Genomic DNA, 263,953 nt, shown 5'->3' with positions numbered 1-263,953 from the left:
ATCTGGAAGTGTTTGAGCTTACCCTCCGCTATGTTCTGCTGGAGTGTGAGGCAGGTGGTCCCACCTGCTCCAGGCCAAGAGTGCACTCACCTCTTTCATTCATTCTTTCCCTCTTTCAGGGAGGGCAAGAATTACAGAGGTGGCCTTTCCTATTTCCTCCTTCCTCCCAATTCGAGCCGCACCAATCGGGCCTGCTGAGACCTCAGTCTGCAACTCCCTGTCGAGAACATTGCTAGCCTAATGCTCTGAGGAAGGCAGGGTTAATGAGTGTTTGAGGTGTGTCTAAGATCCAATCAGTCCATGGTTCCGGAGCAAATGAGCAAGGGTAGAAGCCCCAGTCAGGATGAAATGTGCATCTGCCATGGGGATTCCCCGAGTCCCAGTGGAAGCTTGGCCACAGGCAGCTGGGCAGGCAAAACCAAGTGGGGAAGTGAGGGCTCAGGTGGAAGGGAGATCAGGACCAGGGAGGGCAAGGGGTTAAGGCTGCAGAGAAGAAAGGCTGGAACTTGACCCTAGAAGTGTAGGGTGTTGAAAAATAAGAAAGAAGAAAAAGAGACAGCTATCGAGACCCTCCCTGCCAGGTGTTCCCCTTCACTCACTTCCACGGTCCTGGAAGTGAGGTGGTAGTTTTCCCGTTTCACGGGTGAGGATGCTTCAGCTAAGGCTGAAAGGAATTAAGGAGAAGCTCTCTGAGGCCCGGTGGCTCTCAGTTCTTCCCTCCAAAGCCTGTGCCCTGGTCTTAGACATAGTTCAGCCTTGCCCCAGAACAGTGAGGCCTTAGAGTTACAGTGACTCACCCAAGATCACTCAGCTGATGATAAAATAAGAACCAGCATTCAGGTGCAACTCTCCCTGGTTCAGATGGCTGTACCGCCCAAGGCCTCACTGGTGTGACCGGCACTATGTTGGGAGAAACGGGGACAGCAGGGAGGGCAACTGTCAGGCATGGCTGGGATATGGTATACCATCAATGTAAAATGGGATTAGGTAGTGGATAGTCTTGACAACAAAGTTGAAAAGTACGGAATTTGACCGCAGGGTGATGGGGAGCTGCTGAGCAGTAGACATGGTCAAAGGCATTCAGATGACGGGTCTATCAACAGCTCTTGAGAGTTCCTCCAGTTCCAGCCCAGCCTGCTCATGGAAAACTAGGCCTGGCAGCTCAGGTGTAGACAGGGGAAGGTTGCTCCAACAAAGCAATGGGGTCAAGGTCCAAAACCCAGACATGCGGGCCAGATGAGGTGACCTCCTGAGTAGCAGCATCATTTATGTGAGATTAAGTCTTTCCTAGGCGCTGATGTGACTGAGGGCATACGCATACGAGGCAGGGAGCCCACAGTCCTGCTCTTCTCCCACCTGGCTCCACTCCACCCAGGCCGCCAAGACCACAGAACTTACCAGTGTCTATGAGCCCCAAGAGAGGCAGTAGGGAGCCATAAGCACTTACCTGTACCCATATTTGGATCATCTTTGCTCAGTTATTGGCTCCAAGAGTAAATCAAAGGGAAAACAAATGGAGTCCAAGGCATCTTCTTGTCCAAACAGAGCTGGCTCCAGGGGCAGGCCTAGCACACCTACCTGGAGGGTGATGGTGAGCTTTGAATGAAACTGTGTGAGAGCCTCCTGGCAAGGAGTTGGTACTCACCGTGTTGCCCTTTATCAGGATTTTTTCTCCCACCCACTTTCAAACCAATTCTTGTCCCTGGCAACATCCCTTGCAATATCTTGCAAGGAGTCAAGGACCTCGTCCAGGAACAAATTCTCACTCCTTCCGTACCGCTGGGGAGGGTGTGGATGTGAGAAGTGCCTGCCAGCTGTTCTGCCCTATTTCTAGCTTGTGAAAGGCACCAGGGCCTGGCATACGTGTGCTGAGGCTCAGTGTCACTGCCTCATGCTGCCGGAATCAGAGAAGAATGGGCCTCAGCCTAAGGAAGTCCGGACAAAGGTAGTGCAGTCTGGCCATCTGCAGTTGGCCAGTGCTAAGATTGTATTATGACTACTCAATATTTCTTCTCCTTTGGATGGGAGAGAACCACTGTCTGGGAGTGAGGAGACTTGGATCCGAGGCCCACCCGCCCCACCACTGGTTCAGCCTCCAATTATTGGCCCTCATTTGCTGAGCACCTGCAGGGCCAGTCTCCCACTCAGGTTCTTTGCTTCGGTTCTCCAGTTTAATCCCACAGTCCTTTGAGGTGGAGACTATATCTCATTGCTGTGTAATGGGGATTACCATGCCCGTTATTCAAATAAGGAAATTAAGGCTCAGGTGATGTCAGGGGATCCAAACCCAGGGATCTCTGACCAGGAATGCCCAACTCATCCCCTTCCATCTCATGACCACTAGCTGCCACTCATCTCTGCATCTCCACTGTTTGTGAGATGATGAGACTGAGCCCCATCTTGCTGGGCTAGTGTAAGATGCCATGGAATCCCCCACATGCTGCGCAACTCCTTCTGAGGAGTGGCTTAGGAAAGCGGGTCAAATCTCCACGGCTGGAGTGGGGCCCAGACAAGCTGTACTTTTATAAGCACCTCAGGTGATTCTGAGGCTCTGCCAGCTTTGGGAGGGGCTCTCCCCACTCACTGTAAAGAAGTGGTACTGGCTTCTCAGAAAGTAATGTTGGTGTGGTGTTCTGAGGACACATCCCCACAGCCTTGGGAGCTGTGCCTGCTTCTATGGCTTCTGCAGAAGTCCATGGACAGCCCAGGGATGGTTCACCTGGTGTCATTTGGGAACAAATGAGATAGGCAGTGGAGAGAAGGGCCGGACACCAGTCTTCACCTTCTCCTCAGTGAGGCACCCACAGCACCCCTGTGGTACTTCTTATCACCAATCTGGCTTTGGTGACAGACTCACCTGTGAATCCCACCTCAGTCTCTCAGGTGCTGGATCACATATCTTCCTGGGGCCACACTTCCTTCATCTGAAAAATGAGCTGATAAAATGGGTCAAATGCTTCGCACAATGCCGAGGAACAAAAACTTGCCAGCAGCCTGGAGGTCTTTCCAAATGTGTATCCTCGCCCTCGATACTGCCCTCCCCACCATCTGGACGAGTCCCGGCTCCACAAAGTGCTGCTCCCCACCTTGGCAGTGCTCTGATAATTTGGGAGTCAACCACACAAGTAAATGTGGGTTGTCCTAGGATGTTCTCCCCACACCAAAGTAGTTCCGAGATCCAAATCTTGGAAACCAGTGCTATAGATCAGGGACAAGACATCTTGGGGGATGTGGGAAGGCCACTGGATTGCAAGTCGGGGACCTTGGCTCAGCCACTGCCCAAGTTACATAGACATGGGGCAGGTTATGTCACCTCTGTAAGCCTCAGTTTATTTCTCAATAAAGTGGGGCTGAGCAGAAGGCCATGTGTCCAGTGTAGATAGGAAGAAAAGCCAGAGGAGGAGAAAGGAAACGCCCCGGGGTGGCTGGCTTGACGGGAGTCCGGCTGGGAAGTTGTGAGGGGGTGGTTTAAGCAGCCAGATGATTAAAGGTGTTTGAAATTAAATTACAGGTTTTTGGAGTTGAAGATGAGCCAAGAGAAATAACGAGCGGAGGTAGGGTTTAGCAGAGCTGTGCCTTTGGGACCTGGGTCTGGGCCAGACAACACCCCCACTCTTGGCAGCTCCTAGGGAAGAGAAGACCAGAATGTTTCTTCCCTTATTTATGTATTTGTGTGATTGCACAACACCTCTCTTTCGGAAGGACGTGGGGTAGCTCAGACCAAAAAATAAGCAAAGCCACCTCGGGACCCTAGGGTTTACAGGTAACTCAGGTGCCATCTTGCCCTGAAAGGGCTGTAAGTCACAGACTGCAGGGCAACAGCAGCGCCCCGGGATGACCTCTCTGCTCTCCTCCAAGCAGAGAATCTCCCTGCTTGTCAACATCCCTCTGCCTTGGATACAACTCACCCCTTGGAAGACCAGGAATTGGTCAACTTCCAGCTTTTTCTTATGTTTTATGATTTTGGATAGGTATCCTTGCTAATTAATGAAGAGCATAAGTCTAGGCTGGAAATGTTTTCTTTTTCATCTAGCTGTAAAGATAGACCCACCAAGCCTCTCCAGGGAAAGTGGTGAGATATCAAAGACAGCACAGGACTCTGCACTTAGGGAAGGTGATCTCAAGTAGCCTAAGGGTGTGACTTGTGGGGCCCCAAAATACCCCTCCGTAGTGGGCTCAATTGTGTCCCCCAGAAAGATATATCCAAATCCTAACTCCCCACACACACCACACCTGTGGATACGAACTTATGTGGAGATAGGATCTTTGCAGATGTAATTAAGATGAGGATCTCGAAATAAAATCATCCTGGATGATTTTTAGGGTGGGCCCTAGTCCAATGACTGGTGTCCGTGTAAGAGAGAGCGGAGGGAAGTTTGAGACACAGGGACACACAGAGAAAAAGGCCATCCGAAGATAGAGGCAGAGATTGGAGCGATGCAGCTACAAGCCGAGGAACACCCAGGGGTTGCCAGCAACACTGGAAGCTAAGAGAAAGGCATGGAATGATTCTCCCTCCGAGTTCCCAGAAGGAACCAACCCTGCCGGCCGATACCCTGAATCTGGACTTCTGGCATCCAGAATTGTGGGAGAATAAGTTTCTGTGGTTTTAAGTTACCCAGTGTATGAGATTTGTGGCCGCAGCCCTGGGAGACTAATATGTCGACCCCTGTCTGGCTGCCCGTGGGCTGCTCCCTGCCACCATAGTCCTTCTTTAGAAGTAAGATCCTGGAGGTCTTTGTCAACTATAAATGTGACACCATTACCTGGAGGGCTCTCTTGTGAATACTTGATTGGGCTCATCTCGGTTAGAGATCAGAGGCCTTCAAAGTATGGGAGTGAGCACAGTTGATGGAAATCGTGAACTAGCTAGAGCTTGGCTTGCTGCCAAGGTGACCACACGAAGAAATCACCCACCAGCACCAGGGCATCAGGATCCGATGGGAGATGTGCTGAAAGAAAAGGGGGACTGCAAAGTGGCGGGGTGGAGGATGACCTCAGCCCTCAACACCGTGTTGCCTAAGTGTGGCCCTGAGGGCCGCTGCCCAGTTCATCAGGTGGTATGTTGGGGTGGCAAGGGCATGGGCTTTGCAAATAGATTTGAATTTGAATCACAGCACAGCCACATTTGTTCTTTGTGACCTTGAGCAAGTTTCTTATTTTCTCTGAGCCCCAGATTTTTTGTCTATAAAATAGGGATCATCTCTACGGTGCGGAATTGAGGGAGGATAGAATAAACGCCTAATACACAAAAGAAAAATGAACACATGATAGCTATTATTAATCAACAGCAGTTTTGAATGAATAAAGAATGAATTAATCTTTTTAGGGCTTTAAGATTTGAGAGGTTCCAGTTGAGGTAGCCCAGACATCTCCCCAATCTTAAATTGTACATCCTTTTTTGCTCATTGTGCTTGGACCCGCAGCCCTTCTTTTGAGGAGTTATTCCCCATCCTCTATTCCTGAGGAATTAGCCCTTCATAACCCTAGACTATAAGAGAGATCATTTTTCCTGAGGGCCCCAGCATGAAAATCCGAGGGTTGCCATTTCTGAACGGCCGTTTCAGACCGTTTCTGAACCATTCCCATGGCCAGGGGTATGGAGCATCTTGACTGGCCTGGCCTCAGGGGAAAGTCCACCCATCCTCTGGAGTCTCTAGTTGTAGGGACATCATAAGCTGGAGCTGCTTGCTGCCATCTTTCCCAGCAACATGGAAGAAGCTGTTAAGAATGATGTCAATATTCAGAGAGAAGCAGGGGCAAGGGATAGAAAGAAAGAAACTCAAGCTATGAATATTATCTGGGTTCTGGACTGAGCTGCACAAGATGCCAGATCCACTCCTGGGCTTCTCATAAATAAGCCAATATGTTCCTTTTTCGTACTGATATGAGTTGGCTTCTTGTCATCTTCAACAGAAAGAGTATAAAACAATATCCTTAACTCTTTCTTCTAAGTTGACCAGCCTTGTGAGTGTATTAGTCAGCTTTTTGCTGTTTTAATGCTCTATATCAAATTATCTCCAAAACTCTGCCTTATAAAAATAAGCACGTATTTCTCACTCTTGGATCTGAGTTCAGCTGTGACCCTGATAGACTTCGCTGAGATCTGCTGAGCCTGCCTCCAGGTTGGAGTTTGGGTTCAGGTCTGTTTCACATATCTCCTCATTCTTGAACTAGCAGCTATCTGAGGCATGTTCTTTTCCTAGAAGATTGCAGAAAGTTCAAGAGGCCAAACCAAGATATGCAAGCACATTCAAAGACTCTGCTTGAGTTGTTTTTGCTCATATTTCATTAATCAAAAGAAATCTCGTGGCCAAGCCCAAAGTCCACGGGGCAGGGATGTTCACTCAGCTTATGGCAGTGGGAGGCACTACAGAATTTCCTGGCAAAGGACATGGATATACAGTTCTGTTATAGGGAGGAAGAGAAAAATTGAGAACCGTTAACATAGAAAAAGAATAGTCTTGGGAGCTGGGAAGTCCTAAGTCACAAACGAAGCTCCGCCACTAATGCCCTTGACCAAAGGACATTCTCCTTGGTCCACAAAGGTCATCCTCTCCAACCAACTTCCTAATTTCTGAAGAACACACAAGGAGTGATAAGGGAGAAAAAGAACACATAAGCAGACATGACAGAGGGAGCTCCAGCAGCCGTATTGAACCATGAAGAGAACTTGAGGGTGGAAAGAGAAAGATAGAAAGATCCCGATGCCTGATGACTATGAAAAAGTACTGAATTATCCCTGGGCTGCTTACTTGAAGACTTCTTTCTGTGAGAGAACAGTCCCTTGTGTGTTTAAACCACCTTTTTTCAGGGCACTGTTACTCGCAGCCAAATGTATTTCCTAAGTGATTAGTCAGGACTGTGCCCATATGATGTAAGTATAGTAAAATCTTAGTATATGAGACCCAGGATTCTGGAAGAGAAACTACTGCATTTATACATATATACACAATCTGAGGGCCTCAAAAATTTGATGTTCCAGGATAGGATATTAATCTGGGGGATTCTTTTGAGTAAGAGAAATTTCTTAAATTTGAATTGTCAGTACGTATTTCAGTATATGTTATATTAGTCTCTGCACTTTTCTATATGTTTTAAATATTTTTTTAAGTAATGGGAGGAAAAGAAGATCACTTTAGTATTTCTCCAGGTCAAATGGGCTTGAAGAAGAATCCCTACAAAACTCCCCTACTGCTGAGGGAAGTGGTTTGATTTACTCCACTGTGGTAAATTCCCAACCCTTTACATCCTCCTTGTAATGGAGTTATATATCCGTGCCCTCTGCTGTGTCTCTTTGAAGACCCTCCCATTAGAATGGGCAGAGTGCTCATCTCCATCCCACTGATGCTGGGCTTGGTCATATGACTTGCTTTGGCCAATGAAATGTGATCAGGCATGATACAAACAAGAGCTCTAAATGTGCTTACTTGGTTTGGCTTGCCCTCTTGTACCTCTGCCATCTGCCACGAGAAGAGTATTCCCGAGGAGCAGCTGTCCCAGGTGCATGAGAGACCAGTAGAGCATACCTGAACCTAATCCACAGCATAAAGTCAAGCCCAGTTGGTCCCAAACAAGCATGGCAGCAGAAGTACCATAAATGAAGACCTATGAGCTAGACAAAAATGAATAAATGTTGTTAGCTCCAGAGTCTTGGTGGTGTTGGTCATGCAGCATTATTGTAACAGACGTTTGTTAATGGACATCTGAAGTTTTGTCTGTCCAGCATCCCTTTTCCCATTCTACTGATAACAATTCTTCTTTCATTTGAGCAACTGCCAAAAGGTGGTTCTAGTAGGCCACCAACCACAGTACCTGATCCCAGAAGCAGACATATCATGAGTCCATTCGAGGAAGGAGGAAGAAAGGACAAAAGGGCATCCCCTCCCTCCTAAGGATCTGTGGTAGGGAGAATAATGGCATCCCAAAGATATCCATGTCCTGATCTCCAGACCCTGTGAATATGTTAGATTAGATGGCAGAGGGGAATTAAGGTTGCAGATGGAAGTAAGGTTGTTAATCAGCTGACCTTAAAATAGGGAGGATAATAGGATTATCCAGGTGAGCCTAATGTAATCACTAGGATCCTTAAATATGGAAAAAGCAAAGAGAACAGTAAATGTCAGAGTGATGCAATGTAAGGAAGACTCAACTGGCCATTGATGGCTTTGAAGATAGAAGGGGCCACGAGCTAAAGCATGTGGCAGCCTCTAGAAACTGGAAAAGGCAAGGAAAGAGATTCTCCCCTAGAGCCTCCAGAAGGAATACAGCTCTCCTGACATTTTGACTTGAACCTAGTGAGATCCTCAGACTTCTGACCTCCAGAACTGTAAGACCATAAATTTGTGTGGGTTTTGTGTGTGTGTGTGGTGTCATTTTAAGCTACTAAATTTGTGATAATTTGTTACAGCAGCAGGAGACCATGTAGGATCACGGGAAACTAATACAGGATCCATCCCTAAAGAGCCACATACATCTCTGCTTACGTTTCATTGCCCAGAATTTAACCACATAGCCATACCTAGCTATAAGAGAGACTGGGCACATTGTCAACACAAATAAGATTGGGATGTCATTAACAGGAGAAGGGGAGAGCATATATTGGAGAGGGCAGATGGCAACCTAGGCCACAGAACTCCATTCCTTGGGTCACAGTGATTTTCCAGGGGTGGGCATGTGACTCAACAGACTAACTCTTACCTGAGATTTTATTTGGACCCTGAAAGAAAAAAGTTATCTGTTGCTGTGTAACAAGACACCCCAAAAATTTGTGGCACTAATTTAAAATAGCAGCACTAATTTCATTATTCTCATGGTTCTGGGCTTGCCTGGGCTCAGCTGGGTGGCTCTTGTTCAGGATGGCTCATGTGGCTCCAGCTAGATGATGGCGGGGATGGAGTCATCTCAGAGCTTCCTCACTCACGTGTCTAGTGGTTGATGTTGGCTGTCGGCCAGAACATCCATACATGGCTCTCCATGTAGCTTTGGCTTCCTCACAGCATGGAGGCTGAGTTCTCAGAGTGAGCGTCCCAAGAGACCCAGGCAGAATCTGTATCGCCTTTTATAACCTAGTCTCGCAAGTCGCACAGCCTCACTTCTTCCATAGTCATAAGCCGACCCAAATTCAAGGAGAGAGAACACAGACCCCATCTCTTGATGGGAGGAATATCAAAGTCACATTGTAGGAAAGGCCAGTGGGACGAGAGACACTGTTATAGTCATTTTGGAGAAATACAACCTGCCAGAGATTCATGACCTTATCACATGAGGCCTCCATCAAGCTGTCCTTTCTGGATAACTGAACTGTTACATCCTCTTTCTGCTTAAGCTAGTTTGACATGAGCCAGCCTTGGTGGTCTAGTGGTTAAGATTTGGTGCTTTTTTCTCCACAGCCTGGGTTTGTTTCCCTGTCAGGGAAACACACCACCCGCTCGTTGGTTGTCATACTGTGGCGGCTGCGTGTTGCTGCGATGCTGAAAACTATGCCACCAGTATTTCAAATACCAGGAGGGTCACCCATGGTGAACAGGTTTTAGTGGAGCTTCCAGACTAAGACAGACTAGGAAGAAGAACTTGGCCATCCACTTCTGAAAAAATTGGCCATGAAAACCCTATGATTAGCAGCGGAGCATTGTCTGATAGAGTGCTGGAAGGTGAAAGGATGGAGCAAAAAGACAGGCACGGTTCTGCTCTGCTGTACTCCGGGTCGTGAGGAGTCAGAATTGACTCAATGGCACTAACAACAACAAAAAGTTTGACTTGAGTTTCTGTCGCTTCTTGGCTACAACAACATTATAATGCACATCTCACAGGACTGCTCCAAGGATTAGATGACTGACAGTGCTTGCAAAATTCACATCACAATGCAAACTGTGGAAGTTCCCTTCCCTTCCAGCGACACTTCACTTCCCCTGTGGATGGGGGGAGTTTGTAACTAATGCCATCTATATTGCAAGGTAGCAGTAGCAGCAACCTTTACCACTATGGACAGTTCATACCCCTTGCTTGCAACTACACGCTCAGGAATTTTGTAATACATTTGCTCCAGCCCAATGCAGACTTCAGCAGTAGTCTTTGTTCCTTCTACCCACTGACAACATTTCCATCAGTATGATACTAAACTGGGCTCTGCACTGTACGTTATAAGCAAAAGATTTTGTAAATTGACTTTTAAGAGTTTTTAAACAAACCTTTTAAGATACAGTTTCTTTGGATACATCATATCCCAAATCATGGACATCTCCATATCCCAGTTCCAGACTGCTGAATGTAAAACAAGTTTTCTAATATGAAAAACAATGTGAATGCATTGAGAAAACTTAGAAAACAGCAGAAACTATGAAAAAGAGAGCAAATAATCTCTCAATCTTTTCACATATAATGGGATTCACATTGTGTATAAAGTTCTATAACCTGATTTTTCTCCCCTAAAAGTATATCATGAAAAATGTCTGCATAATATTTGTATCACATTGTTGAACTATAATTTAATTAGTACCCTGATAGGCAATACCCAATTTTTGCTATTATTATAACTTGTTAAACACCTTTATATGTAGATCTTTGAAAATATTTTGATTTTTTGCCCTTAGAATAGCCCTTATATCCTTGGATATAACTTATTGATGCAAAATGTATGATCTTTTATACATATTGTTAAATTATTTCCATAAAAAGCTCTTACTGGCAATGTATAAAAGTGTCCTTTCATCATCACCTCCTTGCCAGCACTGAGTATTATCATTTAAAACATTGTTCTGTTTTTATAATTTGGCAGGTAAAAAATAGCGTCTTGCCAGTCTTCACGGAAATAGAAAAAAAAATACTAAAATTTATATGGGGTAACAAAAGACCCCGAATAGCTAAAGCAATCCTAAGAAAAAAGAACAAAGCAGGAGGCATCACAATCCCTGACTTCAAAACATACTACAAAGCAATAGTAATCAAAACAGCATGGTACTGGTACAAAAACAGACACATAGATCAATGGAACAGAATTGAAAGCCCAGAAATAAAACCACACATATACGGACAGCTAATTCTCGACAAAGGAGCTAAGAACATACAATGGAGAAAGGAAAGTCTCTTCAATAAATGGTGTTGGGAAAACTGGACAGCCACATGCAAAAGAAAGAAAGTGGACCATCTGCTATCGCCATTCACAAAAATTAACTCAAAATGGATCAAAGACCTGAAGGTGAGACCTGAAACTATAAAACTCATAGAAGAAAATATAGGCAACACACTATTTGACATTGGTCATAAAGGAATCTTTTCTGATGACATGCCTACCCAGACTAGGAAAACTAAAGAAAAAATAAACAAGTGGGACTTTATCAGATTAAAGAGCTTCTACAAGACAAATGAAACCAGAATCAAGATGAACAGACAACTCACCCGCTGGGAGAGAATATTTGCAAAACATACATCTGACAAGGGGTTGATCTCCATAATATATAAAGAACTCACACAACTGAACAACAAAAAAACAAACAACTCCATCAAAAAATGGGCAGAGGAAATGAACAGACACTTCTCCAAAGAAGATATACAGATGGCCAATAGGCACATGAAAAGATGTTCAACATCATTAATCATCAGGGAAATGCAAATCAAAACAACACTAAGATATCACCTCACTCTCGTTAGAATGGCTATAATCACCAAGACAAAAAACAACAAATGTTGGAGAGGATGTGGAGAAATAGGAATCCTCATACACAGCTGGTGGGAATGCAAACTGGTGCAGCCTCTATGGAAAATGGTATAGAGATTCCTCAAAGACTTAAAAATAGAGATGCCCTATGATCCAGCCATCCCACTACTGGGAATCTATCCAACGCACCTGAAATCAACAATCCAAAGAGGCTTATGCACCCCTATGTTCATTGCAGCATTATTCACTATAGCCAAGAAGTGGAAGCAACCTAAGCATCCCTTGACTGACGATTGGATCAAGAAAATGTGGTATATAGATACAACGGAATACTACTCAGCCATAAAAAAAGACAAAATCGTCCCATTTGCAACAACATGGATGGGCCTGGAGCGTATTATGTTAAGTGAAGTAAGCCAGAAGGAGAAAGACAAACACAGTATGATCTCACTCATATGTGGAATATAAACCAACACATGGACAGAGAAAACTGTATTGTGGTTACCAGGGGTAATGGGGGTGGGGGGTGGGCACAAGGGGTGAAGGGAGTCATATATATGGTGATGGACAAACAAAAATGTACAACCCAAAATTTCACAATGTTAAAAACTATTAAAACATTGGGGCCGGCCCGGTGATGCAAGCAGTTAAGTGCGCGCGCTCCGCTGCGGCGGCCCGGGGTTCGCTGGTTCGGATCCCGGGCGCGCACCGACGCACTGCTTGGCAGGCCATGCTGTGGCGGCGTCCCATATAAAGTGGAGGAAGATGGGCACAGATGTTAGCCCAGGGCCGTCTTCCTCAGCAAAAAAAGAGGAGGATTGGCGGATGTTAGCACAGGGCTGATCTCCTCACAAAAAAAAAAAAAAAAAAACTATTAAAACATCAATTAAAAAAAAAGAAAAAGAAATAAATAAATAGCGTCTTGCAGTTTGAGGCTCCCTTGAAAGTGAAGGTTTGAAAATTGCCGTCTCCAAGAGCTTCTTTGGTGGCCTCTGCTCCTTCAGAGGCAGCGGGTGGCTCTCTCCCTCTCTCTCTGTCTCCCTCTCTCTTTCTGTGTCTCTGCTGTCTCTGTGTGTGTCTCTCTCTCGGCCATGTTGCACAATCTTGCATAAAGTCTGATCATCTGTTTTTCTTCCTGTTAGACTTTGGAGCTCCTCTCTTTTTTCTTTCTCTGTTCCAGCTCTGCTCTCCAAAGTCTAATTCTGCCAGGAAGCAGAAGGCCAGATGTTTTCCATTAACCAAGGTCCTGCGTGTTAAATGGTTAACCAGGAAGCCCCTGAGGGCAGCAGAGGTGCTGAGTGGACCTGCGATCTGGGGGGCCACCAAATGCCAAGACTTTTCTGGCCTCACTGCAGGCAGTATGTGTGGAAGCCACCTTCCTGAACCACATACACACACACGCACACGCACACGCCTGCGCCCCGCGATCAAGACTCAAATGCCTACAAAGGAACCTAAGCTCCTGCGTGGGCAGAGGGAATGGTGTTAGGGCCCTGAGGGAGGAAGCTGCTCTCCATCACAGACAGCCGCAGGGCAGAGCAGCGGGACGCACAGAGTGGGAGCGAGGATCTGCAGAAGCAGGACACCGCGGAGCAAGAAGTGCCGGCCTGGATCAGAACAGACTATTCTTTTAGCCACACTGAACTTTAAAGGACTTCAGTCTTTCAACTTATTTCTTTATTTCTGTCCCTTTTGTTATGAAACTTTTTAAACATACAGAAAAGTGGAAAGACTTCTACAGTGAACACCCATGAATCCACTGCATAGATTCCACCACAGCATTTCCGTCTACTCGCTTTACCACAGGGCAATCCGTTGTCGACCAGTTATGAGGCAGGCTCTGATAGACTTAAGCAAAAAGATGTGTCCTCGGGGTTTGTTAGGACTGCAGCCCAGGAAAAACACAAGTTCAAGTAGCCACTGAATGGTACTCTCCGGCGCCGAAAGGGAGAAGGAAGGGTTTATAGTCGAGGCTAACAAGGGGGAAGGAAAAAAAAGGGAAAGGAATGTCTCAACAAATTCCAGGCACAAAGTAGTCATGAGGCGAGAGTCTGTTGAAACAAGCCACTACAATTTAGGAACGTAGAAGATGACCTTGACAGGAATGAGGTCTCTGTCCCAATAATCTAACCACCTTTGGAAATGAAGTCTCCATCTCGGTAATCTTATCATCCATGAGAAGATCTGCACATGCATTTCAGGATCTAGTGAGATCAAGAGTTCAAATCCTGAAGAAGGAATTTGTTCCTCTCCTCTTCATGTCTGCCCGGCTCCATTTTAGTGCCCGAATGTGAGAGACTCCATCTTTTTTCAATTCCACACCATCTATCCATCCCTCTATCTATCCAGCAACGTGAATTATTTTTTGATGCATTTCAAAGTAAGTTGCAGACATCGATATGCTTCCTCCTAAATACTTAAGTGTGTATACTATTAAATAGAGTTCAACATTTGTTTACAGTTAGTTTTATTATTTCTTTAGGATAAAGATTATATACGATAAAACACAAAAATCTTAAATATACCATTTGATAAGTTTTAACAAATGCGTATACTTGTACAACCCAGGTCGCTATCAAAGTATGGAACATGATCACCAGTCCAGAAAGTTCCTTCATGCTCCTCCCAGTCAACATCTGTCATCACACTCCCAGACGCAACACTGCTCCCATTTTTTCTAGATCAGTTTTGCCTGTTCTACAACTTCATATAGATGAGTCATACATTTGTACTCTCTGTGTGGGCTTCATTCACTCCATTTAAGGACACTTTATTATGTAGGTGGAAATTGGCAAACGATAGGGCCTACAGAAACCTAGTTTTCATTCAGGGACAAGGGAAAAACTTCTTCCATTCAACAGAATTTAAAACGACAGTGGGAAACACCATTAAGAGAGGGCAAAGGCAAGCCACAGAGTGGAAAAAATATGCTTGCAAGACATCTAGCCTACAAAATTCTAATATCCAGGATATATAAAGCACTTCTACAAATCAATAATAAAAAGACAGCTAACCCAAGGAAAAAATGAGCAAAAGACTTGAACCTCTAACCAGAGACTATCTGAATGGCCAATAAATTCATGAAAAGGTGCTCAACCTCATTAGCCATCAGGGAAATTTAAAATCACTATACAATACAAGTAAACAGCCACCAGAATGGCAAAAATGAGAAAGAAAAAAATGTTGAGCCTTGGCAAGGATATAGAGCAACCAGAACTCTCATACACTGCTGATGTTCATCAGCACAAATATTTCAGCTCAAGTATTTTATACAACTATTTGGCAGTGTCTATTAAAGCTAAACATATGTATACCCTATAGCCCAGCAATTCAGTTCCTCGGTATACACCCAACTGAAATGTATACACATGTTCACGAAAAGACTTGTACAAAAATGTTCATAATAGCCAAAAGCTGGAAACAACCCAAATGTCCATCAACAGGAGAATAGATAAATAATATGGAATATTCACATTATGGAATAATATACAGTAATGAACGGTCAAAATAAAACCTCATGCAACAATATGGATGAATCTCACAAATATTATAGTGAGTGGGAAAAAAAGACACAAAAGATAACAGATGCAAAAATCCTTAACAAAATAATAGTAAATCAAATCCAGCAATATATAAAAAGGATAAAGTGAGATTTATTTCAGGAATACAAGGTTGGCCTAAATTCAGAAACTAATTGCTGTAATTCACCACATTGAAAAACTAAAAAAACAAAATGTGATCATCTCACAGAAGCAGAAAAAGCATTTGTCAAATGTCAACCCCCGTTCGTGATAAAAACTCTCCACAAACTAAGACTATAAGGAAGTTTCTTCAACTCGATGAAGGGCACAAACAATAAAACTACAGCTAACATCATACTTAATGGTGAGAGACTGAGTGCTTTCCCTCTAAGATTAGGAACCAGGTACAGATGTCCACTCTCACCACTTCTATTTAACAGTGTACTGGAGGTAAGGCAAAGCAAGGAGGTAAGAAAAAGAAATAAAGTGCATCTAGATAGGAAAGTAAGAAGTAAACTGTATTTATTCACAGATGATATGATTATCTCCAAAGAAAAACCTAAGGAATCTACAAAAACACTACAAGAACTAATCATTGAGTTTAGCAATATCACAGGATACAAGGCCAATATAAAAAATCAATTACATTTCTATATATTAGCCTTGAACAACTGAAAATTAAAAAAAATTTTACAATAGCATCCAAAAACATAAAATAGTTAGGGATGAATTTATCAAAATATTTGCAAGACTTGTACAATGAAAACATCAAAACATTGCTGAACGAAATTAAAGAAAACCTAAATGAAGAGATATGCGATGCTAATGGATCAGAAAACTCAATATTGTTAAGATGTCAGTTCTCCCCAAATTAATCTATAGAATCAACACAATCTCAATCAAAATCCCATCAAGCTGTGATGGCTGATTCTACAATTTATGTGGAAATTCAAATCTTGGGGGAAAAAAAAGTTCGAAGACTTGCAGTACCTTGCAGTACTTGAAGTAGACTTGCAGTCTACCTCAAGACTTATTATAAAGCTACAGTAATGAAGGTGGCGTGCGTGGTATTAGCATCAGGATAGACATATAGACCAATGGAAGGGAATAAAGAGTCCAGGAATTGACCCACACTTATATGATCAATTGATTTTTTATCCATTTTTAATTGATATATAATTGACATATAACATCATATTAATTTCAATCGTACAACATTGTGATTCAATATTTGTATATATTGAAAAATTACCACCACAATAAGTCTAGTTAATATCCATCACCTCTCATACTTACAAAATTTTTTTCTTGTGAAGTTATTTCACTTAGCGTAATGCCATCCACGTTGTTGCAAATGGCAAGATTTCCTTCCCTTTTACGGCGGAATACTATTCCATTGTGTGTATATATATATATCACGTTTTCTTTATCCATTCATCCTTTGATGGAAACTTAGGTTGCTTCCATGTCTTGGCTATTATAAATAATGCTGCAATAAACATGGGGGTGTATATATCTTTTCCAGTTAGTGTTTTCATTTCCTTCAGATAAATATCCACAAGTGGAATTGCTGGATCATATGATAGTTTTATTTTTAATTTTTTGAGGAACCTCCAAACTGCTTTCCATAGTGACAGCACCAATTTACATTCCCACCAACAGTGTACAAGGGTTCCCTTTTATCCACATCCTCACCAACACTTATTTCTTGTCTTTTTGATGATAGGCATGCTAACAGGTATGAGGTGATATCTCATTGTGGTTTTGATTTGCATTTCCCTGATGATTAGTAATGTTGAGCACCTTTTCATGTACCTGTTAGCCATCTGTATTTCTTCTTAGGAAAAATGTCTTGTCAGATCCTCTACCCGTTTTTAATCAGATTGTTTGGTATTTTTGCTATTGAGTTGTATGAGTTCTTTATATATTTTGGATATTAACTCCTTATCAGATATACAATTTGCAAGTATTTTCTCCCATTCAGTAGGTTGCCTTTTCATCTTGTTGATGATTTCCTTTGCTGTGCAGAAGCTTTTTAGTTTGATATAATCCCACTTGTTTATTTTTGCTTTTGTTGCCTTTGCTTTTGGTGTCAAATCCAAAAACTCATCACCAAGACCAATGTCAAGGAGCTTACCACCTATGTTTTCTTCTAGAAGTTTTATGGTTTCAGGGCTTACATTCAAGTCTTTAATCCATTTTGAGTTAATTTTTGTGTATGGTGTAAGATAGTGGTCCAGTTTCATTCTTTTGCATGTGGCTGTCCAGTTTTCCCAATGTCATTTATTGAAGAGACTGTCCTTTCCCCATTGTATGTTCTTGGCTCTTTTGTTGTAAACTAATTGACCATATATGCGTGGGTTTATTTTTGGGGTGTCTATTCTGTTCCATTAATCTACGTCTGTTTTTATGCCAACATCATACTGTTTTGAGTACTATAGCTTTGTAATATAGTTTGAAATCAGGAAGCATGATACCTCCAGCTTTGTTTTTTTTTTTTTCACAAGATTGCTTTGGCTATTCAGGGTCTTTTATGGTTCCATACAAATTTTAAAATTGTTCTGTTAAAAATGCCACTGGAATTTTGATAGAGATTTCATCGAATCTGTAGATTGCTTTGAGAAGTATAAGCATTTTAACCATATTAATTCTTCTGATTCATGATAACAGAGTATCTTTCCATTTATTTGAGTCTTCTTCAATTTCTTTCATCATTGTCTTACAGTTTTTAGTATACAAGTCTTTAACCTGCTTGGTTAAATTTATTCATAGGTATTTTATTCTTTTTTGATGCAATTGTAAATGGGATTGTTTTCTTAATTTCTCTTTCTACTAGTTCATTATTAGTGTATAGAAACACAACTGATATTTGTATATTGATTTTGTATCCTGCAACTTGACTGAATTTGTTCATTAGTTCTAACAGTTTTTTGGTGGAGTTGTTAGGATTTTCTATATATAATATCATATCATCTGCATATAGCGACAGTTTTACTTCTTCCTTTCCAATTTAGATGCCTTTTATTTCTTTTTCTTGCCTAAATGCTCCTGCTAGGACTTCCAATACTATGTTGAATAAAAGTGGTGACAGTGGGCATCCTTGTTTTTTTCCTGATCTTAGAGGAAAAGCTTTCAGCTTTTTATCATTGAGTATGATGTTAGCTGTGGGCTTGTCATATATGGCCTTTATTATGTTGAGGTACATTCCCTCTATACCCACTTTGTTGAGAGTTTTTATCATAATGGATGTTAAATTTTGTCAAATGCTGTTTCTGCATCTATTGAGATGATTATATTATTTTCATCCTTCATTTTGTTAATGTGGTTTATCACATTGATTGATTTGTGTATGTTGAACCATCCTTGCATCCCTGGAATAAATCCCACTGGATCATGGTGTATGATCCTTTTAGTACATTGTTTAATTTTTTTAATAGACTTTATTTTTCTAGCATTTTTAGGTTTATTGAAAAATTACACAGAAAGTACAGAGAGCTCCCATATATCCCCTTCCCTCCACACACCCAGCCCCATTTTCCCCTATTATTGACACCTTGCATTAGTGTGGTACACTTGTTACAACTGATGAACCAATGTTGATACATTATTATTAACTAAAGTCTGTAGTTTTCATTAGAGTTCATGCTTGGTGTTGTATAGTTCTGTGGGTTTTGCCAAATACATAATGTTATGTGGTCACCATTACAGTATCATACAATTGGGTTTTACAGCCCTAAAAATGCCCTCTGACCCAATTATTCATGCCTCCCCTAGCCCCAGTCCCCTGTCAACCACTGATCTCTTTACTCTATCAACTGTTTTATCCCTTTCAGAATGTCATATAGTTGGACTCATTTAGTATGTAGCCTTTTCACACTGGCTTCTTTCACTTAGCAATATGCATTTAAGGTTCCTCCATGTTTTCCTGGCTTGATAACTCATTTCTTTTTATCACTGAATAATATTCCATTATATAACTGTACCAAAGTTTATTTATCCATTCACCTACCAGAAGACATCTTTGTTCCTTCCACATTTTGGCAATGATGAATAAAGCTGCTATAAACATCCATATGCAGGTTCTCATGTAGACTTTAGTTTTCACCTCATTTGGGTAAATGCTCAGGAGAGCAACTGCTGAATTGTATGATAAGAGTATCTTTAGTTTTGTAAGAAATTGCCAAACTGTATTCTAAAGTGGCTGTACCATTTTGCACTCCCACTGGCAATGAATGAGAGTTCCAGTTGCTCCACATCCTCGCCAGCATTTGCCGTTGTTCGTGTTTTGGGTTTTTGCCATTCTAATAGGTGTGTAGTGGTATCTCATTGTTTTAATCTACAATTCCCTAATGACATATGATGTTAAGCATCTTTTCATATATTTATTTGTCATCTGCTTACCTTCTTTGGTGAGGTGTCTGTTCAGATTTTTTCCCACTTTTTAATCGGGCAGAATAGTGTGTGTAGTTGGCATCAATATGTTTGCTTTCTTATTGCTGAGTTATAAGAGTTCTTTGTATAGTTTAGATACAAGTCCTTTATCAGATATGTATTTTGCAAATACTTCCTGCCAGTTTGTGGCTTGTCTTATCATTCTTTTTACAGTGTCTTTTACAAAGCAGGAGTTTCAAATTTTCTTTCCTGGACTGTGCTTTTGATTTTGTATCTAAAAAGTCATCACAAAATCCAAGATTTCCTAGGTTTTGGTTTTGTCCTATGCTATCTTCTAGGAATTTCATAGCTTTGCATTTTACATATAAGTCTATGATCCATTTTGAGTTAACTTTTGTGAAAGCTGTAAGGTTAGTGTCTAGAATAACCTTTTTTTTGGCATGTGGATGTCCAGCAGCATTTCTTGAAAAGACTGACCTTTCTCCACTGAATTGTCTTTGCTCCTTTGTCAAAGATCAATTGACTATTTGCGTGGCTCTGTTTCTGGGCTCTACTGTGTTCTGTTGTTCTACTTGCCTATTCCTTTCCCTAATACCACACTCTCTTGATTACTGTAGCTTTATTAGTCAATTGATTTTTGACAATGCTTCAAAAGGACAGACTTTTTAACAAATGGAGCTGAAACAACTGTATACCTATATGGAAAAAGATCAAATCCATCCCTTATTTCATACCATATACAAAAATTAACTCAAAATGGATCATATACCCAAATATAAAAGCTAAAACTATAAAATTACTAGAGGAAAACATAGCCGAAAATATCTGAAGCCTTAGGATAAGCAAAGATTTCTTAGAAAGCACAGAAAAAGCACACACCACACAAGAAAAAAAATTGATAAATAGCACTTCATCAGAATTTAAAACTTTACTCTTTCAAATAAGCAATTAAGAAAATGAAAGGGCAAGCCTAGACTGGGAAAAAGATATTGCTGATATATTTATCTGCCAAAGAACTTATATCTAGAATATATAAAGAGTTCTTACAAGTCAATAAGAAGAATGTAAACAATCCAGCTTCTAAAAATGGGCAACAGGTTTAAACAGTCACGTCACAAAAGAAGATATACCAAAAGGCCAAAAAGTGCAAGAAAAGATGCTTAACATCATTAGCCATCAGGGAGACGCAAGTTAAAATCACAATGAAATACCATTACATAGCCACTAAAATTGCTCAGATTAAAAAGTCTGACACTACTCAGTATTAGAGAAAATGTGGAGCAACTAGAACTCTCATACGTTACTGATGGGAATGAAAAATGGTGCAATCACTTAATAATTTGGTAGTTTCTTATAAAGTTGAACAAACCTTCACCATATGACCTAGCAATTCTTCTCTTTGGGTATTGACTAAAGACAAATGAAAATAGATGCCCACACAAAATCTAGTACACAAAAGTTATAGCAACTTTATTCTCAATAGCCAAGAAACAGCTCCAATGTCCATAACAGGAGAATGGAAAAGCAAATTGTGGTGTATTAACACAATGAAACTACTACTCGGCAATAAGACGGAACCAAAACATTATGCTGAATGAAAGAAGACACAAGAGTACATACTTTACGTTTCACTTATATGAAACTCTAGGAAAAACAAACTGAATCTGCAGTGTCAGAAACCACATCAGTGATTGCCTGGGGCCAGGATGGAGGTGGCGAATTGATTGAGAAGGGACCCAGGGAATTCTTTAGGGTGATAGAAACGTCCTCTATCTTGATTGTGGTGATCTAACAAGGTTATATAAATTTGTCAAAACTCATCAAAATGTACATTTAAAATGGGGGCATTTTATTGTATTAAATTATACCTCAATAAAGTTAATATTTTTTAAAGTAACAAAAACAAAAATGCATTATTAGAAACAAAAATAAACGTGTACTTTAGTTACATCCTATATTTTAAGGCTATTAAAATTTGGATATACTTCCAGTCTTGCTAAAGTAAGAAAGGCTGACACATATGTGATAACTGTGCTAGAATAAAGTGTTATAGCAGAGAGATGGAGGTAAGAGGTAATTCAAAGGCAGAGGTCCTTGCGGGCCAGGAAGCTGTCACTGTGGAGAAGGCAGAATTCGAGGCAGACATTGCACTGAGTAGAAATTTGTGTGAGAGGCAGAAGGAGGCACTGGAGGTGGGAGAAACCCCAGCCTAAAGCTTTGCAGGTGACAGTGGCCATGAAATATCTGCAGTAGGAGAGGTCTGGGCTGGCACAGTGAGACCTGACTGCCAGCGCCCCAGGAGGAGGAAGGGCAGATCTACCCACTATGGCGTAGGAAAGCAGAGTAGGGCTGGAGACAGTGCAGAGAGAGCCAGCTACGGTTCTCAGAGGGACATGCAGAGAGATGGCGTCATTGTCCCTGGGGTGGAGCCGGCCCAGCTCTGGAGGAAGGAAGGCCTGGGGCCTGATGAACAAAGGGTGCAGGCCCCAGGGAGGGAGTCCTAGGCAGAGTGCTTAAAGCATGGGACAGACGTCAGTGTCAGCAGGCCTGGATTCAAATCCTGGCCTACCTTACTACTTAACCTCGCTGAGACTCCATTTATTCAACTGGAAAGCAAGTTGTTACAAGGACTGACTGAAATTGCATGCGTTCAGATGTATGAAGTGCCTGGCACCCAGCATCTGCTCGATAAATTGGGCAATTTTTATTGTGTGGAGGGAACAAGGACTTGGTGTACAAACTCTAGAAGGTGAGGACAAGAAGTCCCTTCCTATGATGGACACATAACTGACCCCTCCTCTGAGTTCCTAGGATATCCTTCACGTGTATCTCTCCATGAACTAAACACAGGCATGGAATTGAAGCGATCTGTGTATGTGTCTGTCGCCCCCATTGCCCACTGGACAGGGGATTGCAGCTGTACCCAGCACGCAGTGAGGTGTTCAGAGTAGTAAAAGAATGAGCCTTTATAGGAAGCTTGGGGCTCCCTCCGAAGGCTGGGGGAAGACCTATGACATGCCAACCATCATTATAGGGGTCCCCACAAGATAATGCAGGTCCCGTTGCCCAGCTCACTGGGCAGCCTCTTCTTGTGGTGGCTGGAAAGGGCGCTGTGAGAGTAGATTGCTGAATCCTGAACTTTTTATGCAGAGCTCAATCCTGCCTGCCTCTCGCCGCCTGCCTGGTGGGACCTGAGGGGTGTCTGCTTCTCCGGCCCACCTCCTGGTACTTCTTCCCACACCAACCTCCCCCTGCCCAACTACAGATCAAGCAGGACCCAGGCTGTGGCAACCTTGTATGCTCTCGAAAAAGCTATCCCTTCCTGTCCTCCAGCTGCTAACTCCCTCGTCTATCCCCTCACCCACATGGACACATTTCATAGAACTCTAAATGCTGTACGTAGTACAATTATTTGTTAGCACAACTGCCTGCTTCCTCCTGACTGAAGTCCTTAAAGACAGGACCTGTGTCTTCTCTATCTCTGTATCCTCAGAGCTTAGCCACAGAAGTCCTCAATAAATATTCGTTAAATGGATAGACAGATGGATGTCAAAATTCCATCTTCTTCTTGCCTTGCTCCACGCTACCCTCTTCAAAGATATTCCAAAACAAAATATATTAATAAATCTCCATTGTTTTCAACCATTACCGTAATTAACGTAATGTTATTTGCTGTAACAGCCAAGCCAAAAATTTCAGTGGTTCATTACAATACAGTAGTGACCCCTTATCCATGGGGGATATGTTCCAAGACCCCCAGTGGATGCCTGCAACCACGGATAGTACTGCATCCTGTCTATACTGTTTTTTCCTATACATATATACCCATGATGAAGTTTAATTTATAAATTAGGCACAGTAAGAGATTAACAACAATAACTAATAATAAAATAGGACAATTATAACAATATACCATAATAAAGTTATGTCAATGTGGTCTCTCTCTCTCTCAAAATATCTTACTGTACTGCACTCACCCTCCTTGTGATGACGTGAGATGAGACAACACCTATGTGATGAGATGAAGAGGGGTGAATGACGTAGGCACGTGACACAGTGATAGGCTACCCCTGACCTTCTGATGATATAAGATATTTATGAGCTAGGTCTAGAACTGACATGCATCACTTGTGCTGATACTCTATTGGCTAGAATCTAGTCCTAGGGCACCCTAATTGTAAGGGAGGCTGGGAAATGTAGGCTGGAGGTGTGTGCCCAGAAAAAAGAGGAAATGGATTTGCTTCGTAGCCAGCCAGTCTCTGCCACAGCACCTTGATGGGACTTCTTTTACCAGTTGAAAGACGTGGGAATTTAGAATCAGCTCTGCCATTTACATTTCAATATCAGAAGGGCTTTTGTGAGCAGAGAGGAGCACTTCCCACCAGCTGTGTGGGAATTAACGCTGCCTTTATTAAACACAAGACAATTGTAACGAACCACGTTTAGGGAAGAATTTTTCATAAACATTTGAACACTGATTACAGATTTAATTCAATAAATTTCCTAAACAATTTAAGCTAAAATTATAGTCTTATGATGACTGATTATTTGAAACTTCAGATACTCCAGGAGCCAGCAAACTGTGGCTCACTGGCTGCTTTCACAAATAAAGTTTTATTAGCACACAGTACAGACAGAGCCAATCACTCCTTCATTTAGAGGTTGTCTGTGGCTGCTTTTGCTCTACAATAGCAGAACTGAGTAGTGGCAACAGAGACCACATGGCCTGCAAAGACTGAAATATTTGCTCTCTGGTCCTTTAAGAAAAACATCTAGGGCTGGCCGGGTGGTGTAGTGGTTAAGTCCGAGTGCTCTGCTTTGGCGGCCCGGGCTTCCCAGGTTCGGATCCCAGGCGTGGACCTAAGCCATGCTGTGGAGGCTATGGAGGCATCCCACACACAAAATAGAGGAAGCAGGGTACAGATGTTAGCTCAGGGCCACTCTTCCTCACCAACAAATAAATAAATAAAAATAAAAGGAGTTTCTAACTCTAAAGAAAAAAATCTAGACTGAAATAAAGTATCCACAAATACGACTGCAAAACTAACTACCATATTTACTTTGAAACTTGTTGTAAAATATCGACACCATGGGATTCATTTTATTTTATTTTTTTTATTTATTTTTGTGTGTGTGTGTGAGGAAGATCAGCCCCGAGCTAACATCCATGCTAATTCTCCTCTTTTTGCTGAGGAAGACCGGCCCTGAGCTAACATCTATTGCCAATCCTCCTCCTTTTTTTTCCCTTTTTCTCCCCAAAGCCTCAGTAGATAGTTGTATGTCATAGCTGCACATCCTTCTAGTTGCTGTATGTGGGATGCGGCCTCAGCATGGCGGGACAAGCGGTGCGTCAGTGCGCACCCGGGATCCGAACCCGGGCCGCCAGTAGCAGAGAGCACGCACTTAACCACTAAGCCACGAGGCCGGCCCCACGGGATTCATTTTATAACCATCACCCTTACACTTATTCTTTTACCTTTGTAGGATTATGGTCGGTCTTATTTTGATCCCTTCTAGGAATACAGTAAAAAGACTCTGAAAAGGAGGAAGAGGAGAGGGAAAGGAGAAGAAGGAAGGGGAGGGAGGGGGAGGGGGAAACAAATGCTTGCTTTATGTGGACAGGGGACTGGCAGAGGAGGGAGACAAGGGCAGGAGGGAGGCCGGGATGGTCTTCTCTTCCTCCCTCCCTCCTCTGGCTGAATATGGAAGAGGGAGACCAAATCCCATAACAGCAAAATACTCTGGTGCTTTGCGGGGTGGGAAGGTCAAACAGGTAGCTCCCCCTGCTTCCAGGCACTCAGGTAGATCTTGTGAATCTAGATAAAAGGCTTGAAAACCCCTGCCAAGGAGATCAGAGTGCCAGGGTTGAGGGCCAGGACGGCGTGGCTCCAGGACCCAGAGGTGCCCACTCAGAAGATAACCCAGGTGCTGACTCCCTCGCCAAGCTGCAAGGGGCTCTGAGGAAGAGGGACGCGGGCAGGACTTTTAAGCCAGGGCTTGAGAGTGAGCTTCAACCAGGCCTCAAGGATGGCAGTGCCAGCAAGCACGAGGTGAAGGCAAGCGAGCATAGGGGCACGGGACCCCTGGGCTCTGGGCAGAAGGCATAAGCAGGTCCTGAGTTCCTGAAGTCACCCACATATGAGTAAGGAATCCAGGGGGGAGCCAGAGTCAGCTCCAGGCCAGAGGCCACCCCCCTGCCTCTGACCTCTTGGGAAGGAGGGGTGGGAGGGAAGACCCCTTGGAGAGGAGGAGTCCTCATGGTAAGTCTTAACCTTGAAGTTACTAAGTATTTGCAAAACTCTCTTCTATACCAGAAGAGACCAAGTGATGGAAAACAAAGAAAAGTGCACATTTGGCTGGACCACTCCCTCGTCACCCTCAACGCCTTTTCTTGTGTGTAAGTCTTGCCTCCCTACTGGACTAGCCCTTTGTGAGGTTGCTCCCTCCTCCAGGGACTCGGGCAGAGGGGAAGGGAGGAAGCGCTTTGACAGGGGCTCTCGCTGTACTTTGGGCTTCTGGCCTCTAGAGGGCGCGCCGACGCCTCGACTCGCTGGGCCAGCCTCGCATTTTCCTAGCCCGGTTGAAACCGGTGAGCCGCGTTGCCGCCCAGGAAGCGTCTTCCCCATCCTTGAAAGCTTATCACAGCTTCACCAAGTTACTTTGTATATCAAGCGTTACTTTTGTAGGCTGCGTTGCAGTGCGGTGTGTTTTTTTCCTCTTCCAAACATAAGTCATTATAATTTTAATGAGGTTGTTAAATACTCATGCCCCATCCCACCCTGGAGATTTTCATGTCCCACCACACACATACACACACACACACACACCCCTTTGAGAACGATTCTAGAAGGCCTGTCCCCCACGTGGCCATTCTCCGGGACATCCTGGGACAGCCCCCATTCAGTTCAGGAGTTAATCTGCTCAGGGCCTCTCATCTGTCAGCCTGCCCCAAGGATGGGAGCAGAGCTGGCCTTGACAGAAAACGCCCTCCCAAGTCTCCATTTTCTGCATTTTTCCCTTCCTTTCAGCCCATCTCCAGAATTGCTTAGGATTTAATGCTATCTAGGAATATTTGCTTTTCAAAAAGAGAAATGGGGGACAAAGCAATGCCTATCCCCAAGAGATTCATTCCTGGTGCATCGGCAGGCATCAGAGCCAGGAAAGCTGTGTCTGGGCGATGCCACCTTCCCCAGGCCTCATGTTTCCCCACCCAGGCCACTGCCTTCCCCACCTGCACTGCCCGAGGGGCCTCAGCACTCACCTGGGTGTTCAGGCAGGTGGAATAGCTGATCATGAGGAGGACTAACCTCGGGGAGCATTTAGGAGCTGTGTACCAGGAAGGCTATTCTAAGCCCTTACATGGAGTAGGTACTATTGTCTGCACTTGATAGAGTAAGAAGCTGAGACACAGAAAGGTTAAGTTGCACAGGATGCACAGTATGGGGCAGAGCTGGCTGTGACCCAGGCGTCCGGCCCCAGAGCTCTCACCCAAACTGTCCACATTGCCTTTTTACCAAGAGAAAGAAATGGTGGCTCTATACTGCCTCCTGTTCCCACCCCTGCCGATCCTGGGGGCAAGGAGAGTCTGGGAAAGAGCCGCCCTGGAGCTGACTGAACTGCCTTGCCCCAGGGGGAGGTGGGTCCAGGGTTGGGGAGAGACACTGCACACAGAGGGAGCCCCACATCGACTGGGGGAAGGGATTCGAGTAGGCCTCACGCGGGAACAGGTACAGGGGCCTAAAACAAAGGGAGGTCAGGTTCTTACCTTTGAGGGGCAGCTCTGAGACTCCTCGTCTTTGGGCACAGAAGTTTATAGAGGCTTGGCCCCACTTAGATAAATCAGACTTGCTCCTGCTCTCAAGAGTTCTCAGTCCCCTGAGAACAACGCAAATGGAACCACCTCTGGGTCTTCTCGCAAATAATCTCACCTGGTCCAGATCTATCAGCTCACAGCAAACACTGGAGCTGGAGGAAGACCGTGTTGAAGTACTCCACAGGGATGCAACCGGTAAAATCCAGATGGGACAGATGCTAGAGGGCCGAAATCCAGTTTTGTCCAAAAAAATGCATGGTGTGGGGAAATAGAGAGGGAGGGAGAACCCCTGAGAGACAGATCCACCAAGTGCAATTCAGGGACTGAGTTTGGTGCCTGAGCGGAACAAAATAACTCTTAAAAAGAAAGTAATGAGGGGCCAGCCTGGTGGCGGGCGTAGCGGTTAAACACGTGTGCACTCTGCTGCAGCGGCCCAGGGTTTGGATCCCGGGATCGGATCCCGGGATCGCACCAATGCACCGCTTGTCAAGCCATGCTGTGGTGGCCTCCCATATAAAGTGGAGGAAGATGGGCACAGATCTTAGCCCAGGGCCAGTCTTCCTCAGCAAAAAGAGGAGGAGTGGCGACAGATGTTAGCTCAGGGCTAATCCTCCTCACAAAAAAAAAAGAAAGAAAGAAAAAGAAAGAAAGTGACAAGGTAATTAGAAAATCTGAATACTGATGGGACATTTGATGATATTAAGGAATTCTTATTTTGGGGGGAGTGTGATTGTTACCGCCCAACGTGGGGCCTTCTGCTCACTGCAAGACATGCCCATAGTCAAGAGGCAAGGTGGTAGGAGATAAAGGACTTTTTCATTACAGCTTGCTAGCAAGAGGGAAGATGGCCAACTCATGTCCAAAGGAACCATCATAAGGGGGCACGAAATCTTACAGCAGTTATATAGGCCATTGGCTTATCGGGGAGGGGGTTAGGAATGTTGACCTTCTGGTGTTACAGACTAGGAGTCGCCACACCCGATCTTTCAGTTTTCACTGATGATGGCTATCAGCACAGATTCTCTGTTCGGGGGTCATCACATTCCTAAGGAACTCAAAAAAACAAAGTTATCATCTTATCGCAGCTGGGAGGTACATGCACAAGCAGGGGTTGTAAAATCTACAGAGCAGTTAGATCTCCTGGAGGGTGCATAGCCAGTGGGGTTGGTTTGGCAGAGGTCATTCAAAGTTACAATAGAGTTTTTCTTTTCTACAATATGGCTTCCCTTATGTCAACCTCGTCTTGAGCTGTTATCATAATGATATTGGGTTATGTTTTTTTAAAAAGAATTCTTATATTTACACATTTTAGAGATACATATAGAAGTGTTTATGGATGAAATATGATGCATTTGCTTAAAAATCATCCAAGAGGGTGAGGAAGGGGGGGATAGAGAGTAGCATATAGGGAAAACAAGATTGACTAGAGTTAATAATCCTTGAAGGTAGATGATGGCTACATGAAGGTTTATCTCTGCTTTTGTATGTAAATTTTAATAATTAACATGTAAAATCGAATTTAAGGGCATAGGTGTGTAAATAATCAATGGGCCTATTTGCAGCCCAGTCCTCAGGCTTGAATCTCTATACCGGATCCCAGTCTCTCCCACCAGCAGGAGTTGAGCTTTCCCTAAATTTCCTGTAGCTTCCAAGAAGCCAGGGAGCTTCTGCATCTCCTGACAACCTGGGCTGGCGCCCGGCTCCCTGAGGAGCTGGAATCCTATTAGTAACCCAGGCGTCCCTTAACTACACCCCACAGTGATGAGGCCTGAGTGTTGTGGAGGCCAAACCCACACACTGTCCCGCAGTTACCAACAGTGAGCACCTGCTGAGCATCTCGGATCTGCCTGGCTCTGTATTCATTTAATGCTCACAGTGACTCAGCAGAGCAGCGCATCAAGCCTGGACGAAGGAAGCAGCCTGCGTAGGGCAACGCATTCGTCCAGTTTGCTCAGGACTCTCCTGGTGTTAGCACTGAAATTCCCACGTCCAGAAAAACCCCTCAGCCCAGGAAACCTGGACGGTTGGTCACCTTGAGCCTACACGTGAGGGGCCCATGTTCTTTCCACCATGAAACATGACTTTTCCAAATTGATGAGTAGAATGTTCTCAATTTTAAGTGCTCTTCCCATAAATTTTCCTTAGTAGCAACAGATTAAAAAAAAAATAAACGGGGGCCAGCAGGGTGATGTAGTGGTTAAGTCCGTGCACTCTGCTTCGGCAGCCAGGGGTTTACTGGTTCGCATCTCGGGTGCAGACCTACACATCACTCGTCAAGTCATGCTGTTGAGGCATCCCCATATACAAAATAGATTAAGACTGGCATAGTTGTTAGCTCAGGGACAATCTTCCTCAAGCAAAAAGAGGAAGATTGGCAACAGATATTAGCACAGGGCCAATCTTCCTCACCAAAAAATAAATAAATAAATAATAAAAATAAAAATAAATGAAAAATTAATATTAATGGAAAACTGAGACAATAATGATGATTATTAGTTTGATAGCCTATTGTTCTGTGTGATTCATAAGCTTGTGGATCCCCCATATATCCATCTACATATTTATCTCATAGAGCCAGATTTTCTACTAGTTGTGCCTTCCTATTTCACATAAGGCAATTCAGTGCATGAGTGTTTCATGATGCTTGGCAAAGAACATCATGGTTCTGGAGGGCTTCCTTCCTGGACCAGTTTTTCAATCCCTGGGGTCAACCAGGCACTCCTCCCTCCTTTCTGCCCACCTGCTACGTGTCATGGTAACAGGTGTCCCCTTAGATAGGGAAGAGACTGTGTGGCTCAGCTTATACCTGATTGTTAGCACTAGAAGGGCCTGTGGTCCCCACATCCAAGGAGAGCAAATAGATTTCAACTTCAGTGCTGAGTCCAGTTGATCGATTGGTCGTGGCTGCCTGGAGAACTGTGTTGAGAAGGATTCTGATGCGGTATCCAGGATTTGGCAAGAAAGCACCGATTAATTAGTGATGCCTGCCCTGGGAGAGGTTGCAGAGGTTTGCACATATGATGTGTACCTACTATGCCACGCTTACTCTCCCAGCCTTGTTTTATATGTAATAACTGCTAATATTTATTGAGCACTTACTGTGTGCCAGCCACTGTAACAAATGTTTTACACATATTACCACACTTAATTCTCACAATGACTCTGAGTTAGGGATTGTTATTATCATCATGTCACAGATGAGAAAACCAAGGCAGAAAGAGGAGGAGGGGTTACACGGGTCACCCAGGGACTTTATGGCAGAGCACCAGTCTCCTTGTTGTTGTTCCAACATTCTACACCAGTGGTTCTCAAAGTGTGGCGCCTGGACCAGCAGCCTCAGCGTCACCGGGGAACTTAATAGAAGGCAAATTCTCAGGCCCCACCTTGGATCTAATGAATCTGAGACTCTGGGGGTGGGGCTGGCAATGGGGTTTTAGCAGCGCTCCTGGTGATTCTGACACACACTGCGGTTTGAGAACTTCTGCCCTACACTCCTCGGCCTCTTTCTGGACCGTCCTGCGGCAACCACCCAGTAGGAAGCAACCTTGCAAGTGTGGAGTTGGAACTCCTGGTTGCAAGGGGCGAAGAGGGCAGGACTGATAAGGTAGTGCTTTCCTCAGCACTCAGGGCTGCGGACAGGCCTGGAGTACAGAGAACACCCACAGAGCAGGGCCAAGGTCCCTGGTTTCTGGCCCCTCCGCTCCACTCCACGCTACACAAGGGCCTCCAGGGATTTCTGCTCAGCATTTGAAACACAGACCCAAACAGAGGCACAGCCTGAAGGCATTTGGGGCAAGTGTTTTTCCCTCCCTCCAGGCATCGTTCAGTTTTCCACTCATTGCTTCACTGGTCAAGCATTTGCTGACTGCCGCTGTGTGCCGCCCACCGAGCCCAGACGGTTCAGCTGCTTTTAGTGCATGTTGGTAAATGGAAGGTTCCATCCTCCCGCAGTGGTCCCCTAGCCCCTGCCCTCCGCAGCCTCTTCCTGAGGGGACCCCAACATCCAGCCACAGAGGGTTAAGTCCAGCCTGGTAAGGAGCCCATGGGGCCCTGCTCCAGGATGCTGGCTCAGTGCGCTCGTCCCTGGTGACGGACGCGAGGTGCCAACGGGAAGGATGGACAAGCAGCTAGACTGTACAGTGCAGGGACAGGCTGGCTCACGGCCGAGGCCACCCAGCCCAGACCCTGAGAGTCCGAGGGCCCCTCTGACTGCTCTGGGTCCAGCAGCCACCCAGGTGCTAGATGCTGCGGCTTATCCCCAGGAGGAGGAACAAGCAAGGTGAACTAACACTGATAAAATGGCTTAAAGGGTGTGACCAGTTCCTTCCGTGCCCCATGGTGTCCTCACACCAGCCGTGAGAATTACTCCCATTTTTCCCATGAGGACGCAGGCGGGCTGCAAGTCTTGTCCAAGATCCTACAGCTAGGAATCGGATTCCAGTCCATCTGATGCCACCACCGGGCTGCCCCATCCGTCGCTCTGGGCTTTTGCCTCCGAGATCTTCCAAGAAGCTGCCTCAGCGCGAGGCATTTGCTGTGGAAATGGAGAGCCTTGCTTTGGCGCCTAACCAGACTCCCTCAGGCCTCTTCTCCCGGGGCCTCCATTTCCAATGAGGGGTAGGAAAGACCCAGTCTCCGTCCTCCCCAGCTCCCCACTCCCGGCTCCGGCCCTGCTCTGCCCTTGTGTCTGGACCTCCTACACAAGCAGGGCTGGCTGCGTAAGCCATAGGGCCCAGAGCAAAATGAAAATGCAGGGCCCCTGGTTCAAAATCTATTGAGACTTTCAAGATGGTGACAGCAGACCATTGAAGCAAGCACGGGCCCTTCCGGGCAGGGGGCCTTTTATGACTACGTGAGTCGCGTGTCCATGAAGCTGGCCCTGGTCCGATGGAATCCGACAGAATTTGGCCGCCCTGGTGAAGAGCCAGGTGGCACCCACTGAGTGTCCTCAGTGTGGCGGCTCCTGGGCCTCCTGCTCTAAGGGGTGCCTGGAAGACAGGAAGCTCTGCCCGTAGGGGCCTGTGGCTGACACGGAGAGCAGTCAAATGAAGAACCATTCCTCGCTCCATGCTTGCCAGCGGTGCCCAGGCCCAGACAAAGAATCACAATTGGCCTCAGCCAATCATGGGACTCCCATCCCAGCCTCCCTTGAGCTAGAAGAGGCCCCGTGTTCTGCTGGGGTTTTCGGGAGAGATTTCACCTTCTCTGATCCTTATAACCCCTCTTGATGCTGCTCCGAGTTTCTCTGGTGCCTTCTGCTCTGCCTCACATGTGGACTCAGGGTGGCTCCTCCCTTCTCCAAACTGACACTGGGCCTGAGTGCACAACAAACGTGATGCTCTGAAGGCTTTTATAACGTAGGCAAGGGCAAGCTTAACACAGGTTAGAGAAAACGCCATGCACGTCTGCATCACTGGCTGCAATACTCGCTCTTGACCCTTCAGCGGCCTCACAAGCAGTCTGACCTTGCAGAGGCTGCCATGCTGCGAGGAAGCCCAGCTCACCCACATGGCCAGACCCCACAAGAGGCCCTGAGAGAACATGAAGCAAGTGCCTGGCCTCTCTCCGCTGTGTCCATTCCCTCTCCATCCAACCATCTGACTGCAACCACACGAGCGTCCCTCAGCCAGAAACACCCACATTCCTGACCAAACGACAAAATAAAGTGAGTGTTACACTCGCAGCTCCTTGTGTTGGGCTAGGCGCTCCCTGGGGCTCCCCTGCTAGCCAGACGGATGCAGGTTTTGTGGACTTAATTTTGGGGAGCCTCTTTAAAGCAAAAGATGTAAAATTATTCATCCAATATTATGTTTGAAAGTTATTATCTGTCTAGAAGAGAGCCATGCAAGAAAGAGGCCTTGAAGCACAAGCTTCACAGGCTTCCTTGTAAATACATCTCTGTTACCAAGCATGCTCCATCTGGGCTTCAAGCCGGTCATATATATATATATATATATATTTTTGTTTTGTTTTGTTTTGTTTTGTTTTGTTTTGTTTTGTTTGTTTTTGTTTTTTGTTTTTTGTTTTTTTTTTTTTTTTTTGGTGAGGAAGATTAGCCCTGAGCTAACATCCATGCCAATCCTCCTCTTTTTGCTGAGGAAGGTTGGCCCTGGGCTAACATCCATGCCCATCTTCCTCTACTTTTTTTATATGTGGGTCACCTGCCACAGCATGGCTTCATAAGCCACGCGTGGGTCCGTGGCCAGAATCCGAACCTGCGAACTCCAGGCCGTTGAAGCAGAGCACACGAATTTGACCACTATGCCACCAGGGCATCCCCTCCAAGCTGGTCATCTTTTGATGCAGCATTCCAGTCCCTCAGAGGCCGAATATGAGCAGGAGGGAGAGGACTCAAGGAGTGACCCTTGACTAAGAGAGCTAGGTCACCACCACACAAGCAGCAGTGGGGATGGAGGGTCAGACCTTGGCCTGGATGGGGACGCAAGGCCACAGGAATGTGGCAGACTCTAGCTCCCGTGCCTCAAGGGCAGAGCAGGACCAGAAGCCAGGCTGACTTTGATGGACGGGAGTTCCTTCTATCCCCTTGATGAGAAATGGGCATGACCCAGTTCTGAGATTGGGCTGGTCCTGTGTGGGCCTGGCTTTGAAGATGAGAGGTCTTTGAGGGCCAGCTGGCCATTGCAGGTCCCCTTCCCCACTTCCCTAATCTTTTGCCCTTGATGTTTCTTTGATTCTTTTCCTTAATTGCCCCCCTCATATTAGGAAAGAAATGGACACACTTTCTCTCTGTGCAACAATTGTTTAGAGTTTGGAGCACAAGCCCGTAACCTGCACTTAAATAGATCTAGACTCATCTGGAAGAATACACTAAAATAGGGACCAGCACACTTGTGTCTCAATCTGAATAGAAAGTACTCAGGTATTTTGGGTTCTGCACCCAATTCCGGGTGTGGAAGGGGATTTTTCACACATCCAAAGTAATTCTCCAACACCAGCTTGGGTGTCCTACGAGTCAACTCAATTCTGACACTGTCTACTGTTAGAGAGGAAACCACAAGCCCAAAATGATGTCACTTAGGCTAAAGCGCATGTACCAAACCTAGATTTAATACTTAACCTAGTTGCACTTTGGAACTTCTCCAGAAATGTCATGTTAATCAACCAGCCCAGAGTTTTCTGGTCAGCATCAGTGAGGTAATCTGTCACCTGGCCGTCTCCATCCCCCTGAGGAAGAAGAGGCCATCTGAACGATAAAACCCTTGCTGGCTCCTTTCCCCCAAAAACGTGTCTTGGCTTAAAATGATCCTTTCTTTTCTCTTCTTTTGCTAATAACTTCCTTGCCCCACTCTTCTTCCTATTAAAAACCTTCCATTTTGTGCAATTCCTCAGAGTATCTCTCTGCTTACTAGATGAAATGCTGCCCAATTGGTGAATCCCTTAATAAAGCCAATTAGGTCTTCAAAGTTATTCGATTTAATTTTGTTTTCTAACATTACCCAGAGATAGATAATTTGCTTTTAAGGATTATCAAAAAAAAAAAATGAAAAGAAAAAAGTAATCTTCTCCCCAAAGGGAATTTTGTCACCATCCCTAGAATGCAGAAATGGCACAGGCCTTAAAGTTTGCACTCGTATTTGGTCTTGCTGATTTGGGACGCCCAGCTCTAGGGGAAAACACAGCCAAACCACACTGCCCTTTGTTCCTCCACCAAGGGACGCGAGAGACATCCTGCCTCTGTAGGTTCCAGTGTCACCAGTCGCTGCAGCCGGCAGCCGTGAGGAGGTGGGGAGGGGAGAGGTGTGCTCCTGCCATAGGGCCCCCAGCCACATCACTGCGTAAACCGAGATCCTTCCAATTTAAAAACACAGGACCAGAACCACTGGGGACAATGAAAGCATCTGTCCCAGCTCAGGACAGAGTGCGGACGCTTAGCATTGGGGGTGGGGGTGGACAAAAGGACATACATAAGAAATGGCTGAAAAACACAAACTCCGTGGTTGCTAATGAATACCGTGCCAAGAGCCTGAGGGTATTGCCAGTTACCCGTGGGCAGTTGGTACACCCACTGTCACAGGGAAGTTTGAAGTGGTAAACCATCTAGGGAGCCCCCAGCTTCCTCTTTTGGGGCCTTTCCTCCACTTAAGTTTCAACTCCCACGTCAAACCCTGCGCTCAGGAAAGGAATTGGTCAGCCCGCTCTGGCTGGATCTAGGAACTCATGCGAAGCTCCTACTGTCTCTCGCCTGCAGGTTTCTCCATACACTCGCCTCGTTCCTTCCAGCTGTGGCCCGGCTTCCTTGGGCGGGGAGGGCCGAGACCACAGAAGGCCCAGGCTGACGGCCCCACCCAGGGAGACCCCAGAGGAGGAGGGACTTCCACAGTGTACATATATAATGCCCCAGGACTGTCCTGTTTGGGTTATGTGGCCACCCCTCAGGCCCATCACTCTTACTGCCCTGGGCCATGTGCCCACCGCCATGGCCAGGGAGCATGGGACTCTGGGATTGCGGTTCCATTGGGATGGAGTGACATGGGCAGTGGGAGAGAGCCAATCTCCCCCCAGAGAACTGGGCAGTGTTACCAGAAGGCGTGTGTTCACGGGAGGCCGTGGGTGCCAGGCTTTGGTGGGGGCATAGAGCGTTGATTCTTTGACTGCAATCTCAGGCAGAGGCCAGCAGAGGGAGGTGGTGTGATATGCTGGGGTTCGTGGGGTCCTCCACTCATAGACAAAACTTGGAAAGCCAACTTTACTCCCAGCTGGGACAGTTCTGTTGGTGGTGACCTGGGGTGAGTGGCAAGGGAGGGAAGAGGCACAGAACGCTTCCTCCCTTGCCTCCAGCACCACCCAGCCCAGCCAGCCTGCCCGGTGAGGGAGCAGGCAGGGTGAGAGCCACAGACACGCAATTGTCCTGCCCCTTCCAGCCTCACTTACATCGTCCCCAGAGAGGGGCACTTCCTGGTTCTCTGCTCACCGTCTTAGCAGCCAGGCATTCTGGAAAGTCTCTAGAAAATATCTGCGGTAGATTTGTGAGACTCTTTAGATGAACACAAGCCTTTTCAGAGCAGCCAAGATATGAATGGTGAGTCCAGAGTGTGGGTGTCCTGCACAAGTTCAGAGTGCTAACCCTGCAGAAAGGCAGGGATTTAAACCCCAGGACTACCATTACTAACTGTGTGTGCCTGGGTTGGTTGCTTAACCTCTCTGTACTTCTCTTTCCTCCCTCTAAAATGGAGATAATAGTGGTACCTGCCTAAAAAGGTTGATATGAGGAATAAATGAAATAATACATTCTAGCATGCTTGGCATGGATCTAGTACATAATAAGCACTTGACAAATATTATTATATTATTATGCCCCATAACACAAATGAATGCCCACACATGAATACCCTATTTATCTGTCTGCACATAAATCAGTCCTCCAGGGCCGGCCCCGTGGCTTAGCGGTTAAGTGCGCGCGCTCTGCTTCTGGCAGCCCGGGTTCGGATCCCGGGCACGCACCGACGCACCGCTTCTCCGGCCATGCTGAGGCCACGTCCCACATACAGCAACTAGAAGGATGTGCAACTATGACATACAACTATCTACTGGGGCTTTGGGGAAAAAAAAAAGGAGGAGGATTGGCAATAGATGTTAACTCAGAGCCGGTCTTCCTCAGCAAAAAGAAGAGGATTAGCATGGATGTTAGCTCAGGGCTGATCTTCCTCACAAAAAAAAAAAAAAAAATCAGTCCTCCAAATACTGGCGGCTGGCCGCCTCAGGCACCGACGCTCCATCAGTAATGGCTAGGGACCTGTCTGGCGGGCTCCCTCCCTTCTTAGGCAAGTCTGAGCTAACTCTTCCTATTGAGCTGAGGTCAAGGGAACATCGATCAGAGTAATAAGTTAATTCAATATGACTTGAGGGACTCTGTTTGACTGTGAGGAACTTTTGGAGGGCTTATTTCTTGGTTCTCACCTGTGTTTGAGATGGGCGAAGTTGCCAAGTAAACGACATGTGGATGAGCAAGGATCACCCTGCCTCTGGTGATGTACGTGTGAACAGAGGCAGCCGTACAGGTCCACACTGTACACACACGGGCGTCTCGGACTTACATCACCACCTCTCTGCAGAGCCAACCCCACCCTCCACTTCTGAAGCCACATTGCTCTATGAGCAGTAAACAAACAAAAAAACAAAACTCCAAGGTCAAAACATCTTCTGTGAACAGAGGAGAGAAGAGCGTAGGCCAGAAAACTAAGGACAGCAGACAGCCCCTAGGACAGAGGTTTTCCACCTCAAGTGCACAGTAAAACCACCTGGGGAGCTTTAAAAACAATTGCCCACGCCTTGCCCCACAGAGACATTGACTGATTGGTCTGGGGTGGGGGGCTCACCTTGGGTGTTTTTTTAAAATCTCCCCAGGTGATTCTAGTGTGCAGTTAGGGTTGGCAATCCTGGGTTAGGAGCTAGCCTCAGCCTAAAACCCTCTATAGTTTCACTTTACTTTTCTACACTGCCAGATAGTCTATAAATTAGAGATCTGTCTCTGTAAACCAGGATCTTCATGCTAAAAGTTTGCTTCCTTGAGGGAAGTAAATCAGTCATCTACAACTTAACGTTAATTAGTCTCTCACACCCTGCTGAGTTCCAGGTCAATTAATAAAAGGACGTTAGAGAATGTTGGGGAGGGTACCCGGGTTGGGTGTGCCCCAGCCACAACTCAAGTCTAAGACAGTGTTGTCAACTGGCCCGCTCTGACCATTAAGTCCAAACCTCCATCCCCTGAGCAGCCAAGGTTGAGGACCACTGGTCTAGGAGGAGAAAGTCAACAGAAAGCAGACTGGTCAAGAAAGGAGATGGGAAGATATTATTGGGAAGGAAAAACTTTTCCTCTACCCTCTTGGGTTAAGTATTTGGGGGCCTGCAAATTAAACTGACAAAAGACTGATTAGCAAGAGAAAAGACAGATTTTAATCATGTACTTACAGGAATTCACAAAAAAATGTGACTCAAGAAAGTGGTTGGAATTTGGGGCTTTTATACCATCTTAATAGAGGAAGGGGAGGGGGAGAAGGGCACTTGTGGAAAAATAAATGACTTTTTGCAAAGATAAATGGGAGAGATGATAGTGTCTAGTCTCTGGCTTCTAGACTTCTAGTGTCTGGTAATAAGTTCCCTGGTTGCTCCTGGGGAGGAGATTTATGACAACTGAGTTTGAAGGGTAGTAGAATACGCTGCCCCAAAATATGCCACTTTGGCATAAGGACTATTTTGAGCTGAAGGCAATTAAGAAGAAGCAGATACAAGAAAAGGTCTCTGCCCTCCCTCTATTTGCCTAAAAGTAGGATATACATTTGTAAAGGTGTCCCCCCTCCCCTCTCTACCAGGAAGGACAAAAGTTAATCACAGGAGACAACTCTAGACCCTTATCAGCCCAGAAATGGCCCCAGAGGAATCTACATTACAAACCTTACTCAGTAGCACTTACCTTCCAATGGTTTCCCTATATACTTATCTTCCCACAATTGGCCGCCCTAGAAAGTCAGTCTTGTTACTTTGTCTTCTCACTTTTATAAAAATATATTTTTCTTTCATTAAGACGCTATATTAGCAACATCTTCTCAAACACCACGTCTGACCGGGCAAGAGAAACAATAGAAAAAATAAACAAATAGGACTACATCAAACTAAAAAGCTTCTGCACAGCAAAGGAAACCATCAACAAAACGAAAAGACAACCTAACAATTGGGAGAAGATATTTGCAAACCATACATCTGTAAGGGCTTAATCTCCAAAATATATAAAGAACTCATGCATCTTACCAACAAAAAAAACTACCAACCCAATTAAAAAATGGGCAAAAGACCTGAACAGACATTTCTCCAAAGAAGATATACAGATGGCCAACAGACACATGAAAAGATGTTCAAAATCACTAACTATCAGGGAAATGCAAATCAAAACTACAATGAGATATCACCTGACGCCCGTCAGAATGGCTATAATTAATAAGACAGGAAACAACATGTGTTGGAGAGGATGTGGAGAGAAGGGAACTCTCATACACTGCTGGTGGGAGTGCAAACTGGTGCAGCCACTATGGAAAACAGTATGGAGAGTCCTCAAAAAATCAAGGATAGAACTACCATATGATCCAGCTATCCCACTGCTGGGTATTTATCCAAAGAACTTGAAAACACCAATTTGTAAAGGTACATGCACCCATGTGTTCATTGCAGCGTTATTCACAATAGCCAAGACTTGGAAGCAACCTAAGTGCCCATCAAGGGACGAATGGATAAAGAAGATGTGGTATATATACACAATGGAATACTACTCAGCGATAAGAAACGATGAAATCCAGCCATTTGTGACATCATGGATGGACATTGAGGGTATAATGCAAAGTGAAATAAGTCAGAGGGAGAAGGTCAAATACCGTATGATTTCCTTCATTAAGTAGTAGATAATAACAACAATAAACAAACACATAGGGACAGAGATTGGATTGTTGGTTACCAGAGGGGAAGGGGGGAGGGAGGAGGGTGAAAGGGATAATTCGGTACATGTGTGTGGTGATGGGTTGTAATTAGTATTTTGGTGGTGAACATGATGTAATCTATGCAGAAATAGAAGTACAATGATGTACACCTGAAATTTTTACAATGTTATAAACCAATGTTACTGCAGTAAACAAAAAATTAAAAAAAAAAAAAAAAAGACGCTATATAAAGCCAAGTCCAAACTTCCCCTTGGAGTTCCTCATCACTGAGTGCTCCCATGCGTGTGTGCGATGCACACGCTAATAAACTTCTGTTTGTTTTCCTCTTGTTAATCTTTTGTCAGTCTTATTTACAGGGCCGTAGCCAATGAACCAAAGATGGATAGAGGAAAAACAGGTTCCTCCCCTACAGGTTCTTTGGGAGGCTCTGCTTTTAAGCAGATAAGAGTTCGATAGAAAAAAAAAAAAATCTATTCACAAATGCCTTCAGCTCAAAATAATTTTTATGTCCCAATGGCATATTTTGGATCCCTTTAATATGAAACCCTTCACCTGATTGAGACCAGAGCCCATGCTCAGGGAAAATGATGGAAGCTTTCTTCTTCCCCTCACATACCAGACTCCTCCAGGTTGGCAGCCCTGGGGCCATAACACAGCTGTAGAGGGCCAAGCCTGTTTACCTTGCCACCATGTATAACCGACTTCTAGGAGAGGCGCACCCAAGTCAAAGCAAGAAACTTCCAAAAGAAAGTTTGGAACATACTACATCTATGATTAGAAAAGATTTCTTTATACCTACAAATAAATATGTATATATGTAATATACACCTATATCATACTTTTTACTCAGAGTTTGGAAGTTGGAGTTGCGGGGCCCTCTCAGCCCCTACCAAGGACTTGTCACCCGACCACCCTCGCGGAGCACACCAGCAGGTCTTCAGACTGATAAAGATCCAGAACAATAGCTTCTGTGATAATCAGAGTCAACAGTTTAGACCAGTAGTTCCCAGTTTATGGGAGGCAGATCTGGAGGACCATTTTGCAAGGAGTCTAGGAATCCACAAGCAAATGTGTATTTTTCTCATTCTAGAAACTATCACGTGGGAGTCTGAAAAATTTTTGTGTGTGTGTGTGAGGAAGATCAGCCCTGAGCTAACATTCATGCCAATCCTCCTCTTTTTGCTGAGGAAGACTGGCCCTGGGCTAACATCCGTGCCCATCTTCCTCCACTTTATATGGGACGCCACCACAGCATGGCCTGACAAGCGGTGCGTAGGTGCGCGCCGGGGATCTGAACCCGGGCCGCCAGCCCCGGAGCGCGTGCTCTTAACCACTACTCACGGGGCCGGCCCTGAAAATTTTTTGAAGTTATAAAAACGTCCTGTTTTATATCCACCAAGACAGCAACTGTTAGCAAGGAGGATAAAATGAAATGTTGGCAAGGATGTGGGGAGACGGAAACTCGGCTGCAGCTGCTGGTGCCATTCTGAGGAGCAACAGGCACCTTTAACAAATTTAAGTGAATATATACGCCCCATGACCCAGCGTCTTGGGAACAGGTAATGTGCGTTTGCTAGGTTGTTTGAGAACATTCAATTCTGTCAGACAAAAGGAAAGGATGAAACTCAGAAGGTATGTTAAGTACAGATAGATAAGACATATCAGACAGATCAAGAGAACATAATATACAGAAAGGGATAGAAGGACCAGAAGATGCTAACTACTCCCATCCCTTAAATTTTCATGAGGCACAAACTATGCAACACTAGGTATACACAAGGCATGCAAGATACCTAACATTCACGATCTTAATGTGGCTATCCACTGGTGACACCCATTCTGTCCCAGAGGTCCTCTGCCAGATCAAGCCCAGGGCTGTTCCTCAGACTAACTGGTGAGTTACAGCTGTGGCCACACCTACACGTCCTTAGATTCTCTAACAGAGCAGGTGTGTGTGTTTGCCCCAGGGCACCTTCTGTCTGCTGGGCCCCTTGCTCCAACCTCAACTGTAGCCCTTACAACTCACCTTCAATAGAAAAGGCTAATGTCAGAGAGAGAGAGAGGCAAGACAGGGGAGCATCACACCCAGGATTCAGTGGTACATACCTCCCAGCCCTCTTGTACCCTAACCTAGGTGTGAACCACTTCATCTCTCCCAGTCTTCCCACTGTGTGCTTTAAATTGATTTAATAATCCATGCATTTCAGGCAATTTTATTTGGTCTTTGAGCCTTTCTGTTTTGTGACCTCTGGATCAATCTGCTTGGTGGTGTACTTGGAGGCTCCCAGAGCATACAGGTAATTCCCCGCATGACAGAACATGGATCAAAATATTCATCAGTGTGGTTGGTAGCGGGGGACTCTGAAGTGACCTATTGTTCATCACTAAGATAATAAAATGCAGAGAATGAACAGTAGAGCAATCTGCAGTAAGAAGCACTGAATTAGACCTTTCAAACTTTCCTTACTGGGACCCACAGTAAGAAATACTTTTCACATTGTAACCTGTGTCTGTCTGTCTGTCTGCCTGCCTGTCTATGTATTTTTGAAAAAAGTTCATGAAACGATATTTACCCTAATTATGTTTGAGACTCTCTAGTATTTTCTACTATATTCTATTTATTTCTTATAAGTGCTGCTTATGCCCCTACCCAACTGGTTTCCCTAGCCACTATTGGGATCTAACCTATCATTTGTAAAACACTGAACTAGATCTAGATGCACATCAACAGGGATGGTCTGAAATCATGCTGTTGGCTGAGAAAAGTAGGAAACAGAACAAGGTTTACAGCACAATGCCTCTTAGGAGAGCAAAAACCACACACACACATACACACACGGATACACATAGTTAAGGACATATATCAAGTATGCTAGAGGGGGTGCCATTGAGGGAATGAAAAAAGGAAAATAAACCCCAGCAGGATCTTGAACTCAAGGATCATGCCTATGTGCCACGATCTGAGCAGAATGCTTAACTGGGCTCTGAACCAGAGTCCGACAGAACAAAAAGATGGGGTGGGGTGGGTCTCTTGCTGGAAAAGTTTGAGAATCATGTAAATATCCAGGAAATACGCAGGAGCTGGAGAATGCCGCATTTATAATTCTTGAAATGTATTAATAAAATCAGTTCATAAAAGTCCGAGACAAAATATCATCCAGGGCAAAGTCGGAAGAGGGGAGGAAGGGTCCCTTCCCCATCGATGAGGCGATGCCCACTGATAGGAGGAGGGAGCTCGCAAAGAGGAGAGTCAGGGAGGCAGGGCTGATCAGTACATCCCGGCACGTGTCAGGGGAGGAGGCTCTGGACTGGGCCACCACGGCCCCAGGGAGGGGCTCTCTGTTGGGTGTACTGTCCCTGCCTCACTGCTAGCCCTGTCTTGCCCACAGTCTCTGCTGCCCAGGAGGCCTGTTTTATACCATGTGACCCGGCCTCCAGCCCTTGGTCACAGCTTTTCGGGACTGGGTTGGACCCCCGGCCCCACAGTAACCAGCACTCAAGCTGTCTGCTTCCCATTAAACTGAGCAGCCTGGCTCTCCTGGACCAAGGAGATTCTGTCTCAGGAACCTGAACCAGAAGTGAGAGATCATTGCCACAGGGGTGAGGGCTGCAGCAGAAAGGTCACGAGTCTGGCCAGGAGACACGAGGGTGGGTCTCAGGCAGACCAGAGTCATGGGGAACAAAGACCTGGGCCGGCCAGGGGAAGAAGTGGTGGTAGTGTGAAAACCTGCGGACACTGAACGTCTGGCTGGTTCCTTGACCAGCACACGCAGGGCTGGAGCCCTGGCCTCCGGGGCCAGGCCGGCAGCACAGAGGAGGGCGTAGAGCCAGGGATGAGAGTGGTGGGCCCGCAGAGCACAGTCCGTCTAAAGTGGCCATCCTTCCCTTGTGGAAAAAGGACCCTCAGGCTTCCAAACGGTCTCATTTTCAAGAAAAGCCAGAAATCCAGAATTTAGTGTAAAATTTCCCAATTTTTGAATTGACAACATTTTTTCTTTTAATTAAAAACACTTTGTGGACAAAACAAAATGTGTCTACAGACTGAAGATGGTAAGCAGCCAGCACGCAGAGGCCACCACCCCAGTCCTGGGGAGACCATCCTCCTGCAGTGAATTCCCTAGAGGTCCCTGGCTCCCTTATCACTCCTGAATCCTCTGACCCAGCCTGCTTTCCTGTAAACATCAAATCCAATGAACTGGTGGTGCGGTATTTCCTGGGCTTCCCTCAGCTTAGGCAAAGCCCTGTCTAAATCATTTAATTTCCCTTGTCATCCTTCTGTGCTCACCAACCAATTCCTGGGGCCTAATTCTGCTTCCTGGGCCCTTTGATCCCCGCAGGGCGCCCTGAGTAGGAAAGAACACAACCTATTTCTGGGAGGGATACATTGGCAGTCTGCTCTATACAATCGCCCTGGATGTTCGGTTAACCAGGGACTCTCCCCAAGAGACTGGGCGTCTCACAGTGTGCTGACAAGTCCAGTGTTCAGCCTGCAAAGAAGACGCAAGAAATCTTGTAGGTACAAGGTCCACCTGGAAATCTTCAGGTCCTGGTGCCCTGGAGAGCTCCCATCTCAAGGAAGAACTTGGCTTTAGAAAGTGGAGACCCTACAGAAAGGCCACCCTCAGAAGTCCCATCTGCACCACTCCTCATCACCTTCAAAAGACACGAGGGGTGGGCAGTTTTGACATAGAGAGCCACTCAGGAAAGATACCTAGTTTCTGTTTCATTCATTCATCGCTTCAGTTCTCCTCCACCTCCCCCATGAGAAGCCGTCGCTGTGGGGCTGCTGCAGCTGACGCAGCCCTTTCTTCAGAGCCAGGGTAAACATCACGCCTGAGGCCCTCCCAGAGGGAAGGCGTGAAGGAGGCAAGCCACAGGGCAGGGCGGGGAGCCCCTGGGCCCGCAGCCACTCTAGAACACAGTAAACAAGGTCTGTGTTGCAATCCAGTGCCTGCGAGGAGGTCGGAATGCAGTGCTGGAGCTCGAGGCAGAGGAGGCAGAGGGCAGGAGGAGGCCTGGCGGGGAGAGGAACGGAGCTGGCCTGGAACCAGGACGCCGTGGGGAGAGGGCTGGGAGAAGAGAGGACAGGTGGGTGAAGGCAGGGCACAGGGAAGGGAGAGGCAGCGGGGCTGGTGCTGCTCTCTCCAGGGCCACAGGGCAGGCAGCGCGAGTTGGCAGGTCAGAAGTACAGGCACGGGGCAGGCAGGGTTAGTCATCGGCTTTGAAACTGCCCAGTGAACCTCGAGTGGCGGCTCCTGGCGGACTCCCTGTTCTTACCTCTGGGTCTCCTTGCCCCTTAGACCAGCAGCCCTGCCCCCCAACCCCAACGCCTCAGAGGAGAAAACTCCAGTGCAGGGCTCTCCCTCTTCAGACCGAAGCTCCCTAATGGCAGAGACGGGGCCGGCACCTCACACACAAGGCCTCGTGTGACCCTCAGACACCAAGAGGGACATGTTTCCCCATTTGACAGAAAACTGAGGCTCATAGAGGGGAATTGGTCCAGAATGCATCTGAAGCCTGGTCCCTCAGTTGGCAAACTTTATTGACCAGTTCCTACTCTTGGGACCGGGCATGAGCAGTGAAGGAGGGACAGTCCCAGCTCTCAGGGAGCGCACAGTATTTTAGAGTGGGAAACAGAAAACCCAGGAGACAGACAGACAGGGAAGTTCAGCTCATGATCAAGAAAATACAAAGGTAATAGGGGCAGGTATGTTGGAGGGCTACTCTGGCTGGGGAAATCAAGGCAGGCCCCTGCAGAGGTGACAGCCTGCCCAGCAGACACCCAGGGGAAGGCCTGCCACACAGAGAGAACAGGGAGTGAAGAAGCCCTGAGACCGGACGGAGCTTCCTGCCCAGGCCCCAGCGCGCAAGTGTAGCGGGAGCTGAGGGCAGAGGGATGGGCAGGGGCCAGATAACTGCAGCCTCATGAGCCCTGGGAAAGGGGATGGGAAGCTGCAGGAAGGGACAGAGAAGATGCGAGTGGACGCAGGGAGGCCAGGCAGGAGGATATTACACAGGCATCCACTTTAGAGATGTTGGGGCCTAGAGTGGAGGAGAAGAGAGGATGGAGTGGATCGGGGGTGTGAGGGAATAGAGAGACGGAGGACGTAGGCCCGAACTGGGGAGGCCAGCGAGGGAGCAGAAATGAAGGGGAGGCAGATTTTGACCCTAAAACCCAAGCCCTTTACCACTGACAGAGACTTTGTCTTTTTCTTCTTCGTCCTCATTGGCCAGGGCAGAGGTGAGTAACAGGAGAGTCAATCAACTCCTTCATGTTGTCAGCGACTATTGACTGAGCACCCACCGTGTGCCTGGCTCTGTCCTAGGCCCCAGGGATACACCAGCGAACACAGCAAAGTCCTTGGCCTCTTGGAGCTTACACTATAGAGGGACAAGGGACAAGTGTGTGTGGTAACAAGGGGGAAGGGAAAAAAGAATGGGGGGGTTGTTTTAGATGTGGTGGCATCTCTGATAAGGTGACATCTGAGCCCAGACCTCAAAGGAGTGAGGTGGTGAGTCTTAGATGTTACTCTCTTGAGAAGTACATTTCAGACAGGAAGCAGCGAGTACAAAGGCCCAGAGGCAAGAGAGCGCTTGTTGACTGACCAGTAGATCTAGTACTTATTGATTCATTGATCAGTACGTGTGTCCCTGCCCTGGAACTCTAAGAACAATGCCTAGGTCTTTTTCATCAGATAACAGTGGTCTGAGGGGTGGAGTAGGGGCCACTTCCTCCCTTTCTTTATGCCATTTCTCTTTCCCAACACTGGCCAGGCCTAGAAGTAGGGATGGGGGAGGGACAGGTGTTGAATCTGTCACACTGTCTGGAGAAAAGGCAGAGAAAGTCCAGAAATAGGGTGGGTTTTGTGCTGTCACAGAGGTCACCACTCACCCCCATGCTGTTTCTGGTTTTAACTCCTGGAGGTCCTACCCACCCTGTCATCCCACCCCCACCTCTGCCCCACCATGGCCCCCACGGCACTGGGAACCCCTGCCCCTCCAGACAGTCATCTGGTGAGTTATCTGCCTCTCTCCCTATCTCACCAGGGGGTGGGGGTACCCTAAGGGGGTGCTGTGGATGCTGCCACACCCCACTCTGCCCCAAACCCTGGGTGCCGAGGAGGTACCTAGGACACCCCAGGATCGTAGAATGAAGAGGGAGAGCCAACCCAGGTGAGCAGCTCATAGACTCGATGCCTGGTCCTCAGCACGAACTCCACCCAGACTCCCGGCTATGTCCCGGGCCTTCTCATGACCATAAAATGATGGGAACCGGGAACCGGACAGTTACTTCCTCCTTATTATTCCTAAGTCATTTCTGCTTCTCCAGCTATCTTGCTGACAAGACTTGTTGCTCTAAATTCCACTGATTCAAGACTTTCTATTCTTACCAAGAAAGCATAACAGGCATCATCTGCCCAAATGTGCCTGACCACACTGAATCTCAGAAGGCATTAGGAGGCACACCGTGGGCATGGATTCCCAGCCTGACAGTTCCGATCTGAATTCCAGGCACTCCTCTCCTGCTTATGGAAATGCTGCAGGCCCCAGGAACCCAGAAGGTCCTGCAGAGCATTCTAGGGCTCTTTAAAGGGACCTCCAACAGACCCAGGCCCTCCCTTCCCGTCTGAGCCTCTGTGGAGGGAGGAGAACCTGGCTTCTGGGACCCTCAGTTGGGGAGAAGCCAGGTGGGGGCCATGGAAGGAAGGCCCCCCGCAGAGAGAGGCTGACCTGGCTGGGCCTGGCCAGCTGCCCTTTGCCTTCGCTCAGTGGTTCTCAAAGCATGGCCCCCAGAGCAGCAGCAGCAGCGTCTCCTGGTGGGAAATGCACATGGTGGGGCCTCGCCCTAGACCTACTGGGCCAGAAATTCTGAAGTGGGCCCAGTAGTCTGTGTTTTAACAAGCCCTCCCTGTGATTCTGATGCAGAATGGTGGCAAGAACTCAGACCCAGACTGGGACTGCCAGTGAATTCCAGTCCTGGCTCCCCATTGGACTTCAGATGTAGGGGGCTGTGGGCAAGGCCCTCCCATGCTGGCCGAGGACTGGGATAAAGGGTTTCACAAGGTCTCTCTGGCAGTGATGGACTCAAATGAACATCTAACTGAGATGCACATACAACTGTAACTTTCCCCTTTTCTCACATGGCTTTTGGGGGAAAGAGGTGAGTGCAGTTGTTTTGAATGTTCTTGGGTAAAGTCACAGGGGAGCCGCCTGCCTGCCTGAATGAGCCCATAATTTAATGACGTTAAGGAGAAACGTCTTGCTTTACCTCAAGCAGGAACTCCCTCTCCTTACCCAGCACATCTCCACAAGTAGGGAGAGACGGGGTGGGGGGGTGTCTTCGTTGGAATTTGCTGCCCTGGGACCCTCCCCCACTCCCACCCCTTTTTGTTGTGGGGACTCTATGCGCTGCCTCCTCGAGCACTCAGGCCTCACCAAAGTCAAGGAAGAACAACGACTTTTGTTTTGTCATATTTGTCTATTTGATGGTCCCTGAGGAGGCCAGGAGGGGAGCAGGTTTGCACATCCCCCTGTGGGGGAGAGAAAAGGGACGCAAGCAGGATTGCCCCAGAAAATTCCATTCCGTTCACATTTACCGAGGGCCTCGCAAGACCCTGACCTTTCACAAATATTACCTCATTTAGCAACCGTGGCTCAGAGACGTTAAACAAGCAGCCCAAGGTCACACAGCGGGTGGTGAAGGCAGCCGAGCCCAGGCGCGTGCCTCCTCCCTCTACCCTACCGCCTCCTCCAGACGCTCGACTCGGCAAGCTGGGGCTGGAACCTAATCCTCGGGCCCGTCGGCCAGTGCCGTCGCGGCCCTCGAGGAGTCTGCGCCCCGGCGAAGCCGTCCTCCGAGGTTCGGGAGCGAGGGGTGATTCCGGGCCCCGAAATCAGCCCGGCCAGCGCTCCCCCTCCCGCCAGATCCTCCTCTCTCGGACCCTGGGGGTAGCTCCCCCTTCCGGCCGGGTCCTCTCGCCCGGCCCCGCGAGCCGGACCCTCCTCTCCCCTGCCCAGGGGGTTCCTCCAGGCCGCCCCCATTGACTCAGCGTAAACCGAGCCGCAGAGGGCGGCGGGGGCAGACGGGCCCGGCCCGGGTTAATTGCTCCGCCGCCAACGTCCCCTCCCTCTGCGCCCGCCCTCCGCCGCCCCGCTCCGCCCCCGGGGAGAGGTCCGGGCCCGGGCGCGGGCGGCCGCAGCCGAGCGGCGGAGGCGGCGAGGCGGGAGCGCGCGGCGAGCCCCAGCGCAGCATGACTGCCATCGCCGTGCAGGTACCCGCGGGCCGGCGGCGCGCTGAGCCGCCCACCCCGAGCGGGCCGGGGTCTGCCCCCTCGTGGGGAAGGGGGGGGCTTCGCAACGAAAACGAATGCCAGCCGCGGGCCGGGGTGGAAGTGCCCGCACCCTGTGGCAAGCCTCGGGGTTCCGAGGAGGGTGGGCGTGAAGCGACCGGGGGCACCCGCCCCCAGTGCTGCTCCTGCGGCGCCGGCTCCTGTCGGCCTCTGCTCGCGGCCCTGCAAGCACCCGAGGCTCCTAAACTTCTTGGGGAAGATTTTTCTCCTTCTGTCTGGGGTCCCCAGTGTCTATCGGCTAGGCTCACCAGAGGGGTCCCTCCTTTTTAAAAACGAGGCGCGTCTGGCGTGGAGGATGGACAGAATCCACTTGCAAAGTGAGGCTTGCCTTATGTAACCTGAGGATGCATCTCTGGGCAAGCCAGAACTTTCTTGGCTGGGGGATAGAAAGACCACCTCCTCTCCCCAGAACTGTTTGGGGGGCTGGGGCGGGCGGACGCCTCAGAGAAGAGGCTCTCGTGAGAGAAGAGGACCGCATCCCCGAAGATTGGTTTTCTCAGAGTAGTGCAAGATGTTGATGTGGGCTGGGAACCTACGTATCCCTGCCCCCTCCGCGCGGGCGTGCTGCCCTCCGAAGGGAAGTCGGCGGTGGCGGGACCGCTACCCTGCCGGCGAGCTTCGTTTACGCGGAGGCATTGCACAGCTCGCTTCCTGCCGTCTCCGACTGCACTGGCCTGGCGATTAGAGAGGCTCGCTGACTTTGCGTGCAAGTGCTCAGATTCCCATTACACTGACTCCGGTCGATACTGCTCCGCCCATTTTATAGATGTGGTAACTGAGGCCTGGAGGTGAGGTCACCTGTCCTTGGTGGCCAGCTTAGCGACAGAATCGAGATTCAAAACCAGGACTTCATGGCTCCAAATCCCACTCGCCCTTTCTGCCTTTCTCTAGCAGGAGAAACCCAAACCCACAGGCCACCGCCAAACCCCTTCTAGCCAGGACGCAGCCTCTGGGGTGGGGAGGCGGGGAACGGGATGCAGCGAGTTCCTCCTCTTTGTTTTGTGGCATAATCTTGAGTCATGACCAGGCAGCCTCCTGGGACAGGCAGTGAGGAGCGTGGAACCGGGTGTGGTCTCTCCCCTCCAGGAGCTGACCGTCCCGTTGGGGAGAGAAACTTGTGAACAAGGATTTAGAAGAAGTATCAGAAGGGAGGGCTAAATTAACAGGTGCAAACACTCCGGGCAGGATTAACTGGCAGGGGTGGGGGTGGGGGGCTGTTGTGCTGTGCTCCTAGGGGCAGGGAGACTTGAGCAAGGTGAGGGGGCCGCGTCTAGCGGGAGAAGGATGAGGGGCTGCGGCGGTGGGAGGTGGGGTGGGGAGATGAGGGGAAGCCCTGTGAGCCTGGGCGCTGCGCCTGCTTGACAGTAGACGCTGCCGCTTAGGTGCACTTAGCTACGTGCGCCAGGGCTGCTTTAAGCACTTGGGCTGATAACTCATTTCAGCCCCACAGCAACCACAGGAGGTAGGTACTGTTCTGTTTGTAGTTGAGGAAGTGGAAAGAGAGGGAATGGATAAATAACTTGCCAGAGGTCACACAGCTGAAAAGCAGGCTGGCTGGCTCCTGTGCCGGCCTGACCAGTGCACTTGGGTCATGTGGGCAGGGGTGGGTGAGGCGTGGGCTCAAGGGAACAGTGGCAGGCCAACTCTTTAGGAAGCTGTTGGAGAAATTTCCAGCCAATGATGATGATAAGGGCCTGACCTGGGCCCAGGCAGAGTGGGCAGTGGGGTGGGGTGGGGTGCACAAATACTGGGGATGTGCTGGGGATGTGGAAAATGAGTAGTGAGCAGCCCAGAGTGTCTACTTGGAGGTGGACAGGAGCAGGGGGGGGTTCTGGGTTATACAGGAAAATAAGATCTTGGCACTGGACTCAGTGGCCCAGGAGTGTCAGGTGACATTGTTCTAGAGGTCGCTGGCTAGAAATCATTCAGGGTTACAGATGAAAAGAGGGGAAACACATTTTTTTAGCAAAGAAAGTCAAGGCCCTGAGACATTAAAGTGACTTGCCCAAGGTCACACAGCTGGGGGCTCGAAGGTCTGAGGCAGGACTAGATTCCTCTTGTCCATCGACCCTCCATTGACCACACTGCTGCCTGGCAGCCCTCCCGGAGAGGGTTTCAGGCCCTGGATCACTGAAAGCTAGCAGAGGTGCCAGCAGCTGGGGGTGTGGTGCAGGCTGGTTAGGAGGAAGACTCCAATATGGGTTATTATTACTAATATTATTAATAGCTCCCATGAATTGAGAGCTGCTCATGTGCCAAGGAGCTTTATATACAGATCTCTTTTAATCCTTGGGAGTTTTATAGGTGTCAGAGTTTAAATGAAGCCCTGATTTGGGGTGCGAGGGGGAGAAATGAACCCACATCAGCTGTCTTCTGTTTCTGCTTCCGGTGTGATGTCTGAGGGCCTGGAGATTAAAGTCCAGTCCAGTGCCGAGGACAGGTGGGGCGGAGGGAGGGACGGGAGGTGCCTGTGCTCCAGACAGCATGATGTCTATAGGGTCTAAAGGTTTCTGGGGCTGTGCTCTTTTGACTTGCTCTCTGCATCTGGGGCTGTCCTATCCTAGAACCTCATCAACCTCTAGGGGCATTGCAACCTCCCCAGGTGCCTCCGTGGCTACTGCTTTCCGGCAGGGGTCACCACCTCCATTTTGCAGATGAGAAAACACTGGCAAAGAGGTTCAGAAATCACGCAAAGACAGACACCTTGACTGATTTGTAGACACAGCTTTGAAAGTTCCCTTGGTTTGTTCTTAGCTGTAGAGCCTTTTTCCCTAATGCAGGCTCATGGATTCCCAATGTCTCAGCAGGGAACAGGGATCTGTTGTGGTTGGAGTGAGGAAGGGCCCCGGGGCTGATTTCCTCACTCCCCTGCTTCAGCACCTGGAGGCCCCTCTAGGAAGCAACAGGTCACGGTTGGAGAACCACGGCCCAGACTCCTGCCTGGGGGCTCTTTACAGCTCCCCAGGCTGCCTTTGTTTTGGGATCTGAGTGGGGGTCCTGACGCCTTGGGCATCCCTCTACTCTCTAATCCTTTTCCTCACCAGTAATATCGAGCCCCTAAGACGAAGGCCCTGTACTTTGAAGGCGCCAGTCAGTATTTATGGGTTGAATGCATCCCACCCATTGCACATTAGAGGGTTGTCTAGGGAGCTGTAACAGGCTTTATATTTAGGTAAATGATCTTGGGCAAGTCACCTGACCTCTGTAATAACACAGATTCCCTCTTCACATCCCCCCCTCCCCCCACAGAGCTTCCTGCTTCACCAAACTGAGAGGTTTAAGGGTAAAATAGGACCCTACTTAGGCAGAAGTGCTGAAAGCGAACTGGTCCTTATTCATGTATTCCTGGGGCTGAAATTAGCAGTAGCTCCTGCTCAGGTGGGCAGGTTAGCAGACAGCCTGATGTTCCTGCCAGGGCTCTGACCACAGAAGTGTCCCAGGAGTGTGGTTTTGCTTTCTGTCCCTCACTGAGAGGTGTGGCCCGGACTTGCCTCTGGAAGCTGCCATTTGCATATTGTACAAGGTGCACCCCATAGTGCCTGTTCGGTTTCCCAGCAGTGACCGTCACGCATGAGCTGTCTGTTTTGCTTACCTCCCAAACCGGGATGTGACCTGGGCTGCTTCCATGCACACTGTAAAGGGGGTAATTTAATTTATGACTGGGCAGGAGACTCAGTTTAAAGGGAGCTTCAGAGGGAAGTGACAGCGGTTGCAAACTTGACCATTCACTTGTCCCATGGCTCTCCTTGAGCACCCACTGAGTGTCCAGGTCAAGCACTGCCAGGTACTGGGGACACAGCAGTGTCTGAACGGGAGGCCCTGCCCTCTTGGAGAGCACAGCCTCCGGGTGAGATAGACAACAATATATAACTACAGATGCAAAAGGAATGTGTAACTTGATCAGAACGGTGAGGAAAACAGACAGGGTGCCTGACTGGGAATGACAGGAGGGGGCCTGGTTTGGGTTGCGTGGGCAGCAAAGACCTCTCTGAGGAGGTAACATTTCAGCTGAGATGTGAAGAATGGAGAAAAGAAGGCAGCCTGGAGGGGTGGAGGGGGCTGGAGACGAGCCTTTCATGGGGAGAGGCCAGTAGGTCTGAGGGAAGCAAGTTCTAGGCTTGTCCTAGGCCTGGAAAGAGGGCTGCTGTGCCTGGGTGAGGTGGCCAGGGAGAGTGTGCTGGGGGATGCAGTTGCAGAGGGAGGCGGGGCAGATCTGCAGGGCTTGTGGGCCATGGTAAGGAGTTTGACCCTTTGAAGTATTTCTTTTGCTTTCTGGGTCTGCAGTGTGGATGGGCGCCTGGGTGGTGTCCCAGGGCTATGAGATAGGGACACCTCACTGGACGCCTGGCCCAGCTTGTCGAGAGAGAAGAGGGGGGTGCACTCGTCCAGTGCTGAGACCACAGACTGAAGGAGAGCCACAGAGTCTTCGCCACAGCTAGAAGTTGCTAGAACAGAGAGTTTGGTTGACAAGCTCAGCGTGAGGTACAGGCTGAGCAAGACTGAAGGGCAAGGTGCAATATTACTTTCAGTACTGAGGAAAACAAGGTAATAACACGAGTCCTGGACCAAATGTGGAAAGTTCAGAACCAGGTGGGTGGGGATTAGGATAAAACTGGCCACGTCCTGGGGAAGGGAGAGAGGGAAACGGAACCTTGTATTGATATGCTAATGTACAGTGCCTTTTACAACCCTCACCCTGCTTCCTGGCAATATTGCTTTGCTTACAAAGAAACCAAGGCAAGCCGCAGGCTCAAGGTCACACTAGCCAAGCCAGACAGGTTTTCTGAATTCAGAAGAGACTAGGATTTGCCAGTCAATAGAACGTGGATTTTTTACTCATTATAAAGATCATTAAAGAAATAAAGTTCAGGAAACTGGACAGTCAATGCTTATAAGGTCTTGAATGGAGGACGGGGAACAGGTAGAATGGGGGAAGAGTTCCCCAAAGAAAGTGGGTCTGTGCGGAAAGGTAAGGAGCTGCTGGGGAGGAAGCTGTGAGTAAAGGCGAGCATTCCAGGCTTCCCGGGAGACCGGAGCAGGACACACAGCTGTGGGAAGCTGGAAGGCATGTTCAGGCTCTTCCCTGAAGAGGTTGCAGGGGGTGTGGCGGGGCTTCCCCTGACATGCTGTCTCTGCGGTGTCTTGCAGGCCCAGAGGCTGCTGGCCCAAAGGAGGCCCCGCCGGCCCTTCTTTGAATCCTTCATCCGGACCCTCATCATCGTGTGTGCCGCCCTGGCCGTGGTCCTCTCCTCCGTGTCCATCTGTGACGGCCACTGGCTCCTGGCTGAGGACCGGCTCTTCGGGCTATGGCATTTCTGCACCACCTCCAACCAGACGAGGCCACACTGCCTCAGAGACCTGAGTCAGGCCCACGTGCCCGGGCTGGCCGTGGGCATGGTCCTGGCCCGCAGTGTGAGCGCCTTGGCCGTGGTGGCCGCCATTTTCGGCCTGGAGCTCCTTATGGTATCCCAGGTGTGTGAGGACCTCTACTCGCGGCGGAAATGGGCCTTGGGCTCCTTCCTTCTCCTCATCTCCTTCATCCTCTCCTTCGGAGGGCTCCTGAGTTTCGTGATCCTCCTCAGGAACCAGGTCACGCTGATTGGCTTCACCCTGATGTTCTGGTGTGAGTTCACCGCCTCCTTCCTCTTCTTCCTGAATGCCATCAGTGGCCTTCACATCAACAGCATCACCCATCCCTGGGGCCAACCAAGGAAATTTTAGGCCCCCCCTCTGAGGACATCAGGTTCTACAAGAAAATGTGGTCAAGATGGGACTTTTCCAACATGTGACCTCTGGTGGGGGTAGGGGTGGGACAATGACCTTGAAACTGCTGCGTCTTAGCCAATAACCTTTGGATGGTTGGTCAGAAATGGCCCAGGGGCCTTTGCAGCTGGTCTGCAGGGCCAGAGGCCAGGAGGGTGCCTCAGTGCCACCAGCTGTACAGGCTTAGCCAAGTTATTAGGATGTTGATTTTAGAAGAAGAAGAAACACATTTTAAACCCTTCTTGAATCCTTCTTCCCAGGACGGAAATAGATTTGGAAACAGCTCCGGTACCTGGTGCCCGGGCTGGCTGCACAGCCAAGTGCACTTCACACCTGTTTTATTGACTCTGTGCTGGGATATGGGCTGTAGGGTCCCTGTGGCCTTCTGGGGTTGCTAAGAGTGGGTCATTCTTCCAGCTAAGGGTGTCCAGTTGGTGCCTAGGACTTCCTCCCACCAGCTCAAAGGGCCTTTGTGCACGTTGCCCTGCTTTGGGTATGGTCATGCCGGGGAGGCAGAGTTTAGGATTCCCTCAGAATTTCTTGCACATAGTAGGTTTTCAAACCATTTGACTTGATTTGACTCCTGCCTTTTGGAGGACCCCATAATCCCTGGATGACCCCAGCTCCCAGCGGCTGCTGTCCCCTCTGGGGAATCTGCCTGCGGGAATCCTGCCTTAACTCTTTGAGAAGTGTTCCTGAGCAAGCCCTTCCAGGAGGATTTCTAATACACTGACCTCCCTGAGGTGAGCCTGTGTGTCCATCTTTGGTAAGGGTTGGATGGCCTTAGGGTACCATTTTTGATCCTAGGACACGTTTCAAAGAGCACCTATCTGGACCTGCTGGACTCCAGGGGGTAAAGAGGCCCAACCAGACCTTGGGTAATGATTAACAACCATCCTGGGGATGAGTGCAGGTGAAGGGGACCAGGAACCAGTGGAGATTTCCATCCTTGCTGGCAGATCTGCATTTTTGTGCATCAAATTGCCCCCTTTCCAGTCCCTTTTCTGCCCCAGTAGGTGGGGGTTTTGCCCTCAGGCTGTTTCATCCTACACTAACCCCTTCCCCCTCCCCCACCTGATGAATTCTGGTCTTCCCGGGTTCATTCTGGCTGCTACTGATTGCATGGGGTTTTGGTCTCTGCCCTGCCCTTGTCACTGCAGGCCCCTTTTCTGGAGTGGGCTGGGCACCTATACCTACCTCTTGTGATTTTTTAAAAACTTTTATTCCAAGATGCACGGAGTCCGTGGAGATCACTCAAAAAAGGTGTCATGGACCAATCAGTTTTTCGGAGAGCAGAGCTCATCAAACATACAGGCTGGGTTCTTAGCCCTGGAAAATGGGCACCTGGCCTTTTCCCTCCAGGAGCAGTCCACAAGGTGCAAAGTGGTGACCTCCTTGTCTCTGCAGGGGGTTGGTGCAGAGGTGGGGAGCCAGGGCCTAGAGAGGGACAGCACTTGTCCAGGGTCACCCAGAGCTGGACCAGAGCTGGGCCCACCCACCAGCAGGATACCCTTTCCTCTACGTAGGGGAGGAGTTGTCTCTGCTTCTGTCCAGAATGCTCTCCCCTGAGCACTAGTAGGCTTTGTTATGTAAAAGGGTTCAGATATTTAGTCTTCTTTAATCCTCACCTAGCTGATGGGGAGAGAGGGCTGATATTCAAGGGAACTGAGATCCAGAGAGTAAAGGGTGAAACTAAAATTCCCAATGGGGCTGGGAGACAGGACCCCCCTCCTTCCTTCCCTGTCCGGGACCGGGGAAAACAGACACAGCCTTGGAGCGAGGGTATTTGAAACCAAAGGCCCTGGACTGAACTTCTGCCACTTCCTTGCTGAGTAGCTTGAGCAAGTCACAGGACCTTGGTGAAGCTGCTTCTCTTCTGTCAAATGGGATCATGCCCCATTTCCTGCTGTACCTGCCCCTGGGGCTGTGGATAACTAACTGTGAAACAGCTGTAAGAAGAGAGGGGTGCCTCATACCTGTTAGGGTTGCTAACAAGGAGCTGGAGGTCCTCCACTGTGACTTGATCAGATTAATTCAGCTGTTGTCTTGAAGGCTCTAGGATGCGAGGTACTGGACAGGTGAGTTGCAATGAGGGGTGGGGATCCTGGGTAGGGGGGGTCCTAGGGCCAAGGGCCTCGATTTCTCATGTGTCCTGGGCTTCTAAGCTTGTCCCTGAGAACTGGAGCCAGGGGGAGCAGGGAAGCCCCCTCCTCCAGGAGGGGTAAGGGAGTGAGCCAGAGCATTCTCCCTTGCCCCTCACCTTGTGTCTCAAGGGCAAAAAGACTGACAAATTGAGACCAAATCTCATCCCAGCTACCATTTATTTCCCTGCCCCCTTTTGGGACCCCTGAACTGCTCTTCCCGGGAGAACACAACAGACCCAGATCCCATGCCCTCTTCCTGCCCCACAGTGTCCCAAGTTCCTTCAGTTCTGAGGAATTGTCACCACACGCGCCCCCACCCACCCCTGGAAGCCTGGAGGAAGGGTGTGACTAGTCATAGGAGTAAGCATATGATGTCTGCTGGGAAGACAGACTGTCCTGCAACAGTGTCCAGCCCTCTCAGGACTCATCTTGGCCTCTGTCTGAGGGTGGCCCTGCTCCAGCCTCTCAGATGACGCTGGCCTTGCAGGTGCTCCGACTCGGCTCCAGGGTGCTGGTCTTGGTGCCATGGGTGAGGCCACTGGTGCCATTGATGAAGGAGGAGTTGGCCACAGGGCGCAGTGGGAATTCACGGAGGTGCCACTGCTGCCACTTCTTCTGAACCTCCAGCTGCACCTGCCCCCAGAGACCAGCCATCAGCCGGGGAGGGAAGAAGGACCCTGTGCCCTAAGTCCCACTTGCTCCCTGGGGACCTCCACACGGGCCCTGCCACCTGCCTAGCAGTCATGCCTTCCCTCTCCTGCAGGTCACTCAGATGGACCACTTCCAGCCCCGATGTCCTGTAGGTATGGAGGACCCCTCTCCCCTGGGTCCTGCGATCTACTACATCTGTCCCAGAGAAGGGGCCTGTGGTTGTCTCACAAACTCCAGAACTGCAACATCCAGATCATCACCTGGGACAGCTGGACACATCCCTGTGAAGCCACCCTAGCTCAGAACTTGTGGGGGCCTGGGAGTTGCTCTTTGGAACTTTCCTTCATGATCCCCAGCTGTAGCAGCAAAACCTTTGAGCCTAGGCTTGATGCTTGATTTTGGAAAACATCACAGGTTATTCCCATTCAAGTGTGGTGAACCAGATAGATGGCCAACAGTCACAGTCACACGCTTGACTTGTGTGCAGTACCGTATTCAACTAGTGTTGATGGCGCAGATTCCGTGTGCCAGGAATCTCGCTCCTGACCCAGACGCTCTGGGCAAGGGCAGAGACCTCAAGGTAAGTGTGCAGCCCCCCAGGAAGTCAACACTCATTTGGAGGTCTCTGAGGATTGATTGGCAGGTCATCTGAGTCTCCCATTTTACAGAGAAGGGCAGTGACCGAGATCACGCATCAAGCAAGCAGCAGAGCAGTGCTGCTGCTTTTCTCCCATTGTGCCTGCACTTTCTCCCATTTCCTGAATTAGCCCAAGGATAAGAATCACCTGGAGTGCTCGTTGAAAAACGTTCTCAGGCTCCAACCCAGACCTACAGAATCCATTTTTGGTGAATTAGAAACTGGGGGTAGGGCCCACCAAATATTTTAACAAGGCCTCTGGTTGATTCTGTTGGTCCCATAAAATGAGCTCAGACTCTTAGAAGACAAGCCCAGGCTTCCCCACTCACACTACACCCCATCCCTATCACCTGCCAGGTAGCTCCTCCTGAACTGGAATCCAGAGGCTAGGGAGATCCTCTAGAAATCCGGGCAGCCCAAGAACACTCACCTCCCCGTTGAGGAAGCAGTAGAGGATGGCTACCACCAGGCCCTGTGGAGGGAGCAGAGGCAGCAGGGGGTTGGTGCGGGTACTCCAGCACCCAGCCTCATTCCTCCAACCTCCCCCACTCCAAGTCCTTTAATCACTAACCCCATGCTCACTTCCCCTCAGGAAGTCTTCCCAAGCCTTCCCACACCTCCCTCACCCCAGAGGGGACTGGGGCTGCCTCTCCTGGGCCCCTCAAGTGTCCTTGGCTGTGTTGGCATCATCCAGCACAGACTGAGCTCCTTGGGGGCAATGATGGGGTCCCGTTCGTCTGTTGTCCCCAGTGTCCAACATGGGCCTCCCTGGCACGTGTGTGGTGTCAGTAACATTAAAATAGGCGCTGCTAACTCGGGCCCAGGGACCAGGCACTCACCTGAATTAGTAAGGTGGGCCCACCCGGGAGAAGCGGGGGGTGGTGGCACCTGAAGTACGCCCACCTCACCCCACCGGGAGGGGTTGGGACCAGCCCATGTGAGATCCGGGTCCCTGTTTGGGCTCATTTTTCAAGATAAGCTGGAAATCTGGAGATGTTTAAACATAGACAACTATTCAAATTGACAAATGTGTGAATGTGTGGTCAGAACAAAGCCTGTGTGCAGGTCCCGGCCGGCCAGCAGTGGAGGGTGACCTCCCTGCTTAATGGACATGTGAATGCATCTCCTTGGTCACGGGCCTCAGGGCTGCATACACTTGACGTTCCCTGGTGTGGTGGGGATCTGTGCCTATCAGAACCCTCCCTCCCTCGTATCTGGAGCTCCCAATGGTGCCTCCCCGCTAGGATCCTGGCATGGAGCTCTGCCAGGGTAGGGACTCCAGTCTGGGATGTGGGATTTGAGCCTGAGAGGCCTGCATGGATGGAACTGTGAGCTGTGAGCAGGGTCTCTGCAGTGCGCATGCCCTGCTCACCTCCTCAGGGACCCACCTCGGGCCAGCCTGCCCTTCCTCTCTGACCTCAGGCTTTCCTGGCTGGTGAGCATCCTCCCCTCAGAGGCCTGGGTGCCACAGCTCTGACCCTAGGTGGCCCAACCCCTTCTTCCTAGTCCCATCCAGGCCTGCTGCCCTTAGCTACTTACTACAATGGAAAGGACCCCAAAGAGAGATGAGCCGGCCTGTCTATGGTGCTTCATATGTATGACTGCTCAGGGGCATTGGCATTTTAACAGGAGTTACTGACAAAGCTAGGATTTGCTTTAGAATTTCAGGCATCAATGACTGCTGCCTAGAATGGGGACTATTTGGGGAGGAGGGTGGGATACTTGCTCAAGGCAGTGGTTCCCAGGAATCTGTGCCCCAAATCTGAACGTCTGGGGCGAGAGCATCAGCAGCTTTGAAAGATGCCCAGATGGTTTGAACAGGCATGACTTATTAGGAACCACTGTCAGAGGGCATGAAAGGCAGGCTTGGAAATAAAACAGAGCTGGATTTGGAACACAGCTTGGCCTGTGTAACTGGGATTCTGGGTCCCAGGTACTTCATTTAATCCTTGCCAAAGCCCTAGGAGGTAAGTGGGAGGATCCCCACTTTACAGGTGAGGGAACTGAGTCACAGGGGTTTGGGTGGGCCTGGAGCTGTGTGTGCTTGGCCCAGAGTTGGTGGTCAGGCTGCCCGCCAAGGCTGCTGCCCATCTCCTTGGGCCCAGGGTTGCCTGGGCCTCCTCTGTCTGGGCCTCAAGGATCCAAGGACACATTTTCACTGTTCAGGTGAGGACAGGAGCCCTGGGGAGGAAAGTCAGATGTGCCCCAGGTATATATGGGGCAGGCCTCACACAGCCAGCAAGTTTAAGAAGTTCCAGTTTTTATACAATCATTAAAAAGGAAGTCTTTGAAGAATTTTAATGACACTGAGAAATGTTCACGTTGGGCACGATAGAGAATTAAACCAAGCAGGCTATAAAACCACACACATCACAACCTCAATTACGTGTATGTGGGGGGACAACTGTGGGTGTGTCTTCCTGGATGGAAAAGATACTTAGAAGTAAACACCAACATTTTAACAGAGGTTATTTCTAGGTGATGAGATAATGGATGAATTTTTCTTTTTAAACTCTCCCTTATTTTCCAAATTTTCTTCAATAAGCAAGTATTATTTCTACAATCAGAAAGAGCTAATAAACTTTAGTTTTTAACAATATATGACAGTGATAATGGTATTGTGGTTCTCTGTGTTCTTCTTTAAGCCCCTGTCTTTCAAAAATACATACTAAAATACTTACATTTGAAATAAAACTGTGTCTTGGATTTGCTTAAAATGATGGGAGATGGGATGGAGGAAGTGGATGGGGATAGAGATGTAACAGGACAGACCAGGAATGGGCAATGGCTACACAGGGGTTCATTATGCTATTCTCTTCATTTTTGTATGTGGAAGAAATTTTCCATAATACAAAATTTTTAAAATATATATAAGTATATATCATAAATATGTATAATATATAATAAAATGATATATATATTTGTGAACAAAGGTTCTTTTTTTTTTAAAAAAAAAAACAAACTGTTGAAGAGCCTTTTCCTTCATAACCATTTCTATGGGAACATTAGGAAAGTGCTTTTTTGGTTTTCTCTTGACAAGTCGTTTCCCCAGAGAGAAGCTAAATGGTCATCGCTGGTAGTCCACAGCCCCAAACTCAAGCCCCAACTGTGGGGACAGGAAGTCCCCCTCCACACAGCAAGGCAGACCTGGGTCTCCATGCTGTCAGTGATGTCACCATCCACCTCTGTGAGCGGAGTGGACCTGGAATCCACCACCTGCTAAACGGGCCGTTGTGAGCCCGGCCTCCCCGCACGTTATAAGGACAGTGGGCAATGAAAGCTTCCTGGCCCAGGGAAAAAGAATCATGGATTACACAAGAGGCTGGGTTCTCTGGAGGGGACTCTGGGCAGAGGAGAGGCTCAGAGGAGGGCAGAGGAGACAGCTCTGGGGTGTGAAGACACGGGTTAGGGTAAGACCTGACTCCACTCAGTAATGTGTTTCTAGTGATGTGTCCTGCCTAGAACCTGAGAGTGACAGGAGGGCCACCCAGCCATGCCCGCCCTGAACAGAACTCTAGGCGTGAGGGAGGCTCTGAGCCCCCACCTGGAGGCTGAGGGCTCCCCCAGTGAGGAGGACTCTGCAGGATGATCAAGGTTGTTGAGGACAGGCTGGCTTCTTCAGGAAAACCCACTGGGAGAAATTTCTCTCAGGCCCCAAAGCCTATAATCACTAGGCTTTTCCTGGGAACTAGCTTGTTTTCATCAATGGATATTGTAAATCTTGAAACAGATTGCGTTTCTGTCTTTGCTTTGGCTACAGGGAAGCTCCAAAGCAAATTTATGACCCACCTCTCCCTCCTTCATAGGACTTTATTGCATTTGTTTCTGTTTATGAACAACTCAATTTTGGTTTTATTTTCTTTTTTCACTGATTCCTCATCTACTTATTTTCTGTCCTCTGTGTTTTCTTGAAAGCTACATTATATTATTTTTGGAAGGATACAGCCATGAGTAAATAAACAAGTAGTTGGTAGATGATCTCTCCTCTCGCTTTTTTTTCTTTCTTTTTTTTAAGTCGGTTTTTATTTTTAATAAGTTGTCCATGCACACAGTTTCAAAGAGTCAAATGATTCTTGTCACAAAAAACAGCAGCCTCCTGACACCCCCGCCCCCATTTCCTGTTCCTCAGAGGCAACTACTTGGAACTTTCTCAACTGACTCTAAAATATATGCTGATGTTGCTACTTCTGGATTTTTCAGTTTGGGGCATTTTCTATGGACTTCCCAGTATGAAGATGAGGATATTATTCTTTCAAACACCCTCTCACCCCACCCCCAACCCTCCCACAACACTCATCTTCCGGCCTCACTTTTTGATGGCTCAGCCATGGCCCTCAGGCGTCCATGATTTTAATTCTATATGCTGTGGAGAGTTGCACATAGAGACTTTTCCCTTTTGTTTTCCTGAAGTCAGTCCCTCTCTGCTTAGTTTATCCCCCAACCCCATTTGACTGGTGGGGAACGGGTCCCGCACAGCGTCACACGGCACAGCGTGGTCCTGCCCTGCTCCTTTTGGGTCTCGGCCAAAGGAGGCGTCTGCCTTCCCGGATGCACTGCTGGACTCTTCCCGGAAGACCTGGCTTGCTATCTCTATGGGTTCCATTTTTCTCTAAGGGAAGAGAACTCGTCTTTTCACCTTAAAGTCACAGTCCTTGAAGCTTACCTGGAATGAGCCAAGGGCCAATTCAAAGAACAGCTGGATCTCCATGGCGTCCTCTGGAGAGAAGGCGAAGATGATGTAGTGGATTCCGAAGAGGGGGATCAGCAGGAGGGTGGACTTGGCCAGACGCCTGGGGACACAGAGACACTGCAGTCTCCTGCCCTTCCCTCCGTGGGCACAGACTCCACTTACCCCGTCTTGACCCTGACTGCCAGGTTTTGACACAGTGTCTCCAAACTTTTTCGGTTTTACTTGTTATTTTGGAAAATTTCCAACTCCCATGTACCCGTCACTCAGATACAACACTTATCAACCCACTGCCAATCCTAAAACTTTCCGATCATGCGCCCCATCAGCAAAAAATTTTGAACATGGATCCACCCGAATAACCTTATTTATAAATTACGTGCATGTATGACTGCCACTCCGTCTAAAGTATTATTAGCAAAGCCAGCATTCTTATTTATTTGATAATAATTATCTATAAGGAGAAGTTTTTTCATTTCCTTCCCAGATTAGGGCTACAAAATTTAGCAAATAAAAATACAAGATGCCCAGTTACATTTGAATTTCAGATAAACAATGGATAATTTTTTTTTGGTGTAAGTGCTAAAAAAACTCTTCGTTGTTTATCTAAAATTCAAATTACACTGGGCATCCTGTATTTTATCTGGCAACTTTGTCCTGGATCCCCAGCTCCACCCTACCTTGGAGCCCTCTGCTTTAGAGCTGTCCTGGGAAAGCTGTCAGCAACTAATTCAGGCCACTGCCAGATTCTCGAAACTCAAAACATCACAGAGAAAGCCTCTGTCAGACGCTGATTTGTCTTTAACATCTGTTATAGGCTGAATTGTGCCCCACCTCCCAAATCCTTAAATTGAAGCCATATTCCCCAGGACCTCAGCATGTGACTGAATTTACAGAGAGGGCCTTTAAAGAGGTGATTAAGTAAAAATGAGGTTGTTAGGGCAGGGCCTTGGTCCAATCAACTGGTGTCCTCATAAGAAGAGGAGGAGATACCAGGGAGACACCCACACAGAGAAAAGGCCATATGAGGACACAGCAAGAAGGCAGCCCTCTGCAAGCCAAGGAGAGAGGCCTCAGGAGAAAGCAAACCTGCCGACACCTTGATCTTGGACTTCCAGCTTCCAGAATGTGAGAAATGAATTTCTGTTAAGCCCCTCAGTCTGTGGTATTTTGTTATGGCAGCTCTCATAAACTAATTCAGCATCTTTCTTTCAGACCTTAAAGGTTTTAAAGTATTTTTGATCATACATCTCCTTGAAAATCTGATGAAAGCTATGGTCCTTTTCCCCTGAAAAATACACATACCTATACAAATTTGTCTGAATTTGGGTCCCTGAAGCCCATGTGCAGACTCCCTAGCCTTGCCCCAAGGGTAAGATCTCTGCTTCCTGGGAGCCTCCTGGAGATTCCTTCTGTCTCCTCCCCACTGCAGTGTCTAAGGCTTCACAATCAGACCCACTCACCCCGCCCCCCTAATTTGCATTATAAACTCCTTGGGACTAGGTCACAGTTTGTCTGCTTCCTCCATCTCCAATAAAACTTAGCACCAGTTGGGTAACAGTAGGTGCTCAGTAAATGCTTGCTGTCTGACTGACTGAGTGTGCCTAGGTCTTTGCCCTCCACTTACTTATATTGGTTCATTTCGTTTCCTCTTGTTTCTTGGGTTCTAAGTTTTCTCATCAGGATTCTTAGGATGTTAATAAAAAGGATGAAATTAATCTGTAAAACACAAGGCAGAGGTGGGCTGAAGGTGATTTGCTCTCCTGGCCACCTCTCCTGGCCTTAGCCCTGGCCCTGAGGGCAGAGAAGGCATTGCAGACCACACCCAGGATGGCACATCACTGCTCCCCTCTCCCCACGAGCCCCCCAAAAGTCCTGGTAAGACAAGCTGTCTGGGGGCAATGGCCGACACAGCACTGCCCCCAGCCCTGGGTTGCAGGAGCTCTAAGGTCTGCTCCGTTGCAGCAGATTACCGACACATGGGATGCACTGGAAACCCCTGGGGGTCTTGTCAAAATGCAAGGCTGTGGTGGGCCTAAGATTCTGCATTTCTAACGAGCTCCAGAATGCCAAAGCTGGTCCTTGGACTACATTTTGAGTAGCAAGACCTTACAGCAGAGGTTCTCAAAGTTTAGGGTGCAGATTGCCTTTCCCCCCAACCCCCAGACATTACAGGTCAGTAAATCTGGGGTGGGGCCTGAGAATTTGCATTTTTAACAAGCTCCCAGGTGATGCTGAAGCTGCTGGTCTGGGGACCACACTTTGAGAACCACCGCTTCAGACTCTTATAGAGTCACTTTGCAGCCCAATCACCAGCTCCAGGAAGCCATCCTTGATTACCTCCCTTTCCTGATTCATTGTAGTTAGGGATGATGTTACTGTGTAAGAGCACTTGAAATATTTGAAAGAGGCCAAATGTATACATCTGTCAAACTTGTGTGTGTGTCCACTTAGCTGCCAATTCAATCATAACTTCCTAAAGGACAGAAACGGAGTCTCTAGTCCTCCAATCCCAGTGCCCAGTGCTGGGATGTTATGAAGTCGCCCACATGGTGGTATCTCCCCTCCCCTCTCACCCACCGGCTCCAGCACCATTAACAGAAGCAGGGATCACTGGAATTGTCAGCTGGGCACCTCATTGTTCATACGAGTAGCTTGGGGCCTGGGGACACTTGCCAAAAGACAGGATTAGTGGCCTGTCTAGGACTCCTAACCCAGCGCTGCTTCTTTGGGACACTCCTTCTCAGCTCATTGTTTATGCATCTTGCTCTGAGCTGGTTGTGCATGGTGTAAACTAATAAAGGTCATTTTATTTTATTTTATTTTTTGTCTTAAGAGTTGTATTTAATTTAACAGGGAGCACTTGAAAGCAAAAGAAAAAAATCTTTAAGATCCCAAGAATGAGTCTTGAATAGGGGAATTGTAGGCCCCGGGACAGGCTGGTTGGGAGAGATTTTGCATGAGAGGTGCCCACCCAACATCCCTCAATCCCTGGATGGACCACAGCCCCGGGAAACCAGCCTGGACACTGGGGCTGGTTGTCCCTCAGCCGGTGCTCTCCGGGGCTGGGCGGTCAGAGTCCCAGAATAACAGCAAGAAAGCCGGTCTAACGAAACGAGGAGCTGTCCTCCTGTGGGAATATTATGCAGCCATAGCAAATCGGTCAGTCAAATAATTTCAAATTACATGGGAAAGCTCACATCTACTGCTAAGCAAAAAAACCAAACTAGGATACAAAACTATACTAAGCATTTTGGAAAAGAAAAGTATGCATGCTCAAAAAAAAGAAAGTTTTTCATGTTCACATGTTCACAATGCGTGTCTAGATGTGAAAACTATGGGTGATTTTATTCCTTTTTAAAAAATTCATTTTGTATTTTCACGTATTCTTTACATGAATTCTAATATTTTTGGGAAAAAAAAGAAAAAGGTCATGCGATGGCCCCCTCCTCCCAACTGGCCCCAAGAAGTCACCCAGTCAGCCAGTGAAGAGGAGGGCTGCTGCCCTGTCCTGCGCCCTCTCCCTGCTCCAGCGAGCCCTGGAAGGGTGCTTTCAACTGGCCCTGCACCCTTGGCGTCCCTCTGAGCTCTGCGCACTGCTGAGGGGCTGATTCCCCCCACAAGACGAACCCAGTGTGTCCCCGTGTGTCTTCCTCTTCTGTCCCCCTTATTCTTATCCACACCTACAGGCTCAGCCACAGGGCTCCCAGGCCTGACCACAGAGCAGAAGCACCTGGAACTTACATCTTAGAGGCAGCCCAGGCCCCTCCCCAGAACAGTGAGAGCCCAAATCACTGGCTATCAGTATTTTCAAAAAGCCCCCATGGGCCGGCCCCGTGGCTTAGAGGTTAAGTGCGCGCACTCCGCTGCTGGCGGCCCGGGTTTGGATCCCGGGCGCGCACCAAGGCACCGCTTGTCCGGCCACGCTGAGGCCGTGTCCCACATACAGCAACTAGAAGGATGTGCAGCTATGACATACAACTATCTACTGGGACTTTGGGGGGACAAAAATAAATAAATAAAATTATAAAAAAAAAATCCCCCAGGTGATTCCAAAGGGTAGCCAGGGCTGAGATCCTCCGAGCAGCCTGTCCATGAGAGTCACTCCCGCCTCTCTTCCCTGGGGTCTGGGGGCCACCCTTCCAGGCCTGCCCCCACTTGCAGCACCACAAAGGCCCAAGACCACAGCCCCTCACTCAGCTTTCCCCAGCTACACCCCCACCCCCACCACCCACGGCCTCCTCCTGTGATCCCAGGTCAGTGATTCTTCCCAGTTTAACAAGAGGATACCTAGAAAAATGATCAAGACCTGAAGATCTGAACCAGTGAAGGTGGAATTGGAGGCCAGCACAGAACCAGGCAGCTTAGGGCAAGGAGCTCTGCTCAACACATTTCAGATGCTACTCACGGGCAAGAGCAAGTTGTGTAAGCTCTTGCCTCCTGCCAGTTCCTCGGCCCACTCCCATCCACCATTCTTCAGTGGGTGGAGCTTCCGGACCCTCATGCTGCTGGCCAACCTCCAGAAGCTCTGTGGTTTATCCCTCCATGCACCTGGAGGGAGGAACACTAGCCCTGTCTCCTGGCCCTCTGTCCCTAGAGGCCAGTCACTGTTTCCCTCTCTCCCACTGGAGCCCAGCTCACCAGGATGGAGAGGATCACAGGCCCTCGGATAACCCACCAGATGGACGCATTGGCGTTGATGTCCCAGCACCTACGGAAGGACAGCCAGACATCGTTATGAGCAGGCAGCTGGGCTGACCAGAAAACGCTAGTTCCCCGAGGTGCCCTTCGTATGAAGGACCCACTCTTGTGGCCCTGAACCCTGTGGCTGTATGGTCAGCACCATTAGAACCGACCCACTCCTGCTGCCCAGGGGCACTGCTGGGGCTGAGGGAGTGGCCCCTGCCTCCATGCGTGCCCAGTGAGGGTCTGGGGAGCAGATGTGTGTGGAACCTCAGAGCCAGAAGATCCCAGATCCCAAAGCTAACACAGTAGCAAACTCGACTGTCAACAGTGGCCAGGCAGGTGACATCAGTGAGTGATGTGGCTGGGTGACTGACATGTGACCTCAGGACCCTGGGGACACCAGGCGTGGGGGGGACTTGGCAAACCAGAGAGCCAGTGCCAGGTCTAAGGCAGCCACAACTCTGCTCCAGCTGATTTTTGCCAAAAGAGAAAATGGGAAATATTGGTAGAACTATCCGTTTTTTCTGAAGAAGCTGAAAATCTAGATTTTAAGAAAAAAAGTGAATTCACCCAATTAAGAAAATTATTTTGAAACAATTATTTTGGGTTGAATTTGGACTAAAGATACTTGTAAGCCTTATCCGACCTAGTCCACTTCTCAGCCTGGTTGTGTCATCACGCCAAGGAGAAGCTGCCTCCCACTCTGCCGTGCTGCCTCGCTTCCTCCCTGGCTTCTCGCAGCCTTTCTTTCCCCGTGCCTACTCCCAGGAGGCCCCCCGGGCTCACCTCCATCCTCAGCGCCTCGCATCTTTCGAGGACAAGACTAGACCTCTTTGTCCCCATCAGGACTTGTTGAGAATGCTGCCGCTGCTCTCCTGCGCCTGGCTCTGCAGGACTCTCTAACACCCGGGGGTGGGGGGCGGTGGCGGAGGAGATCTCAGGAGGAAGGAAAAGCTGGTTTGGCCCTTAGAGCTTCCTCCCTGAGCAGCACCTGCCTGGAGTTTGGCAGCTTTGTCTGGCACCTGACCTAACCACAGAGCTGATAGGGCAGGAAGGGAGGCAGGAAGGGAGGCAGGGAGGGTGCAGGCCTCAGCGCATCTGCAAACTCACGCCCCGGGGAGCTGCGCACTCAGCAGCCTGGCACTCCAGAGAACTCGCCTGTGGCCCCCAGTCTGAGAAACAGCCCTCTCATAGAGAGCTCCAAAGAAGTGTCCATCCCATTTGAAGAACTGGACAATATAAAATATACTTGTTACCTCTCCTTCAAACAGCTTACCCAACATCTTCCAGAAAGTGCCTGGCGACAGCCCACGAAGCAACAAAAATGGCTGGGGAACCTGAGGAGTAAAAATAAAGGGAGGGGCGGAGGAGAGAGGACTCAGCTGTCCATACCCGTATGAGGAACGGCACGGTCAGTTATCCCAGTCCAGGGAGGGAGCAGGTACCACGGAAACCCCCTTGTAAATCCTGTGTAAATGTGCGGCCTTGTGTTTCACTGGTAACGGGGATGCTCTGGGAACTGAGACAGGATCAGACGGATCCTGAAGGCTCCTAGGGGTTACGGGTTTCCCGGGAGCCTGGGCCAGACTCCAGAGGACCTCTGCAGAGAGGAGAGGGGATGGAGTGACGGTCTACACCTGTGCCATCCCGTACAGTGGCCACTCGCCACATGTGGCTATGGAGTACTTGGTATGTGGCTGGTCCCAATGGAGATGTGCTATAAGTGCAAGACAGATACCAGATTTTGAAGATTTATTTAGTACAAATAAAAGAAGGTAAAACATGTTATTAACAATTTTTATATTAATTATATGTTGAAACAATAATATTTTGATTATATTGGGCTAAATAAAATATATTATTGAAATTAATCTCACCTGTTTCTTTTTACTGTGATTGCTGTGGCTACTAGAAAATTTTAAGGTATATACGTGGCTCAGATTCTATTTCTAATGGACATGCTCGTCTATAGGCTGAATTGTAGGAGCCCCGCGCCCAGGCCTCTCAGTTTTCAGACCTCTGGCAGCCAGGTCTCTCACCGTGCTCCAGCCTTCCACCCCCAACCCCGGGCAGTCGATAAAAGAATTCTTCTCTGGAGGAACCAAACAGCCCCAGACAACGGGCCTATAGAGAGCGATGCTGGGGGGGACTCCCCAATGCAGAGGCCACTTCCAGCCCAGTCTCGCTTGAGAGGCACGCCCCGCCCCCCGACACAGGGCCTTCATTCGACTCTGAAATGACTCATTCTTAAATATGAGCAGACAGTCAAGGTCCGACATCTGAGGAAAGCTGATTACATAAAAGACAAAGACCAAAACAACCCGAGAAAAGGAACTCAGAGGAAACAGACCATACAGGCTGCCGGCGGAACTTGAACCAAACAATTCCAAGGAATATCATCAGAGAGATAAAAGAAGAGATTACATCTGCCAGACACAAACAGGATGCTGGAAATAGGAGCACTCAGACAACAAGGAAGAGGGCTGAGAAATTGAATATATGATAATCAGATGAAAACATTCCATAGATGGGCTGGAAGATAAAGACCAGGAAAAGAGAAAGGCCAGAAAGCAGAACACCAAGAGTGGAATGAAAAGTAGGAGGAAAATAATGAGAAAATTAGAGGTCGATTCCAGGACATGCACCATCTGATTAAAAGTTTCAGAAAGAGAAGATAAAAACCAGAGGGAAAGAAATGAACAAATAGATACCGTAAGAACATGTCCAAGAAATGGAGGTGGGTTTCCAGATGAAAGGGCCACCAGATGCCAGCAAAAAGGATGAAAACAGACTTCCAGGGGGTGCATCCCTAAGACGTTCCAAACCGTAGGGCACAGAGAGAAGATCCTGCAGCTTATATACAGAGAGAGGAATAAAAAGATTCAGGAAACAGAATGACATGGCACGTCCCATAACCAGATGCCAAAACAGAAGGCCTTCAAAAGGCTGGGGGAAAATGATTTTTCAACCTAATTTCTATGCCCAGCAAAACTATAAATTAGGTGTGAAAGCTGAACAAAGATATTTTCAGATATGCAATGCAAAAAAATGTACCTTCCATGCACTCTTTGTTAGACAGATACTGGAGGATGTGCTCCAACACAGCTAGAGAGTAAACCAAAGAGAGAGACAAGAAATAAAGGAATAGGGTTTGTGGAGGGAAATGAAGGAAATTCTCAGCATGAAGGTTAAGAGAGTTGAGCAAGTCTAGAGAACAACTAGCCCAAATAGAGCAGGAGAGCAGAAGGTTCTAGAAAGAACATTAGTGGATATATTCAGGTGAATAGTATCCCCCCCAAATTCATATCTACTCAGAATCTAAGAATGTGACCTTATTTGGAAATAGGGTCTTTGCAGGTGTAATTAGTTAAGATGAGGTCATATTTATGAGGACGCCAATCATACTGGGACCCTAATCCAATATGACTGGCATGCTTATAAGAAGGCCATGAAAGGGGGGGGGGGGAGAGAGGAGACACAGAGGGAAGAAGGTCACGCAAAGAGGGAGGCAGAAATTGGAGTGATGCAGCTACGAGCCCAAGAACACCAAGGATCGCCGGGGACCGCCAGAAGCCGAGAGACAGGCATGGGACAGATTATCCCTCAGAGCCCTCAGAAGGAATCGATGCTGCCAAAACCTTGATTTTGAACTTCTGGCCTCCAGGACTGTGAGAGAGTAAATTTCTGTTGTGTTGAGCCACCAAATTTGTGGCGATTTGTTACGGCAGCCCTAGGAAACTAATACAGCAGGAAAACACCAAACACAGGAACTAACAGATTTCCTGTTGCATTTGATGATTTGGAAAATAGCACTGGAGGATTTTCCAGTTCTGTTGGAGAATTTGGGAGAATTAATGACAGCAATACAAAACAAATAAGTGAATTAAAAATGACTCCATGGAAAACAAAAAGTAAAATATTGAAAGTATAATCATTGTACACCCCTTGGCTCAGTAGTAAACAATATTTACATAGACATGATGATGTATACATTGAATATGATTTAACCAAAAACTGTGAAAAACTCTAATGGGAGGATGGAGGTGGTGGAGGAAAAATTTTACATCCTTACCTTCCATCATAGTCAACAAAGAATGCCTAAAATGGACAAATCAAGAAATAGTACAATATTGTTTAGAAACATGAGAGTAAATGTTAGGAGGAACAGCTAAAGAGTCGAAGGGTGTTACCTCTGGTGAGCAGAAGTGGGGGCAGGAGACTGTTTTTCTTTTCATTATAAGCCTTGTAGTCCTATTTAATTCTTTAAACAAAGTATATGCATGACTTTAATAAAAATAACAAATTTTTAAAAAATTCCCTGCCTTAATTTTGGGTGCTTTGGGCAAAGAACAAGGATTTTCAGAGCCACCCGTTCATTGTCTTCTGTCTTTAACAGAGAGTTGGTGGGAAAGTGTGAAAAACTAATAGCAGCTTTAGTCAGAGTTGTGTATTGGTTTGGTATGATTTCAAACCCACTTGTTCACGACAAGAGTGAAGTTGTTTGGATGCAAGCAGGATGTTGTCAAGGACACCTGCTATTGTCCATGAGCACTCAGTGGCTCGGCCGTTGCGGGGACCCGCTGGGGGCTGATCAGTAAGAACACCCGGAGGAGCAGCTATGGCTAGTGGACAAATGGAGTGGCTAAATGGCTAGGGACATTTAGACTTTAAATATCAAGAGTTTGTGAGGACTCACCACGAGTGTTCAGTCCGGGCAAGACTAACCTTTGCTGATCTAAATAGTTTCCCGAAGACCTTGGGGCATTAGCTCCTGCCTGGGCAAGGCGACTCTTTGCCACAGTCGTGCAATCCATGCAGCGGCCCGTGAAGGAGACTATCTTGCCCACCAACACCAGCGCCTTCGTTCCCTGGCAACGTGCTGTAGCAAAAGGGACTTTCACTTCCCGTTGGCAGTAGACTTCAGCTCTTGGTTGGCTAAGCCAACTCTTCCGAGAACCACCTCAAAGAAAGGCACACTTAACTAAATTTGGACTTTATTTCTGTCATCTCCCCTTTGCCTGGAACAATAGTGTCATTAATCTATCATTGGTTTGCAGTATGTTATTTCTTTATATTAAGAGATATCATCCTGTATACTATTGGCTTGTGGAATACATGCATACCTCAGAGATGTTACAGGTTAGGTTCTAGACCACAGCAATAAAGTGAATATCACAATAAAATGAATCACACAAGTTTTTTGGTTTCCCAGTGTATATAAAAGTTATGTTTACACTATACTGTAGTCTATTAGTTGTGCAATAGCACTATGTCCAAAAAACAATGTACATACCATAATTTAAAAATACTTTATTTATAACCATCATCTGAGCCTTCAGTGAGCTGTAATCTTTTTGCTGGTGGAAGGTCTTGCCTCGATGTTGACGGCTGCTCACTGATCAAGGTGGTGGTTGCTGAAGGTTGGGGTGGCTGTGGAAATTTCTTCCTTTTTTTTTTAAGCAATGTTTCTTTTTTTTTTTTTGAGGAAGATTGGCCCTGAGCTAACATCTATTGCCAATCTTCCTCCTTTTTTTCCTTTTTTTCCCCCAAAGCCCCCAGTAGATAGTTGTATGTCCTAGTTGTACATCCTTCCAGTTGCTCTATGGAGGACGCCGCCTCAGCGTGGCTTGATGAGCGGTGAGCTGGTCTGACCCCAGGATCTGAACCAGTGAACCCTGGGCTGCTGAAGCAGAGCACACAAATTTAACCACTGTGCCACCGGGCTGGCCTCCTGTGGCAATTTCTTAAAACAAGACAACGATGAAGTTGGTCACATCAGTTGACTCTTCCTTCATGAACGATTTCTCTGCAGCACGTGATGCTGTTCAGTAGCATTGTACCCACAGTAGAACTTCTTTCAAAATTGGAGTCAATCCTCTCAAACCCTGCGGCTGCTTTATCAACTAAGTTTAGGTAATTTCCTAAGTCCTTTGTTGTCATTTCAACGATCTTCACAGCATCTTCACCAGGAGTAGAATCCGTCTCAAGGAACTACTTTCTTTGCTCATCCATTAGAAGCAACACCTGATCTGTTCAAGTTTTATCACGAGATTGCAGCAATTCAGTCACACCTTCAGGATCTCCTTCTAATTCTAGTTCTTTCGCTATTTCCACCACATTTGCAGTTACTTCCTCCACTGAAGTCTTGAACCCTTCAAAGGCATCCATGAGGGTTGGAATCATCTTCCAAACTCCTGTTAATGTTGATATTTTAACCTCTTCCCATGAATCAAGAATGTTCTTAATGGCATCTACAATGGTAAATCCAGAGGTTTTCAACTTTGCCCAAATCCATCAGAGGAATCGCTATCTATGAGAGCTATAGCCTTATGAAATGGATTTCTAAAATAATAAGACTTAAAAGTTGAAATTACTCCTTGATCCACGGGCTGCAGAATGGATGTTGTTTTAGCAGATATGAAAACAACATTAATCTCATTGTACATCTCCATCAGAGCTCTTGGGTGGTCAGGTGCATTGTCAAGGAGCAGTAATAGTTTGAATCCTTTTTTCTGAGCAGTAGGTCTCAACACTGGGCTTAAACCATGTTGTAAACAGATGTGCTGTCATCCAGGATTTGTTGTTCCATTTATAGAACATAGGCAGAGTAGATTTGGCATAATTCTTAAGAGCCCTAGGATTTGCAGAAGATTAACTGAGCATTGGCTTCAACGTAAAGTCACCAGCAGCATTAGCCCCTAACAAGAGAGTCAGCCTGTCCTTTGAAGCCAGGCATTGACTTCTCCTCTCTAGCTATGAAAGTCCTAGATGGCATCTTCTTCCAGTATAAGGCTGTTTCATCTACATTGAAAATCCATTGTTTAGTGTAGCCGCCTTCATGAAGTATCTTAGCTAGATCTTCTGGATAACTTGCTGCAGCTTCTACATCAGCACTTGCTGCTTCACCTTGCACTTTTATGTTATGGAGACGGCTTCTTTCCTTAAACCTTATGAACCACCCTCTGCTAGCTTCAAATGTTTCCTCTGCAGCTTCCTCACCTCTCTCAGCCTTCACAGAACTGAAGAGAGATTAGGCTGTGGCTTAAGGCAGTGTTGTGGCTGGTTTGATCTTCTATCCAGACCACTAAAACTTTCTCCATATCAGCAATGAGGCTGTTTGGCTTTTTTATCACTCATGTGTTCACGGGAGTAGCACTTTTAATTTCCTTCAAGAACTTTTCCTTTGCGTTCACAATTTAGCTAACTGTTTGGCACAAGAGGCCTAGCTTTCAGCCTGTCTCAGCTTTCGACATGCCTTCCTTACTAAGCTTAATTATTTTCAGCTTTTGATTTAAAGTGAGAGACCTGCAACTCTTCCTTTCACACGGACACTTAGAGGCCACTGAAGGGTTATTAACTGGCCTAATTTCAATATTGTGGTGTCTCAGGGAATAGGGTGGCCCGAGGAGAGGAAGAGAGACGAGGGAAGGGCAGGTCAGTGGAGCAGTCAGAACACACACATTTATCGATTAAGTTAGCCGTCTTATATGGGTGCAGTTGATGGCGCCCCAAAACAATGACAATAGTAACATCAAAGATCACTGATCACAGATCACTATAACAAATATAATAATAATGCAGAAGTTTGAAACATTGCAAGAATCATCAAAATGTGACACAGAGACACGAAGTGAGCAAATGGAAAAATGGCACCGATAGACTTGTTCGATGAAGGGTTACCAGAGGCCTTCAATTTGTGAAAAACAGTGTCTGCAGAGCACAATAAAATGAAGCACAATAAAACGAGGTATGCCTGTATTACTATTATAAATTATAATTCCCACAGCAAAGCTGTGTGAAATAAATTATTGGCAAAGACAATCTCAGTCTCTGAGGATAATTTGCCACGGACAAAACAAGGGTTCCCAGTGTGGCCCCTGGACCAGTATGTCCAGGTCCCTTGGAGCCTTGTTAGAAGGCAGTCTCTGGCTCCACCCCTGGCCCACTGGCTCAGAGATTCGGGGTGCGGCTCAGCCAGCTGGGGTTGACACGCCCTCCATGTGACCCCAAAGCCGGCACCAATTGGAGAATCACCAGTTTAAGTTCCCTCAGTGAGTGAAGCTGGGTTCATCCCCATAAAAGCCAGAGGTGTCACTCTTTTCTGGGCATAGACTAACACCCCAGTCAGCTTGAAAAATTAAAAGCTTGTATAAGTATTAAAAACCTTAAAGATATTCACTCCGTCTAACTCAGTGATCTCAATTCTAGGATTCTACATTACATGGAATAAGCTTTGCTCATAAAATATTCATCATTGTGTTATTCATAATAGTGAAAAATTAGAAACAATCTAAACGTCCAAATAATAAGTATTTGATTAAATACATCCACAGAGTAGTTAAAAATGTTTATGGAAGAGTTTAAAGAATACAAAGCATGGTTATGTGTTAATGGAAAGAAGCAAGATTCAAAATTCTGCATACCAAATGACCACAACTATGTGGGGAAAACCATGAGTAGGAAAAAAGTCTGGAAGGAAACCCCAGAAAATGTTCAACAGATGGGACTAGGGTAATTTTCTTCTATTTAAAAAAAAATTTTTTTTTGCAAAGTTTTACAGGGGGCGTGTACTCATTTAAGCAACCTGTCTCTGGGGAAAGGAGCTGAGTACAAATTGAGGAGGGGCCCCGCTTTTGCAACAGAAGGGCCTCTCACAGCTGGAGAGCTGCTGACTTTCTGAGCCGACCTTCATTTAAACCTCCTGAACACCTGTGACAGAGACTTAGCGCAATTTTGTCTCCCCGCCAGACTACAAACCCTTTGAGTGATGGAACTGTTTCTGTTTTGTTTTGTTTTTTTGTAATCTCTATAAGCCCCTCTGAGCACACAGAAGTGCTCAAAGAATGTTGAATTAATTATGATCCTGATACTAGAGATGATGAAACGGTCCATGTTCACACGGTGAAATCCTGGCAGATCTGGGATTCAAGGCTCAGTGAGTTGGGCTCCAAACGGGGCTTTTTTGCAGAGTCGGCTGCATAAGGCAAGTCCCTGGTCCCCAAACACTCTGGGACTACTGGCCTGTGCAGATATCCAGAGATCAGCAGAGCCCTACAGCTCCCGCTGGCCAAGGGTCATGTGCTAATCAGGCTGCCAAAGTCCAGAAGCGGGAGGGCACAGCCAGCTCTGCCAGCTCAGGTGACTTCCACGATGGACTTCTCCGATGAGGAGATAGGGCCCTTGCACACACGGATTTAGACAAGCAGAAAAGACAGTGGAGGGCATTCCTGGCAGGGGCTCTTCTTAATTAAAGGCACCAAGAAGAAACCAAATGAAGCAAATGGCTGATACACGTGACCATCCCTGTACACCTGTGAGTCACTCACAGGAACCTGGCTTTCTGTCTAGAACCCAGTGGGTAATTTACATATGTTTATCAAATGAGCAATGGATGAATGGATGGATGGATGGATGGATGGATGGATGGATGGATGGATGGATGGATGGACGGGTGGATGGATGGATGGATGGGTGGGTGGACAGGTGGACGAATGGATGGATGGGTGGGTGGACACGTGGACGGATGGATGGATAGGTGGGTAGATGGGTGGATGGATGGATGGATGGGTGGGTGGATGGATGGGTGGGTGGATAGATGAATGGATGGATAGATGGATGTTTGTTAATAGCAGAATAAGAGTTAAGGGGTTTTGGAAATAGACAGACCTTGGTTTGAGTCCTGGGTCTGCCCTTGTCTACAGTGTGACCTGAGCAAGTTACGTCACGTATCTGAGCAGAGGTTTCTCTGAGAGGCCTCTGGGGGTTGTTTTGATGATTAATAATAATCCACGGAAAGCGCTGAGCTCATGCCTGGCACATAGTTAGTGCCCAAGAAATGAGAATTGTTATCATCTTCATTGACCAGAAAGGAAAGGGGGAAGAAATGTAATGGGGCCTGCAGTTGGCTGTCTTGCTACCATTTCCCTCCTTCCTAGAAACTGAATCCTGATTTCCTTTGGGAAGTCATGTGGTTTAAGTAGCTTAAGTCCATCAGTGTAGTCCATCCCCTCAGGCCTCTGTGATTGGTTCAAGGATGTGTATGAGACTTAAGCTGGTCCAATCAGAGTGAACCTCAGAATATTTGCTGAGAATGCTGGGACACAGCCTCCTTCTTTCTCTCATTAGATGTAACGAGGAAGCCAGTAGCTCAGCAGCTGCTGGCAGTTACATTGGAAGCACTAGCCTAACAAGAAAGCTAATATTACAGAAGCAAAGTAGAAAGACAGAAAGAAACATTGTTGAGCTGCTAGACTCAGATGCATCTGAAGTTGGTGATCTCTGGACTCTTCAGTTATATGAGCCAATTAATTTCTTTTATGTTTAAAACCTATCTAGGGCAGATTTTCTGACACCTACAGTCAAAAGCACCCTACAGAAAAGACACGAGAATAAGGACATATGAATAGAATGTCACAAAGATGAGGCAACAAGTGTTGGGTGGTATCCAACAGTAAAAGGCTTTGGATGACAGAAGTTGGGGCTAAATTTTAGCTAGTATTTCCCATTTGACAGATTAATAAACTGAGGCCAGAGAGTTAAACATCAAGCAACTTGTCTAAGATTACACAAGTTAGCATTAACTAAATGTGGAGCTGGAACTGGAAACCAAATCCTTCTGGCTCAGTGCCCTTTCCCAAACCACACAGCCACTCTACCCATGGAGAAACATACCCCAGCCGAGGGCAACAAATCCCTGGAGGCACTTCCTCTCTGAGAAGAAGGAGATGATGAGGAGTGTGTGAAGGTAGAGGCCTTCCACCAGCAGCCAGGCGTAGTTGGCCATGATGCAGTACTGGAAGAAGACCATGACCAGCTTACAGCCCACCTGGACAGAGAGAGGCAGGTGAGTCGCAGGCTGGGTGACCTGCAGGTTTCCCTTTGGTGCCCAGCCCCAAAAGAAGTGACAGGGTGTGGGAGGGATCAGGGGCCAGGCTACAGAGCAAGCCTCTGAGGCTCATGGCCATCCCCTGTGGCCTTCCACTATCAGAAGACCAGGCCCACAGAACCTCTAGAGAGTGGAAGTCCACAGGCCAACAGCCTTGGTCAAGATGGTCAATGGGCCATCACAGAAGCAGGAAGTGCAAAAAATTCTGGAACTGGCTGCCACTTGTAAAATTGTGTCAGATACTGCCCAACTCCCAACTCCACCATTTTTCAGATGAGGAAACTGAGGCCTAGAGAAGAAAAAGGATTTCTGAGCAAAGAGTTAACAAATTCTTTCCAAGCTCAGTTTCCCTGGAAACAGATGAAGAAGGGACATGCCAGCGACGTTAGAAGGCAACATTGATTCTAGTAAAAATGGCCCCTGGCTGGTACACTGGAGACCTCTAAATACCTGATGGGGATGCCACGGTGTTGGCCTTCCCTCACGCAGTGACTCTTATAACAGGCATGTCCCTCGCAGGGATCCCTGGAAACTCTGCCTATGGATTTGTGGGGCATTAGGCTTGTATGCCAGCACAGCTCCAAATCCATCCTGTGAGGTCTCCTTTCCCTTCACTGAGCTGTCCCCTGGGGAGAGGACCTCCTGGGATGGCTCGAGGGCTGCTGCATGGATTGCTACAAGAACATGTCCGTCATTGGCCTGGTGCCGCCCTGCTGGCCAGCTGTGTGCCTGCCCTGTGGCCTCCTATGGACTCTGATTCCAGGCGTGGCCCAGAGTTGGCTTGTGAGTCTGATGTTTAGTGGAAGCTGAGAAGGTTCCCTGCTGGACGTTGCTGGACTTTTCCACTGCTGGTCGGTGACGGGGCGGGGCCTGAATTTAATCTCCTGACTCCCGGTCACCTGCTCTTATTTCATCCTGGAAATCTCCCTGAGACACGTGGGCCCTTCTTGAGGGGCCACTCAGTTTTCGTCAGAGAATACACACACACACACACACACACACACACACACACGTTAAAAACTATAAACAATGCAAAGTTAACAGATCTGTAAGGAATCACAGATGTGAGTGGCGAGAAGTCACAGGCAGGTTGACTGAAGCAATCTCAATTTCTGGTCCCTTTCTCCCTGCTTGCCTCTGCTATGGAGACTACCATAGCGAAAAACAATCTCCCAGCTTCCTTCGCAGTTAGGTGTGGTCACATGACACAGTTCTAGCCAATGAGACATAGATAGGAGTCTCAGAGAAGGCATTCTTTCCCAAATGAAAAGGCAAAGCCTCCCAAAGAGAAAAAATGTTTAACCTTGACTTTACTCCTTCTTGTCTGGAACATGGACATGAGGCCTGGGGTTGCAGCAGCCATATTGCAAACATGCAGTGTAAAGCATGGAATCACGGATGGCAGAGCAGAAAGAGGGAAAATGACTGTGTCCATCATGGCATCATGGAGCCACTGTGCCACCTCTGGATTGCCCATCTGTGGACTGCTTACGTGTGAAAAAAAACCCATGTGTTCAAGCCACTGATGTGCAGTTTTCTGGTATGTCCAGCAAAAGGGATTTCCAACTGACACATGGGTGATATTGCAATGAACTAAGACTCATCTCAGCATTCAGAAGGAGGAAGAGGTTTAGATTTAACAAAACATGATTGTTTTACTGAAGACCTGTGTATGCAGACACACGGGCATATGCTCACCCTTTTCTTCCTACAACCAACCCCAACCCTCCCTAGACTTGGTCATCTATCTACAGCTGGGACCTGGCAGGATTAGGGAAAAGAGGAGTCTCTCTGTGCTTCTAATTCCCAGAGTGGTGAATCCACTCCCGGACACTGGGAGTTGAACAGCAGCCCCCATGGGCTTCCCAACACACTGCTCTCATATGCGACCTAAATTGTGCCTGTGGGGACACGGGATTCTCCCGAACGTCCTGCCAGCCCCAGTGCTGGCCCCTTTACCCTAGGCATTAAGTGCCGCCTCAGTATGGACTCAGGGGAAGGACAACTGGGCTGCCACCTTTCCACAGTTAGGCTGGGGGAGGCAGGCAGGCCTGGCCACATCCTGGGGCATGTGGGCCTGTTACCCTGTGGGCATCGCAGTGGGTGACATCGTCCGAGGAGAAGAGCACGGCATCCTTGATGAAGTTGGAGAGGGCGCGCAGGATGAACGACACAAACAGGTGCATGTGGATGTAGTTGCGCGTGCAGTGGAGCCTCCTGGAGGGAAAGAACGTGGGGCCGTGGGCACCAGAGTCAGGAGAGGCTGGGGCTCAGCCAGGCCCGCTCCTGCCCCAGTGCGCTTTCCAGGTCACACAGCTCTCTGTATCTCTGTTGGCAGAGCCTGAATGAGAACCCGGGCCCCCAGACGCCGAGTCTACCCTATCTCATTTTGCAATTAAAAAAAAAGCTGGGGGTATAGGAGCAATGCTGTATTCTGCTCTGACCTACCACCATCTCAGCTCCCAGAATCGTTAAGAAGAGTGAGTGGTGTGGGAGGCACGCAACCATTTGGGAGAGGGAGAGCGGCAGAGAAAGAACACAGGCTGTGGGGAGAAATCAGACCCAGGCTCTGCCACTTAGGAGCTACACGACCTTGAGCAACCCTCTTCCCCTCCCAGAGCCTGGGTTTCCTCCTCTGCTGCAGGGGTCAGAAGTCTGTAACTTGTTCCCTGTCTTCTGGGACCAGAACCAGGCTTTCTTATGGGGAACCATTCCAGCTCTGGGGAAGGGGTGACTCCACCCTCCCATCCTCAGACCGGACCAATCAGACCTCCCCATCCCTGGCTGCATGATTGGCTCAGGGTCGGGCATGCGACCCAAGCCAGCCCTATAAGAAGTCCCCCAGGACTTTCATTGCAACTAATGGGGAAGAGGCCCTCTTTGCCCTGGCGTTGCTGAGCTGGTAGAATGTACCCCTGCAGCTGCTGGTGGTTGTCTCTGCCACCCCTGAAGAAAGCCTGCCTGAGGATGAGGCCAACGCAGAGTGGAGAAATGGAGGGAGACAGACTTAGTTCTGCTGATAGCTTTGAACATCTAGATCCAGCCATGCCTGAAGCCAGATGTCCCTGAACTTGTCAATTATGTGGTTCAGGTCATTTTTATTTTTCTTAAGCTGTTTTAAGGTGGATTTCTGTTTCTTGAAACCAAGAGTCTGGCTAATACACTTGTAATATGGAGGGTAATGATACCTATCTCATAGCATTGTGTGAAAATTAGAAATAATACATGTTAAAGCAATTGGTGCAGTAAGTTCTTAGTAATGCTCAGTAAACGTTGAATGAATGAAAGAATGAATACGGTCATGGGAACTTCGATGTTTTGCCACAGGTAAGCTTTAGATCAAGAAGTGATAAAGTTGCCCAGATCAAGAAGTGATAAAGTTGCCCACGCAGACCTTCCTCTCTCTGGCCTCAGCAATGAAAAGAGACCCAAAGTCTGCGCCCGGGGAAGGCTGGGGAGGCGGAGAGCTGGCAGCGTGTTCTCACCGGAAAGCACAGAGGATGCTGAGGGCGACCAGGAGCATCACCAGGGAGGAGCTATAGCCCACGGTGTACATGACCTTCAGCTTCAGCAGGTACTCGTGCTGCAGAGAGAGACAGGTGTGTGTCAGCCCCACTCGCCCACCTGGCTGGCTCTGCCCTTTTCTGCCCCAGAGTGGACCTGCTTCAGGCTTCAGGGGTTGAAGGGGTTCAACTCTGACTGCTATTCTGTTCATACCCCAAGGACACCAATTCATAGACTCCTAACATCTTAACTTTGGAAAAGATCTTGGGGATCATCTGATGCCAATTCAAACTTCTATCCCATGTAGAAGGCCCCTTACCATCACTCTGAATTCAAGCCTTTGCTTGAATACCTCCAGGGACAAGGTGCTCACTGCCTTTCAAGGAAGTTAATTGGTATACAACAGTATAAAATATTAGATAATTTTTTCTCATGTGAAGTTAAAATCTATTACTTTTAAATTGTACCTGTTGGTTCTTTTTCTGCTTCTGGAGCCACTTAAACTGAATTTGTCTTGTACTGAAGGTTCATCATTATTTTAAAAATAAACTTTTCATTTTAGAATAGTTTTTTAGACTTAGAGAAAAGTTATGAAGATCATCCAGAGAGGCCTGTCATTTCTTAATACAGCTATTCTGCCTATTCGTCCCTCGTGTATTTTCTCAGCATTAAATATTCCCTGTATCTTTAGTCTCTTTTCCACAACCCTTCACCATTTTGCTCAAGTAATATACTCCAGTTTGTCAATGTCCTTAAATAAGATACCCAGAATCAGATAGCTGAGAAGCTCCAATGTGTTCTCTGACCAGGAAGAAGTAGGATGGGATCATCACCTCCCCCGATCTGTACACTGCACTCTTATTAATGCAAGCAGGCGTTTACCTAAGCAGCCACGCCACACTACCGGCTCCTCTTTCATTCACAAAGATCTCAAGGGACTGGAATAATGGGCAAAATATTAAATTGTGACATGTTGTGATAAATGTAAAAGCCTGCAATTTTTAGGTTCAAAAAAATAAATTGTACAACAGTCTTAAGAAGAATCAAGGAAATGAAAATTAAAACAATAATGCTATACCATTTTTTACCAACAAAATTAACAAATATTTCAAAGTAATAATATTCCATGAGGGTATAGTGAGGGTATTGTGGGAGTGAAGATGCGTTCACTCTCTCTGGAAAGTAGCACGTATCAAGAATCTTTGAAATATGCATTCCTTTTGACCCCCCGCCTACCTCTAGAGATTAATTCTAAGAAATAATCAGAGACATAAAAACATATTTCAATATAAAGATGTTTATCACAGAACTATTTGTGAAAAACACTCAAATGTCCAACAATAAAAGAATCGTTAACAAAATTATTTTAAACCAAAATTATTTTAATGTTATGCCACTGTTAAAATGCTGCTTACCAGGAGTTTTAAAAGACATCATGACATGCTAAGAACATAATGTTAAGTGAAAAGGCAGAATACAAATTTTACCTGTACAGTATGATTCCCGTTATATGCAAAAAAAAAAGTGTTAGCTTGGGGCTGGCCCCCGGGCCTAGTGGTTAAGTTTGACGTACTCCACCTTGGGGGCCAGGGTTTGGTTCCTGGGCTCGGACCTACACCACTGGTCAACAGCCATGCTGTGGTGGCAGCTCACATACAAAAAAAAAAAATAGAGGAAGATTGGTACAGATGTTGGCTCAGGGCGAATCTTCCTCAAGCGAAAAAAAGGATTAGGTTGAATTATACGAAATTGCCCTTTTTTGTAGATCAAAAATGATTGACCGTAAGGAGATGTGTCAGATGTTCATAGCGGTAAGCTTTGGGTGATAATTTTGCAGATAGAGTCGTTACTTTCATTTGTATTTTTTCTATGCTTTTCATTTTTCTACTGTTGGTAAGTACGATTTTATAACCAGAAGAACAGGGTAATTAATTAAAAAAAAAAAATAGGCACAAGAATAGTGTTAGGGAAACCTAGTGTTAGGGAAACAGCTGTTCATATGAAAATGACCTTGAGGAGAGAATGGCCCCTGCTCCACGGTGGTAGAGGAGTGGATTGCCAAGAAAGAACACAGGCTCGGAGCCAAGAGACAAGGGTTCCAGACCCAGGACTGGTACTCACCAGCTGTGTGACCTTGGGCAAATTACTTAACTTCTCTGAGCCTTAGATTCCTCATCTGCAAAATGGGGATAATATCTACCTTGCAGGCTGGTTGGAAAAACAAACAAGGCATCAGGTAGAGTATCTAGAAAATGCGTGGCACTTAGAAGACACTCAGTGCATGTTCATTTTCCCCCGCTCCGTGTGTCAACCTACAATCTTGCCGTGTGCAGGCCCAGAGCTGAGGGCCTCAGCCTCACTCCCAGGGATGCCTGGTTTTGCAGCCCTCAGTTCGGGAGCAGTTTGGGCCAGCCTGTGGCAGCATGAGGAGGCACGGTGACAAGGGTTCAGGCTGAATATTCTGTACCATCTTGTGGCTGGGGTCATTGTCTGCCAGGTGATCCTCAGGACACCTGGGCCAGCTCTCATGCAGACCCGTTCCTGCCTGTGTCTTTAAAGTCTGACCCAGAAAGAGCCCTGTCCCAGGAGGCCTGACATGACCTCGCTGCCCCCGCCCCTGACATCTGCAACTGTGCACCACCCCCAGATGATTTGGGGTCCAGACACCTCACTGCCATCTGTCCTGGATCAAGTTGCCTATCTCCCTGCTGTGTATCCCCCTTCTTCCTGTATCCTCTAGATCAAGGCTCAGCAGGCTTTTTCCATAAAAGGACAGATGGTAAATATTTTAGGCTTTGGGTGCCATTCAGTCTCTTTTGCAACTACTCAACTCTGCCATCGTAGTGCAAATGGCTGTGGCTGTGTTTCAATAAAACTTTATTTGCAAAAGCAAGTGGTGGGCCAGATTTGGCCCAAGGGCTGTAGTTTGCCAACCTCTACTCTAGGTAAGCAAACCGCATTTTATTTACCCAAGTGGCAGGTGTGCCTGGTCTTTCTGCTAAACTGAGTCCACTATTGCATTTGTCAAAAATAGAGTGGTGTGTGCCAAGTAAAAAGTTGAAAAAAGACAACCAAAAATGCATATTTTCACTATCACTTGATTAAAAGAAAAAAAGACATTTCAACAATAAGAAATCAGGATGATTCAAATCTTAGAATAAATGACAAAGTTTGTGCCAGTTTACAGACCAGCATTCAGGGACCAGTGAATCATGTCTGGAAACCCTTCTAATCTTAGTGATTTTTATTTATTTTATTTTTTTATGTGAGCTGAAGCTAAGGTAAGTTTCCTTTCCACTATTTTTGGAAAATTAATTTTCTGAGTTAAGTCCAGAACTTTGCATTTATCTTTGTTAAATTTCAGCTCCAAGTTTTGGGATGTTAACAGTTTCAACTCTACCATGAACATCATAACTAAAGCCCCAGGCTCCATTCTTTCACAGCCAATTAGTCTAAGTCAACAGTTCTCATGTGTGGTTTTCATAGATATAACTCACAAAAACAGAAGCTCTTTGGGGTCCTCAATAATTCATAAGAGTGTAAAAGGGTCCCGTGGCCAAAAAGTTTGAGAATCGCAGGCCTAAGCCAATCATGTCTCTCATCCCTCTGCCAGGGATGGTCCAGGGGTGGGCAGGCTCAAGTCACTTTGGGCCAATGAGATGTGAGGACAGGCTTGCCGGAGGTTTGGGTAAGAAGTTTTCTTGCTCTTAGGAAGGAGCCGTAGGAAGCCAGGCTGTCCCTCCTCCCAGACAGGCAGGCCTGGGAAGTCTTACAATGGGAGGGGTGCCAGCCCTGGGAAGAAGCAACCAGGATGCAGGAGAGACAGAAAGGACCTGGTCCTTGGTGGCTTTGCGGTGCTGCTTCATCAGAGTCCTGACACCTTTCTCTGCACCCCTAGTTACAGGAGCCACATTTGCTTATTAAGCCAGTTGGAAATTTCTGTTATTTGCAGCCCAAAGCAGCCTTTTGAACCTCCATCCTGCTACCCATCATAAGAACGTTCTCTCCTAATCTTATGGATTTTACAAATTTTACACATAAGCCCCCGTCTTCATATAAGTCAATGAGAGAAATGGTAATCTGCAGAAGTCAGAGCCTACCCAAGACCCCTCCAAAACCATCTGTACCCACTGATCAATCCTTGTTGGATCCCGTTATTAAATTAGTCCACTCTGGCCAGATCTGAAGACCTCATGTGTTTCCTCCAATTGAATGACAAGCCCTGGGAGGGAAGAAACTCCACGCTCCATCTTGGTCCCGCAACCAATCTCCTTCGTATAGAGCAAGACTGATTGGCTATAGAGAGAGGAGTTGTCGAAAAAACTCAGAGGTGGCTATGATCTGCCTCCCAACTTCATCCTTTCTCCCTAAATTCTGCTGCTCCCCCTCCATGCTTCTGTAACATCCTACCTTACCCTCCAAGGGACAAGCAATCTTGTCCATGGTATTCCCGCTGGGGATTTTAGCTCTTGGCGCTGCTAAGGTGCATCTCCCAGGGGGCACACATCTTAATGAGGAGGTGGCAGAAGACAGAGGATGAAGCACTGGCTCTTTGTGGAACTAGACTTGGTTTGACTCCTGCCTCCACTGCTTTCTAAGCATGTTCCTTAACCCCTCTGAGCCTCAGTTTCCTCATCTGCAAAATGGAGAAAATACTGAGCTAACAGTGAATCCTTTTGAGGATTTAATGTAACTGTGCATTACGCAGCTGACACACGGTAGATGTTCAGTATATCGATAAACATTTATTGGGTCCTTTGCAGGTGCCAGGCATTGTGGGGGCACTGGGGGCCTGGAAGTGAGTAAGCCTCTTTCTGATTCATCACTGCTCTATCTCTGCGCCTAGACTCATGCCCGGCCCAGAGAAGGTGCTCAATCAATGTTTGTTGAGTGAATGAAAGCCTTTGAGGAGCTGATGCTTTAGTGAGAGAGGTGGATGCACACGGCACATGCTGATTATTTACTATACCATGGTGAGTAGTAGCTGGAGGCCAACACGGAGCATTAAGGGAGCCCCTCCTGTGGGGAGGGGAAGAAAGGGCTTTCCGGAGATGATGGGCTGGAGTGAGTCTCTTTATTTATTTATTTATTTATTTTTTATTTTTTTAAATTTATTTCTTTTTCCCCAAAGCCCCAGTAGATAGTTGTACGTCATAGCTGCACATCCTTCTAGTTGCCGTATGTAGGACGCAGCCTCAGCATGGCCAGAGAAGCAGTGTGTCGGTGCGCACCCGGGATCCGAACTCGGGCCGCCAGCAGCAGAGCGCGCACACTTAACCGCTAAGCCACAGGGCCGGCCCTGGAGTGAGTCTTGAAGGATGTGTACCAATCAGTCAGGAAAAGCGAGGAGGGAAGGGTTCTCTGCCACAGAGGGCCTTCAGGGGGGGGCCTTGAGAGGCACCCGAAGAAGCTCAGCCCACAGCTCACAGCGTTCTTTCTCAGACCAGGGCTGCCCTGCGCCGGGCTCTCTCCTTCCCCTCAGAGCCTCTGACTCCCTTGAGAGCAAACGTTCATTGAGCACTTACTATGGCCAGGCACCTTCCCAGCACTTCCACTTATTAACCCACTTAGTTCTCTTGACAGGCCTGTGAGGGCGGAACTATTATTAACCCCGTTTTCCTGATGAAGAAGCCGAGGCACAGAGAAGTCCTCCCCGCCTCCCCCAGGTCACAGGTCGGGGTTCAGACTCATGAGCCTGGCTCCGAGCATTTAGCCACTACGTCACTTCTCTTTTGGTTTCATGACTAAATCACCCCAGTCTCACGGTGGCACACGGCAGTTCTCTCTGTGCCATGGTCTTCATGACCGTCATCTCCGGGTGATAGACCAGGGCAGTGAAGCCCACTGAACCCCAGGCGATGAGCAGGGGAGGGGTGGGTGAGACGGGCAGCCCCCAGGCCACCTGACCTTGGCCCTGGGCTGGCTCCACTCTGCCCCCTCCCAGGGACCTCTCACCCTGCAGGCCCCATCCCAGAACCGAGGGGGTTGACAGGCTTACCCGCTTCTCGTTGGACGAGTCATTCACGTTAACCCCACAGGCCAGGTCAGGCCTGGGGAAGGTTTCCGACCAGCCGCCCTGTGTGCAGTTTCGAAACATGGAACCTGTGGGTGCCAAGCATCCTGTGTGTGAGTGGTGGGGACCAGGGACAGACATCCAGGTCTTCTGGGCACCCCTGGCCATGCCTTAGGGGCAGCCCGGAGCTTCCTTCTGTCACTCTGTCCCCGGCCACCTTTCTCTGAACCACACAGTCAGCTCCCAGTTGGCCCAGTTGATCCTTCAAGAATATGTAAGAGTCAGTCAGGAGAAGTGGTGGGAAAGGTATGCAGGCAAATGGTCCGAGAAGGGGCAAAGACCCGGATGAGTGTGCGTGTGTGTGTGAGAGAAAGAGACAGACCTGCTAATCCTTGATACCTCCATCTACAAACCAGGCCGGTCCTGAACAAATACCCCTCCCAGCCTCTAAGCACTGCTTGTCTCCCTCCCGGGGTCCCCTTGGCCTCACCTACACACCCACATCTCACACCCCCACATCCCACTGTGCCAAGCACGGGGGCTCCAGAGACAAGGCAGGCTGATTGACACGTGTCACAGTATTCAATACTCCCAACAACCCTTCTCAACCAGACCCCAGGCCCCCACAGAACTTCCGTTCCTGCTCCCCACCCCAGCTTGTTGCGCTCAGGGCCTAGCCCCACTCCAGGAGTCTCTTAGACCCCTGTGCCACTGCAGCCCACTTCACTCTGAGCCTGTCCCCTCCTTGCCCTTCCCTCCCCAGGCTTCAAACTCAGCAACAAGGTCACTCAGCACTCCAGAAGGAACTACCGCTCCCTACCCTCCACCCCCACTGGTTGAGGTGCCACTTCCGGATTTTTGAGGGTTTTCCCAAAGCAGAGGGCTGCTCCCCCACCCCCAACATGGGTGCTCACTGCAGAATCATAATAAAACCTTCATACTAGTAGGACATCGTTACTTTTTCAAGGGATTGTAGTGTCTCATACGATTAAGGAAGCTGAATGTAGTGCTTAAGAACAGTAGTCCCCAGAAATTTTGATTACACACCCCTAAACCAAAAAGTGTTGATCTCACACTCTAATGATTGTGTGTTTACCAAATTATAAGATTTCATGCTCTGCTGTAATAATGGTCATTGCTATGTGCCAGGCACTGTTGTAAACGTGCGACAGGTATTAAGTCATTTAATCCCAACAAGACTACGAGGCAGGTACTGTCACTTTCATAGTAAAATCTATTGTAACACGGAAACACTACACCCATTTTGCAGTCGGGGAAACTGAGACACACACCCTGGTAGGTGGGGGAAATGGGACTGAAGCCTGAGGCTCGGGCCCACAGGCTTAGCCACACACTACGTACTGACCCCTTCCTCACCGCTGCTGGCGCTTTTCGGACTCTCAGGTCCTGCTACCATTTAAGGGGTGGATCCCCCACAGAAGCTGGCATGGTTGTCAAGGACCCGGCCATCCCCATAATGAGCTTTTCTCAGGCTGCTGGTACTACTTCTGCACCAAGGAAGTTCTATTTTATGTCTAACTTCACACCCTGCTTCCCAGCATCTGAAAATCACTGGAGTAGCACTGAGATAAAACTTCCCAGGCAGCCTCCCCTCACGGAAGGGACAGAATGGAGTTATTAGTCCTTTAGCCACGGTGACAAGGCCCACCTCTGCATTATGAACCACAAGACAACTGCAGCCCCCACCGTCACCCCCACAGAGCTTATCGCCCTGCACCTCCAGCACGTGGCTGCACCCTGCACCCCTCACGCAGTGGCGACCATGGCTTCCCTGCCTCCCCCAGCAGAGGATGGGTTCCTGAGGCTCCCCAGTACCTGCCCAGCGCCCTCGCTCATCAAACCTTTGCTGGTTGCTGGCTGGCTAGAAAAGCAAAGGAGTGGGGATGGAGAGCCGCTCTACGCTTTTCTACGTGAGGAGAGGGAAGAGCTTGCCCCGAGGAGCCTTCAGAGCAGGAGCCTGAAGGCTGGGGAGGGGAGCTGCCAGACGAGAAGGAAGTCTTGGAAAGCCACCAGGAGTTGTTTCCCTCCTTGGACTGACTGGCCCAGCTGCATCCTCTCCTCGGGGCTGCCAAGGAGGGCAAACTTCCGGTCCGGGCTGGCTCTGTGGCTGTTACAGGGCTGCAAGGAGTGATCACAGCCATGCAGACAGGAGCCCCCAATCCTTTTTCTCTAACTCCTGCCCCGTCCAGGGACCCCTTAACCACCCCAGCTGGGCCAGGCATGCTCCTCTCCCTCAGGCCCCAGGGTCTGGGCCACTGGCTCACCCGGTTTAGGGTCAAATACGGCTGGGATTTCTAGAACCAGCCACTATGCTAAGTGCTTTATGTACGGATTCTGATGTAATCCTCATAGTGCTCCAGTGAAGGAGGTGGCCTATTTTACTTACGAGAAGACCAAGGCCCAGAAATGGGCCAGAGTGCCCAGCCAGGACGTGCCCCATCACTGGCCCTCTCCCTGCGGACCCACGTGCGGCTTCTAGCACCAGGAGACAGTGGCCTTAGGCTCTAGGCAAGCCCAACCTATGTGGGCTCACAAGGCCTGGAGTACAGGTTTAGAACCAGCCAGATCTGAGTTTGAAACCCAGCACTGCCTCTTGGTTGCCGTGTGACCTTAGGGGCATCACTTCTCTGTCCCAAATGGGAATAACCACCTCCACTGCAGGACTGAGCAGGAAACATGAGAGCACACAGAAACTGCCCAGCTGGTGCCAGGCACAGGACAGACGCCAGTGTTACTCCCTTCTGCTTTCGGCCTTTCTAAAATAGACCAGGAGTGGTGGGGCTTGGAGGCTTGGAATCTAGGAGGCGGTGGAAGATTTCTGTAAATGAGTCAAGGGAGCTAGGCTGTCAGACAGGAAAGGATGGTGGTCACATTCAGGCTGGTGGGATGGGAAGCTGAATTAAGAGCACACACTTCCTGGGGCCCAGAACTGGTTATCAGACAGCATGTGCCTAGAGGCGGGGCTGCCTCTTTTGGAGCCCTTTCTTCACCGACCCAGCAGGATGCTGCATGTGATCCAGGCCAGCTGCCCAGAGTAGCTAACAAGGCGGCCCTTTGGCCTTTGCTGACGGGGCCCTCGGCGGAACTGCAGAGGAGACAAGGGTTGAGCTCTCTCCGGAGTCACTTCAACCCCACCCTCTTCCCGTGGGTTTAGTTCCTAACAGTAAGGGGTTCTTACCCAGGTGCAGGTCAATGTACACTTCAAGGGCCCCTGAAAGCACAGTCAGGATTTTTGTGCATTTACATATGTGCAGTTTGGGGAAGAGCCACTCCAAAACTTTCACTCAATTTTCAAAAGGCCCCAGGACCCTAATCAGGTTAGGGACCACTACTGTTTTAAGGCTCCAATCCCCACTTAGACAGAAGGGAAAGAAGGCCAGGGCCTGACCCTGCTCAGGAAGTGTTTTTTAATAAGAAACTCTGGAAGACCAGTGCCCTTTTAAAAATCAAAGGAATGCATCCTTGAGGGAACATTCGAGGCCCTGGCACACACAAACAGAAAAATATCTGGGGGCAGAATCCAGCCTGCAGTTTCTCCAGTCACACAGACACCCATCCTGTCTGGGCCCATGTGGTAGGTGCCCTGAAAAAGAATTAATTTGTTATTATTATTTTCTTCTTTCAAAAGGAAGGGTCCAGAACATTAGCTTGTCCTCACTGGGCTCTCCTGCCTGGGTTGGGGTGGGGAGCCCTGGAATCCTGTGGGACACAGCTGAGGGGAGCCTTCCTTCTTAAGAGGAGATAAAGGGGCTGGGATCTAATCAGACCCCGAGGAGGATCTACAGGGAGGGAAGGCAGTGGTGGGAGGACGGTTCTTAGTGACTAACTGAGGCTGGACTGGTCCTGAGCCATGATTCTGGGCTGGCTGGTGCCCTGGGTCTGGGGCTGGGTATGAGCAGAGTGGCCCCCAGAGTGAAATGATCCCCCCACCGCCAGGCCTTTGCATAGCACTCAGCAGGCAGGGCCTCAGTGTGGATGGGCAGGAGGAGGGTCCTGCAGCCTCACAGCGACACCATGTGGCAGCAATAAGAAACTGCAGCAGAGGTCGGCGTAGAACCCCTGCTTACTTCCCTGTACCCCTGGGTGGCCCTGGATGGGTCTTGAGCAATTAAAGGGTTGGGGAGACAGGAAGGAGACAGTGGGATTTTAGTTAATGAGGCAGGCAGATGTTCAAGCAATTGACTGGAGAGGGATGTGGCCATGAGCACTGTTCTGCCTGGCCTCTCTGCAGAAAGGTAGGAGGGATGGTGATGGGGGAGGTGGGGGCAGAGGCACTGGCACTCTGGGAAGGCTGCGGAGGGAGGGCTGGGAGAGGAGAGGAGCTTCAAGTCCCTCCAACAGGAGAACTTGGCCAGCCAGGGAGGGGCACTGGACAGGGAGTCAGAGACCAGGATCTAGTCCTGGCCCTGCACCTGACCAGCGTGTTGCTTCAGGTCAACTATGTTTGGATTAATCTCCTGTGTCCTGAGCTCCACGGACTCCAGGGACAGGCATGGAAGGGTCATGCCAGGAGGTGAAGACTGTTGGTGAGTTTGCTGGCATGTGTGTGCATGCGGGGGGATGTTGGAGGAGGAAAGGGAGGACAAGAAGAGAGAAGAGGGGGAGACAAGGGACAAAGGAAGATATTTAAAGTATATTTCCAAGCAAAGCCATACAGAACTGGTATTATTTATTCTCCCCATTTTACAGGTGAGGAAAATCGAGGCTCTGAGACAATGAGTAACTTGGGCCCTGAGGCAGAGACTGGCACCCACTGGACCACAGTCCCCATGTCCCTCACAGTGACAAGTCACCACATGGCTGAGTTCTGGCAGAGACCATGTGGGCAGAAGCGGTATCACTTTCAGGCCTGTTCCTTCAAAGTCTCTCGTGTGATCCTCTGGGTCCTTTTCCCTTTGCCAGTCGTCCCAAAAGCTGTGTGTTGAGACCGCAGGCAGAAAGGCGCCGGGAGACCAGAACCACCGTGTAGAGAGGAGCTTCCTGTGAATCAGGAGCACCTATTTTGGACTTAGGTGGGCAGGCATGGTCTGCAGGCTTCGAGACTTGGGGGGTTCATCTGCTTCAGCAGCTAGCACAACCCCAGCAGTAAGTGAAGGAGTGGGATTCAAACCCATCTCCCCGGTCCCCTCCAATGCCTGTGTCGTGGGCGTCAGGTGAGCTACAGCAGTGTGGTCCCCAAATCTCTGTGTGTGCACACACACATGTGTTGGTGTGCCCATGTGTACTACAGAACTATGGCGTGAAGGATCTACACTCCTCTCCCACACTGCTCTGACTGGGTTTCCATGCTGCTCATCTTTTCCTTACCTGGCTTCGGAAGGCTGCTGGGTTTAGTGTTAAATCATCTTTTTTGTTCATTCTTCTTAAGGGCCCCATCAGGTAGCCATTCCTGCCCCTCACGGATAAAGGGAGAGGGGCAGCAGGGCCAGGCCAGGCTTTAGACTTTAAATGACCCCACTGAGGGCAGGGGACAAAGGTCATGAAACCACCTTGCCTCTACCCTCTACCAGGGTCACCCTCACCCTGGGGCCGTAGACCCACCTTCACTGTGGCCCCGAGGACAGATCACCAGTTTTGAAGATGTGGGGGTACTTGCTGGGGATTGGGGTTTTGAAGATCACCAGAGAAATCCAGGTTTCAGTCCTAGTTTCTCCATCTCCTAGCTCTGAACCTTAGGCAAACTGCTGACCCCTCTTAGTCCCTCTTATTATTATTACCCTCTACTGGGTCAAGTGGGGGAGAAAGGTCTGTGATTTGCAGGGGTCTTGTGATGGCTAATGAGTCCACATATATAAAAATGCCTGGCACATAACCGAGCTCTAGCCAGTGTAGTACCCCCTGTGTGAGACAACCCTCCTTCCCTGCCTGAAATTAAGAAAATGCCTATAAACTACAGCTTTCCTCAGGCAAGAGATCCCCCGTGAGGCCAGGGGCTTCCAGGGAGGGCACAGTTTATCAGCAGGGCCTGGCAGAATGGGCATAAAGGAAGTAAGTGTTCTGGAAGGCCAGGCTATGCCAGGCCGAAACCCAGACACAGGAGCTGGAGCAAGGGCCCTGCTTGCTAAGGAGGCAGAAATGTGGAAGAAATGTGGGGAGCCCCGAACTGGGGGGGTGGGGCAGTGAGGAGCAAGCCCAGCCTCCTGTATCGCTTCCTCAGGACACTGCCTCCTGCCCCCTTGCTTAGGACCCTGAGAGGTGAGCCCACCCCACAACCCCCAAGCAAGGCTTCCAATCCCCAGCAAGGACCCTCACATCATTCCACTCACTACTTGTCCCCAGAGAAGTTTCCCTGGCCTCATGCCTCCAGGCCAAGGCCCCACCCAGGGAGCCACCCCCCAGTCTCTCAGCCAGGACCCTTGGGCTGAAGGGTTACCATTTCGGCCTGTGAGCATCTGGAGAAATCGTGGGCACTCCATTTCCACAGTCTGTCCCAGCGCAGAGGAGGGCCAGCAGCTCATGTTGTCCCAAAGCCCCTCACAGCCTGCCAAGAAGAGCAGCAGCATCAGACGGGGATACAGCATGACCAAGGGCCACCCCCACCACCCTGTCACCATCCCCAACACCCGCGCCTGCCCGGAGTTCCTGTTAGGTACTGACTCCTTGAGATCAGGAACCAATAGTGTCTAATGTGCCTTTTCCTCCTCAGAGCCTTGGACTCTGCTATCTACATAGTAAGAGCTCAGTGTTGAAGACACGAAGGAAGGAAGGAAGGAACACACATTATCTCACGTAAGCCTCATAATGCAGGTCTGGATTTCTCTAGAGCAGAAGATGGCACGTCTCTTGGCCTCATCTTCCATTAAACGACTAGGCGGCAGTGGGCCTCCCTCCTGGCTGCACAGTGTAATGATCTGGGGAGCTTTAAAACATACATAACTGGGTGCTGCACCCAAGGGTCCTGGTGTAATTGGTTTGGGGTGGGGCCCAGGCATGATATTGTATTAAAACTTTCCAGGTAATTCTAATGTGATGGCAGGGTTGAGAACCCTTGTCCCATGATTCTCCAACTTCAGCTTGCATCAGGATCATCCAGAAGGCTTGTTAAAACACAGAGAGCTGGGTCCCACCCCCAAAGTCTTGGTGGAGCCTGAGAATGTGCATTTCTAACAAGTTCCCAAGTGAGGCTGATGCTGCGGGTCTGGAACCACACTTTGAGAACCACCGCCCTGGCCTACGGAAGCAGCTACACCAGATTACCACTGCTTTGTAGTAGTAATATTGTTGAGGATGTTGCTTTCTACCTCACAGTGTTCCCTGAAGGAGAACCTCATCTCAATGCAATGAGAAGCTGAATATATGGAGAACAACTAGCACATATCTGTCATTATAAACATTATATCTTGAAGCTGTTTCCTCTTTGACTTGGCTGCTAGAAAACTCAGAGTGAGATTTGTGGCCTACTTCTGGAAAGACTTTGAAATGAATCAAAAAGATTACTGGGTGTCTTCAATGCAAAATGAGGTACTGTCTAAGCACAGCCTTCTGGGTTATCTGATTCTATGGGTCTCTGGCCTCTTATTGTCTTTGAGCTATTTTGCAACTCTATAAGTTGTAGATAACTGATAGCAATGCAAATGATTCTTGTCCAAAGGCAGGCAAATGAATTTTGTCCAATTGTATTTCAATTAGACAATATCGTATTCAGCCAGTTTTGCATCTGTTTGTAAATTCATTTTAGCATTCTGCCTTGTTGTAGCATTCTACATCTCTGTATGTAAGGAACTTTGAATTCTCCTATGAACTAGTGGTAATATCTTAGTGGTTCTCTCATTAATTAAATAAAATGTTTGGAAGGTATTCATTTTATATTTGTATGCGAGTTATGATTATACTCTCTTTTAAAAATTATCATTTAACATAATCACTCGTCAATTCTCACAAAGTTGATCCCATGGGGAGAAGCCCAGGGAAACTGCTCCCTTTGACAGGCGTCTGGGGACCCATGCCAACAGGAGGACATCACCAGGGGCAGGTTTGGAGGGGTCTGGAAGTAGAGCTGAGGTGACACCCATGAGGTGAACAGCAGTCACCCCCATTGAGTCGGGGGAACACAGCACAGACCACCCCACCCCAGATCCACGAACCTTCAGAAAGAGCTAGGATTCTTGAGTCCCACAGACATGGGCTCCACTCCTGCCTCACCACACACTAGCTGCCCTTACCCGTTTCCTCATCTTTTCTGGGGAAACAGATGCCCTCCTCCTGAGGTTGTCGAGAGGAAGAGATCAAACCCCACGGGTAAAACCTGGCACTCAGTGGGCACTGGTGAAGGCAGCTTCCTGCCCAACATCCTCCCCAGGCCCCTTCTTGTTTCATCCTGGCATGGGGAGGGTGGGCCAGGTGGGTGCTCTGAATTGCAGGGCAATTTTTAGCTCCTGGGACTGGGAAAGCAGTGTGGTCTGAAGGGGTTGTTGGATTGCCTGGAGGGCAAATTCCCAGTTTTTGTAAAGAGCAAGAGTCTCTTTTCAGGCATGAATACAACCAGGTTCAAAGCACCAATATCCTCCTTGACACCTGTGTGCCCTTTATAAGTGAAGTTCCCTGGTGACCTGTCCCACTTCAGAGGTTCTGATCCTCCAGCGTACATCAGAATCACCTGGGAGCATGCCAACCATGCAGATCTCCGGGCCCCAAGAGATTCTAATTCAGTCATTCTGAGGCCTGGGACTCTGCATTTTAAGAACTGCCTAGAGATGCTGCTCTATGTGGTCATGAGGCCTTGCTTCGAGAATCTCCATGCTGCACCTCCCTCCTGCCCACAGCAGAGGGCCCCGATTTCTGGGCTCAGATCTCCCCTTGGCGCCCAGGAGCAAATCTGAGACAGTAAGACAGGCAGCCTCCCAAGGCCAGGGGAGGTCACTGCAGCTCCACCTCGGTGCCTGGGTGCAGACGGCCTCCCCGCACTGTGCAGAGAGCCCATGAGAGCAGGAACCTGTCTGATTCCCCACTCCCATTGGAGGCCTGTGACTGCAATGGGCCGGGCACGGCGCAGGTGCTCAACAAACGTGTCAAAGGAATGAATGAACAGATGATGGAGCCTCTGGCTCCTGTACGTCCCCTGTCCTGCATCCCTCGTACACGAGCTTTCACTTTGATGCCCACCTGACTTCTAAATTCCCTGTTAGGTTCTGGCCTTCCAGCCCTCCGCCTGCCAGCTCCGGTTGGTTGTAGTGAGAGTTATCCTGTGCTTACACACACGAGCTCATCTAATCCACAGCTGGGCTCCAGGGCACCTGGTTCTGTCCTCATTTTACAAATGAAAGAATAAAGCAGCAAGGAGAAGGGAGTGCCCTGACTCACAGCCAGGAAATGGAAAAGGAGTGGAGGAGACAGAGCCTGGACATAGAGGGCAGGGGCCGGGTGGGGCTCCCACAGGAGAGTGAAGGCACATGTGGGACTAAGGACCAGCACCCTTCAAGGAACGTGGGAGACGAGAAACACCTGTGGTATTCCGGAACCTTCACCCCAATTCTCACAGTGAGCCCGGAAAAAGGAGGGACTTGAGCTTCTCTCCATCTTGAGCCCCCCAGAGCACCAAGCAGGGTTCTGCCACTGTCCAGGTGCTGGTCATCCAGATTCCAGCTGTGGACACTGCTCGCAGGCCCCCAGGTGACTCCGGCCTCCCCAGAAGCCCTAGGGACGGTGCATGGTCCTGGGAGGCCCTTTGCAGATGACCCACTGTGTCTCTCCACTGTGAGCTATTCCGGATCTGGAGTCTGGAGGACGAGGCTGACCCCGTGTCTTCTTTCCTTCCGCAGATGTCTTGGTGTGCTGGCACAATGCCTTGCTTATTCCCCAGCATCCCTGGCAGCTTGGGCCAGCATCGCTTATTGTGGAAGCAGTGGGGGCACTTCCCCACCATGGAAAACACAGGAGCTTCTTTCCTCACTTTGGGAGAAATGGATTCAGGGCTGCGCTGGCCAGGTCAGCCAGGGCACTGGCTGATGTCGCCAGCCCAAGAGGCTGGATGACCTATGTCCAGCTGGCCAGACAGATGGGGAGGGTGCCAGGGCGTCTGGCAGTCTTCCTGACCTGGGTCATGTCAGGCTGGGCCAACAGGGACACCAACCTGGTGCTGACAGAAGGGAGGGTGGCAGTGGCTGGTGGTGAGGAGTGAGGGAGAGAGAGGAGCAGCCTCCCCTCACAGCTGGTTCACCGCCACGCCCTTCATATCAGCCATATAGAGAAAAGGCTGGGGAAGGGGCCATCCAGGCCTGTGCTGGACGTGCATCAGACACTGTGTGCCCTGGGGGTTAGGTACGGTCAGTGCCCCACAGCAGGGATGAGGGACCCAGGCTCCAAGAGGCGAAGTGACATGTGCAGGGTGACAGAGCTGATACTGGTGGAGCTGGGATCCCACCCAACCTTCCCATTTCCAGCCCGAGGAAGGGTCCTACCTGCCTGGCTGACCCCTGGTGGCTGCAGACCTGTATGTTAACTCCACACGGCATTGCTCAGGTCCTAAGCACCCATGACATTGCCACACTCTCCCAGCCTTGGCTTCACTGTCTGGGCATGGAAGGCGTTGGAACAGACCCCAGTTCCCAGCATGCAGTCAGTTGATACATGGCACATGGTTCAGCGGCAGGCGTCCTGTCCTGACCCCGGCCTTCCCCGGAGCTCTGGCAGGGAAGGGACAAAGCACAGGACTCAGGCCGCTACGGGATCCTGGGAGTTTTAGATCCAGAGCAGCAAGGAGTTGGGGGTGAGGGGCTCCAATGAGCTAAGGGAGTGGGGAGCTTTGCAAACAGGGCTCCTGCTCCTGAGCCACTAGGGAAGGCTCACTACCTCTGGAAAGGCAGGGCTGAGATCAACACAAATTAGCTGCTGCGTGGGCAAGCAGGCCCAGGGGGTGGCGAGGGCCATGCCTCCCACCCCTCCGCCATCTCTGATGGTCACCTGCCACCACTGACTACCTGGCTAGAGGGAGTGGGATGGAAGGCTGGGGAAGCTTAACTGGGGAAACCAGAAAAGACAATGTCGGACCACAAATACCACCCAGGGAAGCAGAGAGGGCCAAGCACCCGTGGTTCGAGAGGACAGCATGGGATACTGGGTTGAGAAGGTGATGCGGTGGAGAGAGAGGGAGCTTTGGACTCAAATCTACCTTGGGCATGCCACTTACGTCTATGAGCCTCAGTTTCTTCATCTATAAAATGGGCAGAGTAATATCCCCCAGGATTTTTGTGAGAATTAAATGATTTGTGTGTGCAGTGGAATATCTTCTGATTTATTAACCTTTGTTCTTCTGGCATTTTTTTCCCCTTTCTCTGTCCTTCCTCCTCAGATTACTGGTTCATGGTTTCAGAGGAGGGCAGGAAAACGTATCTTCCTGGTTTGGGTTTCCAAAGGCCCCCGGGAGGATGAAGAGGAATTCTGGAGCCATCAAAATGCTTGGAAGAAAATAGAAAAGGAGCAAGTCTTCCCTCAGACTGGGGAGAAAAGGAGGGGAAGTGATGAGCTGGACACATAAGGTTCCAGGAAGAGGCACGAGGACCCTGCCGCCCAGCCAGCCTGGATGGTGGGACAGCCCAGAGGAGAAATGGCTAGGGGGATGTGTCTGGATGGGCAGGACCACAGAGGGCCTCGCAGAGCCCACGCCTCCCAGTGAAGCACAGAACTGTGGCCTGAAACAGGGGGCTGTCAGCCACCACTCTGTGGAGCAAAACTCAAGGCCAGATGGGCTCCCCAGGGACACCGTGCTGCCATGTGACCTCTGAAACCCTGGGCAAGTTGTGGGGAAGATCCAGAAAATACCAAGGCTTAGGTTTCTGCCATCCTAGGGGAATGGAGTCAGAATTAAAGTTACAGAACTGGAGAAAGTTCTATTTTTGCCCCCTGGAGTTTATGGACAAAGATTGGTCTCTTTTATACCTGTAAAGCCCCTGGCACTGGGCCAGGCCCAGATCAGAAACTCTGAACATCAGCTCCGTCTGTCCTTTCCCCTTCCCCCATAGAGAGGTGGCCCCAGAGGCAGGTCTGGTGGTGGGGAGGGGGCTGGAATGAGGGAAAGATGATCTGCGAGAGCAGGACGGCGCCTTGGGGATCTCTAGACGCCCCACCCAGCCCGGTGCCTGGCGCACAGCCAGCCTCTGCTGACTGCAAGTCTGCCGGCATTCCCCTGAGGGGAGCACCCACGCTGCGGTCCTTGATTCATTTATAAATGAGCTCAGACGGTCTGACGATAACCTGCGACTATTTCAGGAGTAAGATGTCAGGCTGCAGTGACATGGGGACAGGATCAAGCCAGGCCCCCCAGGGCCATGCTGGACTGGGCAATGGGTCCTCTGTCCCTCCACGCCCCCTCCATGCCCCCTGATGCTCGCTGTGCCTGCTAATGCGGATCACCAGGGGATCCAAGCGCCTTCATGTCTTGCCTCATCTGTTAGCTCTTTCCTCCTGCCTGGGGCTGCCATATCCATCCCCAGATGCCTCCATGACACTGCTCACCTCCATTCACCCTTCCTCCTCCCCAAGACCCATGGTGGGCCAGGAGGAGCTCGTGCACAGCAGGTGGCTTCCTGGCTTCACCGTGTCTCCCTCTGCCTTTCTCAGCCCACCCCAGCACAGTCCCTAGGCCGTCCAAGGGCAGCCTGGAGTGTCTCCTTGGCTTTGCTAATGACCCGACCTACAGTATTTAGGTCAAGGAAGGTGTTGCCCTCCTGGTGATGGCTGGACCACACAAGGAAGTGGTCAGGATGGGGTTAGAGGAACTGAAGTCCCAGAGTGGCCAAGTCGTTTGAAAGCACAGCACACGGGGACAGCTAAAGAGTCTGGGCATGTTTCTCTTTCAACCAAGAAGCACAAGCCGTTCCATGGGATGAACTGTCTTGGGAGTAGTGAGTTCCCCAGCACTGAAAGTATTCAAGCAGAAAGAGTCATGGAATTAGAAGGCTGGGAAATTCCTCAGGCATTGAATGGAGGCTGCACTAGATGAGATGAAGGACCCTTTGACTATATCATTCCATTTATATGAAATGTCCAGAGTTGGCAAATCCATAGAGCCACAAAGGAGATTAGCAGTCGCCAGGGGCAGAGGAGAGGGGAGGAGGAGGGGTGATTACTTAGTGGGTACGGGGTTTTATCTTGGGGCTGAAAATGTTTTGGAACTAGATAGAGGTGGTGGTTGTGCAGCACTGGGGATACAGTAAATGCTACTGAACTGTTCACTCTAAAATAGATCAGTTCATATGATGTGAAATTCACCTCAATAACAAAAAGTCCCCCGCCCAAAAAAAGAGGAAGCAGCCTGTTCCCTCCTCCCACATTCTTCGGGAGTGGGCAACCAGCCAGCAGAGACAAGAAGAAAAAGGGGATGGCGTGTCCCCATTTTGAAGGCAAGGATACTAAGGACCAGAGAGGCCTGGTGTCTTGCTCAAGGTCACAGAGCCCCTAAGTGACAGAGCAGAGCACAGGCCCAGGTCTGTCTGACTGCCAACCCACACCTTTCCTGCCACCACACCGTCTCTCTGGAACATTCTTCCCCAGGGAGAGCCAAAGCCCTTCCACCAGCCAGCTCCAAGGAGGTATCAGCTTCTGTAAACAGAGCAATAAATAGTCTGGTGGTGCAGGCCTCGCAGCTATTAGGGTGACCCTGAAACGTTCCCACAAAAAGCTGGGAAGGCCTTGGCCACCTAACCCGGAATAGCTGAAGAGTTAATTTTTTATTTATGATAAGTGTGCCGGGCTTGGTGACAGCTCCATGAGTGGCATTTCCTGCGACCCGTCGTGTGTTCAAACATTGACCTCCTCCCCAGGGAGGACCGGGCAGCTTAACCATTAACCTGTGCCCGCAGTGGAGCCCCGCCAGCCCCTCTGCACCCGGGGGCCGGGACAGATCCTTGCTGGAGATGAGGTCCTGTGGGCCTTGGTGGCCTGGGGACTTCAGGAGTCGCGTTCCGCAGGGGCGCGCTGTGGCCAGCAGGCCTGGGTCTGAGCCCCGGGGCTGGGCCCGCATCCAGGCAGCCTCAGTCTCAGGCCCTCCACCTGCCAGGTTCTGATGTGGACACGATGGGCTGAGCCCACCCGCTAGGCTCTAGCCCTTTGCCGCTTCTCCTCCTTTTTCAGTCTTGGAGGGAATCTTCCCCTCGGCCATCACATCCTTTCTAAACTCCGTGATGAATCTTTCGGCTCTGCTTTCTCCACCTCTCAGCAGAGCGGGCCTGAAGACTTTTCCCGCAGGCCGACTCTGCTTTCTCCACCTCTCAGCAGAGCGGGCCTGAAGACTTTTCCAGCAGGCCAGGTCCTCAGACATCCTATCCTTCGGGAGCTTTTAAACCAGGTTTTCAAAGCAACAGACTCCTTTTCCTAAGTGAAAATTGCAGATGGTCAATACGCAAAACAGCTCCAGGTGGCCTGTGCGGCAGGGTGGGGCCAGCCCGGCAGCCCTTTCACCCACCTGCCATGATCCTCTTTGGTTCTGCTGCCAGGGCCTTGCTAAACACAAAATACCTGCCAAACGTTTGCAAACACTGCAAACCCAGCGCAGCCCTTTTCTCAAGCGAGGAGAGCGAGGCCCAGAAGAGAGGGGTGTGGTCAGGCCTCCCCCGTGTCTCCCCCAGGGAACTGGAGGCAGAACCAGGCGGGAGTCCCTAATGAGCTTTCTTGGCCCTGGAGGCACAATTAGGACCGCTCCAGATCAGTGCCCCGGGACCCGGGTATGGGCATGTCTGCAACCTCCCCGAGTACTGCAATGTGATGCCGGCATCGACAGGGTGACTGGGCAGCGGTTCACGGGAGAGGAGCCTCCCGGGGCAGGGCTGCGTGTGCAGGTGGGCAGAGGGCCCAAGTGGAGCCCACCCAACCACGGCAGAGGCCAGCCTGTCCGCACCAGGGGGCTGCGGCAGAGGCACGAGAGAGCTCCCCGCTGCGATGAGATCTGCTGCCCTCACGTATTCCCAACAGCGTCACGAGGTCGTGAGATTATCATCCCCATTTTAAAATGGGCGCGAGGAGTGAAGTCTCTCAGCCAAGGCCGCAGAGAGGCAGCGGCAGTGCGGAGATTGGGACGGCTCCCTCGCCCACAGCCTGGTGCGCAGCCCCTGCACCAAGCTCACCAGAGCCAGCCTGGGAGCGGCCTCGCAGCTGACCGCCTTCTACTGTTGCTACAGGAGCAAGCCTACCCTTGCACAGGAATGTTGGGGCACCCAGAATACTGAGCAGGAGGCCCCAGCCAGTGGGGTCACTTCAGGCCTGAGTGCTGCAGGCTGAGCTCCTCATTGCTCCTTATGTGAGAGCCGGGAGAACAGGGGGCTCACCTCTGCTCCCAGGTCAGGCTCTGGAGAGCATCCCTCCCTGGGTAACATGGGCTACACTGCTCACCTCAGCTAGTTTATGACAAGTTGGGCAAGCTGGGAGCCATCCACGTCCTCTGTAGGGTCCTCGGCTACCTCAAAGGCTCTGCCTCATCTCCCACTCTCTCCTTGGGGCCAGTTCTCCTTTGTTTTCTCCTCTCTCCCTGCTCTCAGTCAAGTATCTGCACTCACTCATTCACTTAGGAAGTCATTCAACAAACACATACACTGAGCACTCAGTCCAGGCAGGCCTTGTGCCACACACTGGGGGAGAAGAGGACGTGACACAGTCCTGCTTATGCTGAGGTGGGGACAGTCCAGCAAACACATCTCTACAATGCAGTGCAGAGGTGCCAGGAGGGAGAGAAATGGAGGGTCTTGCAGGAGTCAGGGTGGCAAGCAAAACCAGCAGAGCTGTGGGCATTCAGGAAATCATTCCTGGAGAAGTCTAAAAAGGTGTGTGGTTGGCAGAGTAAAGAAGAGGGAATAGTGTTGTAGTAGAGGGATCAGCATGTGCAAAGGCCCAGAGGCATGAGAGAAACTGACGCAGTCAGGAAATTGTAAGCAATTTGGTTGAGCCAAGTGGAAATGTTTGTGGTGGAGGCATGGGCAATGGCCAAGTCAGGAGCTGGACTTCATCCCGGAACCACTGGAGAGCAACGGGACATTTTAAACACATCAGATGCTAATTTTTAAAATAACTGTCCCTTACTTCTCAATGTGAACTGAAGTTCACCATCATCTCTCCCAGAGGCTTGGTATTCTAGGCTTTATCTCTCAGGGCTGAATGAAAGCCCCATGCCCTGTCACTGGAATTTTAGGCATTCACCTTGGGGACATGCAGGCAGAGGGCAGCTGTCAACTCTGCAGCACCCAAGGCTGGCCTTGTTGGTGCCCCACTTTCTGCTGTTCCAGACACGGTTTCTGGGGTAGCAGGAGGGCTCAGGAAATCAGGAGGCTCTGGCTCAATGGTGCCCGCCTGTAAGCACCATAAGACCACGGTCTGGCTCCCCACAAGCAGCCTTCATAGCCGGTAGAGGGAAAGGAAAGGCTTGGACTATGGGAGACAGTCATCCTGCCCCCGTCCCCCGCATAGAGGACGGGTGAATTGGTTACAGCACATTGCAACATCCAAGCTGCTTGGCCTCTGCCACCCCTGACACCCTGATTTTCCTCCTGCCTCTGGCTGCTCCTGATGACGAGTGCTGGGCGTCTCTAGGCCTGCTTCTGGGCATCTCCTCTTTCCCTCTCACTCGCCCCCCAGTGCATCCTCAGCCTCACTGCCACTCGTACAGGAGTTCATCCCCCGCCCTGACCCCTCCTCTGCATTCTCAACCCTACCCATCTAAAACTCAACTCGTGATCTCCGGCTCTTGTCCCCCAAAATACCTGGTCTTCCTTCACTTCTTCCTCCAGTTGCTCAGGCGGAACACTCTCCCAGCCCGCCCCTGAGCCAATTCATCACCACGTCCCGTCAGCGTCACTGTGTCCACCCCTCTCCACCTCCACCGCCCTGCTAGAGCAGACCCTGCCGTATCTCCTTGGTCTTTGTCTTTTCTGCACACGCCAGCCTCACTCTCTAGTGCTGGCCCCTGAATCCTTTGTCTGGGGTCTTCCTCCAGCCACTGGAGGCCAAGCACAGCAGGCTGGAAGCGCAAGGGACACAGCGCTCCCTCCCCAGAAGGAGCCCCAGGGTCGGGCTGGCGGGGAACTGGTGGACAAACACTCCAGCTCCTTTGGCACTCCGAGAGCTATGTTCTACGGGGCTCCTAAAGCTCTCCAGGGGGATTAAGCTCCCGTTGCCCACACGGTAATGCAATGTTTACTGGCTTCGTTCCCTCTTCTGATTCAGCTCCCCAAACCCCTCGGGGTCTTTCCTGGAACAACCTACTAAATAAGCTACTTGCATTTGAATCCTCGTCCCAGGCCTGCTTCTGGGGAACCCAACGAGGACACCCCATCTGGTCCCAGTGACCGTTCTCTCTTGCCCAGACTGCCAGCCTGCCAACAAGTCTCTCTGAACTTACATCTGTTCTTCTCCAATCCACCTTCCACACTGCGGCGAAGACGATCTTTTCACAACGCAGACCATCACATTACTCCCCTCCTAAGACCCTCCGGGGCTTCCCATGCCTCTTAGGATGAGGGTGAGAATCCTCCACGTGGCCGATGAGGTCCCGCGTGCTGTGGCCCCGCTGCCTCGAGAGCTCGTCTTGCAGCAGGCCCCCTCTCGTCTCTCGTTTCAGCCACACTGGCCTCCTTCAACGCACCGTGCCCCTCCCACCACAGGTGTGCTCCACCGTTCTCTCTGCCTGAAACGTTCTTTCTCCTTCTCTTTGCCTAATAACTGTTACGCATCCTTAGATCTCGGCTGAAACACCACTTCCTCAGGAAAGCCTTCCCGGAGTCACAGACCAGTCGAGATCCCACAGGACACACACAGAGCCACGTACTGCACTCTACTCATCTCATTACCATTTGTGATTATTTGATCAACGTCTCTCTCAACAAATAGTTACAATGGCTGTGGCAGAGACTGTCTATTGCCCGTTCTCCTGTTCTTTCTCATTAACAGAACATGATTTTGTTCAAGGTGGCTGCATGCGAGCTAAAAATCTCTGTCTCCAGCCTCAGTTGCAGCCAGTGGGGGTGGGGTGGGGGGGTGGACAGAGAGTCCAGTTCTGGCCAGTGAAGTGTATGTAAGCAGAAGTCACCCGGAGAGTTTTAGGACAGTTTGGCTTCCCAGTATATCTCACCCTTCCTTCTTGTGACTTCCTTCTTCCTCCTGTCAGAAACACGGGTACTGTCCTCTCCTCCCCGGAGGTGCAGCAGCCATCTTACGATCATGAGGCAAACACCACACCATAAGCAGAAAGACAGAAGGCATCTGGAATCTGATGACTTCCTGGAACTTTGCACCAGTTCTGGACATTTAGTAATGTGCAAAAACCAGCTCCTACTGGATGAAGCTGGTGTACCAAGCTTCTGCCATGTGCAGCAAAATACATTCCCAAGTGGTAAGACAGGTTCTGTGTTCATTATCTTCTCACCACTGTATCCTATATTCTCACCATTCCACCTCATAACAATAAGTGTTAAATACTTTTTGAATGAATACTTTTAATTTCACACCAACTCCATAAAATAAATGTGGAAACTGAGGCCCAGAGACATTAAGTGCTTGTTCAAGATCACACAGTCTATCTAATTCAAAAGCCTGGGCCTCTCCTTTCTCTCTCTCTTTCTTTCTTTTTAAAAACTGAGGTAAAATTCATATGACAGAGGTTGAGGCTGCCTCCCAGTTTCAGCTCACAACATATTCTGTCACCACTGCCACTACTGGTCAGACAGTTGTCTTCACCAGAGCTGCTGAAGCAGCACAGGTGGGGACATGAGGAGAGGCCTCGGCTGATGCAGGTGAGGGCAGGAAAGAAGCAGTGGTGCAGCAGGCACACAGCTCCAGCAGAGGCTGAGTTCCTGGGAGTGTTGTCGGCACAGCACAGCAGTTGGGGCTGGGGAGGAGTCACCGGCCTGGTCATGGTGGGCAATAAAAAACTGGACAAGCAAGAGCTCAAGAATTTCAAGAGCAAAAGCCATGATTTGGAGAGAAAAGAGTTTTGCAAAAGGATATGTATAGCCTGTACACCAAAAATCTAGATAACCCAGATGAAATGGATAAATTCCCAGAAAAACACAGAGAAAACAGAAAATCTGTGTGGACTTCTAACTATATGGGAGATTGAATCAATAATAATAAAAAAATCTCCCAACAAAGAAAAGCCCAAGACCAGATAGCGTCACTGATGAATTCTACCAAACATTTAAAGAAGAATTGACACCAATCCTCCTCAAATTCTCCAAAAAACTGAAAAGGAGGGAATACTTCCAAAATCATTCTATGAGGCCAGCATTACCCTGACACCAAAGCCAGACAAAGACACTACAAGAAAAGAAGACTACAGAACAATATCTCTGATGAATAGTGATGCAAAAATCCTCAACAAAATTCTAGCAAACAGAATTGAACAGCACATTATAAGGATCATACACATGATCGAGTGGGATTTATTCCTGCAATGCAAGGATGGTTCAACACACAAAAATTGACCAATGTAATATACCACATTAACAGAACGAAGGACAAAAACCACAAGATCATCTCAACTGATGCAGAAAAAGCATTAGACAAGATTCAATAACCTTTCATGATAAAAAAACACTTAATAAACTGGGAATAGAAGGAAACTATTGCAACATAATAAAGGCCATATAGGAAAAGCCCACAGCAAACATCATATTCAATGGTGAAAGACTGAAAGCTTTTCCCATAAGATCAGGAACAAGACAAGGATGCCCACATTCACCACTTATATTCAGCGTAGTACTGCAAGTCCTAGCCATAGCAATTAAAAGAAATAAAAGGCATCCAAATTGGAAGGGGAAAAGTATCTCTGTTCACAGACAACATGATCTTATTTAGAGAAAACTGTAAAGATTGCACTAATAAATGGATTCAGAAAATTTGCAAGATAGATACAAAATCAACACACAAAAATCAGTTGCATTCCTATATACTGATGAGGAACAACCTGAAAAGGAAATTAAGAAACAAATCCATTTATAATGGCACAGAAAAGAATAAAGTACTTAAGAATAAACCTAACCAACATGGAGAAAGACCTACACGTTGAAACCTACAAAATGTTGCTGAAAGAAATTAAAGAAAATACAAATAAATGGAAAGACATCCTGTGTTCATGGATTAGATGACTTAAGATTGTTAAGATGTCAATACCACCCAAAGCTATCTATGGATTTAATGCAATATCTATCAAAATCCCAATGGTGTTATTTGCAGAAATAGAAAAATTCATCCTAAAATTCATATGGAATCTCAAGGGACCTAGAATAGCCAAAACAATCTCAAAAAAGAATAAAGTTGGGGTCTTATACGTGCTGATTTCAAAACTTATTACAAAGCTACAGTAATCAAAACACTGTGGTACTTGCATAATGACAGATATATAGACCAGTGGAATAGAATACAGAGCCCAGAAATAAAACCTCACATATATGGCCAAATGATTTTTGACAAGGGTGCCAAGACTGTTCAATGGGAAAAAGATAGTCTTTCAACAAATGCTTTTGGAAAAACTGGATATCCACATGCAAAAGAATGAAGTTGGACTCTTACTCTATACCATACACAAAAATTAACTCAAAGTGGACCAAAGATCTAAACATAAAAGTTAAAACTATAAAATTCTTAAAAGAAAACACAGAGGAAAGCTTCACAAGATTGGATTTGGCAATGATTTCTTGATTCTGACACCAAAAGCACAGACAACAAAAGTAAAAATAGATACAATGGACTGCAACAAACTTAAAAACTTCTGTGCATCAAAGGACACAATCAACAGAGTGAAAAGACAATCTAGAGAACGGGAGAAAGTATTTCAAATTATATATCTAATAAGGGGTTAATATCCAGAACAATAAAGAACTCCTACAACTCAACAACAAAAAAACAAAAAAATCTATTTAAAAATGGGCAAAGGACTTGAATAGACATTTCTTCAAAGAAGATATACAAATGGCCAACAAGCACATAAAAAAATGCTCAACATCATTGATCATTAGGGAAATGCAGATCAAAACCACAATGAGATACCACCTTACACCCATTAGGATGGCTACTATCAAAAAATAAAGAAGCAGAAAATAATAAGTGTTGGCGAGGATGTGGAGAAATTGGAACCCTTGTGTACTGTTGGTGAGAAGATAAAATGGTGCAGCCACTGTGGAAAACAGTTTTGGTTCCTCAAAACATCAAAAATAGAATTACCATATGATCCAGCAATTCTACTTCTAGGTATATACATGAAAGAATTAAAAGCAGAGACTTGAAAAGATATTTGCAAGCCCACGTTCATAGCAGCATTAATCACAATAGCCAAAAGGTGGAAGCAACCCAAGTTTCTTTCAGTGGATAAATGGATAAACAAAATGTGGAATATTATTCAGCCTTAAAAAGGAAGGAAATTCTGATACATGTTACATTGATGAACCTTGAGGATGTTATGCTAAGTGAAATAAGCCGATCACAAAAAGACAAATATTGTATAATTCCACTTTTATGAGGTACCTAGAATAATCAAATTCATGGAAACAGCAAGTAGAATGGTGGTTGCCGGGGAAAAGGGGAGTTGTTGTTTAATAGGTATAGAGTTTCAGTTTTGCAAGATGGAAAGAGTTTTGGAGATTGGATGCACAACAATGTAAATATACTTAACATGATGCACTACACATTTAGAAATGGTTAAGGTGATAAATTTTATGTTATATGTTTTTTACTACAATTAAAATTTTTTTTAATTTAAAAATGGTTAAGATGGTAAATTTAATGTTTATGTGTATTTTACCACAATTAAAAAAAACACACACTGACAACAAATGCTGGCAAGGATGTGGAACAACAGGAGCTCTCATTCATTGCTGGAGGAAATGCAAAGTGGTACAGCCACTTTGGAAGACAGTTCATCAGTTTCTTACAAAACTGAACATACTCTTACCATACAATCCAGCAATCACACTCTTTTATTTACCCAAATTAGTTGAAAACTTATGTCCACATGGAGCAGCTTTAGTTATAATTGCCAAAACTTGGAGGCAACCAAGATGTCCTTCAGTAGATGAATGGATAAATAAAGTGTGGTACATCCAGATGATGGAATATTATTCAGTACCAAGAAGAAATGAACCATCAAGCCATGAAAAGACATGGAGGAAACTGAAAATGTATATTACTAAGTGAAAGAAGCCAATCTGAAAAGGCTACATACTGTATGATTCCAATTATATGATATTCTGGAAGAGGCAAAACTACGGAGACAGTAAAAAGATCAGTCATTGCCAAGGGTTGAGGGGAGGGAGGGATGAATAGTAGAGCACAAAGGACTTTTAGGGCAGAGAAACTACTCTGTATGATAATATAATGGTGGATACATGTCATTATATGTTTGTCAAAACCCACAGAATGCACAACATCAAGAGTGAACCCTAATGTAAACTATGGACTTTGGGTGGTGATGTGTCAATGTAGGTTTACCAGTTGTAACAAATGTACCACTCTGGTGGGGGATGTTGATGGTGGGGGAGGCTGTGTGTTTGAGGGGGAGCAGGGAGGATGTGGGAACTCTCTGTACTTTTCACTCAATTTTACAGTGAATTGCTCTAAAAAATAAAGTCTATTAAAAAAATTCACATAACATAAAATTAACCATTAGCCATTTTAAAGTGTACAATTCAACGGCATTTAGTACATTCACAGTATTATGCAACCATCACCTCTATTTAGTTCTAAGACATTTTCACCACTACCAAAAGGAATCTCTAAGCAGTTACTCTCCATTCCCGCCCCTCAGCCCCTGACAACTACTAATCTAATTTCTGTCTATGGATTTGTTTAATCTGAACTTTTCAGATAAATGGAATCATATAATACATGGCTTATTATAACTGGCTTTTTTAACTTAACATGTTTTTAAGATTCATCCATGATGTAGCATGTATCAGTACTTCATTCCGTTTTAAGACTGAATAGTATTTCATTGTATGTATATATAGTACCACATTTTGTTTACCCATTCATCCATTGACAGACACTTGAGTTGTTTCCACCTGTTGGCTACTGTGGCTAGTGCTGCTATGAACACGCGTGCACAAGTCTTTGTTTGAATACCTGTAATGGATTCTTTTCTTAATGCTACACCCCTCCTTACCTTTAGATGAGGGAAAGCAAAGAAAATAAGTTAGGGAAGGGGACAGAAATAACATTAACATTTAAATATCAAATTAATAATATTTAAAGTCTCAATTAATAATAACAATTATTTAACATACTTTATCTCATGTATCATTATAATTCTGAAGTAGACATTATCACCTCCATTTCCAAGATCAGGAAACCAAGGCTCAGAAGGTTAAATAGGGCCGGCCCCATGGCTTAGCGGTTAAGTGCGCATGCTCCGCTACTGGCGGCCTGGATTTGGATCCCGGGCTCGCACCAACACACCGCTTCTCCGGCCATGCTGATGCCGTGTCCCACATACAGCAACTAGAAGGATGTGCAACTATGACATACAACTATCTACTGGGGCTTTGGGGAAAAAACAGGAGGAGGATTAGCAATAGATGTTGGCTCAGAGCCGGTCTTCCTCAGCAAAAAGAGGAGGATTAGCATGGATGTTAGCTCAGGGCTGATCTTCCTCACAAAAAAAAAAAAAGAAGAAGGTTAAATAATTTCTCCATGGTCACACAGCCAGTAAGTGTCAGCCAGCATCGGATCCCAGGTTTTTCTGACCACATACTGCCTGTCCGACTACCTCACTCATCAAACTGGCAGTGGAGGTGAGAGAATGGATGAGAGGTACACTGCCTTGACAAGTAATTCTCACCTTGGTGAAGTCATCATGCATGTGGTACATCATACTGATAGTACAAACACACTGGGTGTATCCACAAACCCAGAGAAAGAAAGAGTTGTGATGATCTGGCTTTTTGGGCGTGTGTAGACTGTTCATCAGGACAACTCCAGACCCTTCCCCCAACTCATTATCAGAATGAATACAGCTGGTCCATCCCCCGACATCCCCATCTTGGCTGAGAGGACCAGCTTCCCCTCATCCAGAGGGACTGGACACGATCCATGCCCAAGAGTGGACTAAGGTGAGCCACGTACCTAGGGTTGGCGGCTCCGTGCCCAGGTCTCCTGTCCTGTCTTTGGAGAGCTCCTGCAGGCACTGGGCCTGTTCCTCCCGCAGCACCCGCAACACATCACACAGCCGGGGGAGGGCTCCGACCTGCAAGTCCAAAACCAAGAATGCTCATCATTGCCACTAACTTGATTCTACCACACGAGGATGCCCTGTGAGCAGGAATGGGGCTAGACCACGGGGATTCAAAATGAGGAAGGCAAAGCCACCGCCTGCAAGGAGCTACTAATCCACAGCGAGGTGGAGGCAGCCACTCCTGGGAGAGAGTTGTCCCATCAGCTGGGACAACTATGACACCCAAACAACCCATGGCCTGTCCACCGCAAATCTTGTTCTTAAGTTTATCGTGGCTCCTGAGTCCAAGGAGCAGTTTGCTTTCTGGGCACCTTACTATAGCCTGTAGGACTTCATTTGTTCCACTCCAACAGTGTTTATTTCTCAGGTTTTGCGAGCCTAGTTTGGTTCAGACAAGGTCTTTGAAACCTACCATTAACCAGCTCCCTGTCTTACAGAAGAGAGCATATATCCAACCCAGACGAACAGCAATGGCAGGGAAGAGTTGGACAGGAGGGCGGAGGAAGGATTGGCACACAGTCCTGGCCTCCTAGCTCTTCCTAGAGTAGATTTCCAGAGCATGGCTCCATTATTTCATTTGTGCCAGAGACTTGATAAATACAAGAGTGAATGAATGAATGAAAAACTGAACACATCAATGAATTGGACTCTTACTTTACTTTTCATGGAGTATGGAATTTTAATATTACAGGGTCTTTTCATCTACATTAACTTATTCAATTCTCAAAATAACCCTGTAAAGAGAGACAGAAAAGGAAACTGAGGCTCATGGTGGTTAGAGGATGTGACCAAGGTCATACACCCAGGGCTCCCAACTTCAGAAACTAGCATTTTGAGAGGTCAAAAACCAGGTTTTATATCCTTTTGTCAACCCTACACTAATGCTTTGCAGATGGAAATTCCAACATAATGGAGTAGGGGGAGAAGTCCCCAGAGAGAAGCCCATGCTCCAAAATGGCACAAGTAAACAAAAGCTCTGAGCCAGAGAAGGGCAGCTAAGGTAGCACTGTATTCAAATGATTCCAAAGGCAAACATAAATAATCTCCTGATTATCTCCTATTTGGGAACCTCCATAACTTACCACCCTTTACTAATGCAGTCAGAAAAGATCTGTTCTTCTCCCCCCCAGTACCTGACACCAACTGGCTGTGTTTGTGGTCCCCACGAGACACAGACATCAACTCCCCTGGCCTAGAGTCTGTGATCAGCCACAACAGAGCTGCTGCAGAAACGCCTGCACCCATCCAGCTCTAAGACCACATTATGCTCCTTCCTTCCCCATCCCTCATTCTTAAGTTTCCATCTCACTCCCGACACTACAGCAAATTACTTCATCACATTGCTTGTTTATTTAGACTCTCACATTGAAACAAGTGGTTTCCCTGAGAATACAGTGATTGTCAAGAGAACTGGCATTGCATGCAGCCCCACGTACCCATACGCTTATCTTCTTGTGAGGTTCTCACTGAAGCCCACCATCTCCAGCACCCTCTGGCTTTTCAGTAGAACAGCTTGAGTAGAAAAACCCACCTACAGGTTGTCAGGCACTGACTTTAGTTCACTAAGGATCTCAAGTAGGCACACATTCTGTTCAGCGCCACTTTGAAACTAACTTTACTCTTAAAAGTTGAGAAATTGCTGGAGGTAGTGTGAACAGGTACAATCTTTTAAGTAATTTAATCATATGTTAAGTGTCACAAAAATATTCATACCTTTTGGCCCATTGACTCTACTTCTGGGAATGCATCTCATATGTTGGAAAAGCTTTATATAGAAAGATTGTGTTGCAGCTTTACGTCTAATAGAAAAAAAAAAGAGATGGACCTCTGCTTCCAGGAATATGGAATAGATGTACTTTTTCCTATTACTCCCACTAAGTACAACTAAAAGCCTTGACATTATATATAAAATGAGCATAAGAAGACTCTGAAATGCAGTGAGAAAACAAAGTGGCTAAGACCTTGGGACCCAAAAAAGACACAGTGGTGAGTTCCCTGAGTTTTCTTCTCACCTCATATATCCCATTACTGGAGCTGAAGAAGTCAGCAATAAGGAAATGCAACCAGGTGCTGACAAAAAGTCCCCAACAAAAGCCTGCTCTCTCTTGCCAAGGACCAGGAAAGAGGAAGCCTAGCAAGACAGAAAACTTATAGACAAAAAACACCCCACTCCAGCCAAACATCACAGAAAAAATTGTAGCCCCACCCCTCTGAAAGGCCAAGTGGGGACCCAGGACTTCCACTTCTTCCAGGCTGTAACACAGCACCTCAACCTCCTTGCCAGGGTAATGCCGGAGATGGCCAAGTAGAGAGCTGGAACTTTCATCCCTGCTATGTGGTAACAAAGTTCCCTCAGCCTATGACGTCAGTGGAGACTATCTCAGAAGTAGACCTAACCCAGAAGTAATGAGGTGCTCCTCCATCTCCCCACTGGGGTGGTGTCAGAGGAGGCCTAGTGGAGACTCCGGACTTTCACCATCACCCAGTGGTAATGAGGACGCCTCCACTTCAGTGTTAGTGGAGACTATATGGAGAGCTGATACTCCCCTCCCCACTCATCAGTAAGGAGGAGTCCCCCTCCCTTCCAAGTGTCAAATGAGGCAGAGTGGGAAAGCTGGACTTCTACTTCCATCCGGCAGTAATGAGGCAGTGCCCACCTCCCTCCCTCCATCAGAAAAAGCCAACTAAAAGAGAAGGTTTAAATGAGATCCAGAGCCTTATAACAATACAAAGATGTCCAACTGTCAATCAAAGATCACTTATCATATCTAGAACCAGGAAGACATTAAACTGGATGAAAAAAAATAATCAATGCCAACACTGAGATGACAGAAACGTTGGAATGATCTGACAAAGATTTTAAAGCAGCCATCACGAAAATGCTTCAATGAGCAATTATGAATATGCTTGAAACAAAAAAAGACAAAGTCTCAGCGAAGAAATAGAAGATATAAAGAAAAATAAAATGTAAATTTTAGAACTGAAAATGACAATAATCGAAATAAAAAGCTCAGTGGAAGGGCTCAGCAGAATGGTAGTTGTATGAGGGGATAGAGGAAATAATCAGCAAGTTAAAAGATAGAACAATAGAAATCACTCAATCTGAACAACAGAGATAAAATAAACTGAGAATAAAAATGAACAGACTTTCAGGAACCTGTAGGACTATAACAAAATATCTAACTTTATTTCATAGTAGTTTTAAAAGGAGAAGAGAAAGAGGGTGGGGCTGAAAACTTCCCAAATTTGACAAGAGACATACACTTACAGATCCAAGATGCTGAACAAACCCCAAAGAGAATAAATCTACAGAAATCCACAACTAGATACATCATAATACATTTTTGAAAACTAACGACAAAGAAAAAAATATGAAAAGCAACTAGAGAAAAACAACACCTTACCTACAGGAGAAAAACAATTATAATGGCAACTGATTTTCCATCAGAAACTATGGAAACCAGAAGAAAGTGACACAATATTTTTTGGGTGCTGAAAGGAAAGAAGTGTCAATACAGAGCCCTATACTCAGTAAAAATATCTTTCAGAAATGAAGGAGAAATCAAGATATTCTCAGACAAAAAACTAAAAGAATTTGTTGCCAGCACACCTACCCTAAAAGAACAGCTAAATGAATTCTCTAAACAGAAAGGAAAAGATGAAAGGAGACTTGAAATATCAGAAAGGAGGAAAGAACACAGTAAGCAAAAATATGGGTAAATACAATAGGCTTTCCTTTTCTCCTCCAGTTTTCTAAATAATGTTATGGGTTAAAACAAAAATTATATCACTATCTGATGTGGTTCTAAATATATGTAAAGAAAATTTTTAAGACAATTGGATTACAAATGGGGGATGGTAAAGAGACTTAAAGAGAGGTTAATATGTCTATACTTCACTAGAACTGGTAAAATGATAACACCAGTAGACTGTGATAAGTTATGTATACATATAATGCAATACCTAGAACAACTACTGAAAAAGCTATTCAAAGAGTTACACTCAAAAACATTACAGATGAATTGAAATGGAATTTTAAAAATTGTTCAAGTAACCTCAGGAAGGCAGGAAAAAGAAACAGAGAAATGAAAAACTGAATGAACAATAGAAAACAAAAAATATAATGGCAGACTCAACCCCTCTATCCATAATTACATTAAATGTAAATGGTCTAAATATACGAATTAAAAGAGATATACTGGTATATTGGATTTTAAAACTTGACTAAACTATACGGCATCTACAGGAAACTCACTTTATATATAATGATATGGGCAGGTTGAAAGTTAAAATGATGAGAAAAGATATACTATGCAAACAGCAATCAAAGAAAGCAGGAGTGGCTATATTAACATAAGATAAAGTAGACTGTAGAGCAAAAACAATGACCAGAGATGAGAAAGTCATTACATAATGATAAAAGGAACAATCCATCAAAAAGATATAGTATTCCTAAATGTGTATGCACCAAACAACAAAGCTGTGAAATACGTGAAGCAAAAACTGGTAGAACTGAAAGGAGAAATAGGACTACAAACACAGTTGGAGACTTCACAGCCCTCTCTCAACAATTGATAGAACAGCTAGTCATTTGAAAGTCAGCAAGGATCTAGAAGAACACTACCAACAAACACAATCTAATAAACATTTATGGAACACTTTATCCAACAACAGCCAGAACATACATTTTTATCAAGCGCCCATGGAACATATACCAAAAAGACCACATTCTGGGCCATAAAACAAACTTTACAAATTTAAGAAAACTGAAATCATACAGAATATGTTCTCTGATCACAATGGAATCAAACTAAAAGTAAATAACAGAAATATAACAGGAAAATCTCAACATATTTGGAAAGTAAGCAACATAATTCTAAACAATCCATGAGTTCAATTTTTGAAAATCAATCAATGTAATCTACCCTAGTTACAGGTAAAGAAGAAAAACCACGCGAGCATATCAATCAATGCAGAAAAAGTATCTGACAAAATTCAACACTCATTCATGACAAAAACTCTCAGAAAAATAGAAATGGAGGGGAACATCCTCAACTTGATAAAGAACATCCACAAAAAAATCTATAGCTAAATTATACTTAATGTGGAAAGACTGAATGCTTTCTCCCTAACAATGGAAATAAGACAAGGACATCTACTCTCACCATTCTTATTCAACATAGTATTGGAAGTTTTAGCTAGTGCAATAAGACAAGAAAAGGAAATAAAGGCATACAGATCAGAAAGGAGGAATATCTATTTGCAGATGACATGATTGTCTACGTAGAAAATCCCAAGAAATCTACAAAAAATTTCCTACTACTGGGTTCAGCAAGGTCTTAGGATACAAGCTAAGCATATATAAATGAATTGTTTCTCTATATACTAGCAATGAACACATGGATACCAAATTAAAAATACAATATTACTTATAATCAATTAAAATAATGAAAAAATAGGTGTAAATCTAACAAAACATGTACAGGACTTGTATGCTGAAAACTACAAAATCCTGATGAAAGAAATCAAAGAAATCTAAATAAATGGAGAAATATATCATATTCATGGATTGGAAGACTCAACATGGTAAAGATATCAATTCTCCCCAAATTGATATACAGGTTTAACACAATTCTTATCAAAATCTCTGCAAGCTTTTTGGAGATATGACAAAATTATTCTAAAATTTATATGGAAAAGCAAAATACAAGAATAGCTGAAACTTTTTTTTAGAAATAAAATATTTATTCATAATTGCTAAAACTTGGAATCAACCTATTTTTAAATAGGTCTATGGATAAACAAACTGTGGTACATCCATAAATGAAATATTACTCAATGATTAAAAAAAAAGAGGTATTAAGTCGTGAAAAGACATGGAGGAACCTTAAATACATATGCTAAGTGAAAGAAACCAATCTGAAAAGGCTACACACTGTATGATTCCAACTATACGACATTCTGGAAAAGGCAAAACTATGGAGACACTAAAAAGATCAGTGTTGCCAGGGGTTCAGGGGAGGGAGTGGGGGGGATGGATGAATGGGGAAGGATGAATAGGTAGAACACGGTGGGTTTTTAGGACAGTGAACATATGCTGTATGATACTGTAATGATGGATATATGTCATATATTTGTCAAAACCCATAGAATTTACAACACGAAGAATGAACCCTAATGTAAACTATAGGCTTTAGTTAATGCACCAATACTAGCTCATCAATGTAACAGATGTACCACATTAATGCAAGACATTAATAATAGGGGACACTGGAGAGGAGGGGTTGAGGGGGTATAGGAGAATTTTTTGTACTTTTTGCTCAATTTTTCTTAAACCTAAATCCACTCAACAAAATAAATGCTATTAATTTAAAAAAAAGTGGGAGGAATCAGTTTACCTAATTTTAAGACTTATTATATAGCTGCAATAATCAAAACAGTGTGGTATTGTTAGAAGACTAGGCAATGGTGTTAGAGCAACTGAACATCTACAGACAACAAAATGAGCCTTGAGCTAAGTCTCACGCCTTACACAAAAATGACCTCAAATTGATCATGGACATCAATGCAAAACATTAAACTAAAACTTTTTAGAAAAAAGCATAGGAGAAAATCTTCAAGCTGTAGAGCTGGGCAAAGATATCTTACACTTGACACCAAAAGCGTGATCCATAAAAAGAAAAATTGATAAATCGGACTTTATAAAAATTAAAAAACTTTTGCTGCATGAAAAATCATGTTAAGAGGATGAAAAGACAAGCTACAGACTCGGAGAAAATATTTGCAATCCACATAGTTGAAAAAGGACTAATATCTAGAATATATAAAGAACATTCGAAACTCAATAGCAAACAAATAAAAATCTAATTAGAACATAGGCAAAAGGCAGGAAGAGACATTTCACAGAAGAAGATATACAGATGGCAAATAAGCACATGAGATGTTCAACATTATTAGCTACTAGGTAAATGCAAACTGAAACCACAACGTGATATCACTACATGCCTATCAGAATAGCTAAAATAAAAAAAACAGTGACAACAAATGCCGGCAAGGTTGTGGAGATACTGGGTCACTCACACACTGCTAGTGGGAATGGAAAAAGGGACAACCACTCTGGAAAGCAAGTTGGTGGGGTCTTAAGAAAAGCTATACATGCAAGTATTATATGACCCAACAATTGCGGTCCTGGGCATTTATCCCAGAGAAAGGAAAACATATTCACGCAAAAAAACCGTACACAAACATTTATAGCAGTTTTATTCATAACAGCCCCAAACTGAAACAATCCAGATGTCTTCAATGGGTAAATGGTTAAAAGAAACTATGGTACACCCGTACTATGGAATTCTACTTAGCAATAAAAAGGAACAAACTATTGATACATGCACCAACCTGGATGAATCTCCAGAGAAGTATGCTGATGGAAAAAAGCCAATCCAAAAGATTACATACTATATGATTCCATTTATATAACATTCTTAAAATGACAAAATTATAGAAATGGAGAACATGTTAGTGGCTGTCAGGAGTTAAGGAAGAGGTGGGAGTGGGAGGGAAGTGGGTAGGATCCGTGGGGTAATAGGAATGTTCTGTACATTGACTGTATCATTGTCAATATTGTGGTTGATCATCAAACCCTAGCTCACTTGGAAACACTAAGAGAAAGATAAACATTTATTGCCCTACGCTACTGAGATGTTTGTAATTGTTATGCAGCACAGCTGACTGACACAGGGTGGGAAATAGATTCTAGAGCAGCATCAATGTGTGTAGACAGGGAGTGAAGTTTCCCCAAAGCGGGTGGCAACTTCCACTGTTGGGGATTGAAGAAAGGGGTACCCCAGCAAAGAGGACTCTTGAGAGCAATGAGCAAGATTAGAAACGAGAGAACACCTACAATGGGAACCCCCCTCTGAGAAAAGTTCAACTTCCTTGGTGCCTTTCCCTGGGACTATAGAAAAAATAATAATCAGAGGACAGTTTAACTTTTTCTTCTCATCCTACATTTTTTAAAAAGATGTAATAAAATATACATAACATAAAATTTACCATTTTAACCACGTTTAAGTGTACCATCCAGTGGCATTAAGTACATTTACAATGTTGTACAATTACCACCACTATCCATTTCCAGAACTTTGCAACATCCCAGCAGAAACTCTGTATCCATTAAACAATAACTACCCATTGCCTCTTCCCCGGCCCCTGACAACCTCTACTTTCTGACGCTATGAATTTGCCTATTCTAGGTACTTCGTATAAGTGGAATCATACAATATTTGTTCTTTTGTGTCTGGCTTATTTCATGTCCATCTTGCAGCATCTATTAGAATTTTCTTCCTTTTTAGAGCTGAATAATATTCCATTGTATATATATACCACGTTTTGTTCATCCATCCATCTGTTGATGGACACTTGGGATATTTCTACCTCTTGACTATTGTGAATAATGCTGCTATGAACACGGATGTACACTTATATCTTAGAGTCCCTGCTTTCAATTCTTTTGGGTATATACCCAGAAGTGAAATTGCTGGATCATATGCTAATACTGTGTTTACTTTTTTAAGGAACCACCAAATTGTTTTCCATAGCAGCTGCACCATTTTACATTCCCACCAGCAAGGCACAAGGGTTCCAATTTCTTCGCAAGCTCATCAACCTTTGTTACTTTTCTGTTTTAATAACAGCCATCCTAATGGGTATGAAGTGGATCATCCCATATTTCTTTTACACTTGATCCTTTCATTAAAATTTAATAAACCAAGATAATTAGGTGGCATGCCAACTAAAGAAATACATTGTGTCCACTGATGTCTGTGTGACAGCCACAGTATTCTGCTGAAAGGACTGAGTCCAGGGCTTCCAGATGGTGACCAGCCATGTGGGAGTGAAGGAGTCAGGCCCTCAGGGTTGTGGCTGGGAAGACTGTGTGTTCAATGCAGCAACCATTTGGTAGATGCCTTGGTGGAAGAACGAACAGGAAACAAGCCCCCTTATTATCTAAATTAACCTGGACAAGTGGAGGAGAGGCTGATATTCAGTAGCCATATGCTTGTATATTTATGCATATATTTCTATATACTTATTAAATTTAAAAATATTAAACATAATTTTACTTAAAATTCACATGAGAAGTGAAGATGAAAAAATTGCTAAAATTTATATAAAATTTCCCTCAAAATGAGAGCTATTAATCCTTAAAAGGTCCCTTTAAACAGTTTTTTATAAAACATTAAGTTTGTATAAGTACTCTTTAAGAAAAATTTTACTTGTACAGTACTAGTACCAAAGCTTTTATAATGAAAAAGAGCAGGTCCCTTCCCTAACCTTTACCTGCTCTCTGGAGGCAACCCCTTTCAACTCTTTTTAGCTGTTTATTTTCATTTGTATCTCCATATTTTAAAATTATATTCTTATACTGCTATTTCTTGGTTTATTAATTTGAGACATTATCAAAAACTGTCTATGATGGAAGATAAAGATTTAGATGTTTTTAAATCTTCCTACATATATTTCTCTCCCTCATATATTACATGTCCTTCTCTTGATTTAATTTTTAGTTAAATGAATGGTCTGTATTTATAATGACTTATTTTGACCATGAAATATTGTTCACTGCTGAGTCTAGTCATGTAAAACAATTATGTCTCTTTTGTACATTTTGTTTTTTCCTGAGGTCAATGATTACTTTGTTTTTTCATTTGATTAGTTTTCTATGTCCACATAGCTAATTTTTCCAAGCACTCCCACAGCTCTGTTAGCCGTCTATCAGTATTCTATTTGTTTTACCAGTGGAGACCTCTCTCCCACAGTCCCCTGCCTCTGCTCCAAGCCGGGCCTGAGGCCTGGCTGTGGTTTTGAGTATCTTCTCCCCAACTTTTCTGGCTAGAGTCCCATTTCCCAGATCCCTGTCTTTTTCCTTGCTTTACTTCCTTGTTTTACGGAAGCACATGCTGTAGTAACTTCCTAAGAAAGCATTCATAGGAGATAAGTTTTTTAATCTCTGCAGGAGTGAAAAACCTTTTATTAATTTGATTAATTATCAAATTAATTAATAATTTGGGTAGAGAATTCCAGGTTGAAAATAATTTTCCCTCCGAAGTTTGAAGGCATTTCCCCTTCTCTCTTCCTGTGTTGTTGATAAGAAATCCAATTCTGATTCCAAACTTTTTGTATGTGACTTTTTTGTTTCCTTTCTAGAAATATTTAGGATTTTTCTTTGTTTATAGTTATTTTTAAACTCCTTGAGGAAATGGTTCTTTTTTTATTCATTGGTTAGATACTTAGTGGGAATTGCTATCTGAAGATTTGTGTTCTTCATTTCTGGGAATTTTGAAAATATGATGTTATCTACTTTATTATTTCCTCCCTTTACCTTCACTATTCTGTCTTCCTGGAATTCATGTCAGCTGAATGATGGACAACCGGGAGCAGTCCTCTAATCTTTTCACCTTTCTCTGCTCTTCCCCACCATCCTATCTATGTGATCTTCTTTCTGGGAGATTCCGTCACACGCTTGATTCCCATGCAGCCTTTCTTATTCTCTGGTGATTCCTTTTCCACAGCATCCTCTTTTCCACACTTCCTCTTCTTGGCTCCAGCACCCTTTTTAAAGAACTGTGAGTCAGGATAGTATTTGTTGTAGACGTGTGTTCTAAGTTTTTTCTCCTGCTTGCTCTCTGTTTTCTCTGTTTCCTCTCTCCTGTTTGTTGGCTTCCACGTTGGAGGCCTTCCTCAATGCCATATTTAAGCTTCAAGCACTAAAGTGGTCCTTGGAACTTGCTGTTTGTTGACTGGTGACCGTCACTATAAAACAATCAGGCCGAGAGGGACTCCATGGTCAAGTCTATGGGGCGTTTCTCCTCCATGTTTGGGGCCTTCCCAGGGTGCTGCAGGCCAATTGGACAGATTCTCATGGATGCCCCTCCACCCACTGTGGGAATTTGGGTTATTTTTCACATACTGCTACCACTACTTCATTCACTTTCTGTTTCCCAAAGATTTCCTGAAATCTCTGCTTCCCATCGTTGTCTCTTGTCTTGTTTTCTGACTTTGTGGGTTTATACCCTTTTGATTCCTTTTTTTTTTGTGAGGAAGATCAGCCCTGAGCTAACATCCATGCCAATCCTCCTCTTTTTGCTGAGGAAGAATGGCCCTGGGCTAACATCCGTGCCCATTTTCCTCCACCTTATATGGGACGCCGCCACAGCATGGCCTGACAAGCAGTGCGTAGGTGCGCGCCTGGGATCTGGACCTGGGCCGCCAGCAGTGGAGTGCGCGCACTTAACCGCTACGCCACAGGGCCCGCCCGAGAATACATATTTTTAAATGTACTTAGGTCCGAGGTGCTGTTTTTACTACCAGACAGCACCCCATTCTTGGCACCAACTATTTTGGTATTTTCTGCTCAAAACTTCACTTATGGGCCGGCCCCATGGCGTAGTGGTTACGTGCACGTGCTCTGCTGCTGGCAGCCCGTGTTCAGATCCTGGGCGTGCACCAACACACAGTTTGTCAGGCCATGCTGTGGCGGCATCCCACATAAAGTGGAGGAAGATTGGCACCGATGTTAGCACAGGGCCAGTCTTCCTCAGCAAAAAGAGGAGGATTGGCATGGATGTTAGCTCAGGGCTGATCTTCCTCACAAAAAAAATAAAAAAAGAATATAAATTTAAAAAAAAAAACTTCACTTATGACACCAGTATGAGGGTTTTTTCCTCGTACTGACAACCAACTCTCCAACTCTCCAGACACCAGCTTGGGTGTCCTACAATTCAGTTCAGTTCTGACACTAACTACCTGGAGTTAGCACAGATCCAACAGGTTAAGGTGTCAGTCCCACAATACAGCTCCTAGTTCAGACACCAGTCCAAGTCCAGGCTGTCTGTACCACTGACCAACAGCTATAAATTGGAGGTTCCCATGACCCCCTCCTTGGGTTCAATAATTTGCTGGAACAGCTCACAGACCTCAGGAACGCACTTTACTTACTATTACTGGTTTATTATAAAGGTTGCAACTCAGGGACAGCCAAAAGGAAGAGATGCACAGGACAAGGAAGGGGACACATGGAGCTCCCATGCCCTCTCTAGGTACGCCACCCTCCCAGGGCCTCAATGTATTCACCAACTTGGAAGCTCCTGAACCCTGTTGTTTAGACTATTTATGGAAGTTTCATTTCATAGTCATGATTGATGAAATCATTGACAATGGGTGATTAACTCAACCTCCAGCCCCTTTCTCCCGTCCCGTGGTTGGAAGCGTGGGCTGAAAGTTCCAACCCTCTAACCACTTGGTTGGTCTTTCTGGTGACCAGCCTCCATACTGAAGTTATTTAGGGGCCTCCAGCCACCAGTCGTCTTATTAGGATATAGGAAGTCACTCCTCACTTTGGAGATTTCGAGGGTCTTAGAAGCTCTTGTATCAGGAACTAGGGACTAAGACCAAACATTATAACAAAGGTGCTCCTCTCACCTCCATCACTCAGGAAATCACAAGGGTTTTAGGAGCATTTTGCCAGGAACCAGGGACGAAGACCAAATATATATTTCTTATTATATCACACTGAGACAGCCCGTTTGAAATGGCAGATTAACCATATGTATTTATTTACTCTGCCCCTGGGCACTCCCTTAAAATGACAGTAAAGGAATCAAAAGGGTGGGGCCGGCCTCGTGGCGTAGCAGTTAAGTGCACACGCTCCGGGGTTCGGATCCGGGGCGTGCACCTATGCACCGCTTGTCAGGCCATGCTATGGCGGCGTCCCATATAAAGTAGAGGAAGATGGGCACAGATGTTAGCCCAGGGCCAGTCTTCCTCAGCAAAAAGAGGAGGATTGGCATAGATGTTAGCTCAGGGCTGATCTTCCTCACAAAAAAAAAAAAAGGTATTCTCCCTAAATTTAATAAGAGATTGTCAGAAAAAAATTACTAAATAGTGCTTTTAATATTTTAATTAACCAAAAACACACATTACATATACTTTCCTCTTTAGTTTCAGAGTTTGAGTCCAAGTGATCTTTACATCTGGAGTTTTTAAAATATTGCTAAACTCACGTAAAAGTTTGGCTTTTTAAATACTTGGACCTCAAATTTTTCATATAACTTTTGTCTTTTCCTGGAATTTTGATTTAAATTTCTTTTTTCTTGTTGATCACAAAATTCGTAGGCCTTCACCTCATCAACTACATTTTATATTTGCACTCCAGGGTTCTGAATAGAACAACGCTGTGTAATATTGCCAACCAGCTTCTCTGGCACTTTCTTCAAGGCGCCGTTTGACCTTCTGCACTAAATCCTTTCTAGGTCCGTTGCAGTGGGTAAATTCTACTCTTCTGTATCCCACATTTTAGATTCAGTTTTCGCTTTGCTGGGGTATAACCTACTGCAATTTTTTTTTTAGAAAAGGCACTTAAGTTGTAAACTTTCTAAGACTTTGCACATCCAGTAGCGTCTCTGTAGAGAGTGTCACCTTTGTGTCTCACTCAGCATCTTGTCATGGCTGGCCCACTATTGTGCACAAGTTCATGCCTGTTGTTTGGTGATTGTGTGACTAGCTTCTACTGCGCCTGTCTTTGGGGGATTTTCTCAGATGGCAGACATATTTTGAGGTGTCTGCTCAACCTATCTGCTAACAACTTGCCCCTGGGAAGGACCCCTTCATTCTGAAGCGGGTTGGTTTATGCTGTGAGGTTCCATCTCACTGATCGGACCAATGGAGAAAATCTGACCCAGTTTGGGACAATCTGCTCTCTTCTCTTAGGTTTTTGGTATTGGAATGAGGAGTAAGGTCAATCTCTCCCATTCCTAAAGCATGTAAGCTTGACAGCTGTGGGGCAGCCATATTCTATCCTTTAGAAAGCAACACAAAAATCCAGTCTGCAGAGAGAGAATAACAAAGCAGACCCCAAAATAATAGACGAAAGGTGTCAAGAGAGAGTTCTGTTAGCTATTTTAGAGTTTAATTTTGGACTCTTAAATCTGAAATGGTGAAGTCTGGGAAGAGATTTAATAAAAACCTATTGCATTCTGAAGAAGGTGAAGAGACTCAGCATCACTTTGCTCATCACACTTCATAATTACTTGCCTGCCAACTTGATACTGGAAAGAAATAATTTCAAGAGGAAAATAAAGGAAATACTAGTCTAGTTTATACAGTGAGAAATAAGAAGAGGGAACTCATTATCCACAGCAAGCACAATACACAAAATTTCATCATTTATTGGGCACCTGCTGTATGCCCAACGATCATCACCGGGGACACCAAGGTGAACGGGACATGGTTCCCACTCTTGAAGCTCATGGTCTCCAAGGGGGTCCAGAGAGGTCAAAGAGAGCGCATGGTGGAAAGCAGCAACCAGATCACGAGGGACCAAAGGTGGCAGCAGAGGACCCCCGGGAGGTGGTTCCACCATTTAGACAAGAAGTGAGGATTGTTGAACCTGGAACAGCAACACCAGCAACATCCCATAAAGAACAGGGCCCAGATGTGACAGTGAGTAGGCAGATTCTGCAGGAGCAGGCAGTGGTTGAATGTGGGAGTGAGGGTGGGGGACAGTGTGATTCTGTGAGTCTGGTTTGGGTGTCTCAATGGTCTCAAGAACAGCGAAAACAAGGAAAAGAGAAGGAGGCTTGGGAGTTAGAGTAGGATGAGTCTGGAAGGTTGGATTTATGACATGGTGGGACTGCCAAGGAAGATCACAAAGCAAGAGTGAGCACAGGGAAGCGAGCAAGGGCCAAAGACAGAGCCTGGGAAGTGATTCTTACAGCTGAGAAGACAGAGCATGAGAGGCGGGATGGGAACAGGAGACTGTAAATAGCAGAAGCCAAAGGAGGGGAGAGTGGAAAAGAGGGAGTGTCCTGGCACTGAATGCCTCCGAGAGGCTGGGGTCCCATGCCCCACTCTGCCCAGGACAGTCCCGGTGTATGCCTGCTCCCTCAACGTCATTATTTATAGTGTCCCACCTCTCTCATAAATCATGTGGTCACTCTAGGTAGGACCAGGACTGGAAAGTGTGTAGTGAATGTGGCAAAATGAAGGCCACACATGAGACTTATTTCAGTGGGTGGTGGGGTGGAAGCCAGATTGCAGTGGTCTGAGAAATGAGTGGAAGTGAAGGCAATGATGGTAGACACTTCTTCCAAGAAGCTACCCATCAGGGGGCGGAGGTAGAACTGTGGTTAGAAGGCCCAGAGTGCAGAGGAAGGGCTCTTTACTGCCTGGGCTGGACAGACTTGGGCAAGTTGACCAGCTGATGAGGAAAAGCCAGTCAAGAGGAAGACAGTGAGGACTGGGCATGATGGCTGCATTGTGTCATCTCAGGAAGGAAGTCTCTGTGAATGGGAGGGGGAGAGATTGGGAGGTGTAGGGACTGGCCTCAAGCAGGAGGACAGCCTCTCTTCACTTGGATGGTGTTAAGGACTGAATGTTTGTGTTCTCCCCAAATTTATCCATAGAAGCCCTAAGCCCCCAGTGTGGCCATATTTGGAGATAAGGCTTCTAAGGAGGTAATTAAGGTTAAACGAGGTCATGAGGATGGGGCCCTGATCTGACAGAATTAGTGTCCTCATAAGAAGAGACACCAGAAAGCTCATATCTCTATCTATCTATCTCTATCTCTGCACCCGCTCAGAAGAAAGGCCATGTGAGGACAAACAGCAGTCTACAAGCCAGGAAGAGAGCTCTCACCAGAACCCAACCCTGCTGGCCCCCCATCTGAGACTTCCAGCTTCTAGAACTGTGAGAAAATAAATTTCTATTGTTTAAGCTACCCAGTCTGTGGTACTTTGTTATGGCAGCTGAGCTGACTAAGACAAGTGGGAAGGAGGGTACAGTTTAGACACATCTCTAAGGGCAAGATGTTGGTCAGAGGAAGTTCATTCCTTGACTCTCGGAAAATGAGAGATAAACTTGTCTTTTGAAAATGAAAGTGGAGGTGGTAAGGTCAGGAATTTGAAAAGACATGTGAACATCAGGGAGCCTCTGAGAGCCACGGGTGAGGGAACTGATGCTGGACATGTGGGGACTCTGGGGAAGACTGGAGAATCAGGAATCCTGGCAGCATGATGGCCTGGGGCTGCAGCACATGATAAACCAGGGATGTCCCCTCCCCAAATGCCCCTTATCTTTCTTCAGAATGTTGAAGCAGGGTGGGCCCCAGGATATTCTTATTTTCTCGAGTCCACACGAATGCTGAGCAGCCCTCCTGTGTTTGGAATGTAAGCAAGCAGACAAGGTCTGAGTGCTGTGGGTTTCACCTTGGGCAGCAGGTTGTCCCAGAGCCCGACAGATCCGTGGTGAGAAACCTCAGCTGGCTGAGGGCAGGGAAGCAGGGACCAAATCAGGGGCCACGGAGGGGCCGCTCTGGTGGTGGAGCTCTAAGCCTGGTTATTAAGTCTGCGCTTTCAACAAGGGCTGCCAGGAAGACAGCTATGCCCTCCCTTGGCATGGGAGCAAATGACAGGGTTGGGATCGTGGGGACAGGGTGAATGGAGTGGAGCTCTTTGGGAACGCAAAAGTTGATGCCAAAGCTAAGAGAAGGACTCCCCTAGGCAGTTTTGGAAGTGTACCTCCTGTTTGTTTGCTTCTGTGACCCCAAGCTCATCTCTGGTCCCCTCAATAAAATGCCGTGTGTAATTCAGTATTTGTTTTGTGTTTCACAAAGCAATTAGATTAAACTGAAATTAATGTCATTTCAAGGTTTTGGAGAGAATTTTATGCCAGCCCCTTGGGCACCAGAAACCAGAGGAGGCCTCTTTATGGAAGCATACGCAGGGACTGGTTAAGAACACCCAGGTTTGAGTTCTCACGCCACCTGTCCAGCCGGGACACCTTGACGAATGGCTTCACCTCTTTCTGAGCCTCAGTTTCATCTGCACAATGGGAGTAATGATTGTTGATGCGAGAATTAAGTCAGCAGGTTAGCAGAGTATCTGGTATGAAATAAGTTTTCAGTAAGGGAAGATTTTATCATCATCATCATCATCATTCACATTACTTTTAGGGATAGTAAAAATTTAAAAAGAAATCCACAAATACTTTCTCAGAAAATCAGAAAGTGATTTTTCAGGTATTGAAAAATCCCAGTGACCCTCCTCTGAAGGGTTAGCAATGGGCAGCTCCTCAGGTGGCCCTTGCAAGCTTCTTAAAATTCTCACAGAGCTCCTCAGCCTCTGGATCCAGGTGCACCACAGAAAGGGGCAGGACCACCATGTGCCGGAAGCTTCTATGTGCCAGATCCCATACTTGGAGTTGTTATGTTTCTGAGCCATCAGCTGAGAAGAGGTGGAGACAGGAGGGGGAAAAGTGGGAAGGGAGGGTGCAGAAGATCAAGGAACCCATTCCCTGCAGAAGTCTTTTTGTCTGGAAACGGGTTTTCATCAGGTACACCTGCTTCTGTCTTCTGGCTCAGATTCCCTGTCAGCAGCCCCACTGCCCTGAATCCAACATGCAATGAACACCTGTTGTTAGTCTTGTTAATGTTCTTCCCCTGAAGCATAACAACCTTTAAGGCAACGGTTCTCAACCAGGGGCAGTTTTGCCCTCCCGGCCTCCCAGATGACATTTGGCAAGGTCTGGAGACATTTTCCGATGGCACAACTTGGAAAGATGCTACTGGCTTCCAATGGGTAGAGACCAGAGGTGCAGCTAGACAGCATACAATGCACAGGACAGGACTCAAAACAAAGAATTATTGGGCTCCTCTCCCTCCACCCTGTTCCCATGATGCCCACCCATAGTTTCCTCCCATGCCAAGGGAGGGCATAGCTCTCTACCTGGCACCCCTTGTTGAAAGCCCAGATTTAATAGCCCAGATTATAGTGTCAAAGTTAAGAAATCCCGCTTGAAGGAAAAAGCAGCCCCACACACCCCGCTTAATTCACTAGGGGTATCACATTGGCAGTTGGCCAGAGGCTATGGATTACAAAGCCCTACCTTGATAATTATTTCTCCTTTGCTTGACACATTTGTGTACAACTCTGTAAGCAATAATTGCTTTCAAGAAGTCATTCTTCACTACACATTGCTATATGAAACCACCACAGCTCAATACACTCCTTGTGGACAACATCATCATTTCATTCATTCATTCATTCATTCATTCAACCAACACACACTCATTGAGCTCCCTCTTACACTGTGAAAAGCTCTAGGGATAGAGGATGAACAAGACAAAATCTCAACGCTCAAACTCGAAGTGTATGTATTGGGGAGGGGGGGAGGGTAGATGTTCTAGTAAATAATTACAATATTGTTGCAGGTAAAAGTCCTCCTGAGACACATGGGGGTGGGGGCAGCAAAAGGAGGTGTGGTCAGAGTTTCCTATGGAGGTGTCAGAAAACTGGCCCCATCAGCCATCATCACTTTTTGGTTTCCATTTGCAAGGGACCCTCCTGACACCTCCCTGTATGGAAAGGCAGGGGGAGTAGTAATAAGCAATTTGGCCTAATGACACCCTGTTAAGAAGATGCCTATGCTCTCCCTCAAGGGGGAGCCCTAATTGAATAAAAAATTTTTTGAATACCCTTAAATTTCAAAATCAAAAGTCTGACCACACAGAGTTAAGCAAACAGAAGGAAAGCAGAGCTTCATAGGCTGGAAAACACTCCAACCAAAGTAGGTCAGTTCCACTCCTATTTATTAAAGGAGTTCTCTGCCAAGATGGTTGGGACCTCAGGTCTGCATAATCCCACAAAATAACCAGAGGACCAAGACTTATACACAAGAAACCATCTTGTAATAATACAAGGCAGTGCATGAGTGTATGAAAATGACATGTAAAGACAAAGGATGCCATGGACTGAGCCCTGGGTGGCTGGGAATCAAGAGATCTGGGTTCTAGTCCCAGCTTACCACTAACTTGCTGGTTTGGGGCAAGTCCCTTCTCTCTGTGGGTCTCAGTTTGCTCCTCTGTAAAATAAGGGAATTGGACCAGAGCATAATGAAGCATCCTTTCAAGGCACACTGAAGACTTGAACCAAGTGAAGGCTCTCATTTCCCCCTCTGCTTACACTTGAGATAACCTGGGGGCCCCTTGAGATTAAAATATAGGTTGAACCTCAGTCCTGAAGCCCTGCCACCTATTTATTTCTTCTAACAACCTCAGTGTTACTGCAAATACTTAAGAAAGACGCTGGGAGGGTCACAAGGAGGGAATTGTTGCCTCTCCCATCCCTGGGCACTGAATAACAACACACGTCTAGGCTGTATTTGGCTTTAAATTGTCCCCAGTGTCCCAGGTGGCATTTCCCCAAATTGGGAGTTCAGACTAATGAGTGGGTACTGTTGCTCTAGCACCTTCCAACACCAGCACTGCCACTGAGGAGAAGAGGTTCCAAGGTTACAAGGGAGCTGGGAATGAGAGCCCCAAATTCCACTCTTCCAAACTATTGCTGCCAGAACGTCATGGAGCTGCCAGAAAGCTGGGCATCACCTGAATGTCAACGCTCACATGAGCTCCAGGAGCAGAGGTCTTTCTTACAATCAAATAGGAGAGGACTACAGGAAGGCAAGGTCATTGGATCCCAGGAAGGACTTGTCCAGGACAGAGATTAGAGACTCAGAATTGGGTCCCCAAGCACTTTTCCTGGGGAGTTTCTTGGGACAGAGGACATGGAGGCCAGTTTAGAATGCTGGTGGGAAGGAGTGGTTCTGGAATGGGCACTCCCACTCCCCACTCCCCATCCCACCACCCCCTCCCCATTCCTTTCATCCAGCCAGTCTGGGTGCAGCCACTCTCTCCCTTACAAATCCCAGCAGGAGAGACCCGGGATTCCCAGGAGTTTCCATGCGAAGAAACACAAGCCACCCACTCTACCTCCTTCTCTTTTCTCTTCCAGCTCCTCCCTGGTCCTGGTGTGAGGAGACCAGCTGCTCCCAGGAATCCCCAGACACGCAGACATTAGGGAGGCAAATCCCACAGGAGAGAGGAGGGAGAGAGCTGCCGACGGTCCCATCACAGACCCAGGAACTCTCGCCTGAGGTTTTTGAGGTTTTTCCCATCTGTAACCCGGTGTGTGTGGAAATGTCAAGGCTTTGGGACAGATGGATGTGGGCTCCAATCGTCTTTTTCTGGGGCAAGATTTTGGCCTCTCCGAGGTTCGGTTTCCTGGTCAGTAAAGTGAGGGTGAAAATATCAGCCTCGAAAGGCGATTATAAGGTTTCAGTGAAACAATAGAGGAAAAGTGCCCAGAGGTGGCTGCAGAATTTCCGTCGAGGGCAGACAGGAGGAAGGGGTGGGTTGGCGGGCGAGGGGATTTATCTTAGGGCTGCCTTCCTCTGGCGCACATGCTGTTTTTATTTTGGGGGATGGGGCCCTCTGGAGAGGAGCTGATAGAAATTATTGTTGCGGAGGACGAGGGTAAGAGTTCTCACCCCTCGGTGGAAGATCTGGGGGTCCCCCTCCACGCCCATCCCGCGTAGGACCCAATGGGTGCCCCTGCCCGCGGAGGGGCGCGGTACTCACAGTGTGAGAGGCGCAGAGCAGCAGCAGCAGCAGCAGCAGCGACGGCGGCGGGCGGGGGCGCATGGTGCCCGGCGCGCCCCCCGCGAGCGCCCCGACGGCCTCCCGCCTGTGCGCACCGCCCGCTCCGGATCTCAGCGCCGCCCGCTGGGTCCCGGACCACCGCCAGCCGCCGCGTCCAGAGGAGCCATGGCTGGGCCACCAACCCGTGGCAGGCCTCGGGACTGCCCCTCCTCTGACGAGGTGGCCGCGCGCACTAAGCGGCCCAGCCCATTGATAAGGACGCGGCGCTGCCTGCTCTCCTCCACCCGGCCCCGACTGGCGGGGGGCCGGCGCGGAGGCGGCAGGGGAGGAGGCAGAGGGAGGGCGCGGGGCCCGGAGCCGGCTCCCGCACGTTCGGCCCGGGGGCGGGGGAGGCTGACAGCCTTCGGTGCTGCAACACCCCCACGTCCGGAAAGAGCACTCTTAAACTCTGGGTCAGCCCTGCCACAACCTTGCTGCGTGCGGACGGGCAACGTAGACCACCTTTTTGCGCCTCAATATTCTCATCCCTAACAACGCATCTAATCATCCCACCTTCGGCTTGAAAGAAGGTTGTGCTAGTGCCCTAGCGAGCGCTCGGGAAATGCCTATTGCATCTATTCTGTGGGACAGCTACCTTGCACTTCATTCCGATTTTCACTTTATGTTTCTTCATTATTAAAGCCATACACGCTCCTTCCAGGAAGTTTCACTCTCATGAGTGCCATCACACGAGGAAGCCTCAATGATCAGGTGAGACCAAGGAGGTCCATCTGGTACACCCAGGCCTTTGGGGCTGTGCTGAAGAGGAGCTGCCTGGAGGTTCTGTGCTTCCTGGTGTCCGTGGGAAGCTATTTAAGCACCAGGCAGACATCCCCAGCAGCCTGCTCTACCTGGGTCTAAGCGCTCAGGTGTCCTGGAGCATGGCGGTTGGCCTCTCAGCACAAGGTACCCTCAAACGGCTCTTGTAGACCCAATTTTTTCTTTCTCTGCACTGGTGCCCACTCCCTTTCCCCTTGTCTCTCCTTCAGTCTTGCCCTTTCTCTCATGCACTGTAAGTACATCAGCTCCTTGAATTCCTCCAAAACCCCTTGGTGATGTTATGCTGGTTTGTCAGAGGAGGGCATTGAGGATAGAGGAGGATCAATGACATTACCAGGCACACAGACTGAGAAGGTCGGGTGGGAAAGCCGGGATTTACACTTCCATGGCTGACCCTGGTTCTCTGTGACTGACCCCTGGTCAGATTGCTAAACTGCTGTCAAAGTCGTATACATTCCAGCCCTTAGCAGCCTTCCCTACCTGAAGAGGCTATGGATAAGGCGAAGCTGGTGAATCACAGCAGGAAAAAAAGGGGAAAAAAATGCTTTCAGCTCCCAGGTCCACAATCAACCTAAAGTATATACAACCTAAAGTATACATAACCACACACTCACTTTTAGGAACTTTGGCTACAGAACACTCACCCAAAGACCCAGGGAAATAGGTGCAAGGATGTCCGTGGAAGTACTATTACAGTAGCGGAAAACGGGCTATGACGTGTGTGCAAGGGGAACACCGAGCCCTGCCCTTGCAGTTTCCTTCCTCATGGAGACCAACCATTGGTATAATTCTCCTGGCCTCTCTCCACCCCCCTCATTAACCCCCTCCCCCAACACACACACACAGAGGTGAGGTGAGCTCCACGTGACTGATGCATTTGGGATAAGGACCGGCATGAGGTTCTGCCCACCCTCCCCCCTTCCTTTGACAGCACGCCCACCTGCAGAGAGCCTCCTAACTGGATTGCCCTGGGCCAGGCTGTCACTGGTGGTCAAGACTCTGACTGCGCTGATCCAGTATCGCCAGTGACAGGGTGATGGACTATCTAATTCTGGGGTTCAGTGTTAGAAAACCCACTTGCTCCACAAATAGAAACCACATTCTCCAAGACCAATATTCTCACTAATAAAAGTGATATTGGGCCCCACCTATCTTAATCTTATTTCTCAACTGGTTCAAGATTCAGGCCGGAAAAAAAAATGTTACTTTCTGGGTCTCTTAAACCCCAACACCCTAAATGTGCAGCAGAAAGTGCAGGAGGTGAGGACTTGCCATTTTTCCTGTATAGACTTCTGTGTTGCCTGAATATTTTCTGTAACCATTGTACGTATCGTTTTTTTTTTTTAATGGAAAGACATAAAAAAAAACAATACAAAAATGCACTCTGTGATCTATACCAGAACCTCCTGATCTCCAGTGAAAAAGCAAAACAACATTTGTTCTGGACAATTCAATAAGTTTCTGACCTGTGGCAAGCCATTCTTCCTTAAACGGGAGGCTCTGCCTCTTGGAACACTGAGAACAGGGTCTGAAGCGCTCTGTGAGAAGCCCTTTTACAAGCCATGGATGCAGCTAGCGGCTTTGTAAAGGCTGCCTGAGAAATCAATTTCATAACAGGGTGGAAGGGAAGAGGCAGAGAACTAACAATCTAGTTAATATCTGCCATGTGCTAGGGAGTGTTTTAGGAATTGAAGTGTGTTATCATATCCAATCCTCCAAGACTCTATGAGAGAGAAGTACTGTCCTTGATGAATAGGATGGGAATTTGAGGCTTAGGGAAGATAAACACTCGCCCCTCAACACAGCTAACAAGAGGCAGGGCCAGGATTTGAACCCAGGACTAAGCCCAAAGCCCATGCCCTGTGCCCTTTGCACTGTACCAGGATTCCTTTCAATCATGAAGATGACTTTCTTATCCTTGGGGCTTCTGAAGCCCTTTTGCACACATCGTCAATCATTTGATCCTCAAAATAACTCTGTGAGGTAGGTGGGACCAGCAGTCAGGGCCTGGCGGGAGAAGAAGAACCCAGTGCTCAAATGGTTTCACCGAAGAGAGTTTAATGAAAGGACTATGTGCAGAGGTGTGGGCAGGGTAGAGGGAACCAAGCGATGGTGAGGTTCCAGGGATGACAAAGACTCTCTCCTTGACCAAACTTTAGTTAGGCTCCTCTGTGCCCTCTTCTTGACTAGGCCTTTATCTTGGCCCTGTCTGTCTTTGGCCTGCCTAGCCCAGTCTCAGCAAGAATCTTGCTGTCAGTTTAGTGAGAATCTCTCCCCTTTTGATACCTAATGATCCCTGATATCTGACCAAGTTCCTCATCCTCACCTTTGATGTCTAAATCCTGTCCTGCTTTCAGCAAGAGTCCCCCTACCCTTGATGTCTCCTCTTAGTAATCTTCCACCCACTCAGCCCCTCACTCTGCTCCTTGGCTATAATCCCCACTCGTCTTTGTTGTATTCCAAGTTGAGCTCGATCTTGCTCTCCTATTGCAATATCTCTATTGCCACAGTCTTGAATAAAGACTTCTTTACCATTTTAACAAGTGTCAGAATAACTTTTTCTTGAACAAGGGGCAAGGAGAGAAAGCTGGCAAGAGGTTCCCTTGGGAGAGGAGCCACCCACAGGAACTTAACCACTGAAGAATGCAGCCATTGTCAAAACTGTGGCCTGGCAAGGGAGTCAGGTGATGGGATAAGTACCTTGACCTCTCTCTTCTCCTGTCCACCAATCTCCTGGCAATGTCTTCCATTGGCTGAACCCAATGCAAAGCCAGAGACAAGGCAGACAGATTGGCAGGGGAGCACGGGGTATGGACTGCTCACAGAGTTTAATCTCCTGGCTGGAGAAGGTAGAAAATGGAATTGGGAGGGATGAGACAAAAAGAGAATAACTCCACTTGGAAATATCATTATACTCATTTAACAGATGAAGATCCTGAGATTTTATGAGGCTATAATTCAAGATCAACAGTTGGAAGGTAGGAATGCTGGTACTGAAACGCTGGTCTTTTGATTCCCAGCCCTGAGTTGTTTCCATTACACTTATTATACCCATTACACCCAAATCTAGTGATGAAAAACCACAGCAATTATTTATTATCACTTCACAGTTCTGGGGGGTCACTGGGCTCAGCCAGGCAGGTCTTGTTCGGGGTCTCTCCTACAGTTGCAGTCAGACAGTGGCTAGGACCCGAGTCACCCTAAGAGGAGCTCGCTCAAATATCTAGGGCTGGAGCAGCTGGGGCTCCTCACATGTCTCTCTACCTCCATGTGCTCTCTCCACGAGGTCTCAGTGTCAGCTTCAGGGTGCCTGGACTTCTCACATAGTGACTCGTGGTCCCAAAGGTGCGTGTCCCAAGAAAGAGAGAGCAAGTGGAAACTGTATTGTGATCTATGACGCACCTTTGGAAGTCACACAGTGCTGCTTCTGTTGCTTTCTATTGTCAGGACAATAACAAAAGCCTGCCCAGGTTCAAGGGGAGGCAACACAGACTCTTGATAAGCGAGTGAGAAGATTCTGGAAGAGCATGTGAACTACAAATACTGTTACAGCAATTATGGGGAAACACCATACTGTACATCCTCTAAACTTCATTATAAACCCCATGGGTGACAGAGAGGGGCTATCTGTTTGATCTTGATGACTTTCCAGTTTTTGAAAGTCATCCCTTTCTCTTAGTCCCACTGCGGTAGAGTGGGGCATACAAACCTTAGTCATGACCACCCCAAACGCTAGAAGTTCATGTTCTCATAGCAGTAATTTAAAAGTTACCCTGAGGATGGGAGGTCCTGTATTTGGTTCTAGGGTAACTAACAGTTTCACACAGATATTCTTATCACCCAGTGAGGCAGAATGTAAGGGTCGATACTGAAGGGTACCAGAATACTTCACCCCAAAATATGCCACTTTGGCATAACGATTGTTTTGAGCTAAAGGCAATTGAGAACCAGCAGACACAGGAAAAGCTCTTTACCTCCCCCTAACTGCCTAAAAATAAAGTGTAAATGTGCCCTTTTGTAAAGGAAGTTTCCATTTGTAAAGAAACTCTCTGTACCAGGAAGAGAACTACTCCTGGAGACTCTCATCTGCACAACAAGACAACGTTGTCTACCACACATTTCCTCCCCTTCCCTTCCCGTAACTTGCCTCCCCTACCCAGAAGTCTAAAACCCCTTTTCCTTCATTTAGACCTAAGTTAGTATATAAGCCTCAATCATCTGGTCGCCTCCTTGAGTCTCATTTCCTTGTGAAACTTCCATGCATATGTAGGTAATTAAAACTGGTTTTTCTCTTGTTAACTGTCTTTTATCAGATTGATTCTCCGCTTCAGCTGTTGAATCTAGGAGGGTAGAGGAAAAAGAATTTTCTTCCCCTACAATGAAAATCCCCCCAAAAATTAAATTTAAAAATTTCACTGATGGCAAATGGGAAAAAGATATTTTCTCCCTTTTCTTTCAGCATTTCCTTTAGAAAACTTATGATTGCAAATCCTTTCTTCTTCTCTTTGAGATGCAATGTAAACATTTTTAAAAGCTAAATAAGCTTCTTGCCACTTCTGCATCCCAGGAATGTCTGTCTCGAAGGCCTTGGAGCCATCTTTCTTAAATGCAAACGTCAAGGAACCCGGTGCCCTGTCTTTCTGTCCCTGTTGGAGTTAAGTCTAGGTGCCTGGCTCTAAGTTGTAATTTCCTGCTTTGGAAAAGACAGAGAAGCTTTATTTCTGCTTTGGATAAAGACAATTAGCATGTGCGTGATGGATTGTGTCTGCCTGGCTATATAAACTGGAAGGATTTCTATTTGTCTTTGCAATATCTTCTGTGGATTTCCAGTGATGTGCCTCACAGTCTGGTTTAAGGCTCACTCCGTAATAAAACCGATTCATTCTTTTCTTCACTTGGTGGAGAGGATTCACCTGGTTGGCAGGAGATTTTATTTTTAATTACTTCTCCAACAAGGAGTCATGTTATATACTTTTTATTTTTTTTGCATTTTTCCAACAGCAATAAACTCTTGTTGGAGAACTAATCGAACACATTCATTCAATGACTATTTATTGAGCACTCTGTTCTAGGTTCTGTGCCAGAATTATAGAAGCCTGGGGACATTGCCCTTGCCAACCTCAGCCCTGTGCACAAAGCCTGTGGTGCTATGATTTGACCCCTCAAAGGAGGCCCAGAAAGATGACTAAGGCTGGTAGTCAAGACTTCAGAGCCTTGCATAACTACACATCTGACAGACCCATTGGTTGCGTGGAGTAAGCAACTAAAGAATGTGTGGTTGGTGATACTGCAAGCTGATAAATTCTATGGGAGCATAAGGGACCAGACCAAGCTGGTAGGTTAATGTATCAGGTTGAGTCATGTCAGTCACCTTTTTTGTAGGTAAAATACATTTGAATATCAATAATTTTATAAGGTTCAACCTGATAGACATCTGTGGGTTTTGTCTGTCCAGCTTCTATTCCCTCTTCTTTTGGCACCTCCCTTCCCCTCCCCAACTCCCAGACCATGTGGCTTGGGTGGGGCTTTCACCAATAGCAGCTCAGGGATGAGCACATGACCCAGACCTAGATGAGGAGAGTCACCCCCTCCCAGGAGCTAACCACAGTGATTGGTTCAGGGATGCACACATGACTCAAGCTGGGCCAATACGAGTCGCAGCAACAAAACCTGTGTGTTGGCATTATGCTCAAGCTAGTAGCAAGATGGCAGCCTTTTCCACAGCATGGAGAGATCCTGCTGAGAATGAAGCCAACAGAGAGTGGAGAGAACCAAGAGACAAAGCCAAAATTCTGACACCATCACCTGGCACCTAGATGCAGCTGTAACTGAGGCCTCTCTTGATAGATAGGTTAGATAGATGATAGACAATTTTTTTGACTTTTGAATCCATTTTTGTTACTTATAACAAAAAGAGTCCTGATACGCACTTATGAAGACTTCCCAGGAAGGTGACGTTTGAGCTGAAGGGGCTGGTTTGGAGGTGGGGGTGAGGAGAACATTGGGGAAGGAATGAGGAGTTGGCTATCCCTGGGTGTTGGGTCTAAGGCCTTCACCAAGTGACTACACCATGAAATGAACTTGCTCCACCCCTTCAGGTGCTCAATAGACCAAACAAAGAGGTCTGTCTTTTTTGAACGTGAGCTTTACTGGAAACAAAGCTAATGTATTGCTGATGAGCCATAAATAATGGGGCAAGCATGGTTTCCTATTTAGTGTTGAAGGACAAAAGTATAACGCTGACATTTTAATGGGGTTTTTATGGTCCTGGCTCACTGTTTACACTCTGGAAATGTGGGCTGGCTTTCTCAGGAAAGTAGTTTTTCCTTTACTTTTCTTATTTTCCTCCTCCATTTGTCAGCATCCTTTTGAATATTTATATGAAATATTATAGTTAAAACAGATCAAATAAAAGAGAGCAAATAAAACCATATTTGAAAGATAATGTTGCTAGTGCTCCCAAGGCCTTATCTTCACTGGATGCAGCCAAGAAAGGTCAGGTGCACCCCAGCCTCTCATAGGCTCCCCACGTTTCTGCCTGACAAGGCAGTTTGGCTTGGCAAACAGAAAAGACTGTTGGCAACAGACAAACCTGGGTTCAAATCCTGACTTAGTCTTCAATAAGCCAGATGACCTTGGGCACGTTACTTTAGCCCTCTAAGCCATAACTTCCTCATCTGTATAATGGGGAAAATAATACCCATCTTTCAGCAATGGTATGAGGTTGAAAATAATTCAATGCAATTAAATTGTCTGCATATACAAGTTAAGACACATTTGGCTGCAGATAATAGACAAACCAACACAAACTTGCTGAAACAGTAATAATGATGAGTATTGGCTCACATGACCGAGAGTCCAGAGACAGAGCATGCTGCAGGGTGGACTAATGCATGGCGTAGGCCCTGTTTACCCGTGGGTCTCTTGGCTCTGCCCTCTTCTGAGTTGGATAACCTCAGGCTGGCAGCAAGATGGCTACAGCAGTTCTGTAGCCTCATTTGCACAATTAATGCCAGAGGAACAGAAAATGTGGTACTCTCTTAAAAAGTTGACTCTTCTCCATCAAAAGGTAGAGGCTGTGTTCCCTCTTTTTATACCCAGGTGGACCTTTGTAATGGCCTCAACTGATAGAATGAAGCGGAAGTGGTGCCGCACAACTTTCAAGGCTAGGTCATAAAAGGAAATACAGCTTTAAGCCTGGCTCTCTCCTGGGACACTTGCTCTGGGAACCCAGTGACCACGTTGTGAGGAAGTCCAGGCCATGTTTAGGTATTTTGGCCAAGAGCCTCATCTAGGCTCCCAGCTGATAGCTTTAGCATCAACCGCCAGATGATGCCTTCTCCTGATTCCACCTCCCAGCTCTCAGGTCTTCCAGCTGAAGCCCCAGACATTACAGAGCAGAAGCAAACCATCTCTGCTGTGCCCTGTCTGAATTACCCGTCCCACAGAAACCAGGAGAGGTAGTAAATGATTATAGTTGTTTTAAGCCTCTAAGTGTTGGGGTAATTTGGTATGGAGCAATACATAATGAATACAACATAAAATTTTAAAAACAATTCTGCAAGGAAACAATCATTCACAACAAAGTCAAATGAAAAGCTGGGGGGAAAATTTCTCAACACTTATCAGAGGACAAAAGACTAATGTTCCTAATAGATAAAGAGCTCCAACAACTCAATAAGAAAAAGATCAAGAATCCAATGGAAAAATGGGTAAGGGACATGGATTTACAGAAATGGAAACATAAATATATCCTAAACATATGAAAACATGCTCACCTTCACTTATCATTAGAGAAATACAAAATAAAACCATACTGAACTACTATTTTTTTACACATGAGATTGGCAAAAATATAAAAATTTTATAATATATTCTGTTAGTGAGGACGTAAAGAAACAAGCACTCTCATGCATTATAAGTAGAAGTAAAAAATTAATGCAAAGCCCTTGGAGGGCAACTTGACAATAGTTATCAATATTACAGATGCACAGACCCTTTGAGCTAGCACTTCCACTTTGGGCAATTTTTCTACAGATATACACACATGTATATGAATGGATGTATGTACAGTTTTGTAGAAATGATGTATGGATTTGTATAAATCATTACAACATACTTTCTAGTAGCAAAAGATCAGGAACAATCTACGTATCCAACAATAGGGAACTGGTTACATAAATTATGGAATATCTGCAGCCATAAAAAGAATGAGGAGGTACTTTATGTACAGATATTGAATGATCACCCAGATATATTTTAAGTGAAAAAAAAAGAGGCAGAAGAGTAAGGTATTTGGGCTTTTAAACAGGGAGTGAACTTCTTACAAATGCAAGCATACGTATAATCGCTTGTACATGTATAACATGTCCCTGGAAAGATAAGTAAGAATCTAGTAACACGAGTTACCTCTGGGAAAGGGAACCTGGTAGCTAAACGACAGAGGTAGAATGGAGATTTTTCACTTCTTGAATTTTGAACCATATGAATATATTGTTTATAACATATATACTATATATAAAGTATAAGTATAAATATATAATATAAATATACATATAAAATATATATAAATTTAGAACTCACTTGGTGTAACTCATTAATGACTTAATTCTACAAATATTTTAGAGTTCCCACCATGTGCCAGGCAGTGTGCAAGGTGATGGGTATACAGTGGCGATCAAGTCAGCCTTCACTGAACTCATAGTCTAGGAAGACAGGCATCAAAGAGGTAAACCCATCCATCAGTCTAGAATCACACACTGTGATAAGTGCATTGAAGGAAGAGAACCCAGTGCTGGGACAGGATAATGGGGTGGGACCTGATTTAGAAAGAGAATCCAGGAAAATCTCCTCTGAGGAGGAGATCCTTCAGCTTGAGTAGGGATTATCCAAATTTCTGGTTATTTATTGCTGCAGCTATATCTATCCCCAAACTTGCAGGCTTGAAACAACAACCACTTTATTATATCTCACAAATTTTGGGGTCAGAAATTCAGGGAGGACTGGATTGAGCAGTGAAAGCAGTCATAGACCACCCAGATTCCAGTGGAGGGCACAGGGTCCCCACTCTCCGTGGGAAGAGCATCAAAGAATTTTCAGCCATCTTTGACCCATCACAACATGCAAAGGGGGCACAGGGGGAGCACAGTGGAGTGGGGTCAGGAGAAGGTGGAGAGAGGGGCCAGCAGTCAGGTCCTGCAGAGCCTGGAAAGTTGTGTTAAAGATTTTGAACTTTATTTTCTGTACAATGCGAAGCCACCGAGGGGTTTTAAGCAAGGAAATTAACTGTTCCCCCTGGACGACGGAAGCTTACAGCTCACAGCTTCCATGCCTGTGATCACACTCATCTCATTGCGTTAGTTTGGTGGAGGCTGGGAAACCTTTGTATTCTGCTCATTGTAAATGCCAAGTGAAATAAATGTGAAATACATAAATGAAATGATTCATAATTGATTATCTAAAACAGCTGTAATTGTAGGGATTCCCAAACTTTAATGTGTCCTTGAATCTCCCGGGGGATCTTATTAAAATGTAGATTCTGATTCAATAGGTCTGAGGTGACCTGAAATTCCGCATTTCTAACAAGCTCCTGTAAAACAGTTCACACTTTGAGTAGCGAGTGTTTAGAAATCATTGTTTGTCAGAATGTTTTCAGCTGAAAAAAAGAGATAATGCAGTACCAAACAATCAGAGGTGAAATGATGTCACCCAGGGCCAGGATCTTCTTCCTGTCTCCTGTTGTCCTCCTCACCAGCTGCACCCTCACGCTAGGGCCCCTCGTGGCCTCTGCTGGCTGCTGCGGTTCCAAGGAATCATTCTGGACACTACAATGTCCAGAAAGAGAAAGATACTCTATCTACATACATCTCTTTCTTAGGAGACAGGAAGCTTTTTCCAGAGGTCCCGAGAAGCCCTCCCCTAATGTCTCTCTGGCCAGAATTGGGTTATATACTCGACCATAAAGCAATCGTGGGCAAGAGGATTGGGAATTCCATGATTGGCCTAGACTAATCAGGATCTCCTGCTGGAACTGGGGATCTAGGGGACTGGGGACTGGGAAGAAACGTGAGCAAAGCCCAGGTTGTGTTTGTAAGAAAGTGGAAGTAGCCAACCAGCAGTGTCCACTGCACTATAACAGGCAATTTGGTTACTTGATTGTACAGAGACCTACATACTATATCTTTATCCATATCTATATCTATCTTTACAATAAAATAGAGAATTTGTCAATTTTTCTAAGAAAAAAATTAAGCACAAATTAAAGTGTTACCGAATACCCATTAAAAAGGGTATGGAAACAAGCATTTGATGATTTGAGCTAGGGTGGAAAGGTCTGGGACTACAGGAAACATACTCCCTGTTCTGAAATCTACAACCTTGTTGGGACAACAAAACAGAAAGAAGTAAAGCAACTGACTATACGAAAATTGTTTTACCCATTTGGCCAGCAGTTCCTGGGCAATCACTATGAACAAAGAACTGTGTCAAGGGGTGTGGGAGATCCAAAGATAAGGCACAGTCCCCTCCACCTGAGAATTCTGCAGTTTAAGATGCATACACAAATATCGATGAGCGAAGCATATAAAGAGATAAGTGCAAGAAAAGATGGTGGAACAAAGTGTATGGAAGCCCAGAAAAGGGATACAGTCCTTCCGGCTGGAAGGGTATGAGGAGGGTAGGGGCTATACCATCTCTAGTGCCACTTTTCAAAGATGGGGAGCTTTTTTTGTTGTTTTTTGTGAGGAAGGTTAGCCCTGAGCTAACATCTGTTGCCAATCCTCCTCTTTTTGCTGAGGAGGATTGGCCCTGGGCTAACATCCATGCCCATCTTCCTCTACTTTACGTGTGGGACAGCTGCCACAGCATGGCTTGATAAGCAGTGTGTAATCCGGATCCGCACCTGGGATCCAGGCCTGCAAACCCCAGGCTGCCAAAGTGGAGTGCGAGAACTTAACCACTACATCACCACGCTGGCCCAAGATGGGGAGATTTTTAATCAGTGATGATGGTTGGGGGGAGGGGGATAGCAGAGATTGGAGAGTGGGAAGATGGGAAAAATGAACATTCCCAGTGGAGGGGGAACAAACAAAACCACATTCAGCACAACAAGTGATGTGGCTATAAGAAAGGCAAGTATCCTCATTGGATCCCTACAATCTCTTATCAATATAAAACTATAAACAACATCAAGTAAGTGTCAAGTCATACAAGGAGCTAGGGAGACAAGTATAGCTCCTGGAAGAGAGAAGCCTGAGCCACCTGCGTAAGGATAATGTCCATGGGTGAGCAGGATGTAGACAGGGCAGGAGGTCAGGGGAGCAGGCCCAGTTTCACAGTTTATAACCCTAAGTATCAGCATCAAGGACAGAAATAGTTTCTTCAATGGTTAAATTGCAACAACAACAAAAATGTATGGAGGAAGAATCTATTGATTAAAAGAGACCTAAAACACATATCAATCTATTGCAATGTGTGGATTTTATTTGAATTCTGATTCAAAATGGCAAACTCTAAAAAAACATTTTATGACATTCGTAAAACAATTGAGTACTGGATAGTGAAAGACGTTAAGAAATTATTGTAATTTTTTAGGTACTGGTATTGTGGTGATGTTTTTTTAAAAAGTCCTTATCTTTTGGAGGTATGTTCTGAAATACTGATGGATGAAATGATGTCTGGGATTTTCTTTAAAATAACAGGGAGTAGGAGAAAGGTATAGATGAAACAAGATTGGCCATGATTTGCTAATTTTTTGCAAGTGGGTGCTGAAGGTTCATTATACTATTCTGTCTACCTTGGTATATGTTTGAAATTTACCGTAATAGACAATGTAAAACAAATACCTATGTTAAAGTAGGGCGTCCAAGAAAGAATGTCTGTCGGGGAAGCTCCACCCACTGCGCTTGGTTGGTCCCGCCCTTTGGGCTCTCGCAGGTGTCCAGTTCATGGTGTCTTCCGACTTTCTCATTTCCCCTCGGGAATCCATTGGCCTCGCACCTCATAAGTCAAGCTCTCTGTTCTCCCGCAGGCCCCGCAGACTGCTCTGAGTCCTCAGAAGTCAACCATGGCCTCCGGACCTCGAGCCACGGCGCCCGGCTCCCCCCTCGTCCCTGGGGAGTTTGGTCGCGTCCGGGCGCTGACCCAGGGAGCGCGTCCGCGTCGCCATGGCGACTGGCGGAGCAGGTGCGGGCGCCCGCCGGATCCCGCCCGGGAGCCATCTCCAGTGTGAGCGGCCTGGAACTTGGGGCCCGGGGTGGCTCGCTTGGCCGCCGCCGAGCTGCTGAGGCAGCCTGAGCTCCTGGCGGGTGTCCAGCCGCAAGTCAGCCTGGGCCGGGGTCGGAGGAGAGGTCGGGCCTAAGGGGTTAAATGGGGATGCGGGCGATGCGTGGGCCTGGGGTCGACCCCTGCCCATGGTAGAGGATGGAGTAAGGGCCGCTGAAGGGAGCAGGCGTTTGGCAAGGGTGAGAGGGCCTGCCCCGTTGAGGATGGGGCGAGGGGACCGAGGATGTGGGAGGTGTGTAAAGAGAGACAAGTTCACCCTAGGGGTGAGCGAACTGGAATAGGAGCGTGTGTGGGAACGGTTTAGCTATTGTACCTGCCTGAAGAAGGGCAGGGAATATGAGGAATCCCAGAGGAGGGGCCGGAGAGTGAGCTTGGGTAGGTGTCGAGGGGCTGGCGGGGAATGAAGCAGGCGAGGTGGAGGCTGAGCTGGGAAGGGGGGATCTTCAGCCGTGCTGGTAGAGCCATAGGAGGTGAGGGGAAAGGAGAAACTTCTTTCGGAAAGTGATTATTAAGCACTTCCTTCAGTACAGTGGCTGTATTTTGCTTGATGCTGTAGACTCTTCTGGGAATCTAAAGCTAGGAGCCTTCTCAAAAAAACAACAAAAAAAGTAAGCACATAAAGATCCACGCATGATTTTACGTTCTATCTTGGGGGCTTCACAGGGCAGCCCCCTAGCCTGTACGAGGGCCCCAAGTTAAAGAGACTTAGCTCTGGAAGATATAAAGAAGTGTGGGATTTGTAAAGTGCTGTTACAAGGCAATAAGTTAACACCAAATAAGTGGTAGAGGCAGTAATTGCTAAAGAAACTTGAAGGATATTGGGTCAACGTGGACCTTATGACGAAGGTGGAATGTAGAATGAGTGTGTCAAGGGAAGGCAAGTCTGACAAAGATTATGACATGAACCGGGACCCTACGTCCTAGGAAAGCCTGTGGGGGTGGAGGAGGTCTGTGGCTTCTCCACCTCCCACTCTGTTAGGAGAGGGGCCCAGGAAGGTGACTTGTAAATGCCATGTCCTGTAAACAGTGTTTCCAAATGTTAAAGGGTTACACAGTCACGTACATCTAAGAAACTGATTTGGAGAAATCTCAGCAAGAAGAGGCCTGTTTAACTATTTACTTCAACATTTTCCAAACTTATTTGACTGTGAGATCCTTTATTTTTCCCTTCACCAGCCCCTACTAACAGCTCAAGAAGCATCAGGACTACATTTTGGGAAAAGCTCTTGAGGAGAATTAAGGACGGATTTTGAGCAATGGTACAACGTTGAGTTGTGGTGTGTGATGCAAGGAGATTAATGGCACAGCCATGTGTGGGAATGGAGTGGCCAGCAAAGAGACTAGAGACAGGGAGGGCCTGAGCCACAGTAAACCACACGGTGACAAGAGGTACCTTTGTCAAGGATTGAGAAAAAAAATGTATGTGGTTTCTCATGGATGTTTATACTTGTACTCTTTTCTTCCAGGAAATGACCTTTGGCTCTAAAAAGAAGACTCCATTTTTCATGATAAAATGGCAGTGGTGAAAACCCCCAGCAGAGAACTAAAGAATGCCGAAGAACCGTTTAATAACGTTTCACCCATCCTTTTGAAGAGCCTAGTGGAGGAGCCCAAGAAAAGAACGGAAGTACCTAATCACCTCCTAGAATCAAGTAGGTGGTTAGAAAACAGATTTGCTTTACAGCTCACATCTTCCAGAGGATCCAAAGTCTGGAAAGCATAATGGAATTTTTGGTGCTGATTTGTCTATGTTGTTTTATAGGCTCATAATGGTTCTTATTATTAAGAACAATGGTTCTATTTAGATCCATCCACTTAACTGATAGATTTTTGCGGTGTAAATTATTCACCAAGCTCTGTTGCTTCCACTTCCTCAAATATCTTTCCTGTCTATCCCCACTGCCTGTTTCTCATCCTCAGCAGGTCACCAGGACTATTGTGGTACTCTCCTCCCTGAGTCTCATCCCTGGTCTCCTCGAGACCACCCTCCGCACCCCGGTCAGTTTCCTGTGTAGAATCCTGGCTGGCTCCTGGCCCTGTCCTGCTCAGTACTCACAACGGTTCCCCTCGCATACAGAATAAACTTGCAATTCCTTTGCTTGGCATTTGGCCTCCTTTGCTGTTGATCTGAACCTGCCCACCCAGCACCGTCCCCATGCCATGCCCCTCTATCCCCAGCTCCAGCCATGCCGTGTTACTCCTGCTCCTTCAAGACCACATGCATTTTACACCTTCTTGCCTTTTTCCATGCACATCCCTTAGCCTGAAAAGCCTGGTAAATCCTGTAGCTATTATGTAAAATGCTAATCATTTTGCCTACATTGTTCTCACTTAATCTGCATAACCTCATGAGAGACGTTCTATTTCCATTTTACTCTTGGGGAAGCTGAGACTCAGAGAGGTCAAGTGAATTCCCCGAAGTGGCACAACCAAGTAGAGAGTTGGTGTTCAGCTGTTGCAGCCCACCATCCAGCTCTTACCATCACACTTGGTTTCTTCCCACTCGTCTTTCAGGGCCCATCGAAAATGCTGGAAATGTCATATTTTGGTGTGGCTCTTTTCTCACTGTAGAACAATTGAATGCAAATTAGTATACTTGACTATTTCTGGACATTAACAGAAAAATGCCCATTTTGCATCTGTTTTGTGGCCCTAAAAACAGAAACAAAACCTTCAGCATTAAAAAAAATTACCAAATAATGTTAATTTCAATACTTAAAAAATTACCAAATAACCTACAGAGACTGTCAGTCCCCCTGAAATACCATGCTTACCCCATTCCAGCTCTTCAGTTTGGTCCAAAGATGATGACAGTGACAGCTCACCTGGTGCGAAGCAGAAACACTGAACATTTCACACCCACTTCAGATGTTTACTAGAATCACTGCGGGCTAAGGGATGGTGTGAGGGTGTCTGTGGCTCGCAGGATTTGGATACAGCCAAAGCTGAAGGGTTATCATTTGTAAGATATTGGACAGTGCATTCATATTGAGGGAGGCAGTTCAGTGGTTGGAGTCAGACAGACCTGGGCTTGATGTTTAACTACCAGCTGTGGGCGAGTTGCTTAATCTTGTTGCATCTCAGCATCTCACCTGCAAAATGGAAATAATACCTGTCCCATAGCATAGGACTGAGGATGGCAAACAAATGCCAGGTGTAAAGCACTGAAGTCATGGAAACAGTCATGTACCGGCGTCTCAGTGCCTTCTCCACACGTCTCAGCTCCTGCCTGAAGGAAGAGCTGGGGAGTTTTGTAGACCTGGATGCTTTTGGGAGCTCAGCTGTTTTAACCTTGTTCTCAAAACTGGAAAAAAAAAAAAAAGACATTCACATTACAGCAATAGCAATTTGAGACTGCTGTCCAGAGCGATAATTATTTAGAACTTTGAGATTACTCTATGTCACATTGTAATTCTGTTCAGAGGAAATCAAGTAATAACAGTTAAATACACAGTACAGTAATGCATCGCTTAACAATGGGGGTATGTTCTAAGAAATGGATCATTAAGTGATTTCGTCATCGTGTGAACATCATAGAGTGTATTTGCACGAACCTAGATGGTATAGCCTACTACACACCTGGGCTGTATGGTACTAATCTTATGGGACCACTGTTGTATATGCAGCCCATCATTGACTGAACCATCATTTTGCAGTTCATGACTGTAATAAAATTACACAGGTGGTGTTTGGATTCTTTGAACTGGGTCTTCTTTACATAATAAGTAATTGCAGTGTCAGAGCAAAGAGAGAGCTGTGCTCTCTACAAGCTCATATTTTATTACAAAGACTTGTACAAAATGTGTGAAGAGCAAATTATTTTAATAGGTAATAAGCGATAGACCTGAATTTGTATTGTGATGATAATATCTCCCAAGTGAAGTATACAAATAGAGAGGGAGAAGCAGTACAGTTCATTTGGCACTGATCATTAGTCTTGTTGACAGCTGTATCCTCTGTCTGAAACTTTCATATGCTTAAAATATCCTAGATTAAATATCCCATGTTAATAGGATCTTCTTTCATTTAATATATTTTTTATGTCTCATCTCATACTTATCTACATTGTTTTTATAGAGATTTATGCAAAACTTCTGAATAATAAGGTCATACAGGCAAAACCTGGCATATTGCATTTTGGAAGCTATCAAATAGGAAAACAACACCAACAGATTCTGGTAGGTGCTTTTTAAGTGGGATAATTAATCATCATAATGAAATGACATAAATGTTCTGTATTTATATTACTTGCTCATCTAAAGAGCAGCATACTCAGCAGAAGTGCAGTTGTAAATTGGGCCAAAAAGGTAGTTCTAGGATGAGAAATTTTGAAGTTGCATCAGTGTGCTTGGACAAGTTACTTCCCCCGCCAAAGGCTCCTCCCGGAACTCTTTCCAAACGGGTACTGTTGCCGAGTGACTCTTAGGGGCCAGGAACCGTGCTTGTGTCTCCCATGATTCATTTAGGCCTTATACCAGCTGTGTGGAGGTTGTGTTATTACTCTCATTGTATAGATGAGGAAACTTAGATTCCAGAAGGTTGAATAGTTGGCTCCAGAACACAGAGCTACTAAGTGATGCAGTCAGACTGACTCTTGGGTTGCCTTCCTCCAGACCGGTGCACTCTTGTTGCATGCCTACATCACCAGGGAAAGGGTGTCATTTCCTAGGAGGCTCAAGTGAGGGTTCCATTTCACCTGCTCAGGTCAGATGCCCATGCTTTATCAGTCATTCTGGCCAGAGAGATTCTGGTCAGATCTGCGGTGGCAAGAGCCAGCTCCATTGAACTGGCTCCAGAAGAAAGATGACGGGATGGACTGCCAAGTAGCCAAAGCCTATAGTGACTGCAGTCTACCGCAGAGCCACACCGAGATCCAGTCCTTCCTGGGTCCCCTTCGTTGTCCTGGATGTTCAGACTGGGGTGGGCTCTGGGTGACTACAGCAGTCCTAACTCCCACGCCAAAGGGGACCTGAACATTTAGATCAGCTCTACAACCTCAGTGACCTCCCCACGATCCCCTAACGTCACACTGAGCAGGACATCAGAATTACTCCCACTGGACCCTAGATCTGAGCCAAACTGGCCTCTGAGTGTGTGTTGGAGTGGGGCAGAGGTGGGCTCTCTTCACATGGACCCTCTGAGACTCTGGCTTGGTATGTGCTGTCCCCATCTGGCCCTGTGCCCAGCCACCACAGAAGTCTCTACTTTTAGATGTAGTGCATTCTTAGAAGCCATGTCTCAAAGTGGATCATTTTAAGATAGAATTCGACTATTGTGTTAGACTGCTCTGGGTGAGAAGAATCACAGGAGGAAACTGACAAGTGGTAAAGCTGTCAGGAAGTGGGGTTAGGTTTTAGCAGGCAGTCCCCAACGACAGAGAATGCAATTCCATGAGTCCTTACACGCTGAAGTGGGTAGAAAGAGTAGATCAAGAAAGGAAGCTGTTAGGTGCCAAGTGTTTCCTCTCAAGAAAAGGGTTAGGATTTAAAACTGTGGTTAGGAACTTTCCCCATCAACCGACAAGGATGCATTTCTTAGAACATGGCATCAAAGACCAAGGTTAATAATTCATTTGGGAGCTTACTTTTCCTGGTTATTAGGTATGCTGTCTAGATTATGGTAGGATAGATCTAAAATAATTATCATTCATAATTATTCATTGTTTATAATGAATAAACAATTCACTCCCCATCCCCAGCCCCCTCACTCTCCTCACTCCCCCACTCACCCCACCCCCACCCTAGGCAATCACTAATCTACTTTCTGTTGGTATAGATTTGCCTATTCTGGACATTTCCCTATAAATGGAATCATATAATACATGGTCTTTTGTGACTAGCTTCTTTCATTTAGCATAATGTTTTCCAGGCTCATTCAACTTGTAACATGTATCAATACTTCATTCCTTTTTATGGCTGAATAATATTCCATTGTATGGATATACCACATTTTGTTTATCCTTTCATCAGTTGATGGACATTGGGGTTTCCACTTTGGGGCTGTTATGAATAATGCCACTGTGAACATTTGTGTGCATGTTTTTGTGTGGACATATTTTCAGTTCTTTTGGATGTATATCAAGGAGTGGAATTGTTGAGTTGTATGGTATAATAGTTTTCTATGGCTGCTGTAACAAATTACCACAAATTTAGGGGACTTAAAAAAACAGAAATTTATTCTGGAGGCCAGAGTTCAAAAATCAAGGTGTTGGCAGGGCCATGCTGCTTCTGAAGGCCCTTGGCAAGAATCTTTCCTTGCCTTTTCCAGCTTTTGGTGGCTCCCAGTGCTCTTTGGCTTGTGGCTGCGTAACTCTAATGTCTGCCTCCATCATCATGTGGGCTTCTCCTCTGACTCCCTGTGTCTTCTCCTCTTTTGGCCCTTAAAAGGACACCTGTCATTGGACTTAGGGCCCATCTGGGTAATCCAGGATGGTCTCATCTCAAGGTCGTTAACTTAATAACATCTGCAATGACCCTTTCCCCAAATAAGGTCACATTCACAGGTTCCAGGTATCAGGATGCAGACATATCTTTTTGAGGGCACCATTCAACTCACTATTGTTTTATTTGCATTTCCCTGAAATGCAAATGATGTTGAGCATCATTTCGTGAGCTTACTGGTCATGATGTGAAAAAGGTTGTGACAGAGAAGCCATTTGGGGAGGAGACATTTAGGGCACAGAGGAAGACGTGGAGAGGGGCTCAGCGTGAGCAAGCATGCAGCATATTTGGAGACCAGTGTGCAGTCTGGTTTACCTGGATTGTAGAGTTTGGGAAGGGAGGTAAAGCTTCATTCTGCTGAAGACCAGAGACGATCTCTGTCTTCTGTATATCACAATGCCTAACACACAGACAGCACTCTATAAACATTTGTGAATGATACTGAACTCACTTTACAGGAAGAGAACGACTTGGCAGAGACTCACTAATTCCAAGTAAGTACAGCGTAGGGTCTAAATAATCCTGCTGTTTCTATCAGACATTAAAACAAACAGAAATAGATAAAAGTACAAAGTGATTTCATCTTAATAACATCCTGGGAGATCTTGGGAGAGCCAGCCTCTTGTTTCCACAAGCAAAGTTAAGCAGAAGCCTAAGGCAGTTACCTTGAGATTCTTGCCAAACAAGGGGGAAAATCCAACTTTGCTTTTATCTTGGTTTTGCTACAGGAAACTATGCAAATTGCCCAAGAATGGAATGATTGAATGTGGGTTTAAAACCACAATAAATTGTTCATTAATATTGGAGATTGACCCAGATCTGCGTAATGGATTTAAAGCCTTTTACTTGAATTCATAGTGCAATCAATGTTTCGATTTACTTTGAAATTTGAATAATAGTTCCTAGTTTTCTGAAAACCAAGACCTCTTAAATTCTTTTTCTCTCTGTGGAAAGATTTTGTTTGGGAACCTACAGTTGGGAAACTATATTTATTAGGTAAATAATTAATCCATTTTCCCATGAAATAACCATTGTTACTGTTGACAGCCCAAAACAAAGTTGTTAGCCTATACAGCCTTATCTTACATAAATTAACTGTTCCTTCAGGCTTTCGGTAATAATAGTATTAGTTTTGAATTCCCTATGGCAGCCTTTAAAGCCCCCTCCCCTGAGTATCTTGCTTTTCAAAATTGGGGCCATGAATCCCAACAGCTTCTCCTGAGTGTGCGAGCAACGGTGGGGAGAGTTGAAGCCAGAGTATAAACATAGAGTGTCTTTCTGGAGCATCAATTTGACTCTCATATTTTGGAGAAATGCATTATAGAGCAAAATTTTAGAGTAAGATGCATAACCAACATGCATTTTAACATAAAAAACTTTAAAGAACTTATAGAGCTGCTTGAATTTTGTCCCCAGATCCCTGCGGTTAGGTACTAACCTCTGAGAAGCTGTGCCGCTAAGGGGAGGTGTTAAAAGACTCCAACTTGGAGGCTGAAATGTGTTTTGAAAATACTATGATAAGTGCTTGTGGTTGAAGGTTAGCCCCTACCCACCTCAAGCCAACGCTTCACTAGAGGGTGGGTTTGCTCTGCCCTGTAGAGGGAGAAGACTAAGGTCTCCTGAGGGGACGTGGAAGGGAGAGTGTGAGGAGCAGATACGGGAGGGGGAGTGAAGAGAGCTGTGAACCATACTTGGGAAATCCCTGTAAATCTTGAGCAAAAGCTGTTAAACCCGTGACTGCCTCCTGTGTGGTGGGTGGTTTTTTCGTTTGTTTGCTGTGAGGGGCAGTTCTGAAAAACCGAAGCAGGGCTGAATTTTATGTTGTAGTCAATGTGGTGTCCTGTGGAGGCCACATCCAGGTCATGAGGACCCACCCGGCCAGAACATGGTCAGCCCTCAGGGGAGCAGACAGCTTGGAGGGATGGGGCGTATCTACTGATCCCAAAATTGGAAGACAGGGTAGGATTTTAGGCAATCTTATCTTGCCTCACCTCCAGGGCAATGCTGGGTTACTCATTTTTTCTTATGTTTTCAAGTGAACTTTTAATATAATTAATTTAAAATACACTTTCTAAACACTTCCTTCATCTTCTCAAGACCTTTTTTATCTTTAAATGATTATTTTTTCCCAGTTTTAGTTATAAATGGAAAGGCAAAATGCCATTTTAGTCCTGAAAGGATATTATTTTTAACAATTTAAGAAATAAAACTGACCTGCTGATAAAGTGTAAAAATGAAGATAGGAAATGCAGTTTGGGCACTGACATGTGCGGAGCTATGAGACAGCAGGACATGGTGGAAAGAGCTAGACCAGGGCTGGAGACCAGAGTACTGGACCCAACTCTTCACTTACCCCCGTGTGCTGTGAGCAGTACGAAACCTCGGTGTGTTCCTACAATAAGGGGATTGTGCTAACTGACCTCTTCCTCCTTCTAGGGCTCAGACAATACCCTCTTCAATAGGACAAAGAACATGGGTTAATATAGCATGCAATGAGTATTTGCTACCAAAAGTTGAGAATTGCAAAATTAATAGAATCTTCAGTCTTCCCAATATATTTTGAAAGTCCGTCTCTTGAATGTGGACTTTGTTTTCTAAAATGTAGAGAACAAGCTGTTCATTTTTTGCTTTAATTTGTTAAGTTTTGTTGTTGTTTTGAGTTCATTAAGAAAGTTCATTGGCAAACATATCCCCTGGAATTGTCTTAAGCAACATTTGGTTTAAGCGTCCTTGTGAGGAGGATTTTTCCCCCTCACCGTCACTGCGGTCTGTTGACTGCCTTCTCAGAGCCCTGCTGTCTCCCACCTGGAACAGGAGGCCCAGCACTTCAGACTTAGTGAGTCTCCATTTCACTTCAGGCCTCAAGTAAAAGCTGAACATTTTCTTCCTCTTTGTGCACTGCCTTTACCTAAATATCTAAATTTTTGTTTGAGTCTGTTATTTCTTATTTCTCTATTGATCCAAATGAACAATTCCAGATCAAGAATCTTTTAAAAGTGAATATGGGAAACTATAGCCAAATAATATATTTTTTATTATCATGAAAATCTTTGTTTTATTCATTAAGAAAATGCTTCCATATTTTCATATTGCTAATTGTTTACTCACTTGATGATACAGCCGTCATCTCGTGAGCTCCAGCGTACAGCCTTCCCATACAAGGGTCGTGGGCAGACTTGGATCTGCTCTGCCGCTCTGAGGCTGGAGTAAGCATCAGGTTTCTTTATTTCTTTAAATCAACGTCTGGCTCAGCCCATCGCCCACACGTCTCAGGAGTTCCAGCTCCTGTCTCCCTGGGGACCATTCCAGAATACTGGAACAACGGAGTCAGCCCAGTGGCTATGAGGATAGACCTTTTGTCTTCAGCCTATGAAGCCACTTGTTGCGAAGTGACCTAAGCCAATGAAGTTATTTCTAATTGTCAAGGAGATAATTGATAATCTGACCCTGATGGGAGGTGGGAGCCATAGGTCCCCTCCCCAACAGCCTTGCTACCAGGTAGTCTGCTGCAATGAAAACGGATCTGAGAAGAAATTCTGCCATGCATATAAACACTTATTAGCAAGTAGACAAAAAAGAACCATCATACTTATAATCTCCAAGAAGTCCCAGCCATAGCTGCTTGCAGGGAAGCTCTGCTGGCAGCAGATGCGGCAGCATTCCATCAGTAGGACTGGCCCACCTTCTGACTGACTGACAGAATTTTTTTGTGCAAAACATGGGACCCAAGGGAGTCCTGGGCCTTTGACTGTTCTTCTAAAGGATATTGGGCTCTGGGCTCACCAGATTCTCATATCCCTTTTGTTCAAGAGCGGAAATGCCTGTGTGATGTTTCCAGTTAGTCCATATATGCTGAGCATCCCTTATGCTAATGTGGAAGACCCTCTAGTGTTACTTCAGGTGAGCATTATTGGAGCGCTCTTAGTGGCCGCCTCTGGAGTGTGGACTGTGGATTAGGCTTTCAGTGCACACTAAACACTTCTGGAGTGCAGATGACCGATTACTTCTAAGGTTAACCACCCCCAGGATATACCTTAAAACCAGTTCATACACCCTTATTTGTTGCGCTGTCCTTACTGAATTATTTTAAAGTAAATGACAGACAATATAACCACTTCTGCTCCCAGTTCTTCCTGGACTCCATCTCGAGGCCTTCGCAGTCCTCTCTCCATGGCAAGCATAGGGATAGAGCTCTTGTCAGGGTTCCAGGCCCCAGGCCGAGTGGCCACCTCTCCATCCACAGGCAGGTCCTGCCACCCCGGAGCTCTGAGAGCGATGGGCACAGGCTCCAGATCTCCTGGGTCCCAGCATCTCTGCCCTCCCAGTCTCTCCTGGAAGGACCACACTTGTGGTAGGGCCCCAGGAGCCCACATCTTCACCAAGACCGTCCCTATGCAGGGCCCTTGGAGGCTGAGAGAGGCCTGAGCAACTTTTGCTTTTTTTTGAGGCTTTTAGCATATTGAAAAAAGACAAGGCATGCCAAAACAGGGTCACAAAAATTGTCGTACTTTATGGGCCGGCCCAGTGGGGTTGCGGTTAAGTTCATGAGCTCTGCTTCGGTGGCCCAGGGTTCACAGGTTTGGATCCCGGGCACAGACCTATGCACAGCTTATCAAGCCATGCTGTGGCAGGCGTCCCACATATAAAGTGGAGGAAGATGGGTGCGGATGTTAGCCCGGGGCCAGTCGTCCTCAGTAAAAAGAAGAGGACTGGCAATAGATGTTAGCTCAGGGCTAATCTTCCTCACCAAAAAAAAAAAAAAAATTGTGGTACTTTGAGAATGTTCACAGGTGACAAACGAGAACTTTTAACAAATGCAAACACCAGTGTAACTTCATCAGGAAATAAGATCTGAAGTCTAATTTAGGGCTTCGATGATCCTGAGGTCTCTGGCAATAGGCCCTAGGACAGGCCCAGCCTCTGGCCTAGACTTTCGAAACGAAAGTCCTCGTAACTGTCCCCTGGCCCAGGTGAAGCCCAGATCACCAGAACCCAAAGTTCTTGCTATACTCTCAGGCGCAGGAAGGAAACCTCTACTGAGAGACCCATTAGTTTATCCAGCAGGTTGTTCTTCCTCACAGGGCTGGCCTTCTGCTGCCACCGTCATAGAACTCTCGACCTCTGGTTCGTTTTCCTTTGTCCCCAGATGAATTGGAAGCTGTCCTAGCCACACTCTTTTTCCTGATTTTTTGACTGCCTAAGTGTCACCAGTCCCCAGGACCAGTGTCATGTAATTAGAGAAACTGTGGGAGTTGGTGGGTCACTGGCTTCTTAGCTCAGTTGAATCACAGGACTAAGTTGAGTTCAACAGAGAGGCCCACACGGTAGCTGGTCAGGGAGGGGGGGAGGGGAGTGTGGAGAAGACAGTATATGTCTGGGGACCCTGGGCTGCAGGCTCTGGTAACGTCCTTAAGCTGGGCTGAAGGCACAGGGGCATATTTTATTATTCTTTAAACGGTGTTCCTTGTGTTTATTCTTCTTTTCATGGTGTAGGATGGATTTTGAATCTTATAAAAAGTTTAAAAGTACATTCTGTCCCCTCAAATTCCTTTTGGAACAAGATGAGGTATAAATAATGAGGAGTTGAATATGCAAATGGATGAGACAGTGCGTTTACTCTGAATGCTTCTTTTTCTCTCCCAGCATCTGGTCAATGTCTCTGATGAAGACATAAATGTTCATATTTTACCCCCACAAACCAAATACTTTCAGATCAAGTATGTGAAAAAGGTAAGTGGCGTGTGGTTGCCTGTTCTTCCAGGGTGTTCTCTGTTGGGTTGTGTCTTTGTATGTCACATGTCTCCCGGGACTGGGTGTGTGGTGTGTTGTCACCACTCTCCTGTTCTCTGCGTGCTCTGGGGCTTGTCCCGACGAGAGCCCACTTGTCTTCTAGGAACACTGCCTTGTCCCTGGCTTGTCCCTCACGGTTACCGTTACATTTTCTCCAGATGAGTGGCGATACTATTATGATTGCATCCGTGTTCACTGTAAGGTAAGCTTCTTAAAATTGCTTTTTTGGGGGAGGGGTGATGGGGTCAAAACTTATATCCTTAAGAGAAGAAGAAAGAGAGATGGAATGACAAGTATGAACTTCCTCAGCCCAGTGCCTGGTATGCCTCAGACAGCCAGTCAGAGTGGCATGGAGGGTCCTTGTCCAGTGATGTGGGTCCCAGTTGGGAAAGCATTAGGCCACCAAGAACAGGGCAGAGTCACGAGACACTGTTTGCTGCAGGTTTCCCACCTGCCTTGGCCTAAAAACCTTATTTATCACGTCGTACTGGGAGCTGATGAAGGCTTTTTCAAATAAGTTAAACATACTCCTTTAAGTGCTAGGTTAAAAATCTAGCAACAACCCCGAGTTGTGATTATAAACACCAGGACTGGACAGTGTCTCATGCAGGAATGTCCTCAGAGGCAGCCCTGGGGGTTGCAGGGAGGTGGGGGCCTGTGTGGCCTTACCGCAGATGGCTGGGCTGTTTGAGTGCCTGGGAGCCTCTTCTAGGTCACCTAATTCACCACCTGGCTTCCAGCCAGAGCCGGTTCCATGAGCTGTCAATCCTTCTTGAAAACTGTCACCTCCACCCTTCCCTTTGCTCTATATTCCAGGCCCAACTCTTGCAAGTTGAGAAGCCTTAAGGTTAACTAAATTTAATTTCAAAACTAAAATGGAAGAGTGTGTTTTAGTAACAAATGAGCTTCAATTAAAAAAAAAAAACAAACAGAAAAGCTAAAAATGAAACTGGAGTATTGCTTTCAGGAGGAATATTCTGTACCAAGAAGAAAAATCGCTAGGACAGGATTACATAGAGTGCCAGGGCACAGCTCCTGCTACTGAGTGGTAATGCTAGTAAGTCCTTGAAGTTATGAAGTACTTTTAACTTTTTAAAGCCATCATCTGCTTTAATTCTTAGAAACACCTTTAAGGAAAGGCAGAATTATCCCCATTTTCCAAGGGAAGAAACGAGGCCTGGAGAGGGTAAAGATCTTATCCAGGGTCATACGTTATGCAGAACCAGAAGCAGGCCTCTGCGCCCTCTCACCAGGTCATTGTTTACTGTTCAGCACTCTCTGGTTCAGCTGATTCTGTGCTGGTTTCTCTTTCTTTCAGCCCACAGAAGATTGTGTTTCCCTGTAACTTCCTGAAATTGGAGCATGTAGAATTCTGTGTTTCTATCTACATGAGGGCATCATTATCTTTAGCTCTCCTGGATAAAAGTGAATATCATTTCAATGAAATGTACTTAAGAGTATTTCCTACACTTTGTTTATAGCTAAGAAAACTCAATATTTCTAATGTTGTACTTAAACACTCAAGTTTCTTAAGGAATTTTTTTTTTTTTTTGCTTGAGGAAGAGTTCCCTGAGCTAACACCTGTGCCAGTCTTCCTCTACTTTGTATGTGGGACGCTGCCACAGCATGGCTTGATGAGCAGTGTGTAGGTCCACAGCCAGGATCCAAACTCACATACCCCGGGCCACCTAAGCGGAGCATGCGAACTTAACCACTATGCCACCAGGCCAGCCCCTTAAGGAAATATTTTTTAATGATAGAATATAAGATACGAAATAAAGCATCTACAAGTTCATCTTTGAAAATTATAGTCTTCAGTATGGTAAACTTGACTTTTTTCCCATTAATTTTAGGGAGATGAGACTTTGCTAGTTCCCATCCATGCCTATCCTGTCATGAACACACTGGACTTTCCCTCATTTATAAATCTATCAAATGTTCTACTTGGTGAAAGGTGAGTTACCAAAATGAAGTACCAAAATGTCACAGGACGTGAAAAGTTAAGAAATACATATGTAAAAACTTAGATTTGTATTTTTTCTGATGGAAGGTTATCCTTCTAGCTGAATTAGACTAGACTTGCAAGTTGAACTTGCAAGACTGTAGTTGCAAAGGCACAAAAAACCCAAGTCAAAATATTATAAGCAAGAAAGGGAATTTATTAGGCCATTTAATTGAAAAGTGCAAGATGAGTCTTCAGACGTGGCTGGGTATAGGGGTTTAAATCAGGTTGCAGAATCTGACTCTCCCCATATCTTGGTTTTGCTGCCCTGTGCAGGCTGCTTTCTCAACAGGCTCCCTCATGGGGGCAAGAAAGCTGCCAGAAGCTCCAGATACTCCTGGCAACAGAGGAAATGGATGCAGGGAAGGCAATGACAGTAGAAAGTGACTATAGAAACCAAATCTCAGGTTCCCTCCTCCTTCTTTTTGGTAAAATAGTCAATAATTCCAATTGTTATTTAAGATACATCTTGTTTTTTCAGTAAATATTTATTAAGTACCTACTAGTAGGCATAGTGCTGTCTGTCCCTAGGGATGTAAAGAAGATGGATATTGAGCTGCTAGATATTGATATATAATGGCCATGCCAGTTGTTAAAATACTTTTGTACTGGTTGGAGGTATATATTATCCTGAGTCCTTCATCCCTCCATCCCAGCTGCCGGCCCCTCTCCCACCTTCCCCTCACCTCCCAGTGATTCAGTAACTAAGCTGTTAATACCTAGTAATTTGCAACTGCAGGACCTGACTCCAGCCTTACATCCATTCTGATTGAGTACTGCTGTGAAGTCCCAATGGCTTGATATTTTTAATATTACCCATGGTAAAAGAATAGACATGAATAGACAAAGATTCTGATTCTAGAGATCTTAGAGTCTAATTGTGATAGAACCATGTCATCAACTAATTACGCCAATTGCTAAGTGCTATAGTAGAGGCGCACATAGGGTCCCGTCTAGGCCCAGAAGAGAGAGCGCAAAACTGCCTAGAGAGATGGGGCAAGTCCTCACTCTAACGGGGGTGACATCTGGTTATGCTAAGAGGACACCGTAGGATGGGATGTGAGGGTGGCATTCCAGGCACGGAAATAGCATGTACAAAGGCATGGCGGCGGCAGTGGAGAGCATGGATCACATCTTGTAGGTGATAAAGGGCCACTGAAGGATTTTCATCCACCCAGTAGCTGGCAAATACTAGACGCCTCTTGATATAGGTCCAGACGGTGAGAAAAGACTGTGGGCTTCAGCATGCTGTGGGGGTGAGAGCAAGTTCAAGTGCCTGCAGGCAGCACAGAGCAGGGGTACAAGTTGCTAATGAACAGATAGAGTTAGAGAGAAGGGGGACTGAACCCTTTTGGTGCTAGGGGGTCTTATGGACCAATGTGTATGAGCTTCAGGGCCCTTCCTTTTTAGTACTATCTGTTGTCCTTGAGTGAAACCCCAAAATTTAGATCTGGAACAATTGCCTTGGTTCAGCTGATGCGTGACCCCCTTCCCCCATCCCCCACGCCTTCCCATGAGCTTCTGACTCACCATCTCTCTTTACGTTTTTTAAAAACAACTCTTTAAGAATTGTAAATAAGTAATACATACAAAAGAATATATGATAATTTCTTTCATTTATTTTAGTAGTTTTGACACATACACAGACACCCCTAAATAACACATTGTTTAGCTTTGACAGTGTTTGATCTTTATGTAAATGGAATCGTTCTATTATGTAAGTTCTCTTGTAACTTGCTTTTTTCATTTCCTATGATGTTTTTGTGGTCCAGCCATGCTAACTCATAGAGCTGTAGTTCACTGGTGTAGTGTCCACTGTGTGGATTTAGCACACTTTTTATCTGCTTTACTGCTAATGGACCTATGGGTTGTTTCCACGATTTTTCTGCTGTGAAAAATGCACTGCTGTTGCATATCCTTGTATGTGCGCTGGGGCACATGTTCTAGAGTTGCTCCAGGCTGTACACCTAGACGTGGAATTGCAGGTCCAGAACAGGTCCGGTGTTACTGTGTAATGCCAAGTTCTCTTCCAAAATGGCTGTGCCCGTCACCCCCCCGCAGTGCATGAGAACTCTGTTTTCCCGCGTCATTGCCAGCGGCAGTTATCATCAGACTTGTGCGTTTTGGGTGAGGTATCTTCTTGGCCCCCTGCTTTTCCGCCTCCATTTTCCCCGAAACTTTCTGCCAGAACTCTATTCCAGCACCCCCCCATCAACCCTTCCTGTCGCCACCCAGCCCTTCTCAATACTCAGTACCTCTGTGGTGGCCTGCACAGGGTCCCCGAGACTCTAACACAGATGACAGTCACTCTATGCATTTTGAGGGCAAACATAGCTATTTTCTTTAAATAGCTGAATATAGCAACTTTGACCAAAATCAAAGTGGCAGGAAAGTGCTAACTTCCTAGTTCATTAATCCTTTCTTTCTGTCTGTCTTTTTTCCCTCTGCAAATTACTTTTTGTTTGGACCGTAAGTCAGGCGTATGAATTGAGAACAATGGGTTTCATGAACTGGTGGAAATGATAGTCCTTACAATGCAGACATCAGTCTTGGTTCTTAATACTCAAATCTACCAACTTCCCTGGAGACTTTTCCCAAGCTGTTTTGTACATAATGCCCTTCATTTGTAATAAGAATTAACATTTCAGCTAAACAGGTTATTAAACTGAGTTATTGTGTTTAATGGTATGATATTTTAAAAAGTCTTAAGGGGGCCGGCCTGGTGGCGTAGTGGTTAAGTTCATGTGCTCTGCTTCAGTGGCCCGGGGTTCGCCGGTTTGGATCCCAGGCATGGACCTATGCGCTGCTTAGCAAGCCATGCTGTGGCAGGCATCCCACATGTAAAATAGACGAAGATGGGCAAGGATGTTAGCTCAGGGCCAATCTTCCTCAGCAAGTAGATGAAGATTGGCAACAGATGTTAGCTCATGGCTTATCTTGGTCACCAAAAAAAAAAAAAAAAGTCTTTCAAAAGATAAGCATGCTACTTTTTCTCTCCAAATGTTCTGGCAGCAGGCAGTGTCTTCCCAAGACTTCGTGCACTATACTTAATGGCTTTTTACCAACTTTTAACTACCCAAATCGTCCTATGCTGTATTCAGTCCAAAATGTCTGGTAGCAGGACAGGGACTGAGTATTTGAAAGGGTTTTCACCTGAAATATTCCCTATTAATCCTAGGCTGCCTTAGGGGTTGACAATATCATTTGGGTAAGTTCTTTATTCAGCATTCATTCATTCAACAAACCTTCATTGAATGCCCACTAGGTGCCAGGCACAGTGTCAGGTACTGAGGATGCAGAGATGATTAAGACCTGATATCGTGATTAAATGGACAATTCTAACTTCCAATTCAGTGTATTCTGTGGAAGGACACCTAACTCAGCTCTGTGTGAAGTGAGTTGGGGGCAGGTGGGACGGGGGAGTTCAGACAAGACAAGACTTCCCAGAGGACACCATGTCTGAACAGAGTTTTGAAGGATGACCAGAAGTCAGTCAGCAGAAGAAAGACGCGGAGTAGGAGAGAAGAGAGGTGTTTCAGGTAGTGCAGTAGCTTGGGCAAAGTCGGAGATGTGAAATGTTCAGCACAGCACGTCTGGGCCTGTCTAGAACATTCGTGTGACTGGACGAGGGTCGCAAGAGCTGTGGCAGGGGAAATAGGGAAAAGACAGAGCTAGAAGGGCCTCATACGCTTTGTGGGAGATGTAGATTTTACCCTGAGACCATCACTGAAAGATTTAAGCAGAGAAATGGCATGGTCAGATCTACCTCTGGCAGGCTGTGCAGAGAGTCAGAAGGAACGTGGCCAAGGCCACTGTGGTGAGCCAGGCATGAGACAGGAGAGGCCTGAGACACTTCAAAAATAGACAGTAACTGCAAATATTTAAATGTAGCAGTAGGGTCTTAGGTCAGGTTTCTCCGAAGCAGAAGCAAGGACTCATTGCACATGATTTATTAAGGCATAACCCCTAAGGGAGTGAAGAATAGGGTTGGGGTGCCCAGCCCCCCAGCCAAGGGCACCTCTCTGGAGAAGGTCAAGGAGAGAGTCATCAGCCACAGCACACCCAGAGCTAGGCGATGCATGCAACAGCTGCTGAAGAAAAGCACCAACAGCATCCACTACAAATCTGCAGCAAGCAGCCTGGTCCTTGGTTTATACATCCACTTGTCAGCACTCCATCTGTCTTCATCTGGCTCTGGAACTGTACTTCTCTGGAGTGACGGTGTGGCTTCTATGAGCAGTTACGCTGATGTGAGCTGTCACCTGGCAGAGGTGATAATCTCCTGGTCGATTGTGTTGTGATTGGATAGTGCAGGGCTGATGTACACCAGGTGAACATCTCCAGGATGCCTTCCCTCCCCAGGACAGCCCAGGGCCTGGAAAGGAGGCTCGGGCAGCCTCCCAGCACTCCTATCGGTGGTACCCCAAGAGGTGGGTGGTGGGAGTGGTCTGGCCCACATGCAAGCGATGATGGGAGTTCACTGTCCGTAGAAAATTTTAAAAAGACAACAAAACCTACTAGAAGTCAGTCTGCTTTTGAATATCGCCATGCGTCAACAGTTCTAAATATCATCACTGGTAAAATACTCCTCCCTACAAGGGCGGACTCGCTCCCAGCCATTGCTTGGATGCATCAGAAGCATTGCCTCATTTCTGATCTCCGGGCTCACTGTGGTCTCCAAGCTTGCCACTCTCAGTTTTGTTCCTATCACAGCGTTTCCTTACCTGGGAGGCCCACTGGGGCATCTCCCTCAGTGCTGAACTGCCGTCCCTCTGGCTCTTGCTCTTCCTCTGCCTCAGCGTGAGCTTCCCACCCCCATAAGCACATGAATACCCTGGCACTGCTCCATTTATTTCTTCGGGTGCTGTTTGTGAGATCAGGCTATGGCACCAGAAATGGATGCATCTCCAATGCTGCCTCTCTGCACCTGTCCCAGCTGCTTGGCAGCTGCTGTGCCCAACCTCACCCATCTTTCCTACCTGCTCCGCCCCACCCAGAGGGCAGCTCCCAGTCAGCACCTCCTTCAGCTCCACCATCCACTTGTCACTGTGTTCCTAAGAGATGGGGCACCTGACTCCACCATTAGCTTTGGCACTGCCTCTTTCTACTCACCTCTTAGCCCTTCACCTCACTCTTTCCATTTGTACCTCCTTATGGAAAGCTAAAGCCCAGGATAGTTTTCTAAGGAATTTTTAGGTTGTTGGAAGGGAGTGAAGAAGTGGTCCACCAATCTTCAAATCTTGTCTGTTGAAAACTACTACTTTTAATTCTCAACTTGTCATTGCTTCATCATTCATTCATTCATGCATTCACCCACTCTGAATTTGGGCTGCTGGCCCCCAATTTTTGGCTTCTGATTTAATTAAACTGTTGACCTGCTTGGTTTGGTCCACGTGGTGGTGGCCCATACAGTTTATTTTTAAAAAATATTTGAATTAGCTGCCAACATTTAAAAATGAAAAGATTTCACAATAAAAATTTTAATTCCCACTTTTCTTTAAAAAAAAAAAAAAAGGAAGATCCAGCAGTACTGGGCCCACATTTCTGCATGATGACAAATGGTTCAGCTGGGATGGAATAAAAGCTGCCTCTTTAGAGGACAGTGCCTTTGCCAGCTCGCCACAGTCCCCACCACTCCCTATCGCATCTCTCAGCCCTCCACTCATTTTTGTTACCTGCTCGACCTGTGAGGACTTTCAGAAAAGAAACTGAAAAGGAAGCAAGGCAATGCAGTGTCACGTTTAACAGCATAGACCCGTAAGGCCCTGTAGCCATTCTGTCTGGATTCCAATCCAGGCTCTTCTTCATGATGGCTGTGTGACCGTGAAAAATAACAACCTCTCTGTGCCTCTCAGAATCCTCATCTGTAAAATGCAGTTCATAAGAGTACCTGCCTCGTAGAATTGTTCTGAGGATTAAATGAATTAAAATAGAATTTACTAATAGTTAACAATAATAGTTAAAAGTTTTTAATACTTAACAGTACTAAGAACAGTGCTTAGCGTATAGTTAGTGATTTGTGTTAGCTATCATCATCATCACCAAAGAGATCTTTACCTAAAGAATGCACAAATGAAACCCAGCCAGTTTGGCTCATACTTTAACAAAGGGAGACAACACATAGGGAAATTGCAGAGAGAGGCTTGGAGTGGTAAGGCTGGCGGCCAAGGTGAAGGTGGGCTTCCAACACTGAGTGACTGGGCTGACAGCTGAGGGGGCTGTGGGAAGCCCCCAAAATGGCCTGTCAGGGACTGTGCACAAGCTGGCCCATGGCAGTTCCACAGAGGGGCGGGGCAGGGACTGAGATGAGGGTACGGCTGCAGGTCTAGAATGAAGAGCTTCTTTCTCTTGGCATTTATACTTTAAAAAAATAGTTTTGTTGAGATATAATTCACATGTCATAAAATTTACTAATTTAAAGTGTACAATTCGATAGTTTTTACTATATGCAACCATCACCACAATCGATGTTAGGACATTTTCATCACCCCAAAAAGAAACCCCATACCCATTCTTCATTCCCCCTCCAGACTTCCCAGCCTCAGGCAAACTCTAATTTACTTTCTGTCTCTATAAATTTGCCTATTCTGGACATTTTAAATAAATAGAATCATACATTATGTGGTCTTGTTTTTCTATTGCTGTGTAACATACCACTCTAGAAGTGGTGGCTTAAAATAACAACAATCATTTATTTTGCTCATGGATCTACAACTTGGGCATGGCTCGATGGAGAAGGCTCAGCTCTGCTCCCTGTAGAGTCAGCTGGGGCTGCTCAGCTGGGGACTGAAAGTTCTACTTTCAAGATGATCCCCTCGCGTGCTAGCTATTCACATTCCCATCTGGGAACTCAGCTGGGCTGAAGGCTGGGAGCCTTGTTCTCTCCATGTGGATCTCTCCACAGGCTGCTTGGGCTTTCTTACAACATGGTGGCTAGGTTCCACAGTATGTATCCCAAGAGAAGTGGGAGATACCAGTTTTTCAGGCTTGGTCTTAAGACATGGGTACAGCATCATGTCCACTGTATTCTAGTAGTTAAGTAGTTACAGAGCTCAGGTTCCAGGGAAGGAGACATAGACTCTACCTCTCACTGGAAGCAGTGTCGAAGAATTTATAGATTTGTTTTAAAACTGTCATAATGTGTAGTCCCAAAGCTCTCTCAGACTCAATTTTTTCATGAGTCTTCTGTACATTTGGAAGAGAAAGAATGTCACACAGATACATCATTGCTGTTCACATCTTTTGGTCTATAAATGATTTCTGTATCAATGAGCAGTTGACAAAGGAAAAGTCCTACTAAATTGACATGTTGTAGTCTATGTTATAGTTTAAATAACCCATTAATCTCTGTGGGGAGGCTTCCCTTTATTTTGATGGTGTTTCCCTCAAATTTTATACAAGCATAATAGCTAATGGTTAATTTATTGCGCCGTCTGAACCCAGCATCGTATAATAAGTTAGCATTTGTGAGGCTCATTGTCAGTTCACCTTCATTCTCCAAAAAGGAGTCAAATCCTTTTGGTGACAGGATGGCTTGCTCATTCTACTCTCTAGACGTTGAGATTTTTGAATTAGGGAGGAAATTTTATTTTATGTTATCTACAATAAGTTCACAAGATCATTCCTTCTCAAAAAAATCCTTGATTACCCCTTTGACAAACACGATGTTAAATTTTAAGGTAAATGATAAAAATAATATCAGGGTAAGGTAAAAACAAACATTATAATAGTTAACTGGAAATTAATGCAATGTCTGGCCCTCTACTAGCATTTACTTAGAGAAGATATGAGAAAGAAATTTGAATTTATATTGTTATTTTCTATTTACTTTCTGTAATGCAAATTTATACACTCTTCCAATAGGCACAATTTGTACATGATCATAATATAAGTCTAGTATTTAAAAGGTGTGGGTTGGATTTTATTCAAAATAGGGGATAATTTTTTTAAAGTGCTTAATATATTTTTATACATAGCCTTAGCGTAATTGATAAGATGTTTAAATAATAAAGTAACAGGGATAAACATTATGGTTACTTCCAAAAGTACTAGTTTCTTGTCTGCTTTAATATTTTAATTGGCTGCATCCTATAAGTTTTAGAACTCTAATTCAGGCTCCTATTTGTGTCTGAGGAATAATAGGCATAAGATATGAATTAATAGGCATAAGATATGTATATTTACTCATGTTTCTTCATTGTAGATCAGTTTTAATGGTATTTACCAATGGAAATTTAGTTTAGAATTTTTAAGTTCCCCCCGAATCTAGTGGGATTCTGTTTCTTCAAATATGAAAAACTTCAAATATGAAAAATAAGCTAAACTTCATATTTGCCAAAATTCCTTTTGACCCAAATTAATCTGGACTGTCCTTGGTTTATGATTATGGTGGCCATCCACACTAATTTGACATCCGTAATATGAACAGCAGCAATGAAAGCAAAGTTGGGTGATTCCACTGAAATTTGTATTACTTGCACTGCTGTGTCTGCTTCTGAATCAAGGTACTTGGAATTTTGTGCCCTTAAGGAATTGTTTGTTCTTCCAGACTGACTAATGCATCAGGAATTTGGCTTCATGTAATCATCATTAAACAAATACCCTGACACCTTTTCTATGGGAATTATCAGAGCTCTGAAATTAGTTAAAAATTGGGCATATATAAAAAGCCCCCGGAGTTTTTTTGTTTTAGTTCGGGAAAAGGCAAACATGCAGCTTTTAGCAGAAGATTCCTGAGCGGCAGCCTCTACCTTACTGGGGCAGCTCTGAGCAGCCCCCTTGGGTTACTGACCAGAAGGCCTCACAGCCCATGTGGCCATGAGAGTCACTGGCCTGTTCTTCAGAGACTGGGCAGTTTGGGCAATTTAACACTTCACATTGACCCTTACCCGAGGCTACCTACGTCTTGAGGGGCGTATGTAACTCGTAACGTTAGTTTTATCTGCCCAGTGCTGTCGAGTAGCTGATGTTCAGTGGGGCCTGAGTGTCTCTGCGGCTGAATTGCCTTGAAAATATAATGACCTTTGTGAACTCTGTATTTCAGAACTAGGTCGCATCTCAGAGAGTTAAAACGGACTGGATACTTCAAGTGGAGCCTGATTTAGGACAGGCTTTATGAGTTTGGTAAAAAACCTATGAAGTGTTCATCTCACTGTAGGCTGAAGAGATTACTCAGTATAATGACCTTTATCTAGAATTTATATCAATGGATGTAACTGACAAAATTAATATCTAGAATTTACAAATTAGTAAGAGAACAGAACAACCCAATAGAAAAATACGCAAAGGCTATGTGCAGGCATAGAAGAGCAAACCCAAATGGGTACGTATGAATAGAAGCTCAACCTCAAAGAAATGAAAATGAAGATCAAATGAGATACCATTTCACCCCAGTCAGGTTGGAAGCACTTAAAATGTCTGAAAATCCCGTGTTGGTAAGCAACAGTAACTCTTATATGCTGCTAGTGGAAGTATAAATTGGTAAAAGGGCTGTGGAGAGCATTTTGGCCGTATCTAGTAAAGGTGATATTTTTACCTAACTAGAGTAGCTCTGGTACAGATGCATAAGGAGTCACACACAAGGCTTGTCATTGCCACATTGCATTGGTGAAAAAGTTCAAACAGCCTAAATGCCCTTCAGCAAGAGAGTAGATAAATAAGAATGATATAGCATAATGGAATATAATAGAATACTCATCACTAGTTAAAGTGAATGAATCATTTTATTTATAATCATTTATCAATGTATCATCATGAATAAATCTCAATAGCATAGTGTTGAGCAAAAGTAGCAAGTTTCAGAACAATATTTGAAAACAAATAATACAATATTATATATTTTATGGGTACCTACATATGTAGTGATATTATAAAAATGCTTGGGAATGATAGACAGTGAATACAGGGTAGGGGTCCCCCTGGGGAGGGAGGAAGGAGTAGAGGATAGGGGAGAGGTATACAGGAAGTTTCAACTGTTCTGCAATGTTTTATTTCTTTAAAAATAAAACATTGATTTACTCAAAGCAAAAGATTTGATTGAGCTTGGTAGTGGACAAAGGGATCTTTATTTTATTATTCTCTGTATTTTTCTTTATATTTGGAATATTTCAGAAATTTTAAAAAGGTAATGAATTTAAAGCCAAATAAAAATGCTTTGGCATAGTTTTTAAAAAACCACATTTGAATTGTACTATATCCCCAAAACTGCTACTGAAAAAGAGTTATTTCACTTTGCTCCAACAAATATTTGTTGAGTGTTCAGTCTGTGCGGGACTCAGATTTTGCTGAAGTTTACGCTGGAGAAGCAAGCAGACTTAGCTGTGCCTTCATAGGACTTAGAGCCTCCCTGGGAGTCTCCCCAGTAGACAGGCGCTGGGCAGGTAGGGAAGTGAGTCCTGATGGGAAATGTCCACAGACAGACTAGGTCAGATGGGCCCCACTGCAGCTCTGCCCAAAGTGATTACAATCGCATTCTCCCAGGAGTGTGAACTGGGAGATGTGAGGGGGAAGGGAAGTTGGCAGGGAGGTCCTCATCCTAAAGGTTAAGAGGTAGGGACCATCCACTGGGCGGGAGAGCGTGATGGGCCGTGAGGGTGTGGGTGTTATGAGGTGGAGAGGAGATGCACAGCCCCGAGAAGGGAGTTGGCGCAGACAGGCAGGGACAGAGAGCGTGGCTGAGTCACTTCGAGGAGGAGCTCAACGTCCAGCTGCAGAAAGGAGCCCCAGGTAACCTGCCCCAGCTCTGCATAGGATGTCAAATGACAACTGGAGAGCTCTGCTTCTCCAGGCCTCACTCATCCCACCTGGCCGACCTGGGCTTGGCCTGATGGAAGGAGAGGATGGTAGGGGAAGCTCAGGGCTCTCAGAACGCCACTGCTGCAACAGCTCCTGTGGTGCCATAAGCAACAACCTCAAACTTACTCAGAAGTCGGTCTTGTGTTGGGTGAAAGAGCATTTCTGAATACACAGAGTGTTGGGTGAGAGAGCATTTCTGAATACACAGACCCTCTCTGGGTCCTCTACTGGTTGTTGGACTTCTAACCAAATAAAGAGTCTCTAGCATATTTCAAACACAGCCCAAAGTGTGGTTTCTTCAACGCAGTCTGGTTCCAAACTCGGTAGAGGCCAGGGGCTTCCCAGGCTTTCTGTAAGGCCTGTTTATTCAGCGTGTCCTAGGTTCTCTGGGGCCTGCTGTGTGGCAGAGACGCCTTTTCCCTGTGACTGTGAGTATCCAATAGGATAAACCTGACAGTACTCGAGAGGCAGCAAGGACAGAGGTATTTGGAGTGTGGACACTTGGGACAGTTGACGTGCATTAAATCCCGGTTCTGCCCCCTTGGGCAGGACACTTACCCTCTCTTGTGCCTCAGTTTCCTCTTCTGTAAGTGAGGAAATCATAGTACCACGTCATAGGATCAGAACAGTTAGTATCTGGGAAATGCGTAGGATGGCTGGCACCCGGGAATTATTGTATCAGTGTTGACTGTTGTCATCATTGTGGTTGTTCATTACATAACATAAGTCTCTACTCTTTAATACCGAAAGAGCTAGGTATAAAGAAAAATAATATTTTCTTCTTTTTTTTGCAGCAAAAATTATGTTATTCCTTTGCAGTGCAGTTGCCCTGTAGATTTCGAATTTCATATCACTTTGATTCAGTCTCATGAAGCGTTTACTGTTGAGCCAACATCAGGTAAGGAGAGTCAATATTTCAAGTTTCCAATTTCTAAAGAGTTCTCAGATCAAAGAGGATTTGGAAAGTAGGTCTCAGGTTATAAAAGAGAATAAACCACATTTGATTATGTTATTTTCAAATGTGTAGCAGTAACAAATTTTACATATCTAACGTAATGTACATTGGAATTAGTCACTTCATAATAAAGACGCTTTGGGATAATTTGTAATATGTTGATAACTTATAATAATGTCCAGGTAAATTTTTTCCAACATCAAAACTTGAAATCAGAAGTTCATCTATTCTAATTCTGGTTTTGGCGCTTGGTACATCGTTGGTTTTATATTCACCTTTTAATTCAATTTCAAATAAAGTGGGAAGACTATTTCTTCCCAAGCCTTCAGAGTCTTAGTGAAAAGTGTAAAGAATTTGTCTCAAGCGTGGTGTAGACAGTCTCTTTGCATGCCCCAAGGATATAGATGCCGACAATGCTCAGGACCTTTGAAAGTGAAATCTCCACCTGAAGTGATTTCTGCTTCCCAGTTTCTGTCTCTTGATGTTTAGGTTTGGCATTTAAATATCTGTCCACAGTGTTTTGTTTTTATTTGTTTTTTCAGATTTATTGAGGTATAATTGACATATAAAATTATAAGATATTTAAAGTGTACAATGTAACAATTTGACGTATGTATACGTTGTGAAAGGATTCCCTCATTGAGTTAACACATCCATCACTTGACATAGTTATCTGTTTCTAGTAAGAACACTTAAGTTCTCTCTTAGCAAATTTCAATTATACAATACAGTGTTATCAACTATTGTCACCATATTTTACATTAGGTACTCAGACCTTATTCATCTTATAACTGAAAGTGTTTACCCTTTTCCCAACCTCTCCCTTTTCCCAACCCCCCAGAACCCTGGCAACCACTTTTCTACTCTCTGTTTCTGTGAGTTTGGTGTTTCTGTTCTTCTAGATTCCACATATAACTGACACCATGTAGTGTTTGTCTTTCTCTGGCTGGATTATTTCACTTAGCATAATGCCCTCCAGGTTCAGACATTTTGTTGCAAATGGCAGGATTTCCTTCTTTTGTAAGACTGAGTAATATTCTGTTGTGTGTGTGTGTATATATATGTATATACCACATTTCTTTATCCATTCGTCTGTCGATAGACACTTAGGTTCTTTCCATAACTTGTCTATTGTGAATAATGCTGCAATGAACATGGCAGTACAGATATCTCATCAAGATAATGATTTCGTTTCCTTTGGATATATACCCAGAAGTAGGATTGCTGGATCGTATGGTACTTCTATTTTTTTAATGTTTTGAGGAACCTCCATACTGTTTTCCACAGTGGACTTACCAGTTTACGTTCCTAACAGTGCACAAGGGTTCCCTTTTCTCCATATCCTCACCAGGATTTGTTATCTCTTGTCTTTTTGATAATAGCCATTTTAACAGGTGTGAGGTGATATCTCATTGTGGTGATTTGCATTTCCCTGACAACTAGTGATGTTGAGCAGGTACCTGTTGGCCATTTGCATGTCTTCTTTGGAAAAATGTCTATTCAGGTCCTTTGCCCAATTTTTAAATTGGGTTATTTGTGGCGTTTTTTTCTATTGAGTTTTATGAGATCCTTGTATATTTTGGATATGAAGGCTTTATTGGGTATGTGGTTTGCAAATATTTTCTTCCATTCCATAGGTTGCCTTTTCATTTTGCTGATGGTTTCCTTTGCTATGCAGAGGCTTTTGAGTTTAATATAGTCCCACTTGTTTATTTTTGCTTTTATTGCCTTTGCTTTTGGTGTGAAATCCAGAAAATCATTGCCAAGACCAATGCCAAGGAGCTTTTTCTCTGTGTTTTCTTCTGGGAGTTTTACGTCAGGTCTTACATTCGAGTCTTTAATCCATTTTGAGTTGATTTTCATGTATGGTGTAAGATCGTGGTTTAGTTTCATTCTTTTGCATGTGGCTGTCCAGTTTTCACAACACTTTATTGAAGAGACTGTCCTTTTCCTGTTGTATATTCTTGGCTCATTTGTCGTAAATTAATTGACCATATACACGTGAGTTTATTTCTGAGCTCTCTATTCTGTTCCATTTATCTAAGTGTTTTTATGCCAACACCATACTGTTTTGATTACTATAGCTTTGTAATATAGTTTGAAATCAAGAAGCGTGATGCCTCCAGCTTTGATTGCTTTAGCTATTCTGAGTCTTTTGTGGTTCCAAATTTCAGGATTTTTGTTCTATTTCTGCGAAGAATTCCATTGGAAGTCTGATAGAGATTGCATTAAATCTGTATATTGCTTTAAGTAGTATGGGCATTTTAACAATATTAATTCTTGCAATCCATGAACATGAAGTATCTTTCCATTTATGTGTGTCGTCTTCAATTTTTTTCATCAAGGTCTTATAGTTTTTAGCATACAAGTCTTTCACTTCCTTGGTTAAATTTATTCCTCATCACAAGGAGAAATTTTTTTCCTTTTCTTTTTATTGTATCTATGTGAGATGATGGATGTTAACTAAACCTATTGCTGTAATCATTTCACAATATATGTATATCAAACCATCATGCTATACACCTTAAACTTATGCAGTGATGTATGTCAATTATTTCTCAATAAAACTGGAAAAAAATTTATGCCTCAGTTTTTATTCTTTTTGATGCCATTGTAAATGGGATTGTTTTCTTAATTTCACTTGCTGATAGTTCGTTGTTGGTTTATGGAAATGCAACTGATTTTTCTATATTGATTTTGTATCCTTCAACTTTACTGAATTTGTTTATTAATTCTAACAGTTTTTTTGATGGGGTCTGTAGAGTTTTCTATATATAATATCATGTCATCTGCACATAGAGACAGTTTTACTTCTTCCTTTTTGATTTGAATGTCTTTTATGTCTTTTCTTACCTGATTGCTCTGGCTAGGACTTCCAATACTGTGTTGAATAGAAGTGGTGAGAGTGGGCATCCTTGTCTTGTTTACGATCTTAGAGGTAAAGCTTTGAGCTCTTCACCGTTGAGTGTGATGTTAGCTGTGGACTTGTCATACATGGCCTTAATTATGTTGAGGTATATTCCCTCTATACCCAGTTGGTTGAGAGTTTTTAACATGAAAGGATGCTGTATCTTGTCAAATGCTTTCTCTGCATCTATTGAGATGATCATATGACTTTTATTCCTTATTTTATTAATGTGGTGTATCACATTGATGGATTTATGGATGTTGAACCATCCCTGCATCCCTGGAATAAATCCCATTGGATCATGGTGTATAATCTTTTTAATGTATTGTTGTATTCGATTTGCTAGTATTTTGTTGAGGATTTTTGCATCGATGTTCATCAGTGATATTGACCTGTAATTTTCTTTTTTTGTGTTGTCCTTTTCTGTTTTTGGTATTGGGGTAATGTTGGTTCATAGAATGAGCTAAGAAGCTTCCCCTCCTCTTCAACTTTTTGGAAGAGTTTGAGAAGGATAGGTATTAAGTCTTCTTTGAATGTTTAGTAGAGTTCACCAAGGAAGCTGTCTGATCCTGGACTTTTATTTTGGGGGAGGTTTTTGATTACTGTTTCGATCTCCTTACTGGTGATTGGTCTATTTGAATTCTCTACTTCTTCTTGATTCAGTTTTGGAAGGTTGTATGATTCTGAGAATTTATCCATTTCTTCTAGATTATCCAATTTGTTGGTGTATAGCTTTTCATAGTATTCTCATAATCTTCTGTGTTTCTGAGCTTCTGTTGTAATTCCTCCTCTTTCATTTCTGATTTTATTTGTTTGAGCCTTCCTTCTTTTTTTCTTGATGAGTCAAGCTAAAGGTTTATCAATTTTGTTTATCTTTTCAAAGAACTAGCTCTTGGCTTCATTGATTTTTTCTATTGGTTTTTTAGTCTGTATTTCATTTATTTCTGCTTTTATTTTTATTTTTTCCTTCCTTCTACTGATTTCAGGCTTTGTTCGTTCCTCTTTTTTCAGTTCCTTTAGGTGCACTGTTAGATTGTTTATTTGAGATTTTTCTTGTTTGTTGTGGTAGGCCTATATTGCTATAAACTTCCCTCTTAGAACTGCTTTAGCCTTATCCCATAAATGTTGGCATGTTGTATTTTCATTTTAATTTGTCTCCAGATATTTTTTTATTTCTCCTTTGATTTCTTCATTGACCCAATCGTTGTTCAGTAACATTTTGTTTAATCTGCACATATTCGTAGCTTTTCTGCTTTTCTTCCTGTAGTTGATTTCTAGTTTTGTACCACTGTAGTCAGAAAAGGTGCTTAGTATTATTTCAGTCTTCTTAAATTTATTGAGACTTGTTTTGTGGCCTAACATGTGATCAATGTTCCATGTGCATTTGAAAAGAATGTGTTTTCTTCCATTTTTGGGTGGAATGTTCTGTATATATCTACTAAGTCTGTCTGGTCTAATTTGTCATTTAAGGCCAATGTTTCCTTGTCGATCTTCTGTTTGGATGATCTATCCATTGGTGTAAGTAGAGTGTTAAAGTCTCCTACTACTGTTGTGTTACTGTCTATTTCTCCTCTTATGTCTGTTAATAATTGCTTTATATATTTAGGTGCTTCTGTGTTGGGTGCATAGATATTTACAGGTGTTATATCCTCTTGTTGGATTGTTGCCTTGATCATTATGTAGTGCCCTTCTTTGTCTCTTGTTGCAGTTTTTGTTTTAAAATCTATTTTGTTTGATATAATATTGCTACCTCAGCTTTCTTTTCATTGCCATTTGCATGGAGTATCTTTTTCCATCCCTTCGTTTTCAGTTTGTGAGTGTCTTTAGGTCTAAAATGTGTCTCTTGTATGCAGCATATATATGGGTCTTGTTTTTTTATCCAGTCAGCCACCCTATGCCTTTTGATGGAAGCATTTAGTCCATTGACATTTAAAGTAGCTATTGATAAGTATGTACTTATTGCCATTTTGTTACTTCTTTTTCTGGGTGTTTTAGTAGTTCTTCTCTGTTCCTTTCTTCTCTTGCTCTCTTCCCTTGTGGTTTGATGGCTTTCTTTTTTTTTTTTTTGTAAGGAGGACCAGCCCTGAGCTAACATCGAATGCCAATCCTCCTCTTTTCCACTGAGGAAGGCTGGCCCTGGGCTAACATTCGTGCCCATCTTCCTCCACTCTACATGGGCCGCCGTCACAGCATGGCCTAACAAGCAGTGCGTCAGTGCGCGCCCGGGATTTGAACCGGCAAACCCCGGGCCGCCGCAGCAGAGTGTGCACACCTAACCGTTTGCGCCACTGGGCTGGCCCCTGATGGCTTTCTTTAGTATTATGTTTGGGTTCCTTTCTCTTAATTTTTTGTGTATTTATTATAGGTTTCTGGTTTGTGATTACCATGGGGTTCATATATAATAAGCTACGTGTATAGTGATCTATATTAAGTTGATGGTCTCTTTAGTTTGACCTCTTTCTAAAAGCTCTACTCTTTCTCTCCCCTCCTCCCACATTTTATGTTTTTAATATCATATCTAACCTTGTTTTTTGTGTATATGTATCCGTTACCCTCTTATCATGGAAATAGGTAACTTTAGTACTTTTGTCTTTTGACCTTCATATTATCTTCATAGGTGGTTGATCTGCTACCTTTACTGTATTTTTGCCTTTACCAGTGATTTTATAGCTTTTTTTTTTTGATAATTTTCTTATTCCTATTTGTGGTTTTCTCTTTCCCACTTAAATAAGTCCCTTTAGCATTTCTTGTAGGACTAGTTTCTTGGTGGTGAACTCCTTTAATTTTTGCTTGTATAGGAAGCTCTTTATCTCTCCTTCCATTCTGATTGATAACCTTGCCAGGTAGAGTATTCTTGGCTGTAGTTTTTTCCTTTCAGCATTTTAGATATATCATGCCACTGCCTTATAGCCTGTAAGGTTTCTGCTGAGAAGTCATCTGATAGCTTTATGGGATTTCCTTTGTGTGTAGTTGTTACTTTTCTCTTACGGCTTTTAGGATTCTTTCTTTATCTTTAATTCTTGACATTTTAATTATACTGTGTCTTGGTATGGGCCTCTTTGGGTTTATCTTGTTTGGTGCTCTCTGTTCTTCCTGTACCTGGATATCTGTTTCCTTCCTTAGGTTAGGGAAGTGTTCAGCTATTATTTCTTCAAATAGTTTCTCTGCCTCTTTGTCTCTCTCTTCTCCTTCTGGGACATCTGTAATACGAATGTTAGTGAGCTTGATGTTGTCCCAGAGGTCCCTTAGACTGGTCTCATTCTTTTTAATTCTTTTTTCTTTTATCTGTTCAGCTTGGGTGATTTCCTCTAGTCTTTTGTCCAGTTCACTTATCCCTTCTTCTGTATCACCTACTCTGGTTTTGAGTTCCTCTGGTGAATTTTTCATTTCCAGTATTGTATTCTTCATTTCTGATTAGTTCTTTTTTTATATTTTCTAATTCTTTGTTGACATTCTCACTGAGTTCATCCATTCTTCTCCCAAGATCAGTGAGCATCCATTTGACATTTTGTTTGAACTCTTTGTGAGGTAAATTGTTTATTTCTGTTTCATTTAGCTCTTTTTGTGGGGTTTTGTCCTATTCCCTTATTTAGAACATATTCCTTTGCCTCTTTCTCTGTGCTTGTATCTGTGTATTAGGTACATCAGCTACGTCTCCTGATCTTGGAGAGGTGGCCTTATGTAAGAGATACCTTATGAGGCCCAGCAGTGTGCTTCCCTCTCGTCACCAGTTCCAAATGTTCCAGGAGTGTCCCCTGTGTGGGCTACATGTGTCCTTCTGTTGTGGCAGAGTTGTTCTTGCTGCAGGTGCCCAGGGAAGCTAGGCTGTCCCCCTGGCTAGCTGGTTGTAATGCTCAGCTGCGTGTGGCTGCTGTGGACCCCTCAGTCACTTTATCAGATGTGGGCAGCCCCAGCACATTTGGCTACAAGGTCTAATAGCATACTCCTGTTGCAGGTTTTCTGTTAGGTGAGTAGGCCCCCAGCACGGCTAGTTGCTAGGCTCAGGGGCTTACAATTGCTATAGGCCTCTGGCCTGTAAGGCTCTTGTCAGCTCTCTCAGGATTGCAGCTGAGTGGGGCTTGCCTCAGGCATGCGAGCGCCCAGTTGTTTCAGGCTTTGGAAAGTGGGGCCAATCTCCTATGTGGCTGTTTGAGAAGCACAAGTCTTCTGCAGCTGACAAGCCCCACCGCCCACAGGGCCACACACACAGTCAACACAGTCCTGCCCTGTGCATGCACCTTGGTCCCCTGAAGTGGACCCAGTTGCTCCACTGCAGAGGCCCCACATACTCCACCTGCTCCTCACACACGCCGTGCCCTGCAGAGGCAGACCCACTCGCCTGGCTGCAGAGGATCCAGGCACGTAGCCTATGCAGGCCCACAAGTTGCCCAAGGGCTTGCTGATGGGTCCTCAGCTGCCTCCCTGGCTGAGCTGAATTAAATCGGTGCTCTAGTGGGTGGGGCAGATGCTGGCTAACAGGCCAGGGGAAGAACTCCAATGGCATCTGCCAGTGTCTGTGTTAGCACACCTGTACTAGGTCACAATAATGGATGCTGCCAATGTCTCAGTCCCTGGAGAGCTCTCACCTCTCGCTGAGATGCACCCAGAACCTATCAGGTGAGTCTCTTTTCAGCAAAGGACTGTGCACCTTTCTTTCTGGTGATTTTAGGTTGCTTTCTGAAATGCATAAATTTGTGTGTGGGCCCTTTAAGAGCTGGCTTTTCTCTCTTATGTCCAATAGCTTTTTGGGGGTATTCCCCGTTGTGGTTAGTAGCCAGCAAAGCCAGTTATTATGACACTCGTCTCAGTTGTGCTGAGTCCAAAGGATGCTTATAGCAGTAACGCTCCCCTGTTCAGATCCCCTACGTCCCCCCATTGCTCCCAGCTGGCCATGAAGCGCCACAGCTTGTGAAGGTGGCTTTTTTTCTCTCCAGAAAGGAATTTCTGCCTCTTCCACCTCAGTCAGGACTGTCCCTTGTTACAGGGGTTGTTTTTATCCAGTTTTCAGTTCTCTCTCAGTGGTAATTTTTCCAAGAGTAGTTGTAAATTTGTTATCCATGGGAGGAGGTGAGTTCAGAGTCTGCCTATGCTTCCATCTTGACCTCCAATCTGATTTCTAATTTTATGCTATTGTGCTTGGAAAACACACTTGATATTATTTCAATTTTCTTAAATTTATTAAGGCTTATTTTGTGACCTAATATGTGATCTATCCTGGAGAATGTTTCATGTGTGCTTGAGAAGAATACATATTCTGCTGCTTTTGGATGGAATGTTCTATATATGTCTGTTAGGTCCTTCTCGTCTAACACGTAGTGTAAGTCCAATGTTCCCTTATTGATTTTCTGTCTGGAAGATCTATCATTGTTGAAAATGGGGTATTGATGTCCCCTGCTGTTGTATTGCTGTCTATTTCTCCCTTCAGATCTGTTGATATTTGCTTTATAAATTTAGGTTCTCTTGTGTTGGTGAATAAAATAAATGTTATATCCTCTTGATAAATTGACCCATTTATCATTATATAATGACCTTCATGTCTCTTTTTACGATCTTTGGCTGAAAGTCTATTTTGTTTGATGTAAGTGTAGCTACTCCTGCTTTCTTTTGGTTTCCTTTTGCGTGGAATATTTTTCTCCATTCCTTCACTTTCAATCTATGTGTGTCCTTAAAGCTGAAGCCGGTATCTTGTAAGCAGCACATAGTTAGGTCTTGTTTTTAATTCATTCAGCCACTTTATGTCATTTGATTAAAGAATTTACTCCATTTATATTTAAAGTAATTTTTGATAGATATGGACTTAATATTGTCCTTTTGTTAATTGTTTTCTGGTTGTTTTGTAATTCCTTTGTTCCTTTCTTCCTCTCTTGCCCTCTTTCTTTGTGATTTGATGATTTTGTAGTTGTATGCTTTTGATTCCTTTCTTTTTATCTTTTGTGTATCTACTATAGGTTTTTGCTTGGTGGTTACCATGGGGCTTGTGTAAAACATCTTTTATATATATATAAGTCTATTTTAAGCTGATAACAACTTAACTTTTAACACATAAAAAGGCTTTACACTTTTACACTTCCCCTCCTAGATTTTATGTTTCTGATGTCACAATTTACATCTTTTTACATTGTGTATCCATTAACAAATTTTGTAGTTGTAGTTGTTTTTAATACTTTTTTCTTTTAAACTTCATACTAGAGTTATGATTTACCCACCACCATTACAACATTAGAGTGTTCTCAATTTATATATTTGTTGTTTTTTTTTTAATTTTAAAGACTTATACCCATCTTTTTTGTGTGTGTGTGTGAGGAAGATCAGGCCTGAGCAAACATCCATGCCAATCCTCCTCCTTTTTCTCCCCAAAGCCCCAGTAGATAGTTGTATGTCATAGTTGCACATCCTTCTAGTTGCTGTGTGTGGGATGCTGCCTCAGCATGGCCTGACAAGCGGTGTGTAGCCAGTAGGGAGTGCACGCTAAGCCACAGAGCCAGCCCCTCAATTTATATATTTGACTTTACCAATGAGTTTTATACTTTCATGTTTTCCTGTTACTAATTAGCGTCTTTTCATTTCAGCTTGAAGAACTCCCCTTTTTTGTTTTTTCCTTTTTGTGAGGAAGATCAGCCCTGAGCTAACATCCATGCTAATCCTCCTCTTTTTGCTGAGGAAGACTGGCTCTGAACTAACATCTATTGCCAATCCTCCTCCTTTTTTTCCCCCAAAGCCCCAGTAGATAGTTGTATGTCATAGTTGCACATCCTTCTAGTTGCTGTATGTGGGACGCGGCCTCAGCATGGCCAGAGAAGCGGTGCGTCGGTGCACACCCAGGATCCAAACCTGGGCCACCAGTAGCGGAGCGCATGCACTTAACCACTAAGCCATGGGGCCAGCCCAGGAGAACTCCCTTTAACACTTCTTGTAAGGCTGGTCTAGTGGTGATGAACTTCTTCAGCTTTTGTTGTCTAGAAAACTCTTGATCTCTCCTTCAGTTCTGAAGGACAACTTTGCTGGGTAGAGTATTCTTGGTTGGCAGTTTTTTTCTTTCAGTGGTTTGAATGCATCATCCCATTCCCTTCTGGCCTGCAAAGTTTCAGTTGAAAAATCTGCTTATGGTCTTATGGGGGTTCCCATGTATGTAACAAGTTGCTTTTCTCTTGCTGCTTTTAAGATTCTCTCCTTGTCTTTAATTTTTGACCATTTAATTATAATATGGCTTTATGTGGGTCTCTTGGGATTCATCTTCTTTGGTACTCTCCAGGCTTCCTGAATCTGCATGTCTGTTTCTTTTCTTGGTTGGGGAAGTTTTTAGCCATTATTTCTTTGAATAAGCTTCCTGCCCCTTTCTCTTTTCCTTCCAAGACCCCTATACTGCATATATTGGTCCAATTGATAGTGTCCCATAAGTCCCTTAAACCATCTTTACCCTTTTTCGTTCTTTTTGCCTTTTATTCCTCTGATTGGGTGAATTCCACTGCTCTGTCCTCAAGTTCACTGATCCTTTATTTTGCCTGATCTAGTCTACTGTTGAACCCTTCTATTAAATTTTTCAGTTCAGGCATTGTATTCTTCAGCACTGTCATTTCTGTTTGATACTTTTTTATATTTTATATCTCTCTGTTGAGATTCTCCCTTTGTTCATGCATTGCTCTCCTAACCTTGATGAGCATCTTTATGACCATTATTTTGAACTCTCTATCAGGTAAATCACTTATCTCCATTTCATTAAGATCTGTTTCTGGAGATTTATCTTGTTCTTTTGTTTGGAACATATTTCTTTGTTTCTCATGGTACTTGACTCTCTGTGTTGGTTTCTGCACATTAGATGAAACAGCCACCTCTCCCAGTCTTGACAGAGTTGTCTTGTGTAGGAGATGAACCTCATCAGTCAGCCTGGCCCAGGCTCCTAGTTGTCTCTCAAACCTTTGTGATTGTCCAAGCCACTTTTTTTTTCTTAGTGGCACCCAGTAGTTGAGGGTGTCCCAAGACCTGTCGGTGTCCCAAGACCTGTCAGTGTCCCAAAGAGAAGGATCACACTCAGCACCTAGATGCAGGCTGATTAAAAGCAGGACCCTCAGGTAGGAGAGATTGTAGTTAAGCCTCTTCCAGTGAGAAACTAGGAGATGGGCATTTTTGCCTACTCCCTTTGTGCTGGGCCTGGGTGTGTAGCCATTGGAGTGGTGCTCTTGCTCCCATTAAAAACTGCTTTTTTGTTTGCTACAGTCCTGTAGGACTCATAAATGAAAGGCCTGTTGGCTATCAGAGCCGGGAAATCTGTGGACCCATCCCTCAGGCTGCAATCACAAAAGCTGGGCTGTAGACATGTGTATAAGCTCCTTCCTTCTCCAGGGTGACTTGGAGTGGGCTGGAGGGAGAAGGTGGGGGAGGTCTCTGCTGGCTTCCCCTGTCTCTGGGGAAGATTGTAGCCAGCCCCTAGATGCATGCTAAATGGAAGCCTGGCCCTCAGGCAGCAGATTTTAAAGTATGCAGATAAATTTCTTTCAGGGAAAGGCTGAGAGAGAGGCATTTTTGCCTACTACCTCTGTGTTGAGCCCTTGGGGGATAGTGCTTGTGTGTCCATTAACAACTGATTCTTTGTTTGCTATGCTCTTGTGGGTCTTGTGGATGCAAGCCCTGTTTGGTTTCAAAGCTAGGTGTTTTGGGGGCCCAACCCTCAGGTGGGAGTTAAAAAGTTGGGGGGATAGATGTGGAGTCCAAACTTTTGGCTCTTCAGGGAAAAAGCTAGGAGTTTGGAGTTCCCTCCTGATTGTATAGTGCTGTGCTGAGGGTGGGGTTTATGATGAGTGTGTCTCAGCCTTTCTTACTCATTTTGACGTGGGTGTTTTCTCATTCACTCAATGTGTAGGAGTCATTCAGCTAGTTTCTGTATCTCTTTTCGAGGGGATTGCTCTGCATATAGCCCTACATTCAGTGTGTTAATGGGAGGAGAGGAGTCAGGAGCCTCCTATGTCACCATCTTGGTTGCCTCCCTCATTTTGTTTTTAAATGTTTGGGTGGTTATCCATTTATTTACAGATTTTTCCTCATTGCAAATGCATATTTTGTCCAATAAATGAGTGTTCAAAGGAGAAACTTTGAATTATTTATAAATTATGAAATGTATGTAAATTTCTGGAGAACCAGGGGCGTTTCTGAGATTTTTGAAATGTAAGGTAGCCACTGTTGATGTTGCAGAAACACAAGACTTGATTCCCTTTCCAGAGTGTGGGAAATCAAAATTGGCCACATCAAAATATGTCTCTTTACCTTGATTATTTTCTCTGAAGGACATTTGACCTTCCCCTCCCAAATTGCCTAAAGAATTTAACATAGAAGCCCTGTTCCAGGAAGGAGCCACTACCATATGATAGCTGTAGTATAATGTAAAATAGGTGTGATAAGAAAGGCACCATCAAGCCCATCTTATCAAAAATTCTGTCTCTCCAGCCACATTCTCTATAGGTGGCCCTGTAAAGAGTTGTCTGACAAACATTTGCATTTCCATCTCCATGTGAAATGTCTTCTTCCCCTCTGAAATCCCAAACTACTACCCCAACACCTTCCTTATCTTGAGCTGAAAAATACTTAAGTGAGCAACTTAGTCAGAATGACAAGTTGCTCGATTTCTATTTTCTCAGTTTCTCCCATGTATACATGTTATAAAGCTTTGTTTGAGTTTCTCCTGCTATTCAGTCTCATGTCAATTTAATTTTTAGCCTAGCTAGAAAGGACCCAGAGTGGGTAGAGGATAGTCTTCCTCCCCTCCAAGAGAGAGGAGGTTTATTGTTTTTAGGTGTTTTGGCTTTAAAAAGAAGAGAAAATAAGTGGTCCCCAAAACTATACTAAACAAGATAATATTTCTGATTTTAAGTATAGTTGGTGTTCTCACAATAGGCCTTTTGGTAGAATAATAATAGTAATACTTAGTGACTATGATGTGTCAGGCACTACTCTAAGTGATAAATATAGATATGGGTATGTATATGTTATATACGTGTATGTCTGTGTATATATATTTATATATGTATGTGTACGCACATATACTTTATACGACAACTATATAAGGTTGGCAAAGTTATTATTTCCATTTTGTAGACATAGAAATAAGGCACAGAGAGGTTAAATAACTCATCCAAGGACACTTAGTAGTAAGTGGCAGAGGCAGTTATTTGAACCCATTCAGTCCGGTTTCAAAGTCTATGCACTGCCTCATAAAGTACAAATTGAGTTTTCACCTTAACTCTGGGGAGGTTATAAAAATTTGACCTATGACATATGTCAGTAAAGTGAGCTAGCTCCTGTGATCTTAGTCTAGACTCTACTTAGAGAAGTAGAGATTGTAGCAAGAAAGAGGAGGTAATCCTGCCCCACCCTGGGCCATCCGACCATACTGGACCTCAAGGATTGTCCCTGAGAGCCACACTCTAATGAAAGGATGTTGGGGTCAATGAAGGAATGGGGGTGGACCTCAAAAAGAGAGAAAGACACTGGAGCCAGGCTGGCTGTGTCAATAATGAGAATCACTGTGGTGTGGAAAGGAATGGGCTTGTGCCATGTTGCCCTGAAGAGCATAACTAGAACCAGTGCATTGTCAGAGACACCCAAAGATAAATTTGTTGCTTATCAAGTAGCTAGTTCACCATTGCTGAAGACTGGTGAGAATGGTGCAGCAGGGAGTCAAACACAGATGGAGGCTTAGACTAGATCAGTGCCTTAAAATTTTGAACATTTGTGAAAACTATAATGCCCAGAGACCCATCCCTGGTGATTTGGGTTCAGTAGCCCTGGGAAGAGCCTAGTTTTCTGTACTTGTGACAAAACCTTGAGGTGATTCTGATGTGGACATTCCTTAGTGTGTTGTTTGGGAATCACTGGACTAGTTTCATTCATTAGGTCTTGCCCCACCTGATAGTCTATAATTCTATTAAGTTTCTTAGAGAGAAGGGAACCACCATGATTTCTGAGCAGTTGGATTAGAGCTGTTTTTTAGGAAGGTCAGTGTAGCTGCTGTGTGCAGGTGTGACTGAGGTGGGTGCAGGCAGGAGACCAGGAAATCATTGTGCTTGGAATGAAATATTGTAGGCCTTGAGAGCCTGAACTAAGCTCGTGTCAGTGGCAAGGAAAAAGAAGGAAGAATTTGGGAGAAAGCTAGAGATGCTTATGGTCAGGCCATAATTCTCTGAAAAACTGTGTCCCAAGACACAGAATATTAATTTACCAGAAGGGTTTTGAAATACAACCTATTCAGAACCTGGGGACTATGTACATAAGCAAATACAGTGTTGAGCATAGATGAGTAACAACTTTATGTGAAACACTTAAAACGATTATGCAGGCATTTCTGCGAGCGCTCAGATTATAAATTGCACAGCCACATAATTCAGACAAATGGGTGATCCGTGAGCTGCTTTGTCTGATCCATCTGATAGGCTTTTCTGGTTGTTCTGGTGCTTTGTTTGTTGCTTGTCTTTTAAATTCCTCCTTTAAGTGAAATTGAATATACCAGTTTGGAGTCAAAAGAGAGGTGAGAGATAGGGACATAAATTTAGGCATCACCTGGGTGTTGATAGAACATATAGCCATGGGACTGAGAATGAGGTCACCCCGGGAATGAGTGTGGCTAGAGAAGAGAAGTGGACTGAGCCCTGACCGTGTAAGCACTCAGAGGACAACAAGGGGAAGTGGATCAGGCCAGAGACCAAGGAGGAAAATCGGGAGAGTGTGGTGCAAAAGAAGACATGAGTGAATGAACTACTGGATGAACAAATGAGGGCAAGCCAGGCCTCTTGAACTTTGGGGATCCCGCCTTTGTGATTTTAAATGATCTGCATTATGTAGATGGTGTTGCTGAGGTGGCTTTACGAACTGGTCTCTGAGGCTGGACCCTTCAGACTCCACAGTAGCTCTTTTATGAGGCCCGTGCATCCCTTGGTCCACTGGTCTCTCAGGCATTTCCTTCCTTTGGTTTCCCATTTTGTTGATATATCAATGCATCTTTCCCATTTTGGTGATGTATCAATGCATCTGTTATACTTTTGAGGCTGTAGAATTTAGTGATGACTTTCAGTCACCTGCAATACAAAACCCTGGCTCCTGGAGAGTGAATGCTGCAGTTCAGGTGTGTGTGGCCCAGGCAACTTTTGGGCTTTCCTGACTTGCCAAGTGTCTAGCCTGACTCATCAGCCTTGTAGTTAGACAGTCATGGATCACTTTTTAGCCAGTAAGTCATTATTGCCTCCACTTTACAAATTGGGCTCAGATAGGCTAAGAACCATGGGCTAATTTTACACAGTTAGCACATATATTTGTAGACACTGTTTTGAACACACCTTTGGTAACCAATTGTCTAAAGGCTTATGGAGACACCCATAGTCTATGAGCTTGTAAAGCAACATCTTCTGTAGGAACTAGAAGCTTCATTTATTCGTGCCTTCCAAGCATTTTGTGCTCAGCCTTACCGAATGAAGAAATTTGAATAAAGCTAATTCAATTTACAAGATATGAATCTGACATAGTGCCCTCAACTTTAACTCAACTGGCGTCCTTAAGATCCATGTGTGCACTCTAGCTGCCAGAAGCTGGATCTGCTGATGGTGCCAAGATTTTGCTGATACTGGGGAAAAAAGTAAGGGATTTTGTGATCTTCCTTATACTGCTGACAAGAAATCATACACAATTAAAATATCAAGAACACTCTGTTCATAATTTTGGAAGAGCCAGCAATAAATGACTTTGGCCAAGATCTTATTAGTGTTGGAGACCAGCCAAATGCCACAAAAAAATTGTTGAACTTGTTTGCTTTTGACCACTTTGAGATCCTGGACATTCGCTTGGTGTCACATATGCTTAGGAAGAATGCATGCAATTCATATAAATGGTAAATTGTAGCATAAAGTGGAGAGTTAAGCAAGAGTTCCTGGGGGCTATTGCCCCGAGTTCCTATACAAAGTTTCAATACTTTCATTCCCTTTATTTTTTTCCAATTATGGGGAATATATCAGCCATTTATAAATAATTTTATATTTTACATTTCCTTCTGAAGTGCAAATTTCTTACAACTTTATATTGATTTGGGAGTAATCCCAGGCCCTTGCTTTGGCCTCAGACCATTTTTTGGTTATAGGCATTATCCACAGGCCCAGGGCCACCAACCCAGCAGGCAGCACATCCTGGAAAAGAGTAAATTCCCCATTCCCCAAGGTGCGTACTAGGACGCCATGAACACTGCACCTTCCCTGCCAGAGGCCAAGTCACCTCCATGCTCTGCCTACCCTGGGTGGCCTGTCAGGACTCGACCCCTAGTCCAATCACGTCCTCTCATTTGGACTCCTTCCTACACCTGCAATACTTGCCACGGTGCTGCTCACATCCCAGCATTTACCCGTTTAGATCTCAACAGGAAGCGAGTGTTAACCACTTTTTGCCTCTTTTTTCTCCAAAGGCCCCTTGACCCCTGGCTGAGGTGTTTTACCATGTAACAAGCCTCACCTGCAGGGTCCAGAAGTCTTTGGGAGTCCACAGGCAAAGCCATTCCTTCCAGACAGGAATATGCCCCTGCTTCTCCTCCCCTCCTCACCAGATGCCTGTAGCCAGCACACACTGTGCAAGGGATAGATCAGGATTGTCAAGGGGATGGTAAGCACGTAGATCCGTCACCAGCACACGAAGCAGGCCCCCATGAAATGTTTTTTCCTGGCGGTTAGGACCATCATGAATAGCCTCAGCCCAAAAAATACATACTGATTATATGGCTATATAGAGAAATGGATTCATACAGAGACATCTTTGGCAAGTGATAGAAATGAGGGAGATACACCAGCAAAGTGCTTCTGATAACCTCCCAGTTCAGCAAATGGGAGGCTAGCCAGGGACCACATGTCGGGTTGGAAAAGAATGCTCAGAAGTAAAATCAAGAGATCAAACTTTTTTATGACTTTCTAAGGCACCAAACCTAATGGTGAGGAATTGAGAACAATTAGGGCCAGTTAGTATATCAAATGCAAATGAATTCCCTATGTCCCTGATTTAAGGATGTAGGTAATTAATTTAGAGTAGGATACTGAAGTGAGCAGGAAAGTTAGACAGGCAGGTGCAATTCTTCATGCACAGTCCCTGAAGTAGCTCTGTCACATTGGCGGCGATGCCACATTTTACTTGGCACTTGATATATCCTCGATGGGGGGCAGTGGTTGTACACAGTGTGGCTGGCATTGTGTTAATAATCACTCCCATTTACCAACCGTTAACCAATGCGGGGTACTCTGCTAAGCACATCGCATGCACTGCCTTTTTGCGTCCTACAACCCTACGAGGAGGAAGCTGTTATCATCACCTTTTACAGCGGAGGACAGTGAGGCTCAGAGAGGCCAGATGACTTGCCCAAGGCCACAAGTCTGTCTGACTTCAAACTCAAGCTCTCAACCACCGCCTTAAGTGGGAACAGTAACAACCCCAGGATGCCTTGAAGTGGGAGAGGGGGACAAATAGAGGATTGTATCACAGACTAAAAGTAAGGAAAATTCTATTTTGTGAGTGAAAAGTTAGAGAAAGTAATAATAGCTCTCAACCAGGTCTTATGTATTCTTCTTGCCCTCAGGGGCCCTGGGTATCTCCCATTCAAGATGACCATTTGGTGCATTTCAGTCTGGGCTGGCAGAGCTCAGATGACCACAGCAGCGGTCAGTGAATTACACTCAGTGCACAATGCCTGTACTGAACTCTGTATCTCTACTGCCCATCCAGTAGTGCCGGTCCCAGTGAGGCCCAGGGAGCGGCCAGGATGGCTTGGCCCAGCACTTTATCCTGCCGGGAAGCCTGTCTTCCTGCAGACTGGAAGAGAATGCCAACTTTGATTACTGGAGAGCTGGCCTGTCTGTGGGGCTGGTTGGGGAAGGTGCTATGCCACAAAACTGGCAACAGCAACAATAGAGGGGAAAAAAAGAATAGCTCTGCCTATAAATAAGTGTGGGAGATATTGGATTAAACAAACATAAATATGTTTCTTTAAGAAGTGGCTTTATAAAAATGAAATATATTTGTTATAAAAAATGCAAACACTGCAAAAAAGTACAAAATCTAATTTGAAAAATATTACCCAGAATCTCACCGCTCCAGAAATAACCATTATTAACATTCATTGAACATCATTGCAGACACTGCTCTATGTACGAAGAGAAGAAAGGAAGGGACATGAGATACATACAATGATACAGAGACAGACAAAAATATTAGAAAAATGGAACCATACCTTATGTAAAAATGCTGTTTTTGTTACTTGATTTTGATTGAAGAAAAATAGGTGAAGCTGAAGGAACTGATGGACTTCCTTGATATATGTGATATTCATTCCTAACATCTACTGCTAAAATTAAGAGAGTATGAAAACATTAAGAGGTCAGAGACACTATCTTCTTCAACTGCGTGCTTCAGCCGGCATGTTGGCTGTGGAAGGAGGAGGGAAGAGCACACATCCACTTTCTCGCCTTCTCTCCTTACAACTCCCAATTCAGTTATATTATGTTATCTAGATTTATAGCATTGATATACTATGTGGCCATAAATGCCATAGTTACTTAGTTTCTATTTAAATGGAACCAGGGTTTCCCCTCCATTCTTGGTTCCATGTTTTCTCCATTCCCAAGCTCTTTACTCAGTTCTTTTTCTGGCTGTCTGGATTTTGTCATCTAGTAGCATGTTAACCACAGGTTCCTGGGGGCTGGATACCCTGCAGTGCTTACGTGTGTGAGAATGCCTCTCTGGTGCCTGTAATCATCAAAGACAGCTCAACTGGGTATAAAAGTCTTGCTTTACAACTTTGTTCACCTCAGAACTTTGTAGACATTGCTTGATTGCCCTCTGTTTTGAACTTGCTAGGAATCTGGAGGCTGGTCTGAATCTTTCACCATCCTGGTGAATTCTGAATGCCCTTCGAATTCTTTTTCTTTTTCCAGTCTTAAGGTTAAATAATTTACCAAGATATGTATTGATATTGTTCTATATTATTTTTTCCCCTGGAACACGGCATGTCCTTTCAATCTGGAGAAAAATGACCTTCATTATTTTAAGAAATCTTTCAACTATTAAAACTTTGGATACTTTAATCTTCTATTTGCTTCATTCTCTTCCTCAGAAGTATCAATTTTGTGTGTATGTGTCTTGACATGAGTACAGCCATGTTTGGCCACTCCATTGACCTACAGCCACCAGCACAAAAAGAAATATAAAAGCTGCTTTCTGCGTGGTGGGAACTGGCCCTTCTCCCATGGAGATAGTTGCAATGTGTAAAAATTTCAAGGCCTTTTGGGCACTGCAGCCTGGGGCAGACTGGCCATGTGTGCTGGGCTGGGACGATAAGCAAGGTAAACAATGCACGTACACAACTACTAGGCTGGGACAACAGCCAGGGGGGTCTCAGTGCACGTACGCCACTGATAACCATTTGTGCATGGGAACACTAAATGCTTGCTCTGTGAACTCTGTAACTGCTTATATAAACTGCTAAAAACCGAGGCCTGGTGAGAGTTCCACCTGTGGAAGGGACGGCTTGCCCAGGACGTGTGATCCTTGCCCAGCCGTGTCGATTGACAGGACTCTCCCGGCACTGGGGCATGGATGTTGTGAGTAATTGATTTATTGTGAAGTAATTGATCTGATGTGTTCTCTTTTCGGTCAACCTGGTATTTCTCTTTCCGGTTGATTTGTGTCATTTCCCTTCAGTCCATCTGGTGTTTCCCTTTCCGATCGATCTGATGTTTTTCCCTCTTATTATATGACTATTCAAATCTGCTGCTGTCTCAGCCGATGTGGATGTTTTCCGTTTCCAGTCGAGCTGGTGTTTTTTCCCTCTTATTATTTGACCTATTCGGATCTGTTTGCGGACTATCGCCTTTACTATCCTCTATATAATAAAATATACCTTCAGTCCATTTGCTTGGAGTGGAAAGTTTTTTTTACATCTCTGATCGAATCCCCGAACCTCTCATAACAGTATGTTAGTTATCCTTTGCCCTCAGTATCTATTGTCTTCTTTAAAATAATTTCATGTTGTGTGGATTCCTCATTCCTACCTGCCATGTCTCTGTGTTTTCAGGCTGTGTGTGTCTATTTGTGTGTGTGTGTTTACTGCCATTGTCCCTTCTGATGCAGTTTCTACCTCAGTGACATCCCTTCTCTTTGTTTCATTGTTTCCTGAGCTCCACTGACTCTCTTTTCATCTCCCTCTGGTGTGTTCTGATAGTGCTTCCTTGAATTCTGGTGATTCCTCCTGTGACAAGGTCGTGCTGTCTGTGTTTTCTTTATGATTCTGGTGGCTCACCCATGTTCCAAGATCATCCTCTTGTGATGTGTCTTCTTCACTTGACTTTGCTTATGTTCTTTCCTCCTTCAAAATGTATTAATTTTTAAATTTGCAGTTTTCGTACATAGTACCTATGTTGGTTTTACTCAGCATTTTACTCAACCTTGCCACCAGCGGAAGAATGATGTGGGAGAAGGGATGATGATGATCATAATAATAATAGTCATAATAGCTAATGTTCACATAGTGCTTACCATGTGCCAGACACCACTCTGAATGTGACTCATTTCATACTCCCAGCAACTCTTATGAGTAGACTCTATTATTATGTCCACTTTATAGATGTGGCACCCACATCTACCCAGTGCTCACGCTGAAACCAGGAGCCACCTCTTGACCCCACCAGCCTCCCTGACCCTTCAGCAAGGCCCATCCACTCTACCATCACCACTCCCCATCTCCATGGCCAGCACCCATCCAGCCAACCTCAGCTTCCTTCCAAAGGGGACTGTCTGCTTCCCCCTCGTGCTACTCCAATCCACTCTCCCTCAGGAGCCAAAGAGATCTTTTAAAACATAAATGAGGTCACGCCACTCCCCTGCTTAGAACCCTCCTATGGACTCCCACCCAGCTCAGAACCAAGCCCTAACTCCTACCCTCCTTGAGCTTCCATCGGCCTCTCCAACTTAGTCTTGCTCTCTTCTCCCATTCCTCACACCCTCTGGACACCCTGGGCATCGGTCTTTTCTTTGACGTGACCGTGCCAGGGCTGCTCCAACCTTAGGGCCTTTGCATTGGTGGCTTCCTCTGCTTGAAGTCCTCTTCCCTAGCTCCAACCAGGTCTGGCACCTCTTTACCCACCAGGTCTAAGCTGACGCTACTTTCCTCAGAGATGCTTTCCCTGATCACCAGTCGAGAGCAGTCGCCTAGTCACGTCACCAGCCATTTCTGCCCTGGGCAATGTCCCTCTGTGTGTGCCTGCCTCCCTCTCCCCACTAGAATGTCAGCCCATTAGAGCGGGAGCATGTCTGTCTTGTTCCCCGTGGCGACCCAGTGCCCCTCACAGTGCCTGATGCACAGCGGGTACAGAGTCTTTAGTTCTGGAACAAATGCAGGGATGAGTAATGTGGGACTGGGAGGGCGCGGCGGGGGGCGGGGGGTGGTGCATGAGGATCCTGCAGGAACGAGCCCAGCAGCACTTCTGGTGAAAGAGCGTGAAGTAAAGCTATTTTACCTTGACTACCCTCTGCTAAAACTCACCAAGGGAAAACAACATGTAAAATGGAAGAGAAGAAAAATCTTCTATTAAACAAGGGAAATGACTACAACCCCAAAGTACAAATGAGCAGCATGCCCACCAAATACTGAAACTGAGGCATGGAGCAGGCTGAGAGGGCAACAGATTTCCCCCCAATTTAAGAGTTACAGCCCCGAAAAACACATCCAACTACTCTTTGATTAAAGTGACAAAATGTGGGAGTGGAGCTGGGCCCTGGAGAAGCAGGAATTGGGAAAAAAGAGACCCAATCTCAACATCATAGAATAGCAGGGAGGAGAGCTGAAGTAGCAGCCTTGCACCATGCCATTCCTATCGTCTTAGACCCAGGACCTACTTCAGAAGGTGGCTGGAAGCGACGTGGTGGGGAGAGAGGGGAGCAAGTGACCGCTGAACAGCAGCACACAGCACAGATGACTGAGTGATTCTCTTATGAGTCACTGGCCCTTGTGAGCACAGGGCAGTGATGAGAGATGTTCTCCCAGGACGCTTGAGCACACAGACTTGGTGCCGGGTTCTCTGGGTTCCACTCCCAGCTCTGCCCTCAGACAACTTACTCAACACTCCAGCTTAGACCTGGTGGGTAAAGAGGTGCCAGACCTGGTTGGAGCTGGGGAAGAGGACTTCAAGCAGAGGAAGCCACCAATGCAAAGGCCCTAAGGTTGGAGCAGCCCTGGCACGGTCACGTCAAAGAAAAGACCGATGCCCAGGGTGTCCAGAGGGTGTGAGGAATGGGAGAAGAGAGCAAGACTAAGTTGGAGAGGCCGATGGAAGCTCAAGGAGGGTAGGAGTTAGGGCTTGGTTCTGAGCTGGGTGGGAGTCCATAGGAGGGTTCTAAGCAGGGGAGTGGCGTGACCTCATTTATGTTTTAAAAGATCTCTTTGGCTCATGAGGGAGAGTGGATTAGAGTAGCACGAGGGGGAAGCAGACAGTCCCCTTTGGAAGGAAGCTGAGGTTGGCTGGATGGGTGCTGGCCATGGAGATGGGGAGTGGTGATGGTAGAGTGGATGGGCCTTGCTGAAGGGTCAGGGAGGCTGGTGGGGTCAAGAAGTGGCTCCTGGTTTCAGCGTGAGCACTGGGTAGATGTGGGTGCCGTGCACTACTCTTCATGCAGCTCCTGGAGCTCAGTGATGAGCTTTCCTGTGCAGTCACTCAGCCCTCCCCGGGAGCTGCCTTTGCGTGCTGGACACAGTGCCCGGGACACAGTGGGCATGCGCTGCACGTGCTGCACCTTCTCTTCCCCGGTCAGCAGGTTATATGCTTGACAGACTGTGGATTGCTGCCCTGGCTCAGCTTTCCCCAGCATCCTTCCACTCAAGCTACTTCTCCTCGGCTTTCCATTGGCACAGGCGGAGCCCCCAGGCTGCTCTGATCCTGCTCCCTTGTCTGCATTTTGAGTATTTGATGGACAGGGAGGAAAAGGAAAGTTAATAGAGTCCAAAAGACTTAATTTTACTACTTATTTCTAGTTGTAGTCACAAAGGCTTGCTGGAGAGTGAAGGGAATTAAGAATTAAAATAAGTCCTGGGGACTATTAGCAGTCTGCATGTCTGTACCGCGTGGGTCTTCATCTGCTGTGGCTGAGCAGGAGTTGTTCTTCCCAGGAAATTTAGAAGTGAACTGCTGACCAAAAGCCTTAGGGCTCATATTTCACCCCTTCACAGAAAGCATCCAGCCTAAATTTTAAAATAGATCTTTCTAGAAGCCACCCAGTCTTGTCTTCTGACCTGTAGATTTGCCTGCATTTGACACTTTTGTGGAGCAAAAGGAAAGACCCAGTGCTTTAGGAAACTCATCCCAGCGGCTTGGCAGCATGAGACAATTTCCTCTTCCTTTTTAAGAACTCAAATGGCTTAAGTATAAAGTTTTTCCAAGAAGTATTTCCTCTTCCTGACATTTTTAATGATAACAATACACAATAAATTATTACTTTTTTTATTTGGCACACACGTTGGGAAGGACACATTTATAGGACACACACTACGTACCAAGCATTATCCCAGACCTTGTACATTTTCTCTTTTAAGCCTTGTCCTATCTTACAGATGAGAAAACTGACCCTCAGGGAAAGTAACCAAGCCAAGTCACAAAGCTCATGCAAGGATGAACAAGGGAATGAGTCCGGGTCTGTGTGGTCTCTGAGGCCTCTCCTTGCCCACACACCCTGGGCAGCTGCGATGGCCTGTGATTGTCCCAGTGGGTGACGTGTGACTCATGGTGGTGTGTCGGATGGAACACCTTGAAGCTCTGCCTTCTGTCATCCACTGAATTGAAAACACAGAGTTTGTCAACAGCTTGTTCATGGAAAAGTTTTAAACCATATAGCTATTAAATACCCAACTCAGTCTTAGAGAGATTAAGAAGTTTACCCAAAATCACACAGCTAATGCAATCTTAAATCTTGGAAGATTAAGACCAAAACTTACAAGCCTCCAAGCATGTGCATTAAATGGCTCTATGACAATTTAGGGAGAATGATATGTACTTTCTGAGATTTTTTTTTTTTTTTAAAGATTCGTCCTAAGCTAACATCTGTTGCCAATCTTCCTGTTTTTTTTCCCCCTTCCCTAAAGCCCCACTACATAGTTGTATATTAGTTGTAAGTCCTTCTAGTTCTTCTGTGTGAGTTGCCACCACAGCATGGCTACTGACAGACAGTGGTGTGGTTCCACACCCGGGAACCGAGCCCAGGCCACCAAAGCGGAGTGTGCCAAACTTTAACCACTAGGCCATCAGGGCTGGCCCCTGAGATTTTTGAAGAAAAACTTATGTAAAAATTATAACAGTATTGTGGGGCTGGCCCGGTGGTGTAGTGGTTAAGTTCGCGTGCTCCACTTTGGCGGCCCAGGGTTCACAGGTTCAGATCCCAGGCATGGACCAACACACTGCTTGTCAAGCCATGCTGAGGCGGCATCCCATATAAAGTAGAGGAAGATGGGCACAGATGTTAGCCCAGGGCCAATCTTCCCCAGCAAAAAGAGGAGGCTTGGTAACAGATGTTAGCTCCAGGGCTTATCTTCCTCATAAAAAAAAATTATAACAATATTGTAATAACACTGTGGGGGCATGTAAGAAAGAAGAAATTTTTTTAAATTATCTGCATCCTGGGCCTTACTGCTGTAACAAATAATGCACTTTTATTTTTCCATCTCCTTTTAGTAACTGCCCATATTTATGCAAGTTTTACATAATTGTGAAAAGGCAAAGATACAGTGGTGTTTTCTGGTGACTTCATTTATCATTACAGCATTTTCAAGTGTTGTCACATTTTCTTCATAATACTCATTTTACTGATAAATGAAGGTTTTCTTAGCCTTTAGTTTCTTTCTAAGTTTTGTTCTCTCCTCTCTCTCTGCCTTACCACCCTCCCTGCCCTGTGATGTAACATTATCCCTGGTAGGTTAAGGATAGTAATCTTAAATTGATCCCAGATGAAATTGGACTGAAGCCATAAAATCATGGTTTGAGTTTTTTAAAATAAAGTAGTAATTTTGAGGGTGCCTTTCTTGCTTTTGAGACATGAAACATATTCTCCTATCTCCCACCATTAGTTTTTGCCAAGCAATAAGCTGTGACTGCTTGGCGCACCTTGTATAGCTGTTAACATTTGACAGTCAGCTGCGACCATGTTCCTTAACAGAGTTGTCTTAACTGGTATTGCTGTTAATGGAAAAAGCAGCGTGCTCCGGTTGCCGGGGCTGCTCCTCCAGTGCTTGATGTATCAGGTCTGAGCAGGGAGCACTTAAAAATAAATCAGCCAGGTCAAGGCAAACATTAATCTTTGCTACAGAGTTTGTTCTTACTTTTTTAAGTTAATGAGCTGGAGCAGAAGCAATAGAGTGTTCTCAGTCTAAAGACCCCATGAATTGCAGGTCAGATGGGGGTATTTTCTGACCGAGTGGGTGGTCAAAGTATTGAACTCTGGCACATCATGGAGTTTCTATTCAGCTGATGGTAGGCTGACTGAGGAAACTGTGCTCTTCTGCTGATTCCGTCTTGCTGCAGTGGGCTTTCAGGTCACTAGTGGGTGTCATCTAAAGATTTTGACGTCTGCCCTCAGGGAACTGACAAATACCCATTTCTGAAGCACTGTGCTAGGGATCGGGGAAGATAAAAGAGCTTTGGGGCCTGGTGTCTGCCTGAGGGCCTTGTCATCTAATAGGGAGACTTTTCACCTTTGAAAGGCAGCAGTTGAGGTAGCACATGAGTACTGTAGGGCTGCCGGAAGTTTAGGGAGGTGAGGCTCCTGTGGATGAGAGTCAAGAGGAGTTTCAGGTAATACATAGGTTGATGCAGGCTTTGAAGTTTGGGTTCATTCACTCATTGAGCAAGTATTTATTGAGCTGGGAACATAGTAATGGGCAGACACATACTTTGTAGAACTTACATTCAAATCTAGGGGAAGGCAGATAGTAAAGAGATAATCTCAGAGAGTAGGATAAAAAAACCAAAAGATCTGGAGAAAGGGCTTTCCAGGCTGAGGGAATGGTAAGTGCTGTTGGGGAAGCGGGAGAATCCCCCTCCACCCTTTCCCTTCAGGTTCTTATGGCTGACCAAATAATCAAAAGACAGGTTAGCAGGAGAAAATAATACCAAGTTTAATAACATGTGTACATGGGAGAAACCAGGGAAACTGAGTTTCTCGAAAAAATGGCAGAGATTCTCATCTTAAATACTATCTTCAGCTAAAGACAAAGGAGGATGTTGGGGGTGGGAGGTTTGGGATTTCAGAGGGGAAGAAGACAATTTACATGAAGAGGGAAATGTAAATGTTTGTCAGACAATTCTTTGCAGGGCCACCTAGAGAATGTGGCCGGGGAGAGACGGAACTTTTGATAAGAGGGGCTTGGTGCCTTTCCTATTGTAACATCTATTTTACATTCTATTACAGCCATCATATGATAGTGGCTCCTTCCTGAAACAGGTCTTCTATGTTAAATTCTGTAGACAGTTTGGAGGAGGTCAAATGTCCATCAGAGAAAATAATCAAGGTAAAGAGACATATTTCAGGGTGGCCAGTTTTTGATCTCCCACAGTGCCAAGGCCCTGAGGCAACAAGACCCCAATGTCTGAGAATTAGAGCAAAGCCCCCTCTCCTCCTTCAGGTCTTGGCTCCAATGTCTTCTCACCAAAGAGGCCTTTCTCTTCATCCTATCTCAAAGAGCACTTCCTGCTGCACTTGCCTCCCCCTACCTGTAGGCTTTAGTTTTCTTGTTGGTATTCATGACATGACTTTATATTTTATATTTGTTTGTTTATTTCTTTTTGTTTGCTGCCACCAACTACAATGTAAACTCCATGATATCTGGAACTTTGTTTTGTTTATTGCTGTATCTTGAGTGCCTGGAGCATTGTAAGTGCCCAGTGAATGCCTGGATGGCTGAACGGAAGGTCTGTGTGGCTGAGCATGGAGAGCAATGGGGTGAGCTGTACTAGATTCAGAGGAGGGCAAGGATGGGGAAAGGGTGTGCTGGGCATTCATGAGGGAATAAGCAAGGCCTCTGCAGGGACAGTGGAAAGACTAGATGCACAGGGACGGAAGGAACCATCTAGAAGGCAAACCGAAGAGCTTTCAGTGGAGGTCAGAGAGAATGTTAGCCCTTCTTGCGCCTCCTACATTGACCTTCCCTCCCTCCCTTGCTCCCTTTTCTGTTTCTTTCCACATTTTTGAGCACTAACTATGTTCCAAGCCCCGTTGGCACCAGAGATACAAAAGAAGGATAAAGCATGGTGAGATATTTGACTGGAGAGAATGGTAGTCCATCCTGAAGATTTGAAAGGAGAGAATCAAATTACATGAAAATATAGAAACTGAATTATTTGGACAGAAACTTTTATGTGTGTTCCTAGCTTTTCCTTGTTGCTTACACTATTAACATTGACATCCGGTAATTAGCTTAAAGGTTATGGTTCTGGGAATTCATTTCTGACTCACTAATGCTGATTAATGTGTATTTATTTATATAACTGACACAATCAGATAATTATTATAAAGGGCTGATTGATGTGTATTTATTTATATAACTGACACAATCAGATAATTATTATAAAGGACTAATGCAGTAATTGGTAAATAAGATCACTGTAAACATGCAGAAGTTGATTCACGTGTATTTAATGAAAAGACTATATAAAGACAATAGGCATACTTGAGCTTATCAGGGGGAGAATGTATTTGTGTGTGTGTCAGCCTCTTTGACTGGACTTTACAAGGAGAGACAGTGTCATGTTTTCTCATTTCTTTCCTTCCAGGAATAATTCCAGCTAATGGGAAGGTGAATGTGACTATTAAGTTTACACCCTTTCACTATGGGACTGCACAAATAAAAACGCAGCTATGGATTTCACAGTTCAACTCTCAACCATACGAATGTGTCTTCACGGGAACCTGCTATCCCAACATGGCTTTGAAGTATGGCTGCTTTGGGATGTTTTTTGTTTATTCTTAAACTTTTTAAAAAATCCAAGTCTTCCTTTCTTCCATTGTCTCTCTTCCTTGTAACAGAATGCCATCAACAACTTACTTAAGATGATGAACTTTTATAAAATATACCTTAAAATATAATAGTAATGCATAGACTGTCTCTATGCTTGTAGCAGTAGTTGCTTCTGATGAGGCGAAGAGATGACTGAGAAAAGGGGGTTTTTGAGGGGTACTTTCTTTCACTGATCACTACCAGTGTGCTTTTTTAATATTTGACCATATATATGTATTACTGTCCATTCAAAAATCTAAATCATGAGGCCAGAACAACATAACTATTTTCAAAGTTTCACTAGAACATTATAATTGAGTGCCTGCTGTATGCAGTGAGCATGGCAAAGCTCCATGGGAAATGATCCACACCCTGAAGAAACTCACAACAGAGGAGCCAAAATAAGTCATGTGTAACAAGTGACTTCGACATAAGGTGAAAATGGAAATGTGCCACGTGGGAGAATTTTTTTAAACACCATTAGCTTTCAAGTTAGAGTAAAAATGTGAAATAGGATTAAGTTTTACTTGGTAACAAATTTTTTCTGACCTTCCATTTCCATTTGAATGTGATATATATATATATAATACATAAAATATATATATAAAATTTTATCTATATATAACATATAGATAAAATATATATAAAAATATGTATTTTTATATACCAGTGTATCAAGTTAATGAGTTTTCTTTTAATACACATGATTTTTATAAAAACTAAAAGGAAAATTTATCACAGTATCAATACTAATCTTAGAAAACTCTCACAAGTATTTTGAACATGATAAATAGTTTGATTTTCCTCCTCTCTCCTTCACACACAGACACAAATCACATATTAACATCATTAGGCATATTAAAAGTGAAGTAACAGGAAACAAGTGTTGGAGAGGATGTGGAGAGAAGGGAACTCTCATACACTGCTGGTGGGAGTGCAAACTGGTGCAGCCACTATGGAAAACACTATGGAGATTCCTCAAAATATTAAGAATAGAACTACTATACGATCCTGCTATTCTACTGCTGACTATTTATCCAAAGAACATGAAAACACAAATACATAAACATATATGCACCCCTGTGTTCATTGCAGCGTTATTCACAATAGCCAAGACTTGGAAGGAACCTAGGTGCCCATCAAGAGATGAATGGATAAAGAAGATCTGGTATATATACACAATGGAATACAAATCAGCCATAAAAAGGGATGAAATCTTGCTATTTGTGACAACATGGATGGATCTTGAGGGTATTATGCTAAACAAAATAAGTCAGAGGGAGAAAGTCAAATACCGTATGATCTCATTCATAAGTAGAAGATAAAAACAACAACAAACAATCACACAGAGACAGAGATTGGATTGGTGGTTACCAGAGGGAAAGGGGGGAGGGAGGAGGGCAAAAGGGATGATTAGGCACATGTGTGTGGTGATGGAATGTAATTAGTCTTTGGGTGATTAAGACGATGTAATCTATACAGAAATCAAAATATAAGATGTACACTTGAAATTTATATAGTGTCATAAACCAATATTACTGCAATGAAAAAAATTTTTTTAAAGTGAAGTAACCACCTATATCAAAATATGAACTAACTCCATGATTTGTTATGTATTTATTTATTTTTTTTTGTGTGTGTGTGTGTGTGTGTGTGTGTGTGAGGAGATCAGCCCTGTGCTAACATCTGCCAATCCTCCTCTTTTTTTTTTTGCTGAGTGTTATATATTTATATCATGCTTTTCTTCCTCAAAATTCAAAGCAGCCTAAGTCAACTCTAGGATATTAGTGTGGCCTGCTGAACCCAAATCCTGCAGGTAACCATAGTAAAAATGAAGTCACTCACAGCAAACATGTAGCATTGGCTATAAATAAAAAACAGCACTAGTTTTTCTGGTGTCAGATAACTGGCTGAGCAAAATGGTCTTTGCCATCTCCTGTCATGTGCTGCAATATGCAAATGGCTTTCTTAAAGACATCACTTGAGTGGGATTTTTACTTATGTGTCCTTCCATAGTCATGTTCTCTAACACACGAGAGCATCATGTGGTAGAAGCGCTGTACACGTGCGGAAGTACGCTATTTCTAAACTGTTATGTTTGGTTTCCCAGCTAGAGTTTGATATCTTATTTAGTGCACTCGACGTTTTCAAGGGCTATGGCTCAAGACCTGCACATCTCCCCAGACTGCAGATAGTACTAGAACATATAAATTCCACTAGAAGGAAAAAAATTACCCTGGCTGCAGTGTTCTCTGGAAGTTTCATAGGTTGTTTTTCATTTCAGAATTGGGTGTGTGAGGGACTTACCCACGTACTAAATTTGTCACTGCCAAATTCCACGTGTAACTCTTTAGTTTATCACTTTCTTACACTCCTTCACTTCCATCATCAACGCTAGCAATTAGATTGTTTAAGGAGACTGTTTTTTGACACACTCAAACTTTTCTCAATGTTTCCCACTATTTACAGCAGAGGTGCTGTCAGAGCTCTGCTGGGATGTGGATGCCAGGGCACAGCTCCCTCCCTAATGCAGCGCCTCCTCCCCGCACAGCACCGCCTGTCAGTGTGTCTCACCAAAGGCCGTGGGCCTCTCAGGACACTTTCACATGGGCGATGTGACATTTGAGATTGCTAGCATGTCGCCCACATCGTGCAGTGGGTCCTGTTCAATAGGTACTCAGCAAATGCTTATGGACTGTCAGAATGAATGCGTGTTAGCATATTCTTATCTTATTTCTGTAACGTCCTGGACATAGGTAATCCTATAAATCAGGTATTCGCGTATTCTTGCTTAAAGAAATGCTTCATGGATAGCACTAATGAACATAGTAGTCCTACTACATCTCATAATAAATAACTCCAGTAGCTTCTGTAGGCATGTCAGCAGCGCCGTCTATACCTACATTTCTCCAAAGGCAGTTTTCAACTACAGAAAAAATCTCAAACATTAGTCTGAATCACCTTTTTAAAGATATTGCTACAAACAGTGGGCATAATCATTCTTTTACTAGGAAAATAAATCAATGTAAGATTTTTTAAAATTATTTTTTGAGGTCATATTGGCTTATAATATTGTGTAAATTTCAGTTGTACATTATTATATTTCAGTTTCTGTGTAGACTGCATCGTGTTCACCACCAATAGTCTAATTTTTATTTGTCACCCTACATAAGTGCCCCTTTACCCCTTTCTCCCTTCCCCCAACCCCTTTCCGTCTGGTAACCTCTAATCTGTTCTCTTTATCCATGTGTTTGTTTGTCTTCCACATATGAGTAAAATCACACGGTGTTTGTCTTTCTCTGTCTGGCTTATTTCGCTTAACGTAATACCCTCAAAGTCCATCCACGTTGTTGCAAAGGGCACGATTTTGTCTTTTTTTTATGTTTATATATTCCATTGTGTATATATACTACATCTTCTTCATCCATTCATCAGTTGATGGGCACTTGGGTTGTTTCCATGTCTTAGCTATTGTGAATAATGCTGCGATGAATGTAGGGGTGCATATATCTTTTAGAATTATTGATTTCCTGTTCTTTGGATAAATACCCCATACTGCAATAGCTGGGTCATCTGGTAGTTCTATTTTTAACTTTTTGAGAAATCTCCATACTGTTTCCCATAGTGGCTGCTCCAGTTTGCACTCCCACCAGTAGCGTATGAGGGTTCTCTTTTCTCCACATCCTCTCCAACACTTATTATTTCTCTTCTTGATAATTATAGTCATTCTAACGGGAGTGAAGTGATATCTCATTGTAGTTTTGATTTGCATTATCCTAATAATTAGTGATGTTGAACATCTTTTCATGTGCCTGTTGGCCATCTGTATACCTTCTTTGGAAAAACGTCTGTTCGTATCCTCTGCCCATTTTTTGATCAGGTTGCTCATTTTTATGTTGTTGAGTTGTATGTGTTCTTTATATATTTTGGAAATTAACCCCTTTTCAGATATATGATTTGCAAGTGTTTTCTCCCAGTAGGTGGGTTGTCTTTTCATTTTGTTGATGGTTTCCTTTGCTGTGCAGAAGCTTTTTAGTCTGATGTAGTCCCATTTGTTTATTTTTTCTTTTGTTTCCCTTGCCTGAGTAGACATGGTATTCAAGAAGATACTGCTAAGACCCATGTCAAAGAACTTACTGCCAATATTTTCTTCTAAGAGTTTTGTGGTTTCAGGTCTTACATTCAAGATTATTTTTATTGTTGTAAATTTAGCTATTAAAAACCAACAGCCTAGAAATAAATTATGCAAGACTATGAGAGCATTTTTCAGCATGGCACATTTTCCACTTGTTTTGTTCTTTGAGAATGTAAGGAAAAACAGCCATTGGTAGGCTATTTTGATATGTATGATTATACTCTAGTATACTGAGGTTGCATTTATTTTAGTCGACCACGGTTTTAGCACACAGATTGATTTTCAGTTTAGATATAGTAATTAAGGTAAGTCTTGGTATTATCAGAAGGAGTATAAAAATAGGAACCTTGAGTTGTTGGATTATATACTAATTTAATATCTGTTTTAAACTATAGATTAGAAGAATTTGAAAGGTTGAATACTCTTTCTAAAAAAGTAGACGTTCCTCCAGAAAAGGCAATGACCCGTATAAATTTTCAACAACTGCCAGCAAAGACAAAACCTCCAAAACCTAAGGTAAAGGGCATCATGCTGAATAGGATGGAGGGAAGGATGGAGAGGCAAAATAACGAATTTTCCCTCCTGCTTTGGTCTTAGGAAATTAAATATCAGAACTTGAGATTTCCGGTAAATTTATCAAATCCATTTGCTGTGGCAACCGTCTTAAACCAAGAACCAGGAAAACTGAAGATTAAAGAATTGCGAGAAGGTAACCAGCTGACCCACCACAAATCAGCCTCTGGGCAGAGAAGGAAAGAGTGATTGCTTATCACGTGTGCTGTTTATGAACAACACAACTCTGTGAGGTCGCTGTCAGGTTTTGCTATTAGAAATGTGTTTTTCTCTCGGCAAATGATTCTGATTTGATTACTGGTCTAATCGTTGTTTGCTCCTACCCACAGTGTTGGACCAAGGCAATGAGATTTCAAAAACAAGACAGATGAAGGAAGCACTCTTTGAACAGAAAATCAGACAGGACACTAATGAAGAGATCAAAAATCACCTTAAGTGGTAAATATTGAGCAATTATTTGTATCAAGTGACAGTACAATGTTTCTAGTAATGGCGTTTTATGCCAGAGACACAATGAAATGTAATAACTTTTAATGCCCTTGGAAAATGTAGATATTCTTTCCCCTCCACTAGGCCCTGTATTTCCGGATGAAGTTTCTGTTAGGAGTAAATCAGTGTGACCAACCATGCTCTTTCCTAAATGTGGCCAGACAGTGGCAGAGCCAGAGTGACCTGGGGGAGAAGCTGGGACACTGCTCCTTGCTGGCCACTGCTGCCAGGATCCCTCTTGCTCCAAGACAGAGCCGAGTGACTCAGGCGCCCCAGATCTCGCCCCACCACAAGCCCCCTGTTCCCTGGGCTGTGTGCCCCCAGGGCCTTCCGGGGAGCCCAGCACCTGCAATCAAAATGGAGCCTTTTCCACAATTTTTACCAGATCATGTCAGGCATATGCATGTGTACAGATTCAGCTAAAGTAAACTTTAGAAACTCTTGGGTTGAGCTAAAAAACGAGACTCCTGGAAAGGGTCTGTGAGAGGCCGCCTCATCTGTGCCCCTGCCTCTACACGTCTCAGACAGAGAGAATATGCCCTGAGCTCGGGGCCTTCCCAGGTGGCCCCGCCCTGCCACCCTGCTGGCATGAGGGCATGCCCTTTGTTTCTCACTGAAATCCCTTCTGATCAGCCTGAGTCTCTATTCAGGGTCTGGCCTCAAGTATGCCAAGGAACTGAATGTCATTTTAAAAAATATTCTTTCCCTGTTATAAAAAATGGACACATCGCCATTGTAGAAAACCTGAAAAATATTTTTTTAAAGTATAAAGAAGGAAAAAGAAAATCACTGTAATGTAATGATCACTGTCAACACTGGTGTATTTCCTTCCTTCTATGCTCATTTATAACATACTTGAAATCACATCCTAAATTCAATGGATGCTGTATTGTTCACTGAATATTTTCTCCCTTTTTTTGTTGAAAGATTTTAAACCTGCCAGTAACACCCATATACACTTGACATAGGTTCATGAGTTGTTAACATTATGCCACATATACTTCCCCTCACTCTCTACATATACACACACGTGCGCAGGCGTGCACAGATGCACACATGCACGCACACCCTTTATTTTCGTGAACCATTTGAAAGTAAGTTGCAGATACCATGAAGCCTCGCCCCTAAGGACTTCAGCATGTAGCCTAAGAACAAGGACATGCTCCTGCATTACCATAATTACTTCTAAGAAATTTAACATTGATACCATATTAAATCATCAGCCATACGCAAATTTACCCAATTGTCCCGATAATGTCCTTTATACCTGGGTTTTGTGTCTTTGGAGAGGAGGAATCCAGGATCATAGAATTTGTATTTAGTTTTCATGTCTCTTTAGTCTCCTTTAATCTAAACCAGTTCTCCAGACACTCCCTCCCCTTTTTTAAATCATAGCTACTATTTATTTTAAACATATGCCAGGCTCCGTGATAGATACATTACATGCCAGAGTTTTTCAAACCTTGACAAAATTCACATAACATAAAATTCACCATTTTAACCATTTTAAAGTGTACAATGCAGAGGTTTTTAGTGTATTTACAATGTTGTGCAACCATCACCACTACTTAATTCTAGAACATTTGCATCACTCCAAAAAGAAACCCCATACCCATTAAGCAATCAGTCCCCATTCCCCTTTCCCCCAGCCCCTGGCAACCACTAATTTACTTTCTATCTCTATAGAGTTGCCTTTATGGACATTTCATATAAATGGAATCATACAATATATGACCTTTTGTAATAGGCTTCATTTCATATAAATGGAATCATACAATATATGGCCTTTTGTAACTGGCTTCTTTCATTTAACATGTTTTTAAGTTTCGTCTATGCCATAGCATCTATCAGAACTTCATTCCTTTTTATGGCTGAATAATATTCATTGTGTGGACATACTACATTTTGTTTATTCATTTATCAGTTGATGGATATTTGGGTGGTTTCCACTTTTTGGCTATTGTAAATAATTCTTCTTTGAACATTTAAATACAAGTGTTTATGTGATCATATCTTTTCCATTCTCTTGGGTATATACCTAAGAGTGGAATTGCTGGGTCATGTGGTAATTCTATGTTTGACTTTTTGAGGGGCAGCCAAACTATTTTCCATGGTGGCTGCACCATTTTTACATTCCCATCATCAATGTACGAGGGTTCCAATTTCTCCACGTCCTTGGAATACCTGTTATTTTCCTTTGTTATTATTATCATCATCATCACCATCACTACCATCTTAGTGGGTGTGAAGTGGTACATCATTGTGGTTTTGATTCGCGTTTCCCTAATGACTAGTGATATTGAGTATCAAGATTTTTTATTCATAAATATTTTAGGATGTGTCACTAGAAGATAAACTTCATTTCATAGAACACATTATTCATCTTAGTTATGTTGCTGAAGTCTCTACAACTTCTCTCCCCCATGGTGTTTTCTCCAGTATCTCAGCATCCTTTTCCAGTTGTGGAGTGTAGCTAAGACACTCCATCCTAAAATTGACTGTGGTATTCTTTTTTTTTTTTTTTTGTGAGGAAGCTCAGCCCTGAGCTAACATCCATGCTAATCCTCCTCTTTTTGCTGAGGAAGACTGGCTCTGAGCTAACATCTATTGCCAATCCTCCTCGTTTTTTTTTTCCCCAAAGCCCCAGTAGATAGTTGTATGTCATAGTTGCACATCCTTCTAATTGCTGTACGTGGGACGCGGCCTCAGCATGGCCCGAGAAGTGGTGCATCGGTGCACGCCCAGGATCCGAACCCGGGCCGCCAGTAGTGGAGCGCGCACACTTAACTACCAAGCCACAGGGCCAGCCCTGACTGTGGTATTCTGATGGATTCTGGAAGTTGGTATTTTTTTCTCCCCAGGCAGGTGCACCTTGGTAAAGATCAAATGTCTTTTAAATTTAAAAAAGACATTATTGAAGAGCGGCAAAGAGTAAACACCAAATATAAGGTCAGAATTACTGCTAATTTGATATTATTTATTTCACCAAGTATTTTGAATTCCTGCTATGTGCACGATGCTGTATCAGGAGGAAGAAAACTTATAGTTTAGTTGGGAGAGGAGGAGGCTGATGACAAGTTAATTGTTAACCATAAATCAAGACTGGCTGTAAATGTCACAAGAGACCTCTGCTAAGTATTGTGGGGATTCAGAAGCCAGAGAGGAGAGAGAACTCGTCTAAATGGAAAGCTTCCTGGAAGACATGGTATAATTTTGAAAAGTAGTAAAGAGGACAGAGGCATTCAATTCAGAGGGAGGGAGAGGCTCAAATTTGGGCTGGAATTCTGGGCACGAGGTGCACCTGTCCCATGATCTGCAGAGCATGAAGGTAAGAGAGACCCCAAGACAGTGACCAGGAGCCACTCCAGAGCCAGATCCAAGCAGAAATTCCAAGTCAGAGACCCTCACAGGGGCTGAGCAGAGAGGGGGCAACTGGTTGAGGGGAAGGCCATACCCAGGTCACCAAGGCAGCACCTGTATGTTCGGGGGTGGGGAAGGTAGAGACAGGACTGTAGGACTTGGCAACACCCCTGGGCTCACCGTGGCGTGAGAGACATTGTTACGTGCAGGCTGGGTGCAGAGAACACTGGGGACAGGTCCATAATGATTGAAGTGCACGACACACGTGGGCCAGAGGAGGTAGGATCCAGCTTGGGCTTCATGTCACAGGGGTTTGGACTTAATTGGCAGGACTTGTGGAATCATCATATATTGTATTAGTTTGCAGGGGCTGCAGTAACAGAACACCACAGACTGGGGCCATAGACAACAGAGATTTATTTTCTCACAGTTCTGGAGGCTTGAAGTCCAAGATCAAGGTGTTGGCAGAGTTGGTTCCTTCTGAGGGACAGTAGGGAAGGATCTGTTCTCTTCTTGGCTTGTGGATGACCATCTTTTCCCTGTGCCTTCACATCGTCTTCCTTCTGTGTCCAAATTTCTTCTTCTTATAAGGACACTAGCCACATTGGATTAGGACCCATGCCCTAATGACCTCATTTTAACTTAATTACCTTTTTAAAGACCATATCACCAAATACAGTCACATTCTGAGGTGCTAGGGGTTAGGATGTCAACTTATGAATTTTGGAGGGACACAATTCAGCTATAACACATATATTTAAGCTGGGAGTGTGAGCTTTCCACACCCAGTGCTACACACAGGGGCAGTAATGGGTAGGAGGGATTGGGAAAAAATATGTGTCTTGTCAGATATGAATATTTCTCATAGAATACATTTTTCTTCCAAGATTTGGAGTCCAAATCATATATTTGAATAAATTTGTCTTATTTTTATTTTTTATGAGACAAACAAAAGAATGTAAAATCATTACATTGGTAAATCTTAGCATTTAGGAAAGCACATATTAGATTAACATTTAAATTTAGTTTGGTGTGTTGTTCAGATTCTTTGCATGGGATTTTAAAAACAAAATATCAGGTATTTTCTGTCAACCCCACAAGGGTATGATATTTTCTAACTGTTTTAAAGATGAAGGTGATACCGACATGGCCCAACCAGGTCCATGTGAGAGTTAAGGCTGTAACTGCCAGCATTTGGTTAACGGGTAGATCCAACCATTTATTCATTTGGCAAGTGAATTTAGTGAATGCCCGTTGTATGGAAGATTCTGTGTTAGTGAATAAGCCACAGTCTCTGCCCTCAAGAAGGTCACAGTCCAGAAGGGGCTCAGAAACATTAAGAGAAGATTTAAAATGTGCTAAGTGCAGTGACAGAGTTGAACTTGTAGATAAATGGGAGATGAGGCGTAAGGAGAGGGGAAGATAGAGTGATTCCTAGGCTTCCAGCTTGAGTGCGTAGTGGTGGTTTTAAATGAGATCTCAAATACTGAAGAAAAGCTAGCTTAGGGGGAGGATGAAAAGTTTAATTTAGGACATGTTACATCTGGGGTGACTGGGGGCATCCAGGTGGCAGCTGAAGGAACAAGTCTGAGCTGGTGACAGACTTGTTCCTTGAGCACTTGAGGAAGTGCTCAGCGTCTAGGTAGAGATTGAGAGCACAGAACAAGTGTGGTGACCTGGGGAACGTGAATAGCGTGAGAAAGGCAGTAGCTCAAGGCAGGAAATCTAGAGAACTTCATGACTTAAGGGGAGGGCAGCGGGACAACTAGGGAGACAGAGGAGAAACGATCAAGGAGGTCAGGAGAACCTATCAGAGAACACAGAGAAAGCAGACGGGAAGGGATCAGTCAATGGCAGAGGGTTCCAGGAAGATAAGGCCTGAAGAATTCACATTGAATTTGGTGATTTGGAGGTCCTTGTTTGCCTCAGGGATAGCAATTCCAGTAGACTTATGAAGGTAAAATGCCAAATTGTAATGGCTTGAGGAACGTGTAGAAGTGAGTAGATGTTTGAGAAGTTGAAATGAGTAATGGTGTGGACATTAGAGGAGGTAAGGCATCAAGGAAGAGGTTTTTAAGTTGTAAGAACTTGAGCACGTTTATAGGCTGAGGGCAAAGAGTAATCACAGAGGAAAAGATTGAAGAAGCTTGGGGAGAGGCCGTGGTCGGGGGAGAGATTGTCTTTGAACAGCAAGGACTGGAGAATGCAGTCAGATTTGCCTGCAGAGAGGGGGCTGTTGAAGGCTACGCGTGGCCTTGTATTCCGGATGATCCAGGAAGCAAGGCCAGCTGCAGAGACTTCAGTGAACCGGGACTGGGGAGGGGTTGGGGGTAGTAGTGAGCATTTGCACAAGTGAAGGAGGGCAGCAGGAAAGGAGCTATCACATCCTTAGCATCACTCACTGGGACCCCAAGGCCCCAGTATAGTTGGAGAGCAAGTGTTGCAGGGACCTGATTCTGTGTTTCCAGGAGATTTCATCTGGCAGCTGAATCCTGGCAGGTGACTCAGTGGCAAGGAACACCTGGAGGCCCAAGGCATATGGCAGAAAGCCAGGAAAAGAGAGCTGGAGGGAGGATGTGGGGGAGTCAGTGATATAGCTGAATGGCACAAACCCTCAAGGATAATGAGCTTTTACTTAGAGGAGACGGTCAATATTACTAAATTCTGAAAGTTCATCATAAATGAGTAGAATTTTAATAGAGATATCAGAAATCTCCCTCCACTTTCTTCTACCTAACAACCTATTGGCCAATCCCTTCTTTAAATTGCCTATTTGATTTTACTTTTAGTGGTAGTAGGGGTCTGAATCTCTCCCCATGAAGTCTGTATTTTGAACCTGAGGTCCACAATCTCAAACTCAACTTCCTGATATATGCAAATCAGAGCTGGACAGCTCCCCACCCTGGCGACAATATTATAACTCCCTTCTGAATAAGGTGTTAATGTGTTGATCAGAATAGATTTCTTCCAGTTAAGTCTTTAAAAATGATTGTGAACAATGTACCTAAGAGCCAAGCTAGTTTTTAGAAGTTACCTGACAAACAAATATTAAAAACCACGGATGGACAAAAGGTAACAAGTTTGTGCAGTGTGCACAGTCCCTTTTTTCATGGAGACATGCGTGTGTAGACACTGATCCAAGCCCAGCTAGCCTTCCCCGGGAGTGACCGGCGGCTCCTCAGGAAGAGGAAGGAGCTCAGGGGCAATCAGGGAAGCAGACGGGTGGGACAGGGAGCAGGGTGGGTGACACTTATTCCAGGGATGGGGCAGACCCCGTCCACCACCCTGGAAAGGGGAGGAATCACGTGCCTTTGCTAAAATCTGGATAATCGGCTCCGAGGGGTTTAAAACTTCACTGGGGCATTAAATTTCTTTTAAACGAAATCTCTATACTCCCATGGTTACATGGTTTCCTAAAATCCTTTCTGTGAATTTTAAATGCCTCAGAAATAATTTCCAGAGACACTATTCTCTAATTATAAAAAGAAGGTATTGAGTTTGTGCTTCTATAGAGACTGCCTATGTTTAAACAGTAAGTGTGATTATAATGATCATTTTAACCTACTTCTGTCACCACCACTCCCAACGGGAAGATCATGGGTGGGTTTGTCTAATTGCTTAATGGGTTTCTACCAGTTTTAAAGAGAAATAAAGTTGGTGCATTTGTATTCAATTTTAATATTTTTGATGATTAAAAAACCCAGCTAGATAGAGGAGATCCTGTTTTGGATGAGGAATTTCAGCGACTCAAGACAGAAGTTAACCACAAACGGGTTGTTCGCAATCTAGAAGAAGTGGGTAACTTTCCTTTACTTGGAATCTAATTATTGGCAGCTCTTTACATGCCTATTTTTAAAACGCTGAACAGTTTTATAGAAATCCTTTTACCAAGAGATATTTAGTAATTTTTAATATGCTTACACTTTTAGTGTTTTTTACCACATATTTGCAAGTAAAGCATCAAAACTCGTAATTAATGTTTCCCTTGAAATTAATGGCGTTATATACTTTGGCTCCTCCTTTCCACCCCTCTACTTTTTCATTCTTGGTCTCTTTTCTCGTTTCCGTTTGCTCTGCAAGCCCCTGCCTGCAGGTCCTCCTGGTGGGTCCCTGGGCCTCTGTTCCTTGCCCTGTCCCCTTGGTAGGAAGAATATAAGACAGGAAGTCAGAAGCCAGAGTTCTGGTCCCAGCTCTGTCACAGATTTGGGCCCTGGGAAGAGTCCTCTTAGCCTTGGAGCCTCAGTGTCCTCAAACCTAGAAAGGGGACAGTAGCCCCTGCCTCTGTCATGTGATAGTTTCTGGTTAAAACCCCAATTTTTAATTTTAACAATGAAAAACTTCTTCCTAATCTCCCCCAGCTCCGTCATTCTCACTTTTCTTTTCAGGGTTTGCCACATCTGAATTACTTTTACCTCTTTTCTTCTCCCCCACATTTAATCCGACCACAAAGTCTTGTCCACAGCTCTTCCACAAGGCCGTACCCACGTCCTTCGTGTCTCACCCTCAGCTAATCCAGCAGATTGTTTGTGCATATCTCTGCCCCTCCTCTACAGCCCACTGTGTGTGCCAGTATGAGACGAGTTCATTTCTGATGACTTTTTCTTCATATTGTTTCCCTGTTCAAGAACCTCCAATGCGTGAGGCTCTGGCAGGCACCCTTTCCTCCACATTCATTGACTGATCTACGCACACTGGGCCCACGATGTGCAGGCCCCGTGCTGGTACTCGGCAGCAGGGCTGAGCAAAGCAGTCCTTCTCCACGGGGATCCCAGAGTCTGCTGCTGTCAATTCTGGATGCAGTGCCAGCACCCACCATGTGGGATTGGCTTCTGTGTGACTTTATTCTTCTTCCTCAGGGTCACATGTGTTTGCTTGAGCTTCCCTAACTAGACTAGTAATTTCTTAAAACCCAAATCTTATCTTCTACTCTTGGCCCCCAACCCAAGAAGTATTCCCTAGAATGCTATGTACACTAAAAGTGCTTAATAAATGCTCATTAAATGGCAGGACAAATAAATAATAACTTGATTTAGAATCAAATTCTAAAACATTTTTATTAAATGTTTATGCCAGGAGTTAAAATTTAAATCTAAGTTGTGTCTATATTTTATGTTCACAGAAAATTGAGGAATTTCATCCTAATTTTGATCCACTCATTAATAATACTTGGGTCAGCAGGTTCAGGGCACAAAGACGGTTTCAACAAGCAGCACGCAAGGTAAGTCTCAGCACCAGATTGAAATTTTAATTTGTTTAGTCATCAGCACAAGGAAATTGAACAATCAGTTTTTTTATAACAGCTTTATTGAGACATAATTCACATACCATAAAATTCACTCTTATAAAGTGTACAATTCAGTAGTTTTTAGTATATTCACAGAGTTGTACAGTCAACAGCACTATCTAATTTTAGAGCATTTTTATCACTGCAAAAAGAAACCTCGTTCCCATTAGCTGTCACTCTCCATCCCCCAGTCCCTGGCAACCACTAATCTCCTTTCTGTCTCTATGGATTTGCCTCTTCTGGACATTTCATATAAATGGAATCCTACAATATGTGGCCTTTCATAACTGGCTTCTTTCATTTAACATGTTTTCAAGGTTCATCCATGTTGTAGCATTTATCAGTACTCGTTACTTTTTATGGATGAATACCATTTCATTGTATGAATGTACCACGTTTTGTTTATCCATCAATTGGAACATTTGGGTTCTCACTTTTTGGCTATTATGAATAATGATGCTATGAACATTCGTGTACAAGTTTGTGGGCATATGTTTTCAATTCTCTTAGGTATATGTACCTAGGAGTAGAATTGCTAGGTCCTGTGGTAACTCTAGAACAACTAGATGTTGATCAGTTATTTCTAGAGAGAACAACTGAGAATTCCTGTGGAGTCTTGTCTCTAACATCCAGGCTTATGGCTTCCCCTTCAAGGTGTGTCATCTCACTGCTCTGCCTTCTTCACCCTCACGCTGGTCTTTTACCCAGCACATTTCAAGCCTCCAATGGCCAAAATAAAATGACTGCTTAGCCTTTAATGCCAATAAAGGGTGTAAGGTGCCCTCCTGGTCTGGCTGCACCCGCACCTCTCCAGCTGCCTCCTGTCCTCTAGGTTGTCCCAGTCCTCGTCTTCTTCCAAACACACCAGCTCATTCCCTGCTGCAAACCTGTGTTTCTGCTCCTTGCCCTTCACCTGAAATGCCATTCCACCTCCCCTCCGTCTGCCTGTACCTATCTTTTGAGCCAGCGCAAGTCTGCCTTTCCTCCAAGAAACAGTCCCTGTAAGCTTTAGCGCTTAGCTATCTCTGTGGTGCCTTTTACATCCTATGCTGCCTGTAGATCTCTTGTCCCTGCCACTAGAATGGCTGCTTTTGGGGGCAGAGCCATCCCTCAAGCAGGGGAGAGCAGTGGTAATGACTTGGGATCTGGAGCCAGACTGCCTGCCCTTAATTCTTGGTGCTACTTCTCATGAGCTTTCTGATCTTGGACAAGTTACATAACCTCTGGGCCTCCGTTTCCCCATCTGTGACTGAGGATAACAGTGAGACCTGTCTGGGAGGGTTGTCATGAAAATTAAATGACTGAATACGTACAAGGGACTCCAAAAGTTTATGGTACTGGTGACCTTTCAAGCAGTGCTCTCAGCCTGGACTGATGACAGTCTAGGCGGAGAAAGGCAGAGCTCGCTGCATCGGTGACCTGCTCACCGACTCCAAGGCCCCAGGGAACCAGTGTCTCTGCTGAGGCTCTGTCTGGGTGGGTCTGTGTATGTGCACAAGATGCTGAGTGTGGGGAAGAAAGTGGTGCGAATAGGCAGCACAAAGCTGTGCTCTGAAGGAGGGGAGCACAGCTGTCAACAACAGGCAAACAACAGCAAGAGACTGGCTGGGCTGGCTTTCCGCTAATGGGACCACCCTGGCCATTCTGGAGCAAACACTCCAACATGAAAATAGTACTGTCAGCAGTTCTTTGCTTCTCTCTGAGTGATGGCTCAGTCTTTTCCTCACACTTCCCAGCAAGTACTGTCAGTTCAATGTGCAAATATGTTCCCAGCCTGATGACTACCTGCCATCTCCTCAGCTCAGTCACGGCCGCATCGTCTCCCGCCTGGACCACTGCAGTAGACCTCCCTGCTTCCCGTCCCACACAGCAGCCAGAGTGGTACCTCCGAAGCGTAAAGATGATAGTACGTCTCCCCTGGCGAAACCCTCTCAAGGCTTCCCATTGCAATTAGAATCAAATGCACGATTTTTATCAAGGCTACATGGCCACATGGATTTCCCTCTGTCCCTTAAACGTGTCTCCTTTGTTCCTGAATCAGGATCTTTGTACTTGCTGGTTCCTCTGGTCAGAACGCACTTCCCAAGATCATTGTCATTGATCATCATTCAAGTCTTAGATCAAAGCTCACCTCCTCAGAGAGGCTTTCCCTCACCATCTCTGCCTAAGGGCAAGTCCAGGCCTCTTCCACCCCTTGGTCATGCCCTCGTGCATTTACTCTCTTTTATTTTCTTCACGGTGTTCACCTCGTTTCTTTGTTTCAGTGTTTGTTGTCACCCCCCCCCACACATGGGAACTTCGGCTGCCGCAGGCAGCACGTTTGTTTGCCCTCCTGTATCTCCAGTACCTCGCACGGAACTGGCCACATAGTAGTCACTTGATAATATTTGTTAAATGAAAGAGTCCTCTACAGGATGGAAAGGAATGTTAACGATGGGATGAATGGTCCCTTCAGCCGCAGCTCTGTGCACGGAGAGCGCTCACCTTCAGCAGCATCCGCTCTGAACGCAGAGCACAGTGGTGTATGGTCAGCTCTGCCCATGGTCCAGAGCCCTATTTCTACAGAATCGTCCATTTAGTTTGTCCTTCAACTCTGAAAATAACACGATGGGAGCATTACTATTCAGATATAGCGAAAAGAGAGAATGTAGAGCTAGTCATTCTTTCCACTCTGGAAATAGAGAAAACCAGAGCTCATAAATTGGGTGGGACAAGGCCAAGTGACAACCTGGTCTTTTTTTGTATTCAGGCAGATCAACATTACCCAGGCCTTGAAGTCCCCACAGCCTCAGTCTAGGGCAGAGTGCCACGCTCCCTGTGAATTCTGACTTAGAGTGGTGGCCTCAGCCCTTAGTTGTGGTTGGGGAAAGTTAATTAAATTGAATGCCAAAATGAGCATGTACCAATTGATAATTTTAAATCATTATTCTTTCTAATTCCAGATCATGGTTCATCTACGATTACTCCGTATGCTGAGTGCTGTTCGTGACATGGACAAAGAGACCATCAAAAGAAGGCTCAGTAAAGGACAACAGTCGATAACACAAGGTAAAGTGCAGCTGTGCAGAACCGCAGTGCTCCGACCAGTAAGTCCTCTGAGCACGAGCTTTCTTTATAATGAAGTTAGCTGTGTAGAAATAAAATATTTTCATAAATCACATGCATTAGTTTTTTTTATGGCTATTGTAACAAATCACTACAAACTTAATGGCTTAAAACAACACGGATGTATTATCGTACAGTTCTGGAGGTCAGAAGTCTAAAGTCAAAGTGTCAGCAGGGCTGGTTCCTTCTGGTGGCTCCAGGGGAGAATCTGTTCCTCGCCTTTTCCAGCTTCTGGAGGCCGCCTGCATTCCGTGGCTCAGGGCCCCTTCCTCGCATCACTATGCACTCTTGCTTCAGTCGTCACGTCTCCTTCTCTGACTCTGGCCCTCCTCTCTCCCTCTTATTTGGACCCTGTGATTACACTGGGCGCACCTGGATTACCCAGGACACTCTCCCCATCTCAGGATCATTAACTTAATCACATCTGCAAAGTCCCGTTTCCCACATAAGGTGATGTAGTTACAGGTTCTGGGCAGTAGATTGTGGACATCTTGTGGGGGCTGTTATTCAACCTACCACACCTCCATGCCAGCTTTGGCTGAAATATCTGCCCAGTTGGTAGTAGGTGAGGTCTACCGACCTGACAGAGGTGTAACATCAGTGAAGTATGGCGGTGGTTCAACCTCCTGTTTTGTGCCCTCTCTTCTCTCTTATCACCTGAGAGACTAGGATAGTCGTCATTTATACTTTTGGATTGGCTGATTGCATCTGGTGTTAACTCAATCTAGCGTTTGCACATAAAGCTTTTTATCTCATATTATCTTTGCTATTTAAAGAACTTCCATTCCTCTGATCCTCAGGTTGACTGGGGCTATTAGAGACCCACTCTCAGTAGCTTCTGGGAGCCCAAAAGCCACCTCACCATATTCTCCATCTGTGTCTCGTGTGCAGGTCCACAGGCAGGCCTGATCCTTCCAAACCCTTCCTCCCCTCCCTAGCCTGAGCCCCTGAGCCTGGCTCAAGCTTCCCTGCCCTCCCCAAGCAGCAACCCCTCTCCTCTTCTTCCTCTCCTTCAAGATCCAGTGGGTATTTCATTTTTCATAACATTTTATTGCATTTTAATTATTCTTTTTTCCCTCCTGTATTATTTCTGTCTCTGCTGTTGAAGTTTCTAATAAAGAAACTCTTTTTAAAAAATGTTGTAAAATTTACCTATGAATTATGTATGGATACCTGTAAAATGTCTTCCACATGCTTCTTTAATTTAATCTTTTTCTTTGTTGATGAGGACAAAGAATATTCATCAGAGGTACTTTAATCTGGAATTATAGTTTTTGGAAGTAAAAGTAAAATAAAATTTTAAAAAATTGGAGACAGAGTTGAGGTAAAGAGCAAAGGGAAAGCTAAAAATGGGGCTGTATATTGGGGCCAGCCCGGTGGCATAGCGGTTAAGTTTGCGCACTCCACTTCGGCAGCCCAGGGTTCATGGGTTCGGATCTTGGGTGCGGACCTATGCACTGCTCATGAAGTCATCCTGTGGTGGCGTCCCATATATAAAGTAGAGGAAGGTAGGCACAGATGTTAGCTCAGCAACAATATTTCTCAAGCAGAAAGAGGAGGATTGGCGACAGATGTTAGCTCAGGGCCAATCTTCCTCACCAAAAAAACACAAAAGGCCTGTATACATACATAGATATTCTTTTTGAAATGGCGTGTGGCAAGTACCCACTAATTTAAAACACAACCGAAGATGGTGGTTTCACATAGAAATACCTTAGGGACTCCCCAAAAGTGCTGTTTTCTTTTTCACCCATAGATAAGAGTACCTCCAGATACCTTCTGCCACTGATCAGCCACGATGATTATTCCAGCCAGTTCTCTGTGTCGCCCAAGGATGTGCTGCCCTTCGCCTTCCCATCCTACAGTCCTCCTCAGGGCTCCAACGAGTTGGTGGGTGCTCTTAGGCTGTGGGGTGGGGGCCGGGCGTGATCAGATGGTTGTTAGACAGATACCAAGGCAAGCCCTACCTCAGGCTCAGTTCCTTCACCTCCTCCTCAGAGGCTCCCAAGGGAGATCTGTGCCTGGGTAATTGTGACCAGTGGGAAACCAGGGATCATCTACTGCCACCTGATACACCTGTGCAGAGCTCCCTGGTAACCTGGGCTGGGTCCTTCCCAGCCTGGAACCCAGCAAGAGCCCTGAGCCCCGCCTGACTGCTCGGGAACTGGGTCTGAGAGCAGAAGTGCAGACAGAGAAACGAAGAGGGCCTGGCCTGGCCCCTGGAGACAGGCCCTGCTCAGCTGAGCCCTTGTGCTGCGTGGGCAAATGCAGAGGCCAGAGAAGGGTAACCCCCAGGTCTGTGACCCAACCTAGGAATGAGGGAATGTGGCCCCAGAATGTAACAGTCTAACCCATCAGACTCACAATTCCACCTCTCTCTCTCTTTTTCTCTCAGTGGCAAGAGGTGTGGTAGTTGATCCCTCTTGCCCTATGGGAGCAATGATGCATTATAAGAAAAATAGTAGCTAACCCTTACATTGCCTTTACCATGAGTCAGGCAGTGTCTTAAGTGCTTCAGTTGTATCAATTCACTTACTCTTCAGTAAATCTATGTGATAAGTTTATCATCATACAGATGAGGAGGAAACCAAGACATAAGGTCACATAGCCAGTAATAAAGTGTTGCCCAAGTTCAGTAGTTAGCAGTAAAAATTGTGTTTAAATTGATATTGAAAGTACATATACAAAATAATTCTTTCAGTTTCAAAGAACAAACTTGCCATTCACATCCTATCATATGCATTAAGCATTGCAGGTTAATCCACTCAAGAATTACAGAACTGACTTTAGAAATTCCATGTGTTTTCTGCATTAGATAATTAAATGACTTAAAAGATCAGAATATTTAGTTCCTAGGAAAAAATAAATCTGTGATTTTTATGCAATAATAAATATCTGGCACTCAATAGTTAGTGTGGTGGAAAGGATGATAGGGATGAAGACGTCATCACTGTGCTGTGGCGCCCAGCTCCCTGTTTTGAACAGTTCAAAGCTTACACATCTCACTTGGTACTTTAATTTGTTCTGTCGATACTTCTCTGTCGCTCAGGGTTGATGAAAAACAATGCTCAGCATCCCTGTCTATAGAGAATTTTTTTTTTTATTTTTTTTTATTTTTTTTTTTTTGAGAGGAGATCAGCCCTGTGCTAACATCCGCCAATCCTCCTCTTTTTTTTTTTTTTGCTGAGGAAGACGGCCCTGGGCTAACATCTGTGCCCATCTTCCTCCACTTTATATGGGACGCCGCCACAGCACGGCTTGCCAAGCAGTGCGTCGGTGCGCGCCCGGGATCCGAACCAGCGAACCCCGGGCCGCTGCAGCGGAGCGCGCGCACCCAACCGCTTGCGCCACCGGGCCGGCCCCTATAGAGAATTTTTTAATTCCACAAATACTATATTTCATCAATTCTAAGATCACTTGGGGCCAGCCCTGATGGCCTAGTGGTTAAAGTTCAGCGTGCTCTACTTCAGCGGCCGGGTTCCGTTCCCGGGCGTGGAACCACACCACTCGTCTGTCAGTGGCCATGCTGTGGCGATGGCTCACATAAAAAATTCTAAGATGACTTTTTTCATATTTAGTATCTTTGAAATTGGGAAATGGCTTATAATCGATGGCACATTAGCATTGTATCATTTAATTTAGTGATAGTATCTGAGATTAGGTGAAATATGGTGTTTATTGAGTGCCGATAATAGGTCAGGTGCAGGTCCAGGTTCTCCGGGTGTCGGAGCAGATTAGCATGCAGGGAGGTTATTAGATAGCACTTTTGGGATTAGCACCCGTGGAAGGGAAGCGGCAGGAGCAGGAATGGACAGAGAGAAGAGGCCGGCAACCCTCGATGAAGGCCTCAGCTGAACCCCTGAGGGGCTCTGAAGCGGGGACAGTGAGAGAGGACCTGGCCTCTACACCTTTGCTTCAGCCTGTCGCTGGAGGCGGGCTGCCCGAGGAGGGGCACGTGACTTTGCCTGAGGCAGCTCCCTTCAGCCAAGGCACCTCCTGGAGAGGGCTGGCCCCTGGGAGTTGTTTCTATCAACAGGACTCCTAGCAGCTGGGGGACTAAATCCTTCGAGCCTGAAGAGGATTCTGGGTGGCACGTCTTGGCCTCCACAACAGTAGAATATAAAGAAGAAGAATAACATTCACTAAGAGACGAGGAGGAGAAGTGGCCAATGCGCCTCCATGTCCCACATGTCAAGGAGCAACTGTGGTCTTGGAAGGGGGACTTTGAGAATAGAACTGTACATTTAACATCCAAAATGTATAGAAATAGAAGCATAGCCACTTTTGCTCAATGTTGATTATGTGTCAATTTTTGGAATTTTCACATTTTAGGCTCCCGATGGCCTTGGACCAGTCCCAATTAAATCTTCAGAAATTCAAGTCAAGCAGAGTTATTCCTTCCTCAATCTGCAGGTCAGACCTGTCGTATGGTATTGGTTAATTGGGTTTCTTATGAAGTAAACAAGATATTCTTGACTTTAAATTGCATTATTTTGTAAGTTTTGTTCTATTATGGATTATACTGTGTAGCGGACGGTGTGTATTTTTCTGCTGTTATTTTATAGTATATGTGAAGTATAACAGATTCTTTTTTCCTAATGTGGCTTATGGAAACTGAGATCTTTATTCTGTGGATGTACCATATATTATACATGCATGAAGCTATCTGAACTACATATATTAGAAACTTTAAGAAAAAACACAAGATAGTGAACAAAAGTTAGCCTTTCCTGAGGTGTATGACCACTTCTGCTCTTGCAAATATAAATACTTTACATTGACAAACCAGTGTTTGGTGTATTTCTACAGTTAAGCTATATGGTACGGGAGAGTAATTGTTAATGCTCATGTGCTGGGACCCAGAGCAGGGCTCAGGACTTGAGCTCAAGTCCCTCCAGTGCTGGTCCAAACTGATAATTGCCACGATCTGATGCTTACAACATGACGCTTGTTTTCCTTTTACCGTCAGGCAGCTCAGAAATGCTGTTGTTGAGAAGTAGACCCCACTAAAAGGTAATGAGCTTGGAAGGACATTCAGTCAGCTGTCTCCTTTCACCTTCAGGTTCCTCAGCTGTACAAAATCAAGGGGTATCAGCCATTCTCTGTCCAGAAGTCTTCAACAAGTTACAGACCTCAAAAGCTTGCTCGAGCCCTGAAGCAAGGAGCTGAGGTAACATACCCCACCTTCAAGAATCGCTCTCACCTTTCCCCTCTTGCCTGGCATCAAAACTAACACCCTGCTCTCGGTGCCTGCACAGGATGAAGCCACCACCATCATAGCCCTGCCGAAGCAGGAGGCCACACCCCAGCTCCCTGGCAAGACCTCCCTCTTGAGCATGAAACCACCCGAGGCCTTAGCCAGGTCTCCAGATTATGACCCGCTTTATATTTTTGTAAGTGACGATCAGCAGGGGTCTTGTGTTCCATGTTTCTTGATTTCAGCAGTTACTTTATAAGAAAATAGAAGCATTAATTGGGACAATTTTTCTCTCTTTGGAATTTCAAGCGTTAAACAATATCTCACCTTTGAAATTGCTTGCCAGCATTTATTATTTGGAGAATATCAGTGTTTTTGTCTTTAACAATTCCAGCATTTATTTTTATGACAATGGCTTTATGATCTTTTCTAATATGTATAATATTAACATATATATTATGTGTATATATATACATAGAATGTTAAAAAAATAAATAAATAAAGAGAAAGAGACAAGAAAACACAACAGAAAAAGAAACTAAAATCACCCCAAACCCTGTCGCTTACAGCTTTGCTGATTCCTTATTCCATCCCTGGGCAGTGCGTCCCTTCCATTCTCACACCTCTGCCCCCCACATTCCTCTGTTCTTGCTTAATTTCTGTAGCCACACTGGATTAACCTCCCTGAAGCTCACAGTGACCATGCCACTGTCCTGTTCAATGTTCTTCACTGACTCTCCATTTTCTACCAAATTAAGTCCAAGATCCTGACGATGTGAGGCTAGTAATGAAACCCCAGCCCCTTTCTCCCCTGCGCCCCTACACACGTCCCTGCCAAATTTTGTGCACTTTCCCCCGCCACCATGCCTTCACTTAACGCTGGTCTGCCCTTGTGGGTCCCCTCTTCTACCCTTGTTTTTCTAGCTACCCAAATCCTAAATGACTGGAAGCCAGACAGGACATCTGAAGAGGTTCTATTAATAATGGAATCATCAGTGAAATGCCACAGTAGTTGCCCCAGTCATGGTCTACTTTTTTAAAGGCAAACACTCGCATATACAGAGAATTAAGAAGGGCCTTAGACACTACTAGAGAAAGTCTCCTTTGTGAGGATCTCCAGATGCGAACCTGTATCTCTGCTGTGGGCGGAGGTGCTGATAGTCACAACCAGGGTCACTTAGGCGGTTGGTGGGAGAGCTGGGACAGAAACCTGCCTGTTTCCTGACTGTTTGCTTCAGGGCTCTTCCTGTGAATTATGCGTCTTTCCTGCAGAGAGCTGTGTTGTGTGTGTGTGTGTCTTGGCCATTAGGGGGCATTTTCTCTTAGTCTCATGGCTTTTTCTCATAGTTTTCGTTGATTGAGGGGAGTGTTGCTCAGAGACAGAATTTTAGAGCTGGGATCACCTCACAGGACATTTACCTCAGTGATTTTCAAACTTCATTTTTCCCCAGAACCCTCTCATCAGCCAAAATTTTACACAGAAAGGCAATATGTAAAATAAAGTCCTAGTTGCCCTCTCTACCCTTCCTCTTCCCTCAGGGTGTCCCCTGAAGAGGCTGTCCCTGCAAAACCCAGGGGTTCCCCACAGCAAGGTTTGAAAACCACTCTTTAGTCTCTTGTCCCCCAGACCCACTCACTATCACTTCCTCACCATTTTAAAAGTGAGAAAACTGGTTAAGAGAAGTTAAGGGAATTTTCCATAGTCACATACATACTTCATTGGAAAATATCAGTAGTTATTTATTAATTCATTAATTCCACAAATACTTAAGGCATGCCTGCTATGTATAGATAGGAACCAAAGGTTAGGTACCATTCATCAAAGGGACACAACAATCCTAAATATTTATCCACCTAATACCAGAGCTTCAAAATATGTGAAACAAAAACTGATTGAACTGCAAGGGAAAAAATAGGCAAATCCACAATTATAGTTGGTGATTTCAATACCCCTCTCTCAATAATTGATAGGAGAAGTAAACAGAAAATCAGTAAAGATGTAAAAGCCTTAAATATCACTATGAATCAGTTTGACCTAATTGACATTGCTAGAACACTCTACCCAAAACAGTAGAATACAGATTCTCTTCAAGTGTGCACAGAAGGTTTGCCAAGATAGACCATGTTTTGGTTCATAAAACAAGGCTTGGTAAAATTGAAAAGATTCAAATCATATAAAGTATTTTTTTCTGACTTTGATGGAATTGAATCAGAAATGAATAGCATAAAAATATCTAGAAAATCCTCCAAAACTTTGGAAGCTAAATTATATACTTTGAAATAGCCTATGGTCCAAAGAAGAAATCAAAAGAGAAATTAGAAAGTATTTTTAATTGAATGAAAATGAAAACATAACACAAAAAATTTTGTGGGAAATTTATAACACTATACCCCTACATTAGAAGGTAGGTCTCAAATTAGTGTACTCAGCTACCCCTTTAAGAAACTTGGAAAGAAAAGAGCAGATGAAACCCAGACTAAGCAGAGGAGAGAAATAGTAAAGACCATACTGAAAATCAATAAAATAGAAAACAGAAAAACAATAGAGGAAAACTGGTTCTTTGAGAATCAATAAAATGCATAAACCAGTAACCTAACTGATCAGGAAAAGAAAGGTAAAAGACATAAATTACCGATAGCAGGAATGAGAGAGGTGACATCCCTACAGATTCTACAGATATTAAAAAGATAGTAAATTGATATCATGAAAAACTTGATGCCAGTAAGTTCAGTAACTTAAGTTAAATGGACAGATTCCTTAAAGGCACAAACTGTTAAATCTTGTTCAAGAAGAGATAGATAACTCTACTACCTCTGTATCTATTACAGAAATTGAGTTGGTGGTTAAAAATCTCCCCACAAAGAAAACTCCAGACCGAGATGCCTTCACTGAGGAATTCTGCCAAACGTGTAGTGCAAAATCCACAAATAACACCAAATCCAAAAGAAATCTTCCAGAAAAAGAAAGAGGAGGGATTACTTTCCAACTCATTCTAGAAGCCAGTATTACTCTGATACCAAAGCCAGACAGAGACATTACAGGAAAAGAAAAGGATAGACCAATATCCTTCATGAATATAGATGCATAAAAAAATCATAACAAAATTTTAACAAATCAAATTCATCATTATATAAAAGGGATAATGTATCATGAGCAAATAGGGGCTTATGCCAGGAAAACAAGATTAACTTAACATTCAAAACTCAATGTAATTCACCATATTAACAGACTAAAAAACAAAAACAATAGGATCATCTCAATAGGTGCAGAATAATTATCTGACATCATTCCTAGTAAGTACTCTCAGCAAGTAAGGGACAGAAAGGAACTTTCTCAACCTGATAAAGTGCATGTATTAAAAACCTGAAGCTAACATCATACTGAATGGTAAATGACTGAATGCTTCCCGCCTAAGAGCAGGAGTAAGGCAAGGATGTCTGCTCTTACTAATTCTATTCAAGATTGTAACTATAGCCATTGCAACAAGGCAAGGAAAAGACAGAAAAGGCATCCAGATTTGAAAGGAAAAAGTAAAACTATCTTTATTCACAAACAAAATTGTTATCTATGTAGAAAATACAATGGAAACTACTAAAACTAGTGTGAACTTACCAAGATTGCAGGAAACAAGATCAACATACAAAAATCAATTATATTTCTATATACTAGCAACAAACAATCCAAAATTGAAATTTTAAAAAGCCATCTCACTTAACAATAGCATCAAAAAATATGAAACACTTAGGGATAAATCTGACAAAAGTGTATAAGACTGGTACACAGAAAATTATAAAACATTGCTGAAAGAAATCAAACACCTAAATAAATGGAGAAATAAGCCATGTTGGTGGATCGGGAGATTTAATATTGTTAAGAGGCCAATTCTCTCCAGACTAATCTAAAAATTCAACACAATCCCAATCAAACACTAGGCGGCTTTTTTTTTTTTTTGTAGAAATTGACAGGCTTATTCAAAAATTTATATAGAATGCAAATATATGCAAAACTTTGAAGAATAAAGTTGAAGGACTTACACTACCTAACTTCAAAGCTTATTATAAAGCTATGATGCTCAAGACAGTATGGTATTGGCATAAAAAGAAATAGATCAGTGGAACAAAATAGGGAATCCAGAAATATATGCATTCATACATATATGGTCAATTGATTTTTGACAAAGGTCAAAGATAATTCCTTGGAGAAATTATAGTCTTTTCAACAAATGGTGTTGGTACATTTAGATATCCATTTACCAAAAATAAAAATAAATAAAAATAAAAGAACTTCAATCTGTACCTCATGCCATTTACAAAAATTAACACAAAATGGACCATAGACCTAAATATAAAACCTAAAACTAGAAAACACATAGGAGAATATCTTTGTGACTTCGGGTTAGACAAAGATTTCTTAGATACAACACCAGAGCCGCAATCCATAAGTGAAAAAAAAGTGGATTAGTTGGACTCTGTCCAAATTAAGAATTTCTGCTTTTCAAAAGACACTGTTAAGAAATTGGAAAGACAAATCACAGACTTGAAGAAAATATTTGGAAATCACATATCTGATAAAAGACTTGTATCCAAATATACAAAGATCATTCAAAACTCCACAGTAAGAAAACAAGCAACCCCATTTAAAAATGGGCAAAAGATTTGAACAGACATTTCATCAAAGAAGATACACAGATGGCAAATACAACGTGAAAAGATGCTCTAAATAATTTGCGTTATTAGCAAAATGCAAATTAAAACCACAACGAGATACCTCTGTCAGAATATCTAAAATTAAAAAGGTTGCTGGTGAGAATGTAAAATGGTACAATTACTTTGGAAAGCAGTTTGGCAGTTTCTTCCAAAGTTAAAAAGTCAGTAGTAAACATAGCCCTACCATATGATCCAGCCATTCTGCTCCTAGGTATTTACTCGAGATAAATGGAAGCATAAGACTTGTGCGAGAATATTCATAGCAGTTTTATATGTTCCCAAAACTGGGAAGAAGTGTCCATCAACAGGTTAATGAATAAACAAATTGTGGTATTGCTATACAATGGAATACTCTTCAGCAATAGAAAGGGGTGAACTCTTGATACATGTAACAACATGGATGATTCTCGGAATAATTATGCTGGGTAAAGAAATCAGACCAAAAAATATACATACTGTGTGATTCCATTTATATAAAAGTCTAGAACATCTAAAGTAATCTGTAGTGTCGGGAAGCAGATTAGTGGCCACCTGGGAAGGGGTTGGGTGGATGTAAGGTATGGAGGGGCAAGAAGGAGGGCTGGAGGCATTACAGAGGGGCAAGAGAAAACTTAGGAGTGATGAAGATGTTCATTATTTTTATGGTGGTAATGGTTTTGCAGATGTAACATATGTCAAAACATATCAAATTATATACTTTCAATATGTGCAATTTATTGTATATCAATATAGCTATAAAAGAAAGAATTTGGAAACCTAAGAAAAGAATAGAAACAAAAATGAAAGGAAAGATATACCAGTTACAACTGGTAAAGCGTTGTAGTGAAGTCTTGGGATGATATCTGTGCGTTAAGCCTGTAGGAGGAAGGGTAAAGGGCTCAGGGAGAGAGGTGTCGAGGGAAGGGTGTACTCCACGCATTAACAGTGCAGTTAGTTGAAAGGAGGGAACACTCAAAGATTTTATAAAGGCACATCATTCAAGCAAAATTAAAAAGGCCCTTATAAACTCCAGGAGGGAAAATCAACTAAAAATCAGTATGTGTTTCAAATAGGAAACCAAACTAAAATTTGGCATGATTTTTAAGAGTTGATGGAAAATTTAAAAGATAGAATCCACTTAGCCTTGATACTAGAACTCTCCTCCCTCAGTGACCCACAGATCATGATATTGAACCTCCACAACAAAACTGTAATCCCAGCCTCTATTTTGCCTGGCAGAGAAACATATTTATACCGTTAAGACAAAATAAATGCAGTTTACTAGTTTTTAGCTTTTAGAGACAACTTATGAACAAAGCATGAATGTCTTGGTGTGATTCCAGAATGCAAATGTTAACAATCTTGATAATATAAAAGTAAAATTGTGGAAAAGACAGGGAAAGGTACAAGAAAGCATAGGAATGGTAATGTTTTCATTTTACCCAAGAAGGAGTTGAAATACTCAACTAGAGATGAGGAAACAAGAAGTATAAGTGCATCATTTCAAGTCACAAAGATAACCAGCAGCAGGACTAAAAATAACAGTGTAATTTTCAAAATTGAAAGGAAGAAGTTTGGAAGGAGCATTTGTGTACATGAGCAAAATCCTTACCTTGCTTAGTGATGAGTCAATAGGTATTACCTGAGGTTGCTCATGGAGAAATGGAAAAATAAGCATAATGTTTAGAGTTAGAGTAGTGACCATGAGAAGCACAAAACCCAGAAAAATGGGGAAAAACAGCTTCTAGGAAAAACAGGATGTGGGCCTGGGGGCAGGAAGGGCCCACAGAAGCCCCATTGCTGTTCGTCACAAATCCTTCCAGCCTGGGTGAGTTGCTACCATATGTATGCATTAGTTTGGGGAAAATTAAAATTAAAATAATCATGGAGTGACCACTCAGATCACTTACTCTGGTATCAATGGCCGCCCAGGGGGATCTGAAGTATGACAACTATTAGAGACAGTGATATTACGATTTCCAAAAATATTTCATTCATTACACTTGGCCCAAGGCAGGGCAAGAGAGTTGGCCACATAGCAACTTCACCTACCCTCCACCAAGACGTGCAGAAGACACTCCTGGGGGCCACACAGCTGGTTTCCCCTCCCTGGTGCTGTGCACCTTGCCCCCATCACCACCCCATGGCGTGTGGCCAGCCCCCGCCCTTCACACTGCCTCCCCGCCACACTGTGACTAGGCCCAGCTGGGGTGTCTGTCACTCCTGCCCCAGTTCCCTCTGGGGTCCCTTCCCACGTGCTGTCCTGATTGGCCTTTTGTCACCACAGGAGTGACTCTTGGCAATGGCAATCAGCAGTTTTCACATCATTACACTCCAGTCACGCCCCTTACCCAGGAAGTGGAGCTGGATTCCTTTTTCCCTTCTTTGGTCCTGCCTGTCTCCCTATTTCCTGGCTGGGGACTAGGCTCTCCTCACTCTACTTCTGGACATCGCTGTGTTATAATTATATACAGAGGATGTGGTTGGCCTAGGGGGCTCGTTCTGTCTTCTGTCTTTGGTCCTCCTTCCGCAAGAGTTTATTTAAGGGGACATGCACTAGAACAGGGGCCCACCTTTCACCTTGTCCCGTTCCAACCCTCTGGGCCCAATCTGGGTAAAGGGTCTTCTCTTGAGGTTCAGAGGGTGGAACTCAATATTTACATTCTCTTCTGTCTCTGCTCCCACCCCATGCAGCACTTGAGGAACCAGAATCTACTGTTGTAAAATATATGTGTATGTGTGTGTATGTCTGTGTGTGTGTGTCTGTGTGTGTGTGTGTGTGTGTGTGTGTGTACCCTTACTCCTCCCTCAACTGCAAGGGCTTATGGAGGTGTTTGCTTCTTTCTACATTAGTCTGGGCACTGCAGATTCTCTCAGTGGGCATCATGCCTCCCTGCCCTCCTCCTTCCTCTGTATCCATGAGTTCAGGCAAGAGCCCTACCCCCGTCTTTCTCCCTGGCACTAGTGCAACCAGCCTCTCTGCACTAACAGCTCACAGTCTTCCCATTGTTCTTGACTAGAACACATGGAATACCTACCCCACACCTGGGCCCTCCCAGCTCTTGCCCCTGGGCGCTGTAATGCTCCATTGTCTAGCTGCACTTCCTTTAAATTGTAGGGCACATTTGTTTCTTGGTAGTGAGATTGGGTTTCCATAAGCCATGTGGTGTTTTGTTGTTTTTTAAAAAAATGTTTTAAAAACACACAAACAAACAAAAAGAACAAAATTTCAACTTAATGGTTCTTAAGCATCTGAAATTAAACAACTGTGAGGGCAATAGCCATGCTGCTGTTTGGGACAAGAATAGAGTTTTTGTTGGACCAGCCCGGAAGGAACATTAAAAGGCTCTAAATTTTCGTATTTTAATATAATTGCTCTGTGCCTCCATTAGTTCTGCTGGAAAATTAGTAAAAAACAGGATCTCCCTTAATATCAGATACTACATCCAAATGGCGCCTTCCTGAATTAAATACATTATCAAAACAACGTTAAATGTTGACAGTTCCTGAGATATCAAACGTCACCCTCTTCTTTGTCTTCTCTTTAAAGTAGTTTTTAAGAAGCTATTTTTTTTCAAAACCAGAAGCTTATTTGCTTTTTAAAACCAGTTTGCTTATTTAATAAATCTCCCTAATTCATCAAATTTAGAAACAAATTCTTTAAGCCGTTTTAAGCTGATTTCAGTTGTCCTTGTTTCCATATGAGTTTAGTAAACCCATGTAGTATCTCATGAAGCTCTTAAACCAGAAAAGCGACATTTATGAATGGCTGTGACTGCTGCCAATTGAAGACCCCTCTGCTCCCTTGCTTTTCTTTCCTAGACGAGCTGACGTGGATTCGGAGAGTTAGTGCCAGTGGGAGCCGTGGAGAGCTGACGCCTGTCCTATGCCTGGCTTAGAAACTGGTAAACAGAAGAGAATCTTTTTTCCTCTCTGTCTTCTGCAGAATCCCAGCCCAGGAGTATTTGCTGTGAAGCATCCTCTGACCTACGCAGAAACCTCAATAGATTACCATCTGTGTTCTCACCCCAAGTACAAGTTCACCAGGGAGTGCCACAGTGGGTCCAGCATTCCTCTCACCCAAAAGCAGTTTCTCCATCACACGGTAACGCCATCACCAGGCTCACTGGCAGAGCTGGCTGTGGGCTGCAGGGAAGGTCAGGGGACAGGGATGGAGGGTCATGGCTGGAATTGAGAAAAAGAAGGTTTGTAGCGACAGCTGCAGAGCAGGAATGGGAACAACGGTGGCTGTGTACACTCTCTTCCCACCAGCCCTACAGAGGTACAGGTGGGAGACGCAGCACCACTCTTGTCCTGCCCATACCCACCTTGCAGGCTACATGTTGCCCTTTTCTCAACATTCTCACTCTCTTTTTCCCTTGAAGGCTATGCCTAATATTCATTTCACCCATAATTCAACCATAGAAAAATGGTCACATGGTGGGCATAACCGCATGGTCTGACTTGCTTTTTCTTGGCCCCAACAAGTGTAGAAACGTCAGAATGGACAAGGTGGTAATATGACAAATGCGCAGAAAGGAAGAGGCTCCAAAGAATTCTTTCTCCCCCTAGATCACCGACCTGACCCCAGTATCCAGTGCCATCTCTTGAGAGTTGCCCTCAGGCCCTTCAAACTCAATAAATCCCTAACTCAGATTGTTATCTCTGCCCGCTTCTGCCACTCACACCTCAAACTGCCCCCTCTTCCTGCATTACCTACTTTCCTTTTTGTTCTGTGACTTGTGCAGTGACCCCTGATCCATGTGATCCTTGATCTCTTCCTCTCCCTCAGTCCCCATATCTAACCATCACTGGATTCCACCAGTCTGCCTCAAACAGCATTTGAATCTCCCTCTGCTCCACTCCATGGCCCACCACTGTGCAGTCAGCCCTCCCTAGAGATCTTCCTTCAACACAAATCTGATCATATTGTTTTCCAGTTTGAAAACCCTTAGTGGTCCCTGCTTGCGGTGGGAGCAGCTCCACGCTCATTAGCTTGGCCTCCAACGCCCTTCATGACCAGCCTGCCTCTCTAGCCTCCTTTTCCATCAGTCCTCACCACAAGCCCTGCACTCAGCGGGAGCTGGCATCTCATGATAGCACCCTCCTTGCATCTCCGTGCATTTGCATGAGCTTCCCCCTGCCTAGAATGCCATTTGATGAAGGACCCATGCTCTTTGAATGTTGCATTAGCATCCCATCCACAATAATCAAAAAAGGTTGTAAGGCCAAATCTGCCCTGCATCCCCAGGACATGTTGCTTGTGTGCCTAATGAATCAAGGGAAGAAAAATTCTCCTTTGTCCCCACTTGAATTCCAGGTTGCATGTTTAAGGCCCTTTGCTGGAGCAGTTGTCTTTTAGCTTCAGAAAAATTCAGTCAAACTGACGGAAATGATACATTTTAGAGCTAAACTTTTAAGACTGAAGAATAGTCAGCTGAATGAAATGGAAGTCCTTTCTGGGCTTCACCTCAGCCAACGGCTCCTTTACATGCGGTGCCCTGTGCTGGCTGTCATCACAGGACATAATTCCCGGAGTGATGCACTGGAAGAGGTTCCAGTCCCTGGTTCTCTCCTCGCTGCCCGAAACCTCTAAGACAGAGACGACACGAAGGTAAGCCACCGCTCATGTGTTTATCCACAGGGGTATGTTTGCCCCGTGGATCACAGAGGCCATGATCCCAAAAAGTTAAATGCCATTATGTCAAATTATGCTTTTAGTGCATGAAGGAAGTTTGCTAGTCGGAGAAATGTGATGATGTATAACTGATTTTCATATTTTAAATATATCTTTAAAAAAATTAATGTCACAGGTGGCTAATTGGCCATACTTAATAAAAGTGGACAACCAATCCATATAATTCAGCTGAAATATTCATGGTCAATTTTTATTTTATTTATTTATTTTAAAGGATGGGCAGTGTTTTGTGTTTGTTCGTTTTTGTTTTTGCTGGGAAAGAATCGCCCTGAGCTAACATCTGTTGCCAATCTTCCTCTCTCTCTTTATTTTTTTTTCTTTTTTTTCCTCCCCAAAGCCCTAGCACACAGTTGTATGTTCTAGTTATAGGTCCTTCTAGTTCTTCTTTGTGAGCTGCCACCACAGCATGGCTACTGACAGACAAGTGGTGTGGTTCTGCACCTGGGAACCGAACCCAGACCACCAAAGCAGAGTGAGCTGAACTTTAACCACTAAGCCATCAGGGCTGGCTCTCATGGTCAATTTTTAACATTTCTAAGTTGCTGAGATTAGCCTTCCACACTGTCCATATCCCATTCCAGAGGATCCACTTCTCTCTCACACCACAGCCTGGCATTCACTGTGGGTCCCATGGCTGTCTTCATACAGGGACATTATAGCTCAGCTCCAGAAACAGAGTGGGTAGATGAGAATATTGTTGGACCAAAGAAAGAAGAAATTTAGAGTAACCACATTTTTGCTAATTTGCTTATTTAACAACTCTTCAAAGCCCTAAGATATCAAACAAGGAGGCTGATGCCTTTTCTTTAGGACTCTGCCTGGTCAATAATCCATTTCTAAGCCCTTAAATCTGCTTCCTTAGTCCATTGTCTTATAAACATCGTTAAATGAATTATTGGTGAGCAAATGTGATACATATCCCAAAATGGTTAGCATCCACAGTCACTTTGTGTTCAAATCCTTTGATTCAGAATGAGGCCCACCCCAAGGTGGTAGAGCCCTGTCACGGCCCCAGGAGTGGTCAGGAAACCTGAGCTCTGCCACCAACCAAGATCAGCAAGTGACCTTTATACCCCCGGCTCCCATCAGGGTGTCCTGGATCCTCTGACACAGAAACTCAGGTTCCTCTCCCTCGCCAGAATGCCACATGGCCTCCAGGAGCTGTGTGACCTTGGCCACGCTCCTCGGCCACCTCTGTGGGTGCAGTCCTCTTGTCCAGAAAACAAGGGGATTGGACTTGTTGCGAAAACCCTTCTCAGCCTTGATATTTTCATTTTAGTAGGAGCAGGAAAGCTTCCCGATGTACTATCCGTTGATAGTACCCATCCGCCTGCCCCTCCTCAAGTATTTGAGGAGATAGTTGAAATCCAGTTTGTAACTTCAGAACACTTAATTTTACTTCTTCCTTCATTGCCAGCAGAAAAGCTCTTCTTGAATTAAGCAGAATCCAGCCTGACTTCCAGAGGCTTTTCCACAGGCCGGCCATTTGGATTATTTCCTTAGTGCTTCTCTCCTACCCTCCTTTGCCTGGAGATTAACATGAGACCAAGCAGAGGATTTGGATATGCTGGCAGCTCAAAAATGTTAGTTCCTTTTCTGTGAGTTCATTCATACCTCATCCACCCCACTGCCATCTCAGAATGAACTGAGCATCTTTGTTCTTCATTTTAGCATATTTCCAAAACCTGAAATCTCCAGAATCGGAGGGGATTCTGTAGAGAACGAACACTTGGGTGTCCAGAGACCTGCCTCCTTTACTCACTAGCTGTGCCACCAGCTCTGTGTCCTTGGGCGAGTTACTTATTACTGAAGCCCTTTGGGCAATAATTTCCTCGCCTGTGAAACAGCAGTGGTGATGGCATCCTCACTGTGCTATTGTGAGGGTTAAAGTAAAATGACGATGTGAAGCATCCAGCACCATCTTTAATAGCTCTTCTGCTCTCCTACCCTCTGCCCCCACCCACCAAACTTTTGCTGTCACTCTGTAGCCACCAGGTGGCGATGGTCCGCCACCACCTTGACACACTGCCTCATTTTGCTGTGGGGTGAGGACACTTCAAAATTGACTCACGTCATTGGTAAACGAAACGTAGCTGGGTGTGGGGTACTGTCAGGAGACTGACTAAGCAAAACGAGAAATGGTGAAAAGTGGAGACTGCTGTGTCCATCAGCTGTCAGCAAGCACAGGTCTCAAGAAATAAGAAAAAAAATCCTATTTTTTTTCCAAAGCAATGTCCTTGGAAAAATCTCCCGAGGCTGTCCTTTCAAAAAGCAATCAGAATGCAGTTACCTTGGGCCTTGAATTAATCATGAATTAAACATGAATTCTACATGAATTAAAGAAAATCTTCAACATGAGTTGTTACTTTTGGCTTCTGTGTCTGAGTGCTGTGTTGGGCCAGTTTGTTTATAAATAAGCCATAATGCATGACAGATTATAAAATCAAGAGAGGATTCTATAGTTCCTCATGAATTTCATGATGAAGATTCAAGATCCTGTTTTTTTTTTCCTAAAGCAGTTACAAAATAATAATGGTATTCCTTTTTTAAGTTCCTACAAATCCATTAATGATACTTCAACTTTGCTGTCATTTTGCTTGAATAAACTACCTGTTACCTATGAGGTACTTTCCTGTATCTTTCGTCCCTGAGACTTATCTGTTGTTAAACCGCACAATATAGTTATTTAGTGCTTATTCACTCCAAGTCATTTTTGTATTCATAATAATCAAAACAGCTCACTTGGTTTCTTTGCTCTTTAATAAATTCAGAGAGAATCTGTTGAGTCTCTAGGACTTCCATAAAATCTGAGAGGCAGCAGCAGCTGAAGAAATTATGTAATCCAGTAGTTTCCAGACTTCTGGATTTTATAAACTAGTAAAATGTCCAGAAGAATTTTGGGAACTGCCTTAGCGTTGTCAGAGTTTTACTTTGCCAAGTGAGGCGTTAAAACAAAACAAAACGCCCGACCACCATCTACTGTCACCATTTCCATTTCAGAAGAACATATTAACATTAAGAAGAGTTAGAGGAACGTGGTCTTAAATGTAAAAATTGGATGTTTTATCTCATGAAAACCTCTTGGTTGTTGCCATTCCGTCTTCCCAGACCAGCCTGGTCTCTGGAGAGAAGTCCAGGCTTTCAACTTCTCAGTCCCTCTTCTGGGCAGGCAGCCCCTTGGCTGTACGAGGTCAGAAGTTTCAGCGGGATTGCCAGGTAGAACCTGCACTCTTTGTCGTGACGTCAGTAAATAGGACTAATCTCTGGATCGTGGAGCCCAGGCTCCTTTTAGTGAGGAATGGTATTAAAGACCAAAATCTGGGTGCTAGGTATACACATTGCTACCGGGGAGATTTGGCTTCTTGGCCCCCTCAGCAGACAAGCCAGGGGTGTATGTGGGGAAATATATATAAATATATATACAAATACACATACATACATATATACATGTACATACCAAAATACATGCACACGTACATATATACAGTCATGCACTGCATAACAACATTTCAGTCAGTGACAGACCCCATATACAACAGTGGTCCCATAAGATCAGCACCATATAGCCTTGGTGTGTAGTAGCTATCCCATCCAGGTTTGTGTAAGTACACTCTGTGATGTTTACACAACGATGAAATCACCTAACAATGCATTTCTCAGGACATATCCCCTTTGTTAAGCGACGCATGACTGTACACGTATGTACATATACATGTGCCCATAGATACACATGTACACACACATATACATATTTCAGAAATCATGAATTCACATCAATGCTTATAATCCAAGTCCATATCCACAGAGTTATTGCTTGCTTCCCCTCATTCCATATTTGTGTGTCCCTTCTCCCACTGAGGACCCTGGCTCCTAACACATTCACTCATTTTTACAGTACATCTAAAATGGTTTCAGAATCACTTCACCTGTAACCACTTTAATAAACAAGCATAATAAATAGAGTTCAGATTCATTTGCAGTTTTCCCCCTACCCCCATCCCATCCAAGACTGAATGTATAGTCAAATACGGGATTTATAAATTACTCGAATTACTTCTCTTTCTTCCTTCTTTCCTCCCTCCCTCCCTTCCTTCCATCTGTCCTTCCTTCCTTCTCTCTTTTTCTCTCTCTTTCCCTCCAGTGTGATTATGGAATTCATGTGAAATATTATTCGTTTCAGTTTGCTTTCAGTTTGGGATTTTTTTGCCTTCCCTTTCTTACTGATTTAATTTAATTTTTTGAATAGGTAGAATATTAACATGCTTTCCAAGCTCAAAACTACACAAGAAGGCATGCTCGGAGAAGTGTCACCCCCTCCCCTCTCTCTCCCACCCCTTGTCGCGCCCCAGCTTGGTCCTCTAACCTATCCTTCCTGTGTTTCTCTTTGTAACGCTAAGCAGAATATATGTATTTTTCTTATTTTCCCTCTTTCTAATACAAAAAAGTGGCACACTAGATATGCTCTTCTGCATTTTGCTTTTTTCACTTACAGTATCTCCTGAAAATCACTCCATATTAGTTTATAGGTATCTTCTGCACTCTTTTTACAGCTGTAAAACCATGTGCCATGGTTTTATTCATCCAATCTCTGTACTTGGCAAGCAGGCACATATTTGCACAAGAAAAAAACAGGAAGAAACTTATCTGGAAGACAAGTATGCACACACGGAGGAGGCTTCAATTAGTCCCTGTGTTTTTCCAATCCTGCCTCCTGCCTGACCCTCAACCTGCAACCCTTCTAGGGTTCCTGAGGAGGTCAGGTTCCTTCCTGTGTGTCTAGGCTCTGTTGTCCTTTACTCGTTTTCATGAGACAGCACTCTCCCCAGCTTCAAGGAATTTATTCCAGAACATTGTTGAAAACTTTTATCCATTTATATCTTTTCTCCTCTTCTTCATGGTTGTGTGTTCAGTTTTTATTATGTAGTGTTTGAAAATTCTATATCTCTAAACTCTGGAAAATGTCTTATTTGGCAACATTCTCTTGGATTTGACTGGAACCTACCACATCTGCCTTTGCCTCCAGGGGGACATGAGTGAGTTTTCAGGAGAGAAGAGAGGCAGAATGGTTGAGGCCTCACCAGTGGTAAAATAAAAGTGCTTTGGAAACTTATGTAAAGAGCCGATGGCCACTGACGCAGTCATTCATCCGTGGCTGCCTGTGTGATTTTCCCACAGCTGTGATTCCTTCAATTTAGTTATGCTTCCTGTAAACGTCCCTGCCGTTCTTGACGCCTTACCTGAAGAAGACAGATTGGAAACAGTCGAACGGTACTGCTTTACTTTTGGTCTCTAATCTAGTCTGTTTTCCAAAAATATGCCAGGTGCTGTGAGAGATTTCAAAAGAGCACACATTGCCTGAGCTTGCAACCCAAACGAGATAAGACTAACTCCCAACCAGTACTCCTAACTAGATAAGATGCTAAATTCGTGGTAGAGAATAGACAGTCTTTAAGGTGTCAAATTTGCTGGTCTTTAGGTGCTCCAGGAGCTCAAGGGAGGGGCGAGCAGAGGTACTAAATGAGCTTGGAAGGCTTTCTTGGTCATGTGACCTTGGGTTAGCACTTGGAAAATGGGTAGGGTTTGGAGAGGCATACGGAAATATAGGCCCCAAACCAAGGTGCTTAAATTTGATTTGACTGATGAGCATCTAACAGCCAGTGAAATATGTCCTCGAACCTCCTGTTGCTATGACCACTTAAACATTTTTACGTGTAAATAATCAATGAATGAAATCCTAAATATCTGAGGTGTATATCCGGTTTCTGTAAGACCTGCCCACATGCAGTGATGCTTGGAAATACTAGAGCATCTAAAGCTTGGAATCCGGGTCTGAATAGGAAGGTTGAAGCATCTTTTCCTCAAACCACCACATGAGGGCATGTCCCAAGAACACTGCAGCCAGGGCCAGATGACACACATTTCCTTGAGGTTCAGAGGAACAAGTCCTGTTTGGCGGGGCCGCTGGGGAGACGGTCAGCGGACCAAAACCTAGCTAACCCTCCTCCATTCAGCACTGATGTGCAGACCACTGTGACTCAGTTTCCTCATCTCTGAAGTGGGAATAATAGTACCTACTTAGAGGTTCGTCAGTTAAAGGAGATCAGAATGATGCTGATGAGCAGGATGGTGTTAGAGTAACTGACATAGACTGAGCACTAAATGTGTATCTGGCACAGTGCCTCAAGCAGTCTCACTTGGTCCTCACAATGAGGTCTTGTTATTCTCCCTGCCTCAAAGGTCAGGGCACTGTTAATGGGAAGATAATGTTTGCAAAGCACCAGCACAGTGATTCGTATATAGCAGCTGCTGAGTAAGGGTTGGCTTTCACTCATATGGGACTGGAACAACTTTTTGCCATTTACAAGGGTATTTTCCTTAACAGAAAATTGCTATGCCCACTTCTGTTGATGTATTGCTGCTGAGTAAGTGTTCCTGTTTGTAATTCCACACTTTGAAGCCTTTGTTGATTTTGGAAGCATTTCTCTTTAACTGAGTGTGGCAGAGACTGTGGCTATCAATCCATTCTCCTCTTCTTCTAGAGTAATAGAGTTGTTGAAACTAGAGGCTAAATTTCCCAGCCTCCCTTGCAGTTAAGTCATCTGTTTGGCTAGGCCCTTGCCAAAGGAGGATGAGCAGACGTGAGATATTCTACTTCTGAGGTCAGAACCCGTAATGGAGTGAGCCTATCTCCTCCACACTCTCTCTCCCTACTTTGCTCCAGCTGGAACCCATACATGCAATGACCCAGCTCTAACCATCGAACAACAGAGCTCTAGGCCAGGGGTCAGCAAACTATGGACCACGGCCAAATCTGGCCTGCCACCTATTTTTGTAAATAAAGTTTTATTGTAACACAGCCACACCCATTCATTTATGTATTTTCTATGGTTCCTTTCTTGCAACAACAGCCTAGTTGAGCAGTTGTAGAAGAGACCATACGACCCGCAAAGCCCTTTATAGAAAAAGTTTGCTTACCCTTGCTCTAGGGAATACCAGGCCACAAGAAAATAAAAATAGACTAAATCCCTTTCAATTCTTCTGTCATCCATAGATTATTTAGAAATAGTTTAATTTTTAAAGCAGTTGTGGATTTTTTAGTTTTCTTCTTTACTATCAATTTCTGTTTGAATTCCATTGTAGCCATGGAACATACTCTGATGATTTCAATCTTTGGAATTCATTCAGGCTTTCTTTATGGTCCAAGATATGGTCAATATTGGTAAATGTTCCTTGTGCACTTGAAAAGAATATGAATTCTGTAACTCTATTTTAAAAATATACAGCCTTGTGCTTCTCTTAACACAGACTCAACAGAAGTAGGTGTACCTAACATTGAAAGCCACAAGAATTGTGTACTTCTTAAATGATCATAATGTTCTCTATTTTATTCTGGGAAGGAAAAAACCATTCCAGCTAACTGTCTTATTCCTTTTCAGTGAGCCCAATGAACAGAATGTGGAAGTTATATTGACTCCAGAAATGATCGAAGTGGAATTCCCTCTGTTGGACTCCAAGGACACCAAGAAGGAGAAGTAAGTGGATGCTTTCATGCCTCAGTAAGAGGTAGCCTGGGATAAAACTTGTCCTACATGAAGTACAGAACTGTCATGTTGTCCGAATCTAAAAATATGTCAAAAGAGACACGTTTCCGATGCTTTTGATATTTAGATGTGTATTTATTTTATGCACAGTTACACTCCCTCAAATGTTGTTGGCAAGTAAACATTTAAAAACTGAATCCAATTTTTCCATTTGCTTATCCTTTAATTTCAGAGATGTGTTTGTTTCTTATTAATAGCTGAAGGAGTTTCATTCAGTACAAGGAACCCAGGCTCAGGAGCCAGACAAGACCTGGGGCTGAACCCCAGCTCCATCAGTTATTACACATGAGATCTCCAGCCGAGTTACTTACCTTCGGTAACTGGGCCTCAGTTTCCTCATTTGTAACATGCAGAAAATAAAATCTCTCTCATGGGTGGTTGTGAGGATGAAATGAGATGCCAGTGTGCAGACACCTAGCCAGTTGCCTGATGTGAACTAGATGCTCAGCAAATGTTAAGTCTTCCCTCCACCTCTCCATCAGGGGCCAGCTAGCTAAGCAAACATCATCATCATCATCCTTCAGAAAACTAGTTGTAAAGAACACTTTTGTAATGTAAGTAACCACCTATAAGTTTGAAGGTTTATAAGTTTGAAATTCCAAGTATACTTTTTTATTCTTTTTCTTTTAAAAATGACTTTTTTATTATTAAAAAGTCAGAAATTATGGAAAAATATAAGGAATAAAATAAAAACAATAATCCTATTACCCAGAGGCAGTAACTTGTACGTTTTGATGTATGGTCTCCCAAATATTTATTTGTATATATATTTTTTTAAATTTGTATATATAGTTGAAAATTCAATTATATTATACATATTGCTTTGTCTTCTACACTTTTATTTAGCAGTACATCGTAAACATATATTTATAAATGCAGATAGACATTGTTATGTTTCACTGGTAGATGGGCCATAGTTTATCTAACCAACCATCTACTGATGATCACGTAAACCCTTTTCACGTTTTGCTATTCCCAGTAGTGCTGCAACAATCATCCTTGGGCCATAATTCCTTGCAAACTTGTTAGACTGTTTCCTTAGGATAAATTCCTAGAAACATAAATGCTAGATCAATGTGCATTTTTAGGTTTCAAATATACTGCTTAATTGCCATCCAGAAAGTACATCAACATACCTCCCACCACCAGAGGTCAGGACTGCCCACATTCAAATGCCCTGAACAATACAGAATACTATCATTTTTTTTTGTCTTCTTTACCAATATGGTAGATGAAAAAATGACCATCTTATCATTTTAATTTTAACTTCTTTGTTTACAAGCAATGTTAAAAATTTTCCTATGCTTATCAGCTATTTTTCTTTTTTATGAGGGGTTTGTTTTGCTTATTTTATAGGAAGTGTTTATCTTTTTCTTGTTTGTAAGAGTCCTTCATATATTAAGGAGAATTACACTTTCTTATATACATTGTAAGTTTCTTAGTTTGTCTTCTGATTTGATTAAGGGTGTTTTGGGAGGCCCTGCCTTTTCCAAAAGGAATGCCCACAGTCTTAGAGTGGTAGGGGGTCCTTCAGTCTGTTTGTGATAGTGTCAGAGGCCTATAGCAACCAGCACTTCTGAGAAAATAGATTGGCAGTTTCTGGTAAAAATAAAATCTAGGAAATAAAAATTTTAAATAGAATTTCAGTGAGCATCTGTTTTGATCAGTTAACAATAAAATATTACGTTACATGACACAGCACATAGAATGTGACACCTCCACAAACAGATGCACTTTGCATCTTATTTCAGGTTTCAAATAGTTGGCTAAGAGTTTTAAATAAGAACCTTTTTTCCTATTTCAAAAATGACCCCAGGGCATAGAAGGGCTTGCCCGTTGAGGGGGGTAATATCCAATACCTCTCTGCTCCCTTGCTCTCTAATGTGCTTTTTCACCCTTTATAACTACAGAGCTCACGTTGAATGCCACTTGATTATCAAATTATTGTTAAATGAAATAGAAGTTATTGCTTTATATGTTTATCCAGAGTGGCATATCATTTTTTCTTTTTTCATGTATTTCATCTACTTTACAAAAAAAACTAACAATGAACTCTAAACATTTTCAGCACACCAAATTAGCTTCCAATTCTTTCAGAATACACATACATTTCACACACTTTCAAAAATCATATCCATGGCATGTTGAATTCACCTGTTTTGCAGTTTAAATTATTTTATGTACATTTTTCATATGTCAAAATTGTCAACATAATCATCATTTTATTGGCTGAATAGTATTCCAACCAGTTGATGTCCCATAGATGATTTTTGAAAGTTATGTTATTCTGCAGTTCTCTTCAGCTCACATCAAGCATCATCCGAGGCTAAATTCTGTCTTCTCTGTGGTCTTGTTCCTCTTCCTCGCCTCCTTCAGCCTCAGCCAGAAGCTGACAGAGTCATCGCTCTCAGACACACACTCAACGAGAGCTTGGCCAGACAGGGACAGAACAAAAAGAACACGTCAATGACATTTAATTTCTGCCATGAAGACTACTGTCTATTTGGTTTGGGGCAAATATTTATTTTCATAGATGCAAAGAATCATCTGCTCTCCCTTGATGGCTGTAATTAACCCAAGATTCTTTGCTGCCCCAGTGGTGGTCTCAGCTCTCTCAGGACCCACTAAGGGGACTCATGTTGCAAAATGTCCAAGAAACTGTGAGAGTGACTTGAGCTGCTGCCACATCATTCAACACTCCTTAGAATTTCACAATATCATTCAATCTTTAATATCTTTAAAGGGAGAAATTAGCTATATATTTTTTTAAATTGATTCCATAAATTGGTACCAATTAATTTTTTTAATTCTATGCATTAGGGAACATTTTAATTCTCTGTTTTCAGATATTTCTGCTTTTTCAAAATTTCCAGGCATTTGCCAGAACTTTACATTTCACCCTCTTTAGAAAGTGCTTCAGAAGCGCTTAACTTTATTGTATACTCTCCTATCCAGGCAGATCGTATAGCTGTGCTCACAATCTTTAGACATCTGTCCTTTCAACCAAATGCACCCATCATTTCCACCCAGATATTTGGAAGGTTCTACCCAGCAACCCCTTGCACACTCGGCAAAGGTCTGGGCTCCACGTCACCCACTGCTTGATCCAGATGCATAACCTCCCTCTTGATTCTCACCCTTCTGGAGCCGTTGTTGGAGTCAGAGATATTGTGTGTCTACTTTATTCACAAACATGAGGAGTCAACTAGTGCTGGCTGAGCATGTAGAAGACATCGTGCTAGGAGGTCTATGAATAATTTCTCATTTCACCTTCACAACAAGACTGGTAGATGGGAAGTACCACTGTTGGTACATCTGGACACGGAGACTGAAAGTTAGGTAACTTGGCCATGCTAAGAAACTGGGGCAGCTGAGATTGGAAGCCGGTTTGAAGTACTTACTAACCAAGTGTTTCAACTGGTAACTAAATTATCACTAAATATAGTTAAAACCTTTGTATATAGATATAATAAAACGGTTCCCCCAACCTTCACTGAGGTACCACTGGCAATGCTGGGCCCAGCAGCGGGGCGTTGGGGGTGGCTCGAGTGTTCTGTGACGTGCCCTGACGTGTCCTTATTGGGTTTGTGATGTTTAGAGAGGTGAAAGACCAAGCACAGCCGACGGAGAAGGCAGGAGAAAAGGTGCTGGAGGAGATGAAGAATCTGCGGGGCAAGGCTCTCAACTCACACCTGATTCTAGAATAAAAATCACGACTAGGTCAGTTCCTCTCATTTGCTCTCTGCAGGTCACGGTGGTCCTTTGTGTCCATTTATGTTCCGGCCATTTTTGGAATTAAAGTTTCTAGAGAAGAAAATTGAAATGTGGATGATGTATATATTTTTAAATTATAATTTTTCTTTTTAAAAATAAAATGTCACTAGTATGATAGCAAGGTTGGAAGCTTCTTGGTGCAAGACTTACTGCTGGCCCGAAGACTTCTTGAGCAAGGCGTGAGCCGCTGTGACGAGAGGCTAAGAGCCAGGTGCTCAGCGTTCCAAGGGCCTCTGGAGGTGTGGTGCCCAGGGCCAGAGTCGGAAGGGTTTGGGGAGGGCCCCCCGAGCATGGCTGACTTTGGCTTTGGCAGCCACTCCTGGAAAGAGCGGCCTTGGTGAGGACGCTGCCTCTCCAGGGACTGCGCTGATGGCAGGCACTAGGGAGGAGGGGCTGGAGATGGAGAGGACATTGTGGGGTGACTGGAGCTCACAGACAGGTCTGGGAGCAACTGGAAAACACCTCTCTGGGAACTCTGAAAACCACCTGGGGTGGGAGGTCATTGCCAAGGGGCTGGGAGTCCTTATGAACACAACAGGAAAAACCTTTTGGTTGTGTTTCTAACATGACTCCACTTCTATGCACAATCTGGTAGGGCTGATGACGTTGGGTTATAGTATGACAGCCCATGATTATCCAAGTGTTTTTGGATGTATTCCCTCCATTCTTTTTTCTATGCACACAATTAAATAGCCGATATCAGACTGAATGTACAGTTTTGAAAAGGCTCTTCATTAACTCATTGATTGTAACATTTTTCTGGGATTTGTTTTTCCATCACGAAACCGGAAGTCTTTAGGGACAGGCCCCCAGCCACAGTGTGTTTGAGGCAGTTCTTCACATACTTTAGACAAGTAAATGTTGTTAATGACCATTTCCTTGTTGTCACTCAACATGGGAGGTAAACAAATGAGCTCGGGTCTGTGAGAGCCCTTTCTTGAAACCTAGCCCAGCCCACATGCAAAGTAGAAGTTTTTGTCACTCAGTTATGCACCAGGTTCCTATGGGAAATGCCCTGGGGAGGGGACACTGACAGCGGAGGCAGAGCCCGCTTCTCAAAACTAGGGTTGCCAGATACAACGGTGCCCAGCTAAAATTAGATTTCAGATATACAACCAATAATGTTTTAGTGTGAGCATGTCCCAACAGCGTATGTCCTATTTGAGACGTATTACACTAAAAAAATAATTCATTGTTTATCTGAAACTCATATTTAACTGGGCATTCTATATTCTTATTCGCTGAATCTAGCATCACTACTCCACCCCCAGCAGTCTTGTGAGAGACAATATGATGAATAGTTGAATGACTGAATGAGACAGAGGCAGTAGTTAATAAGGGAGTTTTGTGTGAGGTTTGAGGCAGGCTTTCCAGCTAGAAGAACACTCAGATTCCCCTGGGTCTACCATGTGCCAGGCCCCCTGCCGGCCCGTGATGGGGGGCTGCTCCTTCCGTCCTCACACCCTCTCTGAAAGAGGCCGCATTACTCCTGCTCCCCAGTGGAGAAACCCGAGTGTCCCAGAGCCAGGTGATTCCCGAGCTGGTGAAGACCCAGAGGCCTGTGTGACTTTGAGGCCTGGGCATAATCAGGGAGGGATTCTTTGGGCACCCAGAACTCAGAGCTGGTCAGTTGTGCTGGCAAGAGGGGCAGTCGGGGACAGGGACACTGCCTGCCGCTGCCTGAGGACACCAGAGCTTCATTCCAGAGTCACCCACAGCCAACTCTGCGTGTTTTCTTTCTCTGCCTCCTCCTCCTCCTCTATTTCCTCCTCTTATTCCTTTCTTAAGCTACCAATTTGTCCCACCTCATAAGCTTAAGGGATAAAATGACCAGTCATTTTTTGGATAAAATTTACCAAAGTTCACCACTTATATCCCCCATCCCACCGATGACAGAAATGGCACACTTGCCTTCCGGGGGTTCCTTTCTCTTCCTAGGACAAGTCCAAGCACCTCAGGGAGTCTTACTCGGCCCAAGAGACTGGTCCTGACGACCACTAAGGAGCCTTGGGCCTTTGGCTGCCCCAGCACAGGGTGTGTCTGCAGGCTGGCATCTGACGGGTGCCCATCTGCTGTGGGGACAGAGTCTCATGCCACAATTGTGGCCAGGCAGTGGTTCTCCAGGTGATGACATGTGCACACGTGCAGATGCACAGAAACATTTGCACACAACGATGTACACACATACACAGAAAATTCAGAAGTGTTGAGTGCCACCCAGGAGCCAGGCACAGACCTGGACCAGGAAGGGACGCCACCCCAGGCCTGCCCTGTGGCAAAGGGGACACGCCATCAACAAAAACCAGATTTACCCCTGTGTAGTATAATGTCAGGTCGTGAGAAGTGCTACAAAGGAAGACTAAAGGTTGGCAAGGGCAGAGGGAGTGGCCACCAAGGCCCCCCAGAGGAGGTGTCATTGAGCAGAGACCTGACGGAAGGAAGGAGCAACCTGGGCAGCCATCTGGGGACACAGCTCTCCAGGCAGAGGGGACGGCACGTGCAGCGGCCCTCAGAGGACGTGTGCGTGGCCCGCTGAGGATCAGTGAGAAGGCCTGGGTAGCTAAAGCAGAGGGAGCCGAGGGGAAAGCAGGGAATGAATGGAGTGGAGGTGGCCAGGAGCCAGGTCACGTGGGATCTGTGGCCAGGACACGGACTTTAGATTTGGGATTTCATTCTAAGTGAGATGGGGAGCCCTGGAGAGTTTTGAGCAAGGGAATAATATGAGCTGTTTTCTGTTTTAAACAGACTTTATGGGCCTGTGTGGAGAATTGACCATAGGGAGCAGGGGTGCAAAAAAGGAGAAAAACTAGGAGACCGTGAGAGAAATCCGGTGCCAGAATGTTCCAGTCAGAATTCCTGCTGTCTGGCACCAAGGCCTTTTTTGAGGACGGGCTGGTCAGGCTCATCTCAGGGTCAGACATCTTGTTACACCAACAAAGGAAAACAAACGTGGGTGCTCCTGGCTGGAGCCGTGGGGGCCAGGGCTGGAGAAGAGGCCCTGGGACACATCTCCCCTGTCCACCGCCCTGAGCCAGGCTTCTGCAGGGGAAGGGCAATACTCTAGGGCTCGGCCATGGCGTGGATGGTGGCCAGGCTTCCTTCTGGGAAGATTCTGCTGCTCTTCTTAGATAGAAAGCCCTCAACCTGGCTGCACATCAGAATCACTTGGAGAGCTTCATAAAAACAGGATGCTTCAGCCCCAGCTAAGACCAACTGAATCAGACCTTCTGGTAGGACCCAGGCAATAACAGTCTTTAAAGCTCTCTGGGTGGATCTAATGTGCAGCCAGGATCCAGAACCACTGGCCTCTAGGATAAAGTCCAAACTCCTTCCCATGGGATCCCAGGCCCTCGCTTCTCGGTGTTTTATCTCTAGTTTTCCTCTGCAACTTCTTCTCTCCCTGGAGGGAAGTGGAGAGAGCCTGGCTTTGGAGCCTGACTAGTTGCATTTGAATCCCAGTCCTTCTCTTACTAGGTGGCTTCCTTAGCATCTCTGAGCTTCCATTTTCCCATGAGCAAAGACAGGCTTCAGTACTTACTTTGTGTGGGGCTGTGAGGATTAAATTAGGAAATATGAAAAGAATACCTGGCATTAAACAATAGCTCAAAAATATGAATTCCCCTTAACTCACAGGGCAGGACCTAGGCATCAGTAATTTTTAAAAATTTTTTATTTTGAAATAATTTTAGACTTAAGGAAAATTTGCAAAAGCAGTACAGAGCACTCCCAAATATATTTTACCAGATTCCCCTAATATTAACATCTACTATGGTACAATTTTTTAACACAGGAAATTAAAATCGGCACAACACTATTGACTAATGTCCTTTTACTGTTCCAGGATGTCACGTTGCATTTAGTCATCAAGTCGCCTTAGTCTCTTCTAATCTGTGACAGTCCTTCCTCAGTCTCTCCTTATCATTCAAGACCTTGACAGCTTTTGACAGTTACTCCTTCAGTGTGGGTTTGTCTAATGTTTTCTCATGATTAGGATGAGGTTACACATTTTTGCAAGAATTCCACAGAAAGGTCCATGTCATGCTTGGGGCACCTTATCAAGTGGTATGTGATGTCGATATGTCTTATTACTGGTCATGTTTATCTTGATCACTTGGTTCAAGTACTGTCTGCTGAGTTTCTCCACTGAAAAATTACTACTTTTCCCTTGGTACTTAATAAATATCTTAGAGGAGATAATTTGAGATTATGCAGACATCATATTTCTACTCAATTTTGTTCCCACTCATTTTAGCATCCACCAGTGGATCCTGTCTACAACGGTTACTACCATGGTGTTTGCTTAAAGATGATTTCCATGAGCTGCCTTTCCCCCTCGTTCCTTCCTTCCTTCCTTCCTTCATTCATTTATTATTTCTATCAGAATGGAATAATGGATATTTATTTTATTATATGGGTTATAATCCAACACTATCATTATTTATTTTGTGGCTCAAATTGTTCCAACTTGGCCATTGGGAGCTCCTTCAGGTTGACTCCTGTGTCCTCTCACCTTGCCCCCATCCTTTTTAAAGCACTTCCTTACTTTCTGGCATTACGAGATATTCCAGGTTTATCTTGTATTTTCTCTGCCTCAGCCCTGGAGTCAACCATTTCTGCAAGGAGCCCTAGCTCGTTTTACTGGAGAATGATGCTTAGAAACTAAGACGTGGGTGCTCATTACTACTGGGTTCTCAGTGCTTCTAGGCTCTCTCAGTGGACAGAGCTAGGAAATATATGTATTTATACTAACCCACACATGTACATACACCTGTATCTCTGTATCTCTCTATCTACATAACTATCTAAAACACGAATTGATATGATACTTCTGATTCCAGGTCAGCCCCACGAGGTTCATTTTAACCTCCCCCATCCTCCTTTGTAACTTCTTCCTGATTAACCCCACTCTCATTATCTAAAATATTTTTACTTATTTGTTCAATCTTAGTACATCCATAAAGTAATGTCAGAATTGCTAACCTCTATCCCTGCGAGAAACACATGTACTAACTAGATTATAGTATTTGTGTTCTTTTTGTCTTTGGCATTACAGGGTCTAGTTAAAACGCAGTTTTCCAAAGTTACTTAGGTTAGTTCTTTTATTTTTTTCTCTGTTCCTATCAATGTGGTTATGTCATTCATTTGGGATAGAGTTAGGCTCATTTGTTACTGTTTGTATTCCATCTGGGGTTCCCCCACATCCTCGTTGGTTTTCGTTATTTGTTTAGATTGGGGTCTGTGAAGGGTGTGTGAAGCGTTACCATGGTTCCAGAGCCAGAGCTCTACAGGAGGACATGCTCAGAGACGTGCCACTCCTTCCTCACTCCTGCTCTCCCATCCCATTCCCTCATCTTGTTACCCTTCATACTCATCCCCTGTAGACAGCCCATCTCTTTAGTTTCTGGTTTATCCTTCTCACTGGCAATGTTTTCAAAGCTCCCAAGGGCTGAAACCCCGCTCTCCCCTCTCGTTCCTCCTCCACACTCGCTGGTCTCAGCAGCTTCCTGAACATGGCGCGCCGTGCACAGCCTGCGCGGCTGATGCTGTTCCTGAGACTCCTCCACTTGCTGTCCTTCGTGCCCTGCTCAGCTCAGGCTTTCCCAGGCCTCGGGCCCTTGGGCCCCACACTACATCTGAGGTAGGGACTAAGTCTTTCATCTCTGGGTTCCTAGTCCCTGCCACTTCTGAGGAGGGAGGGGCCCAGTCAGTGCTTGTTCAGGGAACTGCTTCCCTCAGCATCCAGACTCAACGCCACTTTGTCCACTTCGCTTCCATCAGCACATCCAGCCGGCAGTCACTGACCCCCTAACTCCACCTACCCCATCCCCCTTTCTCCCTGGGCGCCCGGCATTGCATCATTTGTGTGAATTTTCTTTGCTCAGGGCTCATTACGTGGCTTTGAACCTGTTCTCATGTCAGTGCATGTATTTATGTCCATCTCGGTTTCCCCACCTATAAACAAGAGCCAACTTCTTTTATTTCTCTCTCTGCCTTCCAAGCGCCGTTTTACCCCTGTGGCCCCTTGGAAATGTTGTGTGACTGTGTTGGGGATCTGGTGCCACCCGGTGGATGCCACAAGAAGGGCCTCATCTGCCTCCCAAGGTGTAGCCTCGGATTCCCACCATGAACCAAAGCAACTTCCACATACGAAATATCATCTTGTGTTTTTCTTCCTTTTTGCAGACCACCTCTAACTGGGAAAAGGCAAAGAAACCATACGTGTATTCTCTTCTGTAATCAATCCCATGAAAAAAGTTCCATCAGTGAAATCATTGACCACGTGAAGTTTGGGGGCTCCCTGTGGGATTAATTAGCCAGGCTCCAGATTATATCCCAAGTTTATAGGGATCATGGGTATAATCAGGGGTTGGCTGCATGAATGAGGAGCTCAGGGTTAAACAGCTGCCTCTGAAGAGCTGCCAGCTCTCTCTCTCTTGTATTTACTCAGATTGTCACATCATTTTCTCTCTAAAGCCAAAGAAATATAAAACCAAAGAACCTCAGGATAATTCACTGCAGTTGCTTCATTTTACAAGTAATTATCATTGCTTCCTTTCTTAGGACTTTCCATTTGTGATGTATTTTCTCAATGATCCTCACAAAGTTCTGAGACACACAGAGTAGCTGTTATTATAACGACATAATATATATATTGTCATGAGAGATATATATATATATGGGGAAACTGAGGCCCAGAGAGGTTCATGGACTTGCACAGTTAACAGAAGAGCCAGGGTTGGGCAGAACCCAGGTTTCCTGATTCCCAATCCACTCTTCTCTCTACCACATGGTAATCAATGGAAATATTGCAAATTTATATTTATTTTTATTTAAGCTTTCAGATTTTGGGTCCTTAAGTATAAAGATATTACATAACAATATTTATTTATATTTTACTTAATTATTTGTTCTTTAAAATATATAATATGGAAAATTACAAATTAGCAAATGTCCTAGCTCTAAAGCAATCAGTTGGGACCTGAAGAAATCAGGTGGTACATTTGCCCCACAAGGGCAGTGGCCACAGCTTACTCATTCTGTACCCCCAGCACACAGCAAGATGTTGGCACAATGTCGGCTCTCAATAAATGTTTGTTGAATCAAAGAATATGAAAGATATATGAAGACTATGTCTATCTAATATCCGTTTACATCTTCATGGACATGTGTGTTTATAGAGTATATTTGCTATAGGAAAAATAGGAGTTGAACCTAATAGATGAATTTAGAATCCAGAACATTAGAGACGGAAGGACATGGAATGTCATCTAGCCCCATCCTGGTAAATAGGGGTATAATCCCTGCAAATTTAACAAGTTTCTGCAGTTTCCTTGCCTTTTATTAAATAGGGGGAAATAACAGTATTGACTTTATGGGATTGTTGTGGGGTTAAATGAGATGATAATGATCTGGGCATGAAAGATAACTTTCCAGATGGTGAGGGGATGAAACATTGCACTAAAGAACACTACGGCTCTCTCTTCAAGCAGGGTTTGGGGGGGTGGGTTAGGGTAAATGTTTAAAGAGTGGGAATGGTTGGAGGTGGGCCTCCCAGAGGCAGTCGGTCCATTGACTGATTGGCTCGATGCTGTCTCACATCCCTTCTAAAGGTGTGGGGGAGTTGTCTCAGGTCTCTTTGTCCAGACCTTGCAGCCTTCCCCTTCCGGGTCAGCCCACAGGCCATTTGCCCTTCTCTCACTCGATAGCATCACAGAGGGGTTTTGTTATGAAGGCAAGGAGCCCTACCTTTCCTAGAAGACGTCTCACAGAAGTCCCCCTTATCCAGGAGCACCAAGGAAAGGGACAGCCACTTACCTCTGAGGTACAGAGCCCACAGCACCCCACCCCTTCCTCCTCACAGTGAATCCCATCAGAGCAAGCAAGCACCTTACCCTCAGGCTGTTGGTCAACAGGCAGACCAGCAACCAACAGCCTGGCATTAAAAGATAGGCTGAGCCCTTCTCTCAGGAATCTGGATCAGGGAGTAGAAAGAGATTGAGCAAGTTAGCAACCGGGACAGAAGCTGGACAGTTATGAAGTAGAGAGGTCGAGTGGCGCAGCCATGCTAGGCCCTGAGCCACTAAAGGTAGGAGGCAGTGAGGAGGTGGGTTTGTGGTGTTTGGAAAGCACAGGAAATAAAGCAGATGCACCAAGAGACAACAAGAGGCACGTCAGGAAGGAACCCAAGCGTGCCTATCCCGAGCTGCCCATTCCCAGCCAGCCCCAGGGCCAGGCACCGGCTGAAAACAACCCTCTTTGTCCTGAAGAAATTCAAGGGAGTCAGCCTGCTCCTTACCACCAAAGAGCCTCCTCAGATCTCAGGACTTAGCCAAAGCATGGACACCAGCGTCTAGCGACACATTCTTCAACAGTGGTGTCTTCAAAAAATGTTTCTTTACAGATACTTTGTTTGCAGGAAGTTTGTTTAAAGCCATTGTGAAAAGACTTTAGAGGAAGCAATGCAAAAGAAAGACTTTGAGGTGTATATAGAAGGTCGTCAGATGATATTTACTCCCCCAGTAACCAACAGTGCAAGCCCATACACACACACACACACACACACCCTGCCCCAGGTCTAGCTGTCAATATAGCAACAGCTAGAGGCCCGTAAAAGGTGGGCCCTTTTGTGTGTGTGTGTGTGTGTGTGTGTGTGTGTGTGTGTGTGTGTGTGTGTGGAAGATCAGCCCTGAGCTAACATCCAATGCCAATCCTCCTCTTTTTTTTTTTTTTGCCGAAGAAGATTGGCTCTGGGCTAACATCTGTGCCCATCTGCCTCTACTTTATATGGGACACCGCCACAGCATGGCTTGACCAGCACACCTGGGATCCGAACCTGCAAGCCCCAGGCCGCCGAAGCAGAGCGTGTACACTTAACCGCTTGCGCCACAGGGCCGGCCCAAGGTGGGCCCTTTTTTGTGTGCTTACTCTCCCTGATGACAGAAGTTGACCTGGGTTGAGGCTGAACCTAGGAACAGGCTACTCTCAAGGTCCCTGTTGCCTGGAGCTCCAAGCTGGCCACCTTGGGGCACCAATGGTTCTGCTGCTGCCCTTCCCACCTTGGCCTTCTAGAAGCTCTCACCTCTGCTTCAGGCTGATGCATCCACCTCCAATTACAAGCCTGACCAGATGCCCAGGGCCTATCCTATAACTTCTAGCTAATTACTCTGGACCTTTAACTAAACTGTTTCCCCACCTTTCCCTAGATTCTAAGTCTAGAGTACTTACCAAGACTAATCTCATCTTTTCCCAGAGTGCTGTTTACCTCCACTGCCACCAGAAATCACACTAGATTAGCAGAGAGAATAAGAGAAGGAGACAGAAACTTGGTTACTACCAACATCAGCTGTTCACATTATGACCCACAAGTAGGAGGACCACCATGAGCAGTCATGTAAGGAAACATCTTTTCTTCTCTTTCTGTCCTTCCATTCAGATGAATAAGCCCCAGGAAAAGAGCTATAGGAGAGAGAGCAAACCACATACCCCACTCCAAGCTGATGGAGCCACAGGTCTAGTCTACATTGGGGGTTGGGTGCTGATGTGGCAGAGGCAGCTTTGGTGAAATACGCGACTGAAATTTTAAAACAGACAGTGACACTGAGTCTTAACCAACATGACAATGTCTTAGTAACAGATATTAACTGACAAATTATAGATTTGGACTGTGTATCATTAGGGAGCCTGCTACTAAGCAGGAAATCAGATGGTTTAAATACAGTTGGTAGCAATTATTGGAAAAATAAAGTCATTTCATTTATCCCTCTCTGAGCTTATATTACTCAAACTATTCACACTACAGTCATCACCAGAAGTTCTGGCTTCTGATGTCAAAAAGACATTAAGAAATGATAGCTTGTGGAAAAATAAGTGAAAGTGAAAGGGGGCCTGTGCAGTGCAGCTGAGGCAAGGGATCCAGGATCTAATTTGGTCTCTGTGGGTCAGCATTACAATACACAGCATGGCATGTTAAAGTTAGTAAAAGAATGTTGCATATTGTGGCAATAGGGTAGCTGGTATCTCATAAAGACAAGAAAATCTGTTATATTAGAACAAGACTTGTTTAAGTATTTAGTTAAGTTGGAGCTAAACTGAAAATAATGATATGATTCCATGACATTTAAAAAATATATTTTTCTGGGTCTGCCTCTGAAGTGGCTGCTGTGCTGTTGCCCACCCCCAGTATCAAGCAGACTGATCTAACATGTACCCAGAGCACCTAGATTTTGGTCTCAAACACAATTCCCCAGCCAAGGGAACCAGGGAGCCTTGGAAAGTATCTGATTCTATATCTTGGAGCAAGGATAATTAGGATGGGCCTGGAGCACTAATTTGTTGCCAGAAAGAAAGTATGCTTCCAAACTATCCAGAGCAATTGTAAAGGATAAAGGAGCCAGTTTAAAGGGGCTCCCACTGAGCAAGTTGTGACAATTTTGGCATTAGAAAGGAGGCAGTAGTTCTCTGAAGAGCCATATGAGGCATGCCAAAATGAAAAGAAATTTAAAAAGTCATGTATAAGTTTTTAATGATGGTTTACAGTGTGTTGACTAAGCCAAACTATGTGCACACTATGTTCAAGTTTTGGTCAACATCACATCAAAATTTTATCATTGCAAATCAAACAGCTAAAATATATTGCAGTCCTGGCAGGGGATGCAGAATCTCACCAGCTCTACTCGGGCAATAAAATGAGAAATTGTGTAAGATTTTACTATTACTTAAAAAAAAAAAAGACATAGGTTTGGAAAGTCCAATTATCTCCACAGTGACTCAGCCTAATAGATACCAACTCATGATGAATCATCCTGGAAATCATTCTGGACCCTTGTCCTGGGCAAGAATATCCCACCGAGAGTTCAACCCAAAGCACCTCAGGGTGAAGTGGCCTGAGATGATGGTTCTGTGCCCCTGGGCTGGCAGAGTACATTTGTAATGTTGGGATGAATAAAGGAATCTACCCGAATTAACTTTGGTATTGGTTACGTTATCTGTAATAACCAGTTTCATTCTGCTACTTAATATATACTTCAATTTAAGATGTTTGAAACAGGTAAGAGAATCTGTTACATTTCTGAGTCTATTTTATTAGATGTACAAGAGTTGCTTAGCAGTCTAGGAAGATTTTGCTTATTAGATTTAAAAGACTACTGGGGGGCTGTCGGTGTATTTAAGAGAATCAGCTAAATTAAATTTGAAAGTATGGTTTGAAATGTCTAAGGGAATTTGATCAATTAAGTACAGAAGTGGTGTGGTATAATTAAGGAGGATATAATCTGTTAAACTCATGGTTAATTGAAAGTTAACCAAGGAACAAGTAGAAAAAAATTCTTATTTTTATACAAAATTACTGGATTTATTAATAAGACAACAATGTTTGTAAATTGAGGTTTTAGGCTTAGAAGACCTGGGATATTTAAACTTGATGCTTTAATCAACCGAATAGTAATTAAAATATAAGTAACTCTTAAGTATTCCTTTCATGCCCAAAAGCCTCCTTAGAAAAATTTCTATGAAGAAATAGAAAATCTGAAAAGGCCTATAATAAGTAAGGAGATTGCATCAGTAACCAAAAATCTCCCAACAAAGAAAAGCCCTGGAACTGATGGCTTCACTGATGAATTCTACCAAATATTTAAAGAACTAATACCAGTCTTTCTCAAACTTTTCCAAAAAATTGAAGAGGAGGGAACACCTCCAAACTCATTCTTTGGACCAGCATTACCCTGATGCCAAAGCCAGATGAAAGACACTACAAGGAAAGTAGTGATGAAAACTTCAGGCCAATATCCCTTACGAACATTGATGCAAAAGTCCTCAACAAAATACTAGCAAATCAAATTCAGCAGTATATTAAAGGGATTAGACCAAGTGGGATTTATTCCTCAGTGCAAAGATGGTTCAACATACAAAATTCAATCAATATAATACACCACATTAACAGAATGAAGGATAAAAAACACATGATCATCTCATTTGATACAGAAAAAGCATTTGACAAAATTCAACACCCTGTCATGAAAAAACACTCAACAAACTAGGAAGAGAAGGAAATTGCCTGAACATAATAAAGGCTATATATGAAAAATCCATAGCAAACATCATACTCAATGGTGAAAGACTGAAAGCTTTTCCTCTAAGATCAGGAACAAGACAAGGATGCCCACTCCCACCAGTTTTATTCAATATAGTACTAGAATTTCTAGCCAGAGCAATTAAGCAAGGAAAATAAATAAAAGGCATCCAAATTGGAAAGGAAGAAATAAAATTATTTCTGTTTTCAGATGATATGATCTTATATGTAGAAAACCCGTAAGATTCCACAAAAAAACCTGTTAGAGCTAATAAATGAATTCAGCAAACCAGCAGGATACAGAGTCAACACACAAAAATCAGTTGCTAAACACTAACAATGAACAATCTGAAAAGGAAATTATGAAAACAATTCCATTTACAATAGCAACAAAAAAGAATAAAATACTTAGGGATGAACTTAACTAAAGAGGTATAATGAAAACTACAAAACCTTGCTAAAAGAAATTAAAGAAGACATAAATAAAGAGAAACACATCCCATGTTCATGGATTGGAGGACTTAATGTTGTTAAGATGTCAATACCACCCAAAGCTATCTACAGATTCAGTGCAATCCTTATCAAAATCCCAATGACATTTTGTGTGTGTGTGTGTGAGGAAGATCAGCCTCGAGCTAACATCCATGCCAATCCTCCTCTTTGCTGAGGAAGACTGGCCCTGGGCTAACATCTGTGCCCATCTTCCTCCACTTTATATGGGACATCGCCACAGCATGGCCTGACAAGCGGTGCGTCAGTGGGCGCCCAGGATCTGAACCCCGGGCCGCCAGCTGTGGAGCGTGTGCACTTAACCACTACGCCATGGGGCCGGCCCCCATGACATTTTTGAAGAAATAGAAAAACCCATTCTAAAATTCGTATGAAATCTCAAGGGACCCAGAATAGCCAAAACGATCTTGAAAAAGAAGAACAAAGCTGAAGGAAAGCGTGAAATCACACTTCCTGATTTCAAACTTACTACAAAAGTACAGTAATCAAAACAGTGTGTTACTGGCATAAAGACAGACATACAGACCAATGGAACAGAAAAGACAGTTCAGAAATAACCCTTGGTTATATGGTCAAATGATTTTTGACAAGGGGGTGAAGGCCATTCAATGAGGAAAGGACAGTTTTTTCAACAAATGTTGCTGGGAAAACTAGACATCCACACGCAAAAGAATGAAGTTGGACCCTTACCTAACACCATATGCAAAAAATTAACTCAAAATGGATCAAAGACGTAAATGTAAGACCTAAAACTATACAACTCTTAGAAGAAAACATAGGGCAAAATCTTCACAACACTGGATTTGGCAATGATGTTTTGGATATGACACTTTGGCACCGGCAATAAAAGAAAAAATAGACAAATTGGACTTCATGAAAATTTAAAGATTTTGTGCATCAAAAGACACTATCCACAGAGTAAAAAGGCAACCGAAAGAATAGGAGAAAATATTTGCAAATCATATATCCGATAAGGGATTAATATCCAGAGTATATTGAGAACTTCTAAAACTCAACCACAAAAAATAAAACCCAGTTCAAAAATGAGCAAAGGACTTGAATAAGCATTTCTCCAAAGAAGATATACGAATGTCCAATAAGCACATGGAAAGATGCTCAACATCACTAATCATTAGGGAAATGCATATCAAAACTACAAGATACCACCTCACATCCATTAGGATGGCTACTATCAAAAAAAAACAGAAAATAACAAGTGTTGGCAAAGATGTGGAGAAATTGGAATGCTTGTGAATTATTGGTGAAAATGAAAATGGTACAGCCTCTGTGGAAAACAGTATGCTGGATCCTCAAAAAATTAAAAATAGAGTTACCATATGATTCAGCAATTCTACTTCTGCGTATACAACCAAAAGAATTGAAAGGAGGATCTTGAAGAGAGATTTGTACACTCATAGTCATAGCGGCATTATTCACAATAGCTAAATTGTGGAAGCAACCCAAGTGTCCATCAACAGATGAATGTATAAGCAAAATGTGGTATACACATACAATGGAATTTAAGCTTCCTTAAAAAGGAAGGAAATTCTTATATATGCTACAACATGGAAGAACCTTGAGGACATTATGCTAAGTAAAACAAGCCAGTCACAAAAAGACAAATACTGTATGATTCCACTTATATGAGATACTTAGAATAGTCAAAATTATAGAGACAAGAATGTAGAATAGTGGTTGCCAGGGGCTAGGGGGAGGGAGAAATGGGGAGTTATTGTTTGTTGGGTAGAGTTTCAGTTTTACAGGATGAAAAGTTATGGAGGTGGAAAGTGGTGATGTTTGCACAACCTTATGAATGTATTTAATACCACTGAACTGTACACTTAAAAAGTCAAGATGGTAAATATTATGTGTATTTTACCACAATGAAAAAAACAACCATCAGATGCCCTGTAATCCATCATTCCCTGGGTGCTTATCTCCGTGTTTATTTCCTGTTTATCCTATAATCTAGTCCCAATCACCCACCCCTTGCAGGCTTCCCACACCTCTCTGGGAACTTTAGAATGCCTGGTCCATCATCACTGAATTCCCCACACTTCCACCACTTTCTGTGAACATTCCCCTCTCTTGCTTGCTCTGCACAAAGCTTGGCTCTCTTCCCTGAGGACACCCTAGCCCCCTCATGTGAAGCCATTTTCTTCACTTTGCTCCATGGAAATCAGGGTAGAATAGTCTTTGCTCCCCACAGCCATTTTCTCCTCCACAAACCCCAGCTCCTTTGAAATGCATGCATCAGACCATTCCAGCATACTACCCATCCTTGCTGCTATTATCCACCCACCTCCTGGTCCCTCTCTCTCATTCTTGAATTATCTTAGCACCTGGATCTTTGTATTCTTTGCCACTCCCCTTTTCACCATTCTTGCCAACTTCAACATTGGCAGAGACAGTCCAGCCAACATCTTGGCCTCTTGTAACCAAGACTCCTTTTTTGATTGTACCTGGGATTTAATTTACAGAGGTGATTGAGGGACAACATGGAAAGGTCAATGCCATTGAAAGAAGTATTTAGAGGAGGGGGCACACCATGCCATGCAGGACCACATGGGGAACCACCAGGGTCAGTCAAGAAGCAGAAGGAGCAAGTGGAAAGCATAGCCCAGAGCCTTTGCTATGGTTTCTGTGGGAAGGAATGGCAGGACAGGGTAGGGAGGTCTGAGCAAGTTTAGGATTGGATAGTTTGAATAATTTTGGCGGGGCTATGAGGGTGGTCTCTAGTTGTCCAGTACGCACCCTGGGGTCATTTAGAGCAAGGGATGTATTGGCTTGGTGTGTGAGAGTTAGATAAAGGAGGTGGTTGGGGGTATGGGATCTGGATTGGCTGGTTTGCATATGAAAGGTATGCTTGAGGTGGGCGTGGGAGGAGTCATTTGCTATCTCTAGGAATTAGCTAGTCCTGGGAGGGGCAGTCTCTCCATGAATAGCAAGGCCCCTAAATTGTCATAAAATATAGAAAATAAAAAATATGATTAATACACCTCCTCAGTTCTTAATAATCTCTTCCACTCCACCCCAGGCATGGACTCCCACAGTCATACTCTTGACCTTGCCATCATCAATATTGATGCCACCTCTGAAGTGTGCATTTCAAGCCTTCCACCCTCTAATCACCACCTCTTTATGCTTCTGCTTGGCTTACTCTGGTGACCCCATTCCAACAATCCTCACGTTCCACTAGGCCAATGATCTTGCCACTTCTTCCTTCTATAAAGTGCTTGGAAACAGTGCTGGGCAGGTGGTATGCACAGTGTAAGTGTTAAGCACATAAATCACCCCCACGGGCCCTCACTATCCTCCTCCTTTGCAAACGCTCTCACCCCCTTTGCCCCTTTCTCCTCACGCTGTGCTTGACTGGCAAACTCCAGCTCTGGTTAAACCCTTCAACTATCCATCTACCCATGGATGGGTAGAGCACCCAAACATTGTTGGAGAAAATCACACCACCATACTAACTAGTCTTGCACTGCATTTTTGACCCAGATCTCAAATGGGCACTCAGTACTGCCCAGCAATCATTATATTTTCCTGGTGGATTCTTTCTCCCTCTTCAAATGGAAATTTCACATCTTTTCTGCTTTCTCAAACTTTCACCACCCCCTCCTCACTACATTCTCAGTGATAACCTCACTCCATATGTCACTGAGAAGAAAAGAAGCAGTCAGATAAGAACAACCTCATCTTCTCATCATAAAATCACCAGCCTGGGCCCATGGACCACAGCTTCCCTCTTTTTTTTTTTTTCCCCAGCTTTATTGAGGTATAATTGACATATAACATTGTGTACGTCTAAGGTGTACAACGTGATGGTTTGAGAGCAGCTTCCTCTTGTTAGAGTGAAGAATTTCTACCGATCTATCTCCTCCTGCCACTTATGCCCTGGACCCCATCCCCTCTTACCTACCCAAGGAATTCCTTCCTGCGGTGATCCCCTCTCTCTGGCATCATCAATTTGTCTCTCTCAATGAGATCATCTCAATAATAATATTCCTCAGTGAGATATTATCATATAAACACACCTGATAGAACAAAACAAAACCCTTCTTAGACCCTATCCTCCACAGCCAGAGTTGCCTGCATTTCCTGCCTTCACTTCCTCACCTCCCACTCTCTCTTCATCCAGTCAGATTATCCTGCTCACTTTCCACTAAACAGCTCCTACTGGGTCACCAAGGACCAGCCACTGCAGTTAGAATAAAATGCAAGGGCCTCTCTCAGGCTACAAGACCCTGGCAATCTAGCCCCTACCTACCTCTCCCACTCCCCTCCTACCTTCTCCCCTTGCCACACTCTTTCAGTCACACTGGACTTTCTGTTCCTCAAACACACTGTCTCATCCCTGTCCTTGGGCCTTAGAACTAACCATCTTCTCTGCTGGAGACATCTTTCATACAGATCTCCATCTCATCCTTCCCGTCACTCAGGACTCAGCCCAAACACCACCTCTTCAGAGAGGCCTTCCCTAACTGCCTTAGCTAAAGAATCGCCTACCCTCTCTTTTTTACCCTATTACCCAGCTTTATTTCCTTAGTAGCCTTATCCCTACTGGAAATTATCTTATTTTCTTATGTTGCTAAATAAATAAGGTGCTAAGTAAATAAGAATATTAAATGAATGTGTTGACTGAATAAGCAAACTTTTACCGAAAGTTTCGCCACACATACAAGTAGCAGAAAGGAAGAGTGGTGAGGAATCAGACCCTGGTGAGCAGGGCCAGGGACTTTCCTTTTGCCCCTAAAATGCCTGGCCAGCTGACAGCCCAGAAGCACCATTCATGGACACGTTTGTGGGCCTGGTTCACATCCCCCAGTCACTTCAGGGCTCTGTCCCCAGTCAGAGCCAGCTGGCAGGGGGAAGACAGGGGCTCCACGGCAGGAGCAGACCCTTACCCCAGGCCTGTCTGGGCCCACTCTTGGCCAGACGAGCCCCTCCCAGACTCAGAGCAGGACGTTCCTGAAAAGAAGGAGAATCCCAGCAGAGGAGGAGAAGGAACAAGAGACCTCATGACAGCTGTTCTTGGACCCCGCCAAACAGCCGCAGCAAAGTGCTGACAGCGGCCTGGGGAGCCTGTGCCAAAGGTGCTGGACACTGGCCACCCTCCAGCCTCACCTGAGGGGTCTGTAAGGAGGCCTTTGGGACCGTGCAGGCCTCAGCTCTGAGAGCCTGCCCCCTGAACCCAAAGTCACCTGAGGGGCTTCTCTCCAGGGCCTTTGCTCTCAGCCCCTTATTCCCTGTTCAGTCCCACACTCAGGAAAGGATCTGGCTGAGAAGCCTCACCGGCTCCTGAAACAAGGGACCCGGTGTCTGCAGGGAAAGCACCTCACCACCCTGCCCCCTTGTCCTTCCAGCAAATTCCTACAAGTCTTCCTAAGCTCAGATACAAGGGCACCTCCCTGAGGAGGAGTGGGCACTCCATCCTTTGTGGCCCTACCATAGGAAGAGGGGAGGGCTATTTGCCCACATGGGTTTGTTTGTGTGTTTGCTTTCTTGACTTGGAAGCGACCTGAGGACTATGGCTCCTTCTTTTTTTGTGTGTGAGGAAGATCAGCCCTGAGCTAACATCCATGCTAATCCTCCTCTTTTTGCTGAGGAAGACCAGCCAAGAGCTAACATCTATTGCCAATCCTCCTCCTTTTTTTCCCCAAAGCCCCAGTAGATAGTTGTATGTCACAGGTGCACATCCTTCTAGTTGCTGTATGTGGGACGCGGCCTCAGCATGGCCGGAGAAGTGGTGCATCGGTGCGCGCCCGGGATCCGAACCCCGGCCGCCAGTAGCGGATCGCGCGCACTTAACCGCCAAGCCACGGGGCCGGCCCCAACTATGGCTCTTTCTTATCCATGTATTATCCCCAGCACTTGGCACGGGACAGGCGCTTAATGAACAAATGAATGAACATCCTGGGAGTGGTAAGGGAGGGGTTGTTGGGGATGGTTGTGCCCTCAAGCACACGATGGAGATAACCACATACACTTCTTTTTGGAAGCCCAGCCTTAAGCAAAACACCTGTTTACCCCATGGGTTCCCACTCTGCATCCCTGAACAATAACCCTCTCGGTTGCTTTGGTTGAATGAGTGATAAATATTCTATCAGCTCTGCAGTGGGGTGGGCCAACCTACTTTTTTTATATACATTTTTTATTGATGTAAAATTCACTATTTTAAAGTGCACAATTCATTGGTTCTGAGTATATTCACAATATGGTGTAACCAGCTCTACTATGTAATTCCAGATCATTTGCATCACTCCTAAAAGAAACCCATACCTGTTAGCAGTCACTCCTCATTACCCCTCTCCTACCCCTTGATATCCACTAATCTGCTTTCAGTCTTGACAGGTTTGCCTTTTCTGGACATTTCACAAAAGTGGAATCACACAATATGTGGCCTTTTGTGATGAGCTTTTTTCACTTAGCATGTTTTCAAGGTCATCCATGTTGGAGCATATATCAGCCCTTCATTCCTTTTTATGACTGAATAATATTTCATGTATGGAATATGCCCTATTTTATTTGTCCATTCATCAGTTGATGGACATTTGGGTTGTTTCCACCTTTTGGTTATTGTAATTATATGAATATCTGTGTACAAGTATTTGTTTAAGTCCCTGCTTTCAATCCTTTTGGGATATATTCCTAGGAGTGGAATTGCTGGATCATATGGTAATTCTATGTTCAGCTTTGTGAGGAGCTCCAAACTGTTTTCTATAGCGGCTGAGCCATTTTACATTCCCACCAGTAATGTGTGAGAGTTTCAGTTTCTCCACATCCTCACACTTGTTATTTTCTGTTGGTTGGTTTGTTTTATTTTGTTTTTGTGGCCATCCTAGTGGTTGTGAGGTGGCACCTCATTGTGGATTTGATTTGTATTTCCCTAATAACTAATGACACTGAGCATCTTTTCATGTGCTCGTTGGCCATTTGTATATCTTCTTTGGAGAAATGTCTATCAAATTGTTTGCCCATTTTTTAATTGCATTGTTTGTCTTTTCCTTGTTGAGCTGTTAGGGGTTCTTTATGTATTCTGAATACGAGACCCTTATCATATCTATGATTTGCAAATATTCTCTCGCATCATGTGGACTGTCTTTTCACTTTTTTGATGATGTTCTTTGATGCGCAAAAGTTTTTAATTTGATGAAGTCCAATTGGTCAGCCTACTTTTAAAGACACATTTTTAAAAACCTTTTTATTATGGAAATTTCCAAACCTACAAAAAAGTAAAGCATAGTATAATGAACTCCCCTGAATTTGTCATGAAGCTTCAACTACCAACATTTGTCGATGTTGTTTCACCTATGCTCCTGCTTTTTTGTTGTTTTGTTTTGGCTGGAATATTTTGAACTAAACAGCACACATCATGTTGTTGCACCTGGAAATATTTCAGGATGCATCTCTAAGTGATAAGGACTTTAGTTTACATAAACATCATGCTTCATCCCACCTAACAAAATAAACAATTCATTAGATATCACCTAATAATCCATATTCAGATTTCCCCAGTTGTCTCAAATATGTCTTTTTTTACAGTTAATAAACTAACTGTTGATTCAGGATCCCAACAAAAGGCACATATTGCATTTAACTGCTATGTCTTTCAAGTCTCTTTTATTTTATGTCTCCTTCTC

At 45.1% G+C, this 263,953-nt stretch overlaps 3 protein-coding genes across 4 annotated transcripts; 2 read left to right on the top strand and 1 right to left on the bottom strand.

Moving 5' to 3' along the window:
- Positions 1-49,009: 49,009 nt before the first annotated feature.
- Positions 49,010-60,972, top strand: TMEM37 (transmembrane protein 37). Of its 2 annotated transcripts, none has more exons than XM_058548824.1 (3): positions 49,010-49,100; positions 54,327-57,019; positions 57,849-60,972. In XM_058548824.1, exons 1-2 carry the CDS (start codon positions 49,080-49,082, stop codon positions 54,897-54,899), a joined length of 594 nt encoding a protein of 197 aa, XP_058404807.1. In that variant the 5' UTR covers positions 49,010-49,079; the 3' UTR covers positions 54,900-57,019; positions 57,849-60,972. The 2 variants fall into 2 exon arrangements, with proteins under 2 accessions (XP_058404807.1, XP_058404806.1); XM_058548823.1 differs by lacking the exon at positions 49,010-49,100 and adding an exon at positions 53,446-54,147.
- SCTR (secretin receptor) lies at positions 57,452-94,672 on the bottom strand. Its single transcript, XM_058548825.1, has 11 exons — positions 94,543-94,672; positions 88,134-88,237; positions 82,117-82,214; positions 80,716-80,848; positions 78,418-78,571; positions 69,023-69,083; positions 67,702-67,771; positions 64,688-64,779; positions 63,037-63,163; positions 58,804-58,845; positions 57,452-57,718 (listed from the first exon to the last, which is right to left on the bottom strand). Exons 1-11 carry the CDS (start codon positions 94,670-94,672, stop codon positions 57,551-57,553), a joined length of 1,179 nt encoding a protein of 392 aa, XP_058404808.1. The 3' UTR covers positions 57,452-57,550.
- A 51,761-nt stretch (positions 94,673-146,433) lies between these two features.
- On the top strand, positions 146,434-243,763 carry CFAP221 (cilia and flagella associated protein 221). Its single transcript, XM_058548822.1, has 25 exons — positions 146,434-146,511; positions 147,370-147,555; positions 149,981-150,081; positions 157,987-158,073; positions 158,237-158,335; positions 159,987-160,087; positions 171,724-171,827; positions 199,608-199,767; positions 204,362-204,482; positions 204,564-204,675; positions 204,869-204,977; positions 207,890-207,977; positions 212,093-212,182; positions 213,508-213,606; positions 216,615-216,720; positions 218,534-218,667; positions 221,110-221,190; positions 221,840-221,947; positions 222,036-222,170; positions 230,607-230,765; positions 232,183-232,274; positions 237,534-237,626; positions 239,795-239,890; positions 242,806-242,918; positions 243,554-243,763. Exons 2-25 carry the CDS (start codon positions 147,417-147,419, stop codon positions 243,664-243,666), a joined length of 2,640 nt encoding a protein of 879 aa, XP_058404805.1. The 5' UTR covers positions 146,434-146,511; positions 147,370-147,416; the 3' UTR covers positions 243,667-243,763.
- The last annotated feature ends 20,190 nt before the right edge of the window (positions 243,764-263,953 follow it).

The sequence above is a fragment of the Diceros bicornis genome, chromosome 10 (genome assembly GCF_020826845.1).
Source record: "Diceros bicornis minor isolate mBicDic1 chromosome 10, mDicBic1.mat.cur, whole genome shotgun sequence".
In the NCBI taxonomy this organism is placed as follows: Eukaryota; Metazoa; Chordata; class Mammalia; order Perissodactyla; family Rhinocerotidae; genus Diceros; species Diceros bicornis.
This window is presented reverse-complemented; position numbering and strand designations above follow the sequence as displayed.

What these genes read in the sequence shown, in the direction of transcription:
- TMEM37 (XM_058548823.1), top strand. Translation starts at nt 54,082, where the DNA reads ATGGAGGACGGGGAACAGGTAGAATGGGGGAAGAGTTCCCCAAAGAAA. An exon ending in AAGTGGGTCTGTGCGGAAAG is followed by an intron (nt 54,148 to 54,326) that starts GTAAGGAGCTGC and finishes GGTGTCTTGCAG; the next exon opens with GCCCAGAGGCTGCTGGCCCA.
- CFAP221 (XM_058548822.1), top strand. Translation starts at nt 147,417, where the DNA reads ATGGCAGTGGTGAAAACCCCCAGCAGAGAACTAAAGAATGCCGAAGAA. An exon ending in AGATCAAGTATGTGAAAAAG is followed by an intron (nt 158,074 to 158,236) that starts GTAAGTGGCGTG and finishes CTTGTCTTCTAG; the next exon opens with GAACACTGCCTTGTCCCTGG. An exon ending in TATCCCAACATGGCTTTGAA is followed by an intron (nt 199,768 to 204,361) that starts GTATGGCTGCTT and finishes TTTAAACTATAG; the next exon opens with ATTAGAAGAATTTGAAAGGT.
- SCTR (XM_058548825.1), bottom strand. Translation starts at nt 94,672, where the DNA reads ATGCTGCTGCTCTTCTTGGCAGGCTGTGAGGGGCTTTGGGACAACATG. An exon ending in ATTTGTTGCCCTCGGCTGGG is followed by an intron (nt 69,084 to 78,417) that starts GTATGTTTCTCC and finishes TTTACTCCTCAG; the next exon opens with GTTCCCCAGCCATTTTTGTT. An exon ending in CTGTGATCCTCTCCATCCTG is followed by an intron (nt 64,780 to 67,701) that starts GTGAGCTGGGCT and finishes TGTGTTTTACAG; the next exon opens with ATTAATTTCATCCTTTTTAT.